Raw genomic sequence first — 288,358 nt, 5'->3', positions numbered from 1 at the left:
ATCGACAGTAACACATTCATAGTAGGGGACTCTAACACCCCACTTTCACCATTGGACAGATCATCCAAAATGAAAATAAATAAGGAAACACAAGCTTTAAATGATACATTAAACAAGATGGACTTAATTGATATTTATAGGACATTCCATCCAAAAACAACAGAATACACATTTTTCTCAAGTGCTCATGGAACATTCTGCAGGATAGATCATATCTTGGGTCAAAAATCAAGCCTCAGTAAATTTAAGAAAATTGAAATTGTATCAAGTATCTTTTCCAAACACAATGCTATGAGACTAGATATCAATTACAGGAAAAGCTCTGTAAAAAATACAAACACATGGAGGCTAAACAATAAACTACTTAATAAGGAAGTGATCACTGAAGAAATCAAAGAGGAAATAAAAAAATACCTAGAAACAAATGACAATGGAGACACGACGACCCAAAACCTATGGAATGTAGCAAAAGCAGTTCTAAGAGGGAAGTTTATAGCAATACAATCCTACCTTAAGAAACAGGAAACATCTCGAATAAACAACCTAAACTTGCACCTAGAGCAATTAGAGAAAGAAGAACAAAAAAACCCAAAAGGAAAGAAATCATAAAACTCAGATCATAAATAAATGAAAAAGAAATGAAGGAAACGATAGCAAAGATCAATAAAACTAAAAGCTGGTTGTTTGAGAAGATAAACAAAATTGATAAACTATTAGCCAGACTCATCAAGAAAAAAAGGGAGAAGACTCAAATCAATAGAATTAGAAATGAAAAAGGAGAAGTAACAACTGACACTGCAGAAATACTAAAGATCCTGAGGCTCCCTGGTGGCGCAGTGGTTGAGAGTCCGCCTGCCTATGCAGGCAACACGTGTTCGTGCCCTGGTCCTGGAAGATCCCACATACCACAGAGTGGCTAGGCCCGTGAGCTATGGCCGCTGCACCTGCACGTCCAGAGCCTGTGCTCCGCAACGGGAGAGACCACAACAGTGAGAGGCCCACGTATCGCAAGAAAAAAAATAAAAGATCATGAGAGATTACTACAAGAAACTCTATGCCAATAAAATGGACTACCAGGAAGAAATGGACACATTCCTAGAAATGCACAACCTTCTGAAACTGAACCAGGAAGAAATAGAAAATATGAACAGACCAATCACAAGCACTGAAATTGAAACTGTGATTAAAAATCTTCCAACAAACAAAAGCCCAGGACCAGATGGCTTCACAGGTGAATTCTATCAAACATTTAGAGAAGAGCTAACATCTATCCTTCTCAAATTCTTCCAAAATATAGCAGAGGGAGGAACACTCACAAACTCATTCTACGAGGCCACCATCACCTTGATACCAAAACCAGACAAGGATGTCACAAAGAAAGAAAACTACAAGCCAATATCACTGATGAACATAGATGCAAAAATCCTCAACAAAATACTAGCAAACAGAATCCAACAGCACATTAAAGGGAACATACACCACGATCAAGTGGGCTTTATTCCAGGAATGCAGGGATTCTTCAATATATGCAAATCAATCAATATGATAAACCATATTAACAAATTGAAGGAGAAAAACCATATGATCATCTCAATAGATGCAGAGAAAGCTTTCGGCAAAAATTCAGCACCCATTTATGATAAAAACCCTGCAGTAAGTAAGCATAGAGGGAACTTTCCTCAACATAATAAAGGCCATATATGACAAACCCACAGCCAACACCGCCTTCAACGGTGAAAAACTGAAAGCATTTCCACTAAGATCAGGAACAAGACAAGGTTTCCCACTCTCACCACTCTTATTCAACATCGTTTTGGAAGTTTTAGCAACAGCAATCAGAGAAGAAAAGGAAATAAAAGGAACCCAAATCGGAGAAGAAGCAGTAAACCTGTCCCTGTTTGCAGATGACATGATACTATACATAGAGAATCCTAAAGATGCTACCAGAAAACTACTAGAGCTAATCAATGAATTTGGTAAAGTAGCAGGATACAAAATTAATGCACAGAAATCTTGTGCACTCCTATACACCAATAATGAAAAACCTGAAAGTGAAATCAAGAAAACACTCCCATTTATCATTGCAACAAAAAGAATAAAATATCTAGGAATAAACCTACCTAAGGAGACAAAAGACCTGTATGCAGAAAATTATAAGACACTGATGAAAGAAATTAAAGATGATACAAATAGATGGAGAGATATACCATGTTCTTGGATGGGAAGAATCAACATTGTTAAAATGACTCTACTCCCGAAAGCAATCTACAGATTCAATGCAATCCCTATCAAACTACCACTGGCATTTTTCACAGAACTAGAACAAAAAAATTCACAATTTGTATGGAAACACAAAAGAGTCCAAATAGCCAAAGCAATCTTGAGAAAGAAAAACAAAGCTGGAGGAATTAGGCTCCCTGACTTCAGACTATACTACAAAGCTACAATTATCAAGACAGTATGGTACTGGCACAAAAACAGAAATAGAGTCAATGGAACAGAATAGAAATCCCAGAGATAAACACACGCACATATGGTCACCTTATCTTTGATAAAGGAGGCAGGAATGTACAGTGGAGAAAGGGCAGCCTCTTCAATAAGTGGTGCTGGGAAAACTGGACAGCTACATGTAAAAGTATAAGATTAGAACACTCCCTAACACCATACACAAAAATAAACTCAAAATGGATTAAAGACCTAAATGTAAGGCCAGAAACTATCAAACTCTTAGAGGAAAACATGGGCAGAACACTCTATGACATAAATCACAGCAACATCCTTTTTGACCCACCTCCTAGAGAAATGGAAATAAAAAGAAAAATAAACAAATGGGACCTAATGAAACTTCAAAGCTTTTGTACAACAAAGGAAACCATAAACAAGACCAAAAGATAACCCTTAGAATGGGAGAAAATATTTGCAAATGAAGCATCTGACAAGGGATTCATCTCCAAAATTTACAAGCAGCTCATGCAGCTCAATAACAAAAAAAAAATAACCCAATCAAAAAATGGGCAGAAGACCTAAATAGACATTTCTCCAAAGAAGATATACAGGCTGCCAACAAACACATGAAAGAGTGCTCAACATCATTAATCATTAGAGAAATGCATATCAAAACTACAATGAGATATCATCTCACACCAGTCAGAATGGCCATCATCAAAAATTCTAGAAACAATAAATGCTGGAGAGGTTGTGGAGAAAAGGGAACACTCTTGCACTGCTGGTGGGAATGTGAATTGGTACAGCCACTATGTAGAACATTATGCAGGTTCCTTAAAAAACTACAAAAAGAACTACCATATGACCCAGCAATCCCACTACTGGGCATATATCCCGAGAAAACCATAATTCAAAAAGAGTCATGTACCAAAATGTTCATTGCAGCTCTATTTACAATAGCCCAGATAGGGAAACAACCTAAGTGCCCATCATCGGATGAATGGATAAAGAAGATGTGGCACATATATACAATGGAATATTACTCAGCCATAAAAAGAAATGAAATTGAGCTATTTGTAATGAGGTGGATAGACCTAGAGTCTGTCATACAGAGTGAAGTAAGTCAGAAAGAGAGACAAATACCGTATGCTAACACATATATATGGAATTTAAGAAAAAAATGTCATGAAGAACCTAGGGGTAAGACAGGAATAAAGACACAGACCTACTAGAGAATGGATTTGAGGATATGGGGAGGGGGAAGGGTAAGCTGTGACAAAGCGAGAGAGAGGCATGGACATATATACACTCCCAAATGTAAGGTAGAGAGCTAGTGGGAAGCAGCTGCATAGCACAGGGAGATCAGCTCGGTGCTTTGTGATCACCTGGAGGGGTGGGATAGGGAGGGTGGGAGGGAGGGAGATGCAAGAGGGAAGAGCTGGGAACATATGTATATGTATAACTGATTCACTTTGTTATAAAGCAGAAACTAACATACCATTGTAAAGCAATTATACTCTAATAAAGAGGTAAAAATAAATAATTAATGCTGAAAAAAAAAGATTGAATGTACAGAAAATCCTGCTAGTCCATCTGCTATAGCTGGATACTTAGAATAATATCTTTAAGATATATACCATTTAAGTATTGTGACTGGCCTTTTTAAAATCATATATATATATATATGTATCATATACACGTCAATTGAATCTCTTGAAAGTAGATTTAAGATCCTTACTTATTTAGATTTTGGCATTTGATAAAGTTAAGATGCTAATACCAATTCATCTGAATAAATTTCAGGTGTTTAGATGCATTGCTATAAATTTCCAAAAATGTGTTCTTTTTTTTAAAAATTTTTATTGGTATACAGTTGATTTGCAATGTTGTGTTAGTTTCAGGTGTACAGCAAAGTCAATCAGTTATACATATTCATATATCCACTCTTTTTTAGATTCTTTTCCCCTATAGGATATTATAGATTATTGAGTAGAGTTCCCTGTACTATATAGTAGTTCCTTATTAGTTATCTATTTTATATATAGTAGTGTGTATACGTCAATCCCAGTCTCCCAATTTATCCCTCCCCCTCTTACCCCCTGGTAACCATAAGTTTGTTTTCTACATCTGTAACTCTATTTCTGATTTGTACATAAGTTCATTTGTACCTTATTATTTTTTAAGATTTCACATATAAGCAATATCATATGATATTTATCTTTCTCTGGCTGACTTACTTCACTCAGTATCACAATCTCTAGATCATGTTGCTGTAAATGGCATTATTTCGTTTTTTTTAATGGCTAAGTAACATTCCATTGTATATATGTACCATATCTTCTTTATCCATTCCTCTGTCAATGGATATTTAGGCTGCTTCCATGTCCTGGCTATTGCAAATAGTGCTGCAATGAACATTGGGGTGCATGTATCTTTTCGAATTATGATTTTCTCTGGATATATGCCTAGGAGTGGAATTGCTTCATCATATGGTATCTCTATTTTTAGTTTTTTAAGGAATCTTCATTCTGTTCTCCATAGTGGCTGTACCAATTTACATTCTCACCAACAGTGTAGGAAGGTTCCCTTTTCTCCACACCGTTTTCAGCATTTATTGTTTGTAGATTTTTTGATGATGGCCATTCTGAAGTGTGTGAGGTGATATCTCCTTGTAAGTTTGATTTGCATTTCTCTAAGAATTAGTGATGTTGAGCATTTTTTCATGTGCTTTTTAGCCATCTGTATGTCTGTCTTCTTTGGAGAAATGCCTATTTAGATCTTCTGCCCATTTTTTGATTGGGTTATTTGTTTTTTTGATATTGAGCTTCATGAGCTGTTTGTATGTTTTGCATCACGTCAAAAAGAATAAAATACCTACGAACAAACTTGTCTAAGGACCAAAAGACCTGTACTCAGAAAACTATAAGACACTGATGAAAGAAATCAAAGATGACACAAACAGAGAGATATACAATGTTCTTGGATTGCAAGAATTGATATTATGAAAATGACTATCCTACCCAAAGCAGTATACAGATTCATTGCAATCCGTATCAAATTACCAATGGCATTTTTCACAGAATTAGAACAAAAAATCTTACAATTTGCATGGAAACGCAAAAGACCACAAATAGGCAAAACAATCTTGAGAAGGAAAAACAGAGCTGGAGGAATCAGGCTCCTTGACTTAAGACTATACTACAAAGCCACAGTCATCAAAACTAGTACTGGCACAAAAACAGAAATAGATCAGTGGAACAGGATAGAAAGCCCAGAGATAAACCCACACACCTATGGTCACCTAATCTATGACAAAGGAGGCAAGAAAATACAATGAGGAAAAGACAGTCTCTTCAGTAAGTGGTGCTGGGAAAACTGGACAGCTACATGTAAATGGACTAAATTAGAACACTCCCTAACACCATACACAAAAATAAACTCAAAATGGATTAAAGACCTAAATGTAAGGCCAGATACTATAAAACTCTTAGAGTAAAACACATGCAGAACACTCTTTGACATAAATCTCAGCAAGATCTTTTTCCATCCACCTCCTAGAGTAATGAAAATAAAAACAAAAATAAACAAATGGGACCTTATGAAACTTAAAAGCTTTTGCACAGCAAAGGAAACCATAAACAAAACGAAAGGACAACCCTAGAAAGGGAGAAAATATTTGCAAATGAAGCAACTAACAAGGGATTAACCTCCAAAAATGTGTTCTTTATAACATTTTTCCAATTTTGTGTCTTACTGATTCTACATGCTAACCATATTCTTTACAGTGTTTTATTCATTTTACTTCATATACTCCACACCTATATTTATTTTTCAACTTTTACTCACTCTGTAGCCCCTACTTAGAATGCCTCACACCTTATATCCCAGTTAAGCCAAACCCTATCTTTAGGTTCTAAATTATTCCTTCATGAACACTATTTTCCAGCTCCATAATAAATAACTGCATAATTCCAACACAGTTTATGGAGGAGGGGAATTTCCACAATGTCCCAGTCCAGAGATTGGCAAACTTTCTGCAAAAGGCCAGATAGTAAATAATTTAGGTTTTGTGAGCCACATACAAGCTGTGTCACACAGTTGTCTTCTTCTCTCTCTCTTTTTAAACAACTCTTTAAGAATGTAAAAGATACTCTTAGCTCATGGGCCAATACATAAACAACCCCCTGGATGTTTATCCCTTGGCCATAGTTTGCTAATATCTATTCTAGTTAATTACATTTATATGGTCTCATTTACTATTCTCCTGGACCTTGGTATTTTAACCTTCTATCCTTCTTCTGGAAGCACAGTTGACCCTCTAACAATGTGAGTTTGAACTGTGCAGGTCCACTTATACACAGATATATTTCAATAGTAAATACTACAGTACTACACGGTCCATGGTTGGTTGAATCAGTGGATACGGAGGACCAACTATAAGTTATACTCAGAGTAACCCTTAAGTTGTTCAAGGATCAACTGTACTGAGAGGTTCTTGAAGGCAAGGAACTCTGTATCATTCACTCAGGCATTATAAGATTCTAAATGTCTTGTTATAACTGCTTGTCAATAAATGTTGGCACTGACATGCTTTTATAATCACAGGCAAATGGCTCCAAATATGAACTTGGTATGGTTTATTTCATAATGTGAACAAAAGAGAAGGCGACAAATCTTACAGATGGCAAAGTACTTTTGGTAAACAGGCACATAAAATCCCACTTAGGTACTAATTCTAATCTCTCTATAGTGGAGTCCACTGTAGCTCTCACTATCTACTTAAACAACTGTACACTACAAAATATTTCTTCTACGATCAATTGCTAAGAAAGATTTTGTAATCCCTGCGGAATTTCTCCTTAAGAATGTTGAAACTTACGTTATTTTTAGATTTTTTATGTTTAGTTAACATTTATGCTATGTCAGGCTACTTGCCGAATACTTTATCTATATTATCTTATTTAATCCTCACAATAACCCTGTTGAGAATGTTGTCACTGCTATACAGATGAGGAGTTCAGAGTCCATATAACTAGCAATTAGTAGAGCTGCTATTTGAACTTCTGAGCCTGCACTCTTAACCTCTGTGCTACACTCTGGCAAACAAGAAGGTGATGATGAAAATAATGAGTACAACTAATATTATCTGAGTGCTTACTAATTACTAGGTGGTTTACTGTTTAAAATAATTTACATATACTATTCACATAATAGTCACATTACCATTATAAAGTGGACAGTATTATTATTTCCATATTACAGAAAAGGAAACTAGATGCAGATAAGTTAAATAAATAGTAAATGGCAGACCCAGGATCCAATGCCAGGCCTCTGACACAAGAACCCAAGTGCTAAACTAGTATCTTTCAAGTGCAAGCTACTATTGTTGAATAATTCCATCAGCTGAGTGAGGAATAGAGTCTCAGCTATCCCTATTACTTTCTAAATGCCAATAGTGCTTTATCCACTAAATTATATTTATCAGGCATAGGAAATGAGTTGATGGCATGATCACAAGGAAAATATCTGATTGTGATTTCAACAAACAAAACCTTTTAAAAGTTAGTAATAACAACTACCAATAACTTAACTTGAAAAAAAGTGCTACACTGATTTTTGCTAAAGAATCTCTTCTCAGAGCCATCTATTTAAGATCTCTTTCCAGACAACAGCCTTTCTTTTCTGACACTTTTTTTGACTCACAAGACATACACTGGTCACCTGTAAAGGCAGGAGCTAGCATCTGACTTAAATCAATAATGTTGGACAGAGCTGGAAGAAATGCAGGGGTAGAAGACTTAGGTATAACAAAATAAAGGTGACATACGTAAAACTATTTGCTACTTTTTTCCTACTTGAAGGAAAAACACATGTTTTATTAGTTATGCATCCTAGAGTAAACTGCAGACGTAGCAGATTTCTTATGGGAGTCTCCTGTTTCTTAATTCCTCAGTATCCATCATAGCGTGTCTATAACAATTTAGTAGCAAGATTTCATTGGCCTAGCCAAACATAGTTCATTGTATAGTGAAAGGGTTCTACTGTTTTCTCACTCACAGGTGGGAGCATTCATAATGGAATTTAGCTCTGCAATGTTATAATATTTGACATAAAAAGTATATGCTCCTAAGAATGGGAGCATATTCTTCCCTCCTTTCCTTGTGAATTTATGTTCTTCTTTTGAGAGACAGTAACAGAAGGAATAAATATTCCTTAAAAGATGGTTGTAAATTAGCTAGATGAAACTTGAGAAAGGAAATAATGAACAGGCAGCCTTTCAAATGTATATAGTGTGGTACGACACCCAAAGCTGAAATATTAAAGTTAAATTAAAACAAAACATAAAGAGTGCTGTCCCTTCCATTCTTTATAATACTCAGCCAACATCTGTTCAGTAATTCACTAAATGTTTTGTTTTAGTAAACTATGTCAAATTAGAGGAAAAGCAAGTTTTAGAGAATGAAATAAACGATCACTTTATTCTTTGCTGTAGTGGACACTGGCAAGATACTTTACAGTCTGCTTAAACTGACTAGGCTCCAACTGTTCGTTTGTTCGTTTGTTAATTTTGCCTTAAAAGCTATCTGTAGGAGGATCATAAAAACGAATTTGCTGGTTAGAGCATTAAGGAACGAACTATCATCAGTGTAACATTATTATATATAATTTTCTCACTTTTTAACTAAAAAAGTCCTATAAACAAACAAAAAAGCAATTAACATCTAGTAAACTGATGTAGATGGTATTTATTTAAATTTTTAATTTCACGTTTACAGGTGTAATTGTAAGTACTACATAAATGTTATTATTACATCTACCACATATCATTACATCTACTACATAAATGCTATCATTATATCTACCACATAAGGTGATTTAAAAAATCCAACATTAAAGACCAAATAAATTTCAAATAGAAACTATATATTTCCTCAAGAACACTCATATTACGACCTGCTCTATTAATCTACTAGAATGTTAGTTGTATATATTCAAGGACTCTCACCATTTTATTCACCACTGTATCTCAGTACCTAGAAAAGTGCCTGGAATATAGAAGCTACTCAGTAAATATACTGAATTTGTTAAATCAGTATAAAGTGTCTCTATCTATGATGGTCTTGAATAACTGGTATAACTTTACTCATATTTCAAAGGCAAAATAAAAGAAAAAATTTTAAATAATATGTGTATGTGGATTGCATAATTGCTATACTGAAGTAAAAGTTTTCTACATATGATGTTTAATTAATAAACTCACTTGCTATTTTAGGTTAATATCTAATTACGTAAAAAAAAAACAAGTACTATACTTTATTCCATCATGCTCCATTTTAAAATAATGAACACTGAAACAAAATCATTTGCATTTTTTGGCATGTTAAAACATGACAATAAATGCATAATTTTGAAACAAGAAGCATTTATAGCAACAACAGCCAATAGTTACTGAATGTTTACTATGTGGAAACCCTTACTATTAACTCATTTAATTATCAAAACAACTCTTTAAGGTAAGTATACTATCATCATTTTACAGGTGAAGAAAGTGTAAGGAGGAGAAATTAAGTTAATTACTTAAAGTCACAAATTTAGTAAGAAACAGAGGCAGGATTTGAAAAAAGACAATCTGGCTCCAAAAGCTAATGCTCATCAGACAGTCTACATCATCTTTTAAGAAGATTACTTATCAGTTTATACTGACTTATTTTTCTCACTCAGAAAATAGAGTAACACAACAGTTTGATGCCCTATTTTAAATGTCAATAAATTTGAAAAATAGATTCAAAAGTATGATGTTTTGAATGAAATCTCAAGTTGTGAATTTTGGCTGGTTTGCTACATATATGAAAACTATGTGGCCCACAGAATCTGGTATCGGCTTGCAAATAAATGACACATACATTTGGAAAGAGAGTGTGAGGTAAGTTTTAGATTTCTTAGATTTCTCGAGTTGATATCTTCTAGTCACAAGCAATAGCATCTTAACTCACAAGTCTTCTCTTAGCATCAGTTCTTTGGTTACGCACGTAGCATGGATTCATCAGACCAGGGTGAGGATCTATGCTCTACTGTGCCTACCAATTTTAGAGAAGGGGAGAGATTTGTGATGGAAAATCACAACTCCTTAGCAGCAAAAGTAAAAGTCAAATGCTTATACTACGAAAGGAAGAACAGAGTGCAAAATTCTAGTGCGCAGAAGTGCTAAGAAAATGAATTTTCCTTATTTTTGAAATCAAATATAGTTTCTTCTACCACTGTAAAATTTCATGTCCAAGTTAAGTTTATGCATTTGGAGAAGGCAAGCAGTCTTTTATGAATCTTCTCTCTCAGCTTAGAAAACTATATATTGCCTATTTGAATTCAGGGCCATTAAATATTTGAAAAGTATTTGCTGCACTATATATATTATTGGTTCTGTCTCTGAACAGTGCCCTCTTTCTGTTTTATAGCTAATGTAGCATTTCTCCATGGCATCCATAGATTAAAACATTCACTACCAGAAAGCAAGTGAAAATGGAGCAAGCTCATTTTGCCACAAGCTAAATTAATAAATCTGTCTAGTTTACTGATGTTCACTTTCACTTAAAATTAGTACATATTTATCTTGCAAACTTCAAGAAGGCAGAGAGATTACGTTTCCTTTTTTGTCCCTGGCAGCAATGCTACTTTGTTAATGTTAATAAATGGCAGTTTAATAGGACCAGATCTATATTTCTGATATATATTATACTTGGGAATATTTATAAGAGGGTCAATGAGGGGTATATTAAGACTTTAAAAGATTCTATCTATTGTTTCTAGAGCCATACAACTCTTCAGTATAGAAAGACGCAAGAGAGCTTAAGATAACTGGCTGAATTTTATAATGTTAGTTTGATGCCTTTTTAAAATTTAGTACAGAAAAATAGCTTATTGATGAACCTAGTTTATTTCCATTTGGACAAATAAAAACAAAACAAAAGCAAATTTAGTCCAATATTCTTAAGCTGATAATTGAGGGATAAAACAAAATATTGGAAATAATCAGCTTTTTTCTTGACAGTATTGTAGAGGAAAAGATTTTTTACTTTAAAGACAGATAAACTCTTCCTTTTTACAGTTCCTTACTTCCCACAGAAGATGGTTATAGATACAGCTTATATAATCAGTCCCCTAGAGTGATTCTTACCAATTGGTCAAGCATGCAACAGTCAGAATAGATGCTCACTGATAATACAACCTGCTCTCTCCCAGTTCTATATGGCAATCACTTTACCCTTGGTTATGACAATACAATGGAAGAAAAACATTGATGTTTATTAAATCAGATCATGCCCACAGCTGTAAACTAGATATACTGTATCTTTTATGCACCTACCACAAGTACAAAATATCTCTCAGTAGATAAATCCCAGAATTTTTATTATTATACACTTGATTTTATTTCTGAAAAGCTGTGTGTGAATTAATGCCTTGCTTTCATTTTTATATATTGATACTATTTTCTTGCACACAAACTTCCCTTTTACACAAGAAAAAACAAGTTGGTTATAGGACCACTCTCTCCCAAACCATCTCTTTTGCAATGAAACACAGTAATTCTCCTATATCTGTGCCCTTGCACATACCACTTATCATTTAATACTGACTTTCACAATCTCCAATACATTTATCTAAGATTTGTTGAAATCCCACCTCTTTTATGAAGTTTTGAACAACTTCCCACGTGAACCACCGCTTTCAGGAAGGCCTGCTTTCGAAAGATAAGCCTTAGGAAGAAAGTTTTGCAGAAATTGATCACTTTGGTAGATACGGAGTAAGACATCACTCCGATTAGTATGCTAACAAGAAATTCAGTAATCAGTAGAATCCCAGAAAGGAGCAGATTCTCTATATTATTGGCCAACTGTTTCAAACATATAAATCTTACTTCATCAACAAGATTATAGCTGCTTTCCAAGAAAGTAGATATGTTAAATGTTATAAGAGGTGATAAGATGATTAATGTTTTGTCAAATCAGATTTACAAGAGGCTATGTAATATTTTTATAATAACACTAAATAATTACATAATGGTTGGTAGATACTTATTGACTGATGATGCCTACAAATGCTTTGAGTTACTCAAACATAATAAATCCAAACAATCTTATGTGGTATAGTGTCCTAATTTGGAATTCCCAGAAAGTAGACCCTGAGACAAGTATTTTGATGTAGGTAGTTTATTTGGGAGGTGATACCAGGAAACAAGTATGAAGGAAAAGGGAGAGAGAAACTGAAAAGGAAGAAAAGTCACAATATGCATTATTATTGGAGTTGCCACTGTTGGAAAGGAGGACCAAATTCTGCCCAGATCTCTGAGATATTTCCCTGAGTAACATATATCTGGAGTAATGATACACAGGCCCTTCCTCCCCAGTGGTTGAGGACAATTTCACCAGATGAAAGCCCTTCATACAAGTGAATGGCTGGATGCCAGCCAAACAAGTTTCTGGGCTTGGGGAAAGTCTTATGGCAGAATGCTAAAAGACAAAGGCATTTGAGGTGAGAACCGGGTAACTGAGGTGGGCCTGAGTGCCCACAAAATAGTTTATTGTGGGTCTGGGTAAAATCAGAGTAGAGCCAAGGGGATGCTATATGTATGCCAGAGGTATCTGCTGTGTGTGTGTGTGTGTGTGTGTGTGTGTGTACATGCGGACATGAACAAAACATTACAATTAAGGTTTAAGGTACCTAAACCTTAATCTTTAACTTCTATTCTCTCATGATACCGAGTTTCACATTTATTTAGCAGTCACTTCAATTTTGGAAACAGCAATAGCTATTGTTACTCATATGGTTCTTTACATAGCAGTTTTTCTTCACTCTTTCTCCAACAACAACCAAAAAATCTTTACTACTGTAATATTACTAGCTTATTTTTGTAATATCCTTTCCGGTTACACACAGCTGAGAGTGAAAAGTTCAGAAAAGAATTGTCGCTAGAGGTCTAAAATTTACACATTCCACAGAACTCCTCCTGCAGGCACAGAAAGGGAAAAACAGAACTTGCTGTGACTGATTCTGTCTATTCTCATGTCAATTCTGGGAATGAAGAAAGAGAAAGATAAATCACTTAGATCCCAAATCCTAAATTCACAAGCAGTTAAGACCCAGCTGACAAGTGGGGCTTCGGGAGAAGTAATAATTCTTTTCTGCCACTTTATACGGTAACAGTCACTTAAATTTAGGCTTTTGATACTCCTTCCTATTTTCACTTAAATTGAGGCTTTTGATAGCCCTTCCTATTTTCATAAGAGAAAATGTGTTTAGATAGACCTCATAATAAGAAACTATTAAAATACTTCCTATGTAGAAAACATTATTCATTTTGGGAGGTCTAATTTTTGGCCTTTTAAAATACAGCATTGAGGGCTTCCCTGGTGGCGCAGTGGTTGAGAGTCCGCCTGCCAATTCAGGGGACACGGGTTCGTGCCCCGGTCCGGGAAGATCCCACATGCCGCGGAGCGGCTGGGCCCGTGAGCCATGGCCGCTGAGCCTGCGCGTCCCGAGCCTGTGCTCCGCAACGGGAGAGGCCACAACAGTGAGAGGCCCGCGTACCGCAAAATAAATAAATAAAATAAAATAAAATAAAATACAGCATTGAATTTAATAAATCACCTGTAGCTCAGTACAGTTACAGGGTGGTCTAAAATTCTTGAAGAATGAAATGATGGTCAATGCTTGCAATTTTAACTCAAATATTTTCATTTACTAACTCACATACAGAAAAGTGAACCCCTGCAAATTTTAAGATTCTGAGAAGATGTAATTTAAACCTAGAAGTAGATCAAGGTCAATTAACCTAACACAGTAAATTAGCAAGCAACCTGAAATATTTATAAGCAATTTAAAGGCAACAAAATGTATGCTTTGTTGAGCACTGTGTACATAATAAATACTTGCTGATTTATCGACTTAATGAAGATAATGATGAGTTAATAAGAACTAATTTCGAGATGGAGGAAGAACATACAGAAAAAAAAAATGAGTACCCTCAGTGCTCGCCATACAAGCATAATTGCCTCCAAAATGTTTTCTCATTGGAGGAAATGAGCACAAACGACCATTAACTACTCATATAATTAATATAAAATGACAGTATGTTTATTAATGTAAAAGTAGCTTCAGAATCAAGCTAGTAATGTAGTAATATGCATTCATACTTACATACGAAAATAATAATAAAGTCTTATCATTACACATAAATATAATTACTTTTTAATGAGCAGGGTACTTGGAAGTAGCTGCAATATCAATCCTCATCATTTTCCACGTATCTGGGTGTTGTGCAACTCAGATACCCAGGTTTAACTTATAGACAATTTTGAAAGCATATGATAGTCATTTTTGTCAAAACGGGCAATTTTAATTTTAAACCAACACTTTTCAAGAAGAAACACAGAAGATAAGTGTATACAGAGAGTGCTACATCAAGAGGCAAAGGCAACCAAAATCACAGTGAAGAATAAGGCATAATTTGCCTTCGTGCAGATGGCAGCCATCACTTGAATTCAAATAGGTGGCAAGTATGCTCACATAGTGATATCAGCCATATAACTGTATGGACATGAAAGGGATCAGAATATGCCACCCTAAGATATGGCGCCTTGGCATATTAAATAATATTTTTATGGTGAAGAAATGTGAGAAACAGCAGATACAGGAAGGACTCTCTAACCTTCCCCTTCTCCCCTGAAGCACTTCATTAAGACCCTCTTGTGAGAGGTGCCCTCCCTATACCCAAAAGACAGAGGGATGCTGAGAGGAATCCAAAAGAACAGTTTCTCCCAGCTTACGAACCTTCACTCATACCTTTAGTCCTCTCGTGTTTTCTCACACCTTCGTACTCTTTATCAACTTCCGTATAAAAATGCTCAGGTTAAGGTCTTCATTTCCCTATGAAGGCTCAGTGAACTGGATAGTCCAGGACACAAATCACACAAGTGTGATGGAAAAGCCTGGGATTTCAATCCAGATTTGTAAGATTACAAAACCTACATTCTAACCAAAATGCTATACTTCTGTTTGTGGATATAACAGAGTATATAGAATGAAATACAAAGGTAAAATATAATTTTATTTGCGATGATGCTGAAAACTCTCAAAAATGTTTTCCCTGATACTGTTCAAAGCTAGTGGTATTCTAATTGACTTACTGAAATAGTTGCATCTATTATTTCTATAATTAAACTATTACAGCAAAATCTCTGAAGCATATGTTTTAAGACAGCACTGTTAGGTTCATAGCATTCCCTGTTGCCAAATGGATCCTAACTTTAGTAACAGACAAAAAGGACAGAAAGAAGCATCAGCCATCATTGCATACTCCTTATTTAAGAGAAATCAATACTGCAAACTAAATATCATGTATAGCCTGTGCAGTGAAATATATTTTCCATTAAAATTATAACAGCCAAATAACATTGCTCACATTGTTTGTGAATGCTGACAGTCGTGCTACAATATGTGTTTTATAAGCAAAGAAATATCTTCTGATACAAAAAGAGGCTGTATTTTTTAAAAAACGTGTCTAATTAGGTCACTGAAATCTTGGCATTGGTCTTTCCCCGAGACATAATGTCCAGCTGTGGCTGACTTTGCTGGACAGTCTGCAAAAGTCTATAGAATTCATAATATACCACAAACCCTTCACAGATGTGGTGTCAAATTTTGATCAATGTGCAAAATCATTATCATAAATACAACTGAGAAGAATAATGTCTGCTGGATGAAATGTTAAATTAAGTGGAGTCGTGGTAACATGTGGGGTGCAACTTATAGAGTACAGCCAATGCCAGAAAAACTCCTCCAAAATAAACAGATTTACAAAAACCCAAATCAGTGATATTTAGTTGAAACCTATGAACTTTGTTTGACAAGTATATAAGGGTAGTAAGTCAGAAAACATTTATGTTGAGAGGGCAACACACCAAAATGAATATACAGTGCTATATTTGTGAATGAAATTTAATTCATTCAAAAGAACCACAAAGATTCTGGTATTTGGAGGTGTTTTAATATACACATGTACATACACAGGTTCAGAACCATTGATATATACTCTAAGCATAATCTGCAATAACCTTAGTTTAATTCTTTCCAAATACTATCTGGGAATTCAGATATTCAACAAATTGCTATATTCCTGTTGGTCTGTCACTTAGCCAGAAGAATCAGAGAATCCTCCAGTCAAGGCAAAGAGAGTGGCATCCTGCAGGTGAGGATCTCCAGGAGAGTAAAGGGACATTGTGAAGAGAGACCTCCCCTAGTATAAATTTAAGGATATTTTAAAGCTCAAGATTGGATCCATTGGCCATTCCACAGACTAATCCATTGGCTTTTCTTTCTGTAAATATAATCTTTTTTTTTTTCTGAACAACAAAGTCATGAATAATCTTTCTTTTATAAATATGGAAATCTAGAATCTCATAAAAGCTTTGACTCAAAGCCTTGGGTAAACGTACCATCCAGCCACTGGCTTCAGAACCGCTTTTAATGCCATTGTTTAGACATTTGGGTAAGATAAAGAACCCATCTCATTTTAAACATCTGTAAGAGTAGCTTCCATTACCAAGTTCAGTTTAAGAAATAATAAGCATGTTTTCTATGTTAATTATTTCAAAGCTTTAGCCATAGAAAAACCAACTTGGCTACCATAAAAACATATGCTGCTTTGAATAACTTTTGCCTAGGAAATAGCATGCCCACACCCTGATAAAGGTCACTAGGACCTAGGACTCTCAAGTCACTCCAGGAAATTAGCTGCATTTGCCTACGTCAATTCTATTATTATATCATGTGTACTCCTCTATACCCAAGTATTAACTTCCCTGAATATAACAGAAATTTGATTGCAATCATTAATAAAGTATATACTAACCACTACTGGCAGAATTTGGATTGGTCCACTAAAAATAATTAATCAACAAATAGTTCATTGCATGGTACTTTTTTATTGGGCAGAGTATTGCAGTGGTGAAGAGAACAGGTTTTGAGTCACATAGTTTCAAACAGATTCAAATCCTGGCTCTACCACTGGATAGCTATGTATCACTGGGTGGATAACATGTTTCTGTGCTTCAGTTTCCTTGTTGTTAAAAAAAAAAAAAGTATAATAAAGGTCTCTATCTCTCTGGTTTATTATGAAGCTTAAACAGTGCTTGGCACAGAATAAATGCTTGGTAACTACTAGGTATTATTATTACTGTTTTAAATTGTTATTAAAATGCAAGAAGGGTCACTGGTAAACAGAAGACAACCAAACACATGGTTTCCCTGCTTTTATGGTTTTCATAATTTTGCTACTAAAGATATGACTTCTACTGATTGAATAATTTGAAAATTAAATACATGAGCAAATTAGATAACATTTAAATATGAAATAAATGACCAGATTAGATATAAATTGGACTAAAATAAAATGGACTAAAATAACGGGCTAAATTTAAGAAGTAGATACAATGAGCTACAAATCGTTCTATGGATAAGGTGGGGCTTAAACTGAAAGATTAAGAATTGTTAAAAATGGAAAAAGTGATCTTTTAACTTTAATAAATTTTCATTTATAACTTAAAAAAATATAAGTAGAAAACATCAAGTGTTTCTTGAATTTTCATTGAGTTTTCTAGTTCTTACTTTAAAAAACTAGATCTAAGAAATTCTGAATTTTCAACTTAGAAACTTTGTATTAAAAAAAGCCTAAGACCTTAAGAGTTTAAACAACCAGTAACTTAGTAAAAATAAGTACCATTAAAAACTTGTTCTAAACCATCTTTAAAGATATTAAGAATAATCAAATCTTTCCTGCTAGTGGTGTAGGAGAAAAAAACTGCAATTAAAGAAAGGCATTTGATAGGTAAGATTTATGACTCTGATACATTACTTTACTTAGAATGAGACAATTTATTATGGCTCTAAATCCCTCTACATCCCAAATGACACTTATTGTTGGCACTGCAGTCACTTTCTCCCAGTGCCAGTGTAAATTCACATGATATTTTTCATGAATAAACATGAAAATGTCAGCAATTCTAAACAAAAGGGAGCTGGCAAGTTTGGAAATAAGCCAATAACTGTGCCAAATGACCCAAGAAAGCTGATTTTAAGAAAAGAACGTCTGAAATTTGGGTAAGTTGAATGCAACTGAAGAAGACATAGTTAAATTACACATTATAGCCACAAAAGAAGGGAAAGGGTAGAAGTAAGATGGGGTGATCCACAGCTGAATTTGAAATAAAGTAGTGCAGGCAGTGACATGGTGAGTTAAGCCCTCCACTGTTCTCATATTGGGGTCCTGGTAGACTTGCAGCCAATATGCAAGTACATATGGGCCTTTCATCAGGGGGTTAGAACAGCAGACAATCTTACACACCAAGGAGTATATGCTGGGATACATATGAAGAGAGACAAATACATGAAACTTGAGGGTTTTCATTTCTTTTCCATAGTTCTTCTTCATTGGCTTAAAAAAATTCAAAGTATGCTTACACACGCCGAAAAGTATTTCTAAGATCCGATTAGATAGCTAAAAATGTTTGCATGTTTGAACAAGGCTAAACTAATACAGCATAAAAAAAATCAAGATCAAGCAAATACCTTTAAAATCATTGAAAAGATAGTAATATTAACACATTAAAAATAAATCAACAAACTGCTATTTATTTTATATTGCTATAGTTTACCTTTCTTTCCAAGTATTTGTACTCCTATGAAAATGTTTACTTATTGGTAAGTGAAGAGACTTTGATACATATTTTCTAGTCAATCTTGGACTTGATGTGATATCAAATAACAAAGCCTGGGCAAACTTACCTTCTTTAGCAATTATACATTTTTATGTTCCCATTAAAATCCTTCAGCTAGTAATAGTGTTGCCCCATGAAGCACTATTAATTAAATTTTACTGTTAAACATCTTCTAGAGAGCATAGATACTACCCCAAAGAAGCTGTCTCCTGCTCAACACTTTTGAAGCAAGTGATTCTGAGCTCCAATGACAAGTGACCACCTCCCTAGGGTGCAGAAACTACTCCTTAACATTTCCCCATTCAGCTCTCTAAACAAACCTTGTTATGTAAAAAGAACAATGGTTAAAATAACATCAAAGCAAACAATAGAAGAAATACATCATAAAGGAACATTCTATAGCCCAGTGGAGGAAGGGGATGTAAATTCGGTGGTGACAGGGTTTGGTCTTTTTATAGCACCCAGTTTCTCTGTCATCTGCCTCTCTGAGTCACTGCCCAGCAAGACCATCCTAATTTTCTATCCTTAACAATAGAAATAACAGTCTTGATGACTATTTTATAAATTGATCCATTTTTCCTAAAACCGTACCCTATTTTTCTAATACTTGGCATTGTAACTTCAAATTCGGAAAGTTATTTTCAGATGTTGAATGGATAAACAGCACCCTTCATTATTACATATTTTTAACTGGATAGATGTCTCCCAGAAGCTGTTTATGTAGAAATAATTAAATACTAAGTTTCCAGCATAAGACTTGCACTCACTCCTCAAGCTTAGTAATTGAAAGAAACTTTGTATTTATTCAAAGACTTACAGTTCCCAAAAGCACTTTAACTCTAGGGTTGTAAATAGATCATGCTTCTTCGAAAAGACTAGTGTACTGAAAAAAATAACAACCAAGATTTGTTGAGCATTTACTGTGTAAAGTATATTCTCAGCACTTAAGTTTATTTAATTTTCACAATGATGAGGAAACTAACGTACAAAGAATTTGAGGGCATTACTCAAGAATGCAAAGCCACTATGATAAACTACTTCACAAATAAAACAATAAAATACAAATGAAAGTTGTGGGGAAGCAAGAGGAAAGACACATACCTTTTGTAGAAAGGGAGGGAATGTATGTTTAGAGAAACACATTAGTGATACTGAGTTAGGACACAAGCTAGATTCTAGAATGATTGAAGAGATGGGTTCTAAATACATGAAAATGGAATCACTGACAAATTATAGCAAAGTAACACCACCTTTTTCATAGAAAATCAGGAAATGCAGGAATAAAGATTTTACAGGACACCAAATGGCTTTGACAAATTTTATCCTGATATATAAGTGAATAGATTGTAGAAATAAAAACAACAATGATGATTCATTTACGAGGACTTAAAGCTGTACCCAATGAGCTGGATGCAATTAATAACTGTACTCAGAGGATACCTGGGTAAGTTAAAGTTGGACAATGATTTATAGCAGCTTTCAGCAAACCTCTGTCCTTCATACTGATCACTCAAATATTAATATTCAGTTGGAGAAGGAAAGAAATCATAAAGATCAGATCAGAAATAAATGAAAAAGAAATGAAGGAAACAAGAGCAAAGATCAATAAAACTAAAAGCTGGTTCTTTGAGAAGGTAAACAAAATTGATAAACCATTAGCCAGACTCATCAACAAAAAAAGGGAGAAGACTAAGGTCAGTAGAATTAGAAATGAAAACGGAGAAGTAACAACTAACAATGCAGAAATACAAAGGATCATGAGAGATTACTACAAGCAACTATGCGTCAATAAAATGGACAACCTGGAAGGAATGGACAAATTCTCAGAAAAGCACAACCTTCCGAAGACTGAACCAGGAAGAAATAGAAAATATGAACAGACCAATCACAAGTACTGAAATTCAGACTTTGATTAAAAATCTTCCAACAAACAAAAGCCCAGGACCAGACGGCTTCACAGGTGAATTCTATCAAACGTTTAGAGATGAGCTAACACCTATCCTTCTCAAATTCTTTCAAAATATAGCAGAGGGAGGAACACTCACAAACTCATTCTACGAGGCCACCATCAACCTGATACCAAAACCAGAAAAAGATGTCACAAAGAAAGAAAAGCACAGGCCAATATTACTGATGAACATAGATGCAAAAATCCTCAACAAAATACAAGCAAACAGAATCCAACAGCACACTAAAAGGATCATACACTATGATCAAGTGGGGTTTACCCCAGGAATGCAAGGATTCCTCAATATACACAAGTCAATCAATGTGATACATGATATTAACAAATTGAAGGAGAAAAACCATATGCTCATTTCTAGAGATGCAGAAAAAGCTTTTGACAAAATTCAACACCGATTTATGATAAAAACCCTGCAGAAAGTAGGCATAGAGGGAACTTTCCTCAACATAATGAAGGCCATATATGACAAACCCACAGCCAACATTGTTCTCAATGGTAAAAAACTGAAACCATTTCTTCTAAGATAAGGAACAAAACAAGGTTGTCCACTAACACCACTATTATTCAACATAGTTTTGGAAGTTTTAGCAACAGCAATCAGAGGAGAAAAACAAATAGAAGGAATCCAAATTGGAAAAGAAGAAGGAAAGCTGGCACTGTTTGCAGATGACATGATAATATACACAGAGAATCCTAAAGATGCTACCAGAAAACTACTAGAGCTAATCAATGAATTTGGTAAAGTAACAGGATACAAAATTAATGCACAGAAATCTTGTGCACTCCTATACACTAATGATGAAAAATCTGAAAGAGAAATTAAGGAAACACTCTCATTTACCACTGCAACAGAAAGAATAAAATAAACCTACTTAGGAATAAACCTACCTAAGGAGACAGGAGACCTGTATGCAGAAAACTATAAGACACTTATGAAAGAAATTAAAGATGATACAAAGAGATGGAGAGATGTACCATGTTCTTGGATTGGAAGAATCAACATTGTGAAAATGACTATATGACCCAAAGCAATCTATAGATTCAATGCAATCCCTATCAAACTACCAAGGGCATTTTTCACAGAACTAGAACAAAAAATTTCACAGCTTGTATGGAAACACAAAAGACCCCAAATAGCCAAAGCAATCTTGGGAAAGGAAAACGGAGCTGGAGGAATCAGGCTCCCTGACTTCAGACTATACTACAAAGCTACAGTAATCAAGACAGTCTGGTACTGGCACAAAAACAAAAATATAGATCAATGGAACAGGATAGAAAGCCCAGAGATAAACCCAGGCACATATGGTCACCTTATCTTTGATAAAGGAGGCAAGAATACACAGTGGAGAAAAGACAGCTTCTTCAATAAGTGGTGCTGGGAAAACTGGACAGCTACATGTAAAAGAATGAAATTAGAACACTCCCTAAGACCATACACAAAAATAAACTCAAAATGGATTAAAGACCTAAATGTAAGTCCAGACACTATAAAACTCTTAGAGGAAAACACATGCAGAACACTCTTTGACATAAATCTCAGCAAGATCTTTTTCAATCCACCTCCTAGAGTAAAGAAAATAAAAGCAAAAATAAACAAATGGGACCTAATGAAACTTAAAACCTTTTTCACAGCAAAGGAAACCATAAACAAGACAAGAAGACAACCCTCCGAATGGAGGAAAATATTTACAAATGAAGCAACTGACAAAGGATTAATCTCCAAAATTTACCAGCAGCTCATGCAGCTCAATATCAAAAAAACAAACAACCCAATACAAAAATGGGCAGAAGACCTACATAGACATTTCTCCAAAGAAGATATACAGTTTGCTAACAAACACATGAAAGAATGCTCAACATCACTAATCATCAGAGAAATGCAAATCAAAACTACAGTGAGGTATCACTTCACACCAGTCAGAATGTCCATCATCAAAAAATCTACAAACAATAAATGCTGGAAACAGTGTGGAGAAGAAGGAACCCTCTTGCACTGTTGGTGGGAATGTAAATTGATACAGCCACTATGGAGAACAGTATGGAGGTTCCTTAAAAAAGTAAAAATAGAACTACCATGTGACCCAGCAACCCCACTCCTAGGCATATACCCTGAGAAAACCATCATTCAAAAAGAGTCATGTACCACAATGTTCATTCCAGCTCTATTTACAATAGCCAGGACATGGAAGCAACCTAAGTGTCCATCGACAGATGAATGGATAAAGATGATGTGTCACATATATACAATGGAACATGACTCAGCCATAGAAAGAAAGGAAACTGAGCTATTTGTAGTGAGGTGGATGGATCTAGAGTCTGTCATACAGAGTGAAGTAAGTTAGAAAGAGAATAACAAATACTGTACGCTAACACATATGTATAGAATGTAAAAAAAAAGGTTCTGAAGAACCTAGGGGCAGGGCAGGAATAAAGACGCAGACGTAGAGAATGGACTTGAGGACACAGGGAGTCGGAAGGGTAAGCTGGGACAAAGTGAGAGAGTGGCATGGACATATATACACTACCAAATGTAAAATAGATAGCTAGTGGGAAGCAGCCACATAGCACAGGGAGATCAGCTCGGTGCCTTGTGACCACCTAGTGGGGTGGGATAGGGAGGGTGGGAGGGAGACACAAGAGGGAGGAGATATGGGGATATATGTATATGTATAACTGATTCACTTTGTTATAAAGCAGAAACTAACACACCATTGTAAAGCAATTATACTCCAATAAAGATGTTTGAAAAAAGTAAAAACCACAGTGCCTTAGAAAAGGCAACAAACTTCTGTTTTCAGTTCTGAGCAACACTTTTTGAGATCAATATAATCAAGGTGGACTAGTTCAAAGATTGAAACTCGAAAGGATTGGGGTCTAGAAACCATGAAAAAAGAACCTGGAGTCATTAGCAGGACAAGATAATTCAGGGCCTGGTATTCCCATCATGCTTTGCACATCCTAGATACCCTGTTGTGAGCTCTGTAACCAACCTGTCTCCAGGGTAATTCTAACACACAGTCATTAAACTAGTGGGCCTCACCCTTTCATCCTAATTCTACAATTCCACAATTCTCTTCCATTTTCTACCCCTAATCCTCCACCCAGATTTAAACTGTTCTTTTATCTCTGCACCACCTATTTTAACATTCTTTAGATCTTAGTAACTCAAGAGCCCCCTCTTTTAGAACCTTCATCCTACCCCTAAATATGATTCTTTTGTTAAAATATATTCAAATATGTAATTTCTAGGTTCAAAAAATAAAAAAGAAGATGTCTTCTAAGCTACCATGAAGTGAGCTTCCTTTAATTATTTCTCTGTAGCTTTAATGTGTTAATTTACACTGTTATTCTAGAGGATGAGGGGAAAGAGGGTAGTGACAGCCTGTTATTTTGTGTCTTAACAAACTTACTTGGTGTTGGATGGACTCCTTCCTCCGCCCCCCTCAAATATGGTGTATGGCTAACATTCCATAGAACATACTTTGAGAAATGTTGCTCTACAGAATTCTACAAGCTAATGCACTTCTTTTACTTTAAACTTCTTTCTCCTACTTTTTGTGACAATAGCTTTTTCTCCTGGATTCTGGATTAGCGTCTTTCAATTTTGACAAATCTTCTCCATATGTATCTCCATCCTGTTTTCCAAATTTTTGTTATCTATCTTTTTTCTTTGGTGTGTTTCAGATATTTGCACCACTCTCAAAATTCCAATTGTACCTCTCTACAAATGATTCTCAAATGTTTAGTTCCTTCCTAAGTGGCAGCATAGTGGTTTGGTTCAGTGAAATGACTGTGAAGGAGTTCAAACTTCAGGTCTGCTTATTAGCTGTATGACCTTGGGTTTCAGTAGTATTTGCTCAGCAAGTTGAGAATTAAGTTAGAGTTCAAAAAAAAAATGCCTCAAATACTTACTAAAAAAAGCTATTCTTTTTTTTTTTTGGCTTCAGTGCATGGCATGCAGAATCTTAGTTCCCCGACCAGGGATTGAACCCATGCCCCCAGAAGTGGAAGTGCAGAGTCTTAACCACTGGACCACCAGGGAAGTCCTACTATTAGCTATTCTTTTTCTTTCCTAATCCATGCTCTTTTTTGGCCCTAAGGCTATCATCACTGCTGAGGGCTATAAATTTCAGCAGTGCCTCAAACTTTAGATGTTTAAGGCTTGCTTCCAACTCCACTTCACTGAACTCTACACATCAACATTTCTTCATTTTCCTATTGTAAATAATGGCAATATTACCACATGCACAATCACTATGGCTCAAAACTCAGCTCTTGGTTGTTTATTTTTTTTCACCACATTTAAGAATTTGTTAGTTTCTGTCAAATTTTCTTTACCATGTCACCCCAATCTCATTTATCCCCATCACCATCATTGGCATATTAGTTCAGTTGGAATCACTCAGCGTCTAGACTGTGGAATTCATCTCCTTACCTATTCTTTCTGGAATCTAAGGCACCTGAATGCAACTGTCATAACATTTTCTAAAATTCTCTGATACATTTGTCTTCTTTTAAACTGGTATTTAAGGTAAGATCTGTTCTCTCTTGAATTAAAACTTGCTATTTTTTTGTGTACTATTCTCAAATTCAAAATCTGCTTGGGTTTTGGGGTAGTATTAAATTTCTTCTTTCATATTCCATTTTATGGTACTTATGACACTTTGTCTAGTATTAGAGCTTTAGGCAAGTATTATTTCTTCCAATAGACTATAAGCACTATGAATACAAATACAATGTCTTATTCACATCCATATCCTCTTAATAACTTTCCATAGTGTTTGGAAAATGACATGGCTTTTTGTGAATTTTTTATATACATTTTCATGGATTGACATATAATATACAGCTTCTTTCTCCCTCACTGGTCATTTTCCCCTCAAGTAATTGTTTTCTTTTTAGAATTCCTACAATACCTTATCTAGCCCAAATGACAAGATAGATGATAGATAAATAGATCCTTGTTATCTGAGCACAGATCTAAACTTTTCTATTAGACTGTAACTTCTTAAAAGCATGATTTATCCATAATACTTTCTTCCAAGTTAAGCAATTTTCAAGTAGCTCCTGAATAAACAAAATAGCATATTTTATTAGAAAATTCAATACATTCAACATTACTTATTCCTGTATAATTGCACAGATTTCTAGAAGTTATTATTATGTGTTTAGGAACCATTGAACACGTGGTTAAGAGACAAGAGCAAAAACAGCCAATATACAATATTAGAAATAAAAATCCTAATGGGTTTTCTCTGCTCCCTGTCTTAAATCCCCTATTTCACATTCCACTGAGAGTGATTTTTTTTAAACCTAAAGCATGCTTTAAGCCCTTCAACAAACTTAGACCAAGTCTAAAACCCTTTCCCTGGCCCACAGGCCTTGCAGGGTCTGAACCCTGTGTCTTCCTCTTCACCCTGGTTCTGTTTTGCTTCCTGCTGTACTCAGTGCATAGCATACCAGAGGGCCCAGAGTAGCCAGTTAAGAAATGATTAGCGCAAAATGTTTTTTAAAATTAAAATTATTATAATTGATTATAAGTATATTTCTAAAAAAAATTTATATTCTGGGTAACTCTGATATGCAACTTACTCCTTCTCACAGTTTTTCTTTCATTTTTAAATGCACATTACGTCACATTAGATTTCCCTCTTAAAATCACATTTGGAGAACACTTTTCTCCTTCACCCCATTCTTCCATCTGTAAAACTAAAGAAATTCTTCTCACCTAGTGGCTCCATCTCAGGGATGCTGCAAACATTAACAAGGTCATATTTAAAAGTGCTCAAGATGCCTTTGGATGAAAGATGTTACTAAGTATAAAGTATTGCTACCATTTCTGATAGGATTATATTCTGAATGGGAAAGTATAAATGGGAGTCCCTAGAGGAAGAAGCACACTAATGGTTTAAGTGAGATGCTGAAGTCTCAAGATAAACTAATTTAAGTCAAAGCTCCAGAGTTAAAAAGAAAGTAATTTTAACTGGATTAAATAATGCCACCCACTGCAAAAGAACAGTCTGCCATTTACATAAGATATAATTTTAAAGTGGATTTTCTGGAAGTCTATGTAATATGCAATTATCTCAGTTTATGAGCAGGGGCTGGAATCAAAGATTGCAATACACTGTGACTGAATGAAGAATCACAAACCAAAATGAATATAATACTTAATCACATATTTTTCTTAAGATAATCTCACATACTACTAAAATTTCTGTAAATAATTTATTTAATGTATAATTAGTGGAATTTTAGAACTAAGTATTTGAGAATGTCACAAGAACTTGAATGTGTGTAACCTCTTTTCACTCTGTAAGTTCAGTGACCAACTATTTTTTCACTTTTGGCCTCCGCTTTTTATCCAGTGCCTGGCATATAGCACTGAAGCTCAATAAATGTTTTTTGAATAAATCATAAAATTCACAATCATTAATATTTTATAACTTTGTATAGCCAAATAAGTTTTGATACTAGTGCCTCAAAGGAAGAGTCAGAAATCCAACAGAGAAAATTAAGATGAGTGATATTCTCCTCTATGGCTCCCGATTCCTAATGGTGGGAAGCCCCTTGAATAGTATTTAGTAATTCTAAATATTACTCTATAGCTGAGAGATAATGGTGTAGATCAGAATGATCTACTCTAGTCCAATAATCTCTCTTGGCCTTCATGTGGCAGAAATTTCTCTGTGGTTAAGAGATGAATAAAACAGACTAACTTGAGATTAGTAAATGAGGTTCCATGCTAACAGCAGAGAACTGGTGCAGAAGCTCTGTGGGTTTCCAAAGTGGGCACTGGTTCAAGTTCAAAGATACAGCAAAGTTCCCTACGCATAACCACAGTATGGTACAATTATTAGGCCAGCTCCTGGAGAATTCAGAAATGGACAGAATACAGTTGATAGTGTTTTCTTGGAAACACCTGTCACTTACACCACATGTATAGGGTCCTCTGATGTTTCACTGAGCTTTTGGATGTTTCCACCTATTTTTATCAATTTTCTAATAATATCAAATATGTTTGATTTAAAAAATTATTGAGGCTTATCTTTTAATTCACTTCATCATGAGTATTTCTTCTACCTTGAAATCTTTGCTTATTTTTGTTTTTGAATATTTCTTTCTACTTCTATAGAACCTGGTACATGATAATTTTTATTTTATACATATAGCACTATAGCAGTCATTCGTGAATTTGTATTTTCTCACCTATTTGGAGATAAACTTTTAAAGGATATTAAGGTTATTTTGTATTTAGTCTTCAGTTGATCGTTGAAAAAATACTACTAAGTATCTTCTATATATTGAGCAATGCAATTCATAACAGGATATAAACATGGACAAGAAATATATAGTTCCTGACCACATGGGACCTGGTGAATATATCACTTATCATTTAGATAGAAGGCATTCAGTAAATATTTGTTGAAAGTATATGACAAAATTTTTTCTGTGGTTGGTGGGATTTTAAAATATAGTATCTGTTGCAATTAAAACTAAAATATAAGCTAGTAGGACTTCAAGTATCTTAATTAATTAAAATAATAATTCATCACTTAAATCCATAATAATAGTGATAAAAACAAACAAAGTAAACCTATAATGGAAAATAATTTGAAAAACAACGATGTAAATCAACTATGCTTCAATAAAAAATAATTAATTTAAAAAGGAAATAGAGGAGACCTTCAAGATGGCAGAAGAGTAAGACGCGGAGATCACCTTCCTCCCCACAAATACATAAGAAATACATCTACATGTGGAACAACTCCTACAGAACACCTACTGAACGGTGGCAGAAGACCTCAGACTTCCCAAAAGGCAAGAAACTCCCCACGTACCTGGGTAGGGCAAAGGAAAAAACAGAGACAAAAGAATAGGGACGGGACCTGCACCTCTGGGAGGGAGCCATGAAGGAGGAAAAGTTTCCACACACTAGGAAGCCCCTTCACTGTCAGAGATGGGGGATGGCTGGTGGGGAAGCTTCAGAGCCATGGAGGAGAGTGTAGCAACAGGGGTGCGGAGGGCAAAGCAGAGAGATTCCCACACACAGGATCGCTGCGGACCAGCATTCACCAGCCTGAGAGGCTTGTCTGCTCACCCACCGGGGCACGTGCGGGCTGGGAGCTGAGGCTCAGGCTTCAAAGGTCAGATCCCAGAGAAAGGACCGGGGTTGGCTGAGTGAACACAGCCTTAAGGGGGCTAGTGCACCACAGCTAGCCGGGAGGGAGGCCAGGAAAACGTCTGGACCTGCCTAAGAGGCAAGAGACCATTGATTCAGGGTGCGTGAGGAGACAGGATTCAGAGCACAGCCCAAACAAGCTCCAGAGACGGGCGCGAGCCACAGCTTTTAGCGCAGACACCAGAGACGGGCATGAGACGCTAAGGCTGCTGCTGCCGCCACCAAGAAGCCGGTGTGCAAGCACAGGTCACTAGTCACAGCTCCCCTCCCGGGAGCCTGTGCAGCCCGCCACTGCCAGGGTCCCACAATCCAGGGACAACTTCCCTGGGAGAACACATGGCATGCCTCAGGCTGGTGCAATGTCACGCCGGCCTCTGCCGCTACAGGCTTGCCCCGCATTCCTTACCCCTCCCTCCCACTGGCCTGAGTGAGCCAAAGTCCCCTAATAAGCTGCTCCTTTAACATCATCCTGCCTGGGCTAAGAACAGAGGCTCTCAGGCGACCTACATGCAGAGGCGGGGCCAAATCCAAAGCTGAACCCCAGGAGCTGTGCGAACAAAGAAGAGGAACAGAAATATCTCCCAGCAGCCTCAGGGGCAGTGGATTAAACCTCCACAATCAACTTAATGTACCCTGCATCTGTGGAATACCAGAATAGACAACGAATCATCCCAAAATTGAGGCGGTGGACTTTGGGAGCAATTATGTATATACTTTCTTCCTTTTTCTCTTTTTGTGAGTGTGTACGTGTATACTTCTTGGTGTGATATTGTCTGTAGAGCTTTGCTTTTACCATTTGACCTAGGTTTCACTCAGTTTTTTTTTTTTTTTAGTATAGTTTTTAGCACTTGTTATAATTGGTGGATTTGTTTTGGTTTGGTTGCTCTCTTCTTTCTTTTTTTATTACTTTTATATATATATTTTGATTTTTAATAATTACTTTTAACTTTAATAACTTTATTTTACTTTATTATTTTATTTATTTATTTCTTATTTTCTTTCTTTTCTTCTGAGCCATGTGGCTGTTTTGGTACTCTGGGCAGATGTCAGGCCTGTGCCTCTGAGGTAGGAGAGCTGAGTTCAGGACATTGGTCCACCAGAGACCTCCTGGCTCCACATAATATCAAATGGTGAAAGCTCTCCAAGAGATCTCCATCTCAACAATAAGACCCAGCTCCACTCAACGACCAGCAAGATACAGTGCTGGACACCCTATGCCAAACAACTAGCAAGACAGGAACACAACCTCACCCATTAGCAGAGAGGCTGCCTAAAATCATAATAAGGTCACAGACACTCCAAAACACACCACCAGACGTGTACCTGCCCACCAGGAAGACAACATCCAGCCTCATCCAACAGAACACAGGCACTAGTCCCCTCCACCAGGAAGCTTACACAACCCACTGAACCAGCCTTAGCCACTGGGGGCAGACACACACACAAAAAAAGGAACTACGAACCTGCAGCCTAAGAAAAGAAGACACCAAGTACAGTAAGTTAAGCAAAATGAGAAGACAGAGAAAAACACAGCAGATAAAGGAGTGAGGTAAAAACCTACCAGAGCAAACAAATGAAGAGGAAATAGGCAGTCTACCTGAAAAAGAATTCAGAGTAATGATAGTAAAGATGATCCAAATTCTTAGATATAGAATGGAGAAAATACAAGAAACATTTAACAAGGACCTCAAAGAAGTAAAGAGCAAACAAACAATGATGAACAACACAATATATGAAATTAAAAAGTCTCTAGAAGGAATCAAGAGCAGTATAACAGAGGCAGAAGAACAGATAAGTGACCTATAAGATAAAATACTGGAAATAACTACCACAGAGCAGTATAAAGAAAAAAGAATGAATTGAGGACAGCCTCAGAGACCTCTGGGACAACATTAATGCACCAACATTAAAATTATAGGGGTCCCAGAAGTAGAAGCAAAAAAGAAAGGGACTGACAAAATATTTGAAGAGATTATAGTTGAAAACTTCCCTAATATGCGAAAGGAAATAGTTAATCAAGTCCAGGAAGCACAGAGAGTCCCATACAGGATAAACCCAAGGAGAAATACACCAAGACACATATTAATCAAACTATCAAAAATTAAATACAAAGAAAGCATATTAAAAGCAGCAAGGGAAAAACAACAAATAACATACAAGGGAATCTCTATAAGGCTAACAGATGGTCTTTTAGCAGAAACTCTGCAAGCCAGAAGGGAGCGGCACGACATATTTAAACTGATGAAAGGGAAAAACCTACAACCAAGGTTACTCTACTCAGCAAGGATCTCATTCACATTTAACCGAGAAATTAAAACTTTTACAAACAAGCAAAAGTTAAGAGAATTCAGCACTACCAAACCAGCTTTACAAGAAATGTTGAAGGAACTTCTCTAGGCAGGAAACACAAGAGAAGGAAAAGACCTACAATAACAAACCTAAAACAATTAAGAAAATGGTAATAGAAACATACATATAGATAATTACCTTAAATGTAAATGGATTAAATGCTCCAACCAAAAGACACAGACTGGCTGAATGGATACAAAACAAGACATGTAAATATGCTGACTACAAGAGACGCACTTCAGACCTAGGGACACATACAGACTGAAAGTGAGGGGATGGAAAAAGACATTCCATGCAAATGGAAACCAAAAGAAGGCTGGAGTAGCAATTCTCATATCAGACAAAATAGACTTTAAAATAAAGACTATTACAAGAGACAAAGAAGGACACTCCATAATGATCAAGGGATCGATCCAAGTAGAAGATATAACAATTGTAAATATTTACACACCCAACATAGGAGCACCTCAATACATAAGGCAAATACTAACAGCCATAAAAGGGGAAATCAACAGTAACACAATCATAGTAGGGGACTTTAACACCACACTTTCACCAATGGACAGATCATCCAAAATGAAAATAAATAGGAAACACAAGCTTTAAATGATACATTAAACAAGATGGACTTAATTGATATTTATAGGACATTTCATCCAAAAACAACAGAATTCACTTTCTTTTCAAGGGCTCATGGAACAATCTCCAGGACAGATCACATCTTGGGTCACAAATCAAGCCTTGGTAAATTTAAGAAAATTGAAATCATATCTTTTCCAACCAGAACGCTATGAGACTAGATATCAATTACAGGAAAAAATCTGTAAAAATACAAACACATGGAGGCTAAGCAACACACTACTTAATCACCAAGAGATCACTGAAGAAATCAAAAAATACATAGAAACAAGTGACAATGAAAACACGATGACCCAAACCTATGGGATGCAGCAAAAGCAGTTCTGAGAGGGAAGTTTATAGCAATACAATCCTACCTCAAGAAACAAGCAAAATCTCAAACAACCTAACCTTACACCTAAAGCAATTAGAGAAAGAACAAAAAACCCCCCAAAGTTAGCAGAAGGAAAGAAATCATAAAGATCAGATCAGAAATAAATGAAAAAGAAATGAAGGAAATGATAGCAAAGATCAATAAAGCTAAAAGCTGGTTCTTTGAGGAGATAAACAAAATTGATAAACTATTAGCCAGACTCATCAAGAACAAAAGGGAGAAGATTCAAATCAATAGAATTAGAAATGAAAAAGAAGAAACAACCGACAGTGCAGAAATAAAAAGGATCATGAGAGATTACTACAAGCAACAGTATGCAAATAAAATGGACAACCTGGAAGAAATGGAAATATTCTTAGAAAAGCACAACCTTCTGAGACTGAACCAGGAAGAAATAGAAAATATAAAGAGACCAATCACAAGTACTGAAATAGAGATGCTGATTAAATATCTTCCAACAAAAAAAAGCCCTGGACCAGATGGCTTCACAGGTGAATTCTATCAAATATTTAGGGAAGAGCTAATACCTATCCTTCTCAAACTCTTTCAAAATATAGCAAAGAGAGGACTCCAAAACTCATTCTACAAGGCCACCATCACCCTGATAACAAAACCAGACAAAGCTGTCACAAAGAAAGAAAACTACAGGCCAATATCACTGATGAACATGCAAATATCCTCAAGAATACTAGCAAACAGAATCCAACAGCACATTAAAAAGATCATACACCATGATCAAGTGGGGTTTATCCCAGGAATGCAAGGAATCTTCAAGATAGGCAAATCAATCAATGTGATACACCATATTAACAAACTGAAAGAGAAAAACCATATGATCATCTCAATAGATGCAGAAAAAGCTTTTGACAAAATTCAACACCGATTTATGATAAAAACCCTCCAGAAGGTAGGCACAGAGGGAACTTACCTCAACATAATTAAGGACATATACGACAAACCCACAGCCAACATCATTCTCAATGGTGAAAAACTGAAACTATTTCCACTAAGATCAGGAAAAAGACAAGGTTGCCCACTCTCACCACTATTATTCAACATAGTTTTTGAAGTTTTAGCCACAGCAATCAGAGAAGAAAAAGAAATAAAAGGAATACTAATTGGAAAAGACGAAGGAAAACTGGCAATGATTGCAAATAACATGATATTATACATAGAGAATCCTAAAGATGCTACCAGAAAACTACTAGAGGTAATCAGTGAATTTGGTAAAGTAGCAGGATACAAAATTAATGCACAGAAATCTCTTGCATTCCTATACATTAATGATGAAATATCTGTAAGAGAAATTAAGGAAACAATCCCATTTACCATTGCAACAAAAAGAATAAAATACATAGGAATAAACCTACCTAAGGAGACAAAAGACCTGTATGCAAAAAACTATAAGACGCTGATGAGAGAAACTAAAGATTATACAAACAGATGGAGAAATAGACCATGTTCTTGGATTGCAAGAATCAGCACTGTGAAAATGATTATACGACGCAAAGCAATCTACAGATTCACTACAATCCCTATCAAACTACCAAGGGCATTTTTCACAGAACTAGAACAAAACGTTTCAAAATTTGTATGATACACAAAAGACCCCAAATAGCCAAAGCAATCTTGAGAAAGAAAAATGGAGCTGGATGAATCAGGCTTCTTGTCTTTAGACCATACTACAAAGCTACAATAATCAAGACAGTATGGTACTGGCACAAAAACAGAAATATAGATCGATGGAACAGGATAGAAAGCCCAGAGATAAATCTAGACACATATGGTCGGCCTATTTTTGATAAAGGATGCAAGAATATACAATGGAGAAAACGCAGCCTCTTCAATAAGTGGTGCTGGAAAAACTGGACAGCTACATGTAAAAGAATGGAATTAGAACACACCCTAACACCATACACAAAAATAAGCTCAAAATGGAATAAAAACCTAAGTGTAAGCCCAGACACTATAAAACTCTTAGAGGAAAACATAGGCAGAACTCTCTATGACATAAATCACACCAAGATTGTTTTTGACCCACCTCCTAGAGAAATGGGAATAAAAACAAAAGTAAACAAATGGGACCTAATGAAATTTAAATGCTTTTCCACAGCAAAGGAAATCATAAATGAGACAAATAGAAAACCCTCAGGCTGGGAGAAAATAATTGCAAATGAAGCAACTGACAAAGGCTTAACCTTCAAAATTTACAAGCAGCTCATGCAGCTCAATATCAAAAAAACAAACAACCCAATCCAAAAATGGGCAGAAGACCTAAATAGATATTTCTCCAAAGAACATAGATTGCCCATAAACACATGAAAGAATGCTCAACATCTAAATCATTAGAGAAATGCAAATCAAAACTACAGTGAGGTATCACCTCACACCAGTTAGAATAGCCATCAACAAAAAATCTACAAACAATAAATGCTGAAGAGGGTTTGGAGAAAAGGGAACCCTCTTACACTGTTGGTGGGAATGTAAATTGATACAGTCACTATGGAGAACAGTATGGAGGTTCTTTAAAAAACTAAAAGTAGAACGACCATACGACCCAGCGATCACACTAGTGGGCATATACCCTGGGAAAAGAATAATTCAAAAAGAGTCATGTACTACAATGTTCACTGCAGCACTATTTACAGTAGCCAGGATATGGAAGCAACCTAAGTGTCCATCGACAGATGAATGGATAAAGAAGATGTGGCACATATATACTGTGGAATATTACTCAGCCATAAAAAGAAACAAAATTGAGTTATTTGTAGTGCGGTTGATGGACCTAGAGACTGTCATACAGAGCGAAGTAAGTCAGAAAGAGAATAACAGATACCGTACGCTAACACATATATATATAGAATCTTAAAAAAAACAAATCTTTATGAAGAACCTAGGTACAGAAGAGGAATACAGACGCAGATGTAGAGAATGGACTTGAGAACTCGGGGAGGGGTAAGGGTAAGCTGGGACAAAGTGAGAGAGTGCCATGGACTTATATATACTAGCAAATATAAAATAGATAGCTAGTCGGAAGCAGCCACATAGCAAAGGGAGATCAGGTCCATGCTTTGTGGCCACCTAGAGGGGTGGGATAGGGAGGGAGGGAGAGAGACGCAAGAGGGAGGGGATATGGGGATATATGTATATGTATATCTGATTCCCTTTGTTATAAAGCAGAAACTAACACAACATTGCAAAGCAATTATACTCCAATAAAGATGTTAAAAAAGAAACAAACAAAATGAAATAAAGTAGATACTTAAAATCACAGTCATTCTACTATTTTTTTATGGAAGGAAAACTACCATGAAGATTAAGTATGACCTGCAGGTAACTTGTAAAATTCACTGGCAGTCAAAACCCTGTCCTGGGAAGCACACTCCTTTCTGGAATAGGATATTCCCCCTGGCTTTGTGGGTTCAAGTCAGATGTAGAGTCAGAAATCTACATGTAATAAATTTGAAGAAGAAATTCTACCCTCAAGAATTTACCACTAGACTCACATGTTTTGTTAGAGGGCTTGTTTTTTTTGTAATATTTATTATAAATGTAGTTAACGGCTATATTTAATGACTATATGCTACATTAGAAAGAAAACATGATAAGGGCCAGAATCTTATCCATCTTATTCACTGGTGCATGCTGACTGCTTAACATGGTACCTATATTAATTGCATACAAGATTCAACTGTTGAGTAAATTTTGTAATTTTTCTGAGTTAAACTAAAAACATTGTTGAGGAAATAAAATGTTAATGCCTCAAATGTGGCCACATTTTTCATAAATTAAATTTCTATTTTTTTCTTCTTTGTATACGTCATCAGCATATTAAAAAAGCAACTATACATTTTCAAAAGGGCTAGACAGATGAGATGATTATATGATAGGTGCCTGGATTAGAAATAAAATGTAGAAGACATACTGTTTTGAAGCCATTATCATCTCTTGGTTCAGAAACAATTTTGTGAATTACATAATATATATACTTTTTGCTCAGTATCTGAAGAAACAGAATACTACATATTACTAAGCCAGTTAGAAAATGAATATCATACTTAAAACTTGCAGATGTAATTCAAACTTTTAGCATTAGGAGACTCTTAGAAGTTATTAACTACCTTGAAAAAGAATTTGGACCTCCTGATTCTCTCCTAAGTAGACTCCAAGTGTATCTGTTTCATGTTACTGTAGATAGTCTCTATCAAATTTCACAATATGCTATTCAATATCAAGCTGAATGAGGATAATTATAATTTTTGTAACTTTCTGTTTGAATAAAAAAAAAGTTAATAAAAAAAAAGAGCCAATGCAAGAGGGACAGTTTGTCTCTCCTTTCTGTCTCCCTAAAGCAGGAAATAAATCTCTCATATGACAGGTACACTCCCTGCATCTGGAAGTAGGACACTCTTATCACCAGAGATAGGGAATTTGGGGCCAAGAAGCCTGCGTAAACAAACCTTGTTACCTCTTTAATTTACTACCCTAAGCCCAAACTCTGTTTAGATTCTTCTCTGATTAAGCACCCAAAGGCTATCTTTCTTTGTCCTGTCCACTCTTCACAAATGTATTGTTTCTTTGTCTAAAAAATATAAAAGCTTCCTGCTTTGGCCACTTCTTAGGTCCTGTATCTATGAGACCTCCATACACATAAATTAAAATGTGTTTCTTCTTCTCCTGTTTAAAAAGAAAAAAAAAACAAGCTGAAGAGAGCTGACATGACCAGTCCTTTCTTGCCAAATTTTTGAAAATTTAATTAGACATTTGACTTCAAGAAGGCAATGTTAAAAACTAAATAAACTTTATCCTTTTAACCTTATTGACTGACCAAAGTAACATGAAAACATCAATACTTCATCTGCAGTGAGAACTCATATTGGATGAACTTTGTCTCTGTCAAGGATATGACTACTTATGGAGGTGCTGGAGCCAGACTTAAAATCAAATTACTCTGATGTGACAGCTTAATCTCAGACTTAACATAATCTTTATTCTACCACTGTGAACCTTCTTGGTGATTTAATAATACTCAGTTTAAGGGTATAACATTATAAGCTTTAGGCATGCCAGTTAGAATTCTGGCATGCTAAATCTTTGGTTTGCCTAAAACTCTCATTAAAAATAGAATACATTTCGTTTGGAACTAAAGTGATCCATTTCCTTTGAAGCTTTAGAAAAGTGAACATGGCAGTTTAAAGGTTAATCTGGTTACTTTATGTAAGAAACTAAATAAACAGTGGTAATATTGAGTTAAAGTATGATAATAGAAGAGCGCAAAACAAAAGGATACATTTTCTGTTATTATTCCAATTATTGCTTTTCTTTTCACAAAAGTGAAGATAATTAAGCCTCACAAGACTAAGAATAAAAGAAAAAAAAAAACTGTCCTTAACTTTAAGTACTTTCGTTCATGGATTTTGGCATTTTTCCCTAAGTTCTAAATTACTTTCACACAGGGAAGTTTTATAAAAAATGAAATTATACAATAGTTTTGGGACACGAAGAAATCTCTAAGGAGCAAAAGGATTGGAGCATGTTAATTTTCAAGAAAAGAACTCACATTTTTCCATGAATAGTCAAGAACACACTGAAGCTACCCACTACGTGTTTGTGGAAGGATTAGGGTCATTGAATTCTTCAAGGTATAAGAAATTCAACAAACTAAAATAATAATTGTAGTATGAGACTGAACTGGTGACGGTTCTTCAAAATTTAAAACAGTTCTCCGTGTGTGTGTGACAGAGAGAGACAGATAGACAGACAGACCGAATGACTAACAGATAGAAGGCAAATGAAACTCAACCAGTACCTTGATTGTACAGTTCTTTATATGGAGTTTGAAAAATAGAGAGGGACAAAAGAAGTGTAGAGACGAGGGAAGGAAAGGGATGCCAAAACGAATTAAGAAGAAAACTGAGAGGATGGGATTAGATATTATGTAAAAGATAATATTTTCACATAAGTCAGAGGAAGAGCTTAGTAAAGGAGGAGATAGTAAATAGTCACAACTACTGCAGAGATATTGAAGAATAAGTTCTGAGAAAATAAAGTTTGACTCAAAAGAAAGTTTCAGATGGTTTTTGATAAAATGTTACCAGTAAATCGGTGGAGGAAAAAGATGGCGAGGAGGTAGCTACTAAATGCTTAAGGAATATCATTAAGTTAAGAAACAAAAACAAAAACAAAACCCTCCCAGCCTTGTGTCACTACAGAAATTAGTTCACATGTGTAGTAGTCCCTCTGTTTCTGAGTAGTTCAAAGTTATTTTGGTTCTCTTGCCATAGGTATCTTGATTAAGGTAGTTGCACTACCTGTCACAGATACTTCTAAAGTTTATTTAATGAAAACTCTCCAAATCAAGTGACTATACAGATTCATAGAACACATGCCTCAAACGTTAGCAAAGGCTAAGATTTGTCAGTGGTGTTGGGTCAGTCATTTTGGTGGAGAATTAAAAGTCACAGGTTCAATGCCATTCAGCTTGAAAGTGTCTCACTGCTGTTTGAAAAGTAAGATAACACAAATGATTCTTAGTAAACCAACCGAGATCATCTTACTGGTAAAGATCATTCATCTTATCACATATGAAGCAAAATAAAAATTTCCATCAATAGGGGAATGACTGAATACATTGTCTACATCAACCCATGAAATATTATAAAGCCCTTAAAAAGAATCAAAGTTATACCAGCTGACTCTGGCTAACTTCACAAGATATCATATAATGAGAAAAGCAAGATGCATGTATGATATGATCCCATACACACACACCCAGACACACACATATATAAATCTATATTCATGTAAAAATCTCCAAAGGATACCTGAGTATAGGAAGAACTGTCAAGAACATACACTAAATTGTATGTTTATATATATGTGTGTGCTTATATGTGTGTGTGTGTGTGTGTGTGTGTGTGTATATGTATATATAACTTCCATCCTTGTAAAATCATGCATGTGTGTATATATGCATAAAGCAATGCCTAAAATAATGGTAATTACAAAGTTAGTTGAATTTATCTCCAGTTAAAGAAACTGAAGTAATCTTTACTTTCATCTTCCTTTATATTTTTGTAATATTTTTATTAGTTGATCATTTATTCTTTATTTATGTAACCAGAAAAAAAGACATTTTATTGTAGAAGAAAAAAGGCAAGTGGATTGGTTTCAATGTAATCCATCAGTCTTAAATTAGCCATGGACTGCCCATTTTCTCCTAGATATTGATACTATGAGCATTCTGCAATTGTTGATACTCAATAATCAGGTATACTTGGTCTTTAAGAAACAGAGCAATAGAACTTCACATGTGTTCTATACTGAATTGTACTCTTTTTAAAATAAAAATTTGCACTTTAATTAAAACAAATTTGTAGAAGGCTGAATAATGACCCCTCCTCAATCGTCCATGCCCTAATCCCCAGAACCTGTGAATGTTTTACCTTTCATCATAAAGTGAACTTTTATGGATGTGATTAAGTTAAGGATTTTGAGATATTAAGATAATCCTGAATCATCTAGGTGAGCCCATGATAAGTCTTTATGAAAGAAAGGCAAGAGATTCAATGTCAGAGAAGAGACCTGAGGACAGAAGTAGAGGTTAGAGTGATGTGCCTTGAATGATGGATGAAGGGGTCACAAGCCATAGAATGCATGTGGCTTTTAGAAGATGGAAAAGTCAAAGAATCAGATTCCTCCAAAAGGAACAGACTCCTACAAATACCCTTATTTTAGACTTCTGACCTCTACACCTGTAAGAGAATAAAATTATCACCATGTTGTGATATAGCAGCAGTAGAAAACTAATGCAAAAGTTTAACAATTATTAACAGCAACAAAGCATTATAAATCAGATTCAGTTCAGAGCAAGACTTACAGAATCAGTGATAGTGATCACCCCACTAACTGCAGTTTCTCTCCCTCCTTGTATTAACACAGGTTCCTACCAATGATTCCTACCTCCTGACAGAAATTCTTTTCAAGTCAAGCTAACTTCAGCACACACAACTCTAATTTTTAGGCATCAGGCTAGAGGGTAGTAAAATATTTTGTAAAAGGTAGCTGGTTAGGCTTCTCAATTCTCAGACAAGAAGATATTTTTACCAGCCTTTAACAAAATGAACAAAATCACATGAGTCAAAGGGACTTGTATTCAAATACCCACCCTCTCTCCCCACCAATCTACTAGGCATGGGAATTTGGACAAACTAAGGACTTAATTTATATTCTTGTGTTCCTTATTTTTAAAATGGGAATTATACAACATAAATAAACAGCTATGAGGATAAAATGATATTGGATACAAAGTATTTAGCATAGTGTTAGCACTTGGTACTTGCTCAGAGAACAATATCTATTATTAGGGGGGGAAAAAAAACCCTCATTTCTCTCCAGCAATTTTTCTTCTTTATATTTTAATTTTGACAGAGGAAGAAAATCAAGTAGAGGAATTATAGTTTATTTTTATTAAACACTCTAAGATATTCTTTCTCAATCATTTCCTGGGCCGTCAGCTTCTAAGTCACTCCAGTTTCCACTCCAATCAGAGAACGAGCTGCTAAATGTTTAATGAACTATTTGCATCAAATGGTTACCTGGCAACCATCACTAATATAAAATTGGACTTGAGTTTCTGTAAAAGTCGACAATCTACTGAAAGGATTCGAAGATAAATACTAGTCCATGTCAGAATTTTAACTCTTAAAAACACACCCAGGTGGGCTCTCAAGAGCCTAAATCGGGAATGTGCAATATTATTTATAGCTTGGTATTCAGAATTTCATTATTTAGTGTTTTCAACAATAGGCTAAACACTCTATCCATATTGTATGAAAGACTAAAATAATAATACCAAACTTTTATCAAGCACTAATTACATGCCACAAACTATTTTAATTCTGATGTGTGTATTAGTTATTTGAAGAGTCAAAATAACTTTGATGTAGTGCTTACATTGAAGAGGTAAATCATATTTCTAAAGCATTAGATTCATTTGGATATTTCTGGTACACAATGAGACTCTTCGTCTCTATTATCTGTCAATGAGGCAAAAAAGATTCTGGCTTTCCATTACTTAGGTAAAATAAAATGGCCTTTGTAGGCTGGTCCCTATTAGGTCTGAATCTTGAGCACTTTTAGAACCAATGATAAATGGGATTTTTAGTGAACAGCTCCTCCAGTGTTCAAGCTACTGCCTGATGATAAAGATAAGGTATTTCAACATTTTAGAAAATACCATCTGATACCCCCAAGGAGCAGCAGCTGGTGAGATTCAGTCAAGTAATATAACTCATCATAAACTCTTGAATTTTGTATTAGAAACAGTGTTAATCACAAATGTAGGCCATCATTGATAAATGACAGAAGGATTGCCAGTCCTAAAGACAAAGGATAGCTTATGTTTTTCACTTTACACTTATCACTCATTCTTAAAAAGAATAACACATGCCATCTGTTGAAGGGCAGTCATTCATAATTTATGAGATCTGAGCTTGATATTTGAAAACATTTAATATGAGTATTAGTGAGTGCATGATATAGTAGAATCAGGAATTCTTAGAGCTTTGCCTTGATAATCTCCCCAATAATGTTCTTTTACTAGGCAAGCATTTTTCTTGAAGTTAAGCCTTGATGAGTCTGGGTAGATAGCTCGATAAGTAACAGATCAGGATAAAACCAAAATATGGCCATAAGAACAATTTCTGTTAGATTCTGATACACACAAGTAGCCAGCTACCAGTTCTCTTGATGCCTGAGCAATCAGAATGAATACAGAAGAGAAAAAAAAGAAAGCATTGTTGTAGAAATAAATGCATTTTATTTCCAGCAAATTTGAATATGATCTTCCTTCTGAGCCTTCCCTGTTGTCTTGATAAACTTAACAGCAAAGATTTCTCTAAGTATAAGAAGAATAGGGGAGAGAACAAGTCAAGAAAAATCACATTAAAGGAAATCCTGTGTTCTGCCTTTTGAGAGATATGCATTCTCCTATTTTCTCCATAAGTGCATTAGCTGGGTTTTTTGTTTGTTTGTTTTTAACTGCAGATGGTTTTTAGCAACTATGAAATCTCAATTCAACTGAGTACTGAACTTATTTCAAGCTGCTTTAAAAACTAAAACGAGAAAGGATTTGCCACAGAAATTTGGATACATATCTGACAAAGGCTTCCAAAAGTAAATAGTTAGCTTATAGTGAACATAAAAGCAAATTGCACACCCCAAAAATGTTCACTTATTGGCTTTCTCCAGGCAATTTTGAAATAAATTTATGAGAAAGGCCATGAGGCTTGAAATCTAGCTGTATGCACAGAAAAGAATGTTCTTTCATAATATTGAGAAAGTTGGGTTTTTTGATAACTCAATATGCTATTGTATGTATGTAATTGTATTAATTACAGGCTATACTGAAGGCAAACAAAGACAAAATAATCCAGTAGTCACATGAGGGCCGTTTTGAATTTTGAAATCTTCCTGGAAGAATGTGAATTAAAATGAGGAACTGAATTAGAATGACAAATATCAACTAAAGGGGATATATTTGAATCTTTTATATTTTTGAGACTATGCCTTAATCACTGCTTCTGTCTCTAGGCTATAGAAACCTATTCTGAAATTTAAAGAAACAGAGTAGGATGATGGATTGACAACTCAGCTTACAATTAGGTGTCAATGAGTTATAACTATATAATCATTAACTATTTCACTTATTCTGAGTCTTAGGTTGTTCACATACAAAAAAAACTAACAGATAGGTTTAGTTTGCTTTATGATTAAATTCCACTGTGAACAGTATAGATCCAGTGGATCCTAGATCCAGTATATGAAAACTCATATGATAAAGGCTGAACCAATATTTGTTGAATGAAATAAATGAACATGGCCAGGCTCCACCTGGAGGTATTTGAGGACATTGACACCTCTTTATCTATTGTTATCTATGGGGAGAAATGGGTCTGGAGGTAAATAATCTAGTACTAAAAGCTAACAGCAGTGAGGAAAGTATAAAACTAAAAGACACAATGCTCAAACTCCATAGCAAGCTTGGGTGTGATTCATGCAATTTCTAGTACCAGCAGGTTAAGTCCGAAGGGGACGCAGAGCAGGAAATATGTGATAAAAGAACCCACAGAGACAACTGAGCTGAGGGTAGATTCAGAAAATCTGCTTGCTTGATGTGTCTTAGTATCACTTTTAGGTGAAAGAGAGCAACCCCATAAAAGAGAACTGGTTCAAGAACTAAATCAGATGACAGATGCCTTTGTAACTAGCTCTGAGAAAGACTAAAAATCCAGGGGTGATCTGAAATAAAAAATGAGGAACTAAGACAAAAGTCTTATCTGTGAAATTATACCAATAGTCAAGAGCAAAAGAGAAGGCTATAACTCTATGATGCCTGGGGCTCCCTGGGATAAGTTAATAGCATAACATAATTCTAAGCCCCAGTACATGATAGTATTGATCGTCAAAAAACTTCAGAAATGGATGAGATGCCAGAGCCATATTAATTTTAATAGCTATGATATACTGAGAATTTCTAACATGGCCATCACTGTACAACCTTTTTACATATATTTGATTTTAATTTTCATAGACACTGTGTGAATTATCATCCCTATTTTCTATGTGAAGAGACTCATTCACAGAGGAGTAAAACAACTTCACTAGAAAACAGCTATTAATTAGCAAAATCAGAACATAAATTCTAAGGCTCTTACTCTTAACCACTGTGTTATGCTCTTGTGCTTGAGAGAACTTGATAAGGCAAAAATAGGGAAAATGTGATAGGACCTGCCACCTGCCTAAGTAATAATTAGAAATACATCATTGCCATGAAGAATACCTGAAAACAGCCACTTAACGTTTGTCTCCATATCACTTACTATTCTATTCTGCATTGGTTTCTGTTTTAATTGAAGTAGAAAGCAGTTAGCACAGAGAGGAGGAAATATATTTATAAAATATATTAATAAAAACTAAGCTGTAAGGCCAGACACCATCAAACCCTTAGAGGAAAACATAGGCAGAACACTCTATGACATAAATCACAGCAAGATCCTTTTTGACCCACCTCCTAGAGAAATGGAAATAAAAACAAAAATAAATAAATGGGACCTAATGAAACTTAAAAGCTTTTGCACAGCAAAGGAAAACATAAACAAGACGAAAAGACAACCCTCAAAATGGAAGAAAATATTTGCAAATGAAGCAACTGACAAAGTAATAATCTCCAAAACATACAAGCAACTCATGCAGCTCAATATCAAAAAAACAAACCGCCCAATCCAAAAATGGGCAGAAGACCTAAATAGATATTTCTCCAAAGAAGATATACAGATTGCCAACAAACATGAAAGAATGCTCAACATCATTAATCATTAGAGAAATGCAAATCAAAACTACAATGAGGTAAATCCTCTCACCGGTCAGAATGGCCATCATCAAAGAATCTAAAAACAATAAATGCTGAAGAGGGTGTGGAGAAAAGGGAACCCTCTTGCACTGTTGGTGGGAATGTAAATTGATACAGCCACTATGGAGAACAGTATGGAGGTTCCTTAAAAAACTATAAATAGAACTACCAAACGACCCAGCAATCCCACTCCTGGGCATATACCCTGAGAAAACCATAATTCAAAAAGAGTCATGTACCAAAATATTCATTGTAGCTCTATTCACAATAGCCAGGACATGGAAGCAACCTAAGTGTCCATCAACAGATGAATGGATAAAGAAGATGTGGCACATATATACAATGGAACATTATTCAGCCATAAAAAGGAATGAAACTGAGTTATTTGTAGTGAGGTGGATAGACCTAGAGACTGTTATACAGAATGAAGTAAGTCAGAAAGAGAAAAACAAATACCGTATGCTAACACATATATATGGAATCTAAAAAAAAAAAGAAAATGGTCAGAAGAAGCTAGGAGCAAGATGGGAATAAAGACACAGACCTACTAGAGAATGGACTTGAGGATATGGGGAGGGGGAAGGGTAAACTGTGACAAAGTGAGAGAGTGGCATGGACATATATACACTACCAAATGTAAAATAGATAGCTAGTGGGAAGCAGCCGCATAGCACAGGGAGATCAGCTCGGTGCTTTGTGACCACCTAGAGGGGTGGGATAGGGACGGTGGGAGGGAGGGAGACGCAAGAGGGAAGAGATATGGGGACATATGTATATGTGTAACTCATTCACTTTGTTATAAAGCAGAAACTAACACACCAATGTAAAGCAATTATACTCTAATAAAGATGTTAAAAAATTAACAAAATAAAACAAAACAAAAACTAAGCAATATTAGTTCCTTCCCTGTCTGATTCTATGTTGATATGATTACTCTAAGGATTACAGAATAATGAGAAGATTATGGTTTCCTGGAAGTTAGAAAACAGTCATATTTATATTATAGGGGGCATGTAGACATTGTGCAATGTTTTAAGAAACAAGTAGGTTTTCATTAAGGGCTGATAAAACTAAATTAAATTAGTACATACAGAGTAGAATTGGAAGTCCATAAATATGGATTTTATTCAAGTATTACAAGTCAGTTATTGTGAAAATTTCCTGTTTGTTTGAAGTATAAGAAAATTTAAACAGAAATTCACTACATTTATTCATCCTGTCCATCTAGCTCATATATTTATAATCAACCACTTATTTACCCATTCACTATTTCTGCTGCCTCATATGAATAGTAGATAGGTGTAATATAGTAAAACTGATTTTACTAAACACTAACTTGACTTCAGTTTGCCTTGGGTTTTGTATATTTATAGAATTAAAATGACTTTTGTCTATAACAACATGCTGTGCATCCCACATCCAGCCAATCCATGACAGGGAAGGTTTCTATGTTTACATTTTAAAAATATTGTTACAGAAATACACCATAATCTTTATTTAGAAAACAAAACTATGTCTTTACTACTCCATGTCCTAAGTAAAAAAATGAATTTTTAAACTATATTAATCATTTCAGAAAAAAATATTATAGCAAGTTGTATTAGTATTCTACTGCTGCTATAACAAATTACCACAAACTTAGTGGTTTTAAACAACACAAATTGTCAGAAGTTCAAAATGGGTCTTAAGGGCTAAAATTAAGAGGTCAGCAGAGTTGTGCTCATTCTGGATGCTCTAGGGAACATTTATGTCCTTGCTCTTTCCAGCTTCTTAGAGGATACCTGCATTCCTTGGCTAGTGGCCCCTTCCTCCGTCTTCAATGTTCATCAGTCTAATCTCTGCTTCTGTTGTCATAGCTCCTGTTTTGAACATTAACCTCTTGCCTCCTTTTTATAAGGATATTTATGATTAGATTGGGTCTCCATGGATAATCCAGGATAATCTCCCCAACTCAAGATCCTTAATTCAATCAAATCTGCAAAGTCTCTTTGCCATTTATAATAACATATTATGGATTTCTTTGAGGGACCATTAATGAACCTACCATATAAGTATTTAATTGTGTAAAAGAATTTGGGTTTTATAGCAGGATTTTGAAAAAGTTTAAGCAATTTAAAAATTGACAACATTCACAGGAATTGTGATCTCCTACCATTGGAGAAATTCCTCAAAAATAAACCAAAAACATTAAAGTTTATGTAGATTTTTCCCTATACTAACTAATCATTTTAACGAAGTACTATTATGTTAAAATTGCAAAATCTGAATGAAGTACTTTCCAAGCAAATTGATTGCTTTTTTTCTAGCTTCATAAGATTAATGACTATAATACAAGAAAATTAACAATGCTCTTTCATAGTATTTCAATTGATTTTACAAGAATTTAGAAAAATTTTATCTGGAAAATTAACTCTTTAGATCTCATACATCAAGTTTGCTATAAGATCTTTTTAGCAATAAACACTTTGGGGAAAAAAATAAAACCCTTCACATTTTCACTACTTCTCTTCCCATACAGATGCAGTATATTTTAAAAACAAAATGTTATATTCCATGTCTCTTTAAACCTCACATGTTTATGCTATTCAATTTGATGATCTTATAAAAATTTATTTGAATTAAGTTTAAGTGCATTAGTTCTATAATCTTACTATTTCAAATAAAGCAAGTGAGCATGGGTAAACTAATCCCCCAACTTTATTTATGTCTGTAATAACATTTTACTTCCTAAATCAAATATTTTCCTAACTTTGCCAATCCAATTAATTTTTAATACTCTCAATTCATCTTGTTTCCTTACAATTAGCATCATGTGTACACTTACATATTATTAATCCACTATAAATATATGTATTTATTCTTTCTAGCTGTTGATGCCATTTGATATTTGGTTGATTTGATATAAGTTTACCTTTATGTTATTGTAGAATGTAATATTTTCAAAAATATATATTTTAAAAGAAATATCACCTTACTAAATTTCATTCTGCAAACATATTTTGATTCTTAATAAATCCTAGAAACTTGAAAGAAATTGCTGCTTAATTATTAATGGTATTAATAGTACTAATTGCTGATTGGTAATTAGATTGGGTCTAAGTCACTCTCCCCCATGTTGACTGCAAACACACTGACTTTCTATCAGTTATTAGGACAAGCCAACCTCTTCCCAACCTCACACTTTTTGGAGCTAATGATCTCTCTGCTTTGAAAGCTTTTTCCCAGGCTCTTTGCCTGACTGTCTCATTCTCATTCTTCAGGTTTCAAGTACCCTCTCTTGAAAGCAGTCTTTTATCACACCTATATAAGCTAGCCCTTTTATTGTTTTCTATTGTACAACTGTGTTTATTTTCTTCTTGCATTTTATCATTTATGATTATATGTATTGGTTAATGTGTTTATTATTTGCCTTATCCACGGGACCACCAGATCCATAAGGCCGAACTCTACTTTTCCCCAGCACTTAACACACTGATTAACCCATAATACGTACTGATAAACTTCTATTGGTAGAATTATTGTTGGTGCAAGAACTTAATACTACATATTTTGGAAATAAAAAATATATATATAGTAACTATTTAGAGTGCTTTTACACCTATTAGCATTGATTAGATACAAACTCTAGAACAAGAGTTGTAAATTTAAGTATATTCAGAAGCCAGGAGATATTTTAAAAGAGTATAATGAACCAAGTACAATAAAATAAGTAATGGAAATGACAGGAAATAACAAAGAGCAGACCTTATTTAAAAGGTGCAGCAACTACTCAGCTCTAGTTTCATGCAGTCCTGATGTCCTAGCCCAGATCATTACAGGACTTAGATCAGATGGACCATTTTTGTAACTGATTCATCCAAACGCAGAGTACTTAAGAGACTGTCCACTAACTCTTGTTCACTAGATCACTGGATCTTATTTTTTCAGACCTGTTTTTCACCTTTCTTCTTTTGATTCTGGAACTATTACTTTGTATTTCCCACCCTCCCTCCCGCCACAAAAGGCTTCATTTTTCAACTTAAATTAGTCAAAATTGGTTTTTGCAGATCTTCAAACAAGTATTTCTTATTAATATATTAGTTAATTACATTAAAAATAGTTTATTATCTTTATGCTCCACACTGTGATGAGTATTAGGGCTCAGAAGAATCCCAGCATACAGGTAAGTCATGATTTCTACCCTGCCCATCTATGGGTTCATCTCCTGTCACTCTTGTGTTTTGTTTTTCATGCAAACACCAAAGTGTTTTGGTTTTATATTAACGGTAACAGTTACTTATCTTACATTGTCCCATCTGCCAAAAATTACTGCCCTTCTCATTAAAGTCTACTCATTCTTTAAGATTCAGCTCAAGAGTCATCTCCTCTAGAAAACCTTCCCTGAAGATATACACCCCCACACACCCCCTACAAACATCAGCCGCTATGGGATGGGCATGTCTTCCAGGTGCACTGCTAACATGAAGTGCTCAGTTGCTTTGCTGAGCTAGGAACAGTGTAACTTTGGGGACCTTGAGCCTCATTTCGCTAAATTCCTCTATGGCAGAATTTTTATCCTAGCATTCTACCTAGTGTTTAGCATAGTGCCTGGTCTGCAATAGATGTTGTGTTATGAAAGGAAGATAAAAGAGGGAGGTCTTGAAAGCAAATGATATAAACTAGTTGAGAATAATTTCCATAAACATATGAAGCAGCTAGACAAGAACAGGAGAGAATTTAGGGTGAAAACTTCTAAGAAAGTATATAGTCCACCTATGCTTCCTGTTTTCCAAACTTATAATAGCAATTTTTATGAATATTTCATATTTGGGACATACAATAAAAGTTTAAATTAACTATTAAGTAATTACTGATTCACTTGAAAAAGTTTTATGAATTATATGTTAGGTGCAAGATACTGTCAAGTAGAAACTATTTAAGAAAGAAACTGGCCCCTGGCCTCCGCGCCAAGCAGGCCTCCGCTCTGTCCGGTCTGCGCTTGGAGCAGGCGTGAGCCTGGCCCTGGGGGCCGGGGGAGCCGGGCGGGGGAGCAGCTCCCCAGACGCCGTCGCCATGGCGCACCCTCGCAGCCCCCACCCGCGTTAACATCACGATGGCTGCCCAAGGAGAACCCCAACTTCAATTCAAACTTACATTGGTTGGTGATGGTGGTACTGGTAAAACTACATTCGTGAAACGTCATCTGACTGGTGAATTTGAGTAGAAGTATGTAGCTACCTTGGGTGTTGAGGTCCATCCCCTTGTGTTCCATACCAACAGAGGACCTATTAAGTTCAATGTATGGGATACAGCTGGTCAGGAGAAACTTGGTGGACTGAGAGATGGCTATTATATCCAAGCTCAGGGTGCCATTATAATGTTTGATGTAACATCGAGAGTTACTTACAAGAACGTGCCTAACTGGAATAGAGATCTGGTACCAGTGTGTGAGACTATCCCCATCTTGTTGTGTGGCAACAGAGTGGATATTAAGGACAGAAAGGTTAAGTCAAAGTCAATTGTCTTCCACCAAAAGAAGAATCTTCAGTACTATGACATTTCTGCCAAAAGTAACTACAACTTTGAAAAGCCCTTCCTCTGGCTAGAAAACTGATGGGAGACCCTAACTTGGAGTTCATTGCCATGCCTGCTCTCGCCCCACCAGAGGTGATCATGGACCCAGCGTTGGCAGCGCAGTAAGAGCACGATCTAGAGGTTGCTCAGCCAACTGCCCTCCCGGATGAAGATGATGACCTGTGAGAAAGTGAAGCTGGAGCCCAGCATCAGAAGTCTAGTTTTATAGGCAACTGTCCTGTGATATCAGTGGTGCAGCATGTTTGCCACTTTATTATATAGCTAAGCAGAACATGTGCTTAATCTTTGGGATGCTGAAGGAGATGAATGTGCTTCGGAGTGAATGTAGCAGTTAAATTAAAAAAAACCTTCATTTTTTTGGACCTACATATTTAGGTGTTTTGGAACACAGTTGTTTCCTCCTTGAGTTCCAAATATAAGACTGCTACAGTCACATCACAATATTCAGTGGTGGAATCTTATTTGTTACTGTCATTCCCATTCCTTTTTGTTTAGAATCAGAATAAAATTGTATTTCAAATATCTTAAAAAAAAAAGAAAAGAAAAGAAAAAAGAAAGAAACTTTGGTGGGAAGAAAAAGGAGAAAGAAAGGAAGAATTTTATTGTTCTTGTTATAACTGTCATTCTAAAAAGGAGAATTTAGACAACTGACATTCCTCTTATAAAGGGACAATACTTGATGCATTATATGGAGGCATACAGAAGAATAATATGAAAAATAAATTGGTTGCTAGGACCATTCTAGCATTCTTGAGGAATACAATTACAATATCAAACAATTTGGAAAAACTAAAATTCATATAATCTATATTTTTTACCATAGATCTTCCCTTTGAATTAATAAGGTCTTGTGTGTAGACAAGAGTTTCTTTTGTTTATCATTTTAGCAATGAACATAATGATTTTAGAGGATTAAATTTTGACCATATTTCCTTTTTTCTTTCAATCATTCAATATGCCTTAACTGAATGTCTCCTATGTATCAGAAACTGGAAAAGGTACTGAGGCATTGGGAATCAATTTATATCTTGACATTCTGTGATATTTTTAAAATTTAACATGTGGGTTAATTTCAGCATGAGTTTTAAAATATGTAATTATTTATTTACATAATAGGAGCCAAAGTGTGAGCATATTAAAATATGCACTCAGTTGAATATTAGTTGCAAAATGTATTTAGTTATTTATAACTAAATATTTAAAGGCTTTTGTTCATTTTAAATGCTGAAAGATAGTACTTTTTTCTTTTAGTAAAAAAAGACAAAATAGCAGATTATATAATTAATTGTAAATATTAATTTCCAACATTACTTGTTTTGCATGTCTTTACATAAAGACAATCACATACATAACTTCAGATGGTTAATATGAATGGTGAGAAAGTCTGTAAGTGCTATAAAATAAGATTGGTTTAACCAAACACTCATTTCTTTTTTTTTTTTTTTTTTACATCTTTATTGGAGTATAATTGCTTTACAATGGTGTGTTAGTTTCTGCTTTATAACAAAGTGAATCAGTTATACATACACATATGTTCCCATATCTCTTCCCTCTTGTGTCTCCCTCCCTCCCACCCTCCCTATCCCACCCCTCTAGGCGGTCACAAAGCACCGAGCTGATCTCCCTGTGCTATGCGGCTGCTTCCCACTACCAAACACTCATTTCTAGTGGCTCTCCAATTGTGTGCTTCCCCCGTCTATTTCAAAGAAAATCTACCAGCAAAGAAGATTACTGAATAAGTAATATGTACTTTGTATTTTTAAAAAGAAGAAACAAAGAACTGAAGAGAAATGCTGGACTGTGAGAGAAGACAAACACTTTTTGAGTGTAATGTGTGTGAAACTGTATGCCTTGGAAAAAAGACAAATTATCAGCAGGATACAAAGTAAAGCTAAAGTAAAGACTTTTTGCTCAGAAATACTCTATATAGGTGGTTAGTTGTTTTACTGTGTTCTCTCTAACACAAGTCATCCCCATAAACTGGCTAAATGAAGGAAGCTCTACTTAAAGATGCCAAAATTTCCATCCCAAATCAGGCTAGAAGTGATGGGGTGGGGTGAGAAGAAGGAAGCTGCAAAAACAAAACTGTGGCATTGGTAAATGCTGAGGTTTAACCTCTTGAATATTTGGGTCATCTCCTAGGGAGGAAATATCACGAAGGAGGAAAATCAAACCTCAAAAGAAAAGGCAAAGGCTATAAAAGTCATACTGGAACTAAGGTGTCACAGGAACAGAGAAAAGTATTGATTCAACTGTCCCCAAAACAGGCTATCTGTTGAACCCAAACAAGAAATTACAGACAGTAGAAAGAAAAGATTAAATACAAATTTAGTGATTTTGAAAAAACTGTGTACAAGACACTCAAAAAACTGAGTATAAGACAAATTCAGTAGCCTCACTAAATTGTTTTAAATTCCTAATTTTCCTTATTTTATTTCCCACTGTCATCTTTTCAAAACAAGCCACACCATTTGGTTGATTTAGGTTAAAGTCCTCTTAAAAATTTCAGTGTTCATTTATACACCAATTTACTGACTCTTAAAACACTGCAAAAATTATTGCAAGCTTATCTTAGATGTTTTTAATTTTCCTTCTCCTGTGTGATACAATAAACTTTGTTGAACTTTTCTATATTACCTCTTATATACTTATATATCATTAATATTGATGTTTTTCTATATATTTTGTTTTTCTATATTTCTATATTTTCTTTCGATATTTTCCATGAAAAAGTATCACCTTAAAAATCAATATTACCATAGAAACATATATACACAGAGCATATATAAAAAAAGAAAATATCAATAATATTTTTCCACATATCAATATTAAGAAAACATTCATAACAAAGTATATCACCATATACACTGCAGTTTGTCATCTTAAATTCAAAATGAAAATGGATATTATTAAATTATATAACAAACAGAACCTAAGAGTATTTGTTGTTTGGTTGTTTATTCAGTTGTTCAGTTAGAAAATTTTCAAATATTAATATTGAATCCTAAATATGAAGTCTGTCTGCTACTTATACAATAGGGTCTTTTAACAAGCATATTAATTAAGTACAAGGATTTTCTCCTATAATACAGGTAATTTAAACAACTTTTTAAGTTACTACTTAGATAAGAGCCTCACTCTAAATTGTCGGTGGTATTTTTATAGCACAAATTAGTCTTTGCCATAAAGCTTCATTAGGTGTTTGGGAAAATAAAAGTTGCAGTGATTCAGCTGTTTTAAGAAAAGAATACAAACCTCTTAAAAGTAAGTAGCAAAAGAAAGAAGAAAAAGGGTCCGGGCCCTTGAAGCATTTGCTTTCACTATGTACCTTTACTGTACTGATGAAAGTTAAATATTGAACACCACTGAATAACTCTTGAAAATATAAAGGGTAAAATCTAGGGGGAGAACTATAGCTGCGTCCTTAAGAACAGGTATTACAGACAAACTCAACTCTTGGCTCTGCCATTTCCTAGCTATTCTACATTTTACATGAAACATTTTACTAATGTTATTGAGTATGTTTCCTCTTCAGTAAAGTGCTGACACTCATGCCTAACAGCGAGGAGAGTGTGAGAATTAAATAAAATAATGTATGTAAACATATAAGCCATGTAGTAAATGTTAATAAATGAAAGCTATTTTAATAAGTGAATATTTTCAGCAATGGAAAAATCAGTGTTTTTTTATGGTGGAGAAAAGAAAGAGTTTATTATTAACTAAATCAGAACTTGTAGTAGCCCACCCCTTATCCACAGGGAGTACATTCTAAGACGCACAGTGGATTCCTGAAACTGCAGATAGCACCAAACCCTATATATACTGTTTTTCTTCCTATACATACGTATCTATGATAAAGTTTAATTTATAAATTAGGCACAGTAAGAAAATATCCAAATTTCCAGCATGACTCCTCTTGCGTTTTGGGGCCATTAAAATATGGGTTACTTGAACACAAGCACTATGATAGTGTGACAGCTGAAGTGTTACAGATGACTAACAAGTGGGTAGCATATATAGTGGATACACTAAACAGGGGGATGATTCACGTCTCGAGTAGGATGGCATATTTCATCATGCTACTCAGAATGGCACATGATTTAAAACTTATGAATTGTTTATTTCTGGAAAGTTCCATTTAATATTTTCAGACTGAGGTTGACCATGGATAACTGAAACCAAGGAAAGTGAAATCACAGATAACAGGGGACTACTGTACTATAGATGAGGGAAAGTCTATAAGTTGAGATCCAGAAAATTTTAATAGCTTACCTGAGGCTAAAGTATCCAGAATTTTTGTTAAGTAACCAGGCTTCCTGATATCTGGCCATTTTTCTACTAAACCAGCTTACCTTGCAAATGAGTCACTATTGTTTATTTTACGGTTTTTACTTTCTTTTGGATTATTTTCTTTTAAGTTCATGTTAAATTTTCTAAATGAGTTTCCAGTTACGCATTACACTTTTAACTGAAACATACTGAAGATAATTTAAACAAACGCAATTATACTATATCATATAAATTAAACTGTGTATAAATTGGAAAGTGGTTGCACCTGTGTTTATAATTCTTATTTAATGAAACAATCAGCTAAATATTTTAATATAATATGAACATACTTCTAAGGCAATCAGTACATTTTCAGGATTACCAGAAACCTGAAAATGTAGGATATTCAGGAATCAAACTGCCCAACTCTAAAAATTTATGAGAGACGAAATCTGTGGTAAACCACAATCCTTTTATACAAAAGTGTATGAGCAAGTTCTTATCTATATTGAAATGATTTAAGATGATTTTTCAGAATGAGTTTGGCAGAGGAATTTGGAGTAGTTATCCTTAAAGGAACTCTGAAGAAATACAGAAAACTGAAGAAAGAGCTGTGAAATTCTTTAAATTTTAAAAATTGTGAAAAAAAATTTGACAAAACTTCTTCAGCTTTCATGTTGCAATGATTGTAAGTTTCTTAAAACTGTCTTTAAAAATGAGGCATACCTTATTTAATATATTTTTAAAATGCCTTTGGAAATAGCTATTCAACATATTTCACAAAGATCTTATTATGCAACCTAAGTATAACTGTCACCGTTCTAAAGTGGACTACAAATTTTATTTCTTTAAAGTATCACTAATGAACAATAAATGGTCATTTAGCTTTATATTTTTATAGAAGGGTTCCTGGAGATAACAATATAAGAAGCATAACCTCAATTGAGATTTCAATAAAACCTATACACTTATGCTTTTTCACAACAAAGAAAGTAAGCTTATAAAACTTCCCTAGATAAACTTTCTCTATTCAATCACACTGTAAATAAAGGAACAATGAAATTTTCTCTTGATTGCTTTCATTATTACTTTTAAATTTCAATTCATTTCTTGCTGGCCAAATTTCTCTATTGTTATTGGAGTACACACACTTACAGCTCATGAGCAATGTGCTGCTTTTTAAATAAACATCAATGAGGCAAACCTAGAACTACCTCTTGACACAGTAAACTTGCTGACCCCCAGATGCTTTGTTTCTTCTGAGATATCAAGGGAAGTTGGAACCTGGGATTTGTTTGAGGAGTTTTCTACCTCTGGGATGAGCTGCATATGTAATATGAGAATACAGGATTTCCTGAGTGACCTTCACTAAGGTATCCCATGAATAATTAACTAGTCAGATCAAAAATATTTCTTTTGAGATGATGATTCTACCTTTGGATAAAAAAGTCAAGAAAGGGCTTCCCTGGTGGCGCAGTGGTTGAGAGTCCTCCTGCCGATGCAGGGGACATGGGTTCGTGCCCCGGTCCGGGAAGATCCCACATGCGGCGGAGCGGCAGGGCCCGTGAGCCATGGCCGCTGGGCCTGCGTGTCCGGAGCCTGTCCTCCGCAACGGGAGAGGCCACAACAGTGAGAGGCCCGCGTACCACAAAAAAAAAAAGGGTCATTTTTGATTGTTTGATTTTTCATTATTCCTGAAGAAAAAAGAAAAGTTGTTGGTATATATCATTTCTGACATAAAGGTTGCAAAGACACAGTTCTTGAGACTGTAAAAGATACACTCTCTAAAGAGTGTTTTAGTCCATGTAATCCTTGTATTTTCTTTCCAATCTGCTCTCTCTGGGTGAATATATTTCTACTTCTCAATATCTTGGCAGCACAGGAAGCTTAGATATAATTGTTCCTATCAAATTCAAGATTTATCATTTTCTATACTACTATATATACAAGTATATTATTCACTTTCATTTCTGTTTGCTTGGACCTGGAGGGATATAGTACCGGCATACCACTCTTTCATCGCTTTTCTAAATATTTTATATTCTTGCATTAAGAAAAGAGCTTTAGAATAGATACTGATATACAGAAATATATAGTCAAAATTAAATGCTGCAGGATCATGCAGGCAACACCTAATTCTTCCAAGGGTGGGGAAAATGTAAGACCCTGAAAAGTTAAAATTAGCCAGTTTTAAAATATAATTTATGTGATTATTTTTATGTTTTCATAGAGACTATGTTGTCAGTGCATGCAAAACAAAGCTTAATATCTTTCCTTTTTATAAGCAAAGTACAGGAATATACATACTGTAAGGGACACATTCATACTGCACTTCAAGGTATTTATAGGTTCCCGGACATGGGTCTGGAAAAACATCGGGACCTGCCACCACTGCACACTGGGTTCTGTTATTGCACCTGAAGTCAAAAGAGAAGAAAAGAAAAAAATAATAAGTTTCTACATAGTTAAATCATTATTAACACCAATACCAATTTTATTTTAGTTCCTAATTACACAGATTTAAATAAGGTTTTGGTCAATTTAGGGTTTTAGACTTGTTAAGGAAATATCTACAGTATACCTAAAAAAAACTAGACATTAAAAAATTCATTCAGTTTATTCATATTAACTAATTTAATATTTGATTGAACACAGCATGATTTTGAGTTAGGAGTTAAATACTGCTTAAGCAACATTAACTGGCCCATAGGATATTGCCAATGTGAAGACTGGATGATTTGGTAGGAAAAACTCACTCTCTTATAAAAAAAATAATTAAGAAAATAGAACCACAGAGCTTTACTTAGGCAGTAGTAAAATAAATTCACTGATTATCATATTATTTATTTTATAGGCAATGAACATATGGTGTTGAAATGCTTTTAGCCAAACCTAAAAAATAAAATCAGTAAAAACTTTAAATATTAAAATATATCTAAAAATTTAATTTATATAAATTAATATAATAATAAACTAATCCCATAAGTAAAACCATTTTTAAGAATGGACTCATATTCCTCATGTACAGCCAAATAACGGCACTAACCTTAAAGATTGCTATTCACAAATGCCAATATCCTATAATTTAGAATAACTTTAAATCTCCAAAGAGAATAATCAGACATCACTATTGAAACAGAAACACAAACTAGGCATATTTTGTGGCAATTGGGCTAAATAGATCTGGGTTAGCAGATTTACTCATGGGTAAATAAATATACATATAATGAAATTGATTGCTACTCTGAAAAAGACACCCAAGGTCAGAATGGCCTCCTTACAGTAAATTTTACTCCGAAACTTTCTAGACCCAATAGAGTTCCTCCCTTCCTTCCTTCCTTCCTCCCTTCCTCTCCCTCCCTCTCTCCCTCTCTTCCTTCCTTCTTTTCTTTTCTTTCTTTTTCTTTCCGCCCTTCCTTCCTTCCTTCCTTCTTTCCTTCCCTTCTTTCTTTCCTTCCTTTCTTAAAAAGATGCTTCCTTTTTTGATATGACCAATACCTCTGAATCCTTGCAAGGCTACTAGTTGGATAAGGAGCATTTAGGGCAGAACTCATTTTGATTTAGAGTGAAAATGCTTTGAGTTTACTCAAGGCTATAATTTGCCAGGCTTACTGAGGATTTTATTTAGTCCCTAAATTAAAATTGATTCATTAGTAAATGTCTTAAACTGAAAAATACGTTTCGTGTTATCAGTGGAAGATTAATAAAAGCCAATATTCCATTCTCATCAGTCAGTTTAGCATAACAGCTAATCCTGAGGGTCAACATGTTCTAAAGCTCTCTTGTGTAGATTTAGTGTCTAAAGATGATTATCAGACAATTGTATAATAACATTAATGTAAATGTGGCTGTCCTCAACATGCATTACAAATAGGTAGTGCAAATATTTTAGTGTATTGACACTTTTTAAAAATAGCAGTACTTTCCTATTACATAGAAAACCCTTAAGAGGAAGCTGTCTCAAGTTAAAAGACATGTTTTTGCAGTTAAAGCAATACAATTTTCACATCACACCTTGAAAAAATAAACTCATAAATCTATCTCAGGATTTTATACAATGAGCAGCTATATAAACTCAGTTATATCCATAATTGTTACAGAAACAATCAGCTATTATCAAAAATGCATTCAAAGTAGAAATAATGAAAAATGAAAGTATACATTATAAAATTTGATATTTAAATATTTTGTAAATATAATATTATTGCTGATCTCAAATCATTAAATTATAATGTTTAAAATAAATATATATACACATATTATATATATTATGTTTTGTCTCTTGGCCTACTGTTGTTTTACTGCCTACTATCGTCCTTTTTTCTAATTACTACAGCTCTTATAATAATAAAATTAATTTACAATCTGTGTTTATTCTTACAATTTTCAGATGTAAATGGGCAATTACAAATCTTTTATTATTTAAACAATCAATGTTTGATATCAACAAACCAAATTACTAGTCATTTTTGAGTAGGGCATAAAGGTTAAAATTTACAATTATGGAAGTGTTTGTTTCACAGAAAATTGTCTTGAATCAAAAAGAATTTCATATGGTTATATATGTATAGATCAGATATTAAAATATAATATGGACATTAGACACATCCACCCATCCATTTAGTTATCTAAACATGTGAACTGATCATTTGCATATTATATACTATTTAATTTGCAAAAATACTATTTATGTGTATGTAAAAAAACTGAAATAAGCGACATTTGTTATAAACATTAAACACTGTAATGAGTCCCAAATATCTTACTTAATGTTAACCAAAGAAGAATCAAGAAAGCCTTCTACCTGGTGAGATAGTGTATGTGAAGAGGTATATAAACCAACACATTCTACACAAATAATATACTGCAATCATTGTCATCATTGTTCTGTAGAAAACAATGCTTTACAGCATTTACTTTTCAAAATAATTTACATTCTATTATGATTTCTATATCAAATGCTTTTTATAAACTAAGATACTGAAAAATCAAAAGGTAGGCAACATCTGGAATATTATTTTTGTATAAGATATAATACTGATTGTTTAAAGACTAGCTACATTTCAAAAACAGGAGTTTAAAAGTCTGTCTTCTTTTTTATGATTTCAGTCGCTATGATTCAAAATTAAATTAACCTTAATATTAGATTAAAGATTATTGATCAATTTACACCAGTAAGAGTACTTTTATAATTATATCAAAGTCGTCAAAAGTAAATTCATCCTAAATATGCTTGATGATAAAAGGGAAATAAAATAATTGAATGTTCCAATGTGCTTTACACTCAGATTTTTCTTTATATTTACTTTTAATTTAAATATAAAAAATGATTTTCAGTAACCCTGATACTAAGGATATTCTTAAAACCCATAGTAAAGGATGAGAAAAGACTACAATGATATGGTCAAATGTATCCTAATCTACTAATATCCACAGAAAAAAATGCCATAATCTTATAAAAGCATTAAGGCTTCAACTTTTCATAAAAGTTTCACTATTTTTTCATTGGAAAATTTATGCAATAAAATTTTTCTACCCCAACAATAGACAATTTTCAAATAAAGTATTTGATTAAAAAAAAAAGCAGATTACAATAACAAATACCAGATAGAATTCTCAAAGGAATCTATTGGAGTTTCGATTTTTACATATATAACACGGAGGTCAGTTATTTTACTACCTCACAGAGTTGACGTGCTTATAAAAATGCATTAAAAACTTGTAAAGTATCACATAAATGCACACGGTATACTATTTGTTGCTGTAACTATCCACATTGTTATCATTATTAACATCAGTCATTTGCTTTGGGATGGGTTAATAACACTTCATTCCAGATAGACTGAGTCTTTTGAGAGAAACCTACAACACAGAAGAAGTGACACACAAACAAGCACATAGATGCTTTGGATTAAGAGTAGAAACAGGAAAAAACAGATTCACGTTTTTTAAAAAAAGAAAGCCAAATAAATTAGTTGTATGCAAAGTACATTACCCGGGATACCATAAGTTTGAGATTTATACTAACGCTTTAAACTTATCAAACATGTTCACATATATCCTACTTGTCACTTCTTTTGAGATGAAGTTACTAGTACCAATTTCACAGAGGAGGGAATAGGTATGGTGATGTTGAATAACTTTTCAGACTCTCAGTAATCAAATAATAGTCACTGGACTCCAGAACAGTGACCTGAAAACCACTATCCTATTGTCTCCTGAGCGTGTGAGTCATACATCTCTCATGGTCGCTCTGGGAAACTAATTTAATTCACTCTTATATGTTGTCAGGAGTACTATGATGATCTGATGAGGTAAAGATCAGCTGTGAAATATCTAACTGGCCCAGGATTCATTCAGTTGTGGTGTGAATCAGGCATTCCAAGGAAGCTCTGAATTTAACATTACATAACCAGGCCCTCTCAATTCAAATTGGAATGCAGCAATCAGAAAGATCAATCTCTGAACATAAGGTGGAAGGAGTAATAAGATAAATGAGTATTTCTTTATATATAGACTATTCCAAAAGAAAAAAAGAAACACAAAAACATGCCATTTTAATTCAACCCACATTCAAAGCTCCAACTTAAGTATATTTGCCATCTATTGATAAAGTTTATTTAATAAATATTATGTAATATGTTGAATGCTATTGGTTATTCGCACTAATTTTAAAGTAGTATTGTTTAACTTAAAAAGAGGTCTTATGATGACTGCCAGGAAGATAAACATAATTACAGGATTATAAATTAGATACAGAATTATTTGATGTTAACTTATTCACTCCAATATGATTTATAGCAGTATAAGAACAAAACTGGTTAAGAACGATAATGAAAAAGTCACCTCTGGGGCAAAGAAGTTCCTTTATTTGCCACAACATACTGCAGCATATAATAAAAATGATATTGCTAGGTTTATGCACATATCATCTATTCAGTAAGTTCTTATTATATATAAAATAAATGAACCAACCTCTTTTCTGCTAAATTTAGGAAAGTGATGTTTGTTTTAACTTCCATATCTAGATAAAAAGTAGCAGCCATTTTCTCCCGTTTAGTTACAACAAATTTATAGATGAAGCATATGAAATGAATCATAAGTATAACTGTTTTAAAACATTCTTACATAAGAGACATATAAGGATTGTATTGGTTGGTTTCATAACTCTAGAATCTAATATGGTACAATTAAAATAATTTAAATAAAATATTGTTGTATTTCTCTACTAGGAGGGTAATTGATAGGGTTCTCCCTTAAAAAATCCAATTACATATTCTTATTATGCTCTTAAATCAGTGTGTACAAAAAAGCCAATCCTATGAATGCTCAGAAACGTCTCAATTAATGCTTCAGTCATGCAAATATACAAAACTCCATTTAAAATAATTGGAATAACAATATATGATGGTGTAAAAAAACATACTTTGTGCGTGTCTCTTTGTTAGCAAAATTAGTCATATGAATTTATATTAGTATTTATCAAATGACTGATGAAGAAATACATACACTGAGTATACCCAAGTAATTCACAGCATCTAAAATATGGCAAGTCAGTGTTTAAATCATATAAGAATAAGGCATTATGTTCCAAGAGAAAAATGTTTTAAAGATAACTATTCATGCAAAAAACAAGGCACTACCATCATGACACATTACTACTTAAAATCTAAAAATGTTTCTCAAGATTGCTGTGGCTATTTGGGGTCTTTTGTGTCTCCATACAAATTTTAAGATATTTCGTTCTGGTTCTGTGAAAAATGCCATTGGTAATTTGATAGGGATTGCATTGAATCTGTAGATTTCCTTGGGTAGTATAGTCATTTTGACAGTATGGATTCTTCCAATCCAAGAACATGGTATATCTTTCCATCTGTTTGTGTCATCTTTAATTTCTTTCATCAGCGTCTTATAGTTTTCAGAGTACAGTTTTTTGTCACCTTAGGTAGGTTTATTCCTAGGTATTTTATTCTTTTAGATGCGATGGTAAATGGGATTGTTTCTTGAATTTCTCTTTCAGATCTTTCACTGTTAGTGTATAGAAATGCAACAGATTTCTGTGTATTAATTTTGTAACCTGCAACCTTACCAAATTCATTGATGAGCTCTAATAGTTTTCTGGTAGCATCTTTAGGATTTTCTATATGTAGTATCATGTCATCTGTATACAGTGACAGTTTAACTTCTTCTTTTCCAATTTTGATTCCTTTTATTTCTTTTCCTTCTCTGGCGTAGCTAGGACTTCCAAAACTATGTTGAATAAAAGTGGCGAGAGTGGACATCCTTGTCTTGTTCCTGATCTTAGAGGAAATACTTTCAGCTTTTCACCACTGAGTATGATGTTAGCTGTAGGTCTGTCGTATATGGCCTTTACTATGTTGAGGTATGTTCTCTCTATGCCCACTTTCTGGAGAATTTTTATCATAAATAGGTGTTGATTTTTGTCAAAAGCTTTTTCTGCATCTATTGAGATGATCATATTGTTTTTATTCTTCAATTTGTTGATGTGGAGTATCACACTGATTGATACTGAAAAATCCCTGCATCGCTGGGATAAATCACACTTGATCATGGTGTATGATCCTTTTAATGTATTATTCGATTTGGTTTGCTGGTATTTTGTTGAGGATTTTTGTGTCTATGTTCATCAGTGATATTGGCCTGTAATTTTCTTTTTTTCTGGTATCTTTGTCTGGTTTTGGTATCAGGGTGGCCTCATAGAATGTGTTTGGGAGTGTTCCTTCCTCTGCAATTTTCTTGGAACAGTTTCAGAAGGATAGATGTTAGCTCTCCTCTAAATGTTTGATAGAAATTTGCCTGTGAAGTCATCTGGTCCTTTAAGTAACCAGGGTAACTAGGAGTTTTTAATTCTCAGGATGGAATGTAGCAATATAAAAAAACCCATAAATTCATATGTGAATATCAAGAGTATTTTGCTCAATGTCCATAAACAGAACAGAACATCTCTCTTTTCCTCAAGACAGTACTTTCCCTATGTGCCACTCCCTGTCTCTCTGAGACCTGTAAATACGTCATTCATTTTGGACTTGCCTGGGAAGAATAAGGCAAATATCCCATGGTAGAATATGAATATATATATATATATATATATATCTCATAAAGGAATCATGTAGATCTCAATTAGTAAGAGAACTAAATGGTCAGAAAAAACGAAATCAATCATCATCATAAATATTAAAATTTTTCTCTAATTCTTATATTGTATATCTACACCTAGCATTCACACAGGAATTTGCCAGTGTTGTCCACATACACTTTAAGTGGCAATTTAAGAAGAGTAACAGAAGTGATAAAGCCCTTGTTTGCTGTTTTTATTTTTGAGAACATTGATTCTAAATCATAAACTAAAAATATAGTAAGATCTTACAGAACACATCGTGACAATGTATTTAAACCAAGTTCTATGATTCACAAGGTGATTCTTTAGCCTCAAGTCTTTCATTTTCTATATTCTTTTATATTTCATTTCACAAACATTCTTTACATTAGAAAAATGTGATGTGACACAAGCAAGTGAAAACATGACTAAAATGATGAGTGGGGAGAACCACAGAAACTAGGATACTATGTTAGTTTTCTTAGTGCTTCTGGAACAAATTACCACAAACTTAGTGGCTTAAAACAATGCAAATCTATTCTCTTATAGGTCTGGAGGTAGAAGTCCAAAATGAGTCTTCTACGGCTAAGAGAAAGGTGTTGGCAGAGTTTGTCCCACATGGAGGCTCTGAGGAGAATCTGTTTTCTTGCCTTTTTTCAGTTTCTAGAGGCTGTGCCCTCATTTGTTGGCTGTGACCCCACACCACATCACCTTTTTTCACCCTGATTCTGACATGGCACTGCCTTCTTCCTTCTTTGCCCTTCTTGCTTCCCTCTTATAAGGACCCTTGTGATCATGTTTAAGGCCCACCTCCATAATCCAGGATAATGTGCCCACCTCAAGAACCTTAACATTGTCACATAAGTAAAGTTCTTTTAGCCATATAAAGTACAATTCACAGATTATGGGGGTAAGGATGCCAATATCATTGGGGGCCATTATTCGGCCCACCACAAGTGCTTAAGCAAAAAGACATATTGAGACTGTCTCCTGAGGTGGTCACTTTGTAGAAGTCTTACATGGGAAGATGCATATCATTACAGTGGAGCATGGCTAAGGTGTTTAATGTCTCCCTAATATACAGTTTTATTTATTAAAAGGATGCATAGGCCTCCACTTACATACACTATCTTTCAGTACAAACAAATGGTTTGATTATAGTTTGGCTAAAAGGCATCATATTATATGTTTGTTTTGTTGGATCACAATGGAATTTTCAGTGCATAAAGCTTATTGTGATAGATGTGAGAACCTGAGCTAGATTTGCCTGACCCATATAGGTTACTTTTAGAGCATTTTACAGAAACTGGGTCATTGTTTCAATTTGGAACTTCATAAAGTTTAAAATATCAAACATAAAACTTCATAAAATGTGAAATATCAAACATTAAGAAATTATTAATGAAACCCAACTGACTCATATTAAACTGAATTCATGTTTCAGTGTCATTACACCTTTCTATGAATAAATAAAAGGTGACTATTTCACATTTACAGATTTAAATAATTTTATTTTGACAAAATTCAATTTAAAATACTAATTCCGTACTGCACTAAAAAGATATTATTTGTCTATGCTCTAAACTATTTCAGTAGCAATTTGAAAAATAGGAAACTTTTCAGATTCTCTTATTATAGAATAAATTTACAAGTTTATGAACCTTAAGGGTTTATTATTGGGAATTTTTCAAACTGACTTAATAATATTTTGAAAACATTGAAATATGTTTGAAAATGAGTAATCTTGCAAGGAAGTCCAATTTCCAAATATTCCACATATCTCTGGGTAATGTTTGATAGAATAAATTATAATCATCAGTCAGCATCCACAGAATATTTATGGAGCTCATTCCAAAAATAAAATGATTAGCTATGTTAGACATAAATACAATTCATAGAAGCATGCGTTCACAATAAATGGAAATGTGCATTTAAAATTAACATGTTCACAAACATTGCTTGGAAAAGTATTTCAGTCCTGAGTTATGTGTCAGTGATTTCTAAGCTGTAATCTTCTAGTAGTAGCTGAATGCTATAACAATAGTTACATAGAATTATGAGAAACTTTTCATTTAAAAATAATTGGAATTGCATCTGTATTAGTTTATTACTGTCTACTTTCAGTAGCATATCAGAGCTGAACATTCTTTACTTGCATGTATGGTTAACCAAATAAATCTCTGTGTGTGTATGAATTCATTATCTGAAAGTATAGCAGCAAATGGAGGTATTACTTGTTTTCTTCTAAATAAAAAGGAACAATATTTTATATGTATGTATTTTTCTTAAGTGAAGACAATGTTCACTTCACAGAGAATTAGATTTTTTTTTTAAGTCAGAGACAGACATAATTGATTACACTTCCTAAGGGTGCTGCAAGACATTCTTTTCTTCCCTGAGCTACAAGAATATCTTATCTGCCAAGACACAGCTAAGACAAAAGATGTCACACTGATTCATTTGGTTAAGTCTTTTTTCTTGTCAATGTGTAAAATTTCCAAATCAAACTATGTATGTATGAGAAAAATAAAAAGAAATAAATTCAAACCTTGAGAAAGAGAACTGCAACGGAAAAGGAATTTTACTAATGTTGGCTACTGAAGTCAGTTAACATGAAAACCAAGGAACAACATAAGATGAGCTCAGAAAAATGTCTTTGGCTTCCTCACATTTGCTTTCAATAAAGTGCTAAATGAAAGCAAATGGATAACTCTGTGTTTGTGTGTGCGTGTGTGTATGTGTGTGTGTGTGTATGTACCCATGTATGCACATGCACACACTCATATATACATTTATATACATATAGAAAGACTTCCAAAGCAGAATATACAGCAGAAATAAACTTTGTCTGTGTCCTCATACATAAATTTTTTGAAGAGTGCAGTAGTAAGATTCATATTACACAAAAATAATTTTAGTCATCTTCATGCTTTGTAAGTATAATGTACCTGGTGCAGCACAACAAAATATGAAAGAAGGCCCCCATGTGCCAGTGACTGAAGATCAATAATTCTCATGGTCCCCTCTCCTCTAAGATGCTTCATCTCTCACTTCTGGTACTTGGCCTTGTTGGGCTACCTCTGTTGAATTACCTCTGTTGAATTAAGTCCAGTCATGACCTCAGACAGAGACTCATCTCAAACATATATCCTACCTGCTTTGAATTATGGTATCACCAGGAAGCAATAAGTACAAGAGAAATGCAAAGACATTTCTATTGGTATCAGAATGCTTTAGGCTTCAAAAAACAGCAAGTACAAATTAAAGTGGCTGAAAAATAAGGGCTGTATTATCTCACATATTAAAAATTGGAAGATGAGTTGATTCAAGTTGGCTAATTCAGAGATTTACAAAGTCACGGTTGTGACTTGGAGTCTGTGAAATTTTACTGGATTTATGTCCTATAGTCCTAAGATGGCCACTGCATTTGTAGATGTTACTTGAAGATAAAATCCAGAAAAAGTAAAGTTCCTATCTTGTGTCTCATTTTAAGAGTAAGGATATTCTACACATAAGCCACTCAGCAGACTACCCTTAAAGAACAATGATCAAAATGAGCCAATGCCTACTCCTAAAACAATCACACAAGGGGAAGACATCCACATGACTGGTTTTACCCAGTGAAGTTTCATTATCACAGGTCCAGAGAGGCACCTGGTCTCCTCTGAAGCACTAGCCGCTTATAGGAGAGTGAATAAATCATGGCTTTGCTAGTGAGGATGGGTTTGTCGTAGGCAAACATATTTGATACACCATTCTCTCAAGTTCCCTTCTCTAGCAAAAAACACCTCATATTTAAGATATTATAAAGTTTTCAGCACAGCTACCAAAAAAATATTGGGACATCTAAAATAAGTCGTTTCAAATTTAAACCACAATATTTTACTTTGAAAGTATGTATATGCTATGTGCATTCTAATGTATAGAGTCTGGTTAAATACATTAAAATGAGTCTCTACTATGTGATGCTAGACAGCCGTTAAAAATGATGAAGTAACTCTTCCTTTATTAACCTGAAAAAAACCCTTCATATTGAAATTTTAAATAAAAACATTAAAAAAACTGTATAGCTGAATACACGCATAAATGTACGGAATATCTATGAATGATTAGTACCAAATGATTATCACTGCGATATAGAATAAGTGTGAGTTGTCAGTTTCTTAATAGTTTTTCCCCCCTTTTAAAACAAAGTGAACATTTACTATTTCATGATCATTCCAAAGTGTACATAAAATTCAAAGAGAATGATAATTCTTTCAGGACTATCCATACTAACTACTTCATATTCTGATAACCTTTTAACTCTTTAAAAATTTTCCATAATATCTATAGAATGCAGCTTTCATAGAAGTTATATTTCTGTAAAACAAAGTTTCTCCTGTATTTATTGCACATCTCTCTGCCTCTAAAACGTTACATTTATTTTTAATATTGAGTTGAGAAATAGCCTCTTTCTAGAGATAATGTACAGGTGCAGATCACCTAGCAATTCTGGCATAAAGAAAATCTAGATTGTCACATGTCCAGAAAGCTGATGCATATCATTCACAACTGAATAACCTCTGTTACAGTTGCTAAGGGCCTTAAGATGATAACAGTATTAGTTGATTCATCTTAGAATGACTCTGATGACAACTTATGACAATTTATAATGACACTGTCTTCAGGGAGTGTTTCACATTTGTCTCTTTGCAAGTGGTGGTCCTTATTCCACATACGAGAGAAATATATTGAAGGGATACTATAATGCTCAATCCAACACAGTGATTATCTGAGACATATGCTTCATAATTTATGCATGGTTGGGAAAGCCACCAATATTTTTTTACACATCTTTATTGGAGTATAATTGCTTCACAATGCTGTGTTAGTTTCTGTTGTACAACAAAGTGAATCAGCCATATGCATACATATATCCTCATATCCCCTCCCTCTTGAGCCTCCCTCCCACCCTCACTATCCCATCCCTCTAGGTCATCGCAAAGTATGAAGCTGATCTCCCTGTGCTATACTGCTGCTTCCTACTAGCTATCTATTTTATATTTGGTAGTGTATATATGTCGATGCTTCTCTCACTTCGCCCCAGCTTCCCCCTCCTCCACCCCGTGTCCTCAAGTCCATTCTCTATGTCTGTGTATTTATTACTGCCCTGCCACTAGGTTCATCAGTACCAGTTTGTTTTAGATTCCATATATACACATTAGCATATGGTATTTGTTTTTCTCTTTCTGACTCACTTCGCTCTGTATGACAGACTCTAGGTCCATCCACCTCACTACAGATAACTCAATTTCATTTCTTTTTGTTTAAGAAAACTTAAGCAATTTAAAGTTTGTGGTAAAAGAGAAAAGGGCAGAAAAAAAAATCTGGTATCACAACTTGCCTTTACAGAGAATAAGCAATAGTTAGGTAAATATGATATATTTATTTTCTTGGTTGCCAGGTTGCCATTTTCAATGATTGGCACTTGGTGTTTCCTTTTGCATTTGGAATCATAGATAGATAAATAGATAGATAAATAGATATTTAATAACTAATCTATACAACTTGAAGTTTAAGTGGAGGAACTTTGTTTTACTGAACCTTAACAAGCTTAAACACATTTTATTAACATTTCCTTTATTATTATGAAATCACATATATGAAATAGAAATAAAATATTTAATATAATGTATAATGCACTGTTCTAAAAACTTTATAATGAAATACACACAATTATTACTTTATGTCAAACTTGAGAGAAAAAATATCAATATAATTCAACAGTCATTAAATTTGCTCTTTAATAATTGCATTCTTTAGAGAAAGAAAAGTTTCATAAATATTTATAACAACAATAAACACAATAAAAAAACAAAGTTTTTTTATGAATACCTACTATGTGCTTACTATGTACTAGACTTTTTGTTATTCACATAAAACACTTAACTAGAAGAATGCCCTGATATAAGCCAATGGTTTCCAATCTTTTCAAGAATATAGAATTCCTTTTTAAGAAAAATACTATTCTATTACAGAATAGTAGTTGTATTCTTGTTGTTTTTTGATTAAAAAGTCTAGAATGGAAAGTGACCATTTTATTCTTACTATTTTTAAATGGATTTATATTGTATTATTAAAATAATTTTATACACACTTGAAAAATATGCAAAATGTGCAGAGGTAGTTTTCAGGTTACTGACAGTGCTTGAAATGTAGAATAATTTTAAGGTACTTAAAAAATCCACAGCCAAAAGTTTAGATACCATTAGTAATGCAGAAAGTATCCTAGAATTAAGCTCAGAAGCCTACATTTGAACCTATATTATGTTGTAAACAAGACAAGATATGTAACCCCTCAGGGCCTCAATTTCTGTGTATGTGTAATTATAATCTGTGATTATTTTAAGACTCAAAAGCAATAATATACAGGATAATACAACATATAACCCAGGATGGTGTAGGTACTCAATAAATGCTGGGTTACTGAATCAAGATATATGATAATTAATTCTAAAAAAGGTAAGAATTAAAAAGTAAAAATAAAATAAATGCATTCTAAAAAGTCTTTAATTTGGCATTCCAAATAAAATGAAACAATTCATAGACAACGAAGTAAAGCATTGTACATCCAAACCTCACGGTTTCATTTTTTTTTTTTTTTTTTTTTTTTTTGTGGTATGCGGGCCTCTCACTGTTGTGGCCTCTCCCGTTGCAGAGCACAGGCTCCGGACGCGCAGGCTCAGCGGCCATGGCTCACGGGCCCAGCCGCTCCGCGGCGTGTGGGATCTTCGCGGACCGGGGCATGAACCCATGTCCCCTGCATCGGCAGGCGGACTCCCAACCACCGCGCCACCACGGAAGCCCACGGTTTCATTTTTGAACAACTGGGTTCAATATAGAAAGGTTACTCAGTAGAAAGAAGCCACTTAGCACTGTGCACTTCGCTTTTCTTCCTTCACACAGGATTGCCATCAATTTAAATTATTAATATATGGTGATTTTCATATCACTATGCCATTAGGTCTTATTCATGAACAGTTTAATTAAAATACTCTTGATTAATGGAGACAAAATTAGTAAACCATTTAGTTTGGGTTTGGGAAAATTGTTCTGCACTTTAAGACCATGCCCATTTCCAAATACACAGGATATTTTCAACTATTATAGGAGACCTCCCTGGTGATAGATAATGACTAAGAAACATTTGTTTTTAGGAGCTAAGGGAATGAATACATGTTGATGTAGTCAGAGAAAGCAGACTATATGCTTTACTTTAAGAAAAAAATTCTGAATCAAAAGACCATTTTCAAAGTAACAATTATCCAACCAAACCATTTATCCTTCTGAGTTTTACTCTACTCATGTGTAAAACAACAGTAACAGGGCTTTGCCTCCCTACATCAAAGGTAATATGAAGTGGGAACAGTGAGGGAAATGTAAATATTTTATAATTACAAGGTATAATAACTTCAGTATAGGTCTCATTGAAGCACGCATATACAGAGAAAGACACTTAAAGCCTCCAATATTTTCAAAAGTATCATTCTACTGAATTCTAAAATTTTAGATTCCAGCATCCATAGCATCATATGTGGCATCTGAGAACGGGTTCAAAGATTCATTCAACAGTGCTTCCTGAACCTACTTCTCTTCCTTCCCAGTGTATAATCAGCCCCATACCTGTGTGTCCGCCCTCAACTCCAGTATCCCTTCTTAACCAGATTCTCTACTGCTGTTTTAGCTCAGCTTTTCTCAGAATCCACCCTTGATTTTCATGACCCTTCATTTCTTCCAGATTAGAAGCTAAACATGACATACCAGGCTCTTCATAAGTAGCGTCTATTTTCTGATTAAATTAAGTATCTGATGGTTCTGGAAGGGAAAGTGCATGATGCTGAAAATGAATCAGTAAGTTATAACTTCTTTTATTTATAATTTATAGATAAGCATGAAGGAATTAAGTAATTTCCCCAAAGCGGTACTAACAATGAGGACCCTGGGAAAATAACTATATTCTCTTTGCCCCTGAGTCAAGGTATTTCTATTTCCTTTCTCTTTGCAGTAATGGGAAAACAAAAATCAGATTATTAGGTATTATGTGACATTATCAACTCTTGTAATCTTTTGTATCCCAAGACCTGTTTTTTAAATAGTGAACAATGATATGTTCGCTTAATTGACATGTATTAAAAGCTTACCATGTGTCCTGTGCTAGGAAGATAGATTACACTTGGCACATGCTCTAGAGAGGTTGGTATCTACTATAGGAGATACACGAACAGGTTATTAACATATGATGAGTTAAGTGCAATGATAGCTGCATTACAGGTGATATAAAAATACACGAGAGTCACTGTTATTGGTTGAATTGTGTCCTCAAAAATATGTTTAAGTTTTAACCCCCGGAACCTCAGAATGTAACCTTATTTGGAATTAGACTTGTTGCAGATGTAACTATGTAAGATGAGGTCAGAGTGGAGTAGTGTGGGCCCTTAATCCAATAGGATAGTATAGGGAAGTGTGGACACACAGGGAGAACACCATATTATAACTGAGGCAGAGATGAGAGTGATGCAGCTGCAAACCAAGGAGTACCAAGTATTGAGGGCCAAGGAAGGATTCTATCCAGAGGCTCAGAGGCAGTGTGGCCCTAAGACATCTTAGCATATCTGACTTTCAGAACTGTGATAGAATAAATTTTGTTGTTTTAAGCCACCTAGTTTGTGGTACTTTGTTTTGGCAGCCCTAGGAAAATAATACAGATACCTAACCTGGGCAGAATAGGGGATATCAGGGCAGGTTTCCTGGAAATGACATCAGAATTGAGTGTTGAGAGATGAATAAAAGTCACCTTGGTGAAATTACTGGAAGAAGAGAGAAGGCACTTCAGGCAGATGAAAAGAGAAAGAAAACTGAAACAGCATGGTTACATAGAGACCCAGAAGCCATTTGGTGCTCTTGGAGTAGAAGACAGGCTGACAAGAGGAGAGGTCAGAGAGGCAAGCAGAGGCTCAGATACAGAGATTTTGTATAACATGTTAATAAAGATAGTAGCTAACATGTATCGATTGCTTGCTCTGTGTTCAGCGCTGCGCAAAGTGCTTCATGTGCATTATCTTGCCTAATCTTCACAATGACCCTAATAGTGCTGTATACATGTATACATGAGAAAAGCAAGGCTTTGAGAAATTGTGATTTATGTAAAGGTTATCCACCTAGTTATGAAAGGAGTCTGGACTTGACCTACTTGGTTAAGTAAGATCATAGAATGTGTTATAAGCAAGGAAGTAATAGCTCTCACTGCTTTTGATATACATTAATCTGCCATTTCTATAGAAAATGAATCTGTGAAGTAAAGGCCTACAGGCATAGGGGTTGTATAACAGAGATGGAGAAAAAAAGTGAATTCAAAATATATTTAATATATATTTTAAGTAATTCAAAATATATTTATGTAAAACTGAAAGGTCTTGATAATTGGTTAGAATGTCAAGAATTAAAATGAGGGAGGAACCAAGGCAGACTCTAGCTTTGGAAACTGAATGTTTGGTGGTGAAATCCAAGAAGGCAGAGAATACAAGAGGGGGCAAAAGTTACAGTAGATCTACATTAGGAAAATGATGCATGAAGCACTGGTTCTGGGTTGATGTGTACATAACAGGAGCTCTGAATGACTGCTGGTAAAGCCCCAATGTCCTTCGACAAGCACTGCTCCTCTGCTATATTGTGCTATAAGGTGGCAGAGTGGCAGATAGCAGCACTGTTAAACAGACTCCAAAGAGACTCTCTTGCTCTCCAATGTTTATTGTTGTCCTTAAAGAGATTAAGATATAAACCTAAATCTCATATGTCAAAAGAAATATCTTGGGTACCCATCCTTTGGTTTTCTAATATATAATCTGAAATATTTAGCAATTTCCAATGCAATATACACATTCAAATAACCAGATTTTGTTGTTGTTGTTTATTCTTTCTCCAAAGAAAGAAACATTTTCAAAATTAGTCAGAAAGACTCAAATTTCCCAGAAGAGCAAATATAAGAAGTGGTTGAAGCAGTTGGTTAGCTACAGAATTAAAAGGACAACCTTGTTTCTTGGCTTTGGTGTTGATTCGAAATTTTTACAACACATTTTAAAGAATTGAGTCTCCAGAGAGAATAATACCTATGTGAATAAAATTCCCATACTGTCAAGAGATTGATTAGGGTTACTATCAGGTGGCAAAATATTTTTGAACATATGCAATTATAAATAAACATTTATTTATCTAAGGCATATATGTATCTCTGTAGAATTAACTCTTGAGGGTTATAAAGTTTGAGTGTGTTGCAGAGTTGATAGTCCCTAAAGCCAGGGAAGAAGGTGGCTGTTTCCTTCTGCAGCATTCCCTATGGTCTAATTACAGAGCAATACTTGCGTCAGCTTGAGGGAAAGCCACTCTCATGGCTTCTCAGCGGGAAGCAAGTTACATAAAAATGATGGAAAGTAAATGGAGAAGCCTGAAAAGGAAGTACAAGAATGGACAGGAAGAAAGGTGAAAAAACACGTATGCTTTTTACTGCTTACCATATTTCAAGCATTTTAATCCACTTGATAAGTAAACACATTTTACAAATAAAACGTATCAAAAGGGTAGAGATTTGGCAAATGTATGCAAACTGCAGGATGTGTTTGCTGCTTTTACAAGGTGAAAAGAATACTGGGAGACTGCCATTAATAGCACATCAACTTAGAAAATCAGCAGAAGTTTAGCAAAGAGAGAAATAGCAGGGGATAAAAACTAAGTAGCTGTAATGGCTAACTGAATTTGAAATGTCTAAGTGGACATGAACAAGTAGTCAACTAGTAAGCAAGATGGTATATGCTTGGTGAGGAGGCTGATAAAGTTAGGAAATTCATTGTTTCAATTCTCTAAATCATGCATTGGCTGTTTTCCCCCTTCAGTGGAGACCCACTCTAGAAGTGTAGCACACAACTACTGCATCTCAACTTGCCAAAATTTACAAAATAGTAAGATAAAAATATAAAAAAAAAACAACTTGACTTGTATTTTACCTAGGAGCTAAATAACTCATGTATATAGTCATTTATAACATGCAGTTTTAAAATTTAGACTCCAAAATTAAGGGATATGGGTCCCAATATATATTTATCCTGATCTTCAAGGACTTCTTGAGTTCACTGCACACAGCAATGAAAAAAAGTGTAACAGAATACACTTTTTGTATGTTTCAACCAATTTATATGTACATTTATTGCAAGATTTTTTTAACTCAGCAAATGGTCATATATAAGTTTAATTTCATAGAGGAAAACTAAACTACTGATTCATACTAATATTTTAAAGATATTTTAAGATGCAGACTTATAGTTATACAAGTGGTGGCATCAAAAGAGAGCACTAAGGGACATTCATGAAATTTGTATCGCTGTCTGCTGAAAGATGGAATGTATGCCTCACTAAAACAATAAACGTCCTTTTGGCAATAAAGTGGGCACTTAATGCTTTATTTCAACATTAAGAACCTGAATAAGAAAATACATCAAAAGTTACTAGAGAAAACCAAACAGCTGGGGCCAAGTCAACCACTGATCTTGAATTTTAACATTGACAAGGAAGCAGGTATTTTTCTTTTATACCAGTTAGTAAAGTATATTCCACATATATCTAGAATTTCATAAATCCAAAGGAAATACATGTTTTTACTCAAAATCTAAATCTATGGTAACATTACATTTGTTTTATTTGAATTAAATTCAAGTCAACTGTGTACTTAGAGTTCTATAAGAAGAAAAGTATAATAAATCTTTTTTAGAAACTTGACTTACGCAGAAGTCAAATTTGCCAATTTTTGTGCCATAATTTATCATAGTGGCCAGCATATAGAAATCACTGATTTAAAAAGTGTTCTGAATGAATCTATCGAAGGAAAAATGAAGGTCTCAGTTGTTACTAACCACCACCACAATCTTGAGCCAAAAATGCTTTAACTAGGAAAGACAAGCATTTGCATAAAAGCAACTCAAACTTTAGGTTATTATTTTTTTCCTAATGTAAAATATTGATTATTTAAACTGCTTTCTCATTTTAAAATTTTATTTCCTTTATCTTAGTTACTACTGACTTGACTTAATGGCAAGCCTGAGGAAGCACATTACTATTAAATGCAATCATAACAAATGTGCTAATGAAGATTTTATGTATATACTACTGTTTTTATTATAATGCTTTTCAAATGTATGATTTTCAAATTACATGATAGAGGTAATTGGAGGTAGCCTTGCATAAATTAAAAACATTTGCTTAAAAATTATGCAAACCTGAGAATAAATCCTGGGTCAATTATCAGCTATTATATTTTATAAGTTACTTAACCTTTCTAAGCCTCAAACACCTCATCTATATGATGGAGATAATTGTACCCATGCTTCATAGGGCTCCTGTATGAATCATAAAGTATATGTAAATACAATACTGGTCACCAAGAAGACACTTTCATTTAGGTATTAATAGTGCTGATAACAGGAGCCATACCAAAAAAATAAAAAAAAAAAAATAATAATGAAAGGCAGCTCATTTAAAAAGGTCAGATTCCTGGAGAACCCCATTCTCAAAACACTGTTTCCTTTCCATTTTTTTTTTATATACTTATATATACAATAATTAAAGAATAACATTTTCTTTAGACTCAGGTCTTTTACTATATAATACAAATTTCATAATTTTTTTGAGTTTTTTTTTTTTACATCTTTATTGGAGTATAATTGCTTTACAATGGTGTGTTAGTTTCTGCTTTATAACAAAGTGAATGAGTTATACATATACATATGTTCCCATATCTCTTCCCTCTTGCATCTCCCTCCCTCCCACCCTCCCTATCCCACCCCTCCAGGCTGTCACAAAGCACCAAGCTGATCTCCCTGTGCTATGTGGCTGCTTCCCACTAGCTATCTACCTTACATTTGGTAGTGTATATATGTCCATGCCACTCTCTCGCTTTGTCCATAATCATTTTTATTTCAGGAAATAATAGAACATGGAATAGAATTTTAAGAAATACAAAAGTGTTAAAATCATTTTCATATTTAATTTTCAAGTTGGTACTTATCTTATAGCATATGAACAATTTTATATATTCATCTGGAAACATTTCAAACTCACCTCATAGATAATGAAAAAGAGAATCCAATTTAATATAATAACCATGCTGTATTTATATTCATATCTAAATTTTGGGTGCTAAGAGAAAGTTCAAACATACATATATATTTTTTTCTTAATGAAATAAATCACATTCATTACAAAAATTTTCATTATTAGGGATATAAAAAAAATCAGAAACTTTTAAAAAAGTTTCAAATTTCTAAATTAACTAATCACCAGGATATACATAAGAAATACAAACTTTTACCAAAAAAAAAAAAAAAAGTCACTGTAGTCTTCTCCCATACTTTTTCATTGTACATCACCAAAGACAAAAGTCATATTCTTTTTAGCCCAAAATATCACAAAGAAAGATTAATGTAGAAAATCCTAATTACATAGAATTACACATTATTGAAAAGTTTCCCTAGAAGAGGTTTTCGGGTTAACTGAAGGTAGTCAATATCGATTTGTCTACCTAGCACCCACTCCTATAAGTGCATCTGGATTTTGCCCTGAAGAATCATTTGCTCATATGTTCAATCTATTTGGGCATGTGAGCCTCACCTGCCTAATGCCGCTCCCTGGTCACACTGACTGAATCAGGGATGGGCTTGCAATCCAACAGAAGTCAATAGTATCCAAACTTGGAATTTTTGCTGAGAACACTGGAAAAAAGATTGCTGGTAACCTAAAACTGAGATTGAAAGGTCACGTACATAAGTCAGCTGCTCCTGGAGCCAATATGCTAACACTTAAAAATGAAGCCCAACACAAAGGACAAGAGAAGTGGAGAAAGACAGACTTCTGATCGCATCTCTTGAGCACCTAGATGAAGAGAGACCTAAAGTCAATTAAACCTGGGGCTTTTCAGGTAAAAGAGTAATTTCTTGCTCTGTAAGTCATTTTAAGTTAGACTTGAGCTCTCTGCAATTTAGAGTCCTGAATAGCTGAGTTTCCTCCAGGCCTGACTACATCTTGTTTAGTGCCTATAATGCATGTGTTGATTTAGATTATCTCTGACTCTCCCAGTGGATTGTGAACAAAATTATTCACTTTTATATCATTAGTACTTACTTTTTCTGTGCCTACCAAGTGCTCAGTAATTGATTAAGGCATTAAGTAATTATTCTATTGGCAGCCATTATATAAAAAATTCTCTTACAAGAAAAATAAAAGGTGGTTATAATTATGATAGAAATACAAGTATTGTAGGTGAGGGAAGCAAAAACTGATAAACTTGGAAGAGTTTATAGATTCTATACCCAAACATTTTTCTTCAAAACGGTGTCTAAAATGACTATAATATGGTGATGATCTATGTATGGTATATATGTACGTATTCCTTTGAGAGGTCAGCATAAGTTTTCTTTAAAAGTCAGGTAGTAAATGTTTTAGGCCTCAATGAACTGATGGGCTCTGTCACAAATATTCAAATCTGTCATTGTAGCAAGAAAGCCTCCACAGACAAAAAAACAAATAAGTTGTGTTACAATAGGCCTAGTTTGGTATGAGGGCCATTGCTTGCTCTCCCCTGATTTATTTAATCAATCAATCCAAAGAAACCTCCATTTTGATGTCAACAATAATAGCTATCTTTAACTTTGAGATTGGGTAAAAAATAAAATGAAAAATACTTATTGAAGTCCTATGGTTACCAGGGGATAAGGGAGGGGGAGGGATAAACTGGGAGATTGGGATTAACATATTCATACTGCTATATATAAAGTAGATAACTAATAAGAACCTGCTGTATAGCACAGGGAACTCTACTCAACACTCGGTAATGCCCTATATGGGAAAGGAATCTTAAAAAAAATAAATAAATAGTGTATATATGTACATGTAGAACTGATTCGCTTTGCTGAACACCTGAAACTAACACAACATTGTAAATCGACTATATTCCAATAAAATTTTTTTAAAAATCCTATGCATTCCATCATCAAGTAATACAAAAAATTTTCCCCAATTTAAAATTATATAGCTTTGCATTCCATGCATATGCTGATATCTAAAACAAAACACACAAAAAACAAACAAACAAAACTACCACCACCAACAGCAACAACAAAAAGATTCCAGTATTCTGCAATATTCTGTTGAAGTTATCTATACTAAGGCCATCCCTTAGATGCTTGGCAAAACATAGAGAATAAATTATGCTTTCTCCAATTTTGTTAGAGGGTATTAAGGAAATTCTTTTTTAATATGCATATGCAAACTTCTCAGAAAGATTGAAAAATAATAATTGAATTATATTTCCTTCTTTGGCATAAATATTTTTAATAGAATTTTTATTTTTTAAAACATTATTAAAATTATCTTAAAAAGTAATTTATTTTGAAAACATTACTCAATAAAAGTTTTAAGCCTGCCCCTGAAAGTAAAACTGGTCTCTGTATGAAAAGCTTTCATTCCAAATCTCAAAAACACTACAACTTGAAATATATTTTCAAAATTGCAGCTGGTAGATCAGGCTACTGTATATTAGAAGTGCTCTCATATAGCAATTAATGACAAGAAATGTTAATAATTTAGTGAATTGTTTTTACTGACTCAATAAACATTATAAATATATTTAGTGTTATTTTAGTGATTTAGGAAACAGTATAAATACAAAGGATTTATAATCATTGTACACATTTATCAGTTTATTTATCAGTTTTCATCACCCCATTTGTATTTGTTTGGGGATTGCAATTACCCTTGTAATATGATCCAAAAAAAGAATCATTTCTGCTTTCTAATGGACCAATAATGATTTGCTAAGATTTCTAACCTCATTCTCATATGGAAAGTGCCTCCATAAGCTAAAAACTTTCCTCCCAACATTTTAAAACTACCAAATTAATAGGAAAAAAAAATCATTTTGTTCAAGAATCACAATGATTGAGGTTGATTATATTATTCAAATATCTTTGCCCTTTAGTTGATCCCTGTCTGTATTATTTTATTACTCCATTTTATTTTTCTTAAGCAGGCAAACAGATATTCAAAGAACACCCTTCTAAAAATTATTTATTGCTTATTGTCCACTATCACTTCATATATAAATACAGGGGCCACGTTAATTTTCACTGTTTTCATATTTTATTTTATTTTAATTATTTTATATACTATGGTTAAGGTGAAGGATGATCTCCATCATGACCTTGTAGTCAGAAGTCAAGTTATCTTCTTCAACTGATAAGGATCCAGGTCAAATTAATATCATTTATTCATTTAGTTCACTTGGTAGTCACTTTTGGTCAAAAGTTTCCAAAACAACAAAACAAAAAAATTAACAGAAAAACCCAGAAAACCTATTAAAATAAAAATACCAAAAAATTACAAAAACATGAAGGATAGTAGTCATAACTTTTAAAATAAATATTGTTATAAAAACATTACAATTGGAATTTAATATTTAAGTTTTAGGAATATATCATTACAAAAATATACAATAGAGAAACTTCATGCAACATAGACAGTGCTAATAATATAGTTGCATACTGAATCTGGTAAAACTTTTGGAAGCCTTAGAATATGCTTCCATTCAATACATCATTTCTAATGTTATTGAGTATGAATTACCAACAATTATAATTTACTTCTTAGAAAGTAATGAGTATTTTGAGATTGAATCAAGTCCAATTTTGATTATACTTTATAAAATGGTGTTGTATTTTATTGATTATCCTCCTTAATAAATTTCCATTGTAAATCCTGATAACATAAGAGGATATATGGATACATTTACTATTGTTCAAGACAAAGATTAAAAGTCTTTATTTCTCTTGGTAGATTTAGTTGCCCTAAATTGCTTCTCCACTTTAACACCTTTAGCTGGTTACAATATACATGTGTTATTGTTAACTGGATACGATACTCTTCTAAAAGGGCAGAAAAGATGCCAGACAATGGATTGCAGCTTCAGTTCCAACTGCCCATGCTGAAAAAGGTCATAATGAAGCCTAGACAAGGCTAGATCAGTAAAACTTTGTCACCTTTACTGTAACAAGAATTACAATTCCCTTCTAAATTCTAAATTCCTATAATAGGAAAACAAACTGAGATGTGGACTCAAATCCATATATGTGTGTGTGAGTGTGTGTGTGTGTGTGTGTGTGTGTGTAAATGGGTATCTTCTAGAAATAATAACTAGAGAGGGCTTGGTTCTGGCTCTAACTTTGCTATTTACAGGTCAAAGAAAAATAGTATTGATACATTAATTTTCTCATCTTTAAAAAAGTGATTGGACTTTCTCTAAAACTTTCATCTTAAACAACAAGGGTGTAAAATGATGATAACCAATCATTAGGATCAACCTAAAAGACGTTCTGTGTTTTGCTTAGTACTTTAAAAAAAAAAAAAGTATAGATCATTAAAATAAAGAGATGTGACAAAAGGTTAAACCCTGGTACAAAGTATATAAATAACCTATAAATCTAGTAAAAAAAAAATAAAGGACCTCTAAAGAATAAACGATAATATAAAAAGACAAAGCAAAGTTCATCCTATCAATTTACTGAGAACTGAAGGCATACAAATAAAAGATAAACATGCCTAAGAATAAAAAGAGGCCTAAAGCCTTAAAAGTTTATTTGGCAAATTTAGATATTGCCGCTATTAAGGATGAATTAATTATAGACCTTCATCTTATTAATAAAATACAAAATAGTAGAAGGATACATATCTTGTTATCATATTATCAAAAAAATTTATGAGCTTGATTTTTTCATTAATTAGTACGTGATGACCTTTATATATAACTATTTAAAAAGAATGAGATAGCACTGTTTTTACTAGCATTCTTTTCCAAAATGTATTTTAACTTCAAGTACCTATTTTAACTGCTCTATATTTAGAGCAATATATAGAGTAAGATCCCCTTTTCTTATATGTAGTTCATATATATAGCATTAAAATATGATTGTTTAAAAGTGGTTACTTATAAGGACTAGAACGTGTGGTTTTTTTTTTTTTGAAAACATTATTTCTGTAATTTAAAGAACTTAAAAGAGAGAAAGATAGTATATAGAATACTAGAAAGAGATGGCTGAAGTCACAGGAAACTGTGTTCTTATTATGTCCACAGTACTTTTTTTTTTTTTTTTGCGGTACGTGGGCCTCTCACTGTTGTGGCCTCTCCCGTTGCGGAGCACAGGCTCCGGACGTGCAGGCTCAGCGGCCATGGCTCACGGGCCCAGCCGCCCCGCGGCATGTGGGATCTTCCTGGACCGGGGCACGAACCCGTGTTCCCCGCATCGGCAGGACGACTCTCAACCACTGCGCCACCAGGGAAGCCCCGTTCCTAGTACTTTTAAGATGAAAAGCTATTTTTAAAAATTACCACATCCCATGGGACTCAATTTCTTCATCAATAAAACTGAAACAATATCTAAATGCCTGAATTAGATGAGAAGTAATTGAAATGATACATGCAAGGTGCTTAACAGTGTCTGGCACATAGCAGTTACTACATGAATGCCAGTTTGCTCATTTTCCTCCCTTGTTCATTAGTGAAAGGCAATGATGTTTCATATTCTAGACTGTTCTTTCTCCCCTAATGAGAATAGAAACATAGCTTATTAGACATTTAGCTTCACAGACTTGAAAGAGGATTACTCAGCATAGGAAAAGACTTTTTTAAAACCAAAAATACCCCCAAAACACTCCTAGTACCAATGATACTTGTAACCAATAGGATTGGCAATGGTGACAAATCCTTAACTTGATTAACTTAGTGACCTAGAAAGGAATGTGTATCATTCCAACATTGCTGAACAGAAAATCACTAAGAGCTGTTTTCAACTTAAAAGTATATGCAGATTTCATTCCCCAATTCTTCAAGCCTACTCACTAAAATCCTAGATTAAAAACTCTTGCTCTGCAAAAGACAGTGTCAAGAGAATGAGAAGATAGTCCACAGACTGGGAGAAAATATTTGCAAAAGAAACATCTGATAAAGGACTGTTATCCCAAACATAAAAGAACTCTTGAACAAACACGATTTAAGAAATGAGCCAAAGATCTTAACAGACATCTCACCAAAGACGATATACAGATGGTAAACAAGCAAATGAAAAGATGCTCCACATCGTATGTTATTAGAGAAATGCAAAATAAAACTAGATACTACTACACACATATTAGAATGACCAACAACCAGAACATATACAACACTAAATGCTGGCATGAATGTGGAACAACAGGAACTCTGATACTTTGCTGGTAGGAATGTAAAATGTACAACCAACTTTGGAAGACAGTTTGGCAGCTTCTTACAAAACTAAACATATTCTTACCATAGGATCCAGCAATTGCATTCCTTGATATTTACCCAAAGGAGTTGAAAACTTATGTCCACATAAAAATCTGCACACAGATGTTTATAGCAGCTTTACTCATAACTGCCAAGACTTAGAAGTACCCAAGGTGGCTTTCGTTAGATGAATGGATAAATAAACTCTGGTACATCCAGACAATGGACATTATTCAGCTCTAAAAAGAAATAAGCTATCAAACCATGAAAAGATATGGAAATACCTTATCAGCATATTACTAAGTAAAATAAGCCAATCTGAAAAGGCTACATACTGTACGATTCCAACTATATGACATTCTGTAAAAGGTAAAACTATAAAGACAATAAAAAAGATCAGTGGTTGTTGGCAGGTGGGGTGTGAAGATCACAGAGGATTTTTAGGGCAGTGAAAATATTCCATATGATACTATAATGATGGATATATGCCACTATACTTTTATCGAAACCCACAGAATGCATAACACTGAAACTAAACTCTAAAGCACATCCTGGACTTTGGATAATAATGATGTGCCTATGTAGCTTCGTCTTTGGTAAAAAAAAAAAAAAAAAAAGTATCATTCTGGTGAATGAGGCTGATAATGGGGGAGGCAAGGGGTATAAAGGGGTGTAAGGGAAATCTCTGTACCGTCCTCTCAATTTTGTTGTTAACCTAAAACTGCTTTTTAAAAATTCTTTTAAAAAATTGAAAGGTGTATCCATTAATCCAAAGCACTAAATAGTTAAAGAAAATTAAACAGAAAATTAAACAGCTTTGTCAAACTTTGGTTAATTACAAAGGAAAACAAGTTTATTCTAGAAAAATAAATCATTTTTGTTTCTTTAAAACAAACAAAAAACGAAGCCCATCCAAGCAGAACTCCAGAATGATAATGAGCCCCAATGACCTGTAAAAAATGATTAAAAATGGTCTATTTTTCTAAGTACTGACTGGTGGAAATCAATAATTTTCTTAAATAAAAAGTGTTACGTACAAATAAAAACTACCTATTGAGTGTCTAGTATGTGTCAAGACCTGACAGGGATCACTATCACTGATAGATAAATTAATAAAATGGAGTTTCCACACCCAGAGTTATCCTATGGAGAAGAGCTGGATATGGACAAATAGATCAGAAAGTATGATGGAAATGTGTCACAACTATAAGGTCATATGGAGAGTAGAGTGAATCACAGTTTGCTCACAAAATCCCACATAATGAGACTGTGTGTCCTAAAAAGGCAATTACAGCTAACTACGTAACAGCGATCTTCTGTGGGGTACCATTAACATTCTTAGTTTACACTACAGAAGGCAAAAGTAGCCCCCAATGGATACTGTCAGAGGCAGAATGATGTGTTATGTAACTCATTCTCAAAAGATGACATCTGTTGAAAACATGGTATTGTATTTAATTACTATTTTTCTTGCTTTTTTCTGTTCAAAATGAAGACACACTCAATTATTTCCTCTTGCCATAGTCCGCTTTCTGAACAGATTTAGTTGGGCAGCAGCATGATCCAATCTGATTATTCGATCACAGCAGTTTAAATGATTCTAAGTTGTAAGTCTGCAGAAAGTAAAAAGAGGTGTTAACTATGCTGACCACTTCTTGCTTAGGGAGATAAGGATATTATACTCTGAACTGTTCTCTAGATTCCAGCTGTCAGCAGTAAAGTCAGAAGTAATTTACTCAGACATTTCCATTCTCTTTTAATGAGTGTGAGTATTGGTTAGCCTCTGTGAAATATAGATGGTCTCAACTGTTTTTCCATGTAATCTGTAACATAAAGGACTAAGTAGAAATCTAGATAGATACTAAAATTATTTGAAAAGATGGTCAATATTAATTAGAACTTAATATGGGCTCTATGACTGAAGTTTAAAAATTATGGTTATGAACACATAATTCTGAATGAGAAATATGTGCACTCATTTTCTTTAATTTAACCCACTACTGAGACTACAATTTTAAAATCCTTTTTAATGAGATTTTATGACCTCTCTGCTACTTCAGTTTATACTTGCTGTAGTCATGTCTTCAGCAGGATATCATATTTTATTAATTGAGTAAAATAAATCCCCCTAATGAATCAGTCCTATTTTGCATGATAAACCTACTTTCCAGAGAGATTCTAATTTATATTCACCCTTTCCTATTTGAGTTGTAAATGTAACTCTTGAAATGTCCTTCCTAAGATCTCACAAGTATGTAAGTTTTGATGACCAATTTCAGAACATAGCAGTAATGTTTCATACTATTTGGGGAGATACATTTTCTAATTTTTTAAAAAGAATTTGAGCATATCATTTTATTTATTAAGATGCTGCATTATTCACATACTGTGTTAAATATTATTCCAAAGTCTTATCTTCCTCATAAGAAAGTACCTAATGCCTCAACAACCTAAGATCTTTTAATAATCACCACAACACATCTCACAGCCTTGGGGAGGTGGAGGAAGGAGGATGGCAGAAGTATATGGTTAAAACAAATAGGTGTTCTACTTTAGAGTACAAAGACATTTTGAGTTGGCATTTCTTCTACTTCTAAACCTACTATATGCACAAAGGAAATAATCTCACTCTTGTCATTGGCTGTTTTCAATAACTAGGTTTTATTCAGGGACATGGAAGTACAATATGACTGGCTTAGAACATAGGGTCAATTCAACAAGGCACCAAGCTTTATGCCACCTAATGCTCAAAGAGAACCACTTAACATAAACGAGACATAAGCAAGCAGGTTAAGTGAGGGGGAGAGGGGGCAGGAACTAAATTTATATACTATTGAGTTTTCAGTAGAAGACATTCACTGAAATGAGTCAGAGTCAAAATACTGTCATTTAAGATTTGTCTTGGCCACTGATCACCTCACTGATTCTGGATAAATAAACATGAGTGACACCATCCCCTCTATAAAACAGAGATAATCATACTGAGCCTTTCCTGTTTAACTCAGAGTAATTTTGAAGGCTGAATATAGTATATATGCAGTATACTTTGTAAACTGAAACTCAGTATGAACATTAATATTAAATATTTGTGGTAGTAGTATACTAGTAGATTAAAACATGGTGTACAATGTTCACTAAAGATAGATAAATTCAGATAAAAAGCGACCACATGCCAGTATAAGTAAATGTGTTTCTTATTCCAATTTTTTCCCAAGTTACATACATAAAATAAAGAGATCTTAAACATATTTTGATCAATTTCGGCAAATGCCTAGATTCACCTAACCCACCCTATGTAGCATGGGTTAGTCCCATTACCCCACGATTCATATATGCCCTTCTCACTGAATCCCTACTCTGCTGGAACACACACACAAAAAACAACTCATCTGATTTCCATTACCAAGTAATCAAACAGTATATATTTACTTAGTAGTGTCTAGTTTCCTTCACTCAACAATGTTTTTGAGAGTTTTCCTTTTTGTGGCATACATCAGTGGTTTGTTCTTTTTTACTAGGGAGTAATGTCATATTGTATTAGCAATATACCACAGTTTGTTTATCCAGTCTCATATGGATAAACATGCAGGCTATTTCCTGGTTTTGGCTATTATCAATAAAGCTAGTATGAACATCCTTGTACAAATATTTTTGTGGATATATGTTTTCATTTCTCATAGATAAATATTTAGGACTGGAATTACTCAGACATAAAGTTGATGTATGTTCATTTTTATGAGAATCTGACAAAGTTATTATCCAGTCTGACAATTTCTGCCTTTTAATTGGAGTGTTTGGTCCATTTATCTTCAATGCAATTACTGCAATGTTTGAGTTTAATTCACTATTCAGGTGTTTGATTTCATTTCATGAAATCTGTATCTTGTTTCGTCCTCTTTCTGCCTTATTTTGGGCATGCGTTAACCGAGTACTTTTAGTATTCCATTTTTTCTTTGCTACTGACTTTTTATTTGTGCCTGCATTAGTTTGCTAGGGCTGCTGTAACAAAGTATCACAGGTTGGATGGCTTAACAACAGAAATTAATTGTCTCACAGTTTTAGAGGCTAGAAGTATAAGATGTGAAGGAGAAATCTGTCCTATGTCTTTCCCTTGCTTTCTAGCAGTTTGTTGTCAATCTTCGGTGTTCTTGGCTTATTGAAATATCACCATGATCTCCACCTTCATCTTCACATGGCATTCTCCCTGGGTTCCTGTATGTGTGCAAATTTTTCCTTTTTATATAAGGATACCAGTCACATTGAATTAGGGGTCCACTCTACTCCAATAGAACCTCATCTTAACTCCAGTAGAACTCATCTTAATTACACCTGCAATGATACTATTTCCAAGAAGGACACATTCTGAGGTACTGGGGTTAGGACTTAATATATGAATTTAGGGGGAGAGGAAAAAATTCAATCCATAACAATGCCTCTTTTGTTGACTTCAGTTATTGCTCAAAACATAACTATATGCGTATTTAACTTATCACCCTCTACTTTAAAAAAATTCTATTAGTTCATAAGAAACATAAAAACCTTACAACAGTATATTTCCAATTATCATCCTCCGATCCTTTTTTTTTTTTTTTTTTTTTTTTTTTTTTGCGGTATTCGGGCCTCTCACTGTTGTGGCCTCTCCTGTTACGGAGCACAGGCTCCGGACGCGCAGGCCCAGCGGCCATGGCTCACAGACCCAGCCGCTCCGCGGCATGTGGATCTTCCCGGACCGGGGCACGAACCCACGTCCCCTACATTGGCAGGCGGACTCTCAACCACTGCGCCACCAGGGAAGCCCCATCCTCCCATCCTTTGTGCTCTTATTATCGTGTTTTACTTCTATATATGCTATAAACATATTATACTGCTATTATTTTTCCTTAATCACACAAATGAATTTAACTAGATTGATAATATATATAATGTGTGTATATTTATTATAAAAATATATGTATATACTATATATACATATTCCCATATATGTAAATATATTCATATGTATATATTCCATATCTTTGAGGTATTCTTTACCTCAAAGATCACAGATACATATTTGCTATCATTTCCCTAGAGCCTGAAGCAGCTTTCCTTTTTATTTTTTTTTTTTTAATTTTAACATATCTGTAATGGAGAATGCAGAGAAGAATTCAGCTTTTTTAATTTAGAAAAAATGTCTTCATTTCACGTTCTTTTTTGAAAAATATTTTTTTGTAGGGTATCAATTCTAGGTTGACAGATCTATCTTTCAGAACTTTAAAGATGCTATTCTGTTATCTCATGGCTTTCATTGTCTCTGATGAAAAACTGGGTATCATTTACATCACTTGCCCTATATTTATGTGTCTTTCTCTGGTTGCTTCCTTGAGTTTTCTTCATCTTTGATTTTCTGTGTGTGATTAGGATATTCTAAGTATGTTTTTCTTTGTATTTACACTGATTGAAGTTCTCTGGGGTTTTGATCTGCGGTCGATGTTTTTCATTAATGTTGGAAAATTATCAATTATTATTCAAGTATTTCTTCTCTCATTCTCTTTCTCTTCACCTCCTGGGACTCTACTTAAACATAGTCTTACAGAAATCAGTTACTCTGTTATAATTCTTCCTGTGTTTCAAGTTAGAAAATTTCTATTGCTCTATGTTGGCCAGGTTCACTGATATTTCCTTTCATGTGTTAGATTACTGATAAGATCATGAGAACTATTCATCTCCAATGCAGTATTTTTCATCTCTAGCATTCACATTTGATTCTTTTTCATAGTTTCTATCTGCTGAAATTCCCCATCTGCTCACACATGTTGTCCATCTTTTCAAGAAAATCCCTTAATGCATTAGAGGTATTTTAAAATCCAATCTGATAATTGCAACATCTTGGATCTGGTTCTATTGATTATTTCCTCTTTTGGCAAAGGATCACATTTTCTTGTTTTTTTGTGTACTGTAATTTTTTAATTGAATATGAACATTGTATGAAAGAACAATAAGGGTTGAGGTGAATAATATTTACACACAGAAAAAGGGTACAACTCCTGTTTGGACCAGATGTTAGTACAGTTTACATAGGAATTATAAGCTAAAACCGTGTAACTTCAAAATTCATATGTTGAAGTTCTAACTCCCAGTACCTCAGAATATGATTGTGATTGAAGAAACGGTCTTTAAATAGTTAATTAAGATTGTATGTACTCATTAGGGTGAATCTCAGTCTTCCAGCTTCCAAAATCACGAGAAAATAAATTTCTGTTGTTTAAGTCACTCAGGCTGTAGTTGTTTGTTATGGCATACCTAGCAAACTAATACAGTGGCCCGGGGCTTTGCTGTTGTTTTAATTAAATTCAGTTCACCACAGGCTTAAATGCTGAGGGTGGAATTAGAAACTTCACTTTAGAGTCTAAGTGACAGAAGGTTTTGTCTTAGTTGTCATACTCTGCCTTCAGATGCCCCAGAGGCATGTCTCAGCAATACTTTTCCTGTCCCAGTGCTATAGGACCACTTCCTGGTACTCTTTCAAGAGCCCGGAGTGCCTCTCAGGTTTCTCCTGGTTTTGATCTCAACCCCCCAGTGCACTGGTGGCACCTGTTCCTGCTCCATCTTGCGACTTCATTCAACAGGGTCTCTGCACCTGTTATTTAGGCGGTTTCTCTCTCAACTCTCTTCTCCCTCCCCTAATGGAAGACAGACACTGACTCAGGAGAGAGAGCTTGTGGGCTTCTCTCTGTTCTGCCTGCCCTCAAACTTGAGCAGTCTGTATGGGAGGTCTCAGCTCTCCTAGCCCTCCCCACTCCCACCCCAGAGCAGGAGCAGTGGGGATCTCTCCTGCCCCCCTCCTGTGGCAGATTGATTCTGCCACTTGTTCAATGTAAGTCCCAGAATGCAGAAGCATTTCTCTTAGTTCTCATTTATCACACTGAGACTACAGCAGACTTGGTGTACCTGCGCCTTACAGGATGCACTTCTCAGTTCTCTTGCCCTTATCCTGTCCTGTCTCATGAGCTCTCAAATGAAAGCCAATGGGAAAAAGATGAGGAGAGTAAAGATTCCCCTCGTATCTAGGACTCCTAGGAATTCTGAGCTCCTACACCAGCCCACATACGGCATTTTAAAAATGTAAAAGTTCAGCTGCTTTATTTTTACTTTACTGACTTCCTCCTCCCACATTTCAAAAATGAAAGCAGCTATATATGCTAAGAGAGGTTTGTCAAATTTTGGATTTTAATTTATTCAATTGCTTTGGGCCTGATTCTTTGATGGGCTAAAGTAACTGATTTTATAGTTTATTCAGCTTGTTTTTATTGTTAGGTTGGGAGGAACATTCTCTCGCAACATTGTACCTCCTGAATCGAAATAGCAGCCCCATCACATTTCTTTTTAATTACCCTTTCTCATTCCCCTGTTTCCTTCCTTTTCATTTCTCTCTTCTTCTTCATGCCTGTGTGTTTTGATGTTCCAGTGGTCTCAATATAGTTTAAAGTTTCCATTCCATTAGTTTTTTTCATAGCTAAAAATTAGCAAGTGTTTGTACTAAGGGCACTACACATATTATGCCATTTAATTTTCAGAACAATTCTACAAGGAAAATACTTTAATGGTACTCCCTTTACACATAAGAAAAATGAGTCTTAACTAACTTGGGCCAGATCACACAGCTTGAAAGGAGTGAATTAAAACCCATGTGGTCTGACTTTATAGGATATCTACACTGGTATACTGCTTTTACTTCCCAGCACCCTAATATTTGCTTCTTTCTGTGCCTTTAGAATATGTGAAATCATATGCTTACAGAGTACAGTAACACAGAAGCGATTTGCAATTAGCATTAATGCTGAGATACTGCCCACTTTATTTTTGCATTGTAAAAGGAGCACACAAAAGATAAAATAAACTTAGGACTGTACATGAAGTAGATGTTAAGCCTAAGTGTGAGTGCCAAACAATAACCATTCTTTAAAACCAAAAATTGCAACATGGGTCCAGTGTTATCAAATTACTACTTCAGGAACAAAGAAGTAAGAAAAACTGGCTTTGGAATCCCAGTTCCAAAACTTCCTATGTGTATGAGGACACAGTGAAATTGACTCTACAATATACACTTCATCCCTTCATTATATGGAATAATAATATCTATGATCTTAACAAGGTTGCTTCAAGGATAAAATAATATATGTGAAGGCACATCTGCAAACGTGTAAATTACCTTCAAATATAAGCTATGAACATCACTGTTATTATTGGGAAGCTCCAAACTTTAAAAGTTATCAATGTTATTTTCTAAAAATAAAGTTAATGAACCTTTTAAATTGTTAATAATGTGAATTCACATAGAGTACAACAATGCCAGACATATATGGTAGATCAACTAAGGAGAAAACATTCTGGAAACCCAGAAAGGTCATTTACCTCAGCCAACAATTACACTGTATTGATAATTTATATTTACACCATTAAGAAAAGCAATAAGAACTATATGCAATTATCCTTAGCAAGAGAAAATAAAATAAGTATGAGCACAGAAAAGTTGTTTAGGGGTAATGAGGTTCTGAAAAGGGAAACAAGAATTACCTTCCAGGTATAAAACATCAAGGAACAGTATCTAGGTTAGACTGGGACACTAGTTCATTTTTATCATGGAGTTAACAGGCATGACACCAGACTGTACATCTAAAGGCTCAACAAGGACTCTTCCTAAGCTTCTAGGTACAGGGAAAAAAAATTAGAGTGGAAAGAGCACAATAGAAGGCAGTTCTCTCATTGATTTTTAAACAATACATGCTTTTATGATGACTACTGCTTCCTTTCATTAACTTAAAAGAACAAGCTAGGAGGACCTTCAAGATGGCGGAGGAGTAAGACGCAGAGATCACCTTCCTCCCCACAAATACATCACAAATACATCTACATGTGGAACAACTCCTACAGAACACCTACTGAATGCTGGCAGAAGACCTCAGACTTCCCAAAAGGCAAGAAACTCCCCACATACCTGGGTAGGGCAAAAGAAAAAAGAATAAACAGAGACAAAAGAATAGGGACGGGAACTGCACCAGTGGGAGGGAGCTGTGAAGGATGAAAGGTTTCCACACACTAGGAAGCCCCTTCGCCGGCGGAGACTGCGGGTGGCGGAGGGGGTAAGCTTCGGAGCCAAGGAGGAGAGCACAGCCACAGGGGTGCGGAGGGCAAGGCGGAGAGATTCCCACACAGAGGATCGGTGCCGACCGGCACTCACCAGCCCGAGGCTTGTCTGCTCACCCGCCGGGGCGGGCGGGGGCTGAAAGCTGAGGCTCGGGCTTCGGTCGGAGATTAGGGAGAGGACTGGGGTTGGCGACGTGAACACAGCCTGAACGGGGCTAGTGCGCCACGGCTAGCCGGGAGGGAGTCCGGGAAAAAGTCTGGACCTGCCGAAGAGGCAAGAGATCATTGTTGTGGGGTGCGCCAGGAGAGGAGATTCAGAGCACTGTCTAAACGAGCTCCAGAGACAGGCACGAGCCACGGCTATCAGTGCGGACACCAGAGACGGGCATGAAATGCTAACACTGCTGCTGCAGCCACCAAGAAGCCTGTGTGCAAGCACAGGTCACTATTCACACCTCCCCTCGCGGGAGCCTGTGTTCAATTTTTCTTTTTTTGACAAACAGATTGCCAACAAACACGTGAAAGGATGCTCAACATCGCTAATCATTAGAGAAATGCAAATCAAAACTACAACGAGGTATCACCTCACACCAGTCAGAATGGCCATCATCAAAAAATCTACAATCAATAAATGCTGCAGAGGGTGTGCAGAAAAGGGAACCCTCTTGCACTGTTGGTGGGAATGTAAATTGATACAGCCACTATGGAGAACAGTATGGAGGTTCCTGAAAACACTAAAAATAGAACTACCATATAACCCAACAATCCCACTACTGGGCATATACCCTGAGAAAACCATAATTCAGGAAGAGACACGTACCACAATGTTCATTGCCGCAGTATTTACAGTAGCCAGGACATGGAAGCAACCTAAGTGTCCATCAACAGATGAATGGATAAAGAAGATGTGGCACATATATACAATGGAACGTTAGTCAGCCATAATAAGAAACAAAATTGAGTTATCTGTAGTGAGGTGGATGGACCTAGAATCTGTCATACAGAGTGAAGTAAGTCAGAAAGAGAAAAACAAATACCGTATGCTAACACATATATGTAGAATCTTACCAAAAAAAATGGTACTGAAGAACCTAGGGGCAGGACAGGGATAAAGACACAAACATAGAGAATGGACTTAAGGACACGGGGAGAGGGAAGGGTAAGCTGGGACAAAGTGAGAGAGTGGCATGGACATATATACACTAACAAATGTAAAACAGATAGCTAGTGGGAAGCAGTGGCATAGCCCAGGGAGATCAGCTCCATGCTTTGTGACCACCTAGAGGGGTGGGATATGGAGGGTGGGAGGGAGATGCAAGAGGGAAGGGATATGGGGATATCAGTAGACGTATAGCTGGTTCACTTTGTTATACAGCAGAAACTAATACAACAATGTAAAGCAATTATACTACAATAAAGATGTTAAAAAAAGAAAAAGAACAAGCTAATACTCATGGAGATTTAAAGACTCAACAACACATTCTCACTCTCATTTTGACTTTCAAAATATTTAGATAAACATTTTACTTTACATGGAAAAATTATTATGATCTTAAGATTTCTAGTACACCAAAATAAATAATATATTTCTGGTTAGGAATTTTAAAATGTAAAATGTTTCCCAGTATCACCATTTAAAAGAAAATAATACATAACAGGCAAATAAAAGGTAAGGAAGCAATGATCAAAATTAATACAGTTTGATTTTTCCTATTATCAATTATTACCTTTGAGTTGGTATGTATGTTATGAGAAGCTATCTAGATATTTTGTTTCATAGTTCCCTTATAGGGGCCTTGCTGATATAGATATGTAAACAGTAGTTAGTTTTTAAGTAAAACAATACTAGTTATATTACTCTTTTTGAAATTACCTTAAGCTTATTTTAAGTAACTAACATATGTTACATTCTAGTAAGTAATACCTGATTTTAATTAAACTCATTTTCTTTTTTCTCTAGGAAGTAAATCTAGTCAACAGGATTAGTAATCACTTTCTATATGCCCATTACGTGGTGGTATTTCATAATTATTGTTTCAACGGCAATGTATAGGATGCAGAGACTCAGAAAGATAAGAAATAGAGAAAGTGGTTAAGAATTCCTTCTAACACTTTACAGCTCAGCATTTTTCAATGATTGATCTATAGAACACCACCTCATGAGATTCTAACAGAAACTCCACGATAAAAGAATTCACTGGGGCTTCCCTGGTGGCACAGTGGTTGAGGGTCTGCCTGCCAATGCAGGGGACACGGGTTCCTGCCCCGTCCGGGAAGATCCCACATGCCGCGGAGCCACTGGGCCAGTGAGCCATGGCCGCTGAGCCTGCATGTTCGGAGCCTGTGCTTCGCAACGGGAGAGGCCACAACAGTGAGAGGCCCGCATACCGCGCAAAAAAAAAAAAAGAATTCATTGGTTAAATGTTTTAAAGAAATGCTAGGATAATCAACATTAAACAGGTTTCTTTACTGTAGAACTTCTCAAAGCACTAATGTACACTGTGAATCTCCAAGGGGTGATAGAGTATGCAGCTTTCCCAAATTTATTTGAAAGCAGAAACCTTTTATTATTTTTCCCCAGGACTCTCATTAATATCTCACTGGATATGACTATTCCAAAAAACTGAATTTAGAAAGTGCTGATCTAGGCGAAGTCAGGATTAGGCAGATGCCATTGGAAATATTGAGAAAGGTACAAATTCATTAAGCATAGTGAAGGAACAACAAGAAGGACCTCTGAGAGCATACTAAAGATGAATAAAAGGAAGGGCTAGTCAAAGATAATTGTCATGGTTTTTAGCTTGGAACATTGGAAAATAATGGAATTAGCAACATAAATTGAGATACCAATAGGTATGCCTGCCAACCATTACTTCACTCATTTAATTATGCAATAAATATTTATTTGGCATTCTGAATTATTTAGGCTAGGAAGGTGGCCAGTGAAGAAAAAACTATCATCCAGTTTCAGCCATCATAGTTTAATGACTGAATACAATATCCTCTAAAAGATAATATAAGTGGACATCTTTCAGGGTGTCTGCCCACCTCTTCTTTGAGAACTACCACCTATATCTCTGTCTATAAAAAATGTTCCATATTTATATACGCACTTTTCACTCACTCATATATTTACTTTGTGACCAAGATTTACAACCTAACCCAAATGTTCTTTCCTCGGTACTTGGCTAGCCAGCTTGGGCTGGTTTCTTGAACTGCAGACATGTAAACATGATTTCTATAGGATTTTTTTTTTTGGCCATTTGTACACATTAGCTGTAAGAAACATTTAATAGTGAGAAAAATAAGTGAAAAAAAGAGAATTATAAAGAGAGTAAGGGAGAAAAAAAGAATGACAAAGTAAGTGGAAGAGAGAAAGACACAGAGCTTACTGAGTCCCTGAAGTCTTTTTTTTAATATATTAATTTTATTTATTTGGTTGCCCCAGGTCTTAGTTGTGGCAGGCGGGCTCCTTAGTTGTGGCTTGTGGGCTCCTTAGTTGTAGCATGCGCACTCTTAGTCGTGGCATGCATGTGGGATCTAATTCCCTGCCCATGAATAGAACCCGGGCCCCCTGCATTGGGAGCACAGAGTCTTAACCACTGTGCCACCAGAGAAGTCTCGCTGAAGTCTTCATAGTTCTTTGTTCCAGAAAAATGTAAAGTCAGTAGACAACACAATATATTTCTAAAAAAATTTCTTTCTCAATCAAACTATTTTTACTAAGATCCTATTACTTGCAGTAAAGAGACCTATGATTAAAAGAGAAATGTCATGAATAATATTATATACATATGAAATTATAATAATGTCAATAGTGAAAAAATTACTTCACCTTTTGAATAGCATTATATTAGTTAGAAGGGTTAAAATATGTCTGAGTATTACATGTGTATAAACATACCCTAATAATTCAATTGCCAATTCAGTTCAGAAAACTGTTCCAATATATACAGTACAATAAAATCCATGAAAAGTATAATACCCTTGAAGTAGAGATTTCACAGGAGTAATCTTTCATATTTAAATAAGGTGGGTATGCAAAATACATAGATGAAGAGAACTGTCATGTTGCTCTCACTCTGGAGCATTAAAATGGCAGTGCTGGGAAGCATTTGCCCAAAGATTGGCAGGAATTCTGTCAACGACTTAGCATAGTAATTTATGGAAATCCAGAATGTTTAGACAGAACTGATTAGAATTAGTCTCTACAGAATATCATGCCAGCACATGGATACAATTAGGACACATGTTCAATGCAAATGACTATGATTCTAGCAATCTGCATTATGATTTTTAGATCAATCCAAATTAGCTGGACTTTTTTAAAGATGGAGGAAAAATATGTAGTACAACTTTAGATACTAATAGCGTATGGCCCTGAATAACTATGAAAGATGTATGTTTTTGAACTACAAATGCAAGTTCACAAAGTAAGTAACAATGGGGACAGAAATAACTAATGTCACTACATCACCATAAAAATATACATTTAGCCCTACAAATTTCTAACAGTTTCAGCATCAATTGTTTGTGAATATTACGAGTTGTCCTTTTAGAAAATGAAAACAAATCTTTTCTATCTCCATAGCACTTCTGAGGCAAAAAGGTTCCTAAAGAGAATCTCCATCTATATATGGTAAGTTTCACTCATTCTCACCTTGCTGATCTGCAAATCATATCATTCTCACCAAAGTCTCACTTGTCTTTTCAGCATTGATTTGTTAGTCAAGTGAGGTAGCAAGATCTCACATTTCAGAGACTCAGAGGCTCTCATGCAGGCAAGGTTGTATTTGCTTTGCAGGAATAGGTGCTATGTAAGCAGAAAGTACCACTGCTATGCTGTGGCAGCACTTATTCTCCAGGTATTTTATATACTATCAAAAAGAAGAAGGTCCAATTTTATTTTCTTTAATACTGAGATTCTTAAACAGGACTCTCCCTAAACTATATTTTGAAGCAGGAAACATTGAGTTTGGCAAAGCAGTTCTCAACCTCCCTACAGCCATCTCTTTGAGGAATGAGCACTGCCCTCAAAACTTTAATAAGAACAACAACAAAAAATGGAAAGAATATGTGAGAGAAAAGAAGCAACCATCTTTTGTGCTAGAGAGCCATACCAAAATTTTCTAAGTAGGCAGGTTAAGATGTCAAACTGTGATTTAAGCTTTTATCCTTCATTTATAATTAAATTCCAGTTATCAGTGAGATGCATAATGTTAAATGAAACTGCTTAATGAACTCAGTCATGAGTAAACCACATTATAAATATTAATTATTCTCTACAAACTCCTTTGTTTTAAAACAAATAATTTGTCAAAGAATCTGAAACATGCACTATTTTTGTCCTACTAATCATTAAGCTGTACATAGCTATGTTATGCATTAGCTGCTATTATTATTATTATTATTATATTCTTTCTACCATGCTATCAAGTTAACTCCAAGGGGAGTTACCATGAAATATACAACAATTTGGTCCAAGAGTCGCTGTTACCCAGGTTTACTTCCTACCTGTATATCCTTGCTTTTTTGCATCTCCTCCTTTCGTCTCTTCCATCACTATCCCACCCAATCACAAAATATATGATAGTGACTCAAAGATAATCTATAAAGTAATGTGTTGACATCTCAAAAGAAACTTTAATGCAAAAACAAAATGAGTTTAAATGATTGGGAAATTAAGGCACTATAAGCAAGCAGAGGGGGCTTAGTAGGGTACTGTCCCCTTGAAGTAGCCAAACACCGCCACTTACTCTACTTTTTTGAATCAATCTGGTATTATAATTCCAATATACTGAGAGTTAGGATTTGTTATTAATACTTAAATGTACCAGCTCTAAAGGAAAATGTGTGAACACTTAGGGAAAGATGACTATTATTTTTCACAAGGTACAAGTAGAAAAGACAAATTTTAAATAAGGTAAAATGAATATAGGGTCTAGTGAAGATGAAAAATTCTGCGGAATATCAGAATTACCATGTCCCTTGATACATGAAGGAAATACTAAAAATGTTAGTATCAGAAGGAAAAAAGGGTAGAGAGGTTTTCCAATTTCTTTGGAAAAGGGGATATCCAGACTAAAATCATAAACTGATGCAAAATATTATTGTTTTAGGTGCTCAAATATAATAGTAGATGTCTAATTTAATAAATGAGGATGAAAAGTCAAAAAGATATACAATTGTGCATTACATCTATGTCAGATACATTGCAAGAGTGACTAGTATATATTTCCTTTAATTTTCATAAAACAATATATTTGATATAATTGTTCCCATTTTAGAGATTAAGATAGTAACAACCATGAAGATTAAGTAAAGGTAATTTCACGGATAAACGAAAATTGTTATTAACCTTAGGTGTTTATCACTTTAAAGCCTGTGATCATCAGCACCAAACTATTTCCAGAATTTTCTTTCACAACGGTATAATAAAAATGGAATTAGAAATTATGCAATTAATAAGCATAAACTAGGAAACATCCTTGGACCTGGAATACAATTTTTAATTAATGATTAATTTTAGTTGTTGTATTTGATCCCTCTTGAGGAAGAAAAAGTTTTACTTCTTCAACCTTGCCAGATGGTAGACAATACTATCAGGATAATACAACAGAGATCAAAAGAAAAAAAAAAAATCTTTTAAAAAAGTTTGAGGAGAATGTCAGTAGCATACAGTCTATGACTCCAACTTGGTTCCTATCAAGCTTTTCTGTTTGAAGATATGCTGAATCATGAATTGTATGAAAATACGAATACTTGATAAGTGGTTTAATCTAAATAAACAGGTATTTGGAGGAGAGGAAATGAAGCTGAAGACAAACACAGACAAAAGTTATTCTGTGTAAAACATTCACTTAATCAAACAGTAATATTTCTGAATAAAATAAATCATTAAATCATGTAAAAAATAAATCAGTCCTTAGATTCTTACAGACTTTTAAAGTGAGAAATTATTTAACATCTCTACCTATAGTTTTCTCTTTTGATATGAAGATGAAATAAAAGGCTCTGTAAAATTCATTCTACACTGTGAAATGGTGAGAAAATATACAGTCATCCCTCGGTATTCATGGGTGATTGGTTCTAGGACCCATCTCAGATACCAAAATCTTCAGATGATCAACTCCCATAGTCAGCCCTCCATATCCATGGGGTTAGCATCCATGAATTCAACCAATAATAAATATACATATATTTATTGAAAAACTTCCATGTATAAGTGGATTCATGCACTTCAAACCTTTGTTACTCAAAGGTCAACTGTAATTTAATGGCATTTAATTTACTCTACACATACTTAGAGTTCTATTTAATAAATAGTTGTCACTTGCAGAACCACTTGATCTTTGTTCTGTGGTATACAAAAATATATAAAATAGAGCAAAAGAAAATATTGTCAACTGATGCAATGCTTCCCATTATGTACTCACTGTTAAAAATTAGTTTTAGTGATATGCCTACAGTGCCCACAGCCACACCAATAATTAACTTTATTCTTCCTTCAAGTAGCTAACATCTTCTCTGTGAAGTCTCCTTCACCACCCCCATGCTGAATCAAGACCCCATCCAAGTTCTTAGCTTTGCATTATTCATCTTTTTATGTCTGCCTGACCTTCATTAGGACTACCAGGTCTGTAAATGGACAAATGATCAAATTCAAAAATATTCAAATTAAGAAGTGGAAAACACCTAAGTTAGGGTCAGCATAAACAGATTTTTAAAAAATTTTAAATATGTATTATAACCAATATATAGGTCTCTACATACTAATTAATATATATATAGGCTTTACTCCCTCTAACACTTAAGTTTATTATCCAAAAAAGAACAAAATAATAGCAGAAAATACCGAAAGTTTATAAACTAAGTCCATATGCTTTTTGTAACAAATACTCTCAATCTTGCTTATGATTTTTTAACAAGAACTTTTCTGAACATCTTATATAAATAGCAATCTGGCCTATCCCACCCACAAACATTTATTTTATCTAGTGTGTTCACTGATTTTTCCAGTGCCATAAATACTGCTTGGCATACACCAAGCACTAAATAAATAACACTGAATGACTGGATGAAAAATAATACTTTACCTTAATGTAATTACATCTAAAGTTCAAAGTTCAGATGCCATTGTTTCATTTTCTACATTTCATTTTCAACATTCTAGTCTCTTTTGGGGTCTTTATCACCATTCAGGCAATTTTTCAAAATAATTTCCAGTTTTCTACTTCAAAATAAGGAGCTATGCATACTTTAAAAAGAATTGTAAATATGCAGCATTTGCATTTTTAATAGAAAGCAAAACTTTTATCTCTAAAGCATCCGAGAAAGGGTACATTAATGATGCATATCTACTATTATAGTGTAATTTTTAAGGACATGTTTTATGAGTTTTTAAAAGGTATTTCTTAACTATATATAACAAAATATATAAGCTGTTTCTGAGGTACCTTAACTATTAAATACAGTTACGTTGTTGTAGTTAATCTCATCATGACAATGATTTTTCTTCACTTAAAATGCTTAAAGATATCCCATATTCATTACATTCAAGACATAGGTAAAATTTTATCTGGCATGAAGCAAACCAGTCTTTCTCAATTAGTGTTCTGCAAGATAATTAAACCCTACATAAAAAGACTGAGATGACTATTTTCTCAATTCTTCCAAGGATGTTACAAGACTGGTATCATTTTAGATACATAGGAAAGGAGTAAATTTCTAGCCTCACTCGCCTTGTACTGCAAGCACCAGCCACACTACAAGTGGAACCTTTAAGTTCCCTGAAGAGCATTTGGCCATACTTTCCCTCTCCTTAGAACCTATTCCTATCTCAGCTCCATACGCCTCCTGACCCTTCTCCAGTGTTTCAGCTCATGTCTCTTTTAGAGTGATTTCCCATGACATGCCCACTCAGACTAGCTCAGATTTCTTTGTTAAACACTCTTCAGAACCGTGTTCCTATCCTTCAGGGCACTTCTATCAGACTAATAATATACTCATTGGGGTTATTGTTCGAATGTTTGTCTTCTTCAATAGACACTATCTTCTCCCTATCCCCTAGCATAGTGCCTAACACATATCAGGAACACAGTAAATATTTGCTGAAATTATTACAATCAGGGACAAGCTGAATACCAATTACTGACAAGTACAGGTAATGATGGAAGAAACTGTATCACTTTCTGAAGGATGAATGTGTTTTATCTTTGGAAAAATCTACAAAGAAGTATTTCTAGAAGGATTACATTCTGAGATTCAAACATGAAAGAATAGAGGATTTTTGTGTTGACAATTAATTCATATTAAAATCTTTTTGAATTATAGGGTTGTGACCACACAGTTCTGCTTGAACACCATCTCTCTTCTTTTTCAGTTTTTAAAGTTACCTTTTGTTTTGAAACGGCTAACACACATTTACTGGGATGGCTTCTAGGAAAATCAAGATTGCTGAGCAAGGACTGGTTTTATTAGGAAGATGTGAATGTATAAAATGAGTAAGAGAAGAAAAAGTTAGGACCTTAAGTTAGAGAAGACTTGTGGCAAAGACAAAATAGGACAGCAGAATAAGGTTTGAAGAAGATGAGACTTGGTCATTTTCTGAAATTGCAGAAATGTTACTCTAGGTCACAATGGGAAAGACTGATACCTGGTTAAATAGCCAATTTCAGGTTATCTTTTAAAACATTTTCCTATTCACTAGCCTATTAATATGACCGTTATAATAAACATTTATCTTTCAATCTTTTTTTTTTTCCTTCTGAGATGTAAAGACAAAACTCAACAGCTGGTTTTCTCAATTTTTGCATAATTCTTACTGAGAAGAATGCCATCATCATAGTTACTTTATGATATGACGACACTTAACCACTAAGGAGGAGGATGAAGTAGAATGTTATGGTTATAGTGAATCCTTGAAAATGACTGCTTAGAGTTCAATCTCAGCTCCTTTGCTTATTCACTGTATGACTTTAGGAAATATGTATTTTTAAATTTTCCCTGCTCCAGTCTTTTTTTATTTTTTAATTTATTTATTTTTGTCTGTGCCACACCTCATTTATTGTTTTTTTTTTAACATCTTCATTGGAGTATAATTGCTTTACAATGGTGTGTTAGTTGCTGCTGCATAACAAAGTGAATCAGCTATACATATACATATGTCCCCATATCTCCTCCCTTTTGCATCTCCCTCCCACCCTCCCTTTCCCACCGCTCTAGGTGGTCACAAAGCACCAAGCTAATCTCCCTGTGCTATGTGGTTGCTTCCCACTATAGTCTGTTTTACATTTGGTAGTGTATACATGTCCATGCCACTCTCTCACTTTGTCCCAGCTTACCCTTCTCCCTTCCCCATGTCCCCAAGTCCATTCTCTGTGTCTGCCTCAGTGTTTTAAATGGAAGCAAAGTTTTTATCTACTTAATAGTGATGATTAAACGAGATAACCCACATTAAGCACCCACCAGAATGCCTGCACAGAGCAAATATTTAATAAATGCTAACTATTCTTTTCTTCATCATATTATTACTAATCTTTTTTCATTTTTATTATTTTCATTTTTATTTTATTATTATCCTGCCACATGTATAAAAATATACCTTAACAGATCAGACTGAATTTGTAAGAAAAGATTTGGGGAAATGGGAGGTAATGATGAGCATGTTAAGATAGAAGCTTTTATAATGGACAGTGAGAATTTTATATGGACATTTTTTAATCCCACAGACATAATATCAATATTGGTTTGGATTACTGTTCTCTTGCTTTAACAGACTGTCCTCAATCTGAATACAAGAAAATTTATGGAATCTTTTGAATGAAACTGAGGAGATTTGGCTCACTGATGTTAGGTCAATGATTATAGATCACTTTCCTTTAAAAGATGGGGTTTTTTGCAATGTATAGAAGAGATGCAGTTCCAAAGTTTTCATTGTTTTGTACATATGCCTCAGACTTGGTTTTGTAAACTCTCAGAAAATGCTGAAAGCAGTACTGACTGGTTTGATATAAGTACACCAACAGCAGCCACAGACATACAGGCAATCTCTTGATGAATAATTACTGTGGTCTAACTGTCTGACTAAAATTTTGCTTACAAGTACAGACAAAGATGAAAACAGCAATTTCTTCTATCCTTAGTCTTGATTTGAATAAATTATGGAAGTAGAAATTAATTGCCTTTTTCCCTTTTTAAGACAGGAAATGAAAGATATAACTATTTTTCTTCTTTAATACTAAATTTCACAGCAAAAATTAAAAGCACTCAAAAAACCCCTAAAAACTGCCTTTTTTTGTACTCAAATTAATTAGCTCTGCTGTCCTTGTGACAGTAAGTAAAGGAAAATTAGCTGTTTGGAAGAATTAACTAAGCACACTGAGCAATAAAGTGTAATGTTGGTTTTACTGAGAACAGTTAATATACATAAAAAAGACTTTTATTAATATTAAGAGCATAATATTTTTAAACATTTGAGCGAAGAGAAGCAAAATGTTAACACATATGATAAAATCCCAACACCGAAGACTTTTTAAAATGAAAAAAGTTCAAGATTAATAAAATTTCCTTGCTTCATTCAGATTTTACTAATTTACCATAAAAAGTATTTTCACAATTATAAATGCTAAGAAATTTCCAGCAAGCCAACTACATCTTGAGGTCCACTAGGGGAATGGGGGGTGGGGCGGGTGAAACATCTTTCTTAGAAATTACTGTGTGTTTGTCATCATTGTTATTATTTAAATTCCAGATAAGACTTTAACCTCTGATAATTTCATTATAATTGTCAGGCTTCAACTCATCCGTGTTATTAAAATAAACTATATAATAGGGAAAAGATATAGGCAAAGAAGAAGCTAGGAAAAAAGTTATAATAAATATGAAAAAAAAAGATTAAAAAGCATTAATACTAAATAAAGCCATAAGACTGTTCATTATCAACACACACTTCAGTGAGGGAAATCCTCCACAGTCCTATGGAGGCTTTATTGTTTAAAACGAAACAAACAAAAAGGAAAAACAGAAACAAAGAACCAAATAAACCCATAAAATTTGTTACAGAAATGAACTACAGGAAGGCATAATTTACACTACATATACTATACACAAGAGTAGAAAATAAGTCAGCCAAACTTTTTCTTTGTCTACTACTGCATAAGAGATAAGGGAAAGAATACAAGGCACACTAGAGATACTTGTGTAGATTCAAGTGTTCAGGCTTCTCTGCGAGTGTGGCTTATTAAATAACTTTATTTTTATTTTATTTTCCACCTCCAGAAGGACCTGGTACCATCAATCCCTTAGACCTTTGGATGGGCTTGGTTTTAGGCTTTCTGCAATGTCAGTTTAGAACGGAAATTTCTCAGCTATGCTCAAATAGTTACCATTCATGCATCTACTTTCCAGCTTCCAAAATTGTCTAGCTATTGTTTCCTTTATTAGTCTTCCCATTGTTGTAGAATTTATGTCTTAAAAATCTCTTTACTGTCATTAGTATGGGTTTCAGAAAGGAGAGAAATTCATTTGCATGAGTTAAATCTGCTACACTTATTGGAAAATGTTCTTGTTTGTACTTTTCTACATTATTAAAGAACCCCCCAACATTTTTTTTAGAAACAAGCCTAAAGCCAGCCTTATTTTATTTATATATTTATATATGTATACATACATCTATACGTATATATACATCCATATAAATACATGTGTATATATATCTAAAATATGAAAAAGTATCCTAAATTATCTCAGAACAGATTTTAAATATTTTATTTATAATTTTACTCTGCTCTATTCTTTCTACTAGTAAAAACTCCACCAGAAACTTGATACAGAGAAATTTTAACTATTTGTTCTTACCAGGATGAGTAGCAGCACATTTTTGCTTAATCAGCAGTAATCTCCAGAAATTAAATTTGCTCTCTCCAGAATGTAAAGTCCTTTGGTAGGATATGTTTCCTTGGAAACAGCTGATATATTTTGAGTGAAGAAAGAAAGAAAAATGTGAGAGATGTTGCAGTCTCTAGAACTTTCAAGGGTGAACTGCAGTAGCTACAGTGGATCTGCTCTGAATGGCACCCAGGTAGCCAGAGAGCAGCAATGAGCCTTGTGAGTTTTAATTACTAGCTAGGAGTACTTTGGACACCAGGGAAAAACTGGATCTAAAATATCATAAAAGTTGCTATATATCCAAAAGCATGACAAAAAGTGTATATGTACAACACACTCTGCAAAAGCCTAGTAATAAAGCTACCAAACAGAGTATTTCAAATGTGGGTACTGAGTAGCAAAGAAGTATCTTTTAAAAATAATTTCAATATCTCCTTCCAGAGAAAATAATTATTTTCTTGCTTTGATTTCTAGAAAGAAAAATATTTGGGGGAATTTCTTTATGGAAGATTACATTAAAAAAAGATCAAGTAGAAAGAACAAAGGAGATCTGTGAGGAAACAAATGTACTAAATTAACAGTAACAAAAGCAAACAAACAAAAAACACATCAGCTCTTCTTACTGTAAATTTATAATAATTGGTCCCAGGACAAATTGGAATGTGCTTTTTAATATGAAAACAACACAATGAAGGAAGAAAAAGAATGAAATGATAAGATTTTACAAGGTCTACAGGGTGGCTGGTAAATTACAAAGATAGACACAGATTGTTCCTATCCCTATACAAATAATCTGTTTGAAACCTGAATTGCAACTATTTTCTTAAAAAGAGGTGAAGTTTCTTTCTCCACAGTTGTCTCTGGGATCGGCCATGTGGCTTGCTTTGGTTAATGGTTCACTTAAAAAAAAAAAAAAAAAAAAGAAATGTGACTCAGGCAGAGATTTGAAAAGCACTAGCATACTGGACCTTGCTCTTGCTTGCAGTTTCTTGGAACCTTGAGACCACCTTTTAAAGAAGCCTGGAGAACTGGAGATCAAGGAAAGCTCAGACAGCCAGTTCCATCTGATCCCTCCAACTCTCCTCTAACCAAAGGAATCACTCTGCCAACCACTAGAAATATGGATGAGGCTATCCTAGGCCATCAAGCCTCAGCCTAGCAGGCCAAAATCTGATCAGAAAAATCACACAGTTGACCAACAGAACTGTGAATCTGATCACCATTTATTGTTTTAAGACCCCAAGTTTTGGGGTGACTTGTTAAATAGAAACAGCTGATACAGCAATTTTATGCACTGTCTTACTTTAAAATTCACAGTATGAAAAAATAACATTTTGAAACAAGTATTAAAAATAATACAACAGTATTTTATTAAATAAAAATTTAAAACTTATAGTCTTCCTCACATTCATTCTGTTTCATATCTGGGCTTCTGCTGTTAGAAATATCTTCCCATTTTGCTTACTTTTACAAGATAGAATCTTTCTCAAGAAGCTCTCCTTCAATTCTAAGATCGAGCCAAGAATTTATTTCTAGATTCCAACAGAATCCTGATTATACCCTCAATTTCACAGCTTAAAATATTAGGCTGAAATTATCTATTTATGTAACTTTTTCTCTTACTAGACTTTTAACTCTTCAAAGTCAGGAAGATGTCTTATTGTCAGTGAAGCCCTAATACTCAGGCCAAATAAAGGTTTTAAAGTAGTAGATATTCAAACTATGTTACTGAGCTGAATTTACTAGAACTTGACTGATACAGAATTTGATTGATACAGAGCAGTCAGAGAGACTCTAGGTAGATTATAGAGTAGATACTCAAGTAGGATTTATAACAAAAGTTAACAGAAAAGATAGGTCAAGGTTTTTGCTTAGGGAAGGAAATATTAAGCATGTCTTCAGAATTCAAGCTATGTCAATAAGATTGATAGTTGAAGAAATAAAAAAAATAGAGCTGTTGAACAAGAAACATTGAAGTGACCTGAGATGGGGTTAGATGCTGTTTGAATTCTTGGCTGCCTCTTACCTGCCCATTTTATATATGGAGCAGCTCTGAAGAAGCAGGTTCTTTTTGACTGAGCAGCAGAGGTGCCAGCCTTAATGGAAGCACTCAAAGTAATTTTGGGAAAAAAGCAAGAGGTGGAAGAACCAATTAGTGATCACCAAAAATAATGAGAGGCATTAAACACCTGGAAAGAAAGTGCTCATTTAAAAGGCTTAGAGAAAGCAAGTGCTTTGGGGTTTTGAAGCTTAAGAAAATACAAATGCTATAATGGAAAGAAAAGTTTAAAAGAGGAAAGAAGTATAAAAAGGAAAATATGAACGTACTCAAGCAATCATGAAAAATTCTAAAGGCCAGCATTTGTCCTGAATAGCATAAACATCAAAATTGATAACCCCCATATTAAATTAAAATGCAATGTGTTTATATGTAAGTTTGTATTTTCACACATTTAAAATACAGGGAAAATCATTCTAATGAACAACACAGACCATTCGCATCTGTGATCAAATTAATTAGGAATCAAAATTAATCCTATGCCTATGAAAGTTCCCATGCAAGTCCAGATTTTCATGAAATGGAATTAACAAAATAAATATTCACTGTACCATAAAGATAAAATTTTATTATAGGAAGAAATCATAAATTATAGGATCATGTTTAAATATTAAGAATCCACTCATTAATATTTTTTTTCTAATTTTGGATACCAACATAAGAGAACATACTTACAAAAGCTTATTTTTAAATCATTGGTCACACTGTATAGTATGGATAACAGACATGAAATTCACAAAGTAGTATCAGAAATCTAGCCTTTCCTTCCAGGTACCAATCAAAATTTTAAAGAAAAAAATTAAAAAGAAAAAAAAATCTTTGTCAACATGGGAAGGTTGTAGTCAATAGTTGGATAGAGACTATCTCACTGGCAAGACAGCACTACTTAGAAAAAAGAAAAAAGAAAGAAACCTTCCATCAATCAAGCTGTTTGTGAAAAACAAGCCTTCTCGTGTGGTCTTTGTGTTGCTTCAAATTCTACATGACATCTTTTAAGGATAGAAAAATTTAAACTCCTTTCCATGATTACTGAAGTAAAAATTAATCTACAGTAGTGATAAAATTGTTTTGCCCACTAAACTATTTAACAGCTTTCATTCTGAAACTAAAAATGTAAATGGCCTTAAATTATACTTTAAAATGTCAATTGCATGAAGTTTAGTCATCTGCCATGTAAATTTCCATATTTTCAGTAAGACACTGCTTTTAAAAACTTTTATTTCTAATAATGTTTTAGTTTCCAACATATCCCTATGTCACAGCTATTCTGTAACAACTTATCATTCTGATCAAATAACTTAAGTCTTTGTTTTCTTTTCCTACCACTTATATTGTCAACCTTTAAAAATAAATATTTTGGACCATTTTCTCTCAGTGTCTAATTTCCTCATAATTTTCAATGTGATCTTTAGTATATTTTTGATGTCTTTCCTGTGTTTCAACAAAATGGTCAGTTTTGTTGAAACATATGTTCCCAGACTCTTTGAGATGCAAATGTTCCCTACCCATTATTTTCTATAGAAGAAGTTTGTTCCTTATATTAAGGTGTCTCTAAATCATTTTGAATAGAACTCTGCCTTGCTGTCATGTAATTATGAGGAGGAAAAAGTCAGACTTTTAAATTCAAACATATATGTATTGAGATTATTTTTGGCGTATTTATTTATCTTCAATAAAGAAAATCTATGATAACAGCTGTCTATCCAAACCATAAATTCCCCCCCAAATCAAAATAACTCACTAAAGTGTTTGGGGCAGTCTCTTCATTAACACTCCTACTGCTTTAACTCAAGCCCTCAAAGTGTGTTCCTTTCAGTTGGGGCCCCATTAAAGAACTGATTTCTAATATCCAAGTGCATTCACTGTATGTAAGAAATTAGCTTCTCTTTTATGCATCTAGAATGGTATTACCTATGAACCATGCTTGGGAGAATTGCCAAGAGGCTCACTCAAATAATTTTCATTAAGGGCTTAATTTCTCATAGAAGCCCAGTTGAGAAAGTCCACCTAAATGCTAGCCCTACTAAGGATTCAAGAGTGTCATATATAAAATTGGCAGTTGACAGGAGGAGGGAAGGTACATGGTTCCATGGCCAATCATGTTTGGAAAACACGACATAACGTTCCCCCAACTTAGAGATTCATGATGCACATAAATGTACTGAATTTGATAAAAAAGTTCTGTAGCAATAATAAAAGAAATAAAAAACTTTTTATCTGTGCTTAACTTAATATTGCCAAACCATAGCTGATCACGTGATCCTTTTTTCACACACTCTCAATGGACATCCCCTAAAACCAGTGTTCCATTGAACAAAATTTGGGGAACACTGAAGGTCTCAGATATCAATCTCTTACCTTGCGATATTGTCTCCCTCCAATGTACTAACCACATTCTAGACACAGAAATCACTTTTTAAAAACACAAACTTGTTCAAGCTATATTCCCTTGCTTAAAATTCTTTGGCAGCTTCCTATCACCTAGAGAATAAAATTAAAATGTATTCTCTAATCTGATATTCAGAGCCATAATTTGCTCCCTCCTTCTCTATCAGTCTCCTTCCATTCTGTCACATAACACATGTACACACATACACATGATTCTGACCAGGACATACAAATTATTTCTCACATCTTTGCTCCTTTTTGTCTAACCAACCAACAAATCTCTATCATATTTCAAAATTAAATTTAAATAGTACCTCTTTCTCAACGCCTTCCCTCAACATTGCAAGGCATTTCCCCTCTTTGTTCCCACAGATCCTTGGGCTTCTATTTTAACACATACATTATTGATTTAAATATATTGTAGTTGTTTGCAACTCTCTCCAGACTGTGAACCTTTGAAGGGCAGGACATATGCTCTATTAATCTTTTTATGCATAATGTCTAGTGTAATGTCAGGCATAGTAAGCATAATTTAATAATTATTAAAAAACAATTTATAGCACTCATAATTCAAGATGTTAGACTTCTTAAAATCTTCATCCTTATGCATACCTCATATAAATATTAATTTTTGTTTCCTTTCAAACTGTACTTTTTTCTTACCGTTATCTTATAAATTAATAGCTTCCTTTCCATTATAAAAGGTTCTCTGTAAAACTCTTTCTATATTCTGAGATAGTTTATTAAAAAATTCCTTACTTTGGTTCTAGTGAGAAAAAAAGGATAGTACATTCCTTTTTACTACACATCATTCATTTATTTTTTTAAAAGATCTTTTATACTCCAGGCACTGTCTTAGACACCAGCATATTGCAGTGATCTAAAAAAGACAAAGTCCTTACCTCATAAAGATGATATTCTAATTGGGTGAGACATACACACATACATACATACATATATACATACATTTAAATAGATTTATATGGATTGGTAGTCATGTTTGAAGAAAAATAAATGAGAAGAAGGAAATAAAATAAGTGTGTCTGGGGGTAGGGGGTCACAACTGTTCTTTCAGACATGGAGGTCAAGAAAGGATTCTTTAAGAGGTGAGTCTTAAGCACAGACTAAATAAAGTGAGCATCACTCCACGTGCAGTATGTTATTTCTTGGCACCCTGGATTTTCTTTCTCTATTAGACTTGATGAATTTATCTTAATTCTCTTAGCACTAGGGTGATTACTATGATAAAGGTGTTTTAAATCTAGTGTGGCTTATTTAAACTATCAGAAGCTAGCCTTTATATTTTAGCCATCAGGATCCCAGCTGATTGCTCACATCCTCCAGTGCAAATATTCTCAGTAGGGATAAATGGTGCACAGAATAAGTAGTGACCTTAAGCATCACTGCCTCATAGCAGACAACAGCAGCTGCTTAATAAGATCAATCAGTTTCTGAACTGCATGCTATGAAGTTTGGAAAGAGATCCTTCTGAAGTTTGCCACTTGGTATAAATTCAATGTTTCTGAGATCATTTTCAGTGTAAGCATGCATAATGCTATTAGTGAGAGTACTGTGTTGAGTAGTATGCTGCCAGCCTTTGAATCTTCCAGTGACAACTTTCGCTTCTGTGCTGGCTGGTGACTGTGAGTATTGCAAATACAGTTAGCAGTAGTACCTTTTTACTTTGTAATATTTTTCTTGAGATCTAGATATTTCACTTACTTCGTAAAAATACTACTTTTTCAACTTTATTAAAAATTAAACGTGAGGAATAAATTCATTACCCGTAAAGCATCTCTACCAATAAATGCTGGACAAATTCACACTGATGATTTTGATGCATATACCATTTAGGAATTTAACAAGTGCCTCTGTCTTCACAATTGGAATCCTGCACTCAACAGTATCAAGCTGCAGCATTGCCATCACATTTTCATTTTTACACATGATATATTTCCATATTTGTACCTTAGCGTATATATTTCATTTACAATTGAATCTACTACTACAACATGTCTGCAGGACCCACTCTAGATCAATTTTTTAAACATACAACAATTCTTAGAAAATATCAGTGAAACTAGGCCTCAAATATATCATTCTTTGTAGCAAAATATGCAAAACAAGAAAAATAGAGAAGAGAAATTGAAATTATGCTCTCATTTAAGTCAGCTTCAAAACTTCCCCAGACCAATATAAAGAAAATGTTAAAGGAATGAGTCCAGAGTCATAAACAACATCTGGGTGGAATTTGGTGAAAATGGGGAACATGGTAGGAGATAAGATCAGACAGGAGTTGGGATTCACATCATATTCAGTCTTGAGGGCTATGGTAAGGCACAAAATATGATTATTTAAGGGATAATCTGCTCCTTTAAAATTTTTGTTAAATTACTTCAGATGTATGAGGGTAGGAACTTTGCCTAAATTGCACATAGATGTCCTATAAAATGATTTAGGATGATTAAAAAAAACAAAAAACAAAAAAATTAACCTTCTTGAGACTTAAAGAAGCTTTAGGATTTCCTCTTCTCCTTTTCTCCCTTGAAGTAGACAGCAGCTCCCAGTCATGCCCTTGAGGTTTTTTAACATGGGACAGCCAATTTCATATTCACATTGGCTAGACTAAACTGGCGAGCACACCATTCCAGACATCCCAAGTATAATGATAAATAATTTAGCAGTGCTCAGAGTAGTGAAATCTATAAATGGTCCTTTATTCTGCATACTAGGTTGCAAAAGCCTAAATCCATCACCTTTTTGTAGCTAGTAATATAATCCACTTTCCCAATGGCAAAAGAGACTGCTCTTTGCATTTAAGGATTTTTCTTGAGTGCCTTTTTTTTAAAAAAAATTTTATTTATTTATTTATTTATTTATATTTTTGGCTGCATTGGGTCTTCATTGCTGCGCGTGGGCTTTCTCTAGTTGCAGCAAGCCGGATGCCGTGCATGGGCTTCTTATTGCAGTGGCTTCTCTTGTTGCCACGGGCTCTAGGCTCATGGGCTTCAGTAGTTGTGCCACGCAGGCTCAGTAGTTGTGGCTTGCGAGCTCTAGAGCACAGGCTCAGTTGATGTGGTGCACGGGCTTAGTTGCTTTGCGGCATGTGGGATCCGGAACCAGGGATTGAACCTGTGTCCCCTGCATTGGCAGGCAGATTCTTAACCACTTGGCCACCAAGGAAGTCTCACCTTCATTTTTTAATTCTCCCTCAAAGTGTATTACCATCTCTATCAAGGGTAATAACCCTCTTATAAAAGTAAGGAAAAGGTCATTATTGTAAGGTGAACTCTTTAGAACTAGTTAAAAGACTCTTCATATTTTAGGTTGATCCACAAATAAATAAAGGTGTATATTTTCAGGACAAAACACAGGGATAATTATGATTCCTTCCACCGTCTAATGTCTAGTGAGCCTTTAGACTATCGTTTCTGTTTTCTCATGAGTCTTTTAGCAGAATGAATCACTTGGAGATTTTTCAGAAGTGAAGAGAGCAGGCTTCCCACCAGTAAATGCTTCAATTGATAAAATTCACAATAACCTCATGGCTGAAAGATTGAAAGATATCAAAATCATGCCAATTATATTGTGCTATATCTGCTTTTTTTCTCTAAAGTACCCATCATATGCTTAAGCTGGCCAGATGTCAATCTGACTAGAATAAAGGGATTTTTTTTTCTGTCATCATGTGAACTAGTGGGAATGTTTTCCAACAGGAAAATTAAGCAAACCCTATTTCATCTTTTTAACTTTTATTCTCTTTAAATGATCAAGTTCCCATTTTGCAATGTGCTAAGTAAATAGAAGATATATATGGTTTACAGTAAAACACTAGGGTAGATGAGTTACTGATTACTAACATTCTTTTCCATTAAATTTACATAGACAATTTAATCAATTCACGCACATGGTATTAATTCAAACTGTAAAATGATATTAACTGAAGATACTTTTCCCCTTGGGGACGCAGCTCACCCTTTTAGAGGTACCACTCTGATGGCCTGTTAATACTCATCTTTTGAATGGACTTTCACTATCAAATTAAATTTACCATAATTACTTTGATAAAGATAGTTAGTCAACAAAAATTTGTGTTCTTTACTCCAGAGCGTAGGAAGTAGCCACATATAGAAATTATAGACCAGCAGAACACTTTTTTTTTTTTCTTGGCTGTGCCACACGGCATGAGGGATCTTAGTTCCCCGACCAGGGATCAAACGCAGGCCCCCCTGCAGTGGAAGCATAGAGCCCTAACCACTGGACTGCCAGGGAATTCCCAGAACACCTTTATCAGGTGTGGCTATGTGACTAGTTCTTGCCAGTGGATCATGACTGGAAGCAAGAGGTGACCTTTCCAGGCCAGGGTTTTGAAGATCTGTTGGGGTTCCTCTGTATCTAGTCCATGTCCCCTGTCTGCCCTGCCGCTGGACGCACGGAAATCCTAGGCCCTAGGGAAGATGGGTAATCACAGGTTAGAGGGATTCTAGGTTCTTTGCTAACCATATGAAAGAAAATCACCTGTCAAAGAATCAACTCCGAAGTCTTATAAGCAGGGGTCCCCAACCCCCAGGCCACAGACTGGTGCTGGTCTGCAGCCTGTTAGGAACCGGGCCACACAGCAGGAGGTGAGCTGTGGGCAAGTGAGCGAAGCTTCATGGGCCGCTCCCACTCGCTCACATTACTGCCTGAAACATTTCCCCACATCCATGGAAAAACTGTCTTCCACGGTTGGCACAGGCCCTTGTGCCAAAAAGGTTGGGGACCGCTGTAATAAGGACAAGAAATAAACTTAAATGTTTTCAGCCTCTGAAATTCTGGGGTTTATGAGAGCATCTAGCATCTCCCTAAAACAGAATGGCCCTGCATATATTGACATTTTGACATAATGGACTTGAGGGGAACAAAAAGAAAAAGAATATTTTCCCTATGCATAAAAATATTAAAAGATTTTGATAAGTAGTTGTCACTTTTTAGTCAAATTGCTAATGCTGATTATATGCAAACATTCTTCACTATCTCTTCAGTATTTATTTTTTGACCTCTAAAAAATGAATTTCTAATCTAAAAGAAATAAAAGATTTCATCTTTCAAAGTATTCAGGTAGTGTTCGGTTCACCATGGTCAAAACCTTTTTCTCTTCTTTTTCCACTGACAAGCAGATAACATGTTAGAAGAATAAATTGAATATTTGAATGTTTGCTTATATTCTTGCTAAAACTCAAGGAAAAATATGATATGCTCTAATCACCGGACCATCTCACTATTATCTCTGTGAAGTTATTTCTAGAGGATATCTCTTCAAAAAATACTTAGACTATGGTTATTTTTTTAATCTGCCAGATCACTTACAGTATAAAACATTAAATGGTATTTTTCCAAGGTCCATCACATCCTTTAAAGATCAGTTCTGATATAAGAAGGTGACCTATCATGTCTAAATTTGAAATTACACATCTTCTAAAATGTAGTTTGCTGACTTATCCCCAGGCAATCTTTGGAAATAGGGCCCATTAGAGGTGAAGAATCAATGCATTACTCACATACGTTTAAAATTAAGAATGGATTTTAGCAAAGACGCAGACATGGAGAATGGACCTGACACGGGGAGGGGGGAGGGTAAGCTGGGACGAAGTGAGAGAGTGGCATGGATATATATATACACAACCAAATGTAAAATAGATAGCTAGTGGGAAGCAGCCACATAGCACAGGGAGATCAGCTCAGTGCTTTTTGAGCACATAGAGGGGTGGGATAGAGAGGGTGGGAGGGAGACGCAAGTGGGAGGAGATATGGGGATATATGTATATGTACAGCTGATTCACTTTGTTATGCAGCAGAAACTAACACACCATTGTAAAGCAATCATACTCCAATAAAGATGTTAAAAAAAAATGGATTTTAGGAACGTGACACCTGTCTTAAAGAAAAGTACTGTTAGAGAGTTAGTAAATCTATAATTAAATGTTTCCAGCATAGATTTCCTTGCATTAAAAATGAAATCATGGGCTTCCCTGGTGGCACAGTGGTTGAGAGTCCACCTGCCGATGCAGGGGACACGGGTTCGTGCCCCGGTCCGGGAAGATCCCACATGCCTCGGAGTGGCTGGGCCCGTGAGCCATGGCTGCTGATTCTGCATGTCCGGAGCCTGTGCTCCGCAACGGGAGAGGCCACAACAGTGAGAGGCCCGCGTACCACAAAAAAAAAAAAGAAAAAAAAGAAAAAAAAAATGAAATCAGTTCCTTTTATAAAAGAGGTATATGTATAACTTCTTATTTTAATATGAAATGCTCATAAAAATATAAATAATTCTGGGAGATAGATTTCATACACATGGCCTCGTTAGTTCAGGGCTCTTCTTGTATACCCCTACTATCCTGACATAATTACTAACACTGCCCACTTTGACTTTCAGAAGTGTCTCTCTTTAAACAAAAATTCGTACCTGCCTACAAATGACATATCTTTGGTAACTATTATATATTTATTTCGTTTCAGTTTCTTTTGGGGGGAAAGTTTATTGAAGGTAGCAAAAATAACCATTGATAATTTATGCCCATTTTATTCTGCATATTAAAACCAAGTACTCATAGGCAATTTTAAAAATTCATATAAGAAGCTGGAGGGTTCTAATTTGAAATATTTGTTATCATAATATTACACATTTGAAAATAACATTGGGCATGCCAAAGGGATGGAAGGATTAAGACGTAATAATATTAGGTGAAGCTGGGTTGCATAATCAGGATTGTACATATAAATACAGGAAAGAAAATTCAGAAGGAAGACTTCTGAAATACTCAAAATACTTACAGAGAAACTGAACTAAGTAATACGTTAAAACATAAAATGATTCTTTAAAAATGAATCCCATATATTCTGGGTGTTTTCCCCATGAACCATGTTTACTTCTTTAAATTTAAGAGCTATGCCATTAAATATTAATAGCTATGAAAATTAATCAGGCACATTCTTACTCATAAATGACTTTATGAAACCCAACAAAGGTTTTAAAATCGTCTTTAGGGTGTAGTCCAATATAGTATATACAGCGGATTTTTACCTTGCTTATTAATTATGTATTTGCACGAGTCTGCAGAGTTAGAATTTATTATTTCAGAAGGTGTGGAATAACACATGAATGTAGATTTCTCTGGGAATATTGATGAGTAAATTTTAATTAATTTCAAAATTAAACAATTTGGAACTCAGATATCCTTTTCCATGTAAAACTGGCAAACAGACTAACCAATAAGAATATTGTTGGCAAGGATTTTCCCGCTTCATGCCTGCTGTGACTTCCTCTAGATAGTTAATAGTTTCACAGTTGATAAGGCTTATCTACATAAACACAAACAAATAAGCATTATCACATACTTAACAGAATGTTAAACTGTAAAATATAAAATAGAGAGATAACTTTAATACAAAAAATAATTATTATTTTTTCTCATTGTAATCTTAAGCAAGAAATTACAAATAATTTCATGGGTAAGTCAGTGAATTGTTAATTTTCAAAAAAAGATTATAACCTTGTTTCAAAATACTGCCACATGATCGAGCTGCTGGAGGTCGCTAACAATACCCTCAGGTATATTTCTAATCTAAGTCATCTCCTTATGCTATTGCATATATCAATGATTTAGACTATTCTCAATTACTAGTGTAAATAAAGGTATAGTAAATTCCATATACCCATGACCTTGTAGTGCTTCCCATAAGAGACTTAACTCATGAAATTAAAACAGACACATGTTTAAAAGATAATATTAATAGATGAAAATTTCACCTCCTTCTCACCCTTACACTTATGTACAATTAGGGTAAAGTAGGTGAAAATGCCAGCAAAAGAGCCAAATAAATAAAAGAATATCTCTGTAACAAATCTGAGGTGTTTTGTCCCTGAATAACTAAGTTATATTTGGAAATTTGGAAATAGTTATGTTTCCATATTTTTCAACTATGAAAATCAAAGATAATTTGTCCCACCTCATTTGCTGTACTTAGGCAACATCTTCTCAAATTACAAATAAGTGAAGGCATACCATTTCTAATGACATCATGTCTGAGGGAAAACATTTCTAATAAGCCTATGATCATTTATTATTTTACTATCTGGCTCTGACCCAATGTAATTATGAAAACCTAGCTTTGACATAACTCCAGTTTGTGTTGCAAAGCTATACCCTGATGGTCTTTAGCTCCTCCTTTCATTACCACCACCCAGAAGAATCTTGGAATGTAAGTGCATGCTGTGAATTTGAAAGTAAACTGAAACAAACCCTGAGATTGTCAGTTTTGTGAATTTAAGAGATTGTCTACACTAATTAAGATCCTTGAATGATTGAAATGCATTTTAAACAGAAGATTAAATAGAGCCCTATTCATTGACTTCTTGAAGTAATAATCAACATTCATGATCATTCATATTTGAATCCCCAGATTCTAGTAGACACCAGTCAAATACAAGCTAAATCTCTTCTTCACATATACTTTGTTCAACCCACCTAATGTGTTTTTTAAGTGATCCAATAGAATTTAGGAGATTTTTATAAAACTCCAATTTCTGACTTCTCCTTAATAAAAAAGGCCTAACTGCACATGGCTAGCGTTCCAATGGCAAACCTCTAGACAGTGTACATATCTCTAGTTTAACATTTCTTATCATTATCACCCCAAAACCACCAGAGTTTGTCTTTATATTTCAATACATAAACAAATACTGATTGAATGAGTCTGCAAAATGCTACTTCTTTCCCTTTTACATTTCTAATTTTGCCTCACTTTTTGTTTGTTTTGGGATTTTTGTTTTGTTTTGTTTTTTTCTCAGTTTATTTATAATGCTGACTGTACTTAGGAGGTTTTTTCTATTTTTCTGTATGTACTTTTGTCTACAGCATTCCACAGCAAGGCAATGAGAACAATGCTTCTGCTGTCACCTTTATCAACCCATAGCATTGTTAGGTGGTGGGTGTCTGTCATGTTCAAGGACACACCATCGTGGCTGGATTAGAAGAAGCAAGACTGGGAGTACAAAGAGACAAGATCAAAGAGGCAAAGCTGTGTGGGCAACTGTGGGAGACAGGCAGTGGAGGCAGATTGGTCCAGTGCTGAAGGTCGGTTTTTATTCCCTTTCTATGTCGGCCTGTACCACTATCTATTTTCCTAAGACAGAAGTTGGGACTTTTATTTTTTTATCCCCTTACCCTCTGTATCCCATTAATGATAGATTTCTCTCAACTCAGTATCCCCTTCTCCATTCATTCTACAACTGCCCTAGATCAAGCCTCTCACAGTGAAAAACCTGTTATATGTTTCTAACTAGTCCTCAGGCCTCCATTATTTTTCCCCTTCAAATCTATCTTCATTACACATCTAGACACAAATTTTCCTAACGCAGGAATTTACTTCTTCACTTAAAACTCTTCAGGGGACCCTCTTCATAATTACTGTTACAGACAGATCTGTGTCCCTCCAAATCATATGTTGAAGCCCTAACCCCCACAGTTGGAGAGAGAGGCTTTAAAGAAGTAATTAAAATTAAATGAGCTATAGGACAGGCCCTAATCCAATAGAACTGATGTCTTTATATAAAGAAGAGGTCAGGGATGCATATGCACAGAGAAAAGGCCATGTGAGGACACACTGAAGCCATCTGAAAGTCAAGGAGAGAGGCCTCAGGAGAAAACAAATCTCCCAACACTTTAATCTTAAACTTCTAAATTCCAGAACTGTTAGAAATTAAATATCTGTTGTTTAAGCTATACTGTCTGTGGTATTTTGTTATGGCAGCCCTAGCAAACTACTACAGTCATTATAAAATCCAATATTCTGAACATGATAGTCAAGGCCATTATTTTGCCTCTATATACCTCATGTTTTCCTAGTCTCTGGTTTACAGTTTAACTTCCAGTGTCACTGAACTACATTAGTTCCCTTCACATCTGTGCAATCCCATATCTCTCCTTAGCCCTGAATACCCTTCTGATGCCTTTCTCATGTCCACTTTAAGACTTAGCTAAGATTTTACCCCTTAGCTTCCCAGTCCACTTCAGCATACATTAGGAGCCCTTTCATTTAATCCTTTAGTTATCTGTATCATTCTTACTGTATCTACCACATTTTATTCAATGTAATTGCTTATGTAATCTTTTCCTTTAAACTTCCTTATAGTGAGGAACGATTTTAGTCATGTTTAAGTTCCTGGCAGTTATCAGGATTCGTGGCAAAGGTGCATTAAGTGGAAGTATCTTTAGTAATAGCTTATCTCTGTGGTTAATTTGAGTCTATTTGTGCCATCAAGCCTGGACTTGCTTACCAACAGCTTTCAATACTCATTTCACATATATAAGCTTTTATTAAAGGTCGACTGCAATATAGAAACTGTGGGTATTTGTTGGATGTTTGAGAAGTAAAACTTGTACTTTTTGCATTGAAGTAATTTTATCGACAAAACAGAGTAGGCTTCTGGTTTTTCTTATGCTTTTAGTTTGAAATCAAGGATCTTGAACTACCGATAATATAATCATATCCCTAGATTATAAGTATTTGAACTACTTGTACCTCATAGTGTTTGTATAGAATATGGAATGATTAATGAGAGTACATATCATTGCATTCATTACAAATGACTCAAGTGGAACTGCCAGATCCTTCTAAGAAGTAGCATCACATTATTTACTATTGTTGCAGACACATGTTTGCTATCAACAATTCTTATGAAACATCAAGGTCTCTTTCACAAAACAAAATTAACAGTCTTCTTTATCAATGCATATACACAAAAAGTGAAAAAGACTACTTTTCAACGATCAAATTCTTCAAAAGTTACTTCCTTTTTTTCTTCCTTTTTTTCCCTCCACTTCAGTGGATCCTTTGTTCCAAATTATGTTTTATCAACCAAAGCATCTTGCCACAAAGGACCACAGTCAAGGCACAAAGGTAAAAGGAGAGCCTGGACAAAGTTCTGCTGAGATGGTACAAGGAACTAAAATGTCCTCAATAATGTGCAGTTTCTTTTCCCAGTCTTCTGTGAACCCCTGATGACCCAAGAAGTAGACAATCCAAGCGATTTTAGTTCGGTTGGCATGCATCGCTTTACCTTTTTTGAGATGTATATACCATATAGGTTTTTTATTTGGGCCTACTATTAAAATGATTTACATTCTCTGATAGGGGAAATGGCAACGGTGAAGGATGGTACAAACAAGCTAAAGACTGGCTGTTGTGAACACTAGTTACAGGCCAGATGCACACAGACCAAGGGAAGCTGTCTATCTATGGTTTTTCCCTATGCATGCCACCTTCCTCTACCCTGCCCTCAGGGTGAAGAAGGCTCCATTACCTTCCTCCCTTTCTGGTTTGGAAACCTTAGCCAGGTAACAAGGCTGACAACTTGGAAGCAGCTAATTAGTTACATTGTTGAAGGCTGGGGATTTAAATAGCAATACCTTTCTCTTTCCTCTAATATCTGACTCTCTCCTTTCCTGTCTTTTCAAATAAGACAACTTAAAGGTTTCCAAAAAACCAGAAGAGTGAACTTTTGATTTGCATTTTAGTGCACAGTAGTTTCTTCCTATAATGAATAAGTTTCCTAATTTTTGGTCGATTAATAGACCTCATATGTTTATAATAGACTTTTTATTTATTTTTTTATTCAAATTGAAATGGAAAATGATTTTCAAGTGTTTGGTTGCTGCTAAAAGCAGTATATATATTTTTTGTTTGTTTGTTTTTTCTGTTACAAATGAATTATACCATTTACTATGCAATATCTAACAATGGTTCATTTAGTATATGTGTTAACATGAGAAGTTAGGATGCTGTAAAAACTGCAGCAATTATTTTTATGGTAGAACATATAGAATTGTTTTATCAAATTTAAAAGTGCAATTTGAACTAAAGAAAGGGGAAGAAGAAATCATTTGAGATTTTACATTGTTTTAAGACTTTTTTTCTGTTGTCATAATACAAAATTTTAAACATTTAAAAACTTTTATCACTGAATTCGCTAGTTATTTCATCCTAAGAGCAAAATGTGATGGCATTTCTTTTTTAACTTGGACATTTTATTTCCGAGCAAAAATATCACTGATTTTAAAAATTTTAAGTAATTTTAGAGGTTGCGGTTAGTGTGAAACCTGACCAGTGCTTCCCACATCCAGTTTCTTTCAGCAGTGTGACCTTGACAAGCTGGAGTGGAAGGCCAATGCCAACATAAAGGGGGCATCCAGGTCTCAGGTCAGAAGCACCAGCACACACTCAGGGGTGTATGCCAGCCCAGGGCTTCATTATTAGTCTCCTCAGATCAGTGATGAAAAGAGAGGGAAGGCTTCCCTGGTGGCGAAGTGGTTAAGAATCCACCTGCCAATGCAGGGGACACGGGTTCAAGCCCTGGTCAGGGAAGATCCCACATGCCACGGAGCAACTAAGCCTGTGTGCCACAACTACTGAGCCTGCGCTCTAGAGCCCGCGAGCCACAACTACTGAGCCCACATGCCACAACTACTGAGCCCACATGCCACAACTACTGAAGCCCACGTGCCTAGAGCCCGTGCTCCGCAACGAGAGAAGCCACCACAATGAGAAGCCCGTGCACCGCAACAAAGAGTAGCTCCCTCTCGCCGCAACTATAGAGAAAGCCAGCGTGCAGCAACAGAGACCCAATACAGCCAAAAATAAATAAATTTATTAAAAAAAAATTAAAGAGAGGGAGAATTCGCAAAGGCCTATGTAAAACTTGCAACAAAACTAAAATTTGAATTCAAATTTAATTAGTGCCAAAAATCTCTTCTTTCAGGCAGGATCTCCAATCAGATCATAAGGCATCCAGTGCTCTGAGACTGAAACAGAGGCACTGCTTCTCTTTCTTTCAAAAGTGAAGTACTACCATGTGGGAACAACGTTTATCTTCTTTGGCTTGGTTTGGTTCATGTGGGGGAGGTGATACTGCAGAGACCTGAAAGATTCTGAGATTCTGAGTCTTTGTGATTAGCATTGTTATTTCCAGTAAAGGGGAAATCGTTTTATGATATTCCACATAAAATACTGAATTGTATTTGGAGTAGGGGATGGATAGTGTTGATTATCTCCCCAGCAACTGTATGTCTCATTTTCTCTCAAGAACATACAGATTTACTTTTGGTGAGCATTCTTCCCTTATTTTTAGGCATGTGCCTCCCTGGGATCGGAACCATTCTTAGCCATTGGTGCCATTAACCGAAAGGCCAGAGGTCAGGAAAAGGCGGGAAAAAATCTAAAAGGAACGGGTGTTAGTATGTTTAGTTTTTCAAACAGCTGCTTTTTCCTTTTTCAATTTTTCCTTCTGAAAATATCAATACCTCAGTGTTGAGAGACAACTGCTTTATTCCCAAACCTATAGGTATATGTAAAAGAGCCTACTTAAATAATTCTGGATCTAGTCTTAGGGAAGAGGGCCTTCACAAGCCAGAGAATTCTGATCCTATTTAGGCTTTGTGGCCTTAGCCTACAAAATGTCCAGCTATACTAGAAAATGTATGGCAACATGTATTTGGAAAGAGCCCTGAAGTTTTCTAAGCTCCTAGACTGGACTGTCTAAGAGGCATTTCCTTACAAGAGAGCTTCTTATCATTTTCAGTAGTAGCAAACGTTATATTCAAACCCTTCCTTCCGACACTTAATAGTTCCTATTTCACAATCTTGCCTGCTGGGTTTAAAAATGCAGCTGGCCGCCCACTGTGCTAGTTACTTCATTAAGAGGAAAATTCTGGAGTGATGACACTGCCTAAAATCCCTCCTAAAATTCTATCTCTGTTAATTACTGATGTAAACAGTGTGTGGGTGACTCTTCCTTATGTGGTCTATCAAGATGTTTCCAACAATAATGACAGAATGAAATGACACTGGTGAGACAGAATTCACAAGTATAAGGCTTCCTTTAAAATTCCACGAAGATTATTATTTGAAATCACTACCTTAACTAGAAGAGAGAAAATCTACAAAATTTGATTATTCAATGCCAAGACTAAAGAAATGATGTGTGGAGACATTCCCAAGCCACATTTCTTGCCAAGCTAGTGACATTTTCATAGCTCGAAATATAGCCTCTTGTAAGTATGTAGATGAACTCCTAAGAGGGAAGCAAACACTTTCAAGAAATAATAATAGCTTTGTAATATATTATACAGTATTACACCTGGCATTATTCCTATTTAAGGGTAAATCATTTTGTGATATTCCACATAAAATTCTGAATTGCCTTTGGAGCAGGAGTGGATAGTTTTGATTACCTCCCCAGCATCTATTTCTCTCATTCTCTGTCAGGACCATACAGATATAACTTTGGTAGGCCTTCTTCCCTCATTTTGAGGCATGTGCTTCACCTGAAATTAGAACAATTCTTAGCTTCAGAGATAATATATATATATTTTTTTTTTTGCGGTATGCGGTCCCCTCACTGCTGTGGCCTCTCCCGTCGCGGAGCACAGGCTCCGGACGCGCAGGCTCAGCGGCCATGGCTCACGGGCCCAGCCGCTCCACGGCATGTGGGATCCTCCTGGACTGGGGCACGAACCCGTGTCCCTTGCATCGGCAGGCGGACTCTCAACCACTGCGCCACCAGGGAAGCCCCAGAGATAATTTTAAAGTAAGAAAGTAATGGCATTCTTATATAGGACTATAAAGCAAGGACTAGGATAGGGAAGAGAGACTATACACACTAAAAAAATGAGGCCTGTGGTCCCAGAACATAAAGAAGTGAAAGCCTCCAACCCTGCCCTCCAAAAAAAACCTTTCTGGCTTCAAAGATAAACTTCATGTGCTTTAAGGATTTTCCCAGAGCCAGAACTCTTTATACAGAAATCATAAAATTTAAAAAAAATTAAAATAAGTACAGCCAGACAAACATTTACAAGTATAAATAAATCCTATCATATTTCTTTGGAATATGAACTTGATGTATTGCTAAAGACAAAATGGAGAGTCTTTCTGAGACAGGAATTCTTTAAGCACTTCTCTTTTGACTTACATAGGAAAACAAACATTAAAATCCAGACTGACACCTCTTATTCAACAATAGACAATAATACAGAAACATTTACCTCTAGTCATAATAATAACCACTTTAACATTGTGCTACTATACATGTGAAAAAACATAAACTTTTCTATCCTCATTATGGCCCTTCAAGGCAAGTATATTACTTCTAACTTGCTCAGAGAAGCAATGTGCACCAGGACACATGTCTCGAATTTCAAACCAAAGTCTGCTGCAAAGATTTCAAAGCACATACGCTGAACCTACAAGATGAGGCATACATGTCCGAGGAGTAAGGGGGTGGTTTCTAAACATCTTCCTAAAGCTAATATAATTTTGGAGCTCTAAGAGACAGCTTTTTCTTAAAAAGTCTCTACACCTTTGTTGAATATCTCATTTCCAATTTGCTTCCACTTATAATTAGGAAATTTTATTTTTGAATTGTAAGGTCTAAGAATTTAAACTGTTTTTTTCATTTTGCTACTAAATGAAAGACATACTTTTATTTCATAAAACCAAATATGAGTCAATCTGTTTTCCAAATAAACTAGTTTTAAAAATAGATTAGTGAATCTATAAATAAACTTAAAGGCACAGGGTCACATTTAACCTTGGATTAATCATTTTATCTGTTTAAGCATCAGTACCATCAACAGTAAAATAAAATAAATATATCTGCTCTACCATCCTAACACAAATAAAAAATATTTTAAAATAAAATAATCAAATAAATGGAATGAGAAACATATCCCTCTACTTAATAAACGATAGAAAAAAGAAAATCGTCTGAAATCTTGACCCATTAGATAATGATGTAACTATGTGATTATAGGGCAAATACATTTTTTCTTAACATTAATCTGCATTCAAGAAATACATATCATAAATGCCCTATACTTATACCTCAGAAGTTATGTTCTCTTTTATTTGTGTTTGTGTACGTGTGTCTGTATACACATGTAATGCCAACACTGCTGACATAACAGTTTCAAAGCTGCCACTCTAAGGATACACTGAGTTCATGCTATAACCATCAAAACAACATGCTTTTCAATTGTTTCCCACAAGAAATTGTGGTACAACAGACTAAAAGTATCTGGGGGATAAAATTTATGTTGCAGCTCCTTTTTGTCATTTGTTGCTGACCTTCTCTTATAATGCAATTACAGCTATAAAATATGTATTCAATTATATCACATAGATAATTATATTTTCCTTTACATATAATAATGTAACATTTTAGATACATGTTATGCACCTCACAACTTATTCTGAGACATTTTTTTCTGTTAATTTGCATAATGAGGCTAATATTCCATTCCAATATCCATGTGGGCTTGTGTTGTTTTTATTAATTTATGCTTTTCCATGTCTTTTATTGAAAGATTATATATAATTTTTGTTGTTATAGTTGTATTTTTTTTTATGTCACAGCAGGGAAATGCTATTGGAGGAAATAATTGAATGTAAAGTCATTTGAAAGACTCTAGTTATTGTTTTGTTTTATTTTGTTTTGTTTTTTAAGACCTGAACTTGCAAATAATTCAGAATCTTATCTCCTCAGGCAAGAATGATCTACTTGAATTTCTTGGAAAGGTGAAAGGCCTTTTAATGTGACAAATTTTGCCGAGACTAATTTGTGAAAAAGGAGTACATTTTTGTGAACCGAATTTCTAAAATACCTTCAGAGAAATAATTCACACTCTCTAGAAGATTGTAAGCAATGAAACTGGTTTCAGGTACTTTTACAGCATATTCTAATGGAAAGACAAAAAGTTGTGGTTTGGGGAGAGAAATAAGATAATAAAAAATAGTGTCTAAATAAAATTAGAAACATTTAGATATATATCAGAATCACATATATAAATATTCATATATAACAGAAATGCTCAAGGATGTAGCATGTTGTCTGGCCTTAGTGGGCATAATTCTGAAACTAAAACAAAAACTACTATTACTATGAAATAAAAAAGTCAATGCCCTTAAATCAGGAGATAATATTAGAATATTATCTTTAATAAGATGTTCATATTGGTAGAGGACTCATAAATCTTTCACATAACATTACTATATTGTTACCTTTGAAGGTTTGAACCCATAGCCATTTAATTTCTCTTTTTGTCTTTTATAATACTCTTGAAGTATGTTTTTCTCTTTTTTATATGGCAATATTTTTGTAGAATTATATTCTTTTCCTAATATTACTTCCTCAATACACTAACAAGTCCAAGAAAGAGTTCCAAATGTTTATTTTCACAAGGTTGATAGTACTAATAGTCATGGGTACTAGCATTTTTGGAAAGATCAAAGTCTTTTTGAGCCAAAGCTAACAAACATATATTTATATATAGAAATAAGCCCATATGCATGAAGAAACATATTTTGCTTTTACCATTTGGTAAACCAAGTTACAAATAAATATGATTTACATATCTTCCTGCAACACACGTGACAAAGTAAATATCTAATTTTACAGAAACTGGTATCAATAAATTCATTTTTTCATATTAACAAATGGTAGAGTAATGGTTATTCCCCAACAACTTGGGAAATACCATTTTTCTTAGAGTTAAACTAATCAGACCACATAATGAGAAATTGAAAATGTATTATGCAGAATTATTTATTAACTATAATTTATTTAGTCATATTCTTAATAATAAAGAAAAAATAAATCAGTTAAAGCTTGTGTCTAATAGAGTACTCATGGAGGCAAATTTACTGATATGTTTTCAGCATAACCTGGCAGAAAATGAAAAATAAAATGGAAAATATCAAATAAGAGTAAACTGACCTCTATAATAAAGCAAAGTTACCATAGTGTGGTACAAATAAAGATCCACTTTCATTTTTATAACTATTATCAAAAACTTTGTGGAGTTTAATGCTGTTTAAAATCTCATTATATAAAACATTAGAAATTTTAATGCACACTGTTACTTACATTCAAGTTTGATTTAAAAAGGCTGGCATGACACATTTTCTCATTTACAAGTATTTCAAAGTGCCCACATGATATATTTAGCTTCTCTCATGAGTCCTCATTGTTCTGAAGTTTGCACATTAACTGATACCTATTTTCTTTTATTTCCATACACATATAGAAACTGGTGTATTATTCCCATTACCACCCATAAGTTCACTTTACTGAAGTATTTCTATAGATAATTGTTTCCCTATAAACTCTAAAATGTTAAAAACAATAACAAAATCTGATTTCATAGTTTTTCTTATGAAAAATTTTATCACAAGTACTTGAGTGATTTTTCCTGAAAACTTATCCTAAGGCAGAAAATAAATGTCATACAATTTAATAAGTTTCATGTCATGTTTTCATTATTTGTATGTGAATATGACAACAAACCACTTAACGATGTACATATGTGTGTGGGTGAACATGCACACACGTGTGTTTTCTTTTCAGGAACAGTGACTGGTTCATACTTGTTTCCTGGGTTAGGCCTTTTGTTAAAAATAGATAATTTAGACAGAGCACACCAGCCAAGAGATTGTAGTAGTTATCCTGGATTTTGAAGCTGGATTTCCTAGGTTAAAACTGCAGCTTTGCCATGGAACTGTGTAACTTTGGGATGTTAATCAAACTCTTTAGTTCCCCCATCAGTAAAGTAAGGATAACAATAGTATCCATTTCATAGGAGTGAACAAAGAATTAAATGAGTTAATTCATATAAAGTACTTAGAACACTGCCTGGCTCATACAACGTTGTCAATAAATATTGCTTTATATACGGTTATAGCTGGAATATTTAGTAATACAATTGGCTCTGTTCTATCAATGCATGTTTTTCCAAGAAACATGACATCATACAAAACATTTTGTAAACATAATTGATTCAAATAAAAAAGGGGTTGAGAGGCTGGAGAGTTTCAGATTCACAATAATTTAATCATTTCTATCAAAAACTTCAATAATAAAAATCTATGTATGGCTGTAATTGAACATTAATCAAACCTGAGACAAACCATTCCAATATTTGGTTGAATGTTCCCATGAAATGGAATGAGGTTCTTTTCTCACCATCATGATCATAATCAGGAGCACTGTTCTTAACTAATCTTAACATTTTATCATCTTTGTTACAATACACAAAACCCCAAATCCTCAAATAAGGCAGTAGTACATTGGCTTAAAATAAATTCTTCAGCAAGTTAATTTCTATGTGCTTTAATTACTTATTTGTATAATGGAAGTGATAACAATATGTATCTCTTAGTGTTATTGAGAGGAATAAATGAGATAATGAAAGGTAAATTCATTACCAGAGTTTACGGCAAATAAAAAGCACACAATAAATGTTAACAGGTATTATTATTATCAATAACAACTGAATATCTTTTCTTTTTATTCAAGCACATAATATCCTAAATATTAAGGATATTTTCCTGAAGATGAAACTAAATGGCTACACTGATCAATTTTGTAAGGTTGGTTTTATTAAAGCCCTTCTCTTGTTTGACCAACAGATGGAATTATATAAAATGTGGATGGATTTGACTATCTGACTTGCTTTTTCTGATGTACTAAAAACAGGAAAAGACCTTTCCTTGTGACAAAAATTATTCTTAGTGTATCACTAGTTATCAGAGAAATGCAAATCAAAACCACAATGAGGTATCACCTCATACCTGTCAGACTGGCTATCATCAAAAAGTCTACAGATAATAACTCTCCTATACTGCTAAGTAGGAATGTAAATTGGGCAGCCACTATGGAAAACAGTATGGTGTTTCCTTAAAAAACTAAAAATAGAGCTACCATACGTATGACCCAGAATTCGCACTCCTGGGCATATATCCAGAAAAAAACCCCTCTAATTCGAAAAGATACTTGTACCCCAATGTTCATAGCAGCACTATGTACAAGAGCCAAGACATAGAAGCAACCTAAGTGTCCATCACCAGATGAATGGGTAAAGAAGATATGGTAAATAAACACAATTGAATATTAGTCATAAAAAAGAATGAAATATTACTATTTGCAGCAATTAGTATGAGGTTATCATACTGAGGGAAGTCAGATGAAGATAAATATTATATCACTTATATCTGGAATCTAAAAAAATAGTACAAATGATTCTATACACGAAACAGACTCACAGAATTAGAACTCAAACTTATGGTTGGAAAGGGGGAGATAAATTAGGAGTATGGGATTAACAGATACAACCTACTCTACATAAAACAGATGAGTAACAAGGATTTACTGTATAACACAGGGAACAATATTCGATATAATAACTTATAGTAGAAAAATAATTGGAAAAAATATATATATATAACTGAATCACTTTGCTATACACCTAAAACTAACACAATATTGTAAATCAACTACACTCAAATTTAAAAAAAGAGAAAAAAAAGTATTCTTAGTGTCTTAGAAGAAGAAAAAAGAGCACAGTAAAAAAATCACAGGCCTTGTGCCCAAAGAGAGCAGGTATGTTTGTACCATACAGTAAGTTAAGTAATTTCAGGTAAATTTCTTAACTCTGTGTAACTTAGCCTTCTCATCAGTAAAACGAAAACTGAAAGGCAAAGTACTTCGAAAACTGAAAGGCAAAGTACTTCGAAAGCCACTGCCCCAATATCCTCAGCAATCTTCAAAATCATTGTAATGATAGAGAAACTGAGGTATTTATTCTAAATATCTGCTACGTATCACTGTAAATTATTTTCCTCCAGAGTCCAGTGACATCCCATTAATCAGTGACAGAATTTATGTTCATAATCTGCTTAGTTCTTTTCCATTTGCATTTAAGTTATACTCAAGATAACTGCTTTGGTGTTTTTATCCTATATTCTCTAATTTTCAGAAACTACTTATGTTTCTTCTCTTGGTAATATCTTCTAAACACTTTACACAAGATGTCAAGTTCTACATAGTGACCACAGAGTAAAAAATTTCTAAAAAGCTAGAGGTGGGGAAACGATTATGATTGTCATTTACTATGAATGAAAAAAAAGTGATTCTGATGTTTTATAAATCTATGAGAAACAGGGCAAATTCCAGGTAAATCTATCATTGTCATTCTACCTGTATTTCTAGGTTCTTTCTAGGTTTATTTTGTTTAGTTTGTTTGCCAATGCATTTACTAATGGCTACAAGCATTGGAATAACCATTAACACTGCTAAATTAAAAAGAACTCAGAAAATTTAAAGAGTGCCTGGAAACAAAGAGTGCCCAAGACTTCTTAAACTCTGTCTTTACAAGGTTGACTCTTTTTAAAAAAGAAAATTGACATCAACAATACATTAAATTGAAAAATATTTTTCCCAGTATACATACTTATAAATTTACTTCTTCCAACATATTTGTGTTTAGAATATCATGGCAGGGCTCTCCCTCCCATCCTACAAAATCATACAGTTAACCTGTGCAGTACATTTTATTTAAAAATTAGCTATTCTAAGTTTCTACTGTTTTAATCGTTTTATTTTTAATTTAAGGAGGTTTTCATAATTTTATGAGAATTATGAGTGTCTGAACAGAAAATTACGTTAGTAATTTTCAGGCAATGAGTCTAATTCTCATTTGATTCTGTATTAGCAGGGGCTACTCTATAACATGCAGATATTCTTCCCTTCAAAAATAATTCACTCATAGAAAATGTCTAGATGATATTAAAGCAAATAGAATGAGTATTACGCAATGTAAAAACAATGAGAACAAAACACAAATCACTAATTTTCAGCCAATAAGTAGAAATGAAAAAATAGTTGTGTTTGATGAATCATCGATTTTCCTAAGTTTTTGTCTCATGACCTTTTTAACTCTCAAAATAATTAAGATTCTCAAAGACTATCAGTTTATATGAGTTATAGTTATCAATATTTATCATATTAGAAATTAAAATAACTGACATATTTTTAAAAGTACACTGTTGGTGCTACCTTGATCCCTGCTAAGATGCCCACAGTTACCTACCACTGCTTTTGCACCATCAGTGCCTATGTCAAATACAATCAAAATGGCAAATTTTATGTCAGAATTTTTATGAAAATAGTTTGGACCCTGTGGAATCCCAAGAAAGGACTCAGGGATTCTACGTTTCCATGAACAGTGCTTAGAAAATGGCTGCACAAAGGGTTTATACTCCCCAAGACCTGTAAGAGACAGCCAACACAACTCCCTTTAACTTTTATCTTAAGCTATCCTGAAATACTTGAATCATTTACTAACTTTCTGAATTTCAAACTACACATACATAACATAATTTCATTCAAAATTAAGTTAATATTAGTAAAGATTACTAGGAAGCATTTTAGTAGAATATTATCAAATATGTATTCTCAAAATCAAAATGGGACAAAATATTAGAGAAGAAGAGATAAATGCTTTCCAGATAGAAACTTTCCAGTTTCTTCATATTCTCTACATTTGGGCTTTGGGAATGGGAGTTTTCTTCCTTCCTTCCTTCATTTCCTTCCCTCTTTTTTCCCTTCTGTTTCTAGGCCTATCTGTTCTTTTGTTCATTTTACTGCATTAGAATATGAATTCAATGGAAAAGTCCCTGATATGCGGGGTTGTTTTTGATCTGCTATAATTCATAAGAGAAATACAAGGCATGATGTAATGAATCTGTCAAGGAAGCAAAGGAGAATACTCAAATTGAAAAACTCATGTCTACATACACAGTTATTGCAGAACATTTATTCAGCAATGTACATACAAAAACTGCCACTGGTGTTTCTTCTTCTACTGCTATTGAAAGAGTTCTTAACTTCACCAGGATTAAACACAACAAAAACAAAGGCCTTTTTGTATACTGTAAAATCCCCTGAAGTGATACGATATAAACTGAAACATAAATTTTCCGGAAAGATGAGAAACAATTCTCCCTCCCTGCCTCTTTTTCTTTTTTTTTTTTTTTTTTTTTTTGCATGTTCTTGATGTGACTATGACATGTGAAAATGTAATATTGCTAAAATGGTGCTGGAAGATTAAAAGTAAAACTTAAATCACTCATTTAATCAGAAAAAACTTACTCCTACTTTATAAGTTTAACATCTCTGCTTGATAGAAAACTCTAAAGAGGGTACTTTTTAAATGTGTAGATTCATGATCTTTGATTCTAACATAATTCAAAAGGCAAGCAACATATTTATGTCCATGCCTCCAGGAATAACTGCTAGTATTTCTTTGATAACGTCCCCACTGAAACACCCACTAAATCTAACTTGACTTCAAATATTCAGGTTTTAGCTTAAAAAAGTAATGCATGAAGGATGGACACAAAGACAGAAAATAGACTAGTCATTGCATGGGGTGGAGAAGGAGATGGGGATTAACAACAATGGGCATGAAGAATCTTACTGTGGTGATGTAAATGATCTAAAACTGACTTATGGTGATGATTGTATCACTTGGTAAATTTACTAAAAAAAAAAAAAAATCATTGTACACTCGAAATGGGTGAATTTGATATATAAAAATGCTTCAAGAAAGTTATATTTAAAACTGAATACACTGAATGTGAGAAGCTAGACACCAAAAAGCATATACTATATGAATCCATTTATTTAAATTATAAAATGAGCAAAATAATTTAAGATGATAGAAGTCCCAATAGCAGCAATTCTTGGTTGAGGGGAGGATGGCTGGTACAGAGCACAAAGTGGGGTGTCTGAGGTACCCTTAACGTTCTGTCTTTACTTAGTTGTTGTTAGATAAGCTTGGTTTGTGAAAATTCAATGAGTTGCACACTTACCATGTGTGCAATTTTCAGTATATATATTATACCTCAATAAATCACTGTACTTCCTATACATATATACATGCTTGTTCAAAATTCCTTTTCAACTAAAAAAATATGGGCAACTCTATGCAGAATAAGGCTGTTATGCCACATGTTTAAAATAGTCATAAAAAGCTGGCGTGAAGATATCATTACATATGATATTCAAACTTCCCACATTTAGATGGAATCCATGTCCAATTTATAAGAAGGACTCCATTCGGAGCTTTTAATGACAAGGGAATAGCATCCAGGCTAGTTTATCATCAAATTGTCAAGGTGTACTGGGTCTATAGGGATGGATGATGGTGGAGGGCTGGCTTCAGGCACGTTTGGAAGAGGGCCTAGAGAGAGTAAGCTGTGCACAGCAGACACCAATAAGCTTGTGAAGCCATGACAGAAAAGGATGGGTGAAGGGTTACTGAAGAGAAGCTGTTTCCCACGATCTTTTTTGGCGTTCATCCACTTACATATCTAATATCACTTTGGTCTCTTCCGGTTCCACTAACGCTGCAATCCTTCAAGGACGAGCCTAACACTTTCTCTTCAGTGAATACTCCCTAATATCATCTAGGTAAAAGAGTATTCCTTCTTGTTTTGAACTCTTCAATAAATGTAACAGATAAAGATAAATTACTGAACAAATGATATAGCTATTTGTTTTTTATTGGCCAACAAACTACAGTTTTGTGGACAGGAACCATGCCAGACTTATTTAACCACCAAACTGCAGAGTAACTGTCATAGTGAACGGCATATCATGGACTTTCAGGTATTGGTGGAATTAATAAATGCAAGTTTTATCAACCAGACTTCAATAAAAATGATTGAAGGAAAAAAAATGCAAGTATTTCCATTAACAGCTGAAGAAAACATAAACACCTCAGCTGCATTAAAAATGTAAAATTTATGTAGTTATCGGTTGCCAACAGTCATTTTCGCATTTATATTCAAAAGCTATATGTACCATCTTTTTAAACTTTTAAGTATATAAAGTAAAAAGAAACAAAAATGACTCAGAAAATAAAGTTAAGAAAGTTTTTAAATGGCATGACAAAATTGGATGGTGTATTTCTAAATTTATACATACATTTGATTTGATTTGAAATATATATATATTTGGTTTGATTTGAAATATATATATATGCATATATTTGATTATTACATATTAAAAGTTAGTTTTAGGTAAGATAACAGAAACTCTGCCCTCTAGAAGCCTACAATTTACTTTACACAAGAAAACTGTCTAAAATATGATACTACACATTTATTGTTTGGATGCAAAAATGATGGATGTAGATGATAACAGGTGAGTGGCCTCAGAAGTTCTGAGAAGGATAAATAAATGTGTTCTAGTAGTATAATGAAAAAGTCTTCTGGTAGTATAATGAAAAAAGTAAAGCACAGACACTCAGAGAAATCGGGGACAGAATGGCATGAGCACACACTTAGATTTGAGAACACCAGGCTCAATCTGAAAGGCAGTGAGGAAACTGACTTCTCTAGAGCAGATATCAGATTGCATAGTTCTACTGGGGAAAAAAATGTGGAAATCACATGTCATACCCTTTCTGATTCAAGTCCCCAATTTTTCACACCTAACTAACATGTTAGTATACAGTTTTATTTATGCATTCATTCAATGTGTATTCAAACATCTGCATGAATAGAAGTCCCAATAGCCTGTGACATCTGTCTAATTTATGAGGCTGAAGTAAGTTAGGAAGCGTTTTTAACAAGGTTATGCAAAGACACACAAATAATTTTTTGAGTTTAGTGATAATCCTCCCATGTAGAGACATGCTTAAAACTTTTAGGCTGATATAATATCTTTCTAGAAGTTTAAATGAAAGAAAACACAATAATCTAAAACACCTTTTGGAAAAGATTTTTTCTACTATTATTTTAATTCAAACACATTATTTAAACTGTTGACATCATAATTAATATTATGTGCCCATATCATAATTAGTAATTATGAACATTATTTAACATGCTATCATTGGCGTGACAGTGAGAGTTCATTATAAAGCAGCTTAAGTGGACGTGATCGTCCCATATCTTGGTAGCTTACAAAATGGGACCAGATTTCTTCTCTCCATTTATTTTGGACAAGTGTAAATGTAGTACATTTAATGGTCTAAATACAAGCAAGAAACTTGCCTCCATGGAGAATCAACCACAGCTATTTTAACTGACAATTCTTAGTTGAGAACCCCCCAGGAAGGCTTCAACAAATGATTTACTCAGGGTGCTTAAAGCAATTTTACTCTGCAGATTTGTCACTTTACAGATGCATCCCATATAATTCAGTAGCTCCAGAGAGAGGATCCACTGTAACTATTTTTTGCAATAATCATAAGATTAAGGGCTTATTTTGGGAGCCATTAATAATATCAATGAAAGGATTAAGACAATTCTGGTGAAAATCATATAGAGATCAAAAAGCTAGTGAAGTTAATGCTTCTGCTACATTTTAAATGAAAACCTAATCACAGAAAAGCAGAAAATCCTCCTCAACCCACTTCCCGAATGGATTCTGAAGAATCCTGTGTTTGGTTTTCTGACTGAAACAAATAAAATAACAATTTAGTCATGGTGCCCATTCCATACTACTTATGGAATAACCACTCCTGAAAGATGATTATAACCCCTACAGGCAACAAAATGATTAGATTTCTTTTAGGTATAACGTCAGAGAATTTAGCCATAGCTGGAGGTATGTCAATATATAACAACAAGAGACAACAAGAACAACCAAATGCAACCAAACTTAAATGGAATCGCTAATTTTAAAATCTTATTTCTCATTAACACTCACCTTAGCATGAGCCAGCAATTTAGAAATAGACAAATAAAAGCTCTCAGATTTGCCCAGAGACCACTATCCTTCATGTATACCTCAGATGCTCTGATCATCAAAATCCTGGCATGTGATAATTTCTTTGAATAATTTATACGACAGAAATTTATAAAAATATTGACTATCAATGTAAATATCAGAATTTTAAGTATCAAGAAGGTTAAAAATAAGGCAGGCTTTCTTAAGTACAAGAAAGATAATCCTTAAAATCCACTGTCTTTGCTTTTATAATTCAGTTCATTTTTACATATGTTTGATCTCCCCCATATTTTAAGAAGTCCTTAAACAAAAGAAAGAGATGCCTAAATAGAAATCCTAATGAAAAACAAATTTACTAAGTAAATCATATATTGATTAAGTTTTTAAAAATTACTTTGTGAGCAAGTAGTCAGAAAGTATGAAGGCTTATCGTAAATGAATGACTCTGTCACTGATTTCTGAGAAATCATAATAAGTGAACAAATATTTGAGATATATTTAATATTTAACTAATTTATCAAGAAATTTTAATATAAACTTTCTATAGTATAGATTCTAATTGACCAGTCTCTTTAGAATTGAAGATTTTTTTTACTTATCCAGTGATATTCTATGGTACTTTATACTATTTTACTATGGTAATATTTCAGATAGTTTAAATGTATTAAATAAATTAATTTATATACTAGATATCAAAGTAATATTTTTTATTGTTTTCCAAGGCCAAATAATCATTACTCAATAGTCTTTATTATTTTTTGATTAATAGTTATAAAATTGCCTCTGAATTTAAATTTTACTCTTTTTCCCACACTAATGGAAATCATTGTTAGCAGTAAAATAATTTTTCTGTAATTTCTGTAGAAAATTACATAATTCTGTTTATGAAAACCGAAAAATAAATTTAGTTTCTCAACTAATGAACTCAGTTCTAGAGAACACAGAATAGAACACAGGAAACAATAAATAATCTAATACATTCTAATATTTTCCAAATGCCATTTACAATTTCTAGCACTAGCATTTTAGTGATATGGGGAATAGTTTGATATTGAAAAAGTAGTTCAAAGTATCCTAAAGTACACAATTTTATGTGTACCTATGCTCAGTATGTCACACAGATGCATGTTGAGAGTTTATATTAAATGCACAAAGAATATTAGAAATATCATACCTTTGAGACATAATCTTATAGGCATCAGGCAGATAGCATCGTATATTCTCCATCTGAGCAGGGTCAGAGTCACAAATTTTGTCATCAGTCCTCCCATAGTTGGCACTTTCAATCATGATGACATCTGTTCCTGGACAGCGGAGTTCTATGGGGTAGCTCTCACAGGAGAGCTCTCTGCGGACCACAGCCATTGGAATTGGGGCACGGCTGAAAGCTACCAGGAGGAGGAAGAAAAATAAGTCATCTTTGTTACATAGAAAGGAAAAGTACCCATTTCTGATATACTAATATAAAGGAATAAAGCAGTTGCAATTCATAATTTTAACTAAAAGTAGACTATCTCTCATTTCAGTAACTTGACAGAATTTTAAAAAATCTAGCTATAACAATTATTTCTTAGAAACCTTATCTCACAGATATTTTTCTTATAAATGGAACAAAGCACTCTGGATTTTCTAAAACACTGGCTGGTATGTGAGGTAAAGACTATAGAGAAATATCATGCAGTTTGTAAAACAAGATTCTCAGATTAACCTCAGGAATACTGTGTGTATTTGTTTTGTTTTTTAATAGAAACCATGAACGACAACAACAAAAAACGTACTGCTCGAGTTTATATATACCTATTTAAATAATCTATTTCAATTTTGAAACAGTTTCATTGTTTCAGGTAATAACATAATCAGTATATTTTTTGAGTTAATTATAGAAATAGGGAATGTTCTTTAAGAAAACAGAGATTTGTAAGGAGACAAATTAAATTTTCCTTCAGCTCCTTCCCACACCTTTCCCCCAATGTCAAGAGGTAAGCAGTTAACAATGTGGTGACTTTTCTATTAGAACTGTCTACAGAAAAAAAACAAACATTGTATATTTCTTCCCATCCCTCTTTTAATTTTACTTAAGTAACTTTTAATCGGGTAGTATCACACTACACACATTGTTTCATATATTGATTTATTTTACTTATTAATTTAACAATATATGGTGGAAGTCTTTTCATTCCTATGTTGTATCCCTCATTTTTAATGGCTACATTACATATACATATAAAACATTATTTAATTGGGCTTATGTTAATGGGCACTTAGAAATGATTGACATGTATACACTGATGTGTATAAAATGGATGACTACAAAGAACCTGCATATAAAAAAAAAATAAAATAAAATTCAAAAAAAAAGAAATGTCCCAGTGTTTTTGTGTCATAATACTGCAAGAAGTATAAACCTACCTGTGTACCTTGGCTATAATATTTTAGAAAAAATGTAACTATCCAAATACATTTTATGGTATATGTTAATAAATGAAATTGATGAAGGCATAAATATATTTGAAATTTGGCAAATATCAACAACTAGATGTCCAAAAAACTTAATACAAATGTACACTTCCACCAGCAGTACTTTCCTCTTCAAAACTACACATTACCAATTCCTTTATATTTTGCCAATGTGATAGACAAAGAATGATATAACATCCTTATTTGAATTTTCACCACTTTATTTATACAATGAAATACACTTCCATGTTTCTTGACCCTTCATCTTTTTTTTATTATACATTACTATTGTAAAAGTTCTTTGGATAGAAGAAAATTGAAAAGTTGTCCTTTATACTTGTGGCAAATATGGTTTTCTAGTTTGTTATTTGGTTTCATATGTTTGCTGAATATATATATTTCATTTTTATACAGCAAACTGTCTATCTTTTCACGTCAGATTTAACAGTTTCACAATCCAAGACTGTGGATATAATCAGTACATTATTGGAAGACAGTCAAATGTTTAATTGTAAAAACTCAACAAGTCTTCTTTTAAAAGCACATAATTGAAATTCTTAAATTCTTTACCAACCAGCCAGTAAGGTGATTTTCACATAAGAGAATTATTTATAGAGATAAATACATGATAGCTATAAATTTGCATTGATAGTTGATTAACTCACTAATGCTGGCACATACATAAAAATGTATTTAAATAAATACATTCACCTTTTCTTATGGCTTTTTTAGTAAGCATGAAATGTGGAAAGCAAAGAAGGGAGGAGAGAAGCAAGAAAGTGTAAAAAGAGTAGGAATAGGGAAAAAGATTTTATTACTATAAATATTTTCACTTGAAACTCTACAGAAAATATTGATTTGGTTTATGAAACCATACCTATTATTTCAAAATAGAAAATGACATTAGTTTTTATCCCATTTCTATACCATTTTGGAAAAACTATGCATGTACCAAGGACCCCACGCATAACTTCCGAATAGGTCACTCAAGCTGCACTGCACAGTTAATTCCATTCTGGTTGTCATTCAACATCTTTCTTGTTTTGTTCTCAACCCCCCTCAAATACAGACAGACAGATACACACACGCAAACACACACACCTGAATCTAGCAAATCCACAGCACTGATCAAAGAGAGTTAACACAAAGATTGGTGGTAATAATTTTTTTATATATAAATTTATTTTATTTTTGGCTGCATTGGGTCTTCGTTGCTGCAAGCGGGCTTTCTCTAGCTGTGGTGAGCTGGGACTACTCTTTGTTGTGGTGCACAGGCTTCTCATTGCGGTGGCTTCTCTTGTTGAAGGGCACGGGCTCTAAAGCGCAGGCTCAGTAGTTGTGGCGCACAGGCATAGCTGCTCCGCGGCATGTGGGATCTTCTCGGAGCAGGGCTCGCACCCATGTCCCCTGCCTTAGCAGGCAGATTCTTAACCACTGTGCCACCAGGGAAGCCCGGTAACAATATTTTTAAAGTTTGTTCTTGAGTCAACATTTTGACAGGGTAGTCTCACAACAGACACTGAATTTCTGAAATGTGTGTTTCTATGGTTCCTAAAATATATGTATTTATCATTTAGAAATTAGATGGCTGTTTAAACATGAAGTCATTTTTAATACTCAGATTCTATTTTAATGGAAAAAGATATTTTCATTACTGTATATAGCATTTTAAGCAATAAAATCACTGAACAATAAAAATGTTCCAATTTGGGAATCCGGTTTCACATTTTCAATCAGTTTAAATAGAATAATAGATATTTTTTGCTTACTTTTTTTATAAAATGTTCTTGAAATCAGAATTTTTCAGAATGCTTTACAGTAAACTTTTGAGCATTTGCTGAGACAATTTTTTTCTTAACTTTGGTATAGCCATTTTTTAAAAATCAGATTGAAACTGCTTCCAAACATTGAGTTGATCTTGCTATATTTTGTTAACCTAACCTATTAAGTCATATTGTTAAAAAACAAGTTAATTTAACAAAGAAATAAAAATAAGCAAATAATAAAGTCAAAGCGTTGTTTGACTAAGTGGACAATTTGGTTGATTAAACTCATCAGTCCATTTTGCTAAAATGCGTACACAGACATAGCTTTAATCTGGGTCTTAACTGTCAAAAACATGATTTAGAACCAGACAGTGGTAAAGTCAACTAAAATGTCGAGGGCAAATTTCCCATGTATCTCGTTTGAGCCTATAAGGATTATTCAAAAGTTATAGATATGGAAATTTTTACAGGGTACTTGGGTTGATTTGTGGATGCTTTCTTCCATTTAACATATAATTGCATTAGTATCAGTAACTCAGTGATAAATTGCATTCCTGAATAATGAATGCTTTGTTTAAAGGAATGTATTACTGGAAACTATTCTATAATATATCTAATTAGCTATTTAAATTATTTTAATTACATTGCTAAATGCTTTAATCAGCAACTAAAGTCCAATGGAAAAATATGCTTAAGTTAAAAGACTTTTATTGTTGTTGTTTTGTCTTTCTTACCATTCAGTTACCATGCTAACAACGGAGAGACTTTGGTTACTGGAGAAAACAACTAAGACACGGAAAATGTCAACAATTCAATGCAAGTTAGCCAGTGAAATAATACGGGGAAAAGATGGCACATTCTGTACGCGGGCCTCTCACTGTTGTGGCCTCTCCCGTTGTGGAGCACAGGCTCCGGACGCGCAGGCCCAGCGGCCATGGCTCACGGGCCCAGCTGCTCCGCGGCACGTGGGATCTTCCCGGACTGGGGCACAAACCCACGTCCCCTGCATCGGCAGGCGGGCTCTCAACCACTGCGCCACCAGGGAAGCCCAGATGACACATTCTTGAGGTCCTTCTCATTTTCATACCATGAGTTAATTTGTGGTAACAAAGAACAGAGTGTCACCTATTAGGTGTGTAATAGACATTGGCTGAATAAATGGGAAAAGCTTCAGATGTGAAATCTGGTAGACTTCTGTTAAGATGCTGCACTTTGGAACTACCCACTGACCATGGGACTAAGAGGACGCAAATGAAACTAAGCTTCTCTGCTAAGGACGTCCAGAACCTCAGGAATTGCCCAAGTTCCATGCGGAACACATCCCTAATTAAAAGTGCTCCTGACCAAGGATTAAACAACAGGAGAATTAGCTCCTGGTTCTTGCTCACTTGTTTCTGCACAAATCACTCTTATTCTTCCTTTTCTGAGACCTCAGCCAATCTGTTGTTAAAACTTCTTGTTTTTTGTTACTCTCTTCTTGGGCTTTCCTACTGCAATCCTGCTTGGTGACTTTTGACTCAAAATGCTTTAAATTCTTGGTGAATGTGGGTTACGATAGCTAAAGATACCAGTCTAAAGATGGGGTGAGGGCGGGAGCAGGGTGCTAAAAGCTGATGACCAGAGTCAATTGATTCCTCCTGGACTCAAGGACAGGGGTCAGAGATTTGCTAGGATAACCCTAGGGCTTTACAGGGTAGCATTCAAAGAAGGGAGTGCTACTTGAGACATAGGATTTTAGGACAAAGGATATCAATAAGTAGAAGACTAAACACAGATTAAGAGCTAAGCAGCAAGTTAGTTGGCTGAGGGCATTAACCCAGTATAATTAATTAAGTTTTTAAACATGTTGAATTTAAGGTGTCATGATAACACTCAGGAATGTTTAATTTTCATTTGGGTTCATGAGTCTACAATGTATGAGTAGACTATAGGCTAAAACCATGGTAATAACAGTAAGTAGCTGAAGAGGATAGATGTAGAGAATAAATGCAGAAGGTGGAGTATCAGTAGCCACTGAAGAAATGTAGAAGAGCGTACTACTTAGTTGCTGATCATATATATAACATAGAGAAAAGCACTGTATATCTATTCAAGGAAGATTTTCATTTAGATTTTCACTAAATGGACAATATGCCTGCCACTACTACTTAGTTTTAGGACAGATGAATCAAGCACTTTTATATATCTCTCCCTGGGCCAAGCCTTCAATGCACTGTTCAAATCTGGTTTTCCATGGATTGTTCTACATATTCAATGATCCACTCAAAAATAAATGGTGCAGTCTATTCTCCATTAGGCAGAAACTAAAATCTTCAGCCTGCCCTATGTGTGTGTTTGTTGTGATATTAAAAACTATTAGCAATACAGCTTATATTTTTATTTATTTTTCATTTCCTTACTTTTATACTTTCTTTACCCCAAATCCCATGTATTAAATAAAATTAAATTTACTAAGGAAAAAATTTAAGCATAGATAAGAAAATGCAAATTAAAAGGCTATTTTGCAGCGGTAAAGATAAAACAGTTGCTTTAAATGGGTAATGACAGAGAACATATTTGACCTATGTTTATGGACAAAAAAAATTACATGATTTGATGATTGGTTGAACATGAAGGGTAAAAGTGAGGGTACAAGGAAGACTACCAGGTTTCTGGCATAAGCAAGTGATTAGATTGTAGTGCCATGAACAAAATCTAGTAGGAAGTTGAATACAGGTCAGTGATTTAGAAGAGAGATCTTCATAAATTTGAGAATTGTAAGGTAGTACTCAAACCAGAGCAGTAGATAACATAACCCATGGAGGGAGAAAGATTGTATTAAACATGTCCACGTGACAGTTTTAAAATACGTTCCTAATTCCTTGCTACTTCTCCATTTTTTTCCCTTTCCTCTTGAATGTGGGCTTTACTTAGTGACTCACTTCTAATGGACACAGCCTGGTAGAAAGTGTATGATTTCCAAGAGCAGTTCATTAACAAGACATTGGAGCTTTAACCTCTCTTGAATCACTCACTTTGTATAAAGCCGGTCACCAAATCTTGAGCACATTCAAGCAGCCCCAAGGAGAGATCCAGAAAAGGAACTGAACACTATGCTGACAGCCAGAATGAACTTGCAAGGCCGGCAAGTGAGGCATCTTGGAGGCTGACCCTCCAGCCACAAGAAACCCTTCCTTTGGGTAACTACAACCCTATGAGAGACCTGGAGTCAGAACCAGCAAATTAAACTATTCCCAGATTCCTAACCTAAAGAAACCACAGAAGATAATAAACGTTTACTGTTTTAAGCCACTAAGTTTTGGGCTATATATTACTAATACAGTGCAGAATCAATTCTGAAGGAATGTTTAAAGAGTGGACATTGAAACTGTTGGACGATACTGAAGATTACCAAGTGAATAAAAGAAAAATACTATGAATGACCCACACAGATAGTCTAATATTACCATCCCTTTGCTTAAACATAGTTTGGGCCATTAATTTAAAAAATATAACATTCCATATATATATAATTTATTATACACATTTTATATTATGCATTATATATAATATGTAAATAATCCAGGTTCAGCACTAAAAACAGATTAATAATAGGTGTTTTTTTTTCCCCCCCTGTATCCCAATGATCATAAGAAGGGGAAAAAAAGGCTCTTTTGAAAACTTTAAAATAAAAAGAAAATAGATCTGGCTCCTTATGAGAAAGAAGTAAATTAAACTATTTGTAGGTCAAGGCTAATGATTTTAAAGGTGTTTCTTAATTATAGAGAAGGACACTTACATATCTGGAAGTGGGTTACTGCCTATAATAAAGTATTGGCAATGTCTTTTAAAAATTCTTCATTACTTAAATGCTGCCAAAAAGCAAATATTCCCAATTTTAAGTTTCAGCAGAACCTATGACATAATTTTCTTAAATATACGTATTTTCTCTGTGCTGTTTTACATGCCAACACACTTATCCAAATTTTAAAAAATGTGCTCTGAAAATCTAGTCTGAAATGTTTGGCAGCAAAAATAACACTGGAAATCCAGTGAAATATCGAACTATCATCTACTTTCTATAAAAGTACATCTACTACCAGTAAGCATCTAATATACTGAATTTCAAAAGTCTATTTCTACAAAGAATACATATAATTTAAATACTTTAGTATTTAATTAAGTGTAACACAGTGACAATTAAAATTGACACCATAAAGAAATAACCAAAGGCAATTATGTTCTGAGGTCAAAAAGAAAAGCATGAAATTTAGAATTTCTGAAATTACAGGGAAAAAATGTCCTAATGAGAGGAATGTCATAAAACAATTACTGTAAAGCTATCCTTCTGACTTATGGAGCTTCAGCATGAGGGTAACATTAATCATTCTTTTTGAGGATATATATACGAAATGGTGACCTTTAAGTGACATTATCCACATAGAGGTTGCCTAAAAAATGTAGCAAGTGTTTGAATAAATGAACTCATATCTACTTGTTATAAGTTTTCAACATTTAATAAAATTATACTCTACATTGTCTTCCAATTATATTCATGAGGGACAAAAATTTCTAAAACTGAGTCAAACTTCACATATCACAATTATCACAGCCTTTTCCTAAATGTCAAAAACACCAAACTGGCTGTTCAAAGTGTTCTTAAGAGTAAAATTATAATTTCAAGATAAACAAGAATCCAGTAAAAAGAATTATACAATTCAAAAGAAATTTTAAAAGATATGCCAATTTAACTCTAAATGTACATTTATCAGTTACAATGTGGCTGCTGGGAGTTACTAAACACAAGACATGGATATTGTTTAAATTCTCCATCCACATTGGTGATTATCTCAGGCCTAGGAGTGGTCCTATACAGAATGGGATTCCAAAAGTCTGGCAGAAGGAGCTTCAGAGGTATCATATGAAATCAAGAAAATGATAAACATTCGTGTGTGATGGTTAATTTTATGTGTCATTGTGACTGGGCTAAGGGATGCTCAGGTAGCTGCTAAACCATTATTTTTGAGCATCTCTCTGAGGGCATCTCTGGAAAAGATTAACAAAGATTGATTCTGTAGACTAACAGAGATCACCCTCACCAATTTAAGGTGGTCTGGTGAGGGCCTGAATACAACAAAAAGGCAGAGGAAGTGTAAATTTTCTCTCTGCTTGAGCTGGGATAGCTATCTTCTGCCCTCTAACATTGATGCCCCTTGCTCTCAGGCCTTCAGACATAGGCCAGAGCCTACACCAGTGGCCCTCTGATTTTCAGGTTTTTGAGTACAGGTTGGAACTACATCACTGGTTTTCCTGGGCTGCCAGCTTGCAAACAGCAAATCATGGGAGTTCTCAGTCTTCATAATTGTGTGAGTCAATCCCTCATAATAAATCTCTTCATATTGACCTAGAGAGATAGATCGATAGATATAGATAATATAGATAACTGTGATATGTGAAATTTGACAGTTTAGAAACTTCATCCCATGAATATAACTGGAAAACAATCTAGAGAACCCTAATAATGTGAGTGTAGCAAAATCCCCAAAGGCAAAAGATAGCATCGATGATTACTAAAACCCAAAGATTATAGAATAATGACAACAAGATCAGATGGGTGAAAGTTCACAGCAGGGGAGAGCAGATGGACAGATGATCCAGAGCAAAAGTACTGAGAATCTTCCTAAGTATCTCCATTTCACTCTAGAATCTTAGAGTTGAAGAGAGAGTGCACAACCTATGTAAGGTTTAACCATCATAAAGTACAATGAAAATGTGAAACAGATTACAAAGTAACGAAGTGATAAATTTGTTTAGTTTCTTAAGACAGATTTCTTGAAGGAAGCAAACTTGAGATGTCCTTTAAAGATGAAATAATATATGAATATAGGAGAAAAGATGAAATAATATATGAATATAGGAGAAAAGATAACAAAATATTCCAGGAAGAAATTCTGAGCAAAGAGAGGTATATTCAGCATTTTGAGTGAGGATCTCAAAGAGATATCTGTACCCCCTTGTTCATTACAGCACTACTCTCAATAGCCAAGATATGGAAACAACCTAAGTATCCATCGATGGATAAATAGATAGAGCAGCTGTGGTATATACATACAATGGAATATTATTCAGTCATGTGAAAAAAGGAAATCCTGCCATCTGTAACAAACAATGATCAACCTTCAGGAAATTATGCTAAGTAAGGTAAGTCAGACCAGAGAAAGACAAATACTGTAAGATACCACTTATATATGGAATCTAAAATAGCCAAACTCATAGAAACAAAGAACAAAATAGTGGTTTCTGGGGGTTGGGGGTTAAGGGAAATGGGGAGATGTTGGTCAAAGGGTTTAAATTTCCAGTAGTTGTAATATGGATAAGTTCTGAACATCTAATGTACAGCATCGTGATTATAGTTAACAAAACTGTATTATATACTTGAAAGTTACTAAGAGGGTAGACCTTAAATGTTCCCATCACAAAAAAATAAATGGCAATTATGTGAGGTGATGAAGGTGTGAATTACTTCTAATGTGGTAATCATTGCACAACATACATGGGTATCAAATCAACACGTTGTACACCTTAAACAAACACGATATTCTATGTCAATTATAACTCAATAAGTATGGGGAAAAGAAATTATATTCACAAGAGATTTGGGAGTAGATGGCAGACAGGAACTAAACAGTCAAATCAGAAAGAGGCTTCAAATTAGATTCAGAATATAGTCCAAATACAGGGTAGTGGAAGATTACAGCATAAAAGAATAACGTAATAATAATATTAATGAAATTAATCTTAAAAAGCACTAACCAATAATTATTCAAACAGATTAGGTGAAAGATAACAGAGTCTGGAAATTGATGACACAAAAGGCGATATGATGATGGTAATTGCTAATACATATTGGGTGTTTTAGTTTTAAAAGTATCATTTTATTTTTTTTAAAGTATCATTGCTAATGAGAACATACTGTGTAGCACAGGGAACTCTACTCAATGTACTGCGGTGACCTAAATGGGAAGGAAATCCAAAAAGAGGGAATATATGTATATGTTTAGCTGATTCATTTTGCTGTACAGTAGAAACTAACACAACATTGCAAAGCAACTATACTCCAATAAAAATTAATTTTAAAAAAAGTATCATTGTATTTCAAACTCCAAACTATAAAAGCTTATCAATATTATCATCCCCATTTAGTGTACACCAGGAAAATATGGTTTAGCCCAAAATGCTAAGAATGTGAGGCATGAACTAGAAAGTCATACAAGTGAGAGAAAAGATGCAATGACTCTTCTTGTGTGTCACACAAACAGAAAGAACAAAGGAAGGGGAGTTCTGTCAGGAAATACATAAGGCAATGTGACAATATCACACTAGTTATCAATAATATAAAGTTTATGGATTGCCATTCCTTTGATGAAATGAAGCCTTATTTCCAAATATGAAATGCAAGTTAAATATTCCAATTACTGTGTCTGACAGGGGCCTTTTTTTTAATAGCACAAAACATAACAGCATAATATTATTATTTTAAGAATTTTAAGATTTCTTTCCTAACATTTTAATACATTTTAATATTGTATCACAAAAACTAATATGAAAATTTCCTTTGTGTGAAAATCCACTGCAGTTAAGATGGAAAATCACTACTTTACTTTTAAAATGTGACATTAATTCTCAAATGTAGTCATTATACTTTTACTGAAGTATATAAATATATGATTTTCTTTATTGCAAACAGCCAAATTTAAAGTTTATGTTATTCTTGTCATATAACAGAGAAAATCTGTAGTCATATAGATTTTAACAAGAAATATACAGTAAATTTAGAGAAGGATATATATATAAGTTTTGAATAAACAGTGATGTCTCAAGTTAAGACTAAATGACATTTAATTTTGAAGGGAAGGAATTCCTGAACAGTGAACGAACTCTCTACTGCACTGCAAACGCCATTCAGAAATATACAAGCAGCACCTACTTACATTCGTCCCCTCCTCTCTCCCCGCAAACACACTATATTCCTTGGAAAGGATAAAGAGCTTTCAGTGGCCTAAAAGTTTTTGCTTTGTTTTATCGTCAAGGAAAGCAATGCTAAGACATTTTCTAATTCAGCAGGGTAAATCTTCTGCAGAAAAGACCTTGTAATAACCTCTTTGGTAATCTTCAATATTGAAAAACATATACAACAGGGTTTATAAATCCTTTATCCACAAGCTTTACAACAGCTTTCACATATATAAACTCACCCAGTCAGTGCTGAACATTAGTGTCTGTGTAATGCACCCGGGATTAGAACAATAAATCTAATCATAAAGACCCTGACCAAATCCTCATCTCCACATTGGTACAGTTTCTAGCCAAAGTTTCCTACTACCTGGTTGCAGAAGCTAAAAGTTAAAATTCATTCCACTAGAATGTATTGGTTAGGAGTTAAGTTTCGAAATTGATGATGCTGCTTGCAAAATGAAATGCTTATTCTTTTTTTTACTCCCAGTGAAAACTTTTATTAGCAATGTTTTAAAACAAATATATTTTCATTAAGAAGTTAACTAAACACTAAATACTGAATGTAAGTCCTGGCTTTAAATACAGTGAAATCTCTATTTGGTGATATCGGTAAATGAGGAATGTATTAACCAATCAAATCTCTCAGCCTAAGAAAGTCCAGATACTTGCTAAATATGCAAACTGTAGGATAGGAAGAGTAGCCAGATAGTTTTTTTTTCATAAATACTGATGATAATTTTTCCTACAAAGTAGGAAAAATAAGCAGTCAGAATGTGAAAAAAGGGACTTCCCTGGTGGCCCAGTGGTTAAGAATCCGCCTGCCAATGCAGGGGACACGGGCTCAAGCCCTGGTCCGGGAAGATCCCACATGCCACGGAGCAACTAAGCCCGTGCGCCACAACTACTGAGCCTGTGCTCTAGAGCCCACGCACCACAACTACTGAAGCCCACGTGCCTAGAGCCTGTGCTCCGCAAAAAGAGAAGCCTCAGCAATTGCAACGAAGAGTAGCCCCTGCTCACCGCAACTAGAGAGAGACCGCTCGCAACGAAGACCCAACACAGCCAATAAAAAGGAATGTGAAAAAAGTTAGCCAAAATGAAAACATAAACCCTAGGCAAAACAAAAAACAAACAAAAAACCTGAGCACACACTGGATAATTCTGGACACTAGTGAAGATTGAAAGTGAAATATGTTGGGCTGGGTCAGAAGTGAACTCTCACCTTTCCCCAACTTTGAGGCAAAGCCACCAGAAGGATTCTGAATAAACAGATTTTTCTCTTCTCTCTAACAACAATAAAAACAATAAAAATATTCTGAAAGGCAGAAAAGCACCTCACACACTTAAGTTTCAAAAGCCTTATGAATTGACCTCAAAAACCACATTAAAAAAAATCACAGGAAACAGGTGATAAAGGCTATACCCAGGATTATTTGTATACATGGGAAAACTGTCGTGAAATGACATAGGGCATGTCCAGCACTCTATTTTATTTGTTCAGCTCAACTACAAAATATACCACTGAGGTTAGTAAAATTTTCCCACCTACAAAAATATTTAATGGAAAGTTTTTATATAATACATTTTCAGGATCACATGCAAGTTTCTTGAAATAGATTAAAATCAAAGTTCTAAACATCTACCCTGATTCTTCCTCAAATCATTAAAAAAAAAGTTATGAAATAAAAACCAGTTTTCAAAATGATGGTTGAGAAATACATATTCTGACATGCCTGAATAATAAATATCAATCAATGATTAACCTCATCTATTCATTCAACAAATAAAAATAGATCATTAAAGGAAGTGTCCAACACTGTTCCAGGCTGTGGGTATTCAATGGTCAATAAAACATTGATTCATGACCTTATGGAGTTTACAACATAAATGGAAGCAGGGGATAAACATTAAAAACAATTAAATATAAAAATGATTAAATAACCCCAAAATCATCATGAAGACTATGATGGAAAAACAAAACAAAATATGACACTATGAAAGAAAACAGCACAGCTTCACCAACTGAGGTTTGAACAGCATGTCTGTCTCTGGTTTACCCAAGAAATTTGGGAGTATCTAAAATGATTTTAACGAGTGTTTATAAAATTACTAAAACATAAGTTTAAAATCTTATAATGCTCAATGTTATTCAAAATGAATTATCTCATTAAGTCTTGCTCAAACTCTTAGTAGAGGAAGCGCTCGAAAATATATTATTACAAACAGACATTTACTTGAATCAATAAGTTGCTGAAGGGGAGAGCAGAAAGGATGATTACACTCATAATTAGCTTTCTGTGATTCATACCAAAAAAGAATGAAGGGATAAACTGCATTATTTTTCACACTTCAATCAAACCATATCACTTTATAAGTATATTTAAACAGATGTGATAAAAAGAAAATGCTGACATTTGTAAAGAGATTTTCAGATCTTTGATTTAACTGGCATAGAATGTAATACATATTCTTTGCAGCTATAAAAAAGATGTATGCAACTTTTAATAAATAATATAGAGCCTTCTAATATTAATAATAAATAATATACTGAGTTAATCTAATATGAATTTTCCAATCTCTCTATTTCTAAAAGAGTTTATGGGAGCAAAGATATCTTACAGATTTTAATAAGTTTCCAAATTATAATTTCAGGATTACAAGGTAAAATGTAAGTTGTTTTTAGTGAAAGAATCATTTTAATGCCTAGAAATTTGCCCAACTCCAAGAAACAAATCCATCACTAAAAATACATAAATCCAAAATTATTTCCACAGTTGACACATCTTCCTGTCAATGATATTGGAGTCATTGAATTGAATTTTAATTATATCCTGCTGATCATCTAATTTCATATTTATTTATCACTTGGAATCCTCTAGTATTTCCAAGATCCTTGTTAATGTTGACTATGGCTGATACATTTCCCTGTTATTTACACAGGATTCTGTTCCTAATATTTGAGGAAGTTTTTTTTTTAATTACCTTGTTTACTGAATTGATAATGTTTTCAGAAGGCATTTTGCCAAGTTTATTATTTAAAAACTAAAATTTGAACTTAATTATTAAAGTTCTAAAGTGACACACTGATATTTACAAATGATGACTATATGCATATACCTTATTGCAATTATTACATTTATTTATGCTTGCTTTTTCAATATATACAAGGATTACAAATCACACAGACATACCATACATACATACACCCGTAAGGCTGCTTTATGAAAATGTCAATTTTTAAGTTATTTTTCTAGTACTGCTGATGGTGTAGGTATGATGGAGTTACTCTCTTTCTCTTGGTTTGATTTGAAGTATGTTTTCAACATATCTGTTTATCAGTAAATGGCCAATTCAGAAAACAGAATTAGGTTGAATGACAGAGGCCACTTGGTTTGAGAATGAAAGTATTTCACTTTAAACAAACAGTATAAAAATAACCATTAATGCAGTTTTCAATGTTTCTTCATTGTTCTTGTTTGTACACTTATTTGGCCAAAGTTTTGTATTGGTTTTTTTCCCTCACATGAACATCCAAGAAAAAGAGACCAGTTATTATTTTTTTAAAAATCAACTATCATTCTATAATAAAGTGTAAATAATATCTAGCTTTCCGTAATTAGTAAGCTTTCTCTAGTTATGTTTTACATCTGTCCAAGTGAATGCAATTTAGCAGGCTTTTTATAAGTATTTGTTGAATGCAAGTCAGTAGAGGTATTCAAAAATATTCTTTATATATATCAATTTTAATTGAACAGACTTTTTGTCCAAAGTCTCTGCAAAAAAGAGATTCTATTCTAGTTCATAAATTTATGGGAAAATATTAATCATTTGATTTCTATTTTATCAAAGTATAATTTAATATCATATGAATATTAATTTAGGAAAAAACTCACATCATGTTGTGAATATAAGGGGTTTTCCTGAAAAAAACAGTAGGGAAATTGGAAGAACTAGAAATCAGATGCAGGTTCACTCAATGACTCACTCATTCAATATGCATTAAATGTCTATTTACCATGTATGAAATATGTTTAGGCACTTGAAAGTTTAAAAATGAAAATAAAATGTTTCCTCTCCAGGGAGCCAGGATGCAGATATATTTAAAATCTGTGTACTATAATGATAACGTTTAAATCTAAGGTAATGAATTGATAGTTCCTATGTGGAAAAAAGTTATTGAGAGAAAATCTGAATCTCCAGAGTATTCAAGGTTATAAAATTCTAGGGTCAATACAAGCAATTTATACATCATATTTATTTTATGGGGTTATTTTTTCAAATACAACAGAACAGATCCCACCAGATCCCAATACCTAACACTATGCTTAGCATGTATTTATTGAATAAGTGCCTTTCTATCTCTAGTTTGCTGCACTAATTAACAACTTATTTTGGTCCTACAATTTTGCTTGGATCACCCATAAATCTTATTTCAGAAATGCACTACAAATTCATCACAAAAAACCTGAACTTTTGGCAAAAGATGATCATTTACATAAAGATGCTTGGAGACTCAAAGCGTCAAAAGCATTTCTTTATTTGGGTGGTCTCAAAGATGAGGTCATATCACAGAAGGGGGCCTTGAGAACACATGGAATTTTCACATCTATAATACTTATAAATCTCTGCAGTATTTAATTTCACATGAGACAAATTAATGCAGTGATATCTATGGAGAAAACGAATTGTGACATAAGTGAGGTTTTTATTAATCACAAGTTGCTGGTATGTTATTTAATTTATAGTATTCTGAGATACCACATTGCCATAAATATCACAAGTCACATGGTTTAAATTTTCTAATATTGGGAAATATATTTTTAAACATATATATTAAAAAAGGATTCATCTATAGTCTCTTAGATAATTCACACTTTCTCATAAATTGCTCTTTTTACAAACATACGCATTTAAATTATATTTCTTTTCTCACATTACAACATCTGGATAAACTAAGAATTTTAACTTCTCTGTCTAAGGACAGACTGGGCTATAAATTTGTTCACAAGACAAAATAGGAGACCATGTGAAGCTGAAGTAATTGTGGTTTTCACTGAAGCAAAAAATGACACAAGGAAGAATAACTGCACAGATAGGATTTACGAAGAGTTGAAGTTCCTTCTGTACCTGTAGTCCCCTGATCAGTTTCTGTAGAGGAAACATAAGCCCACGGAATAGTATTTGCCCTTTTAAAAAAGTGGTGAATTACATAATTACAGTGTTTTGTATGGTTTATGTGCTTGTTTACCGTAACACTAAATCTATTAAAGCAAGTTTTGCCAAGAAAAAGGATTTAAAACAAGCCAAGAGAATTTTCGAAAACTCTCTAACAAATATTATTAAAATCTTCAAAAACACTCAAACAGTTCATTTGGGAAATATCATCTGATGTGAACCTCTTATTACTATTTGTAAGTTAATACAATTTATTTATCTATCTACTCAGCCATTCATTTAACAAACAGCTGTTGAGTTTTATTATATGCCAAAAACTAAGCTTTATTCTCTAGGAGATGAATATGAATGTAATGAATATAAATGTTATGGTTCCTATCCAAAAGCTATTTATTCATGAGCAACTTTCTCAAACTTTTTAAGTAGTTGTCGTCTTCTGTATGAAATGAGGATAATAATTTGAACCTCCTTCATAGGAATTAAATCAATTGTCAAGCATAGTGCCAGGCACATAATCAGTGCTTGATCAAAGTTACACATCTAGTATATTTCAATACTGCCAGAGTTTTAAGTGAATATGAGAATTATATACAAAACCATTCCTAGTAGATGAAATGGTATAAATAAAGCCATAGAGAGTCATCTGGGAGGCCGAAGTACACACAGACAACCAATAAAACAACTATCTACCTCCATGTTGCCCAAAACCTCCACATTCTGCTGATCTGAGCTCTCTAACTGCCTCGATGTCTACAACGGAGATCTCATGTTTTTGGTCTCCACTATAAATCTCATTTGGTTTTTATGCTTTTTTTCAGATCATATTTTATGTCCTTTTCTGTGTCTCCACTGCTTTAAGATGCCTTTTGAGATAACCCTGATTTCAGAACTACTTTGACCAACCCTTCTCCATAATCCTGAGCCATACCACTCTAGCCTCAGTCATTTCCATTCTCACCCATTTCTCCATTTTGTTCAAATTGAAATTAACACAGAAGTTAATTTAGGAAGTGGCAAGAAATCTACTTTTGCTATAGCTACAGGTATAAAACAAGAAATAATATGTGTTACTAGTGAAAATATATATTAGGTTATGTTCAAGAGAGGTCTGGGTTTGACTTTTAGTTAATTCAACAAATAATTATCGAGCTCCCATACACAGTCCAAAGAGCTGGAGCATAGCAGGAAACTAACAGAAAAAAAACTCTACCCTCATGGAGCCTAACTTCTGATTGGGGGAGACATAAAATGAACCATCAATTTACGTTGTGTCCATTGGTGGTAAGTATTATGGCAAAAAATAATGTAACAGACTGTAGTGTATGTTCCTGACATTAAGCTTTCTGATTAAAAGTACCTGATATTAAACTTTTGATTGCTGAGGTGTCCATTTCAAAAGACAACCATATTGAATAAACTTATTTCCAGCTGTATGACACCGTTAATAGTGAAACAATTAGACAAGGAACTAGGCCACCCCCACCCATGAAGTTCCTTCTTTCAGAAAGCCCTTGATAACCTAGAAAACAGACCACTTGAGTGGTCCTGCTTCTCCTTTCATGAACCCCAACTCCCACTCTTATGCTTCAACTTAGCCAATAAAGAGTGAACCCACAGATACTAATAAAGGCAGAACCCCAGGTCCATATTTGCTCTCTCTGTATCTACAACCTTCCTGTGTGGCCCTTGTGCATGCTGTGTGCCCTGCAGGACCTGTGAGTAATATATCTTGTTCCTCAAAGTTCCTTGGTAGTTTCTGCCAAAGTGAGTCCCGAGATCAAAGTAAGAACCAGCCACTACAATGGCCTCAGTGGCAGAAATGTCTGTGGAGCTTACTACAAGTAATACAGGATTGAGTGAATGTGTCTGGTGTTCCTAGCTGAGAGCACTGCCATCAGTAGGCTCAGGACCCAGGGAACACAGGCCATGAGGGATAGGGAGGGGCTTCAGAGACGAGGCATTGATATCTTTGAGTGGAGTCTGGATTTGGTTATAACTGCACATTAGGAAACGTAGTCTGCCTGAGATGATCAAAATGGATTTGAGAGAATTTAGAGAGAAAAAATAGTAGAAAGAATAACAACAATAGTACTCACCCAAATAAGAAGAAATGATGATGTTAATAAAGAAAATAGAGAGTGTGACTCTAAGAGACTTGTGGAAATTAATCAAAATTCTGTTGACTTTCAGGATGTGGGAAGAAAGGGTAGGATGGTAATAAAGTTGACAAGGATGGCTGTATTAGTAGCAGAAAAAGGGAAAGTCAGGAGTATTCTAATTGGTGGGAAGGGAGACAAAGATAAGCTCACTTTAAGGTAAGTCTTTACATAGAAAAAGACTCAAAAACTATCTAGCCCTTAAACCTCAAGCACTCATATAAATCAGTCTTGGGGAACATAAGTGATAATTACCTGAATTTAAATGATACATGAACTCCATGAATTTTAAAAGGTTGACAATAAAAATGTGTATACAAATGTTCACAGCAGCAATATTCATAATAGCCCAAAATGAAAACAAGCCAAATGTCCATCAACTGATGAATGATAAACAAAATGTGGTGTATTCACACAATGGAAGACCTTTCGGCAATAATAAAGAATGAAGGAGGTGACAAAAAGGTTTTAGAAATTGGTATATGTGGTTACTGCATATCATTGTGAATGTATTAAATGCCATATAAGTGTACAATTTTAAATGGCTGATTTTATGCTATGTGACTTTCACCTCAATAGAAAAATTAAAATAAAAAACTGAAGTACTGATACATGCTGTAAGTTATATGAACTTTGAAAACATTGTGCCAAGCAAAAGAAGCCAGTCATAAGCTACAATATATTATATTATTCTATCTATATTAAATCTCTAGATAGGCACATCTATAGACAGAAAGTAGATTAGTGGTTGCCTAGGGCTTGGGAATTTGAAAAGAAATAGTGAATGAGTGTTAATAGGTATAGTTTTTCTTTCTGTGATGATGAAAATATTCTAAATTCTAGATTGTGATGATAGTTGCTCAATTCTGCGAACATACCATAAACCACTGAATTGTATATTATAGGAGGATAGATTTTATGGCATATGAACTACATCTAAATAAAGATTTTTTTTTTGATTGCCAAGGAAGACAATCTAGACAGGGAGGTATTTCTGAAACTTTTTTGACCATGACCCTATCGAAATAAATTTTATATATTTTTATTAAAAAATTTTATATTTACCCATACAAAGCTCATACACACACACACAATGGAAACAAGTCTCTGCAATCAGTACCAATGCTCACTATATGAGGTTCATTCTATTCTATTGTGGTTCATTAGAATATTCTAATCTCAATCCAGTAAATTGATTTTCTAACTCAATCATCATAATCCATAGATTGAAAAAACAAAAACCTATTCTGGAGAACATAAGAGAGCTGAGGACTGTCCTAAGGATTAGACTCATTTTTGGAAGAAGGGGTAAAAATAGAAGAAGGAATCATAAAGGGAAAAGAAAAGAGAGTTAAAGAAGTAAGAGGAGAACCATGATTACGCTCTACAGAATCAAATGGAGTGAAGGGGATCATGAAGGAACTAGCAATTAATATCGAGTAATGTAGAATTTTCACCGATGATGAAGAGTATAAAAGACGATTAACTTAGTGCTATATAGACTGAACGTTTGTGTTCCCCTCCCCCCAAAATCCATATGGTGAAACTGAATCCCCAATATGATGGTATTTGGAGGTGGGGGCCTTTGTTAAGTGATTAAATCATGAGGGCAGAGCTCTCATAAATGGGACTAATTCCCTAATAAAAATGACCCCAGAGGGGCTTCCCTGGTGACGCAGTGGTTGAGAGTCTGCCTGCCGATGCAGGGGACACGGGTTCGTGCCCCGGTCCGGGAAGATCCCACATGCCGCGGAGCGACTGGGCCCGTGAGCCATGGCCGCTGAGCCTGCGCGTCCGGAGCCTGTGCTCCACAACGGGAGAGGCCACAACAGTGAGAGGCCCGCGTATCGCAAAAAAAAAAAACAAAAAACAAAAAAACAGAGAGATTCCTTTCCACTACGACCACGAGAGAATTCAGCAAAAAGATGGCCACCTATGAATCAGAAAGCCTCCTCATCAAACAACAAATGTTCTAGCTTCTTGATCTTGGGCTCCCCACCTGCCAGACCTGTGAGAAATAAATTTTTGTTTAAAAGTCACCCAGTCAGTGATATAACTGTTATAGCATCCCAGACTAAGAATTTAGTTAATGCCTTTGCATTAATACATTATAGTGGGACTAAGAAACTTTGGAAAAAATTTTTGTTAAGAGTTCTGATTTCATCACTTGTTAAGTGTATAACCATTGTAAAATTTCTTAATTCCTCACAGCCTCAACTATGAATGTAAGCAATATTTTCACAGTGCCTCTTCTACTGCTTCCACTTAGCAAGAATTGGTTCTATAGTAGTCAGAAAGAAAGGAAAACATGAATTTGAGCCCACTAAAGATAAAGAATAAATTTAGTTACAAATTATTAGTATGATTTGATAAAAAAGTATCAGGAGAGAACAGGTTGAAGGGTAGTATGGTGTACAGGCTTTTAGAAATTATTATTGTTATTATTTTGTTTGTTTGCTTGTTTGAGCATGTCTTGCTGGAGAAGCCTTAAAAGTGTTTATAAATATTTGATATGGGGCCATGCGAAAAGATTAAAAATGAAAGGAGAAATTTCCTGATAGAAAAGGAAGTTTTCAAATAAAGTCAAAAAATACACTAATAATATAATTAGGTAGATTAAAAGATAAATGAAAATTGAATAAGGAAAAATATAAGGCACATAATAATTAGAAAAACCACACCAAAACGAATTGACAGTTAGACTTAACTTCCTTTCTGCCTTGACAAGAATGGTGTATGGGACACATCAGTGAATTCACCAGAGGCTCCAGAAGGGGCTAAGGAATAGCAATCTAGTTGGGGAATTAGATGGTAGGAGGACAGAGGGTCTTGTCCTTAAATTTTAATATACTTTTCTTCCTAATGACTGGCTACTTATTCCAACAGTAGTACAAATTGAGCTGTGACTTCAATAGTCTGAAGATTGCAGATATTCTCCCTATTTTTCCTACCTATGTATGTATTTGCTTAACTATATTTAGCAGTTACATGTAGGGTTATTTGGAGGAAGGGGTGATGAAGATCAGTGTAGGCTACCTAATGGCCCCTAAAACATCCCATGACACTGACCTTGCTTGAACTGATTTCTAAATGAGTGCAGCAATTAAACGTGCATTTTAATATTTACTCTGCCACTGAGCTAACTGTATGACTTTGACAAATTATTTAACTTCTCTGAGCCTTAATTCCCTCATCTGGAAAATTACAAAGCTGTTGAACTCAAAGGTCATTTAAAGTTGTAAAATTTGTTGAATCTTTATTCTGTAATTTTTGGGTTCTTGCCCTACATTTTCTACTAATTGCATAGCATTTGGCAAGTTTCTTCTCTGTTTCAGGCATCTATTTCCTTATCATAAGACATAGAAAGTAAATGATTAATAATGTTCTTCAAGCTTAGAGTCCAAGTTGAATAGGTGATTGATGATACAATGTGGGCAATCCCATGTTCTATAAGTTAGGATGCTATATTTTTGTTGAGCAAATAGATCAGATTTACCCAAAAAGACAGGAACTCGTTTTTTTTTTTAAATAAAAATGGGCACACATGTATTGCTAATGATAGTAAAATTGTACAAATTTTATACTAAATTATTCTATTATTCAATTATTTATACTTTAAGAACAAAATTCCTTGTATAAACCATCAAAATTGCATTGATATGTAATATTTAATTTTATTTTTTAACCATACACGTCTTACCTTCATCAAACATATTAAAACTATTGAGTATATGCCAAAACATATTTTGTTAAATCTCCTCTAACAGATGCCAAGAGAAACAGTTCATATTTTAAAAATTAACTTTAAATAGCAGGTAAAGCCTTACTAGGAAAAAAAAATTACAGATTGTTTTTTCCAAAAATGCAACTTTTCCTTCCCGTTATGAGTTTGTGTCCTCCACCAAAATTTCTATGTTGAAGTCCTAACCCCCAGTACCTCAGAATGTGACCTTATTTGGAGATAGGAACTTTACAAAGATAATCAAGTTAAAATGAGGTTATTAGGATAGAGTGAAATCCAGTTTGACTGATGCCCTCATAAGAGAAAATCTAGACATAGAGACAAAACATAGAGGGAAGCTTGCATGAAGAGACACAGAGAGAAGACAGCTATCTATAAGCCAAAGAGAGAGGCCTGGAACAGTTCCTTCCCTCACAGACCTTAGAAGGAACCATTGTGTGGATACCTTGATCTCAGACTTGTTGTCTTGAGAGATAAAGAGACAGTAAATTTCTGTTGTTTAAGCCACCCACATTGTGGTACTCTGTTACAGCAGCCCTGACAAACTAATAAACTTCCTACAGCTCAGTGTTCTTGGGCAAATCCTCTCTTCTCCCTTTCTCAGAATCAATATACTTTTAGACTTTTCTCTTCAAAACTATGACTTGGAAATCATAAATCTCAAGTAAGCTCATAAATCCATACAAAATCAAGCAAGTGAGGGGAAGAAAGGATCATTTCAGCAGTATCATAGCTAATAATAGATCCCCAAGTCAAAGAAAATTGAAGACAACACATACCTAAACTGATATATAAGTACCATTGATTTGGCTTTCTATTTTGGTTCTAGTGTATTGGCAATTAGACAAGATTTATTATCCTATATCATCATCAACAGTGCCAACATAATATGTGATTAAATATAAATTGTAAGTCTACTTAAAACACTAATAGAGTTAGAGCCATCTTACAAGTAATAAATAAATTCTCAAGATGGCAAGCTTGAGCTTAGAATTAGTAATCCATAGTATAGATAGTATGACAAGATAAGAGCAAACATTATGATATACAGCTAAAAATAATTTCTGAAGTCAACCTTACTGAGAATTAAAATAATTCATATTTATTTGGAAGGTTTTTATGAGATTTATAGGTTGTAATTTGTAAGTTTCCATGAAATAGAAATGGAACAACTGTTAGAGTGTTTCATAATAGAGAGAAACATATGCAGAAAACATTTGCTTTCTCTACAAGGACTTGACTAATAGTTACTTAGCATAAGGCTATGAAAATTTCAGGTATTCAAAAATTCACTCAAAGTAGATCAAATATCCTGAAAAGATTTTTCTCTTTCTCTTTCCCCACCTCCTGAATCATCTGTTTTAAAAAACAAACAAACAAACAAACAGTAAATTACTTATTTTTCTTTCTGGAGAAGGGAAGAGATATCAGGAAACCTAATATACCTAGAGTTAAATGAGATTATAAATGATACAGGTTGAAATAATTAAATCTTGAAAATTAAAAGGTCTATTGTCATCCAAAACATGTATTACTTTCTTGACAATTTTCCTCAGTCAGAAGATTGGCAATGGAACATGTTTTTTTAAAATTATTTTAAAATGGTGCTGTTAAATAATGTAAGATAAGCAGAATTAACTCCTGTTTTATCTACTGCCAAATAAGGTATTCAACATGGAACACTGCATCCTAATAGAAATGAGTCTTGAATGGCAGAATTAGTTTTCCCTGGATGGCAAAAAATTTGATATAAAAGCTTACAGTGTAAGTACTGATCAGTATTATTAATAAAGCATACTCATACTCTTTAAGCACTTAGAGAGAAAGTTAAAATAAAACATACATGTTTATTTATCTATACAGTACTATATCTTTCTCAACGTTTTTCAACTTCCTAGCAACCCAAGTTATCGTATTTCACCTAAAGAAAATGGCTACAACCATAAATAAATAAATAAATCAGAGAATCTGTATTTTAGTGACAATGAAAACAAACCTATAACTGGAGAACAATTAGGCATATCTCTCTCACACTGTCTTATTGCCGTTAAGTTGGCCATAAGGAATCAGCCAGATGGAGATAAAAGGCTTCTTTAGGTTGTTATGAAGGGGTAGATTCTCCTTCCTTTTTTAAAGTAAGGTTAAAAAAAAAAAAGGCAAATTCAGTGGGATCTGGAATATTTGGACATATTTGGCAGGACTGGGTTTCTCTATCCCAACACACTTAGTGACTTACAAAGGCAGGTATCCACCATAATTACTTTAGGTGCTCAGATTATCACACCATTTCCCAAAAGACAAACAACAACCATCACAACAATTTCAAGATATAATAATTTGACCCTTGGAAATTTAGATTCTCCTGGTCACTTAACGGTCAAACGTAGTCAGTTTACTGTTAGTTTTTACAATTTCTACTCTAAAATGTAGGGAAATTATGTTATATACAAGTGATTTCTGGATACATAAAAGATACCTTATTAACTATTACAGTTAGCATGCATTATTTCATGAAACAAACAATTATTCATTGTACATCACAAGCTAGTCACCACCATGCTAGGCATCAGAGATTTAAAACAACAACAACAAGACACATCCAGCATTCCTCCCCAGTTTGTACTTTTATTTTGCTTCAGGCAAATAATCAATAACAATATATAATAGGCTAAATGTCATAATAGAACTCTGGAAGGCAGGACATAGGAGCAAAGAGGGGGCCTCTCTAATTCTACCTGGCCAGGGGAGGAGTAATAGCACAGAAGGACTTCTTTAGGATGTAATGAGTCTTGAAGCTGAATCTTGAAAGATAATTAGGAGTTTGTCATGTCAATCAGAGGGGTATGGTTGAGGATCAAACAGAAAGAAGATAATTACATATAGAGGGAATAGGAATGAATGAATATAGCATATGCAGCAGGGTAACAAGTGAACCGAATACCATATTTAGTTCCTCAATTCCTTCAAAGCTAATTTTTGTTCTATAAAACATATATAACACTAGGATAAAAAATAACATGATTATGATTATGCATAAATGCCCTATTATTTCCTCTTTTGGTCAGTGGACTATACACACTAATATGGACATCAGCAAATAGGGAAGAAAGACACAAATATTTTACTCATACTTTTCTCATTTCCTACATTTTTAGTTATACTTTCATCCCCTTATGGTACTGCCAGAAAAAAAGTAACACATAACAAATATGTCCACACACTAAGTACAAAATATTACAATGCATGAACATGTGTGCTGGAAAAACCTTCTGCCAATGTGTCAGATGCACTGACTATCAGTAGACAAGCAAGAGACAAATTCAGACTAATCACACTAAATGCCATGGTGGGTGCAATCCAAGGTTTTATTTTTAAACTTTTTCATTTTCTAATTTTTATTTAAGTCTTCAGCCAGGCCATAAACAAAAGCAACTTATATTAACAAAGGGAGGGCAACTGACAGAAGACTTTCAAGTCACCACGCAAAAATTAAAGGGAACTGAAAACCAGTTGTAATTACTGACTCATTTCTCTGCAGATAGATTGTTTTATTTATCATTCAAAAAATAAAATTTGGAATTTTATGTACTGAGAAAGTGTCAGTGGTTAGGGATGGTGATGGTGGTGATAATGATAAGAAGCTACCATTGCAGAGAGCTTACTCTGTGACAAACACAGCACTGAATATATTATGTAACCTGGCTCATTTATTCCTTACATAGCACAGTATGTGATGATAATAATAATCCCGAAGTATGACTAAGCACTTACTGCACCAGAACCTGTGCTAATCATTATTCTTTTAATTCTCAGTACAACTGTTGTGTATACATAATATTCTCCTTTAATTCTTATGATAACCCAAGGAACATTATAATCCGCATTTCCCAATGAGAAAAAAAGACTCAGAAAATTCAAGTCATTCACGCATTGTTCAACAGCACTTTGAAACTTTATAAGAGATTTGGATATGTCCAATATGTTCTAGAAATAGTACCCATTTTGGCCAGAAGCTTAATAGCATCCCTCTTTAAAATAAAATGGTTCCATTCTAGGAATCTTAAGAGAATTTTTGAAAAACGATTGAATAATAACAATAATTTCTTCAAGCAACTTTACAGGTAGCAAATCTAGGTAGATAGAGAGGTAGGTAGGTAAATATCTGGAAAGAAAAAGAGAGATCTATCTTATCTCCGATACTGGTAAAAGAGAGTAGAACCAAAAGCAATATGGTGTACCAGATGTTTACCAAAGGGCTAAACACCAATTTCACAGTGCTACTTTTTTTTTACTCAACCCCTAAAATGGGCATCCAATGCAGACTGGAATAGTCCATGAGGAAAGGAGCCAGGAACACATAAGAAAAATGATTTAAAAGTATTACAATTCTATCAAAGCTCCATTCAACTAGGCTATCATCAGATTTTATAGCCAGAAAATTAAATATATTGTGATGAGAAAGAATATAAATCAATAACCTCAAAATCTGAGCTAACTCAATAGGAGTACTTTAATAAAATGCAAGACATACATTGTGACTTTCCCAAAACTTGGGACACTTTTTAAATATTTCACAAGCCACTATATCAAAGGTGCCATTTTTACCCATAAGTTTTGCACCGGGTTTTAAGATAAAGACCCATATTACCTCAACTGTTTTGTAAAGATTCTCATCCAGGCAACCTGTTATTCCCTTCTCATGAAAAATTGGTGGAGTCAATCACAGTTCTTTAATATTTTTTTATAAAATAAAAAGAAAATAAAAAACTACAGAAAATCTGATCAATGATTTAAGGCAAAATAGCCAAAGTATATATATACATACATTCATTCTAAAGAAACCACACCCTGTGAGAGATTCTTAAAGTTGGTTTTTGAGTGCTCTTATTAACTGCAACTCTGGGGACCTACAGCACTTTAGCATTATAGAGTAAAAGACAGGCACTTAGCCTGCTGGATAATTTTACATTAGTAATGACTTATAAATGCCTGTTAGATAGATCTACCCACTGGAACAGGCAGTGCATCATTAAAATACCCAGTTCTGTAGAGGGTACACATTAATAATAAATGGGTTATCAAATTTTACCACCTTATTTTTAACAAAACCACAGAGTGAGTCTATGGATTCCAGCAATTCCTGGTGTCTCATGTCTGTCAATCAATGATGTATTTATAATTTTGTACCAGGTGTACAAAATTATACAAAATGACTGTACCAGGCATCCATTAAGGGTCCATAATGAAAATCTGTTTTAGATAATATATACAAGCTCCTGCTATTCAAGGATAGAGTATTCTAGCATCTGAATTGTTAAGGATCATTTTATTCTGATAAGCAAACTGAAAATCATTAAGGCATAATAATTTGTCAAACTCACTATTGGGTTATGACTAAATATTTTTCTGAAGAAAATTTTGATAAGATTTTTACCTGAAAAGATCAGAATATAAGGACTGATCTCTCTCCCTTCATCTTTATCTCATCTCTTATTTATCAGTGTTGAATCTACCGGCTTTACCTTGCTGTATGTAGATTAGAGAATGCAAACTGGAACCTTTCTGCTATATCCTACCCTCAGAAATCCTTTAATCAACCCAGACAATATTGGGCTATTGAGTGTTTTAAATATGAGCTGGTGGCCATACTTATATAGATTGGCAGATTTTACATAAAAATTCATATTGTTGGCTTCTCATAAAAAATCTGAAGACCTAGCAACACCTGGACCCATTTTATCACATTGTAAAAACTGGAGATGAGCAATGACCGCACCTCCACAATGTGCACCCTCATTCTGATTTGTCTCAGCCTTCACCACTCCCTAAAATCCTCAACACTGAGGCTAAATACCTACTGCCTTTATCCTCTTAACACCCAGCTGCTTTCAATCTTTAGCTTTACTCTTTGACATTATCTCCTGGGGCCCTGTAGGCACATATGTTTGTTGAGTGGAGCTTTAGTTGTTTAGGAAAACCTTTCATTTCAAAATGAGCAAGGTCCTTCCCCACTGTTATCTATAAAGTAGGCAGGATGATCCCTGGATACAGGGAAGTCAAGTCCTGTTACTCAAAGCCACATTTTCCTCAGATCCAAAGTCCTTACTCTGGCCCAACTAACCCCCTCAACACACACCTCCCACTTCCATAACACTGCCATTCCCCAATACTCATCCCTTTGCTTATTCTGCCTTAGCCACACCGATCTCCTTGCTGTTCTTCAAATACACTCCTATCCCACAGCCTTCTTTTACTATTTGTTCCTTCTGTTTGGAATGTTCTTCCCCAAGGTATCAATCAGAAGTCACTTTTTCATTGCATTCTTTTCTGACTATATTATTTATATTTGCAACCTTTTTCATCCACCCTGCCTTATGTTTCTTTATATCACTTTCTGATATATACCATGCTTTTTGATCTATGATATTGCAGGGCTTTAAAACAGGCCTCCCCAAAATGTGCCATCTTGGCATGAGGATTATTTTAAGCTAAAAGCAATGGAGACCCAGAGGTTCAAGAGAAATAACTGCCCCCTTTCACAACCTAGAAGAAATTAGTTTTGTTTTTTTTTTCCTGAAAAAAAAAAAAAAAAAAGAGTTATTACCAGAAAGAAATTTTATCTAAGTGATTCCATCTGTATGGCAGGGAAACATCTAGTTACCCAGTATCTGTTCTTTTTATTGTCCTGTGAATGACCTTCCTGTCCTTGAGAGTCCTAGGCCCTTATCCCATTTCTTAGCCCAAGATGTCATATATAGTTCATTTTACTTTTCTGTCTCTGAGCCTCTCATGTATATGGGGTAACTACATGTATGAAATTAAATTCAATTTTTTCCTGTTAATCTGTCTCATGTCAATTTAATCCTTAGACCAGCCAGTGAAACAGAGTCCCCCTAAAACCAAGTTCTCCTGCCAAGTTTATGATTAACTTCTCTATTCAAAACTTTATTCCCGGGGCTTCCCTGGTGGCGCAGTGGTTGAGAGTCCACCTGCTGATGCAGGGGACACGGGTTTGTGCCCTGGTCCGGGAAGATCCCACATGCTGCAGAGCGGCTGGGCCTGTGAGCCATGGCCGCTGAAACTGCGCGTCCAGAGCCTGTGCTTCGCAACGGGAGAGGCCACAACAGTGAGAGGCCCACGTACCGCAAAGAAAGAAACAAACAAAAAAACCTTTATTCCCTTTCTTGTCCCACCTCTGTTCCCCTTAGGATTGAAGAGTATCAAAAAAGAAGGAATTCAAACCAAGCAGGTCCCTGTGGAGGCCTCTCAGGTACAGAATCCCCTCCACGTCCCTCATTTCTTTTTTGTAGAAAAAGGTTTTAATCTCCTAGGCTTTTGCTAAGTTCCAAACAGCAGACTCAAGCAGTTACTAATTAGAGAAGTGATGGAATGCAGAAACAAAGGAAAAGAAATTAAGCAAGGTAACTTGAACAATAGTTCAGCCATAAAACAGAGTCCTAGTTCCTCCTCAAAAGATATACATAACACTCTGATGCATATCTTTGAGTTGTTAGGCAAAACCTAAGACCTCTACCCAGGTGGAAGATGGTGCCTAAATGCTGACCACAAGCATGTAGACCCCAAACTTGCTGGAACTAGAAGATTGATGACTGAGATTCCCAAAATACTACCTGTTACCTCACCACCAACCAATCAGAAGAAAGTCATGTACCCTGCAAACTTAACCCAAGATGTTGCCTTTAAAAACCCTTCCCTGAAAGCCATCAGGGAATTCAGGTCTTTTGAGAAGAGCTGCCCATTCTCCCTGTTTGGTGCCCTGTATAAACACTGTACTTTCCCTCACTACAACTTAGTATCAGTAAATAGGCTTCGCTGCACATCAGGCGAGTGGACCAAAGTTAGGCTCGGTAAAACCAGAAGAAGCTAGAATGGTAGAAGATTATTTTCCTTTGATACAGTATACCAATGAATTATATTCCCATTCTTTTTTTCTCTATCTGTTACCCCCAGACTGCCTATCCAAGAAAGCAGAATATTGTCTGTTGCTCATTTCTATCCCACTGCTGTGTTCTCAGTATCTAGCACAGTTCCTAGAGCACAGTGATAGTCAATTAATATTTATTGAAAAAAAGGCAGAATGTATATAACCCGAGCTTTGTTTTTTGAAGTCTCATTTGTCATTTGAATTCACTATAGATTTCTTCTACCTTTTAGGTAGGAAATAAAGAGCTAAGGTACACAGTATGTTAAAATTTAAACGCCTATATTAATTGTAAGAAAATTCTCTTATTAGACATTCAATGGCATTCTAAAGCAGATAAAAAGGATCAGAACATGTTACCCCAAAATATGGCACATTGGTGCAAGGATTATTTTGAGCTAAAAGCAAATAAGAAATAGCAAACTCAAGAGGAGCTCTCTGCCCTTCCACTTGCTACCTAAAAGCAGTATATAAATTTCCTTTATGTAAAGGAAATTTCCATTTGTAAAGGTGTTCTCCTCCCCCTACCAGGTATGAGAGAACTACCCTGGAGACAACTCTTATCACCTGAGATGACTGGAGTCTGCACAACAAATGTGTTTACAGGACCCTTATTACCCTACCTTTCCACAATTCCTTCCCTCCCTCAGAAGCCCCCAAACATTCCCTATAAAATGTCTCCAATCCACACTTTTTCACACTTTGTTAAAATGGTATGTAAGGCCCCAAGTGTAACTCATTTTGGGGATTTCGCTTCCTTTCTGTGTTGCTCCTCATAAGCATACAAAATAAAACTTCTCTCCTGGCTAATCTGTCTTGCATCACTTTAATGTGGAGGCTCCAAAGAAACAAGAAAGGAAAGTTTTAGCTGACTTATGTTGACATACAATTTAATTCAGTGTGCCTCTGAAATTAAAGTGTAGAAATGCCATAAAATTTAAAACCTGTAATTATTGTTTAAACACTTAGATACATAATCAATTTTCTTCTCTCTCTGTCTCTGTCTCTCCTTCTTTCAGTTTCTCTCTCTCATGAATACACATACACACAGACTCACACACACACACAGATGGTGGGTTAGGAAACATATAGCAGAAAATATGAATATAAATGACAGAACTAAAAACCTAAAATTAGGAGAGAAATTTTTTACAAGTAAACAGCATCAAACATTTTAAAGGTCCAAGTAATTTACAGTAAAAGCCTGTACTTAATATGACTTTGAGATCCTTATTAAAGAGCTATCATTCCAAACTGGACTAAAAGTATTTCTTAATAATCTTACGAGTTAATGAGGATTACAATGAATTCCTAAAACAAAGACTGACAAAATGGACACTTTTTTTTTTCCTTTTAATAGCTTTCACACAAAAACTTTCTCCTGGGTCCTCCAACATGTAGAGGCACTGCCCTAGCACTAATTTAAAGAAAATTCCACATAACATTGATATGTAAATTCTGATTGCTTCAGCTCAAATACTCTTCATTTGCATAAACTAATTTAAAAATGGGCTGTTAACCCTGTTTCAAGCTTGAGAATCTGAAAACCCAAAGATGTCAATTGTAGGAGTTAATTGAGAAGTTTAGAAAATTTCCACCAAGTCTACAAAACATCCTGTTGCCTAGCCACCAATTAACCAAATACTTCCACTGGGTGAGGTGTTTAGAACAACATACTGTGAAAATTAATAAACAGACAAGTCATTTAAATAGAGTTGGGAGACCAGAAGGAGGAGCTCTCATGCCCTATAATGATAACAGAGCCCAACAGAAAGAAAAAAGACTCCTCTTCTTTCCTGGCAAAGATTCAGCTAATGAAAAGCCATGGACTCTTTTACTAGAGCCCTCCCAACTTCCTTTCCCCCTCTATAAAAGTGTTTTCCTTCCCTTGTAGTGTAAAGACTTACATGTGGCTCACCATGGTTACAGATTCCAAATTATAATTCTCTGCTGATCCCAAATAAACCCATCTTTGCTGGAGAAATATCTGGTGATCTATTTATTTCAGAGCACTTGATAGAAAACTGTGCAATGAATTAGAATTATTGTGATTTCTTTTTATGCTTACACTCTTAATACCTAAAAATCATTCCTTTTATTATATTGTAAGGTCAGCCAATAATTAATAAGTCCATATGGGAAAAAAATAAAGCTAAATAACGGTTAAAAATCACACAACCAACCAGTTATATAATCAACTGGGGAGGCTGAATCTATTTTAATGCAAATCATTTATACTGTTTAGCTTTCTTTATTTAGCATTCTGGAAAGTATTTTGTATGTTTGTGGGAGCATAATTCACAGTTGTGCTATTTTATCCAGCTAAAACAATTCTTTCTCCCCTGCCTAAAAATCTAAATCTATTTTTCCATTTTGTCTACTGCACTAAAGACTTATTTATTCTTATTTTTATTGTTATTTTTGATCTCGATTATATATTTTAGGTACAGCAATGCTTAGGTACATAGACATGCTTTCTTTGGCTTTGGAATTTCAAACGAAAAGAGAGTGGAAATACAAAAATAACAGCTGTTTCACTTTTGTCACAGACCATTTGTATAAAATTTAATTAAGAAAAATCTGGCCAGCCAACTTAGTAACATATCCAAATGTAATACATGCACCTATAAACTATCCCCATTTCTAAAAATGACTGGAGGCATCGTATAACTTAAATGGTGCAGGTGCAATAAACAAAATACCTTTAACATAAGTTGAAACTACCTGTTAGCGTGTGTTGCTTCCCACATATAGCAATGATTGATAGTATACATCTTTGTTTCCCAGAACTTGCCATGGCATTGGACACACTGCAGCCTCTCAAAACATTTAGGGAAATAGGCAAGGAGTTGAATGTAGGACAGAATGTGAAAAACAAACAAGAACACAGGGAAAGAAGCTAGATGGAGAAATAATTTCTGATATTTTTAGCATACAAGGTCTAATAATGTAGTCTTGGCCTGATATAACAAAGTCAAATACAAAAGGCCTTCAACAAATAAAAGAAAAATATGATTCAGTTTGGTAGTGGTACCCTGTGATGCAAAGTTTGGCAGTCTTCTGAGGAGTTCCTTTTTATTAAACAAGGAAAGAATACTTTTAAATTAAAAAGTATAAATCAAGTGTTTGTAACCAGTTACCGAAACTACAGATTAAAAAGTAAAGAAAGCACACCTAAAACTATCACACATCAACAATACTTCAATTTAAAAAAAGAAAAGTAAAGAAAGCAATTGGTAATAAACTCTGAGACAGTAGACTATGATGGAACAGTACATGATCTGATACTATAGTAGGTGTTCAATAAATTTTATTGAATTAAATAGTGCGTAAATGACATATATGAGACTTATATTGTGTAAAAAATTAATAAACAGAAACCTCACTTAAATAGAGTTGGGAAACTAGAAGGAGGAGCTCTCATACTCCATGATGATGGCAGAAGCCAACAAGAAGAAGGATTCACTCTTCTTTCCTGGCAAGGACACAGCCAATGAAAAGCCAGGGACTCTGTTTACTAGAGGCCTCCCAACTCCCCTTTGCTCTTTCTAAAATTGTTCTACTTCCCTTGTTGTGTGGGGGCTTGTAACTGGCATGTTACAGTTGCAGACCTGGAACTGTAACTCTCTGCTGATTCTGAATAAATGACCTTTGCTGGAGTAATACCTAGCAGTCAATTTGTTTCAGGTCAACAATTGTCATGAAGCTGTCCTGTATTTATTGAGTCTATTCCCTAGAGAATCATTTACTCCATACCTATAATCAATATGTGTCATAAACGAAGCTTGCACAAGCCCCTTAGATAGCCTCATCCACCAGAAGGCAGACAGCAGAAGCAAGAACTACAATGCTGCAGCCTGTGGAACAAAAACCACATTCACAGAAAGACAGACAAAATGAAAAGGCAGAGGAATATGTACCAGATGAAGAAACAAGACAAAACCCCAGAAAAACAATTAAATGAAGTGGAGATAGGCAACCTGCCAGAAAAAGAATTCAGAATAATGATAGTGAAGATGATCCAGGACCTCGGAAAAAGAATGGAGGCAAAGATCGAGAAGGTGCAACAAATGTTTGACAAAGACCTAGAGGAATTAAACAACAAACACCTAGAAGAATTAAAGATCAAACAAACAGAGATGAATAACACAGTAAGTGAAATGAAAACTACACTAGAAGGAACCAATAGCAGAATAACTGAGGCAGAGGAACGGATAAGTGACCTGGAAGACAGAATGGTGGAATTCACTGCCCTGGAAAAGAATAAAGAAAAAAGAAGGAAAAGAAATGAAGACAGCCTAAGAGACCTCTGGGACAACATCAAATGCACCGACATTTGCATTAGATGGGCCCCAGAAAGAGGAGAGAGAGAGAGAAAGGACCCGAGAAAATATGTGAAGAGATTATAGTCGAAAACTTCCCTAACATGGGAAAGGAAATAGCCACCCAAGTCCAAGAAGTACAGAGAGTCCCAGGCAGGATAAACTCAAGGAGAAACACACCAAGACACATAGTAATCAAACTGACAAAAATTAAAGGCAAAAAAATATATATTAAAAGAAACAAGGGGAGAACAACAAATAACATACAAGGGAACTCCCAAAAGGTTAACAGCTGATTTCTCAGCAGAAACTCTACAAGCCAGAAGGGAGTGGCACAACATATTTAAAGTGATGAAAAGGAAGAACCTACAACGAAGGTTACTCTACCCAAGATTACTATACCAGGCAAGGATCTCATTCAGATTCGATGGAGAAATCAAAAACTTTATAGACAAGCAAAAGCTAAGAGAATTCAGCACCAGCAAACCAGCTCTACAACAAATGCTAAAGGAACTTCTCTACGTGGGAAACACAAGAGAAGAAAAGGACCTACAAAAATAAACCCAAAACAATTAAGAAAACGGTAATAGGAATATACATATTGATAATTACCTTAAAGGTGAATGGATTAGATGCTGCAACCAAAAGACACAGGCTTGCTGAATGGATACAAAAACAAGACCCATATACATGCTGTCTACAAGAGACCCACTTCAGACCTAGGGACACATACAGACTGAAGGTGAGGGGATGGAAAAAGATATTCCATGCAAATGGAAATCAAAAGAAAGCTGGAGTAACAATACTCATACCAAATAAAATAGACTTTAAAATAAAGAATGTTACAAGAGACAAGGAAGGACACTATGTGATGATCAAGGGATCAATCCAAGAAGAAGATATAACAAGTGTAGATATTTATGCACCCAACATAGGAGCACCTCAATACATAAGGCAGCTGCTAACAGCTATAAAAGAGGAAATTGACAGTAACACAATAATAGTGGGGGACTTTAACACCTCACTTACACCAATGGACAGATCATCCAAACAGAAAATTAATAAGGAAACACAAACTTTAAATGACACAATAGACCAGATCCATTTAATTGATATTTATAGGACATTCAATCCAAAAGCAGCACATTACAGTTTCTTCTCAAGTTCACACAGAACATTCTCCAGGAAAGATCACATCTTGGGTCACAAATCAAGCCTTGGTAAATTTAAGAAAATTGAAATCATATCAAGCATGTTTTCTGACCACAATGCTATAACATTAGAAACCAATTACAGGTAAAAAAAATGCAAAAAAACACAAAAACATGGAGGCTAAACAATACGTTACTAAATAACCAAGAGATCACTAAAAAAATCAAAGAGAAAATCAAAAAATACCTAGAGACAAATGACAAGCAAAACACGATGATCCAAAACCTCTGGAATGCAGCAAAAGCAGTTTTAAGAGGGAAGTTTATAGCAATACAATCCTACCTCAAGAAACAAGAAAAATCTCAAATAAACAATCTAACCTTACACCTACGAGAACTAGAGAAAGAAGAACAAACAAAACCCAAAGTTAGTAGAAGGAAAGATATCATAAAGATCAGAGCAGAAATAAATGAAATAGAAACAAAGAAAACTACAGCAAAGATCAATAAAACTAAAATCTGGTTCTCTGAGAAGATAAATAAAATTCACAAACCTTTAGCCAGACTCATCAAGAAAAAGAGGTAAAGGACTCAAATCAATAAAATCAAAAGTGAAAAAGAAGTTACAACAGACACCGTAGATACAAAGCATCAAGAGACTACTACAAGCAACTCTATGCCAATAAAATGGACACCTGGACGAAATGGACAAATTCTTAGAAAGGTTCAACCTTCCAAGACTTAACCAGGAAGAAAGAGAAAATATGAACAGACAAATCACAAGTAATGAAATTCAAACTGTAATTAAAAACCTCCCAACAAATAAAAGTCCAGGAAAAGATGGCTTCACAGATGAATTCTATCAAACATTTAGAGAAGAGCTAACACCCATCCTTCTCAAACTCTTGCCAGAAATTGCAGAGGAAGAAACACTTCCAAACTCATTCTATGAGGCCACCATCACCCTGATACCAAAACCAGACAAAGAAACTACAAAAAAAGAAAATTACACAGAAATATCACTGATGAATATAGATACAAAAATCCTCAACAAAATACTAGCAAACATAATCCAACAACACATTAAAAGGATCATACACCATGATCAAGTAGTATTTATCCCAGGGATGCAAGGATTCTTCAATATACGCAAATCGATCAGTGTGATACACCATATTAAGAAATTGAAGAATAAAACCATATGATCATCTCAGTAGATACAGAAAAAGCTTTTGACAAAATTTAACACCATTTATGATAAAAGCTCTCCAGACAGTGGGCATAGAGGGAACCTACCTCAACATAATAAAGGTCATACATGACAAACCCACAGAAAACATCATTCTCAATGGTGAAAAGCTGAAAGCATTTCCTCTAAGATCAGGAACAAGACAAGGATGTACACTCTCGCCACTATTATTCAACATAGTTTTGGAAGTCCTAGCCACGGCAATCAGAGAAGAAAAAGAAATAAAAGAAATACAGATCAGAAAAGAAGAAGTAAAGCTGTCACTGTTTGCAGATGACATGGTACTATACATAGATAATCCTAAAGATGCCACGAGAGAACTACTAGAGCTAATCAATGAATTTGGTAAAGTTGCAGGATACAAAATTAATGCACAGAAATCTCTTGCACTCCTATACACTAACAACGAAAGACCAGAAAATTAAGGATACAATCCCATTCACCATTGCAAGAAAAAGAATAGAATACTTCAAATATACCTAACTAGAAGGTAAAAGACCTGTGCTCAGAAAACTATAAGACACTGATGAAAGAAATCAAAGATGACACAAACATATGGAGAGATATACCATGTTCTTGGATTGGAAAAGTCAATATTGTCAAAATGACTATACTATCCAAAGCAATCTACAGATTCAATGCAATCCTTATCAAATTACCAATGGCATTTTTTACAGAACTAGAACAAAAAATCTTAAAATTTGCATAGAGACACCAAAGACCCCAAATAGCTAAAGCAATCTTGAGGGAAAAAACGGAGCTAGAGGAATCAGGCTCCCTGACTGCAGTCAGTATAGCTACAGTAATGAAGACAATATGGTACTGGAACAAAAACAGAAATATAGATCAATGGAACAGGATAGAAAGCCCAGAGATAAACCCACACACCTATGGTCAACTAATCTATGACAAAGGAGGCAAGGATATACAATAGAGAAAAGACAGTCTCTTCAATAAGTGGTGCTGTGAAAACTGAACAGCTACATGTAAATGAATGAAATTAGAACACTCCCTAACACCATACAGAAAAATAAACTCAAAATGGATTAAAGACCTAAATGTAAGACCAGACACTATAGAACTCTTAGAGGAAAACTTAGGAAGAACACTCTTTGACATAAAGTATAGCAAAATCTTTTTTGACCCACCTCCCAGAGTAATGGAAATAAAAACAAAAATAAAGAAATGGGATCTAATGAAACTTAAAAGCTTTTGCACAGCAATGGAGATTATAAACAAGACAAAAAGACAACCCCAAGAATGGGAGAAAATATTTGCAAATGAATCAGTGGACAAAGGATTAATCTCCAAAATATATAAACAGCTCATGCAGCTCAATATTTAAAAACAAACAATCCAATCCATAAATGGGCAGAAGACCTAAATAGACATTTCTCTAAAGAAGACATACAGATGGCCAGGAGGCATATGAAAAGCTGCTCAACATCACTAATCATTAGAGACATCACCAAATCAAAAGTACAATGAGGTATCGCTTCACACCAGTTAGAATGGGCATCATCAGAAAATCTACAAACAACAAATGCTGGATAGGGTGTGGAGAAAAGGGAACCCTCTTGCACTGTTGGTGGGAATGTAAATTGATACAGCCACTATGGAGAACAGTATGGAGGTTCCTTAAAAAACTAAAATTAGAATTACCATATTACCCAGCAATATGACTACTGGGCATATACCCAGAGAAAAATCATAATTCAAAAAGACACATGCACCCCAGTGTTTATTGCAGCACTATCTACAACAGCCAGGTCATGGAGGCAACCTAAATGCCCCTCAACAGACGCATGGATAAAGAAGATGTGGCACATATATGCAATGGAATATTACTCAGCCATAAAAAGAACAAAATTCGGTCATTTGTGGAGACATGGATGGACCCAGAGACTGTCATGCAGAGTGAAGTAAGTCAGAAAGAGAAAAACAAATATCGTATATTAACGCACATATGTGGAATCTAGAAAAATGGTACAGATGAACTGGTTTGCAAGGCAGAAATGGAGACACAGATGTAGAGAACAAACATATGGGCACCAGGGGAAAAGTGGGGAGGGGGGGCGGGGGGGATGGGATGATTGGTATTGCCATATATGCACTAATATGTATAAAATAGATAGCTAATACAAACCTGCTGTATAAAAAAATTCAATAAAATAAAATTCAAAAAAAAATTATATAACAATAACCTAAAATTTGAACATAATCTCACTTCATTATATAGATTTGCTAAAGCTGCATTCTTTTAAAATGATACCAAGCATGAATTTAATCAATCATATAAAAAAATGTATCATAAACACTTAAAATAATAGCCCCCAAATTCATATTGTTAAATAAATGTAATCCACCCAACAAAAAGTGGTGTTTCCCCTTCTCCCTTACTGGGCTGGTAACGTCTAGATTTGGGGCAAAGTTGTGAAGGGTAACAGAATAAGCTACCACAAAATACATGCTTCTTTGCTATGAAGATTATTTAGAGAAACAGCAATTGCAAAAGATGCTCTGAAAACAGAAGTCACTTTTTTGTAAGGGACATTTACATTTATAAAAGAAATCATCATTTGTAAGAGTGTCTCCTTCTCTATACCAGGAAGAGAAGGATCCCTAAATCACAAGAGAATCTTTTCAGTGGAAAGTCACCAACCAAAATCTGCATAGCACACTCTACCTTTGTTTATCTTGCTTTACCTGGTAACTTCCCTTAAAGGACCTCCTCTCCCCCTCCCCTCCTACCAACTCCCCATCTACTCCAACCCTCACCCCTCACACAACCGTTTTTCTTTAGCTGAGGATGGTATTAAGGTGGTGGCTTAGCCCACCTCAAGGAATTGCTTATTTGTTTCTATTTCCCATATGTATATGAGGTATACACGTTAAAAACTTCAGTTTGTTTGTTATATAATCTGTACAAATTACCCTAGAATCAGGGGTTTACTAACCCAAGGGGTAAAAATAAGATCTTGATTATCTTAACAAAAGGAGTCATGTCCAAGTCTATATACAGTTGACTCCTGAACAACATGGAGGTTAGGGGCACCAACCCTCCATGCCTTCGAATATCTGTGTATAACTTATGGTTGGCCCTCTATATGCATAGTTTCTCCGATGCCAATGTTCTACATCTTTGAATTCAACCAACCATAGATCATGTACTGTAGCATTTACTACCGAAAAAAAATCTGCATATAAGTGGACTTGAGCATTTAAACCCATGTTGATCAAGGGTCAACTGTAATGAGTTATATATAAGTGCAATCACAGCTTGTATAAATGCTGACAGTACATCCTATGAATAAAATTTTCTAGTGTTTCGCAGTTATTACAGTTCCTTCCGTCTCCTCCAGAGTTATTACTCTTAATTTTCATATGTGATGAAAGTAAAATAAGAGGAAAAGACCAAAATCTTTTTTAACGTTCAAATATCCATAGTGTCATGATTTTGTGAATACTTTCAACTCTACCTAAAGTGAAGAATTCTGATTAATTATGACCTTTGAGATATACCTTTTTTTTTTCATTGAGCATGAAGGTGCGTAGATTTTGTCACCCCCTGCCTAATATGTCACTTTTGCATGAGGATTATTATAAGCTAAAGGTAATCAAAAACCCAACAGATTGAGGGACAGCTCTTTACCTCCCCCTCAACAGCCTTAATTTCTATTGGAAAAGGGACTTGTACCAGGAAGACAGCTGTTACCAGAAATATCTTTTTACCTAAGAAACTGATAACTTATAACAGGGCAAACTTTGTTTTCTAAACATCTCCTCTGCCTTCCTGTGTATGGCCTTTGACTCTTTTGAATCCCCACACCCCTACCCCTTTCCTTAGCTCAGGATGTTACGTAAGCTTTAATTACCTGGCTGCCTTTTGAGTCTTCATTTTTATGGGGCTTCTACATATACACGCCATTTTGTTTGTTTTTCTCCTGTTATTCTGTTTTATATCAACTTAATTATTAGACCAGCCAAAGAACACAGAAGGGAAGAAGGGAAATTTTTTCTCCCCCCACAAGCACATATCTGGTTTTATAATTACACAAAACATCACTAGGAATTTGCTAATACTTGATAGGCAAGTTTCTAACTAAATTTAGAAGCCAAGATCTATTATATAATTTCAAACAGTTACACCTGTCTCAAGGCCTGGTGCTGGAAAAATATCCATAGAATCCTTAGTTTAATCTAAAAGGAATATGTACAGTGACTCTTGGATCGGATGTTCAGCTACAGTCTACTAACTGTGGAGCTGTTATGAGAAAGGACTATGAAGCTACAATGTGATTAATATTTTCAATGTAAAAATATACAAGTGTCTAATCACACACAGAGACACATACGAGCTGACAGTTGAGAATTGAACGGTCCTATGACTAGCTCAGTTTATAATATAAACAGTGAGATATTTAGGAATTACCTGGATTTATAGTGCCATTATTTAATAGGGTAACTACTTAGTTGGCCACCTCCCTAGATTAATGACCCATAAATTAATATATATATCATAACTCTTAGCCCCTCAAAATCAATTAGCCTCACAAGTAAGAATACTTCTGGAATCATATTTATACTTGTTCCTTTGTTATCCCTAGACTAGTGCTTTTATCACTGATTCACCATTCACCACAGCAAAATATACAAAATATTGATAGTTTGTCTGTTGCTTCATAAAGTGAATCAACAAAGATTATAGGGCACTGAAGTAATCCCTATTCCCTTAATATTTTATTGACATACCTAGTTAGAACACATACACGTGTGTGCATGCATATATGAATTACTATACAAATAAGGCATGCCTCTTTCTGAGAAAGTGTCACCAGCAAAGTCCATTAACAATTCCTGGGAAATAAAAATAGAATCTGGGTAATGAGATAAAGTCTACCTTTTTTTCTTTTTCCTTTCCTTTGTGCTCATAGGGTGTCACGTGCAGAGGCCTCTAGCCTGTCACTTCAGACCAGAATTCCTCCTGCCAAATGGCTGCTCCCAATACCTCAGCTGGGCGGACGCGGGCAGAAGCTCCACAGGACACTTGGACTCAAGATGGCGGCAGCGGGCCGTGAGCAGAGCCACTGCGCATGGCACTGGGGTCTGGAGCGTGAGCAGCGCAGCTGTGCCGGCCCCAAGCGAACTCCCTCGCCAATTAAGAGAGCCCTATAAAAGCAGCCCCACCCGCAGCCTGTCGGGAGAGCTTGCACTGGAGATGATGAGCTCCCACGTCTCCGTTCTCTGATTGAAGAGTAAAGCTTTCCTTTACTTCTTAACTGAACTCAGTCTCGTTCTATTGGCTCGAACAATACCAGGCAGAAGGACGCTTGCAGAGGGCCAACTTGGGAGAGTCGGCAACAAAAGTACACAAATTCAAAATTCTCTGTCATTATTAACAATATTGTCCTTTTTAGCACTCTTCAGTTCATTTTCTTATACCAGAAACCACAGCAGAAGAAAAACAATCTAGTTCTCTGAATTTACTTATCTTCTGGACTTCGACTGAATCCCAAAGTAAAATGATTCTGATCAAAAAATATTGCTTGCAAAGATGAAGATACTGTATGAATTTTAAAAAGCAAACATATTTGATGTATTTAAAGCCCAGCATCAGTCTCTAGGGTTGGTGTATTTCCTCTATAACAGATATACTAGATAATTCCTGAGGATTAAGACACAATAAAATTTCAAGTGGTATATTTCATGATATTTCTGTATTTTTCCAGTAAGGTAAATAATTTAAATTTTTCCTGCATCATTTCAATAAGATAAAATTATATTCTACAATTACTCTCAAGTCCAAGCAACATTAGTTTCAATACATATAACCATATTTGAATATTTTAAATGTAATTTAATAATCAAGCTGCAATCTTTAAATGTAACATTTCTATGATAAACAAAAAGAGAAAATAAGCCAAATAATTCCTAGTGTTTAATAAATGCTAGATATTGTTCAAGGCCCTCTGAGTAAAATGATTAAGCCAGATACCAGATCTCATGATAACCTTATATTTTAGAGGGATAAGGGTAGAAGTTGGGAGGCAGAAAATAAACAAAAATAATAATGATAATATCTAATCTTCTGCAGAGAATTAAAATAGGATGCTGTGATACAGAGGAACTATTTTACTGTGTTGTCAGAGAAGGTCTCTACAAAGGTGACAATTAATCTGAAGATTGCAGAAGAAATATCCAAGCAAAAATGAAGAGGAAGAAAAATCTAGGCAGGGGGCATAACTAAGGCAAAGGCCCTGAAGTGAGAGCTTAATGGATAGGGGTGGAGAGCAGTGATATGCTGACAAGTGTTTAACTGGCTTTCTAGAAAAACATGTGTGTATATAGAAACATTAAGTTTATTATAAATTTTACTAATATAAAAGATGTCTAGCATACAATTTGTAAACAATAATAACATATACAATACCCTATGTTGTAAATTCCATATAGCCAATTGATTCTCATGGTATGCTGTCATTGACTTGCTGAACTCTTTTATCTGTAGCCAAAGTAAGGTTGTAACTGATGAACAAGTGTAGTTCCAAAGTTAATGCTGATTGATATTTCTGTTTAATGAGCAAGATGAAAATAAAACAACAAATGTTGAAATTTTACTGGTTCATCAGTAATGTGAGTAGCTTCTTTGTTATATTGCATTATAGTTCCTAAATTCTGGAGTATCTCCTCAAAATTTTGTGCTATTCATAATGTAACAGCTAGGTACAACTCACTGTTAAGTTTACTCTGCATTACTAATTTTCTCCAACACTTATGTGCAGACAATCAACAAAACATTAAGTGAGCACCGATTTATAACATTTTCCCTTTTCTATGGTGTAAATTCTCCCTCCATAGCTGATATCAAGATATCAACATGACTTCACTATACATGAAGTTGGGAAGAGATGTGCAAAAACAAAACCATTATATAGTATTTCAACCATACACATACCATATACTTGAAAAGATCCCAAGAGCGTAAATAATACTAAAAGGTAATAAAATAATTAGGAAGTGATGAGCTTGGAGTATTTATTACATTTGCTTGCCATGTAATTTAGTTAATTGTAAGATTATATACTATTTTTAATAGTTGCTTTTAACAGCTGGCTTGCAAATTTTCTGAAAATTTTACCAATTCGGTCTCACAGGTCAATGCAAGCCGACTCCAGCACACTGGTTCAATATACATATAAGGTGATATAAATGAGACTGCAGATGTAAACAGGGACAGAGCAGGTAAGGGTCTTATAAACCAATGAAGGGAGTTTTTATTTCATTGAAAGAATAAGGAAAAACCCCTAGAGGGTTGAAATCAGGAGAGAGATAGGACTCAATTTGTGTTCTAAAATGATCCTTCTCAGGAGAGTTAATTTCAAGAAGGTAAAAACAGAAACAGGGAGACCAGACAGAAGCTACTGTAGAAGCCTGGGTGAGAGATAATAACGGCTTAAAAAAGGTACTCATTACAATGATGTTTTCAAGGTAGCCTGACTAGACTTATTGATGGATTGAGGTAGAGGCAGCCCTTAGATCAGACTAAGACCCACAAATCACATTCACAGAAACTCTTTTGTAGGTCATATGAAAGTTTTTTGATAGATCAATAATCAAGGAGAATTACTGGGAGAGACCCAGGAGCTGAACTGTCTCCAAAGTGCTGGCAAGTCTGACAGCTGGGGGAAGGAGGAAGGGTGGTGGTAAAAGGTGAGAACTGAGGAAAAACTATGCAATAGAAAATCAGAGAAAAGAGTGGCTGCTTTTGCCTAAAGTTGTCTTTCTCAAACTAGCTTTAGTCAATGTCTAGGGAGACAGAGTTCCCTCTCTCTTCCTCACTGCTTGGAAGGGCCTAGAACTGCCTAGAAATCCTGAGTTGGAAAAGTGAGATACAGAGGAAAGGCATTGCCCACCCTTGTCTCCCTGGAGAGTTTGATTATGTCAGTCCCGCCTCTGGGTAGATCCTGAGTAAACCCAGTTTCTACCATTTCCTACCAGCAGAACAGTACAAGTTTCAGGTTTATTAGCGTTTGTCTCACAAGGAGGGAAACTCCTTCAGCCTTCATATTTCAGGATGATAACACGGGCAGGGTATTGAGGATAGCTTGATTTATAACTTTTAACTACGATGTATGATATGCAGGCTTCTATTGAAGCTCCTGTTCTAGCCCCACAAATAGTAAAGGCAATGTTGTAGGAGGGGGAGGTAAACAAAAAAGAGAAATGGAAGAGGACTTCTAGATTTTTGACTATGTTATTAATATGATTCACTTTATTTATTAACCTCCTACTAATCAATCTAAATTCAATGAATTTCTAATGAAAACTCAATCATAAAATTTGGGACAAACTTGACAATCTGGTTTAAATTTTTTTAAGCCAATTTTGAAAAAGGAGTAAAAAAAAAGGGACTTGTTCCTGCACGTATTAAGCAATATTGCAAAACCATAGTGGTATACTGGATTAGATGCAGGCTAATGACCAGTGAAAGAGAATAAAGAGTCTAAGAGTACAGGAGAATTTGTTATACAGAAATAGCATCAGAAACCACTGAAGAGAGATTGCATTATTTGGTAATGTGAATTGAAAAAAATGACTCACTACATCCAAAAAACGTTTTAATTCTAACTCATAACATATAAAAACTTAAAGTTAACCTACTTGAATTCTAAGAGTGACTCTAAATGTGAAAGGTAAAATATGTATGATATTGGGTGAGGAATGGTTTTTCAAACACCTGCAAATCTCAAACCGAAAGGGAGAAAATGGCATGTTGTGACTATATTTCAGTGAAAGATTTCTGCCCAAAATTATCAAAAGGGCAACAGAGAGGAAGAAGATATTTGTACAATTAAAAATGTCAAAGGCTTACTATCAAGAACTCTTACAAACTAGGGGGGAAAAACAACAAAGAGAAAAATAGGCAATGACTACGAAGAGTCAGTTTACAGAAGAAACTATCCAAATGGTTAGTTAGTATTGAAAATGGATATTCAATCTCACTAGTAATCAGAGAAATGCAAATTAAAACAATGAGACACCACTTAATATCTATCCAAGAGACAAAAATTAAAAAGCTGGCTTCTACTATTAAGCTGTGGAGAAGCTAAGAAAAATGGGAAGCTCTAGCCCAAGTGAAAACTGTCACAGCCATTCTGAAGAGCAACCTGTCATTGCTTAGCAAAGTTAGTTATCTATGTGTGTGACCTACTCTGGAATGTATTCCCAAGGAAACTCTCATACTGATACACAAAGAGACATTTAGGATGTTTGGCACATTGTTTTTGATCATAAAGAGTTAGAAGCATCCTAAGTACCCATCACTGGGTAAGTAAAATGCAAACCACACATATGATGGACTAGATAAGCAGACAGAATCACTAGAAGACTAGATGGGTAATATGTGGTACATGCATATGATGAAATATGATACAGCAGTGGAATACTCAATAACGTAGTATGTCAGAATCACTGAACAAACATAGCAATATGGACAGCGTTCAATGACAGCACTGAGTGAAAAAAGTAATTAAAAGATAAGATGAATAGCATGATACCACCTATGCATTCATGTGTATTAAAAAACACTCAAAATATTTTCTAATTTTTTAAGGATACAGGTATAGGTATGACCAGAAGAATATATATTAAATACACTAGAGTAGGGACGGAGAATGAGCTTGAGCAAGGAGGATGAAAAGTAGGTATTAGTTTTCTGTTGCTGCAGTAACAAACTAATATAAACTAAATCGCTCACAACAACACAAATTTTATTATTATACAGTTCTAGCAGTCAGAAATTTGATGTGGTTGTCACAAGGCTAAACTCAAGTAGTTGGTAGGGCTGTGTTCCTTTCTGAAGCCAGCCACTAGGGGAGAATTCTAGATTCTAGAGGCCCCTTTCTCCATTTTCAAAGCCAACAAATGGTGCATCCCTTGTGCCTTTCTTCCCTCTCCCTCTGTCTCTCCCTTTTTCCTCCTAAGTTGACTTTTAAGGATCCTTGTGATTACACTGGACCCAACTGGATAATCCAGAATATTCTTTCTACAGCAACGTCCTTAACTTAATCACACCTGCAGAGTCCTTTTTGCCAGACACGGTAACATATTCACAGGTTCGAGGGATTAGAATGGCGACACCTTTGGGAGGCCATTATTTGCCCACCACAGGGAAAGATAAAAATAAATAAATAAAAACAAAGATTGAACAAGCTGGGAAGAGTGATGATAGTGTGACACCAGTGTGGAACAAATCAACTCAATTCTGTGTGCCCAAGGTCCTAAAATAGCATAGGAAAAAGAGGAATATGAGACTGTGGTGTTATCGGCTGTGTCAAATGATGCTGTGAAGTCAATTAAGATAAGGATAGAGGAAACAAACACTGAATTTGGCAAAATGGTATTACTTGGTGAACTTAATAAAAGCAATCTGACTATAGTGTTGGCAAATAATGCAGCATTAAAGTGAATTGAGGAGAGAATGTGAGGTGAGGAAATGGTGAGAGAGCACAACGTCACTTCTCTAAGATGTATTTGTATTATGCAAAAATCTCCTATTAGTAAAAATGAAATGCCAAAAGATAGAGAGCACATAAATTATTCTATTTCTTAATGGAGTATCATGCAAATGCAACTGTTGTAAACACTTTAAAAGAGTCCAATGTTTTCAAAATCTTAGTTAAAAAAAAGATAAAAAATATTATAGTACAATCACAACTGCATTAAATATATCGATACATAGCTAGCATAAATAAAAAGATAAAATACATAAAACTTGTCATAGCAGTTGCCTTTAGCAGCTCGATATATGATTTTTTTCTTTAAAAGTTTCCTATGTTTTTCCAGTATTCTATTATGAACATGAATTATTTTTTAATTTCCAGAAATAATGTAAATATTTAGAAATAAGAAGATTCCTCAGAAATGTTTTTGTTTGAACAACTAAAATCAAAATATAAATTTCACTTAAAAAATGTATACGTGTTCACAATAAAGAAACTGTAAAACTTGTTTGGAAATGGAACTGGGTCCATAACTGGCGTCAGCCCATTAACTATGGGGAAGTTACTTGAAACTTCCAGGCCACAATTTCCTCATTTACAAATCAATAGATTGTAGATATGATCTCAAATGGTCCCTTCCAAGCTTAAACATTTTATGAGAATATCCAGATTCAAACTGCATTCCTACTTTCACATAATCACCTTTATTTATATAAAAATCTATATAATTTACTTAGATTAAAAAATTATCAGAAAAAAGAAACTTTCCTGGGCTACTTCTAGTAATCAGGGTTTGTTAAAGTTTGGACGCATTTGCTATAACCCCACAGCTCTATGTCACTAAATACGGTCACAGGCAAGGACAGGCTAAACCAATTTAAAATAGGTTTAAAACTCAACCAGCACTGCCACTGAAAGATTAGTGTGTGTATGTGTGTGTGTGTATATATATATATATATATATATATTTGTCTCGATATATCCATTTGCCTGGTTGGTTGCCTTTCTTTACAGATTGTTTGCTTTGACAGGAGAGAGAAGGGAAGAACACACTTACAGGCTCAAGGGAACTTTGGGTAATCATCTAGTTCTTTCAGTAGAGGGCTCCCTCTGGAAATGTCCAGAGGAACTGCTCTCCAGGTAATCCAGCTGACTAGAGCTGACATTCCTTCTGGATTTCTAGGGAGCATTCTTCCTCTTTCCAATGACAGCTTTCCTATCAAGATGACTTTGTAGTTTAGCTATGAGATGGAAGCAAATCAACCTTACTGAAGAATATCAATACTTCATTCCCAATCCTTTCTTTATATTTCCTTAGCTACATCAGCCTTCAAGCGTATAAGAATGGCAGATTTGTGGGCATGGGATTATATGAAGAACCATTACAATGTCTAGCTAAAAGAGTAAACTACATGTGACTTGCCCAGTTGTCAGGAAAAAAAAAAACTCTACCAGAAAACAGCATCTGCTCTACCCCCACCCTCACTAACAGCCAGCTGTTTTCAGTTATTCTCACCTGCTGACCAGGTTCTCTCAGGATGAATTCTCACTGGGGGTGAAACAAATAAAGACAGCCAAGACTGAGCAAATCAAGCTGCTTCAGAACTTTATTTTGCTGCTGGGGCCATGAACTCCTGCCTATTTTGCCCCGGACCTTTCATTTCCTATGGCTCTCCAGGCCACCAGCAGTTTCTATGAACTTGGAATGCTTCTCTTACTCTGCCTCCGAAAACAATGTCCTCCAGGTTTCTGCTTACCAAGCCTCTGTGTCATTACCTCCCCAGCTTAATCCAGCTGATCCTAATTATTTGTGAACGGTGTATGGCTAATTTTCTTCCTTTTGGGGAATATTTCCCTTTTTATCATGTATAACCTTTGATAAAAGTCGAGTGAGATGAATGTTGTATATTTTAACTTATTTTCTACACCCAAGGATGCCCCTGTATGTCCGTGATCAGCTGTGGTTAATCAGTGGTAGATTTCCAATATGCACAGATATAATATTTTTTAAAATGTCCCTTTGAAATATCAACCTGGGTATTAAGTTCAGGTTAATCTTCAAGCACAATGAATTCAACCTGACAATTCTGCTGTATTCTCAAATCTTCTCCCCCAAGATTTTACTATATTTAATCCAGTTTTAGGAATGTGTTTCATAATTCTAATGTCTAAAACATGTGGAAATGTTATATTCCTGGAAGAAAATCCACTGTATTTCACTCAGTATTCAAGTGGTTACAGAGGTAAAGATTTCAGACTTTGTGACAGACTGCCTGGATTCAAATCCTACTTCTGCCATGACTTTGAACAAGTCATTTAATTTCTTTGTGCTTCAATTTCTTTATCTGTAAAAGGAATAATAATAGTTCCTACATCAGAGGTTCATTATGAAGAGTAAATAAGTTAATATATGTGAAGTACATATATTAATGTGAAGTACTTAACAAAAAGTACTCAGTACACAGTTCATTTTTAATAAGTAAGTTATTACTATTGCTATTGTTTATCTGTATCTTCTTTTGGCTAAAAGTATCAATAATAGTTCCAATTTCATCATTAATATGTTATGTTTTGGAGGAAACTTAGACATTTGAATGCAAAGCTATGCTTTAGAAATCATAATATTAGAAAATTCATGAATATGGACATTTCAAAAAATAGAAATTAGATAACCTAACCATTTGACATTAGACATGGCAAAGAAATTACAGTGTTGTGGTAGAAAGGCTAATGTCGGAAAACAAAAGAAAAGACCTCTGAAATGTATTTAAATTTTATTCAAGGGTTCTTTCAGTCACTCAAGCTAGTAATAGTGAAACCAGGGCAGATGGTTAAAATGAAGGTGATAGAGAAATACAAATGCTCTGAGAGATTACAATGCCGAGAATTGCAGTTCCCCAAGAACTTTACATATCATTCAAGTCTAACCCAGTCCCCTCATCTTCTCAACTGAGAACTAAGCAGCACACAGGTCAGAGGTGCTGTCTTGGATCTCATGGTTTGGAAGGAAATGAGTCAGAACTAGAAACCAGACCATCTTGTCCTATCCAGAGATCCCCATATAGAGTCCCAATGACTTCACATGTTTGAGATCTCAGGTTGAAATTGCCAAGGCTGCATGTTCACAAGCTTCATTATATATACATTTTATTGACCAGACTCCCCAAAGAGTAAAAGATATAAATCTGAGTCTTAATTAGCCAGAAGAGTCCTTTTCAGTAACAAATTCTATCAACCTTCTTGTCGATTTGCTTATTCTTTGTTTTATGACAGATAGCTTTTCCCTAATTAAGCCCCCTTTCAGAACACAGAGATTAGGCACTACACCTTGAGAAAGTAAATCCCTTTTTCCTAAGAGCCCCATGTTCTTAATATCCAAAGGAACTGAGGCAAAGAAGCTGAACATAATCCAGTCTTCCTTTTCCAGCTGAGCTTTCATTTCATACTTCACTACAGTTTCTCTAATCCTCACTTTCTCTTTGGGTTGCAGGGTACACCAAATACACAGCATGTTTAAAATCCCTGCTGATCCGCTGAGATGCTACACAGTGCATGACAGAGTTTGGCAAGCATGTGCATTGAGACTTAAAAAAAAAAACCTAAATAAAATGGAGTCTATGTTACCATCAATTTTACTCTGTTTTTGAGGCCACTAAGCCTCCTCGCTACTCCCAGGAGTGCCCCTTCTTGCAACAGGCATCATACTAATTGAGATCCGACCAAACAGGTGGATTTACAATGAAGCACTAACTGTCAGCTGAATTCCTTAGACACACACACACACACACACACACACACACACACACACAGCATCCTGCAGAAACAAGACTTACAAATGAGTGCCTGAAGACTCATTTCTCACTCTGACCCCTGGGGTCAATGATGTCAGAGAAACTATTTCGGAAAAGAGCTCTAGAGTGGGAGTGAACAATCAGAACCAACAATAATGAGTAATTCTTGAAGGTCACAGCTGTTGAGCAGCTAATTGTAACTTGAAAAGCTGAGTACCAAGTTATTAATGATCTTGCTGATAAACTTTTTTCCCCACTCCAAGTCATACAAGCTTTTATTCTAACTTTGAAGATCAAGAAAGAGCTACCCTGGCTATAAATGCAAAACTTTTCCTGTCTAGATGCAGCCGCGCATATCTGACTGCCTGCTTTCCTCACATACTCAGTATAAACTGGTGACCTTCATATAAATTGAGGTATGCTTTCCGATTCCAAAATCTCTCCTAAGGAAAGGGATCTTCAACCCTGCCAAGTATTTTGTTTTAGCTTATTAACTACTCAGTATTATAAAACAGACGGAATGGAATCAAATAAGTAATTTACTCAGAGAGCCAAAATGATCTTTTCCTTATTTTATATGCATGTGGTAGAAAACACACCACCTTCATTTGAAACACAGACACTATACTATGGGAGGCAAAAATAATACTTCTACAGGCTAACAGAAAGTATACTAGAGGATAAAAAGAACTGTCTGCTTTTCTTAAGAAGTACTAAGGGCAAAGTCAATGCAGGCAGGAGGAAACACAAGGCATACTATTAGAAAATTAGAGAGCACATCATGTATGGGAATTCTATTCCAACAATTATCCCCTATCCTTCAATGATTTAAAACAGGGTTGCTCTCCTCTCTACTTCATCTTCTATCTTATCTATTGGGTTATTATTTCTTCCCAAGCAGGAGTTAAATTTTCAGATTCCTATTGTTTATCTAAACAGAGTCATTCATTTACACACTGTAGGTTCATAGTAAATGCTTGCTGAATGAAGGAAATGAAATGCTTTAATTATAATGTCTTTCCAACTGGAGGGCTGTTCATTGCTCTCACCACAGCAAGCCACAAAGGTTCTTGAATGAACCCCTGAGGCTATCACAGAATGATGCAAGGTACTCACCTTTCCTCCCCTCCACAACCCCAAAGGAATTAATGAGCAGCTTCCACAAAGCCCAGAAGCAAACAACTGAAATCTGAACTGCAGCCTGTTAGTACAAAACAAGTTAAACTAGGAGAAAACCGTGTCTCCTGCAGGGTAGAGGTGGGAGCAAAGCACTTAATTATTTTAGTGAGATTCAGGTCTGTGAAAGAACATGTGTGCAAACATGCACACTCATTTTATTTGCTTTAATAGGCTTGTCAGTGATATGTCAGAGAAGCATGCCAATATTTTATCAGCTACATCCTGCTTTCATAGGTGGTAGTCTACAGAGGACAAATATTGTGCTATTTGCATTATAATTAATACACCATTAAAGAAATATTTATAGGGTAAATACCATAAGCCACAGATAATATTAAGAACCCTGGCAAATACATTATAAATAAAATAGTTCCTCATCTCAAGACTTTTATAATCAAGTAAGGAGGAAAAGGTACATATATACATAACTATAATATGATAGTGTGATAAATTCTCTACTACATTTAAGGGTCAAGTGTTGCCATCTAACCTATGCTAATTCCTATAAATTGCCAGTTATACACAGATCAATACATTTCCATCACTCTTGCTTCTCCATCCACCTACAAAAATGAGAAAGTTTCCACTAAGCTAAAGTCATTTAATCATCCATCAAATCTCCTGGTATTTTCAAAATTAATGTGTTACCACAGCTCGCTGTTAGAATCATTTTTTAGTCGTGTCAGATCATCACCTAAGCAGGGGTGCAGGGAGACTTGAATAATGAATGAATGTTTTATCCCCAGCCCATTCAAAGTGGAATAACGATATGAGTGCAAAATTCCAAAAGGCGAAATCTATCTCCCTATGGTCTGTGTTCAACAAACTCATTGCTGGGCCATGGGATTTTCTACCCACGACAAAAACTAAAATAAGCAATGTTGCATTAAAATGAAATAATACAGATATATATTCTAGGAAGATTTTTTCTGGAGGGCAGAGCAAATTCAGTTACTATATGGTACAGTTTTTAGTTGTCAATCTTGAAAGACCCACAAAACAAGAATTAACTGACCTGCAAAAAAAGAGTCAGAAATGCTATCCAGATTTTCTTCACTTCCCTTCTATGTCTATACTAACCCTTCTGGGACAGTTCATACATTTATGTGATTTCCTCTCTGTAGGTAATATCCAAATCCATTGCTAAAGATCTGATTTACTTTAATTCCCATTATTCTCAAAATCCCTATAGAACTGGCTATGGACATCTGAAAATATATCATAGTGAAAACTAAAATTATTATCTTCCTCAAAAACCAGTATTCCTTGCCAACTATTTAATTCAATATTCAGATAAGGAATATAAGCATAGGTTGAACTCACAGCCATAAAGTATTTTAAAAACCACAAAGAGTAATTTCAAAAACTTTTATTTAATACACTCAATTTTTAAAGAAATTAATAAAAGTGCTTTTAGTTTTTCAACTTTAAAGTCCATGGTTACAATGTCTCAAATATTTCACCCCAAGTATAAATTAAAACTAATTTTTCACATTTCAAAGTAGTTAATGCATACATTTATATGCAACTTGTATTTAGATCCAGTTCTAATGGATAAATGTACTTGTCTTCAGGGTAGTAGTCATATGAATAGACTCAATGAAGTAAAATGCTTTATATTTTTTTCTATAAATATCAAAGGTTTTTTGGACTTGGCAAGGGCTTTACAAATAATAGCCAATCCACAAATTTTATAGATGGGATATTATATAATTTACCACAATTTACATAGTTTTACAAGTAGCAGATGGTAGATTAATACTAAGGTGGCAATATACATCATCACCCAAATCAGAACACTTCTGAGAATGGGAAAGGATGCTATTAAGGACTATTACTATTACTATTACTAATACTGGAGGACAACAGGTATAAACTGGGTCTCTCTGGGAAAACCAGAACATATGGTTAGCCTAACTATAACACATGCAATATGTATTTGCTATTTTAATTGCGAATATTCAATCTGCTATAGATACAAGGAACAAATGGGATAGATAAGACTTATGTGTTAAATATACATAATGTACAGGCAAGTAACTTGGGAGACAGGCAAAATTCATAAGATGTACTAAGAATAGAAAGTAAGTTAGTAACCCGTACACATATTACAGAATTAATGGAACAATTACAAGAATGAAACAAATAGAGTGTTACTTAGAAAGGGATATAAAGACCATAAATCTTAAGTATTCATAAAGCCCAGATTATATCACCTCTATATTGATAGCTATATCCCTCTAAATCTGCCTCCCTTAGTGACATCTATTATGGTCCGTTTCTGACCCCATGTGTTCTCCACTTGAGAAAGACAGATATAAGCCACAGCAGCTCAACACGTTCAACAGTGAGGTACAGCTGCGGTCAGGTGTACGAGTCTCTGCATCTCTCCAACAAACTGAGCTTGTGTTACCTGCAGATACCTCCCAACCACTGAGCTTCCTTGTTTATCTGGTCTTTGTAACCACACCATCAGCAGAAATAGCAGATGAAGTGGAAAGTGAATCAGGATAATGCAACATTACATTAAACAGAATTAAGAAACTGTGAACCTTTCAACCATCCAATGGAACCCTATCCTAACTGTGTAAACGTATCCTATAGCTTTGTTCTTGGCTTCCCCCGACAGAATAAATAAAACACGTGATTCCAGAATCTTGGCATCTTGGTCTGTAAGCCTGGCAGTCCTGACTTCTATTATAGCTTGCCTGGTAGTTTATGTAGAGGCTTTTATTGCATTGATATAAATTCCCACACAACAGCACATATCCCCCAAATCCCATTGATTTATTTACTCATTTAACAAATTTGAGTACCTACCACACAGCATGCTCAATTCTGGGTGCCTGGAATATAAAAATGAAAGACACAACCTCTGTTCTTTCTTTTTCTTTTTGGCCATGCAGTGTGGCATGAGGGACCAATCAGGGATCAAACCCATACCCCCTGCATTGGGAGCGCAGTCTTAACCACTGGACCACCAGGGAATTCTCAACAGCCTCTGTTCTCAAACAGAGTCCAAGGAGGAAAACAGATGAGTAAACAGACAAGGTATGATAGTGTTGTCATATCCCAGCCTCCAGGGATCAAGGAAGGCTTCCCAGAGGAAGCGACAGCAAAGAATATAGAATAGGACAAAACAGACCAGAAGAGAAAAATAGACTTACTAACATGTATTGCTTACTGCATACCACAACAATTTTCTAACTCATTTAATACTCAACAACCCTATGAGTCATTATTGTTATTATTCCTATTTGAAAAATAAGAGAAGGAAGGCATAGAAAGGTCATATATCTAGCAAGTGAAGGAGTCAGAACTGAATGCCAAGCATTCTGGCCCAAGAAACCAACCACTTAATCACTAAATTACACTACATCATATCCCAGGTGCCAAGAACTGAAATATGAATGGGAGTTAGAAAGGCAAAAAAGGGAGAGAAGGGCATGGTAACGTGAGAACCCAAACCAAGACAACCATCATACTTCAAGAGTTAAAATATGGCATGCATATGAGGAATTGTAAGAGATGAAGCTGTTAAATTAGGCAGGGCCCAGAAAATGAGATTACTAAAGGCCTTATCAAAACACCTCATCACCTTCCTTGTCACATGACCCCATAACTCAAAGTCTACATCACAATGTTATAGGGGAAAACAAGTGAATACATCATGTAGCATGAAATAGAAAAAATGAAACAAGCCTTGAAAATTTCAATTAGTGATAACTTTCTTTCAATTTAAGGCAGTATCTTATAAAAAAATTCAACATTCTCTGAACTACAATGCAATACAAATAAAGATTTTAACAGAACTGACATCTAATCTGTAGTACAGTTCTACCCATAGGTTATATAACCGTTTTTATTTTGTTTAGATTTCACACATGTAATTATTATATGTAATTCTATGGATACGCACTTACGTATATGTATATGTCAACTAAAAATGTGCAAAATGCAAAAATAGATCTCATACAAGTAGCTTTCAACAATAATATGTTGTCATAGATGTTAACATGGTAAACAAATCTGTATAACAGGACAAATGAAATATAGGTAAGAAGTAAACCAACAAGACACACATCGTCATAGGTTATTCAAATAATTCTGGTAGAATATCTTCCCATTATAAACACATTATTTTTCTAATGCTATAAATAATCACATTACTTAATATAAATGAAACAAGATTTATAAATGTCAGATGAACAAATGGTACAGTTTTCCTTTCAGATGTGAAACTGTGGGAATAAATTACTTTTACAAGACCAGTAGTTTCAAATAAAATTGAGAAGTCAATCTGTTTGGTATAATTCTTTTTTTTTTTTTTTTCCACTGTTGTGGCCTCTCCCATTGCAGAGCACAGGCTCCGGACGCGCAGGCTCAGCGGCCATGGCTCACGGGCCCAGCCGCTCCGCGGCATGTGGGATCTTCCCGGACCGGGACACGAACCCGTGTCCCCTGCATGGGTAGGCGGACTCTCAACCACTGCGCTACCAAGGAAGCCCATATTTGGTATAATTCTTAAATTTTAAAGTGATTTAAGTATTTAAACAAGTCTTCACTTTTTTTTGCTATTGACTGCATATATTTAGATTCAACCAGTTAGAACATATTACAATATATAGTTTAATTATTAATTTCCAAGTCTCATCAAAAAATATCCCAGTGTTTTTCTATTAATCTCAAACAGTATTACAACATTCCAGAAGTTAACATTTTAAAAACTTTCATATACTTTTAATATATGTTCACACCAGCACTACTTTAGCCTGATGATTCACAATTAACCAATGATCAAAAACAAATAAACAGGGAACTACATTTCCAAAATAGAAGAAAATCACTAGACATAGTCATATTTCCCCAATTCCATCATATGTACTTATTAATCTAATCTATTATTTGCTCCACTGCTAGAGGGTATTTGAAAAAGGTCAGCACACATCACAAATCTTTCAGTGAGAATCAAAAACACTTTCATTTTCTCATCCATTTAGCTCATGCTCTGGCATCATCTTATCATGCATTTATGAACTTTCTGTGGATTAGCATTAGCCGAGGCTACCAGAGGGGCAAAGCATAAGAAAAGTTTGGGACTTTTATTTACCAGTTGTATCAACCCATGATATGATCACCTCCATTGGCTTATAATTTTCCCTTCTCTAAATCAAAGTGTGTCTCCCAGTTCTCCCCTTGCCCATTCTCTTCTGTGCTTTGATGATCTCCTAAACCCCAGTGACCTTAACTATCACCTTTATGTTGAAAATGTCTAACTTCTGTTACTAGCAATAACTTCTCCCTTGATATTTAGATTAATATTTCAGAGTTTACTTCACATTTACACCTCTAACTCAGTATTTCTAAGACCAGATTCATCTTTTTTTTTTCCTGAAAACCAAAGCTTCCTCTTGACATTCTAATTCTACGAATGGGAGCACACAGTCACCTAGGCTCCTACATCCAGTTAGTAGCCAAGCACTGCAGATTCGATCTCTGTGCATCTCTCACATCGTTCCTCTTCTTTCCATCCCGATTACTCTCTCTCCAGTTCAGACACTCATTACCTTCTGCCCTATGGCAACAACCTAACTGATCTCTCCATGTTCAAGTCTCTCTCCATACTAAACTTTCCCACACAATCCTGACAGGTTCTAAACTGCAACTCTGTTCAAGAGCTTCCAAAGAATCCCCACTACAGACAAAATTATGTACACGTGGGCATTTAAAATGCCCTACAAGATGGCTACAAACTACCTTTCAAACTTCCTGCCCCACCACTTCTTTCCTCATGCTCTTACTGTTGATTAAACTAGACTATTAACTGTTTGATGAAAATGTCATAATTTTCTCCAGCTATAACTTTGTTCACATGATTCACTTCTCTGGAACACCCTCCCTCTGCCAGCACTTCCCAAATGATCCTAGGGATTTTTTTAATAGTAAAAATACCACATTATCTAAGGAAGATTTACCTGCCCTCCTTTCTCCACTATCCCCACATACCAGGGATGCCATTTCCTCCTTCTTTAAAATACTATAGCACCTAAAGAAAACCATAATTCAAAAAGATACATGCACCCCAATGTTCATTGCAGCACTATTTACAATAGCCAGGACATGGAAGCAACCTAAATGTCCATCAACAGAGGAATGGATAAAGAAGATGTGGTACATATATACAATGGAATATTACTCAGCCATAAAAAGGAATGAAATTGTGCCATTTGCAGAGATGTGGATGTACCTAGAGACTGTCGTACAGAGTGATGTAAGTCAGAAGGAGAAAAAACAAATATATAATATCGCTTATATATGGAATCCAGAAAAATGATACAGATGAACTTATCTGCAAAGCAGAAAGAGAGACACAGATGTAGAGAAAAAACGTATGTATACTAAGGAGGGAAGGGGGAGATGGGATGAATTGGGAGATTGGGATTGACATATATATACTATTATGTATAAAATAGATAACTACTGAGATTATACCGTATAGCACAGGGAACTCTACTCAGTGCTCTGTGGTGACCTAAATGGGAAGGAAATCCAAAAAGAGGGATATATATATACCTATAGCTGATTCACTTTGCTGTATAGCAGCAACTAAGAAAACATTGTAAAGCAACTATACACCAATAAAAATTAATAAAAAAAAAAATAAAATACTTCAGCATTTGTATGACACCACATTTCACCAAATCATTGAGTCAAACGCCTACTGGTTTTTCTATTCTCTCTGTTACCAGCAACAGACTGTAATTCCTTGAAGAAAACACAGCATTATGGGGGGTTCTATGTGCATTATAGGCACAGGAAATATGTAAATTAAATTAAATTATTTTCTCTCCTAAACATTTATACTCAATGTTCAGTCACCCAAGCTAGGAACCCATGATTGTGACAAAAATATAAAGCCAGTATTTTATTACAGAACTTTGTCTCTTCCCAAACCTAAACAAAAATATTAACAAGTAACTAAATAAATTCATTGAAAATTCTTCATGGATCTTCCATTACATATCTCTGATATGATTACCACAAAACAGAAAGCCAAAAAAAGGGTAAATAGTAGTAGGTAACACATACTAGGTTTCAAAAACTATGAGTTTAATCATTTTAATATATTCACATATGCTTAATCATCACAACAATGTATGTACTTTTATTATCACACTCTACAGATAAGTTAACAAAGTTTTTTAAATGTAAGTCCTTAGCCTTGGTTAAGACAGTTAATAAACAGTAAAGCTGAGAATGAACCCAAATCTGTCAGACTCCAAAGCTCACGGAGTAACTATAATTCTATACTACTACCTTCTCTGTAGCAATTAAAAAAAAAAAAAAAATGAAGAGTTAAAGATATGTCTATAGCCAAGAAAAAGAAATTGCTTCTTTAGGAAGTAATAGCTGGGGGAGAGGGAGAATCATCAATTTACTTAACTATACATATGAAAGAGAGAAAGTATAAATTAGAGTGCCTGGTCAAATTTTTGCACTGCTGTACTGGAGACCTATATGAATAATGCAAAATCTGAAAACACAGACGTAAACCAGTCTATGAAAGTAAGATGTTCTATGCAAAACAACACCTGCTCTGCTCTCCCCTTTCATCTTAATTTGAGGTTAAGGCTTCTATAAATATAATGGAAGTTTCCTCTCTGTATCTGGGATATACTTCAGATCTCTTTTACTACCACACATTGTTTGAGTTGAAGGGAAACAAAAGAAAAAGGAAAAGATTTTCTAGTAATTAACTAATTTATTCTGAAAAGCATCTGTGACTGGTAGGGTAAAATTTGGTTCTTTGGAACATATACACAATTATTATTATGTGGCAGACACTCAAATAATGAATTAATGAAACGACTTATATATTCCTAATTAAATCATTTTTTGGCCAGAATGTCAAGGTTTAGCATCCATTTTCCATTAGTAATATTCTTTGTAACAAGAAAAATGTAACGGTGAAAAATATAATTTCCATAAGCATTTTGAAAAGCTACTCAAATTTTACTTCTCAGATGGAAAGGGAAAATAATTTGTAATTTATGCCAATAGAAACAAAAGAGTTTATCACATTTTCCTGAAAATACCTGAAGGCCAAACTCACTAACACATTTGGGAAAGGAACACGATCCTAAAAAAATGTTTTAAAATCATGTTTAGGGCTGAAAAGTTTATTATTGTCTTTTAACCTCAATACTTTACCTACTTCCCTAAATGCCTATTAACCTATTATCCTTCTTCCCACATAAACATATAATTTTTTCCCTTTTTTTTTGCTGACAAACAAGAGACTTTAATGGGAAGGGGTGCCCTAGCGGACAGCAGCAGGGTAAGGGAACCCAGGAGAACTGCTCTGCCACATGGCTTGAAGTCTCGGGTTTTATGGTGATGGGATTAGTTTCCGGGTTGTCTCTGGCCAATCACTGACTAAGGGTCCTTCCTGGTGGCACGCATATCGCTCAGCCAAGATGGATTCCGGCAAGAAGGATTCTGGGAGGTTGGTAGGACATATGGACTGGCGTCTCCTCTCTCCTTTTGACCCTTCCTGAATAACATATAATATTAAGTATATAAAGATTCAAAAGGGTGATGTCCAAATAATTTATTTTGCATATCAATTAGACCTGACATTTTGTCTAAACTGGCAAACCTCACTGAAAGACACAAATAAATGTGAACGGGTTTTTATCTGAAACAATATTATATTGTCATATAAAAAAAGAAGCTAACAGCACTTCGAAGTCCATATTATATTATTCTCTTGCAGTAAGTTATATCCAAAAGGCTGAGCTTGTAAAACAGAGGGTTTTTATTGTAGAAACAATAATCTCTGTTCTTCTGTTACAAGTTCTTTCATCTCTCTACTTCCCCATGAATTCCTGGACTTTACCTATACACGTCAGACTGTAATGTAATAACAAAATTAAAACCAGCTTTTCCAAAAATCTGGGAGTAAGGGGAATAAGAACATGAGAACATGCCAGAAGGATAACTCATCAAAGTCAATATAAATAACACTATTAAAAACATATTGAGTAAAAATTCTCAGGTTTTCCTATGATCATTTGTTATATCAAATGAAAATATAAAAGCCAGAAGGAAGTAAAGAGAAATTGTTTACCAAATGCACATACACAACTTTCAGGCCACTGTAATTCAGAATCAGAGGGAGGATAGAAATTGTTTGGTCAAGAATAGACCTAATGGGCTTCCCTGGTGGCGCAGTGGTTGAGAGTCCGCCTGCCGATGCAAGGGACACGGGTTCGTGCCCCGGTCTGGGAAGATCCCACATGCCGCGGAGCGGCTGGGCCCGTGAGCCATGGCCGCTGAGCCTGCGTGTCCGGAGCCTGTGCTCCGCAACGGGAGAGGCCACAACAGTGAGAGGCCCGCGTACCGCAAAAAAAAAAAAAAAAAAAAAAAGAATAGAGCTAAGGATGAATGCAAGCAGAGGAAAATCAATTCAAGTCAACCCTACATCAAATTTTAAGCTGAGCTGAGGAGGACTCAGGTGGTATAGGACATTCCAACCAGCAAAGATATCACTTGCCAAAGATGTGGAAGGAAGGGGGGGCATGGTTTGTTTAATAAACTGTTAGAACTTCCATGTGGCTGAAGGATAAGGCATGTGGAGAGGTAGTTTGAGGCAAGAGAAGAATGTGTTGTCTACTAATCTTATTTACTGGAGGTATGTGTTTTGGCTGATAGGTTTTAAAGCGTTCCTGCTCCTTATTTAGTCCAGTGTCCATGACCTGCCCTATCATGTTGGTAAATTCATGGTATACTAAAGACTTGGCTCCATTCCCAAATCACTGTCTTACAATTATTCCAATAAATGAGCTTTTGCCACCCTTTCCCTGCCTCTATCAGCTTATTATAATGCCTTCATATGTACAATTAGGTGGGTTCCGCAACTGTGGCCTTGGATCTATGAATTTAAAAGTGTTTATTTTTTGGAGTGCAGCTTTTATTTTCCTAGACTCTTAACCAATGAGAACATTCAACATTTCCTTAAGATAAAGTATCACTTAACAATGGCATCAAGTGATATTCTATTTTAATAATCAGTTTGAATTGGGCAAGAGTATTAATAAAGATTCATTTCTGAGGCATTCTCAAAAGACATATGAAGATTATTTTTGTTATTATTTTATTAAACTGTGTGCTATGTTACACTGTTAATGAGCCCAAATATGAGCAGACTAGTCTCCTACTTCTTTCCAAATTTTGACATGGAACATTGTACTAAGAACTGAATGAATGCCCAGTATACTTAGGCCTGCAGATCAACTGTCTTAACCTCATTCAATTTGTCTCCTTGCCATAATACTGAAAAATATACATTGGAAAAAAACATATATAGTAAGAATTCCTTCAGCTGTTTCATGGGAACACAGGAGAGCTCAAAATCAAATCTAATCTTGGCTGCACTACAGCCCTGCTAGGTATTATTGGGAAGTAGAAGGAAGGACTGAATGAAAAGCCTAGCAGATGATCTTTTGTGGCAGAATCTTATCACACCTAAGCCAAAATAGAATCCTAACAATGAATGATAATAATTTTTGTTCTGATGAGAATAACATGCTCAACAAACATCATTTTTATCTATGTTTTTACAGATTTATATATTATATTTAAGTGTTCTTAAATTTGGGACCAGAAAGTTGGGTTTCTATTCAAAGGAGTATGTTGAAGAAATCATTTGTAAATGTTTGGGTAACACCACCATCATTCCTTACCAACACTCTGTGCCTCCTCTTGTCTTTCTTGTCTCAGTGAGATGATCATTCTTCACACAACCTTTCAAGTCAGAAACTCGGTGGTACTCTTTGGGTTTTCCCTTTGTCTTACTCACTTATCCAATGAATCTCTAACTTCTGTCAATTGGTCCTCATTGTCACTAATGTCACTCACTCCTAGAGTCAGTGCCACCATAATTTTTTATCTGAATCAAAAGAATAACCTCCCATTTCCAGTCTTGAAGCCTCTAGTTTATTCTTCAAATGGAGGTGGCAGGTCATTCCTCCCTTAATTCCTCTAAGATTAACTTAATTTTTCCCTTACTGCCATCAGAGAAATTCTGAACTCCTCATAACATTATATCATGCCACCCTGATCTTCTCCAGATGATTTCTGGACTGACAACTAGAAATTATCCTTTGGACACGTTAAGTTCCAATCATACTGAACTAGGCCTTTGTGCTACTCTTTCCTATCTATAATAGTATCTTTCTTCTACCTCTATGCTTGGCTAACTAATACTTGACTGTTGGGTCCCAGCTTAAATGCACTTTTCTTCAAAAGCATCTTCTCTGATCCTCCAAGACAGGGTTGACAATCTCTCTACATGCTCCATAGTACTTTATACTCACTTTTATAAAAGGTATTCTCAGTATTGCTTCTTTGTTACACAAACTTGCTTCTATGTGGCCCTAGGTCATGAGATGGCCAGTGACATGAATAATTAAATCAGGGACATTGGCCTTACTCAATGAGGATTAAATTCTCTTTTTCGAAATTCAAACCTAAAGGCAAGACAACAAGTGCCAGTCGCTGGTTAGTGCTGTGGCTAAGAGCAGTGGTATACAATTCAGGCTAGTGGTCACTTACAATGTTAATGAGCAAAGAAAGCTGTTGGGAAGTAAGAGAAGAATCAGAGAAGAGCTAGGCCCACAGGAGACAAACCAAGGTCCAATACTCAAGAGTGTCCTTAGATTTCCATAAGAATTATGTATTCTTAAAATAGTGCTCTTACAGTTACTGTTCCCCCTCAAATACACACACACACACACACACACACACACCCCTAGGCATATGTTAATCACCATTTTACAAACAAAGCTCTTGTCTCCTTGGGTGCAGGGAAGAGGTATCCTCTAGCAAATGTTTGCCACACTGTACAATTTTTGACTCCCAATACTGACTGAGGGATCGAAAATTATAAGTTCTCCATCACTGCCTTCCTGCCACTTAGTGCAGTACCCAGCATGCATCGGCGCTCAATTAAAGTTGAAAAAGTAAGTGAGGGCAAGGATGAATGAAAGAACCACCAGTATTTAATAATTCAGACTAATTTTAAAGGCTGATATTTGTGTAATGCAATAAAAAATCAAATGGAGTTTCTCCTTGCTTTAATTATCAAAAAAGCATTCTAATTTATAAATACAAAAACCCAAGAATGGGAGAAAATGAAAAAAAAAAGTGATGGCAGAGTTGGATGTGATTCACCAATAGGATTGAGAATACACAAGCCCCCTGTAAAAGCATTTTGGCTCTTGCAAAAGGTACGCTTAAAAATGAGCACGGGGGCTTCCCTGGTGGCGCAGTGGTTGAGAGTCCGCCTGCCGATACAGGGGACACGAGTTCGTGCCCCAGTCTGGGAAGATCCCACATGCCGCGGAGTGGCTGGGCCCGTGAGGCATGGCCGCTGAGCCTGAGCGTCCGGAGCCTGTGCTCTGCAATGGGAGACACCATAACAGTAAGAGGCCCGCGTACCGCAAAAAAAAAAAAAAAAAAAATGAGCACAGGGTCTTCCCTGGTGGCTCAGTGGTTGGGGGTCCGACTGCCGATGCGGGGGACACGGGTTCATGCCCTGGTCCGGGAGGGTCCCACATGACACAGAGCGGCTGGGCCAGTGGGCCGTGGCCTCTGGGCCTGCGCTCCGTGGCGGCGGGGTGGGGGGGGCACAGCAGTGAGAGACCCGAGTACCACCAAAAAAAAAAAAAAAAAAAAATGAGCCCAGGGCCAGCGGGCAGCACCATTGAAAGAGACAGGACCAAAGCCATGAGCTTTGCAGCGGTGAAGCCCTCGGACAGAGGCAGAAATGGCTATTGTAAACGGCATGAGAAGATGTTTGGTCAGTGAGAATAGCTGGAGACCTTCAAGATGGAGGACAAGTAAGACATGGAGATACCTTCCTCCGCACAAACACATCAGAAATACATCTACATATGGAACAACTCCTACAGAACACCTACTGAATGCTGGCAGAAGACCTCAGACTTACCAAAAGGCAAGAAACTCACCACGTAGCTGGCCATGTGGGTGACAGGATCTTGTAGTTTTGGCCAGGTCTCAGGCCTGTGCCTCTGAGGTGGGAGAGCTGAGATCAGGACATTGGTTGACAAGTAACCTCCCAGATCCACGTAATATCAAACGGCAAAACCTCTCCCAGAGATCTCCATCTCATCAATAAGACCCAGCTCCACTCAACGACCAGCACGCTACAATGCTGGACACCCTATGTGAAACAACTAGCAAAACAGGAACACAACCCCACCCATTACCAGAGAGGCTGCCGGAAATCATAACGAGGTCACAGACACCCCAAAACACACCACCGGATGTGGTCCTGCTCACAAGAAAGACAAGGTCCAGTCTCATCCACCAGAACACAGGCACCAGAAAGCCTACATAAGCCACTGAACCACCTTTAGCCACTGGGGGCACACACCAAAAACAAAGGGGACTACGAACCTGCAGCCTGCGCAAAGGAGATCCCAAACACAGTAAGTTAAGCAAAACAAGAAGACAGAAAAACACACAAGATGAAGGAGCAAGGTGAAAACCCACCAGACCAAATAAATGAAGAGGAAACAGGAAGTCTACATGAAAAAGAATTCAGAGTAATGATAGTGAAGTTGATCCAAAATCTTGGAAATAGAATGGAGAAAAATGTAAGAAATGTTTGACAAGGATCTGGAAGAACTAAAGAGCAAACAATGATGAACAACACAGTAAATAAAATTAACAATTCTCCACAAGGAATCAATAGCAGAATAACTGAGGCAGAAGAACGGATAAGTGACCTGGAAGATAAAATAGTGGAAATAACTACCACACAGCAGAATAAACAAAAAAGAATGAAAAACATTGAGGACAGTCTCAGAGATATCTGGAACAACATTAAATGCACCAACATTCGAATTATACGGGTTCCAGAAGAAGAAGAGAAAAAGAAAGGGACTGAGAAAATATTTGAAGAGATTATAGTTGAACACTTCCCTAATATGGGAAAGGAAATAGTCAATCAAGTCCAGGAAGCACAGAGAGCCCCATACAGGATAAATCCAAAGAAAAACACACAAAGACACATGTTAATCAAACTATCAAAAATTAAATACAAAGAAAAAATATTAAGACCAAAAAGGGAAAAGCAATAAATAACATACAAGGGAATCCCCATGAGGGTAATAGCTGATCTTTCAGCAGAAACTCTGCAAGCCAGAAGGGACTGGCAGGACATATTTAAAGTGCTGAAAGGGAAAAAGCCTACAACCAAGATTACTCTACCCAGCAAGGATCTCATTCAATTCGACTGAGAAATTAAAACCTTTACAGACAAGCAAAAGCTAAGAGAATTCAGCACCACCAAACCAGCTTTACAACAGATGCTAAAGGAACTTCTCTAGGCAGGAAACACAAGAGAAGGAAAAGAACTACAACAACAAACCCAAAACAATTAAGAAAATGGTAATAGGAACATAAATATCGATAACTACCTTAAATGTAAATGGACTGAATGCTCGAACCAAAAGACATAGACTGGCTGAATGGATACAAAAACAAGATCCGTATATATGCTGTCTACAAGAGATCCACTTAAGACCTACGGACACATACAGACTGAAAGTGAAGGGATGGAAAAAGATAGCCGATGCAAGTGTAAATCAAAAGAAAGCTGGAGTAGCAATTCTCATATCACACAAAATAGACTTTAAAATAAAGACTATTACAAGAAACAAAGAAGGACACTACGTAATGATCAAGGGATCAATCCAAGAAGAAGATATAACAATTGTAAATATGTATGCACCCAATATAGGAGCACCTCAATAGAAAAGGCAAATGCTAACAGCCAAAAAAGGGGAAATCGACAGCAACACAATCATAGTAGGGGACTCTCACACCCCACTTTCACGATTGGACAGATTATCCAAAATGAAAATAAATAAGGAAACAAAAGCTTTAAATGATACATTAAAGCAGAGGGACTTAATTGATATTTATAAGACATTCCATCCAAAAACAACAGAATACACTTTCCTCTCAAGTGCTCATCAAACATTCTCCAGGATACATCATAACTTGGGTCATATATCAAGCCTCGGTAAATTTAAAAAAACTGAAATCATACCAAGAATCTTTTCCAAGCACAACGCTATGAGACTAGATATCAATAACAGGAAAAAAATCTGTAAAAAATACAAACACATGGAGGCTAAACAATAAACTACTAAATAACCAAGATCACTGAAGTAAACAATGAGGAAATCAAAAAATACCAAGAAAAAAATGAAAATGAAAACACGACGACCCAAAACCTATAGGATGCAGCAAAAGCAGTCCTAAGAGGGAAGGTTATAGCAACACAATCTTACATCAAGAAAAAAGAAACATCTCAAATAAACAACCTAACCTTACATCTAAGGCAATCAGAGAAAGAAGAACAAACATCCCCAAAGTTAGTAGAAGGAAAGAAATCATAAACACCAGTAAAGAATATGCAAAAAATACAAAGGATCATGAGAGATTACTACAAACAACTATATGCCAATAAAATGGACAACATGGAAGAAATGGACTCATTCTCAGAAAAGCACAACCTTCCGATACTGAACCAGGAAGACACAGAAAATATAAACAGACCAATAACAAGCACTGAAATTGAAACTGTGATTAAAAATCTTCCAACAAACAAAAGCCAAGGAACAGATGGATTCACAGGCGAATACTATCAAACATTTAAAGAAGGGGTAACACCTATCCCTCTCAAACTCTTCCAAAATATAGCAGAGGGAGGAACACTTCCAAACTCATTCTACGAGGCCACCATCACCCTGATATCAAAACCAAAGATGTCACAAAGAAAGAAAACTACAGGCCAATATCACTGATGAAGATAGATGCAAAAATCCTCAACAAAATACTAGCAAACAGAATCCAACAACACATTGAAAGGATCATACACCATGATCAAGTGGGGTTTAACCCCAGAATGCAAGGATTCTTCAATATACACAAATAAAGTGATACCCCATATTAACAAATTGAAGGAGAAAAACCATATGTTCATCTCAATAGATGTAGAAAAAGCTATTGACAAAATTCAACACCAATTAATGACAAAAACCCTCCAGAAAGTAGGCATAGAGGGAACTTACCTTAACATAATAAAGGCCATATATGATAAACCCACAGCCAACATCGTTCTCAATGGTAAAAAACTGAAGCTATTTCCTCTAAGATCAGGAACAAGACAAGGTTTCCCACTCTCACTACTATTATTCAACATAGTTTTGGAAGTTTTAGCCACAGCCATCAGAGAAGAAAAAGAAATAAAAGAAATCTAAATTGGAAAAGAAAAACTAAAGCTGTCACTGTTTGCTGACGACATGATACTATACATAGAGAATCCTAAAGAGGCTACTAGAAAACTACTAGAGCTAATCAATGAATTTTGTAAAGTAGCAGGACACAAAATTAATGCATAGAAATCTCTTGTATTCCTATACAGTAATGATGAAAAATCTGAAAGTGAAATTAAGGAAACACTTCCATTTACCATTGCAACAAACAGAATAAAATACCTAGGAATAAACTTACCTAAGGAGACAAAAGACCTGTATGCAAAAAACAATAAGACACTGATGAAAGAAATTAAAGATGATACAAAGAGATGGAGAGATATACCATGTTCTTGGATTGGAAGAATCAACATTGTGAAAATGACTATACTTCCCAAAGTGATCTACAGATTCAACGCAATCCCTATCAAACTACCAATGGCATTTTCCACAGAACTAGAAAAAAAAAATTGCACCATTTGTATGGAAACACAAAACACCCCGAGTAGACAAAGCAATCTTGAGAAAGAAAAATGGCGTTGGAGGAATCTGGCTCCCAGACTTCAGACTATACTACAAAGCTACAGTAATCAAGACAGTATGGTACTGGCACAAAAACAGAAATATAGATCAATGGAACAGGATAGAAAGCCCAGAGATAAACCCACGCACATATGGTCACCTTATCTTTGATAAACGAGGCAAGAATATACAATGGAGAAAAGACAGTCTCTTCAATAAGTGGTGCTGGGAAAACTGGACAGCTACATGTAAAAGAAGGAAATTTGAAAACTCCCTAACACCAGGAACAAAAATAAACTCAACATGGATTAAAGACGTAAATATAAGGCCAGACACTGTAAACCTCTTAGAGGAAAACATAGGTAGAACACTCTATGACATAAATTACAGCAAGGTCCGTTTTGACCCACCTCCTAGAGAAATGGAAATTAAAAAAAATAAAATAAATAATTGGGACCTAATGAAACTTAAAAGCTTTTGCACAGCAAAGGAAACCATAAACCAGACGAAAAGACCACCCTCAGAATCAGAGAAAATATTTACAAATGAAGCAACTGACAAAGGATTAATCTCCAAAATTTACAAGCAGCTCATGCAGCTCAATATCAAAAAAACAAACAACCGTATCCAAAAATGGGCAGAAGACCTAAAAAGACATTTCTCCAAAGAAGATATACAGATTGCCAACAAACACACGAAAGGATGCTCAATATCACTAACCATTAGAGAAATGCAAATCAAAACCAGAATTAGGTATCACCTCACACCGGTCAGAATGGCCCTCATCAAAATATCTACAAACAATAAATGCTGGAGAGGGTGTGGTGAAAAGGGAACCCTCTTGCACTGTTGGTGGGAATGTAAATTGATACAGCCACTATAGAGAACAGTATGGAGGTTCCTTAAAAAACTAAAAATAGAGCTACCATACGACCCAGCGATCACACTACTGGGCATATACCCTGAGAAAACCATCATTCAAAAAGAGTCATGTACCACAATGTTCATTGCAGCTCTATTTACAGTAGCCTGGACACGGAAGCAACCTAAGTGTCCATCAACAGACGAATGGATAAAGAAGACGTGGCACATATATACAATAGAATATTACTCAGCCATAAAAAGAAACGAAATTGAGTTATTTGTAGAGAGGTGGATGGACCTAGAGTCTCTCATACAGAGTGAAGTAAGTCAGAAAGAGAAAACAAATACGGTATGCTAACACATATATATGGAATCTAAAAAATAAATCATTCTGAAGAACCTAGGGTCAGGACAGGAATAAAGATGCAGACGTAGAGCACGGACTTGAGGACTCAGGGAGGGGGAAGGGTAGGCTGGGCCGAAGTGAGAGAGTGGCATGGACTTATATGTAATATCAAATGTAAAACAGATAGCTAGTGGGAAGCAGCCACATGTCACAGGTAGATCAGCTCAGTGCTTTGTGACCACATACAGGGGTGGGATAGGGAGGGTGGGAGGGAGACGCAAGAGGGAGGAGATATGGGGATATATGTATAGCTGATTCACTTTGTTATAAAGCAGAAACTAACACACCATTGTAAACAATTATACTCCAATAAAGATGTTTAAAAAAAAAAATGAGCACAGGGTAGAGTTTTTATGACTTGTCAGGATTGAAATGCTTTAGCTGTACTCTGAGAGAACACTTGTATGAGCCCTGCATACTGTACGTATGGCTTTCAGGAGGGTTATTTGTAGATCATCTCAATGAACTTTTTAAGCATCTGCATGAAAATCACAATTAAAGCAAGGAAAATGCTGATAAAAAACACATCAACATTCCTTTAGCTTCAAGGAAATGTCGTGATATCTAGTCATTAACTGTGCAATCTGCCCTCAGACTTTCTTCTGCCTTAGTACGCTAAAGAGAAAAAGGTCTTCTGAGAACAATGTTTTTTAATTCTTCATGCTTTGCTGCTCTACTGTGAAGTCCTAATTCCTGTGAATCCGAACACTCATTAACTCTCAAGAACTGCTATTAGCTATCTGGAGTCAAATGAATGTAAAGGGGAAAAAAGGGGCAAAGTTTAATTTCAAACAAATAAAAGGGTTTTTGTTATATTGTTAAGGCTGTGCGTATTGGGTTTCTATTTGCTTGTTTGGCTATCGATAGAACAAATAGAGGTTAGCTGTTTTTTTTTTTTGCGGTACGCGGGCCTCTCACTGTTGTGGCCTCTCCCGTTGCGGAGCACAGGCTCCGGACGCGCAGGCTCATCAGCGGCCATGGCTCAGGGGCCCAGCCGCTCCGTGGCATGTGGGATCTTCCCGGACCGGGGCACGAACCCGTGTTCTCTGAATCAGCAGGCGGACTCTCAACCACTGCGCCACCAGGGAAGCCCGATTAACTTTTTTAAAGTAATCACAATTTTATTTTCCAATGAAAGACTGCATTAATATCAGTCTTCATTATTTCCATTTTTTTCTGATTTTTCTAAATCTTAAATTATCTTGTTTCTATAACATACTGTTGCTTTTGTTTTAGAAAGACAGAGGGAGGAAGGAAGGAAGCTGGAGTTCATTGACATTTTCTAGTTTGAATTCTTCATGTCTTTTCAATTTGAAGAACTCAAGGTAATGTGGTATCTCCCATTTTAATTTCATTTTTAATAACGGTCCAAGTGTTCTAGCTGTATGTACTATCGTCTATATCAAGAAAGAGTATGCCCCTGTAATATTTACTTCACTTTCTTTATTCTTTCTATAGGGAACATTTAAGATGACCTTCCGTTGTTCTCTATCTCACTGATAAAATTACTTTTGCACAAAAGCAACTTTCAAAAAGTATGGCTTCATCATAACAGATTAACATGATTCTGTAGGCTCCTTTTAAATCACATGACATTTACATCAGTCTTCATTTACAAGATCACATAAAGGTTGCCTTGTACCCTCATTTTTGTCTTTGTCCAAAACAGAATAGAATACAATTTTCCTATTTATAAGTTGATAGAAAACCTGACTTAATCCCATTACTACACTGTAATCTGCCACATATGTGGCAAAAAGTAAAAGCCCATAATATAGAAAAATATTATTAAGCTATAAAAGTGGGGGAATGTAAAAATTCAGCCAACATCTTAGTAAAAGTACTATAGGAAAAACTATTCTAATTGACTGCTATTCTAAATTTTTGTCACAAGACAGAATTGCCAGGTGTTTATGTGTGTGTGTGTTGTGTTTATGTTATAGTTGCTGATTTAAACATTTATAACATCTACTCAAAAATTAAAATTCATTTCTAGATTTCTTCTTCAATAGTACTAGAAACTGATGAACATATATGCATTGGGTAAATTAAATAATATTAATTTCATATTACTATTTTACAATATAAATTAAAAGCCAGTATTATGAAAACTTTGTGATTGCTGAAGCACATTTTGTGAAAAATGTAACTGCACCCAATTTAGAGAATTTAAGGTTTGAAATGGTAATGCAAAGCAAAACAGAAAAGAAAAAATTGTAGTTCTTAAAGAATGTTTACCATACATTTTACCTGATTTTTCCAAACACACTGGAGTCAATTCTACATGCTTCTGTAGAAACATATGCACTTACCCACCACCACTGCCCCCCAATCATCACCACTAGGAAAGACATGCTAATCTGAACTGAAAGATTCTAGGCCAGTGATTGAACAATGTGACTGAGTGGACAGAGCCACTGTGAGTGTGAAAGTCACCACACACTTACTCTTTTTATGTGGCTGCAGTAATTGAAGAATTAGGTTTAAATTTCACAGGTCTCTTAAATCTCAAATTGATCAAAGGGTGATGCATTAACCTTAGTCCCTGAACTAAAACACAGTATTCCAACTTATTTTACCAGGGATTTCTGTAATGGGGCTTAGAAGATAAGCTCAGCTAATATAGTGGCATTTCATGTTCCTTTGCCAGTATTTCCTGCATAATTATTAAATTATGCTATAGGAGAGGTGAGTGTGTTTTGGAACAAGGCTTGATACTCATGGTTCCACCTGCCAAATGCTTCTCAGCCTTTTTCATGCTGCAGACATGAAGAAAATTACAAATATAATATTTATATGATTATATAAATACTTAATAAACATATAAATATTATATAATGCTTGTATATTATGATGTTATATTATATTACATTATACATATTATATTCCCTGAGGGAAATTAGAGGGATAAGAGTGTCTGTATTGAGTTTGGTGAGTAAAAAGAAAAATTATATTGCCTAAATATTACATAAAGGTAAAAAGTATATATACAAAGTATTGAGGAAAAGAACAGTATTGAATTTTGTGCAAATATTGTATAATATTCCTCACTGGAACTTCAAGGGCTGGATGTCACTCACTGTACTTGCCAGCTGCAGAGATAATATAAATAAAGCACTTTCCAACATTTTCATAAGAAAATTAGGATCAGGTTTTATGCTTTAGATGACTATACACAATTCTTAACCAAGATGTTTTCACCATAATCGCCTCAAAAATCTTGGTAGTTTCCGCTGATGTGAATTTTATTTCAAACAAGCAGATGATCAGAAATGTTAAAACATGTCTTTTACAACCATTCAAATTTTACAGCCATTGACATTGTCACTAAGAGTAATTGTAAACTTCCTGTGATAATGCAAAAATATTTCAAATCCAATCAGAACTTTAAAGTCAAACGTTCTGAGATAGTGATGAGGCTCTAATGTAGAACAGGCATGCATTGTTCAACAACAGATCAGGTTATCAGTGGGTGAAAACATCAGCCACTATTGAGTGGATGCAGAGACTAAGTATATGAGAAGACACACTTGGGCCACTGCCTGAGGCTGCGCCTCCCAGGAGCCCCTGCCCAGCCACCCGCAGCCCTCTTCCCACCGCTGGCCGCACCTTGGGCTGAGATCTGAGCTCCTTGGGCACCTGGACCACGAACTCCTCTGGCAGCTCCACGGGGCCCTTGTCCACGATGAGCAGTGGCGCGCTCCGCAGCTGGCTGCTGAAGGAGATGTCTGGGAGGTAGAGCGCCTCCTGGGCTGCGCTCAGCATGTCGCAGTGGAGCAGCAAGGGCTGGATGTCGCTCACTGTGCTTGCCACCTGCGGGGACCGCAGGGCGCACCATCAGACTCCGCTCAGCTCAGGCCGGCCTCAGAGGAGCCCTGCTAGGGGCTATTCCCAGGCTGCTCTCTGCTGCAGGCCATAGGCCCAGGGCTCCACCACCCCAGGCCCCACAGACAACCCTGGAGCTGAGGACATGGTATCTCCTAGTCGCTAGTGTGATACTGACTGTATAACTCTGTCCTAGTTAATCACAATCTTAAGTAAGCAAAAAACCTCATCCTAATTCCTAACAATGATTTAAAAATTAAATATAATTATTGAAAGCAGAGAGAGCTACCTGAAAAAATATAAAGATTATTTATATTTGTTAAAGATTCACAGCATTCTGTTATAATTTATGGGCACTAATATCTGTGTCAATAAAAATACTGGTTATTGAACTAAATATTTACACATGAAAAGCTTGATAAGGAATGGGTGAAGAAAGTTTCAGAGAGGTTTTCTTTTTATTAGTTTCGTTTGCTGTACTGTTACACTTACATGGATTGTTTTATATTTATTTATATGTTTCAGGTCACTTAACCTTTTTGGAAAGATGCTATATTAAGGTCTGTGATGGACATTAGGGTGAAAAGGATATACATACATTTTTGCCATTTACATACACAGTGATTTTACTGACAAATGGTACATATTACATAAATGAATAAATATGGAAGACCAAGACAATAATGAAAAAATAAAATTGCACAAACATGACTATTTTTTAATATTCACAAAACAGTCATACATTATGTGATATGAAAAACAGAACAATATAAGTACAGGATTTTGTTTTTTTGGTGAATTGGTACAGATACATATTTCTCTACACTAATTGCAACTAGTGTAATAAATAGGAGTGATAATGAAAATGTTCCTATTAACAGAAAGAAAAAGACTTTACAAGGAAGACGATCTTGCTTTACATAATTATTTTTAACATTATAACATGCATATTAAAAACATGATAATAATGCTATAGGGCTACCATTCAATAGTCAGGAGAGAAACTAAGAAATTCGATAAAGCAAGAGAATTTTAGATCATCTTTCTAACACTGGAAGTTTATAAAGTAGCGCTACAATTTCTTGATATATAAAATATTTGCAAATTAAGAGTGAAAAACATGTTCTCCTCCAAATCACAACAAATGGTACAGCTCTTATAGAAAACAAAAATTATATTAAGAATTCTGTCAAACAATCCATCTACAATGAAAAAGTTTAGAATATAACTTTAAGGCATCACCCTTAAACATTTTTATTTAAACTCATTATAAAGTGTGTGTACTAAAATATCTAGGCAAGAGGTAATCTGAGTGCTATTTTGATAGTTCATGTGAACGAAAAGGTGTCAAAGAAGGAAACAAGTTTTAAGACCAAAAAAACTGTGAAAATTAAAATCTCTAAATAATTACCTCCAGTGGCATCTTTTCTGATCTTTTAACTTCCAAAATATCATTCTCTTTGTTATCCAAAATGACAATGTGACTAATTTTTTATTATTTTTACATGAATATATACAGGTATGTTTTTGCTAACACCTTTTTTACTGCTCTATGGAAGGAAATTAGGAAAAGATTATAAAGCTATTATTTATCTTGCAAGCTTGAGTTATAATAAAGTTGAAAGATTTCACCCTCAGCCAAATTAACATATAAGGACATTCGGAGTGATGGAACATGCATTTACTTGTTCATTCATTCAACAAATATGCTTTGAGTTCCCATTATATGCCAGGTCCTTTTCTAGGTGCTCGAGATTTTGGTGAACAAAACAGATAACATACCTACTTTAATGAATCACCCATTCTTGTGTGGGAGATGGAGAATAATGCAAATACATAAATAATTTTAATACAATATAGATATGAGTAAACCATAGAAAGTTTAAGTAGGGTAATATGTAAAGGCTACTCTGTTTAGGTTTTTATGGAAGACATATCTATGGGAGTAAACTTTAAACTGAGATCTCAAAATATTGGTAGCTCTAGTCATACAAAAATCAGGAGTAAAGAGCATTGCAGCCTGCTGCAAAGGCCTCAGGCTGGAACCACCTTGGTCTGATCAAGAAATTGCACAATGGCCAATGAAGCTGTATATAGTGGACTGGGAGAAGAGTAATCTGGAATGAGATCAGAAAGGTAAGCAACAGTCAGATCATGGGCTTTGTAAACCTGGGCAAGGTTTTTAGTTTGGGGACAATCAACCATCTGTTTAGGATACTGAATAAAGCTCCTGGGAAAAAAAGACTAGGGCAGGACAGGGAAAAAGACATAGGAATAATGATCTCTACTGAATTAGAGATTATTTCAGGAAAGGTCAATTGCTAGAGTAGGCAGAGAATTATAATTGATTTAAAATTCATATAGAGTGGAATCACCATCAGTTGAAAAATATAATAGTGCCTGCATTAAATGAAAGAATCTCAGCTTAAACAAGAAATAGACAAAAATGTTTGAACTATAACCAGAAAGCAAAGTCTAGGGACCTAGAAAGAATAGATCTGGATCAAAGAACAAAATAATTCCATGTGGTAAGACTGAGGAAAATAAAAATACCAGGAAGTTAAGTAGACTTTTACTCATAAATTAAAGGAGATTAGACTCCAAGGCGTTCCATGAAGCTGGATTATCTTATATGTCTATAGATCAGCCTCTCCTTTAAACTGACCATCTCTATTAAAGGAAACCAGAGTCACAGACCACTGGAAGCAAAAGTGGAGGGGACGTTACACTGCCCACATGGAGAAGGGCTGTTAGAACAGAGCCAAAATCTTAATTTTTGTTTTAAAAAATATTGTATATGTTATACTTAAGGTATTATATAAATCCTGGGGAGATACTTACTCAAGTATAAATATAAATCTAATTTTTCTTCCTGAAGCTATTATAAAAATAAATCTTCAAGATAAACATCACTGTTGTAAGTCTGGTATTCCATTAAAAGCACTGAATCTCAAGTCTGGAAAGAATTATTCAACTCACACAATAGATAACCCTTAGAGCATCACTGCTAAAAATCTCCAAGTTTCACACAAGGAGACAGTGATCACAAACTCACTCTGTTCTTGGGCCACCCAATCCCATTTGAAGCAGCAAGTTCTTCCTCATGTTGAAAAAGGTGTGATATCTATACTCTGGCTTCTCCATCCACTTGTCTAAATTTGATACAAATGGGCTATGTGCAAAACATATCAAGCTACTCCTAGAAGGCATTTGTCTTCAGATATCTGAAGATAGCCTTCACATCCTGAATGTCTCTTTTCTTCTCCAGATTCATAAGGGAAAGGTTTCTTTCAAATTAACTATGAAAAAATACCCCACAATGTTGTAACATTATCTGTACTTGGAAGGTATCCCTCTTATGCTCCACACCCATCTCTACTTGAGACCACATTTTCAAACTTTGTTGTATGTAATTTTAGGATGTCTCAAAGGTAATTTTGGTTCCAGGGCAGGAAGTAACGATGAGGCCAATACATCTTGTTCTTCTTTCTTTCTATCCTTCTTCAAAGAGAGAAAAACTTCATTCTTAACTTCTTTAAAAATTACATATCTGATTCAGATTTCATTTTTTTAAAAGAGGGACACACTAATTTTTTTAAAATGTGAGTTGCTTTAATCATTAATAATATTAAAAGTTCATCATAAGTAATGTAAATTATTGCCATACTTAAATTGTCCACATAATTAATTCATATTCAGATATTTTTACTATTTAAACACTTTGATTCTGCTTTCCTAGTGGGCAAGAATGAAATATAAAAATTAATATTTCACAACCTACTGAAATGATCAAAATATTTCCACTATGTTTAAGTGTAGTCTCCAAACATCAAAGGCCATCAGAGTATCAAAGTTCCTGAATATTGGCTGTGGGTAAATATGAGGCAAGAAGAAAAGGAAAAATAATGAGCATGTAAGAGGTAAAGTATTCATGATGGTGGTACCAGAGTTTTCATATTATCTGTGGAGCTTATAATTGAAATAAATATTAAAATATCAGATTTCAATAATATATGCCTTCAGAGATCAAAACTGATTTATAATTAATAAAAATACTAAATAAGCATAGTTTCTAACCAATTTCAACTGCTTCTATTTTCTTGTTCACCTTAGGTGAGTAGCGATGTAATTCAATTATTCAGCTTCTTCCTCCAAACATCTATTGATCATAATAGTGAGCCTGGAATCTAGACATAGCAATGGGCTGCAGTACTAAGATATTTCTAAGGAGAGAGAAATGCTTACAACAAGACATCATCAGAGTGTTATTTATCAGAGTTACATGTGATTTAACATTCATATTCATGAGTCATTCGTCTTTGTGTTTTGGGGTAATAGTTTACCATATCTTTTTAATAATTAGCTACTGTAATGTATGTACTGTAATTATAGCTATGACCCTAACCTACATATTCAATTCTGCCTTTCACTATTATCTCTTGAATACAAAACTTATTCCCTATATGTACCTGCCAAATCCTTTGTTTAAATTATCCCTCTTAACAGGAAATTCTTTCCCCTACTGCTCAGGCTTTCCAAATGACATTCCCGGTATCATGCTTCCCATAATTATTCTAAACTATTCACTATGTATATAATCAGCACCAAATTTCACACTACTTCCCTTCTATTCTCTACTAAAATCTAAAATCTAAAATTTTAAATCTACTTTTAAATTAAAATTTAAATCTTCTAAACATTTAGAATCTTGATTTCCTTTTTATTTCCAAGATTTAAGCAAATACAATACTGCTTTCCTTAAATCAAACTTTACAAACTTTACTTCTTTTGTTTCTAGCTCGTTCTTCTATATGCTGAGTTGGTTGGTTTATTTCTAATTTAAATCATAGGTCTACAAAATAAGGCAATTCTCAGTAGGCTATTAAAATGCCTTTGGAAGAAGTCTCCATGAGCTGGTTAAGGAATTCTGACTTGAGTTTCTCTTCTAACAACTATTTGAAATGTCACTGCATCATTAGGTTGCATCATAGATCCAAGTATATTTGTTCATCTTAAAATTACTGATCCTACTACTTATGATTCAAGGGATTGTTGTGAGTATTCGCTGAGCTATTGTGTGCAAAAGTGTTCAGCTAACTGCAAAGTGCTACATAAATGCTAGAAATTATATTGAAATACTTATAACAACAAATGATTGATACAGAATATCTAATCCAATTCAGTCCCATATCTATAACTATATCTATCTATTTATGTATAGAGAGAGGGAGGAAGGGGTGGGAGGAAGCAGGAGGGAAAAGAGAGAGAAAGGGAGACAGACTACTGCTTTCATTTCTTTTCTTATAAGTAAAGGTCATTTTCCAATTCTGCTTCCTTTTGCATACCTGAAAGGCTCTACCTTTCTCCCAGCACCTTCATTTTGGCCACATAAATAAATTACTACTCTCCTGATTTCTCCCTAGAAGTGCATGTGAACAGCTGCAAAATTCCTTTCTAGGCTGGGTAGTAATCTCTAACAACCATCATAAAAGTTCCAATTCAAGCACCTGACTAAGGATGCCACCAAGTAGAAATTACATCATGGAAGTTCTAACACAGAGAAAAATCTGACTTAATTCTGGGTCTTACAAGAAAATGGCTCCGAAGTGATGAATTGTCTACCTATGTATGATGAAGCAACCTTCATAGTATACGCGAATATTATTCAATTTAACTCAACAGACTCCTTCTCTGGGCTGAACTGTCTTATGAAGCGTTGGTATGTCCTGTGCGGGCAAGCAATTTTCCCTTCAGACTGGGTTCCTTGCTCTCCTTCTCTACAACATAGCTGTTTCAGTAAAATAAAATATAATATGGCTAAACTTTCACCAGAAGACTGAACAGTCAAGTTATGAAAGCTATATAAGACATCCTGAGACTAGTGGAAGAAGCAAACACTTGTTATGAATAAAGCTAAAGGGAAACTTAATTCCTAGTGTTAAAAAACAAAAGAAACATTAAAAGATTATTTTTTTATTTTATTTTATTTTTTTTTTTGCGGTACGCGGGTCTCTCACTGTTGTGGCCTCTCCCGTTGTGGAGCACAGGCTCCGGACGCGCAGGCTCAGCGGCCATGGCTCATGGGCCCAGCCGCTCGGCGGCATGTGGGATCTTCCCGGACCGGGGCACGAACCCGTGTCCCCTGCATCGTCAGGCGGACTCTCAACCACTGCGCCACCAGGGAAGCCCTAAAAGATTATTTTTAATTGTCTTTCATGTATGGCATCTTCCATGTTTTAAACATAGAAGAAAAATTGTGGCTTATTCATTGTAATGGTTGCCTAGATTGCAATATTGTAATGTAAATATCTCAAACATTTCTTAAAATGAGTAAGCAGAGTAAGATTTTTGCTACTGATGTAAATTTGTAAAAAAAAAAAAAATCAGTTTCTGACAAAAAGACATTATTTTCATTCGAATTAAATAAAATGCCTATTACATATCTTGTTCCTCAGAAGAGTGATAACTAATAGCTTTTTTTTTCCAAACTAAAAACACCTGCCTCTTTGTAAACATAATGCAAACAGATTTCAATTCATGATAACAAAAGAAAAATTCTGGAATTTATTCTTTGGAAAATACGGATTTTCTTTTAACTTCTCTCCCTCTACTCCCCTCTTAAAGGATATTAAAATTTTAATGGTATAGAAAATGTGCTTTCAGAATGTTGTAAATAATTTCTTTAAAAGTCTTTATAACTGTAGTAATGGGGCACTTTTCTTAATCACGTTGCCAATTGTACTCGACATGTGGGAAAAAAAACAGCAAAACCATACATATTTTGACAGAGATCTGTCTCATTAGCGAGTTCTTTCCCCCCATCCTAAGTTAACCATAACTGGCATCTCTGAAGGTAGTTGAGAAAATGAAAACTTTTTATGTACTTTTTTTTGGTAATAAGAGACTTTTACCCCTCCACGCCCCCTTCAATACACATACTAAATGAAGGCCTAAATGCTGGCTCACAAGAAAGCTGATATGTTAACAGGCTCACAGGTCAAAACGATCGATTATATTATGTTGGTGATATATACACAGAGTGTAATTATTATTGGACACCTACTTTTAAAAATCGGCATAGTGGTTTCTAATCTTTGTGCAGAGCCACGACAACAAGCCTGCCTCTAACAACAGCCTGTAACCCATAAAACATCTGGGCTATCACAGCTCTTCCCACTGGCCTGAGCCATTGTGACTAATATAAAAGGCATCCTTTTAAGCAAATATGTAGTGTTCCTTGGAGGGAGCATCATACCAGCCTGTTGCTTTGAATTTTATGTATTATCTGTCTGCATTATTAAATCATGTGCCCTTAAAGTTTGCATGGTTTCACCAACTTCACTATCAAAAGGAATTTTTTTAAAAAGGATCATTGCTAAACAGTCACCACGATGTTGATTTGTAACAAGCGCTACAGAAAAGAATGGTCGTAATCTAATTCAGGTAGTGTCTATGATCACTACTCTCCTAGTATCTCTAACAGCCTGGAGAGAAGTAAAGTGTGAAAGCTGTTTTTTCTTTTATAAATATAGAGGGTTTTTTTCCTCTACATGGTCTAATCATATCTGGATCTTTTTTCCTCATGTCATCTGTTATTTCTTAATGCAACAACAAAATTAATCGGTTTTGAAGTCATCTGAGTCCAAGAAAAAAATGAATCGTAAAATGCTATTTTAATTTTGCATATTATTTTATCTTTGTATTTAATAAGCAATGATTTCTCTAATTTAGCTCAATGTATTTATCCCCTTTAAACTAATAAACTAATAAACATTAAACTAATAATATCAAAGTAAGGGTACATCTGTCACTCGTTATTCAATTCCTTCAAACCTGGGAAGAATAGTGAAGACAGGAAATTTGATTGGGCTTATAGTCTAATTAAAAGCAACAGGCTTAACTATGAATAGCTTTTCAACACTCTAACTTTTTTATTTTTTGCTGATCTAAGCTTAAGATGTTCATTAGTAACTCATTAAAGACTTAGTTACAGTCCAGTGGGTAAGTCCTGAATATAATGATGGAATGTGTGTACAAATGTGTAGGCTCATAATTAGAGAAACTGTCACATTTGGGGATTAAGAATATACAATGCAGTCTTTGAAAACCACTATGGAAAGTAAGTGACCCAAGATGGTGTTGTATTTTAAATTTTGCTTACTATCCAGGTCATTTGGTTTTTAGTTCTAATTCCTAAAGGTATGTTTTAATGACCACATTTTCACAGGATTAAATGTGTGAGGCTTTGGGCCTTTCTATACATTATTTTACTTAATCCTCATACTATAACAAGTAGGCCTAATTACCCCTTTAATAAATAAAGAAACTGTGATTCAAATTGGTTAAGGTCATGTTTCTTGGAAGTAATAGAATTGGAATTAGACTCTAAGGCTTGAAATCCTTCTACTTCATTCAATAGAACCATGCAAATTAGGATTCTAAAGCAGTTTAGATTGAATAATACTCTAAATTTCAGTTTCTGGGCTTCATTTAAGTATTACTTTCTAAATACTGACGTCTTCCTTTATTCAGGGTTCCTTGAAACTGTAGGAGCTGTTCACAGTATTAACATTTATAAATCATTATCTTTATTTAGTTTTCTCCTAATCTTTTCTCCCCAAATAGTACTATTTCAGATATGCCCAATGGGCTGAAATAGTGCAAGTTTACTAGGATCCTTTCCATATAGAACCTCAGGTCCTTTTCCATTTCTCATCTTTTTCTGTTTGTTTGTTTAAAGATGTGATATGAGTGAGTCCAGAGGACACTAATTAAAATATGTAGATTTGATAGAGAGACACAACAAATTGCCTAAATTTCTTGAGATGAATTAAAAGAGGTATTGAGTTGTTTGTAGAACATATCAGAGAAAACGAGTCTATGGAATTAAAATACTCAATATTTATAATATAACTTGAGCAATGATACAAAAAAATGTAAAAAAGGGGGATTTCCAGAATCTGGAAGGACAAGAATTCAGACTAGAACAAAAACAGAAACATTTCTGGCCACTACAATTAAAGCTTAATGTTCTTTACTATTTTCTTAAGGAGGAGTAATTGGAAACTAAATAGTAAAACCCAATGAATTACCTTGCTGTTTTGTGTATAATTCACCACTATACCGTTCACATCTCAGAAAAAAGTTTCAATCATTGTCAATTACTAGTTTTTGCCATCATAAAAAGAAAGCAGATTAATGAACTATTTTTAGGAATCAAATATGTAAGCAAAAGAGGAGATGGAGTGGGGCTAGACAAGCGATATATGATTTCAAAGTGAATTTAAAATAGATGAGATTTAAGTGGCTAAATCCAGGCAAAAAGCCTCTTTTACAAAATGCAGTCTAAAGAATTCTTAAATCTAAATGTATTCTAACATTGATATCTTGTGGTATTTTCTAAAAACGATATTTAAGAAAGCTTACAAATCAACAATAAAAATTGAGAAATGATTAAATAATATTTCTTCAAGTAAGTAATACAAATGGCCAATGAGTACATGAAAAGAAGCTCAACATTATTCATTAAAGAAATACAAATCAAGACTGGGAGTTTAGCACTGACGTGTACACACTACTATATTTAAAACAGATAAACAAAAAGGATCTACTATATAGCAAAAATTAAAAAAATTTTAATTCAGTTTGTCAAAAAAAAAAGAAAAAAACTACAATGAGATACTACTTCATCTTTACTAGAATGGCTAAAAGAAAAAGGACAGACAATAACAAGTGCGAGTGAGAATGTGAGAACCCTCATACTGCCGTTTGGAATGTATAACTGTGCAACTACTCTGGAATATAGTTTAGCAGTTCCTCAAAATGCTAAATATAGTTATCATGACTCAGCAATTCCATTCCTAGGTGTATACCCAAGAAGTGAAAACATGTCCACACAAAAACTTGTACATGAGTTTTCATAACAGCAACACACAAATTAGCCAAAAAGTAGGAATAATCTAAATTTCCATCAACTAATAAATATAATGTGGTATATTCATACAATAGATTGTTATTTGGAAACAAATACTGATACATGCTATGATATAAATAAGTTTTAAAATTATTATGTTAAATGAAAGAAGCAAGTTGCAAAAGATAAAAAATTATATGATTCCATTTATACAAAATGTCTACAATAGGCAAACCCATAGAGACATTGGTTAGTGGTTGCCAGGGACTGGGGAGAAGGGGAAACTGGGTATGACTATTAATGGGTACAGAATTTCTTTTTGGAGGACTGATAACATTCTAAAATTGATTCAGCGATGGGTGCACAACTATGCATACACTAAAATTCACTGAACTAAACACTTTAAGTGGGTAAATTTTATGGTATGTGAAATATAAATCAATAAAGATATTTTTAAACTCCCATTTATACATTAAAAAAGATATTGGTGCATCAGATCTAGTTTTTTTAAAATCCACATGGCATCTTTTATAAATATTTTCTTCTTCCTTTATCACAAGAGGACTATGCTTTTCTGACTCATTTATAGATGTGGCTATGAGGAAGAGTTTTAATTAATGAAAAGGGAAGCAAAAGTAAAGTGCACTATTTCCAAGCATATCCATAAAAAACTTCCATTGGAATCTTCCCAATGCTTGTTCTTCCTTCCTGTAGACAGGAATGGCAATGAGCCTCAGAAAGATTTTGGAACCCTTGTTCCAAAATCAGACTGGGTCTCTGAATAACTGTGAGAACAAGAAAAGGGCATCCTCCCAGCCCCTACCACATACACACACACACACACACACACACACACACACACACACACACACAACCAGAAACACCTGCCTTGGAATGCTTGGTGAACAAGAAAATATTCTCTAGAATCCATTATTCATTTTGGAATCTACTGTGACTACAGCCGAAGTTTATCCTATCTAATACATTGCTCAAGAATGGAAATTAGGGCTTCCCTGGCGGCACAGTGGTTGGGAGTCCGCCTGCCAATGCGACTCCAGGGGACGCGGGCTCGTTCCCCGGTAGTCCGGGAAGATCCCACATGCCGCGGAGCGGCTGGGCCTGTGAGCCATGGCCGCTGAGCCTGCGCGTCCAGAACCTGTGCTCCGCAACGGGAGAGGCCACAACAGTGACAGGCCCGCGTACCGCAAAAAAAAAAAAAGAATGGAAATTAAAGTAGGTAACTCAAATTTCTTTCTCCAGAAATTTCATAATATATAATTGGAAGCACACACACACACACACACATACACACACTTGATTGGATCCCTATTTGACTACTTCTTGTCTTAGATATTTGATTTTCTGAGGACTCATTCCTATCAAATTACACCACAAACATACAGAGTGTAGTAATGTTTCAGGGATCTCTTTTACAATTGATCAATTTGCCTAATTTTGAGACTTTATCTTAATTACTGTACTTTCATAATATATATATTTATGTTCAATTTATGTCATCCTATTTCTCTTTTCATTTCTTATTAACTTTTGTTTAATATTCTCTATATATATTTTTTAGAATAATTTTGTTGAATTTCTACATAGAAAAGCTCACATCAGTACTCTGAATGCAGTGTGTGAACATATATATGAATTAACTTGAAAATAACTTACAACTTTGCTATTCCTAGTCTTTTCATCTAAGAACATGGTATATTGCATGTCTTCTTTTATAACTCCCAGTAAGTTTCACATTTTTCTTCTCTTAGGTTCCATGTAGTTCCTGCTATGATACTTCCTAAGTAACTCAGGCATTTCATTGCTGTTTTGATGGAATCATATATGTATGTTTGAATCATACGCCTGAAATCAGTGCTCCCATTAATTCTGGGAAAGTTATTATTTCTTGAATTTTCTGAGTACATCATTATACTCCTACAAATAATAATTATATCTTAATATTTGAATATTTACTCTTCTTATTTATATTTTGCTCATTATTATAGTAGCCAAAATTTGTGGAATTGTTTTAAACAAACTGTCATGATAACAAGCAAGGCTGTATTGATCATTTACTACCATTCATTTTAGATAGTATTAAGTTATTCATTATCAATTATTAAGTAATTATTAATTAACCTAAAAATGAATCATTCTTTTCTTTTACTTTCCATATCTCGAGATTTTCTTCTAGGGGTACAAAGATGCAGTCAAATTTTATATACAACCGTGTTCCATTTTGCTGCTATTTGTAATGGCAATGTATCAGTGACCTTCAATGCTGAGCCCTCAACATATGGTTAAACAATGGTTCATTCATATGACATGTTATCATAATTTTTTGAAACTTTAATAGGATGCTAGAAATGTCTGAATTTTAACGTTAAGTCAAAATTTAAAATATAACTTTTATTTCTAGCATTATTCCAATTTTTTAAAAAATGTGCATACACATAACTGCAAAAAAAATCTAACAAGCATTAATATTAATTATACCACTGAGTCATGGGATTATTGGATTTTTTCTTTCTGATCTAAATTTGTATGAGGAGAATTACTTTGACAATAAAGTAGGAGACACTGGTAATGACAAACAAAAAAATACATGAGACTATGTTCTTGTGCTCTAACAGTAAGCTACAACCTTGACTTCTGGACAGTCAAATCACCGCAAACTATAATATGTGTAAACGAAATAAACACTGGAAGGTTATCAAATGTCATTGTGAGAATCTATTTTTGTACAAAGATGTCTATCTATTACTTTTGTAAGTACAACTAGCATATTTCTCTTGCAAATCCTTAGCTAGCCTAGCTTATTTGATCAAATCCTTCATATATATTTTTTCTGATAGGAATACAATTTTCTTTATTTAAAGAAACTAATTCTGCCATGATGGTAATATAGGGCAAATATAGATTCAAATAAAACAAAAATATAAGTATTAAAATGTAAATAGTTTATTTTCAATTTATCAATTAAAAACATGAAATAGAGAATGAATTAATCCTATGTTTCAATAGGGCCTTATTCTATACTGTCGAATTAAAACAGAATTCAATAGGGCCTTATTCTATACTGTCGAATTAAAAAAATATAATATATAGTGTCTTATTTGCATGACAAATCAATGAGACTCTTTCTTATTGCATTTCAATTTTTTATTTGGTCATTAAGTAATCATTTCCCAATCAGAATGGAGGAAATAAATGTATGAAAAATGCACTATGGCTATTTATATTAAATTATAAATATAAGAGAATTTTCCCAATCAGAATGGAGGAAATAAATGTATGAAAAATGCACTATGGCTATTTATATTAAATTATAAATATAAGAGAACTATTCTTAACATTGAGAATGAAAGTAAATAGCAATGCAAAGAAGAGGAAAACAGATAATTAGTTATTTATATATTATATATCAAAATACTTTGAAATTCATTCAATATCAAGTGTATGATGACCATCCTAGTGCAGTCACAGTCTACCCCAAAGCCAAGAAATACAAAAAAATATGATCCTAAACCCCCCAAATAGTCACAGTACATAAAATCTGAAAATAAAAATGTTATTTTATTCTCAAGGTATACCCGTGTTACTCATAGAGTATCACTACAATAAAATTCACATATAACATGTTTTGCAAGTGCAAAGGCAAAATAAAACTATTTTCCAATTGCCAACCTGCATACCGAATGTGTAGGGAAGGCTCCTAAACACATTCTTACAAAGGAAAGCTGTCAGGCATGCATATTTGTAGTAAATATTGTGATATTAGAGACTGCATAGTTAACTTTTGAAATATATATTTTGAATTTCAGTACCGAGTGGCTAATGTAGATGGTGTTGGATGTGTTCGTAGTAACCTCAAATAACATGATAATGACAAAGATTTTTCTGTATAACATATTTGACCATAAAAACAGTGATATTACTGCAAGTATGACAAATTGCCTAGGCTGGCAAACATTATAAACATTTAAAGGATGATTAATTTCTAAAAATAACAAAGTTAAGCAGAGCTTAGAAGTCAACCTGTCTTTTTCACAATTAATAAAACATGACTTCATAAAAAAATTATACGGTAATATGTTGTGTTATAAAATGTAATTTTGTACTTTCTCAAGCTTTACATTTTATTAGAGGTCAAAAAATATTTTAAATTATTATTTTAAACCATTGACACATTAAATATTATAATTGTAAAAATAGTTAATAATAAAATGCAAATTACATAAAACATATAGTACGAAATATATATGCGTTCGACAATTGTTTTGTCCCTGCTAAGAACTATTTATAATAATTAACTTCTTGGACATAATAAAGAACAGGTTTGCCTGTAAAGTCCATTAATATATAAATATTCATTCAACTTTAATGACAAAAAAATAGACTTGCAGAAAAAAGTACACATATGGTGGTCACAGAAGAATTTTTTTAAATTCTACTTTTTTCTGCAAAGGTACCATAAAAAGTATTGTTCCCTTTAGCACACAGTAGGCTCCAATGATCCTGTTTTCTATCTTTTTAATTGTGACAGTTTCTAAACACAGTTTAATTAAGATGAGATGCAGTTAAAATATTTGAGCACCCCAATCACCTTCTCAACTCCCAACCCATTGTAGCTTGTGTGACATCCCTCCCAGGACCAGATGTCCTAGTCCAGGTCCTACACTGAAGCATATTGCTTTACTGCCAATAAGGATGAGTCCCAGGTGCCCATGTTATCACTTGATTTTTGTTCTCCGATTTCCCCTTTTTCTCTTGCTCCCAACAAGATCAATAGAACAAAAAAACTTTTATCTTCATGCAACACTACATTAGTTAACAGCAAAGAACTGGCCACCTGCTTTAGCTGCTTCTCTTTACTTCTGCCAGGTCTCATTGCATTATAGATAAGGATTTTATGGCTGTACAAGAAGGGGGCACAGTCATGGTAAACAGAAAAAGAGAAATACAGAGGTACACAGAGACATAAAATATGGACAGATAAACACAGACCTAGAGACATTTCTTAATTTAAAACTTGTGTGTGTGTGTGTGTATATATATATATATATATATATACACACAATGTGGATATACTAATTAATTTTGTTTTCCTATAAAAAACACTGGCCAGACTTTCTAGGATGATGTGGGAGATTATTCAACTAATGTAAACATTATTCAGAATTAATTCTTCAGCTTAGTTTCTAATTTTACCCGTGTAGAAATCATGCAAAAAATGCTTCTCTGACAATTATATACTACGAATTATATACTACTAGCACTGACAATTGACAACTAGATACTATATTATTATATACTGACAATTATATACTAAGCCTTTATATATATATACATATATATATATCAGTTTGATAATAATTTTGTTTAGATACTAGTTTTAAAATTTTCTGGCAAAACTTAAATGCTGAGGTCCAAGTAGCAAAAGATTTCAATTATCAGGGTAAGAATAATGATAATTACGCATTTTCCTTATGTAATGCTGAGAGGTTTAGTTCTATTTCAAGGTAGTTAGGGCTAGGAAAATAAAATATAAAGATTTATTGAATGCCAAGCACTATGTTAGAAACTATTCACATATCATTCCATCAATTTCTTAAAATAACCGCACATGGAGTAAGTGTTCATTCTTGCGGATGAGAAGTAGGTTTACAAATGTTTAAGTTACTGTAAGCTTGAGGGGAAAATTAAGAATCTTTTGTTCACTACCTTACCTTTAGCAACTAGCACAGTTTTCTGGTTCATAGTCTATGATAAATGACATGTGTTAACTAGTTTACCAGGTAACAGTGTTACAGTGCTTGTAAGCAGTAGAGCTGAAATTTTATCTCAGGTCTGTTAGACTTCAAATCCCAGTCTGTCTGTGCCCAGAACATGGAAGAAGCAGGTAATCTACTTTTCTGCCTTATCTGCTCCCAAAGGACCAGGAGAGTTGAGGTGGGATTTTTTCTGTAGGGAAGAATGGCCTTGATAGTAACTGATTATCTACTGGCATTAAGACCAGAGCTTAAGAAGCTAAGTCCTTTGTTTTAAAACCTCTCTGGGTCTCATGTGCAACTTTAGTCAAGTTCTTTTGCCACTTGGTACCTCAAGGATTTTACTATAAGAAGTTAATGATAATGATGATAACAATAAATAACATTAAACCCATGAGAATGTTGTGATAATTAATTGTACCAATACCTCTAAAGTTTATGGCTACAGAATTTATAGTCATCATTATTATTTACTCTGGAGAAAAGGCCAGCAATTCGGGTAATACCCAGAAAAGTTAATTCTCTATGGTCTCAAGGACAAATGAAGCTAGGCATCTCAACAGCAGTAGGCAAAGAGATGCTATAAGGGGATGTTTTGGAAACAAGAGTACTTCTATAACTGAGACATCCACGTTACCTCAGTCCTCTAAGGTTTCGAGCTATATGGTATTCCTTTAAGCCAGGACTAGGACTCTAAGCTATATGGGACTCTAAAAATGCCTATCCTATTAGATTTCATCACTGCTCAAAGGTACACACACTCCTCTGTTTATGAGTATGTTGGATTCCAAAAGGCTGCTCAAGTGAAGCCCTTTATTTACAAGCCCGAAGTGGTATAACAAAGGCAATGGAGAAAGTCTCCTATGGAAGGCAGACAAAACTGATTTGCATTTTCTCTGGTGTGAAGTTTTAAAATACTTACACAAGGTAATAAGAATAAAGTTTATAAGTGGAACGCTTCTATATTGTTTATCTTGATATGGTTCAAAGTGAAGATAATATAAGGTGGTTCACATCCAATGGAAAGAATTACTTTAGTTTTTAGCCAAAATGTTTTATATTTTTTATATACCAGGCTCAATATTCTCTGTGCCCTATTAGGAGTTTTTAAATACTTCTCAGAGTTACTTGGAGAGATTGTCTGTGTGTGTTTGTGTGTGTGTGTATGTGTGCTCAGTACAGGCCTTAACTCAAGACCTATGATCTAAGGCTCAGCCATGTTTGGGGCCCACTGAAATACACAGTAGGTGTCAGTTTTTGGAGACCAGAAATTTCACCTCTGAAAAGGGAGTCTTTCTTACAATATCTATTTCTGCTATTTTTAACCTATCTTGCTCTAACAGTGCAATTTTAGACTGACTTTTTAAACTTGACTTGTACATAGAGTTTTTTTGTTTTTTTTTTTCTGAATATCAACATCAAATGAAAAAGCTCTCAGGGTTAGCTAGTTCCTAGTTGTTACAACTTACTGGCACAAAAACAAACTGGAGGGGCAGATAGTATGATAAAGGAAATTAATGTGTGCAGTCACAATATCTGTCAGGCACTGTGCTAGATTCTTTACATATACTATTTATTTAATCTTCAAAGTAACCTTATGAGTGAGGTGTTTTTATAACATCTAAAAACCTAATTAGAATCATCTTTAGATATACAGATAATCAGAAAAGCACTTGTTTAAAGCTGCATAATTCTTATACTGTCCCATATCACAAAATGTTATATGTGCCCAAGTATGTGAGTATGTAAGTGCTACATCAATATAAGAATTAAGGAAAAATTTTGAAATATCTGACAAATTTATATTGTTTAAAAGTAGATGGTTGTATAATTTTACTTTCATTTTTTAAAAAAACACTATCATATAGTGATTTGTTAGAAATAAAGGTGTTAAATCAGGGGAACTTTAGGGAAAATGTCAAGAGAGAAGTGATAATATCCAGTTTTTATACTGACAGCAGAATGCAGAATTCATGGTGAAACTTATATATGAGCCAAATTCGGATTCACATCACTGACGAACTACAATAGATCCCTGTAGTCAATTAAAAACCAAAAGTGAGCTGAAGAGGCTAAAAATGCTTTTCAGCTGCTTGCTAAACTATAATATTCTGAGACCTTCTAAGCAGTGGCAAATACAGCTGTGTCCCTTTTTCTTTGTTCTAATTACCATTAATGTATGAGATAGTGACTATATTATGCCATTTTCATCTTAGCGCAAAACCAATGATAATTAGTAGAAAACTTTAAATTGTGAAAAAGGAACATATATATAGAGTTTAATTTGCCAATTTTTAGAGAGATCCCGTGAATATTGTACTAAGTGGTACAGAATTTGTTTTGCTTATTTATTGAATAATTATATGTTTTATAAAATTTGCAAAGGGAGATCATTTCTTAACTATCATACTCATGTTATAAATACCAAGCTGTCTAAATGAACAAAGAACACAGTCTTTTATGAGTGTGTTAGCATGTTTCAAGAAAAATACCTTTCTGCATATGTTGATATCATTTTGATGTTGTTGGTTTTTTCCCTTTTTTTGCATTGAAAGGGATGTGAGAATTTTGCTTTAATGAGAGGTTTAATTTTTATTCTGTTTGTTAAAGATTGAGGAGAGTAGTAAACACTCAGAAACAAATGATTACTTGGTTCAGGAAGGTAGATTTTTGAAGTGTTTTCCTTCAAATGTGCATACTTACTGTATTAAAAGTTATTTTACCTACAAAAAAATGTAAATAAAAATAATTCACAATAAATGACATAGTTAATAATTCAGATGATATTCCTTAAGTGTGGTAAAACAAAGAATAAAACATGCATTATTTTTTTTTAAACTTTGGTTAGATATACATTTTAAATGGTATTTTAAGAAATCAAACTCGAAATCCTATTTATTGCAGCTTAAGGTACCTTACTTACTGCTATTAATATATGGTAGGCAAAAGCTGCAAAATCATAGAGCAAAAATTTAGAAGGGTCTAGTGTAAACAACTAAGACAACATTAAGCATCACACAAAAATATACTTAAAGGTCTTACCATGAACTATCGGTGCTAAGAGCATCATGAAGACTAGTAGCTGTGATGGCCACATGGTCATGTTCTCAGGCATGAGAGTGCCTCAAGAGTGAGTGTTCCAAACTTGAAACAAAATAAGTGTCTTTCTGATTCTTCTGTAGTCCAAGACCGATGATTAAAAAAAAAAAGCTCAAAAGGAAATATTCTTCAAAACAGAAACACCAATATCCCAAATCTGAATCCTGCAAATAAGAAAAAAAAAGGGTTATCAAATACAGGTTTTCTCATTTCCTTGAAAATTTCCTTCCTGAATAGAACACCTGTATACTGTCTCCCTTCTTCATTTTAATGAATACATGCATCATGTATAAAAATAAGTAAGTAACCTAAGGTACATTATTTATGCATGTATTAGCACAGTGTTTACTTCCCAGCCCCCAAACTGACTGAAACAAATAATTCAGTCTCGCTGGACAAAGCAGTATAAATATTACTATACTCATTTGTATAATATATAATTAATGATTAGTTTGTATAATTTGTTAATGTGTTTAAACAGATTTGGTACTTAACTCTGTGTAAACATTTTCCACAAATATAATTTTTACTAATAATAGAAAAGTATAAAAAAAAGAAATCATTCATTACCATTACTGTGTGTTTAAACAAAGTTAAATGCATGAGCCGTACTTTCATTCCAGGCCCTAATAATCATTCAGAAATCATTCCACATATTAACTATATTACTTTTCTAAATATTTTTATAATTAAATTTGTGAAAATTATAGATTTGTGTTAATTAATTATGCTCAACCATAATCAATTCATTCAACAGAAGTTTATTGAGTGTCCGCTGAAATACAAAGCACCGTGCTAGGAACATAGAATAGAATACTGAGTAAAACATGCAACCTATCCTTCAGGATCTTACAACTTAAAATAAGGAATCTGGCTTAAAAGTGTTAAGTGCATATGGAAGACATTAAAAATTGTTAGCGTTGTAAAGTTATTTTACTGAACCAAACTGATATAGCTGCTCCCTCTTTAAAGTTTGCACAGACTTATCTTAGGAAGTGAAAATACTAAAGGAACATGACTCAAATTTTGAAGATGTTTATCACAGTGAGCATTTTTAAAACTGATCAAATGCAAACTGGATCTTCCTTTTCTTTCCTTCTTTCCTTCTCTCTCTCTCTTTCTATTTTCTATTCAAGTGAATAGTATATATTTAAAATCATTTCACATTTTGAGTATAAGTTTAAAATATTTCTGGAAAGGAATATTCAAAATAGAGATAGTTTACTGAGGATTGTATTAAGCCTCATTCTACCAAAACACATTCCAAAGTATTTTTGAAGTACTTGCCTTTGTTATAAGGCAAAATTACACAGATTTATCTGAATCTCTGGCACCACTATTCATAGCATGGTAATTAAGAGCACAGATTCTGAAGCAAGATAACCCAATTTCAATTACTAGCTCTACTAGAACTAAGACCTTGGGCAAGTCATTTAAGCCCTCGGTTCCTTGGTTTCCTATCTGCTAATGGTGGGGGAGTAATATTAATTCATATGGTTATATGAACATTAAATAAGCTAAAAATTGTCATTTTAGTTATATACAATACATAAAAATATGTATTGCCCAGAACAGTGTCTAGTATGTAATAAGTGCTATATATCTTAACAGTTATTATACATCTCATTACTTTTCAGTTTTATCCTACTCATACTTTTTAATGTGGTTGTGTAAGAAGCAAGACCATTTGATAAATCAAGCCAAAAATATTTATTGAGTCACTATTGTACAGGCAGGCTCGGAGAACGCTAAATCTGGAAATAACAGATATAATAATTTTCTTTCTAAACTCACAGACATTATAGAAAAATGAAGCTCATAATAAACACTCTCATAACATTTTACTTTTACAAACAGAGAAAGCATTGACAACAAAAAAATATGGCTGAGATAAAATAAATTATGTAAAAAGGAATCATGTTTAACATTTTTCTTTTGTTTTCCTTATTCACACTCTGACTTACAAGAAAACATTTAGAACTTTTCCTTAACTACCATAAGTGCCATAAGTGTTTAACTTTCTCTGAAAATAAACTTGAAAGCAGGTGCTAATTTAAAATTGCTTTCTTTTACATGCATGTAATAATTAATGGATACTTAAAGGAGGATACTTAAATTGACTGATGCATCAACAAGTAAGCAATTACCCCCTCACACTCAGTTGTCTTTTTTTCCCCTCTATAACTATGGCGTCAAGAGATATGTATATACACACAGACATGTACACACAAACACCTACACACATATACGTAAGATAAATATATACAGTACTGTTTTGCAACTGAAAAAAAGATTGAGGGCAGCCATCTAGGCGAGTTATTTATACATTATTTCAAAAATATACACTAAATATCTACCATGGTGGATATTATTGAGATCACAAATAAAGTAGAACAATTTTTCTCACAACTCCCACTGTAATGGAAAAGACGTAGTAAATGAAGTATCAACATAAAAAGAAGCAGTAACATTTTATAGTTCCTATCATATTCCAAGCAATGTTCTAGATTATTATACAATTATATGATTTAATTCTCCATACAAATCTATCAGGCAGATAATATTGTCTCATGTTGACTGAGAAGTAAAATCAGACAATGTTACTCAGCAAGAATTTCATACCAAATGTCTGACTCCAACATCAGTGCTCTTTCCTCTCCCTATGGTAGAATAAACAAGAAGATGTATGAGCATAACCAGGGGTAGTAATTGTGCAAAGGAAGGGGGACAATGTAGCAAGTTTCCAAGGAAGACTTAGGCCTTGCTTAAATGTGTTATCCAATTGCGACAAGTAGAGAAAAAGGGAACAGCATGGATATATGAGGTAGAAGTGGAAGGACAAAGAGAAAGGAGAAAAAGGACATGTTAAAGAAGGAAACCAGCCTAATTATAACATTGTACCTTTTGGAGGAGCCGGAAAATTATTTCCATAGTGAAGTATGAGTATTGCAATTATTAAGTCTAGCTTTAGTGAAAACCAGAATAGTTTATTTCATATGACATAGTACATTTTCACCTTGATGAAGCAATGAGAGTTACTTTATAGAAAGGATAAGAAAGTGTTATCTATTATTTATAATAAGGACTTATTTTAAGATATCACAGCAGGGCATAAAGCCACATCTACTAAGATTATTTTGCATTTGATTTGAGCATAAGAATTTGTTTTCATGATTACTCTGTAAACAGAGGTGGGGAAAGGAATTTAGATGAATAGAAGATATTACTTGAGGAGGGTAATATGTTTTCACACCCTAGCCTCACCACCCATGGACCTCTCACCCACAGCCCCACAATAATGTGCTAATTTGGGCATATATATAATAAAATTGCAATAGTAAACTACATAAATTTTAATAGATAATGTTCCAGACAAGTATGCTTATAATCTACAGAAAGATAAACTACCACTCTTTAAATACTAACTTTAAAAAAAAAAAAAAAAGAAAGAAAACTTTCTGGGATGATTTTTTTTTTCCAATTTATGTGTTGTCATTAACTTAACCAAACCAGTTTTCACATAAAAGGGATTTTCACTCAAGTCATTTCTGAAACATAGCTCTTCAAAAACACATAGAGAAGAAAAACCAAGAAAAGACATTAGGGGCTCATTAAGTCATATATAGACAAAATAATTACTCATAAAAAAGATTTACTAATGATAAAAAGCATTTGAAAAGTCCATTTCAACATGTATTTCCATCTCCAGTGAAATTTCTTTAGCCTTTTCTTTGTACAAAGCTCTGTGTTAACACTATGGGTCAAATGACGAGAGTGTGTCTACAAGTCTATGATCATCGTTTTAAAACAACTTGCAGTAAAACAGGCATGCTAGAAGGTATACTCACCAATAATTAAAGCTGTGCAAAATGTGATATGTGTCATGTGAGATAATCTAGAAACACACACGCACACACAAACGGCCATATTTTCTTTTGTATGTAACAGCAAGGGACTTAAAAGCATGCAAACTGAATATTCTGGTGCTAGGCAAGTTTACAAACCTCTGACTCTCAGTTTCTTCAACTACAAAAGAGAAAACAATATTCACCTTGTAGGCTGGTTGTGAAGATTAGCGATAACATAAAGTATTGTCTGATGCAGAGATGTCATGTCATCGTGCATGTCTGTCAGTGCATGTCTGTCATTCGCCGATTCCTTTGTTTCCTTAATTCTTTCAAAACTGAGGAAGAGACTACAAGCCCAACTCCCACACCTTTCACTTACATGTTTAGGAAACTAAAAACAGACTCTCCTTGAGTGAGATGCACACTCAAGAATTCTATGGCTGAATGGTGGCTACTAAAACAATGTGAGATTTTGTTTTTTAAAAAAAGGATTTTCAGTATGCTTCTCTTGTTTGAAATATACTTTGTTACTTAGGCTACTAATTTCCAGTAACAAATCAACACATAAAATGCTTTAAAAATTATTATTGAAAGACAGTGTTTCTAACTTTCACCATAGATTATCACAATATGGCAGTTTTGCCTGTTACCCTATCTAAAACTTGGAAGGTATATATTTCTAATGCAGACTTTGATTAGGTAAGTGAAGTTTATATGTCTTCCAACAAGCTACCTAACTTCACTACACTTCACAATATTCAAAATTAAAAAGTGAGGTTAATTAAAAGTGTCCTAATTTATATCATTAATATTTAAAATTATAATTATGTAACTGTGTGATCTGACTCATGTTCCACTAAATATTTTTTAAATCACATGTAAAAATAGTCTACAAATGCTTTATGTAAATAAAGTCTTTCCTCATAAACTGCATGGAAAATTCCTTATTTTTTACATTTAGACTAAATTTTGTTCATATCTAGCACAATTATACTCTGAAACTATTTGAATTTTTTTTGCTATTGCTGAAACAAAAGTTCTTCTAAACTTAAGACATTGATTTTACTTTGAGGAAACTGGCACCTTAAATTCTGATGTCATAACTTTTTTCCCATTTAATTTTTTCATGTATCCTTCTTCTCAAATCATATTTGAAAGCTATTTTTACTTTATATTAGCTTTCTTTCTACCCTCTAAATAAAGGTTAGGATTAGAATCTGAATGTCACTCATCTTGGAATTGTTACTTCTATTTTAGCTACTCTTAATCACATATGTATAACTTACTCTCAATCTTTTCCCAAATTAAATTGCATGTTATAATTATACCTTTCCCCTCATAATGGCCTAGAAAAGACACTATAATATCTTCTTTATAATATTTTTACATCTCCCCACCTATTAAATGTTCACTTATTACAAATTCTGCTAACTACAAATTTTACTCCATATCAACTTTACAAATTTTTATTAATCTACATTTCGTGTATTTACATGTTTTGTCATTTAAGTCTTTTTAGAGCTTGATTGCTTTTGCATGTTTGGCATGTACTTTCTCAATATTTTGACTCTGAAAACTGAAGCACTGCAATTAGGTTCAAGGATCTTTCCTTTCTTTCAATATTTATGGAGTCAAAGAACTTTATATTAAATAACTATTAAAAAGTATTTAACTATCGAGTCTGATAACAATAAAGAGCTGAATGTTCTAGCAGTGAATACTTTTTTAAATAGTACTAGATCCCTTTGGAGATTCATAGAAAACAAATTCTCCATCATCTTGTTTAATATTTTCAAGAAATATTAAATTTGATCAACCCACATATGTTTTTTTCATCACTGTGTTCCAAGAGATCATCACTGAATACAAACAATGTAAACTGTGGTCATAGAAGATATGTGAGATATATATGGCATGATTCTTGCATTAAAGAAGTAAGAGGAGGAAAAGGAGTAGCAGGAGGACAATAATGGGACAGAAAAGAGGAGGAGAAGAGAGAATGCAAAAAACTAAAAATAATAAAATTTAAATCCAAATATGATAAAGAAGGGAGTTAAAAAAATAAAGGAGGGGCTTCCCTGGTGGCGCAGTGGTTGAGAGTCCACCTGCCAATGCAGGGGACACGGGTTCGTTCCCTGGTCCGGGAAGATCTCACATGCCGCGGAGCGTCTGGGCCCGTGAGCCATGGCCGCTGAGCCTGCACGTCCGGAGCCTGTGCTCCTCAAAGGGAGAGGCCACAACAGTGAGAGGCCCGCGTACAGCAAAAAAAATAAAAATAAAAATAAAAAATGGTAAAGGAGATAACATAGCTTGGAAGGTCTGGAATACCTGCAAGAAGAGAATGATACTTGTATCATTCAGGATACAAGGATATGAATAGATGAAATTTCACTAAACAGTGGTTGGAGAAGGATTATTCTAAGTTAGGCGTTGTTATGAAAAAAGTTAAGAGCAGGAAAAAGAAACAGCGTATTACAGAACTGCAAGTTATCTGGTATGTCAGGTCTACTGAGCAAGTAAGGAATAAGAGAAAATCATATAGACAATGCATTTGGGTAAAACAGGAAAGGTTCTGAGGGCTATACAAAGGAATCTGAATTCAATTTGCTTAGTTTCCAACTATGAATTATGAAAATTTAAATAATATTATTTTTTTAATTTTTAAAAGCACAAATTACAGTAATAAATAAAAATCACTGCAAACAGAAGATACAGGAAAAAATTAAATCAGATTAGAAGTAGGGAGAATAGTTCAGAAATAAAACTACGTTTCCACTAGAACTTTCACTCAAGTCTTCATTCTTCCCTCATTCCTTTCCTACTATCTTCTCCACAAGTTTCAAAGCGATCAGAGCAAAGAAAGACCTATTTGTATACAATTAAATTTTTTTAAAGATTACTTACTACACTTTTCAAGCAATGAAATGCTAAATCTGTACACATTGTCTGAAACGTTAACAAACAATATTTTTTATTGCTTAAGTAAAACACATATTGCCTTATAATTATATTTCAAACATAATCTGATGCTACGTTAGAAAACAAGTAATCTAGAAAGGTAATTTTAATAAGGAAGTTCTCTAGAGTAAAAGTCCCATCTAATTGTCTTTCAAATAATTGTACGATCTAACAAGTGTCTATTAATGTTTAGGAACAAATTTGGATTTAATGAACAATGCTATTTTTAGCTTTAGGGCAACATATCATTTAACCATAAAATAGACTGAGGTTTTACTGAGGATCATTTTCTTGCCAAGTGTCCTTGAGTTAACCTTCTCCCTGAGATCCCACAAAGCATCTGATTGGAGTTTGTTTCCAAAGGACTTTGGATAAGACAATATTTTCCTCCACTGATATGTTCAATAGGAAATAAAAATCAATGAGTCTGAAATTAAGCTAACTATAAATAATTGCATTAAAGCAACTAGTTTGGGAAATAATTCTGTTTGAAATGAGATAACTTAAAACTAAAAACTGAATCTCACACTCTTTCATGTATATGATTTGTAAAATAGATACTTTGCTCTTCACAAATGAAAATACTCAGAAAATCTCAGATTTTTATCGTCAATATTAGCTGTGAAAAATAAGCTTGAATGAATATAGCCATTATTTAAAAGGATATTCAAAAAATTAACAATTGCTTTAAAACACATCATTTACGGGCTTCCCTGGTGGCGCAGTGGTTGAAAGCCCGCCTGCTGATGCAGGGGACACGGGTTCGTGCCCCAGTCCGGGAAGATCCCACATGCCGCGGAGCGGCTGGGCCTGTGAGCCATGGCCGCTGGGCCTGTGCGTCCGGAGCCTGTGCTCCGCAACGGGAGAGGCCACAACAGTGAGAGGCCCGCGTACAGCAAAAACAAACAAACAAAAAAACAAAAAACATCATTTACGATAATAATCAAGGATTGATTTCTGTTTCCAAGGGAAGTAGAAATTAGGAAAGGCAAGCAAGCTATAGTTAAAACGTGCAGATTTAACAGGTTTCTACTTCAAAGTAAATAATTCCATTTCTAACAGAAGCATGTGAATCTATTCCAAAATCTAGAGCACGAGTCTTCTTCGTAACAACAGCTAACATTTATTGAGCCCTTACTATCAGGCACTGTTGTAAGAGCTTCCCACATATTAAATAATGTAATTGATCTTAAATATAAACATTATTGTTAATCCTATAACAACTCCAAAGGAAGGGGCTATTATTATTACTAACTGGCCATTGAGGAAACTATGGGAACAAGAAGTTAAAAGAGCTCGCTGAGGTCACATGGCTGAAAATAAAGAGCCCAGATTTGCACCTAAACAGTCTAGACCCATGGATTGTGCTTGTCCCTCCCCAAGGATTCATATGTTGAATACAAATTCCAATGTGCTGGAATTTGTAGGTGAGGCCTTTGAGAAGTGATTAGGTCAGGAGAGCTGAATCCTCATGAATGAGTTTAGTACCTTAGAAAAGAAACCCCAGAGAGTTTTCTAGCTCCTTCTACCATTTGAGCTTACAGCAAGAGGACAGCTGTCTATAACCCAAGAAGTGGGCTCTCTCTAAAACTCAACCATGCTGGTACCCTGATCTTGGAATCCCAGTCTACAGAACTGTGAAAAATAAATTTCTGTTGTTTATTTAGATATCCAGCCTGTGGTATTTTTCTTAGAGCAGCCTGTGATAAAACAATACTTTATATAAATGTAAGGAGCTTTAAGCTAGTTATGATAGTGATTATGGGTTGAATGAAGTGAGATGAAGATCTAGGATATCGTTGTACACTGAAATATTCAAACAAACTTCAGACTGAGAGATTCATGCCATAAACAGAAGGCCTTCATTATCTTCACTTCTGAAAATCTACTAGCTGGCATCATATACCTTATATCTCTGCATATCTGAATAGATGCCAATGATCCATTTTATTCATGCTTGTTTGGGGTGAGTGAGGGACAGGACCACAGACTTTATTAGGTGAGTAGCCCAGAAATGATGATCTCTGAGGTTCTTAAGAGCCAAGCAAGTGCTTCTTAAATTATATAAAAAGTTGAAAGCAATCAGGAAAAAAATAATTATCTCCCAAGTGAAATTCTGAAAAAGCTTCAAAACGTATCAATTTAATTCCAATCAGCATGACTAATTCTGTTAGTAATTTTTCTAAAAAGGGAACTGAGATTACTTGGAACATTACTGAGAAGAAGAAAATATATCTTCAAAGTATTAAAATTATTTGTGACTTTATCATACTTATTTTAAATTCAAGAATCAAATTAACAAATGATCAGTAAAGCTGACCTCAAATGTTTCTAATATTTATTGGATTTTCTTTTATCTGCTGAGGCTGTATGATTGGGATAAACTAGTACTGCCTTATGTCACTTCCTTTTTGACAATTTTATAACTGAAATCACCTGAGTACTTCATAACTGACAACTATGACAATATATTATATCTACTCTAAGTTTCATTTAAAAGTGAAGTTGCAGGTTTTGATTTAAAACCAACATAACCACCTTTTCTCCAGCAAAACTGTAGAAAATATCATTACAGATAGCACTACAGTTGAGACTGGTGAAAAAGTTATTTCCATAGCTGGGAACAATAAACTTTAAAAGTCAAATTATCATATCAAGCTACATGGGTTTAGGGGGCTGAATTGGGGGAAAAGTCTTAACACTATTTCTCTGAAAGCAATGACAGTTACTAAATAACTGACTTAAAAATAAAGCCTAGGATAGAAAAGCTACAAGAAATGAGGTAGTAATGTCAAATTCTAGTCCAACAAGTCTCTTTTTCAAAATTAAATTAAACAAGTATTAATAAGAAAGAGATTACTGTAAAATAGTGGAAATATTTTTAAATGTATAGCAGACAAGGTCTAAAAATAATTCCTTTAGAGCCTCCTGACATAGGATATCTATATATTTTAAATACCTTGTTTTTGAGATTATGAAAGAAATACATTGTCTTTTGTGATTCATAAAGGTAACTTTGCTATATATTTCATTCCTTGTAGTTAGTGTATCAGTAGTAACCAGGCAGGAGAGAAAATACACATTTTGAAATTATCTCATCTCAGTAGGGTACACCTGGATAGGTCTCAAATTAAACATCTTCCTTAATGGCCCATTATGGAGTATCATGCCTAAAATACCCAAAGGTAGTCAGGGACCATTACTGTCAAAGGAGAGTTGTAGCATATGATGCAATATTTCTGCTGTAACTTTAGCCTGACTGGGAGTTTATTTAAATACATATCTATGGTTTTAAAATCAACAGTTACCATAGTGAGGTTTAGCATAACACCAAGACACAGATTAAAACTATGAATGTATCAATACATTTTATATTAATGCTTTGATGATTAGCATTTATAGGTAGCTACCAAATTATGAAATGGGTCACTTTACAAAACTTAACTTTTAAGATAGCTGCTTAGATGTCAAAGTATTTTTCTTCATTGGGAAGAAAAATATATCTAAAATATATTTAATCTTTATAGTAAAATGTATATAATTTAGTAGAAATAATGATCATCATAATATCAATTCTTCAGGAGCTATAAAACAAGTATATGATGGAGATATTGGCATTGCTGCTTAAGGTAAAGAAGCCTATTTTCACATTAAAAACATTTCCTCAACTTCTGGGGTTTTAACTGGTAGGCAAAATGGCAAACAGGAAGTAAAACGAAATCAGAATGAAAACATCTTTATGTTTCATTCATCTTGTTTCTGGTCCTATCACTATAGAAGCTGATGTGGAGCAGCATTAGGAAAAACTAAAAAGCACCAATTAGGGGCTTCCCTGGTGGCGCAGTGGTTGAGAGTCAGCCTGCCGATGCAGAGGACACGGGTTCGTGCCCCGGTCCAGGAGGATCCCACATGCCGCGGAGCGGCTGGGCCCGTGAGCCATGGCCGCTGAGCCTGTGCGTCCGGAGCCTGTGCTCCGCAACGGGAGAGGCCACAACAGTGAGAGGCCCGTGTACCGCAAAAAAAAAAAAGCACCAATTAGGTCTGGGTTAGATAAGTAAGCAAAAGCTTGGGAAATAAAATATCAATAAAAGAAATTTAAGTGGAAATTTCCACTTAAAGGTAGTACCTCAGCGGAAAAGGAATAACTAAACTGGTTTGGCTAATGTATTTAAATACAGGATAATAAAGGATGTATTTAGAGAAGGAACATGTAAGTCAGGTCCTGTTCGGATTCCCATAATTAGAGAATTTTATAACAGAACTTTTATAGTTATTAATATATGAATTTATTCATTTGTGTATATGTAATATATAATTTATATAAATGTACATATAACTACAATAACGCATAATCTTTTATCATACCATTCATATTTTTATCCAATAAATATTGCAACTCACAATTTTTGTGAATTTAGTAACCTAGTACAACATGAGAATGTATATGAATACATAATCCAAAGTTATCATTCAAATAGTCAATTTCTATTTCTCAGTGTACCGTCTGTGTGTCTGGTTATTTTATAATACTAAAACTAAGTGGCACCTCAAATTATAATAATGTCAAACACTTGCCATTTAAAAAAATTACACCAAATGACTCCTAAAGATGTCCACACAAATAATAGCACACGTTTTCTGATGTAAAAAGATAATTAAACCAATCAAATACAGTGACTTAAGACAACTGGTAAAACCAAACCAAAACAAAACAAGTCTTGGTTAATGGGAAGAATAACCAAGTTGTTTTTTTGTTCTTGAAAAGGAACAGCCCCATTAAAAAATATGAAAACGTATGAAAACCTAACCACACAAATGGGCATACACATCTCACCTAGAGGTGTTTACACTGCATCCTCTGGGTGTTCGCACTTTCCAAAGTGTTCAAAAACTGGACACATCAATGAAATCATCTCACTGATTTGAGCAAGATACTATTCTATAGGGTGACTGTTTTTTATTTACCATTAGGTAAGAGGATATGTTATACAATTATCTCCAAGTTATATTTAAATGAATTTAGGCCAAAAGCAATCCGTTCTAGAGACTATGCAAATAAAAAGCATAAGGAAAGAAACTTGAAAAAGAGCAGTACAAAAGTGGCTATCCAAAATTACTTTGATAAAGATTATTATTTAAGGTAAATGCCTGTAAGAAGGTTTTCTCATGAAATTTGATTTTCTTAATAATTAAGACATCTAAAATGGCTTAATGGCTCCTATTTATTTAAAGATACCACTGTTTTGATTCCCTACAAAAAGCCCTTCTCCCCATCTTTGGTAAAAATATCTTTGAGTTATGTAGTTTCAAAATCACATTGATGTTTCAGTACCTAAATCATTTCTTTGTTCAGTCCTTTCTCTGTAGAATGGTGATTCACAAGGACAATTCAGGAGCACCTAGGTTCCAAAATAACCAAAATTGGCAAATTGTACAAAAAGATATATAGTGTCATTGTTACTTGGCTCTAGCTAGAAATAAAGTAAGGGAACAGAGATCAACTGTGATGGAAAATCCATCAGAAACAACAAAGCTGGCAGATTTTTATACACAGTGATATCTGGATCAATTTTAACTATCATTTTATTTAAATATTCTTCTAATATATTTCACAGTGATGGCAGATAAAGAGCCAAAGCAGATAACTGCCTACCATGGAAACTGTGGAAACAAGTTTAGGTTAAAAATATTTTTAAAAAAAACAGTAACTATATTTGTACTAAGTTTGTAGTTAAATTTTTTGTGAATTAGAATAATTACGAATCTCTTTTATCTTTTTTTTTAGAATCAAGAGATATCTATATTTTCTGGTTTTGCTTTTTCTATCATGTCTGTGATTACTGAATAAGATATAGTTGAAAGCACCCCAAAGATTATTTCTCCTTGCATTTGAGACATTAATTTATCTTTCAGAAAAATAAGGTATTCCATGAAATATCTCAGGAACATGCATTTCCAAAGAAACACAGTCTTGCTTTTATGAAGATTTACCATAGCAATAATTTTTTAATGCTATGCATGAAACATAACATGGTTTAAACACAAAGCTTAAATCCTTTACTTTTTTTCCTAAAACTGTTAAAATAAAAGGGAGATTATTTTTCTCTGTTAAATGATAAGATTATTTAGTCAATTAAAATCATGGCCTTTTGAAAGGGCTTCTTTCTTTTTTTCTTTATGATAAGGCTTATTTTTTACTTTTAATGAAAATGTATACTTTAATAACTGGTTTTTCTAGTTACAAAATAAATGAGTTACAAGGATGAAATGTACAGAGTGGGAGGGCTTCCCTGGTGGCGCAGTGGTTGAGAGTCCGCCTGCCGATGCAGGGGACACGGGTTCGTGCCCGGGTCCGGGAAGAAAGATCCCACATCCCGCGGAGCGGCTGGGCCCGTGAACCATGGCGGCTGAGCCTGTGCGTCCGGAGCCTGTGCTCCGCAACGGGAGAGGCCACAACAGTGAGAGGCCCGCATTTCGCAAAAAAAAAAAAAAAAGAAAAAAAAGTACAGAGTGGGGAATATAGGTAATAATAATGTAGTATCTTTGTGTAGTGACAAAGGTGGTGAAGAGGTACAAACTTCCAGTTATAAGATAAATAAATACTAGCGATGTAATGTACAATCAATATAATTAACACTGTTGTGTGGTTTCTATGAAAGTTATTAACAGAGTAAATCCTAAGAGTTCTCATTGCGAGGAAAAATTGTTTTCTTTGTTTTAAATTTTTAACCTGTATAAGGAGATAGATGTTCACTAAATTTCTTATGGCAATCTTTTTATGATGTATATCATATATAAGTCAAATCATTATGCTGTACACCTTAAACTTATACAGTGCTGTATGTCAATTATATCTCAATAAAACTGGAAGAAAAAAATAAAACACAGATAAACATACTTTCAAACTTCCCCGTGGTCTTGATAAAGGAACCTAATTAATATATAAAATTCCAATTATTCCTAACATAAACATCTCAATAGATTAATTATATTTATTGGCTTTTCATAATCTTGTCATGAGTGGCTTTTTTTATTCTAACAAACTGCATTAGTTTTGCCCACATGAAGAACAGGTACGTTTCTGGTGGGTCTTGTTCACCTGTTGGAGTTGGGTAACTCCAAAGCCCATCTTCTTCTAGCTCCCTCACTACACCTGAGGAAGCTGAGAAAGCCAAGGTCTACACGGTGTCATCGTTAATCAGTATACGCTATCTACAGAGCATCATCCTACCTTTTCTCGTCTTCTTTGCCTTTTTATTGCTATTCTTTGCAATTGTACAAAGAAAACTTTGCGATCACCAAGTCATTTTAGTCAGATGAAGAAGTGCATGAAATTCTTTGATTAAATCTCATCACTGAACTTACTACTGTTTATTAATTAGATCGCTGACAATTATATTGTTTCAGATTCTGGCTGTTTGGAATAAATGTTCATTATCACAGCCAGTATATTACTAGAGGTGTGTTAAGCATAGTTTAATTTTACAATTATATATAAAATATCAGTATTGACCATTATAAACTGTTCAGGGGATAAGTTAATATCTTCTAGAGTAATTCATTATGATTTAAAATTAAATCATAATGCATCCTTGGAATGTAACAACAATGCTAACTTTAAAAAAGGAGAAATTATATCATAGGGAACAATATTAATATGGATCTCAAATATTTAAAAAATCATGTAAACACTATATGGTAATTTCACCTTTGATGTACATGTTTCCAGTGAATTTACACTGTATTTTTATCCCTCAAAATTCCTTTATTACCTTAATCAAGACTTACGCACCATGGTGTTTTCTCCAGTGGTGGGCTCAATAAATAGTTTCTGATTTAAATCTTCTCTAATTTCCTAAACTTTTTAATACTTACTTAAAAGATATTTCTGAAAAATTTCCAAAGAATAGCTCCCTTTAAGAATCACTCCTATCAGTCAGCAGAAAGAAAGACATCCTACATTTTATATTTTTACAGAACTGAGGAATGCTTTATGGTCCTAATGTATTTTTCACCAAGGAACTCTATAGGAAGACAGGTAGGTAATATAACCAAATATTTTTGAATATCTGTTCTTCCACCAGGGTGTGCATTTGTGCATGTGTGTGTATTCCACATGTGTTTAGTTTATAAAGCTTATGTGTTAAGTTTATTTTAAATATCCTCTCATAAGGTCCTTTTATAAATATGGAAGTTTTCTAGCATGGGTAGTTGATTTATACTGAGGGATTTGTGGCTTATTAATGTTAATTTTCTTCTAATAGAAAGAAAAATTTGAATCTGGTTGGGAGCCTGGTGTCAAAACACAAAAGAAGTTTGGGAATCAAGATGTCAAAGAGGCATCTCTTTGACAATTTTGTCTAGAGTTAATTTGCTAATAACTAATATCAAAAAAAAAAAAAAAGGAAAAAGGGTTCCCTTCTCTCCACACCGTTTCCAGCATTTATTGTTTCTAAGTTTTTTGATGATGGCCATTCTGACTGGTGTGTGGTAATACCTCATTGTAGTTTTGATTTGCATTTCTCTAATGATACTGAGCATCCTTTCATGTGTTTATTGGCAATCTGTATATCTTCTTTGGAGAAATATCTAATTAGGTTTTCTGCCCATTTTTGGATTGGGTTGCTTGTTTTTTTGATATTGAGCTGCATGAGCTGCTTGTAAATTTTGGAGATTAATGGGAATGTAAACTGATACAGCCACTATGGAGAACAGTATGGAGGTTCCTTAAAAAACTAAGATAGAACTACCATACAACCCAGCAATCCCACTACTGGGAATATACCCTGAGAAAACCATAATTCAAAAAGAGTCATGTACCACAATGTTCATTGCAGCACTATTTACAATAGCCAGGACATGGAAGCAACCTAAGTGTCCATCAACAGAGGAAAAGAAAATGTGGCACATATATACAATGGAATATTACTCAGCCATGAAAAGAAGTGAAATTGAGTTATTTGTAGTGAGGTGGATGGACCTAGAGTCTGTCATACAGAATGAAGTAAGTCAGAAAGACAAAAATAAATACCATATGCTAACACATATATATGGAATCTAAAAAAAAAAAAGTTCTGAAGAACCTAGGGGCATGACAGGAATAAAGTTGCAGATGTAGAGAATGGACGTGAGGACACCGGGAGGGGGAAGGGTTAGCTGGGACGAACTGAGAGAGTGGCATGGACATATATACACTAACAAATGTAAAACAGATAGCTAGTGGGAAGCAGCCACATAGCCCAGAGAGATCAGCTGGGTGCTTTGTGACCACATAGAGGGGTGGGATATGGAGGGTGGGAGGGAGATGCAAGAGGGAGGAGATATGGGGATATATGTATATTTATAGCTGATTCACTTTGTTATAAAGCAGAAACTAACACACCATTGTAAAGCAATTATACTCCAATAAAGATGTTAAAAAGAAAAAAAGGAAAAACTTTGTTAGTTCAGCTGAAGTACAGCAACAAATGTTAACCAATCAAACAACAAAAATACATTGACTAATTCCTATGTGACAAATGCTATAGAAAAAATGAGCTCTTTTTACAATGTATCTATACATTCTTTTTTTCCACTGTGTAAATATTCCCTGAAATAATTATTTTATTATTTCATATGAATATAAATAAAACATATACACATGTGCACACACAGGCACATTTAAAAATTTTAGATAGAAATGGATGTATTATTATAAATTAATAGATAAGGGGAAATTTGCTGAATACTGCCAGTAAACATCCACTGTAAAACATCTTCATCATCCAAATCCAAGACACAGATACTACAATGGTTCTCTTTATCTCAAACAGGGAAGAGTCAAATAGCCCACACTGGATTCCTTAATTTTTTTAAAGATTCAGAAATGAAGATATATAGCAGAAGCAAAAAGAAATGGGATGGGCAGTCTGGAGAACATTAGTGTTCCCAGGGATTAAAACAGTTACTGTAATGGAAAAGTTTCTTTGAATTCTAAGGAACATTAAAAAATATATTTCAGTATCATTATACCAAAAGCATCCATTAGCTCCTCTCAGACATGACCCCCTATGTTTCCCTCTTTTTTTTCTTTCTCTTTTGCTTCGTTGACTTACAGTGGTCCAGCCAAGAATGCAAAGAATCACCCTGCTATCAATGCAGATGGTTTTATGCAAACATGTATCTCAATGTGAGCATATGTATCTTAAAATTAACCAGAATATACAAAATTATGTAGAAAGAAATGTAGCATTAATCCTCTTAGCACAGATTTAATCCTAGATAACTATAAAAATTACTATGACAGAGATCAACATTTTATTGGCCTTGGGAGATTTTATTCCAAATGAAGTTATTATTATTTTATGTTCTATTCTCCAAGAAAATTTATAAGGAAATAAAAATGAAACATGTGACTCAAGACATTTTATGGAGAAATTATCTAAAATAGTTTAATATATGTAAAAAGTATAAAGTCCATATTTGGGTAATTATGGCATGTCAGAACTAAGGAAATCTCTCAAAATCATCTTCTTCAAGCCTTTTTTTTAAAGAGGAGAAATGCAATGCATTGAACATTAAAAATCGACTAGTTTTTTTATGAATACTAGTAATATATTTTTCTGCCAAAATAATTAAAGCTTTTTAAAATAATAAAGATAAAGGACTATAATAGTAAGGTAGAAAGTAGTAATTCCAACCCCAAACCACAAAATAAATTTAATTTTCTTTTTTTTAACTGAAGTACAGTTGATTCACAATGTTGTGTTAGTTTCAGGTGTACAGCAAAGTGATTCAGTTTTAGACACACACACACACACACACACACATATCTATTCTTTTGAGTCTTTTCCATTATAGGTTACTACAAGACATTGAATATAGTTCCCTGTGCTATACAGTAGGTCCTTGTTGTTTATCTATTTTAGATATAGTAGTGTGTATGCACAGACTTTTTTTTTTTTCTTTGCGGTACGCGGGCCTCTCACTGTTGTGGCCTCTCCCGTTGCAGAGCACAGGCTCCGGACGCACAGGCTCAGCAGCCATGGCTCAAGGGCCCAGCCGCTCTGAGGCATGTGGGATCTTCCCGGACCGGGGCACGAACCCATGTCCCCTGCATCGCCAGGCGGACTCTCAACCACTGCGCCACCAGGGAAGCCCTGCACAGACTTTTAAATCCCTTAAGCCAAGTGAGGAGGAGTTAATGTTGTATACTTTCCAAAGCTGTCTGCATCCTTCCCCTATACACACTTTAGTACTGGGATGCATTTACAAATGTCTTAGAGAAACTGAAGAAAATGTAAAATACAGTTGGGGGTAACATCTGTTTACAAGGAGCTAAAGGGTACAGTTCAAATTCTTGATTCCACACATTTTTGTACGAAGCAGTTTTGTCCAGAGAATTCACTGATTCTTGGAACATTAATATTTTTACAAAAAAAAAAAAGAAAGCAGGCTTTTTTGGTTCAACTCTTTTTTATAATTTTTGATGTGGATCATTGCTATTTTAAATAAACTATCACCATTTTAAAAAAAACTACTACTACAGCTTAATAATAACAAAACATAAATGACCACCACACCAAAGCTTGACCATACTGCCAGATAAAAATTCTGGCCATGAATAACATAAATAAACCTAAATAAATAAACCTAATAATGAGAAATTTTATTAACTTCTCTATTGCAGTTCACTGTTTTGATTTTATACTATTTGTATGGAGACTGAAACTATAGTTGAAATTAGTTTAGAGGTACTGAACAAAAAATTATTGAAAAGCTATGAAAGAAAGATTTTTTAAAATTATGTATCAGACATATTACAGTACAGTGCTTTTTCAAACCACAAATATTAAGATTTGGTGCAATGCCTTTTCATTTATTTCTGTATATTTCATCAATGTTTTCACATGACTGAGTTCAAGTCTTTTGTTTAATAAACAAATAAAATGGGAAGTAGGATGTGGGACAAAAGCTCCCCAGCAGTAATAATATCCTTATAAATTACTGATACGCAAGGATATTTGTTGAATACTTGATTATGGTAACAAAGGTTTTCGAATACTTAATTTAGAAAGGAATTAGCCAGATGATAGAACAGTAGCTATAGCACAACAGAAAATGTGACTTATAAATACAAATATAAATAATAGAACTCTTATGACCCAAACTGAGCACAGCCCAAAAAATGCCCCTAGGCCAATACAGATTGTGACTCTGCTAATCCACCCATATTTTTCTGAGAAGCCACTTTATCTTTTAAGAGCAAAGTCTAAATTCTTAACTAAAATGTTTGTGTAACATCATGTACTTTTTGAAATTAAAGGTTGTCATTATTTTTTCATCAGTACAGGATCTACAGATTTGCTCTTTACAATGAATAAGATGATGTCTATAGATTTCAGTACTAAATGCACAGTCTATAAATCTACTGAGGTAATAGAATTTTAAGTTTCATTTTTCCATGAGTTAATATTCTTGAATTGAAGTTTAAAGCCTTGAAATATTATCAAGGCTTGAGGAATCTCTGTGGCCACAGCAGTTAACACAAGATCTTAGCAGGTATTTTGACAAAACAAAGAAAATGGAAGATCTATTTTATGACTATTAATCAAGACCTATACTTGGTAGTCATAATTCATCATGGTTTCAAAAAATCAGAGTTGCTTTGCTAACATTCCCCAAATCTACCTTTAAAATACACCTTCATAGAAAATATCTTGCCGTTAGCACTAACCGTTTCTTATGTACTTCAAGAAAGAACTAGTACCATGGGGACTAAGCAGGACTGACAGAAAAGAAACTATAAATCTTTGTCACTTTCAGAAACGAGCCCAGAATTCAATCAGAATGGACTGTATTCTTCTTCTCTTGGCTGAGGTAACACAGTAGTTTTGTTAATAGTACCCCAACTTATTTCACCTACCTCAGGTTCTGATAAAACATGCTTAAAATTTCATGATTCAAATACCATTATTTTTAATACAGAGAATCAAGGGACCCTATGACATGCGACATGCAATAAATACTACTATAGAACAAATCAATAGTAAACAAAGAAGCACAAGAAAATGCCCCAGCTTGTGAAAACTCTGTTCAGAACATTCAATTAGAGCATAGTGAGAAGACATTTATTTTACATTTTCCCTCACATTCTAGAATAGTTTGTTACATTAGTCTAAAATAGTTTAATTGATTGTTATGAAGTGCACATGTTCTTTGGTGAGCAATTAATCATTTTAAAGTAAAAACATAACTTTGTGCAATTGGGCAATAGAGATTTAATGAGAGTTGGACAGTAAGTTATATTAATTTAACCAGCAACAAAATCTTGTGGGGGAAAAGGATTTATCTTTGGAGGAAATACACTACATTTGGATAAATAGATGAAGTATAATAGCACTCAAGTGAAATAAATTTATGCTTTAGATGCTAAAAAAGCTGGTAATTCCTAGTGCTAAAGCTTTGAGATATGCAGGTCTTTTCATGTTAATAAAATCTGTAATGGTGCTGATGATGTTAACATAGTCTTTACTGTTAAGGGTGAGAAAAATTATAAAAGTAACACAATAAGGACATTTCTCAGTTTTTGTTTATTTTGCTATTTGAAGTGTTCTCACTGTTCCTTCTTGCTAGACAAATGGTTTTCACATGTTCTCCCTCAAAAAATTATCAAGGGCTTCCCTGGTGGCGCAGTGGTTGAGAGTCCGCCTGCCGATGCTGGGGACGCGGGTTCGTGCCCCGGTCCGGGAAGATCCCACATGCCACGGAGCGGCAGGGCCCGTGAGCCATGGCCGCTGAGCCTGCGCATCCGGAGCCTGTGCTCCGCAACGGGAGAGGCCCGCGTACCGCAAAAAAAAAAAAAAAATTATCAACACTTAAGGGCAATGATATCACTTTGGTTCTATGAATTTGGCAACTAATAATAATCTATAAAACCACTGTGTTCAACGAATGATGTACATAAATTATCTCAGTATCCCAAAAGTGCTATTTACCATAACACTCAGTGAGACTTGTTTGTTACATGTCCTTAACTTTTAGAACCTCACGTGGTAGGGAGGCAAAACAAAGCCTCCCATAGAAAAGACTAGAATTAACTGTTTTTACTGTCATTCACTAAAAATGATAGGATATTCATATTCTTTTCCTTATTTAAAAGTTATTCATATAAGAGAGTTGTACCTAAATACCAAGACTACATTCTGAATATTTCAGAGGGATTTTGCACAAGTTGTCCTAACCTTCTTATTGTACACTGAAACTTAGCCTTGCAAAATATTTTGTCTGCTGGCTCTATTGTAAAAGTATTTTTACAATATTGTAAAAGTAAGGATTTTTACTATTGAAAAAATAAATTCAAGCATGAGCTCTGTAAACAGAGCTAATTGTCAGTATTGATAATACATCCATTAATCTCTTCTATCACAAAATAAACCCTACTTCTATAATATTCACAATTTTTTTTTCTGCAAATGTTTTCCTGAAAAATTCCCCAAAATGTCTATTCACATTTCTATCACAAGGTCAAGAATACTTTACTACTCTCGTTTGTTCACATAGGTGTATCTCCTCCTGGACAATAAGGCCCAAAAGTACAAGATCATATTTTATTCATTTTTATGTTCACATCAACTAGCACAAAGGCTTGGCATCTAATAGAAGGTCAATAAATGTCTGCTTCACTAAACTGTAACAGAATAAACCAATGACTAAGGTTCCAGATGATGAGAAATTAGAGTTTATTAGGTCAAAGAGAAAATGACTGAAAATATTTTTTCCTAAATAAAACTATTTAATAATAAAGATTAACATACATCAAGCTCTTAGCATGTCTCATGTCCTATTATAAACAGTATATATGTTTTTGGTTTGTCTTTGTTTTTTCTTCATTTATTTCTTGTTCAGCCTGGAATTATACCCATTTTACATATAGAAAAGCTGAGCCACAAAAACCTTAAGGAACTTGCTCAAATACTGTCACCAAACTAAAACGTGTGGGATCCAGGCTTCAGTCCAATTAGTTTCAATCTAGTGCCTGCTCTTAGCCGTATAACTCTGCCTCTGATGATGGGAGAAGGAAAAGCTGCTTTCATTCATCTATCAGACCCTTGCCCTGCATTTGCTTTGCTCCAGGCACTGCACAAAGTACCTAAGGTACAAAGGTGAATAAGGCTGAGGCTCCCTTTTACCCCTTGTCTCTGTCTTTCTCAGAAATATATAAAAGTCTCTAATGCTTTAAAAAAAACACATACATACACTCAAAAACATACGAAGAGGTGTCTTTTTCATTTCACTGCCAAAATTCTCACCTTAGCAAATAAATGTTGGCTCTATTACCTCACAGCCACTTCAACCTCTAATTACTTCCAGTCCAGGTCTGTCTCCTTCACTCACTGAAAAGTCTCTCAAAAAATTCCCTAATGGCTAATTGTCAAATCCAGTAGCCTCTTCATAGTTTTCAATCTACTTAATTCATCTGTAGCACTGATGATCCTTATACCAATCAGATTCCTTGGCTCCTAAAATTCAATCATATGCAAAGGATAAAAGGAAATAACACCAAATAATAATGAAACCGTAGGTATAATTGAGCTCAACACCTCACTTTACAAATGGGAAATCTATGGCCTAAAGAAGATAAGTTAGTTCTCTCAAGATCATATCTTGAGTTAGACACAGAGCCATGGTTAAAATTTAGGGCTATCTTTCCAAAGTTCATCAATACTTTCTTCAGTGTAGGTCTTTTTTTCTACTTCTACCAAATCTACATCTCAGGCTTTCATCTCTTTGGTGGGCAGCCTCAAGATGGACCTCAACGATTCCTGCCTGCAGGTGTCTACCTTCACATGTAATCCATCCCCCTTGAGGCTGGAATGGACTTACTGACTCCCTTCAAACAAACAGAATAGGGCAGAAGTGATAGGATGTCACTTCCAATATTAGATAATAAATATATTGTGGCTTCTATCGTAGGTACTCTCTGTTTTGTATGGTTCACTCTGGAGGAACCCAGCTGCTATATCATGATGTAGCCAGTAGTGAGGCCCATGTTGAGTAAGGTTGGAAGTGGATTCTCCTCCAGTTGAATCTACAGATGAGACTGCAGCCTAGGCCAACATCTTGACTGCAACCTCCCAAGACAGACAGAGCCAGAGGCACTCAACTAAGTAACACTTAGACTCATAACCCCCCAAAATTATGAGAAAATGCTTTTTTAAGATAATTTGAGCAATTTTTCTCATGCAACAAAGATAATACATCTTATCCTGAAACTACTTGTAATAGTTAAAATATCTCTTCAACCCAAAGCATTTTGTATTGTTCTACTCCATTATCCCTCCAACACCATTATATTGACCATGTTTTTTTGTTAATCAATGTCCCTTAAGCAATGTCATAAACGTAGTAACATACCAGGAATATGTTAAAAATACTGAATCTAGTACCCAAAGTCAACCACAATCTTCCACTTTGTGTTAACTGGTTTACTGTTTCTTAGATATATATAGTGGTTTCCTTCTGCTATTTGTGGTTGGGACAAGTTTGCAGCCTTAGAATAGGTATTGAAATATTACTTAAAAAGTTCAGAATTAGCAAAAATTCTGTTCAATAACATCTATATTGACCACTTCTGCAATTCTAAAAAATCACTGTTATCTAAATGCTTTTGTCAATCAGATAAGAACCTCTCTGTCTTATTGGTTCTATTGTTATTTTCAGTTGTTACTTAAGTGTTTTAAGACAATATTTTTCAAACTCAGGTATGCCTACTCTGGGAATATGTAGAGACTCTCTAAAAGGTATGGGATACAGATAATTTTAATGTAATCAATTTCCAGATCCTAAGATTCAACCTATTCTCTTTTTAAAATGAATCTGCCTCAGACAGTACTTACAATCAAGATTTTCCTCCCCATTCAAAATCATAGTTTTTCCAATTATATGAAAAAAGACTTTCCTCTCAGCTGTCTAGAATCTTACTATGATGTACCATCTAAAAGTGTGACAAAGTGATTAGAATGGAAAAGCAGAATTTAAATTAGCTTTATATAATCAGTGTATATAGTCAATAATGACAAATAAAGCACCCACCTGGTAGAAAGTATACCCATTTCTTTAGGGTATTTTTTTCTTTAAACAAGACACAGTGAAACAAGTTCTTACTGGGGGCACAACAGCGATAAGAATATCATGTCTTCTTTTTCTTCCTAGGCACATACAGTTAGGGCTCTTGGAGTTGTATCTGACTTTTCAAAACAATTCATATATGTAACTATATCCTAAATTAATTTCCATATTATATATTCTCTTGGCACTTGTATTCCGTGCAATATTCTCATGTGGTAAACTACAATTTGCCTTGAAATTGGATAATGTTTAAAAATTATGAATCTTCATATGGCCAAATCTATCTCTTTTTCTATGCAAATTCAATCTCAAAAGAGTAACTAAAAATATTTTACATGGGATAAAATGTTATTAGGATGATGTAAAAACAAGTTTTAATATAAAACAAGTTTTTAAATGTCCAAGAACATAGCTTTCAAATGAAGAGACAAACTTGAATCACACACACATACATACATGCACACACACACACACACACACACACAAAGGTAAAACTGCAACTCTGACCATTTCTTCTAAAGAGAAATTTATGGGGCTGTGTGAGAGCTTTTAAACAGAGGTCTTTCCTTAGGAAAGCCTTCCCCATCTGAACACCTACGATGTACTCAGCTTCATTCAAAATACTTGGCAAAGGTTCATTTATTTCTCAGGATAATTCTTTAAGTTACACGCTATTATTTCCATCACTTTTACCGATGAGGAAACTGAGGTACAGAACAATTAAGAATTTCCCAAGAAGACATCTCTGTTCACAAAGTCACACAGTGGCCAAAAAGGGATTCAAACCAGGCAGGCTGACTACAGAACCTAAACTCAGAACCACAAGGCAGTGTATTGCCTTTCCTTCTAAGATCTGAGGGCTGACTGGGAGTCAATTAGAAATAATGGTAGCTGGACCTCCCATTAAGAACAGAGAAAAATTCCATGCTCCCTGGAGTTAGGACAGGATTAGATGACAAAGCCCAGCCAAACTGAGCACACAGTCCAGAACTCTTGAGTCTGGCTCCAGGGACACAAAGAAGTACGAAGAGTTTAATTATAACATTTTTATACTTTAGTAATCTATTTTACTTTTACCTTTCATTTTACCTATTACTTGAGAAATGAGAAGCTGTCAGTACGACGAGGTGATTGGGTTGATAGTCAATGACTAAAGTAGAGAAGTTAGGTGTCCTTCTTTCTGTGGTCGAGTCTGCAGCGTAGGCTCTGCTAAATGACATTCCCTCTCTTGACGCCAGCCACTGTAACAGAGCTGGCGTCCATTAAGTTATTAAGTCCATTAAACAAGAAACAAGGACTTCTCACAGTTGCTAATCATTATCTTAGTCCTACTTGCAGCCTCTATTGCTAGAGTCTCAGATCGCTCTCTCCACTATTTCCAACATGCGGCTACATAAGACACTATTATTCTGGACAAAAAGAAAGAATTTTTAACTCAGTTGAGGCTAAGGTTTTGATCAAGTAAAATCTTCTCTAAACTCTAATCATCCTGTATATTACAGAATATTTGGGACACTCTGAAAAAGTCTTTTAGAGAAAAATGGTTCCTTTCAGGGTGATTTGACAAAGGCAGACCTTTTTGACCAAAGAGATCTCTCTCTAGCCCTCTAGCATTAGTATCCCAGCTGCACCTTATAATGATTCACCAAAGCCACGAAGTCAGGAAAACAGTTGCTGAAGCCGAGCTACCTGGTATTTATATGCCAGGCAGTAAAACACATACACCGTTTCACAAAGTTACCTGACTGATACTGCTTAAGAGATGGTGGCCACTATATGGGCAGGGGCTCAGGAGAAGGGATGGAAGAAATTATGCCTGTGGTAATAACTGTTTTTCAACAATGGGGTTTTTACTTTGTTTTAGTCCCTTTTATGCATAATTCCTTTGCAGCACCTGTTGCAATATATGCTGCCATGATTTAGAGAGCTGTTAGCTTAAAGTGATTTTTGTAACTATAAAGACTACAGGGGAAAACCTGTTAGAGCCTGGCTATTTATTGCTTCCCTAGCACAAAAGTAAAGGAAAGGGCTTCCCTGGTGGCGCAGTGGTTGAGAGTCCGCCTACCGATGCAGGGGACACGGGTTCGTGCCCCGGTCCGGGAAGATCCCACATACCGCGGAGCGGCTGGGCCCGTGAGCCATGGCCGCTGAGCCTGCAACGTCCGCGAGCCTGTGCTCCGCAACGGGAGAGGCCACGACAGTGAGAGCCCCGTGTACCGCAAAAAAAAAAAAGGAAAGCAATATGTGTATGACTGTGTCAGAACATAAGTTCATGTATGTTAAATTACTTAACCCTAAATTATTGTACATGGCATAGAACTATTACATGTGGACTTTTACAAAGCAATATTTTGTGAGGATGGCAACAGACATTCAAAGAAACAAAGACAAATAATCTGATATCATTAGAACTTTGCATCGATAGTCAATGCTGCCATTTTAAAGTTTCCTTAAGGTTTTTCGTTGGCTTGTTTCCACAGTTCTGGCTTATTCATATAAAAGAGGCATTTTGACCAGCTAAATTATTCCAAAGTTTAAAACATGGGCATTTGTCTCACCCTAGTTTACTGACTACTGCTTGATAAACGACATCTAAGGTAGCTACTTCTTTCTCTAATTCATCCCCTTCCCCCCAGCACACAAAGAGAAACTCACGTTCTCTTCTCTGGACACCTGTGTTCTTCTCCATGTCCCCTTCTATCTATATTACCTGAGATATCATGGTATACTTGCCTTACCCAAGGCCTAATCTATCCTTCCCTTGACAGAGGCCAAAGATGTGACAAAACACATTTAGGTAGCAAGAACATAATTTTCTACAATAATTACAATATTTTCCCTGGTGTACACATCAATTCAGTGATTAAAAAGACAGAGAAATACAGATATGCAGCCACAGTCATGCACAGAGGAGAATATATGTGGTTATTCATAACTATTTTCAATGTTCCAGAAATCAAAAATAGATGAAAGGAAAGGAGAGAGAGAGGGAGGGAGGGAGGGAGAGAGAAAGAGAGAGGTGGAGAATAATGAAAAATAATCAAAGATTTATTTTAATGAAAAAGGGAAATTGTTGAAGGAAAGCAAGAACTGCAAAATTACAAATGATATAATGAGGTGTCAAATAATTAGGAGATGATTTAGCTACATTCACACAAACTGTGACAAGGAAACTAGAGATCACTTTTACTCCTGAGTGTTTCAACTTCAAATGAGGTGCCTTTCACTGCCACACTTCTTAAAGAAATAATTGTTCTCCAACTACATCTACCTCAATCTTCATCTATTTCACATATACATATGTCCACACTTGAAGTGCAATCAAACTTCTCATTAATGTGTCCATTCAACAATTATTTTTAGAGTAGCAGACACTGAATTTCTTTAACTAAATGTATGTCAAGCATTGAAATTCCTTAGCTAAATGTATGGTCTACAACACCATAAAAATAATTTCAAGACTAGAGCAGAGAAGTCAAAGGTAACAGGAATACTCTCAAGTGCTTTAAGCAACTACCAAGCTTTCACACTGATAGGTGAGAGAGACTGGGAACAAAACATACCTAAAGACAAAATGCATGTCTCCATTAACACTGTAATGTCCATACCACTATTATGGGCATTAAAATTTTATTGTAATTATTTGCTTTTATAACTGTTGCTTCTCCTTGACTTTGAACACATCCAGGCTGTGTCTTACTCATTTCTGCATCCTCAGGACCTAAACCAAAGCTTGGCACAGCAAGTGATAATCACATGGTTAATGAATAAACCAGTCCATAGACATAGTTTTTAAAAATAATTACTTTATAAAATATGTACCACGCATCTTATGCATTGTGCTAAGTGCCTTAAATGCATTTTTTTATTTGGTCCTTATAATAGTTTTGTAATTTAGGTATCATCATCCATATTTTATTAATGTGGCCAGTCAGGTGCTTTTCTAAAATCAACAAAGCTGACATTCAAGCTGGGTTCTGTTTGATTTTAAATTTACTTCCTTAATTTTTATATAATAAATTTTCCAAAATGATTATTGGTTTAATTGAACTCTCACTGGTTTAACAAACACAGGAAGACATCCTTTATTCAACAAATATTTATTCAGTGTCTACTTTGTAACCAGACATTCTAAGTCTGGGGATAGAGCACGGAACAAAGCCAGCAGTCTCTGATTTTACGGAACATATAATCCCTTGAGGATATTTAATTCTCTAAATAGTACTGGATCCACTGTTTGGCAATTTAATGGCATGAAGAAGGTAATGTGAAACACACTCATCCATAATCTGACTTTTGTATCCTCCCTGCTTTACCAGACTAAACCAACTATAACTTCAATAGAATTATCCAGTGGACATTTTGCTCTTGGCACCCATATGAAATGCTAACGATACAAAATGTTTAGGGATTTTTAAAATGATCTTTCATATAAGAAAATAATATGGTGAACTGAAATGTATTTTACAGTCATTTTTAGAGATGACAAATTTCCCCAAGGCTTTGTTTTCTGATACTGGCTAATGTATGAGATAATCTAGAAATAAGGTCGAAAGGGATCAGTTAGTGGAAATTGTTTTAAATGTGATTATCAACTGTTGAATCCTTTCAGTTTTCACATTAAAAATGAGTTGGCTTATTTGTATTGAATTATGATTATATAACAAAAATATGTATCCCATATAAAATTTATGTATATTACTTTACCATTCAAGAACCAGCCCCAAAATCCAAAACAAACCACAGTTTTATATTCCACAATCATGTTGGACTAACTTACCAATAGAAAAAAATAAATTTTGGCAAAATCATTTGTCAGAAATACATAATTCATACTCAAGTAATTATTGGATTTTTTGAACATTCAATTTTAAAATTATAAGAAATATAAGTAGAAAGCATAATATTTGTTTTTCTTTCAATAAAATACAATATAAATTCATCTCGATTATTTATAGAATGGACAACCATATGTCTTTGCAATTGTATCCCAATTATATTTAAACATAATATTATGTATTGTGTTAGAGCTGATTAATCTGCTTGTTTAGGACAAAAATGTAGCTACTTGTAGGTTGCATTTATGCTACTTAAAAACTTCTCACAATTATTTCCTAAAATCCTTCCTATCTTCCTCTGGACAAGCTTTTCTAACTTTAAATCAGAAAAAATATTTACTATAAAATGAAATATATTTGCAGTCTTGCAGCTAATTGTATTTTTATATTTGCATATATATACCTATAAATAAATATATTTGCAGATACATTTTTTAATGATATACAAAATACTCTAAATGTAGCATGTCTACATGGGTCTTCTAAAATAATCACATATTTTAACATTTACTTAAATGTATGTTCCCAAAACATGCACTGACATCAGGATCCCAGTGTTGAGGATCAGTTGATGACCACAATTTATAAAGAACAATTCTAAAGGCCTTTTGTTTCAGTCGGAGATTCAGAAGATACAGATATCAGAGGAATAATCATATTGTTATGCAGACTAATATGCTTATAGTACTATTTGAGGCATTCACCAATTATATATACCATAAACACAAACTGGTTGCCTGCATTAGAGAAGGTTGTAAAGAATGTATTTATATGCTCCAACCTTGGTAGGTTTCCTAGGGAAACATATAACTAATAAATACACTATCTAAAATTTAAAGCAATTTTAAATCAAGTGGTCAAGAAAGGATACCTTCCATGTCAATTACAAGTAATGCATATTCCTAGTTCTAATATTAAAATGTGTATTGCATAGTGTAAATTCTTTGGGAATTATAATATTAGTTATATGTTATTTTAAAAGAATAGACATATATATTTAAATGTTTGGATTTCAGAACTTCAGTTAAAACGTTTTCTAAAAGTCTAAATTAAATGCAAAAGGCATTATAGCAATTGCTGGAATAAACGGATATTTTTAAATATCATATAAACAGTGCAAACCAAAAGTTAAATTTAAGAAATTAAAGAAATGAAAATATGAAAACACCTTGGCAGAGAATGTGAAACTGACTTCGCATGTCCCAGCTAACAAATTTGCATTTTTATATTCCCAGGACAGGCATTAATTACTCTTTATTTAAGTTTCATCCTCTTGCTATATATATGTCCATGTACCCCAATATGCCAAACTTAAGAATGACTTGTTTTGAAAATATAAATTTGTTCCAATGCAATTGGTGTGGTTGGGAAACTATTTGAGCATAATGCAACTTTTGTATTTGCTTATGTGAGACTTTGTAGGCAAGAAAACTTTAAGCCATGGGTCTGCAAACCCATGCAAAACCAGCAGGTAGCCTGTTTTTGTATAATAAAGCTTTATTGGAAGATAGCCATGCCCATCCTTTTATGTATTGCCTGACTGCTTTCAGGCTTCAAATGTCAAGTAATTGTAACAGACCATCTCTAGCCCCTTAGGAAAATGCTGTACTCAACTGAATCCAGATGCAGAGTGACACACAAAATGCATAGACACACATTCAAAGGTCCACTGGTGACTTCAGTTTGTCCACTCTGGCATTGAAACTTTCCATCCAATTTCAGATAACCTTCATATCCACTCCTTCCTCACAATAACTCACAATCTCACACACACTTCTACAATAAACTTGAAATACTTTTCAAGGTAAAGCAACATATGCATTGTATTTATTATGTTCATTTTTTTCTTTTTAATGTGTCCGCTAAACAAGGACTGCCAGATTAAAGTAAAAAATGCAGGATGCTAGGTGAAATTTGAATTTCAAATGAACAGCATATGCTTGTATATGCTGTATATCTGTATGTCTGTAGAACTGCAAGTCATTATGCATACCCTACCTGCCCCTTTAACCATACCTAGGAACAAGGAAAATTTAAATGGCCCATGTCTGCTCCTTTTGTGGTTTCCTTTCTACATTCACTTTACTTTTAAACTATTCCACCTTTGGAAGAATATTAGCTCTGTAACTGAGGCTTATGTTTTTCTACTAAACACTCTGGAGGTGGGAACAAGCAAACATCTGAGAAGGGGGCCACTGAAACTGTTCTGATTAGGCCCAAATGTGACTAAGTCTTAATCTTGTTGGTGTGCCCAAATGTGACTAAGTCTTAATCTTGTTAGTGTAGGGTTGTGCTACTTGGCTTTGGCCCTCTATCTTTTGTCAAGTAGCAGGTACTGTACAACCATTATACTCATTGAACAATGGCTGTGTATCCTGGGTAACACCTGGCTAGGCTGATTGGCCCACTGTACTCGGCCAAGGTGAAAACAGAACTCAACAGAAGTTTCTATCTCTTTCCCTTTTTTATTTCTCTCAAATACTCAGATCTATTACTTCCTTCTGTTAATTGACATTTAAGACACAGTTTACCAAGGGACAATGACACTATCAAGTCATCATATTCTTTGCTAATTATGTTTCAGTACATAACAAATTTTTCTACTGATTCAGTGAACTGGACCAAACCAAGCCCAAAGCATCCAGGACAGCCTCCCAGTCTCCTCTATTTTGAAACTATTTTCCCCACACTGTTTCCTTTTCCCTTCAGAGGCACCCTTTTCTCAAATTCTCTCTCCTTCTTACTTGCCTTACTTAGAAAACAATGTGATAAGCTCCTTTACCTAAAGTTCTGCTAGGGCTCAAATTATCCTTCCCAAGAACACCTGCATTTCAATAAAAGCCAAGAGCTGATCTTACTGGAGATTTAATTCATTAGCAAAGTAAGAGGTTAGTTGATCCAAGGACTTTCTGGAACCCTTGAAATAACAATATATAGACAACAATTTACTATGCTTGTTATTAAGTTCAGCTCAAATTAGAAATACTTGTTGAAATCATATTTCTTCCTATCTCTATTTATGCATTTAATGGAGATAACCAGGTTCCTAAAAAGGCTATAAAAATGAAAGGTCAAGTATAAATTTTACAACAAGATGCTCCTTAATTACATATATAAATATTATATTTTATTATACCTCACGCAGTTAATAATACATGCCTTAGGCATTTATGATGTTTTTGTCTGTTTGATTTTTTTAATTACTGTTTTTTATTATTAGGAAAAATAATTCATCCTCTCTGAACAGATGAATAACAGAAAATAAAGGATGCACTTTTGAGCTGACTCACACCAGCTATGAGGCATGGAACTGGAACTAGCTGTAATCCTGAGGTAAATCAATTTGTTACCATACAGTGTTTATATAAATCCATTCAATATGGTGTCTACTAAGATCCGTACTGGTGACTTAGAAAGATGAAACAATTCAGTTTCTAATGACTTTTTAAATTATTACTGGTTTTTAAGATAAGTGCCTAAAAAGTTAGTGTCAATAAATGAGAATGGGTTTAAAACTTAAGATTAAATAGTTGTCCTTAATATCTAATAAGACAAGTTTATAAAGGTAATTCACATACAGTAGAACATGAGCTAAATAAGATAAACTAAAATATATTTTTGACTGCGATATAAAGTTCATCCTTAAAAAATCACCATCAGTTATGTCATTAAATATTAACATGTTTTTGAACAAACACCTTATTGGTGATATTTTAAATGTACCAAATCCTTTAAAAGAAAATGTGACAAACAGGAATTAGAAAAATAAATGGAACTGAAATTCTAAGATACTAGTGTCATGCTAATCACACTGCAGTTTTGCTATTTTGAAAAATAAAATATCTCAAGAACATCTAGGGATAACAGGTTTCCAAAAAGGAAATAAATAAATGCTTCATAATTTAAAATGTATTTATATATAATTTTAAATTAATTTTGGTCAGTAATGTTAGATGACCTGAATAATTTGTGTTGGATAATTTGATGTGGTAAACTCAATTACTTGGCAAGAAAGCATTATATTTTCTTATTTATAAGTTAGAATAAATTGGTATTCAGGATCAAAATTTAGGAATTTACCTATTTCTATTCCTATTATTTTTACAAATTCATTTCTTCTAAGACAAATCACTATTTGAGAGCTAACAAGAATATTATTAGATCATACTCATATCTTAAGTACATTTATAAATCATGTATCTAGTACCTATTTAGTACATAAAGAACCATTACTGGAGGTGATATTTCTAGTCTTAAAATAATATTATCCTTCTGACCAAACAATTATTAATGAAGATTTTATTTATTACGTTTTTAGAAATCTCCTTGAAAATTAGTAAAGTAATTCAATTAACTCAGATTTAAAAAATAAAGAAAATTTGAATTTTTATAGGTGAACTAAAGATATTTAACAGTTGTTTCATCATACTTTTATGAACTAAAACACTACTATTCATATCTATGGACATATCCAATTAGTTATTTTCACTTCCCATGAAACAAATACAAATCAAATAGCAGTGGTCCAAAAGCATAATGCAAAGTACCCCACCTATTATGACAAAAAGAAGAATACTATCACATGCAATCTATTTTTATATAGTTACTATCTACAGACACGTTAACTCATTGACAAAGCATCTTGACAAATTTATGGCAAAAAGCATTTCATGAAATCTGAAGACTTCCAGAAAGACTGAATTCTATATTTGCAAGAGGCCTTAAAAATCAATGGTTGTTTATATACTTTTGGAGATTAGGAACTCCAAGCAAAATCTGCATTCATACACACACACACACACACACACACACACACATGAATTTATACAGAAACTCAAGGTCTTCAGGAATAACTAAGAAACTCCAACCTTGTCCAATCTAATCATTTTATAAGTCAGTAAAATAAGAGATGTTAAATGACTTTCCTAAAATTCACTCATATAGTAGCAGACCTTAAAAGCCAACTCATGAATCTTAATTGCCAGTGTAGGTCTCATTCTAAAATATACTGAATCTGACCAGTCACAAAGAACAAGAAACACGTCAGAAGGAATTAAAAATGTAAATTAAAGCTCCATTAATTTGATTAAATTCCCATTATTCAACTGTCTGTAATTTGCATTTTAACAGAGGTTTTCAAACTAAGCTACTTCAGGAACATGACTATTACATGATTTAAGCTGAGATCTCTGCTATCAAAACTGTATTCACAGAAAAGAATAAGTCAATGGACAGAATTTTAAATTTTTCTTGATTTTTCCTTAATATATGACATGGTAAGTGATTTAATGAAAATCATATTTTTATTACTTTATATTTAATAATCAATTTCCCATCATCTTCCAAATTAAGCTATGACTACCAGGTGCCAACCGCTAAGTATTTGAGGATAACTACATACAACCTAGTGAAATAACTTGCTTAATGACTAAACACCAATTTTATATCTGGAAAAATTATTATTAACTTGGGCAATTATATATTTTCAAACCATGGTTTAATAAACGGAGACTAGTTTCTTGGAAACAATGCAAACAGTCACTGAATCACATTCTGAGAAGTATTTAAGGGCAAGGAGAGTACCTCGTGATGTATTAATTTAAGTAAAAGGCACAAACTGTACATACATCTGGTCCATAAAGACTCTATATCAGAAAAAACATCATAGGTACATTTTTTTCAGAAGACTAAAAAGAAGTATATCAAAATATGCATAAATGTTATTAACTGGTAGAAAAACATCTAAAAGTAATTTAGAAGAGAAACTGAGTTGTATAACTCCCTACATTTTGCCATGTAATGAAATTTGTATGACTAAATGTTAACCAATAAATGGGAGGTCATTTCCCATCTTCTCCTTCTGACAACTGCTTATGCATATTTTGAGACTTACCTCAATACACCACATTTCAAAACTCTTATTTACCTCTTCTAGGCTGAAAAGTAAACCAACATAGTTTTATCTGAGTCACATATCATTTTGTTTGTTCTTATTTGTTCCCAAAACTCTAGGGACTGTGTTTTTCTTTATATTTGATCAGCCTAAGTAACAAAGCAAAGACAAGCAGTAGGTATGGAATAAAGACTGTTTAAATAACTCATTGAATTCCTTTAGGAATGCTTTGTAACATTCCGTTGAAATATCTGCTTTGTTTTATTATTAAATACACGTGAAACTAATAGACAATTTGGTAGAGATCAAATGAATAAAACAGATACAACTCCGTACCTATGTGAAAATTATTTTTTCTGTGTGTGTAACAAATAACTAAACACATATCTCTATGTTGTTATTGATCAAAGGTCTTTTACATCTAATGATGAAGTAACAGGTTTATTCAATTTCAAATATCTCAATGATGTAAAAGAGTGTGTTTCTTTAAGTAGAGTAGGGCTATTATCTGGAAATATTTCTTCTTAATTCAGAATCAAGAATAGAATGCAGTAGAGTAGGATAGACTAGAATAGAGAATAGCTAAGTTAGTTAAGACTATTACTATATTACTATTGTTATATTACTATAGTAATATAGTAATAGTTACAGAAAAACAATGTTTTCTATTTTGTTCACACCTACAATTTCTAGGCCAGGCACAAAGCTGATGCTCAGTAAATTTGTTAAATAAACGAATTTATTATGTAGAATACTTTAGTTTCAGCATCCAGCCTCAAATATAGATAGCTAAGCTTTGAACATATTTTTACCTTTTCTAGTTATAAATATTCTCAACTGTAATCCCTGTCATAGGAAAACATTTTCAACTTCGAAAACATTCCAAAGTTATGATTAATTCTTCTTTTTCATTTTTAATAATAATGCTTTGATGTTTTTCTCACTGCCTTGTCCACTCCTCCAGCCTTCATACGATATTCTTTCTGCTTCAATTGTCATCATTTGTCAGAAAATAACCTCTTTGAAGTGTTTCAAATCTAAAACATGTCTTTTCCCACCCCACCACCACTATGTTAGAGTGATTATATTTAGGTACATAAAAGGAAAACCAACTAAATTTTAGCCCAAGATCATGAAGTCGTTTTTTAAGAGTTTTGTTTTGTTTTGCTTTAACAAACAGGTAAAATATATTACTAGCCACATAATTAAATTTCTCATCTTTAATCTATAATACCATTGTCACTGAGGAAGGATTTCCAGTGTGAAAGGCATTCAGGCCTTCCTAGTAAAGTAAGCTCTAAACAAAAGAAATTCCAAAGATAAAGACTTCTCTCACAGATTAAGGGGGAAAAAAAAATCTTCCATTCTGTCAAATCACATATTTCTATGTTTAGTTTGTGATTAAAAACAAAATATTTGTATGTGAGTCTACATGGACAAAAAACTAAAGACCATAGCTGTGTATACATATATACATATGTGCATGTACATGTATATATATATATGTATATATATATGCACACAAACAAAAAGCTAACACTTGTTCAGCCAAATTCATTCTGACTATATGCAAATACTATATTCTAAATCTCAGAAGAGGCTCACTGTTGTAATGTATTATTTATTCATATTAACTATCCATGGTTATAAATCAAGCTCTTCATACTCCAGTACAATGTAATAATATATTATATTTTTCACCAAAATAATTCTATTTGCATACATTCTCACCGTTTTCTTTTAGATATGTCTTTGTTTTGAAGTAAATTTAAAATGCAAAACACTTGTGTCATATTATAATTTATCTGAGTACTATGCTAAAAGAAAGGTAGGAATGAAAAACAACTCAAACAGGAAAAAAAAAAAAGAAAAACAGAATCAATGTGCAAAACCACTTATTTTTCCTAAATAAACCCTTTTCTTTTCTCAGTGAAATCTGTATTCAGAAAGTAGAAATACTAATTTTCTTAATTTTTCTTTTTTTTTTTCTTTTTTTTTTTTTTGGCTGCACAACAGGAACAAACAGGGATTGAACTTGTGCCCCCTGCAGTGGAAGCACAGAGTCCTAACCACTGGACTGCCAGGGAATTCCCTTAGCTTCTTTTCTAAGGCCACTAAGTTAAGGTGAAACTTAGTTATAGGAGCTGTTCAACTGAAACCTCATGGGGATTCAGAGCTACAGGAAGAATTGTAATTCAAGAACAGGCAACCAAGATAGCTGAAGGTTTCCTTTCTAATAGACACTCTGCTAAGCAATTTACATGTTAATCAACTTAATATGTACCACAACCTTACAAAGTAAGGACTCTTAGTACCCCTAATCTGTATGTAAATAAGGTAAGGAACAGAGACTATAAGTGACTTGCCTGAGGCCACTCACCAAGCAGGTGGCAGGGCCAGTATTTGAAACCTGACTGGCCCACATCCATTCTCTTCACCACTACACTTTACTCCTCCATTATAAGTATTTCTGACAAAATATATATTAGTTTAAACTTTACATGGTCCTGCATATTCAGCTCCTTTTCAAGAATATCTTATTTTAATTGCTCTTCACAATAAATTGATATGTCTAGAGGATCTTCAAGATGGTGGAGGAGTAAGATGTGGAGATCACCTTCCTCCCCATAAATACATCAAAAATATATCCACATGTGAAACAATTCCTACAGAACACCGAATAAACGCTGGCAGAAGACCTCAGACTTCCTAAAGGGCAAAAAACTCCCCACGTACCTGGGTAGGGCAAAAGAAATAAAAGAAAACACAAAGACAAAAGAATAGGGATGGGACCTGCACCAGTGGGAGGGAGCCGTGAAGGAGGAAAAGTTTCCACACTGTAGGAAGCCCCTTCACTGGCAGAGACAAGGGGTGGGTGGAGGGGGAAGCTTCAGAACCACAGAGGAGAGCACAAAAAAACGGGTGCAGAGGGCAAAGCGGAGGATCACAGAGGATTGGTGCCGACCAGCACTCGCCAGCCTGAGAGGCCGGTCTGCTCACCCACTGGGACGGGTTGGGGCTGGGAGCTGAGGCTCGGGCTTGAGATGTCATATCCCAGGGAGAGGACAGGGGTTGGCTACATGAACACAACCTGAAGGGGGCTAGTACACCACAGCTAGCCGGGAGGGAGTCCAGGAAAAATTCTGGACCTGCCTAAGAGGCAAGAGACCATTGTTTCAGGGTGCGCGAGGAGAGGAGATTCAGAGCACCGCCTAAATGAGCTTCAGAGACGGGCACGAGCCGCAGCTCTCAGTGTGGACAACACAGATGGGCATGAAATGCTAACGCTGCTGCTGCAGCCCAAAAGAAGCCTGTGTGTAAACACAGGTCACTATCCACACCTCCCCTCCCAGGAGCCTGTGCAGCCCGTCACCGCCAGGGTCCAGTGATCCAGGGACAAATTCCCCGGGCGAACACATGGCACGCCTCAGGCTGTTGCAATGTCACGCCGGCCTCTGCCGCCAAAGGCTTGCCCTGCATTCTGTACCCTGCCCTCCTCTCAGCCTGAGTGAGCCAGACCCCTAATGAGCTGCTCCTTTAACCCCATCCTGTCTGGGCAAAGAACAGATGCCAGAAGGCAACCTACATACCAGAGGTGGGGCCATGCCATTCCAAAGCTGAACCCCAGGAGCTGTGTGAACAAAGAAGAAAAAGGGAAATTTCTCCATGCAACCTCAGGAGCAGCAGCCTAAATATCGAAAATCAACCTGATGTACCCTGCATCTGTGGAACACCTGAATAGACAAAAAGTCATCCCAAAATTGAGGCAGTGGATGTTCGGAGCAAGTGTACTTGGGGTTTCCTGTATGCAACTAACTAGTTTCTGATTTATATGTTTATCTTACTTTAGTTTTTAGTGCTTCTTATCATTGGTGGATTTGTTTATTAGCTGGTTTGCTCTCTTCTTTTTTTTTCATTTTTGATTTTTTACATAAATAATATATTTTTTTAATTTTTTATTTTATTTATTTATTTTCTTTCTTTCTTTTTTTTTTTTTCCCTTTGCTTCTGAGCCATGTGGCTGACAGGGTCTTGGTGCTCATCCAGGGGTCAGGTCTGAGCCTCGGAGGTGGGAGAGCTGAGTTCAGGACATTGGACCACCAGAGACCTCCTGGCCCCATGTAACATCAGTCAGCGAGAGCTCTCCCAGAGAATGCTAAGACCCAGCTCCACTGAACAACCAGCAAGCTCCAGTGTACATCCCATGCCAAACAACTACCAAGACAGGAATGCAACCACACCCATTAGCAGAGAGGCAGCCTAAAATCATAATACTTTCAGAGACACCCCAAAACAAACCAATGGACTTGGTATAGCACACCGGAAAGACAAGATCCAGCCTCATACACCAGAACACAGGCACCAGTTCCCTCCACCAGGAAGCCTATAAAACCCACTGAACCAACCTCACCCACTGGTGGCAGACACCAAAAACAATAGGAACTATGAACCTGCAGCCTGTGAAAAGAAGACCCCAAACACAGTAAGTTAAGCAAAATGAGATGACAAAGAAATAGGCAGCAGATGAAGTAGCAAGGTAAAAACCCACCAGACCAAATACACGAAGAGAAAATAGGCAGTCTACCTGAAAAAGAATTCAGACTAATGACAGTAAAGATGATCCAAAATCTTGGAAATAGAATAGAAAAAATAAAAGAACTGTGTAAAAAGGACCTAGAAGAACTAAACAGCAAACAAACAATGATGAACAAGACAATGAATTAAAATAAAAATTCTCAAAAAGGAATAAATTGCAAAAAAACTGAGGCAGAAGAATGGATGAGTGACCTGGAAGATAAAATACTAGAAATAACTACTGCAGAACAGAATAAAGAAAAAAGAATGAAAAGAAGGAGGACATTCTTAGAGACCTCTGGAATGCACCAACATTTGAATTATAGGGGTCCCAGAAGAAGATAAAAAGAAAGGGACTGAGAAAATATTTGAAGAGATTAGAGTTGAAAATTTCTCTAATATGGGAAAGGAAATAGTCAATCAAGTCCAGGAAGCACAGAGAGTCCATTCAGGTTAAATCCAAGGAGAAGCACCCCAAGAATATATTAATCAAACTATCAAAAATTAAATACAAAGAAAAAATATGGAAAGCAGCAAGGGAAAAGCAACAAATAGCATACAAGTGAACCACCATAAAGTTAACAGCTGATCTTTCAGCAGAAACTCTGCAAGCCAGAAGGGACTGGTAGGACATATTTAAAGTGATGAAAGGGAAAAAACTACAACCAAGATTACTCTACCCAGCAAGGGTCTCATTCAGATTCAACGGAGATATTAAAATCTTTACAGACAAGCAAAACCTAAGAGAATTCCGCACCAGCAAACCAGCTTTACAACAAATGCTACAGGAACTTCTCTAGGCAGGAAACACAAGAGAAAGAAAAGACCTACAATAACAAACCCAAAACAATTAAGAAAGTGGTAATAGGACCATACATATTGATAATTAAATTAAGTGTAAATGGATTAAATACTCCAACCAAAAGACATAGATTGGCTGAATGGATAAAAAAACAAGACCCATATATATGCTGTGTACAAGACACCCACTTCAGGTCTAGGGACACAAACAGACTGAAAATGAGGAGATGGAAAAAGATATCCCATGAAAATGGAAATTAAAAAAAAAAATGGAAATCAAAAGAAAGCTGGAGTAGTAATTCTCATATCAGACAAAATAGACTTAAAAATAAAGACTATTACAAGAGACAAAGAAGAACAATATATAATGATCAAAGGATCAATCCAAGAGGAAGATATAACAATTGTAAATATTTATGCACCCAACATAGGAGCAAATGCTAACAGCCATAGGAGGCGAAATTGACAGTAACACAATCATAGTAGGGGCTTTAACACCCCACATTCACCAATGGACAGATCAACCAAAATGAAAATAAATAAGGAAACACAAGCTTTAAATGACAAATTAAACAAGATGGACTTAATTGATATTTATAGAGCATTCCATCAAAAAAAAAACAGAATACACTTTCTTCTCAAGTGCTCATCGAACATTCCCCAGGATAGATCATATCTTGGGGCACAATATCAAGCCTTGGTAAATTTATGAAAATTGAAATCGTTTCAAGTACCTTTTCCAAGCACAATGCTATGAGACTAGATATCAATTACATGAAAACAACTGTAAAAAATCCAAACACATAGAGGCTAAACAATATGCTACTAAATTACCAAGAGATCACTGAAGAAATCAAATAGGAAATCAAAAAATACCTAAAAACAAATGACAATGAAATGTCGATGGCCCCAAACCTATGGGATGCAGCAAAAGCAGTTATAAGAGGGAAGTTTACAGCAATACAATCCTACATCAAGAAACAAGAAAAATCTCAAATAAACAAACTAACCTTACACCTAAAGTAATGAGAGAAAGAAGAACAAAAATACCCCAAAGGTAGCAGAAGGAAAGAAATCATAAAGATCAGATCAGAAATAAATGAAAAAGAAATGAAGGAAACGAAAGCAAAGATCAATAAAACTAAAAGTTGGTTCTTGAGAAGAAAAAACAAAATTGATAAACTATTAGCCAGACTCATCATGAAAAAAAGAGAGAAGACTCAGCTCTACAGAATGAGAAATGAAAAAGGCGTAGTAACAACTGACACTGCAGAAATACAAAGAATCATGAGAGATTTACTACAAGCAGCTATATGCCAATACAATGGACAACCTAGAAGAAACGGACAAATTCTTAGAAAAGCACAACCTTCCAAGACTGAACCAGGAAGAAATAGAAAATATAAAAAGACCAATCACAAGCACTGAAATTGAGACTGTGATTAAAAATCTTCCAACAAAAAAAAGTCCACAACCAGATGGATTCACAGGCGAATTCTATAAAACATTTAGAGAAGAGCTAGCACCTATCCTTCTCAAACTCTTCCAAAATATAGCAGAGGGAGAAACACTTCCAAACTCATTCTACAAGGCCACTATCACCCTGATACCAAAACCAGACAAAGATGTCACAAAGAAAGAAAACTACAGGCCAATATCACTGATGAACATAGATGTTAAAATTCTCAACAAAATACTAGCAAACAGAATCCAGCAGCATATTAAAATAATAATACACCACAATCAAGTAGGGTTTATCGCAGAAATGCAAGGATTCCTCCATATATGCAAATCTATCAATGTGATAAACGATATTAACAAATTGCAGGATAAAAACCATATGATAATCGGAATAGATGCAGAAAAAGCTTTCAACAAAATTCAACACCCATTTAAGATAAAAACTCTCCAGAAAGTAGGCACAAAGGGAACTTACCTCAACATAATAAAGGCCACATATGACAAACCCACAGCCAACATTGTTCTAGATGGTAAAAAACTGAAACCATTTCCACTAAGATCAGGAACAAGACAAGATTGTCCACTCACACAACTATTATTCAACATAATTTTGGAAGTTTTAGCCTCAGCAATCAGAGACGAAAAAGAAATAAAAGGAATCCAAATTGGAAAAGAAGAAGTAAAACTGTCACTGTTTGCAGATGACATAATCCTATACATAGAGAATCCTAAAGATGCTACCAGAAAACTACTAGAGCTAATCAATGAATTTGTTAAAGTAGCAGGATACAAAATTAATGCACAGAAATCTCTGGCATTCCTATGCACTGATGATGAAAAAATTGAAAGAGAATTTAAGGAAACACTCCCACTTACCACTGCAAAAGAAAGAATGAAATACATAGTAATAAACCTACCTAAAGAGAGAAAAGACCTGTATGCAGAAAACTATAAGACACTGATGATAGAAATTAAAGATGATACAGATGGAGAGATATGCCATGTTCTTGGATTGTAAGAATTAATATTGTGATAATGACTATACTACCCAAAGCGATCTACAGATTCAATGCAATCCCTATCAAACTACCAAGGCCATTTTTCATAGGAATAGAACCAAAAATTGCAGAATTTTATGGAAATACAAAAGACCCCGAATACCCAAAGCAATCTTGAGAAAGAAAACCGAGCTGGAGGAATCAGACTCCCTGACTTCAGACTATACTACAAAGCTACAGTAATCAAGATAGTATGTTACTGGCACAAAAACAGAAATGTAGATCAGTGGAACAGGACAGAAAGCCCAGAGATAAACCGACGCACATATGGTCACCTTATCTTTGATAAAGGAGGCAAGAATGAACAGTGGAGAAAAGACAGTCTCTTCAATAAGTGGTGCTGGGAAAACTGGACAGCTACATGTAAAAGAAGGAAATTAGAACACTTCCTAACACCATACACAAAAATAAACTCAAAATGGATTAAAGACCTAAATGTAAGGCCAGACACTATAAAACTCTTAGAGGAAAACATAGGCAGAACACTTTATGACATAAATCACAGCAACAACCTTTTTGACCCACCTCCTAGGGAAATGGAGGTATAATCAAAAATAAACAAATGGGACCTATGGGCATTAGTCCTCCATAGACATTTCTCCAAAGAAGATATACAGATTGCCAACAAACACATGAAAGGATGCTCAACATCACTTATCATTAGAGAAATGTAAATCAAAACTACAATGAGGTATCACCTCACGCCGGTCAGAATGGCTATCATCAAAAAATCTACAAACAATAAATGTGGAGAAAGAGGCACTCTCTTGCACTGTTGGTGGGAACATAAATTGATACAGCTACTATGGAGAACAGTATGGAGGTTCCTTAAAAAACTAAAAACAGAACTACCATAAGACCCAGAAATCCCACTACTGGGTATATACCCTGAGAAAACCATAATTCAAAAAGAGACATGTACCACAATATTCATTGCAGCACTATTTACAATAGCCAGGAGGACCTGGAAGCAACCTAAGTGTCCATCAACAGATGAATGGATAAAGAAGATGTGGCACATATATACAATGAAATATTACTCAGCCATAAAAATAAACAAAATTGAGTTATTTGTAGTGAGGTGGATGGACCTAGCGTGTGTCATACAGAGTGAAGTAAGTCAGAAAGAGAAAAACAAATACAGTATGCTAACACATATATATGGAATCTAAAAAAAAAAAAAAAAAATGGTTCTGAAGAACCTAGGGGCAGGACAGGAATAAAGACGCAGTTGTAGAGAATGGACTTGAGGACACGGGGAGGGGGAAGGGTAAGCTGGGACGAAGTGAGAGAGTGACATGTACTTATATATACTACCAAAATGTAAAATAGATAGCTAGTGGGAAGCAGAGCATAGCACAGAGAGATCAGCTAGGTGCTTTGTGACCACCTAGAGGAGTGGGATAGGGAGGGTGGGAGGGAGAAGCAAGAGGGAAGGGATATGGGGATATATGTACACATAGCTGATTCACGTAAAGGAATTATACTCCAATAAAGATGTTAAAAAAAAATTAAAAGGAAAAGAAAATACACAAATGGCCAGTAAGGAGTTAAAAAGATATTCAACATTACTAGTCATTAGTGAAATGCAAATCAAAACCATAATAAGATATCTCTTCACACGCATTAGAATGGCTATTATCAAAAACACAGAAAATAACAAGTGTTGTCGAGGATGTGGAGAAATTAGAACCCTTGCGCATTTCTAGTGAGAATGTAAAATGGGGCAGCTGCTTTGGAAAATGGGGCAGCTTCTTTGGAAAATGTGGTGATTCCGCAAAAAATTAAACACAGAATTCCCCTATTATGCAGCAACTCTACTTCCGGGTATATACCCAAAATAAATGAAAGCAGAGGCTTGAGTAGATATTTGTATACTTATATTCATAGCGGCATTATTCACAATAGTCAAAAAGTGGAAGCAACTCAAGTGTCCATCAATGGATTAATGGATAAACAAAATGTGATCTATACATACAATATATTATTCAGCCTTAAAATGGAAGGACATTCTGACACGTGCTTCGAAATGCATGAACCTCGAAGACATTATGGTAAGTGAAATAAGTCACAAAAGGCCATGTGTTGTATGTTTCCATTTATAGGAAATATCAATGATAGGCAATTCCATAGAGACAGAAAGCAGATTATTGGTTGCCAGGGCCTGGGGTGAATGATGAGTGGGAAATACTGCTCAGAGTGATGAAAATGTTCTTGAAGTAGATAGTGCTGGTGTTTGCACAACACTGTGGTTGTACTAGATAGCACAAAATTGTATACTTAAAAATAATGAAAATGGTAAATTTTGTCTTATGTGTATTTTAATCACAAAAAAATCATATTACTAACCTGAATAGAAATTCTACAAATTATATATATGTGTGTACGTGTATGTGTATATATATGTATATATTTCTAGTACATGTTGAAATAAACATAAAAGCATTAAAACATAAAAGCTAAAAAAAAAAAATACAATAAAATGAGTCATGTACCACAATGTTCATTGCAGCACTATTTACAATAGCCAGGACATGGAAGCAACCTATCATGGCTATAGACACATGAATGGACAAAGAAGATGTGGCACATATATACAATGGAATATTACCTAGCCATAAAAAGAAACGAAATTGAGTTACTTGTAGTGAGGTGGATGGACCTAGAATCTGTCATACAGAGTGAAGTATGTCAGAAAGAAAAAAACAAATACCATGTGCTAATACATATATATGGAATCTAAAAAAAAAAAAATGGTTCTGAAGAACCTAGGGGCAGGACAGGAATAAAGACACAGACATACAGAACGGACTTGAGGACATGGGGAGGGGAAAGGGTAAGCTGGGATGTAGTGAGAGAGTGGCATGGACATATATACACTACCAAATGTAAAATAGATAGCTAGTGGGAAGCAGCCACATAGCACAGGGAGATCAGCTCGGTGCCTTGTGACCACCTAGAGGGGTGGGATAGGGGGGGTAGGAGAGAGAGACAAGAGGGAGGGGATATGGAGATATATGTATATGTATAACTGATTCACTTTGTTATACAGCATAAAGTAACACAACAATGTAAAGTAATTATACTCCAATAAAGATGTTAAAAAAAATTCATGTCTAGACATGGGTTTTTAGGTCTTTTCATGTCCAAGTACTTTCTTCCTCAGAAAAATGTAGCAATAATAGATTTTTTACCACTAGAAGCTTCAAAACATTTTAATGTCTACATATCAGCTGCTATTCCAAAATGATCTATAAATTGCAAGGAGAAAGCTATTACTACATCTAAGAGCAATTTTAAATCCTGGCAGTTTCCTAAGAACTTTTATTAATGTCAAATCATAGAATTGCTACTTAGAATATTCTGTTAAAAATCGTTAGCATTAATAACTGTATTTTTTTTGCGGTACACGGGCCTCTCACTGTTGTGGCCTCTCCCGTTGCGGAGCACAGGCTCCGGACGCGCAGGCTCAGTGGCCATGGCTCACGGGCCCAGCCGCTCCGCGGCATGTGGGATCCTCCCGGACCGGGGCACGAACCCGTGTCCCCTGCATCGGCAGGCAGACTCTCAACCACTGCGCCGCCAGGGAAGCCCAATAACTGTATTTTTAATAAAAATATTAGCTAGCTTAGTGTTGTATACATTAAATTAAGGGTAATTGACAGTTCAGAAAAAATAGTATAAAATGTGCTGCTTTGTTTTTAGGTGAAGCTGTGGAAAACAGCAAGCCACTACAGAATCACAACGAGCCTGATAGTTGCCTCTCTGCCCATTAGCACTACCTCTAGAGTCTGCCATTCACAATTGGAATTCGGTGTGCATGGAGGGCCCGGGTGGAAAGAATCACCCACATACGATCCTCAAAACAGCTGAGTTTATTTATCTTAGGTTACCAATTTTAAAATACATTAACATCATCTACATTTTCTATTTTTGCTATTAGAATTGATAATTCAGAGAGACAAAGGAGCCTCCATCTTCACCTAGGTTAAAACTCCAAATCTCACTCCAGGAAGAAAAAATAATCGACTAATATAACACTCTATCAATGAATATTTTCATGATGTCTAACAACCTTTCTGCCTTGCAGGTAGGAAGAGAGGAAGAAAGGATTCAAGATAAAATTTTACAAATAAACACCATTTGTATGGATTCACAGCAAAATATATGTGACACGTTTGGCCAATAGATTCAAAATCACTTATCAAGATGTTGTAGTATAAACAATATGTATAAATAAATATTATCTCTTAAATCTCAAATACTTCAGAGAAAGTTTGCTTCAAAAAGCCACATTAATAAGTAAAGAAGCAAACAAAGAGTAATCTAATTTACAGATTGAACAGTGAAATGATTCAATTTCAGCTTGTCTTGAAGATTTAGAAGCATATGCTTTTAACTTTTTATCACTTACATTTAAATATTTGGCTCATGGAACAAATTCACACCTGAAAACAATATATATTATCATGTAAATATCAATATTTAAGTATATGTGTACAGTTGTTAAAAATTCAGCATAGGAGGAATGTTATACATATAGATACTACTATAGTCATGTGTGTGATAAACGTTAACTATGTACTATTTCTATTATATTCATTAGATTTAAACTGAAAGTAATGAAAATTAACAATGCTCATTTGAAAAATTCATTAACCAAACCCAGAATGAAAGTCTACTGCATGCTCAGTATAGGGAAAATAATATCCAAATTGCAGAAAGTTATTCAATATAATTTTTCAAGGTGAAAAAAAAGATTTGAAAATAAAAATAAATACAAGATATATGAAAGCAAAAGTTTGCACATAAACAGTCACTAGTTATGTATTTGCAGAAATCAATCATATATTTTGTTTTATTCTTTCTTTTATGACTTCTACATAAGAATCCTATTTCTCACTGATAACTAATTTTATTGTAATTTTTACCAAGGTCATCTATGCAACTTTTTCTTACCTCACACTCTAAATACAGCAAAGGCCCTAAAGAATATTACTAAAGAAAAGAACAGGAATATGAAAAAAGGAAAGGAAAGCTGAAGCAATAAAATAATTAAAAAATAATAATATTCTTAATGTGTAATATCTTCCAAAATATAAATAAAATCAAGCAAAGTCACTGTTATTAATAGATGGAATGGATAAGTTTTCTTAAAATTTCTTTATATATATATATCCATATACATACATATGTATATATATCTTTCATAGTTTTGCTACCTGCTTGTAAAATTCCTGAACAGTATTGAATATAACAGAAATTATTTCTCTATGATAAATCTAAAAATAAAATGATTCAATCAACATAATTTATCTGAAATTTTCGTTCTTCTGCCAACTTTACACTTCGAGTTTTTACTTTTTAGTCACCTCTTCATGAAACCTCTGTTAACAAAAACAGGATCTCTGCTTACATAAGTCACATAGCTTTTAATAATGTCATATTTACAATTAAGTTAAATAGCTGGAAATCAGGAAGATAAAAAAGTTTGTTTTAGAGTAATGCTTATCTTAGTTTGAAAGGTGATACTACTTACTTCCATAAACCACATGGCAAACAGGGAACTTTCTTAGCAAATGTGAAGTTCATAGAATTTAAAACAAGTGAAATATAAATGCAGATACCAAACAATTTCCTCAGTTTTGAAATACTGGCTATCTGAATCACCAATACTAATTCAATTAAAAGGGACAATCGAAAAATGACAGCCATTTGAAAGCAAATCAAGTAAATATATATATAAATACCTATTTATATATCAATGTATCTTTGTGTGTGTGTATATATATCTTTGTGCATATATGTAAAAAATGTGTATGTATACAGGTATTTATGCAACTTTTAGGTAATATTATTTCTAGGGCTACTACCTAGTATAATGTTTTTTAAATGAAATAACCAAGTTAGTGGAGACAACAGAGGTCTAGATATAATCTAAGTGTTTGTATAAAAACTGGACAATAATTCTAAGTATAGATTAATGTATACCTGTAAGTTCAAATCAGTTTTCCATTATCTGCAGACGTGTGAGATACTAGGTAGATCCAACATGGCTTTGTAAAGTATAAATGCTTCCAAACCAATTAAATTTTCTCCTAGGATAAACTTAGAGGCAATGAGATAAGGAGGAAGCAATATATTTAATCTGTGGACTTCAGTGACTGTTCTGATTTTAATCAATACAGTACCCATTATAAACCAAAATGACAATTTTGTGACTAAACACACCAATACCCCACTGCCTAAGAGGGGTTTGTCAGCTATACAATTATCCGAGATAATCCATGTCAATAGTAACCCCAGGAATCAACCCAAGGGATATGTAACATAAACATACTTGTAAGATTTCTGAATAATGGAACTGAGAATATGATAAGTAGATCTGTGTCCTTCCTTATTGAGATCACTTCCTAAATAGGGCCCTTCCACCACTCTCTTCCTTTACCAATTCATTTTACGTATCACTTTTTCATCTGTAATATAGTTCTTACATGTCACCTATCCCTTGAATCGTTTAAAACTTCATACTGCCTAAAAAGTAAAGTTCAATGTCCTTAGACTAACATTCAAAATCTTTTACAACTTACCTCCATCTTACTTGACTTTACTCACACTGAGAATGTTCTCCCATTGCTATACCCAAATCTTTCACCATTGACCTAGTCTCTTCTCTTTTATAAATCCTTCCAATCACACTATGATACTTCTGAACTACAGCAGCACTTACGGACTTAATCACTTAATTATAATTTAGTATTATGATTCCTAAAAATGCAATCTATGCATGTCTCTCTGAAGCATAGCAAAATTAACATTAAACTTCTGGGGAATTTCTCCTAAGTAGTCTGTACAACAGAATTTCAAAAATTAAGAAAATAATAATAATAAATTGTCCATAAACTGCCAAGCTATTTTACATGCTGGTATTTTTGTTTCAGGCATTTTGTGAAATAAGAGCTGTGTCATTTGCCTATTCCATTATCTAGTGAAGGTACATCATGAGATTTCATGTCACAAATGCTCCAAATCTCAAAATGGATGGTGAACACATCATATTTATTATAGTTATACCTACAATTTTAGTGAGAATGAGGAGAATACAGAATTAGTCTTAACATGTTTTGTGCCTTAAAGCCCTGTTAACGATTTAAAAGATGCTAAAGATAATTTCAAACACCAAGCAAGGTACATTTAAAAGATTCTCAAACATTATCACAAGTTCAACTAAGAACAAATTTGTCTTCCTGTTTCAGGAATCAATAAAAACTGAGACAATATCTGCAAGATTTGGAATATTATCATGAATATGACTAGCGTTCTAGGTCAGATTCCCTGGGAAGCAGACTCTGAGTCCAAGATACTCTGCAGGAAGATTATTGAGAACAACACCCGAGAGGAGTAAGGAAAGCACAGCTGAGCAGAGGGCAAGGTTGAACTGTGATAGAAGTCAGAGGCCTTACCCTATTAATGAGGAGACTGCAAGGCAAGATTGCCTCACGAGGGTAGTCGTGCAAGGCAATGAAGAGGGTTTGGGTGCCCTCGCATTGACCATTCATTGGAGGAAGGCTTCCTTAGGACAGAGACATAACCTTGATCAAGGCAACTCCTTGCCTAAGGGAAATTCCTACAGAGAAATTTGGATGTCAGCCCAAAGCAGCCACAATCCAGGCAATTGGGGGAATCAGCTCTAAAGGAGGGGAATCTGGACACTGTATAAAATACCCATCACCAACCAGTGATTTCTTTTGTGTAGGTAGAATGAAAAGGATTTGAAAATAAAGTAATGCAAAATCAGAGTTCAGTACATATTCAGCTTAGTATACTATAGCAAAAACTCTTTAGCTGGTCTTCTTGTTATGGAGACTTCCTGTGACTTCTGGGAAACTGACCCCTGTTCCCTTCTATGTAGATCAGAAGTGATTAAGGAGGACTACTGGCCAGCTGAAGTGGTGTCCAGAATATGTCCAGATTAGGCTATGAGTTGGACTACTCCAAACATATGGACATTTGTATACAGATAGAAAGAGAGTCTGAGGATTACAATTGGTCTTCCAGAAGATATAAAGTAATCCTCACTCAATCGAATGTTATTTTCTGCACCTCTGTATCCTCTGGTTAGGAACACGAGCTCCAAATTTGAAGGTCCATTTATATAAGAAAATATTGCTCATGTCTCTGCCATGTATCCAGACTGCTCTGAGATTTTTAAAAACATATTATGTAAGTAAACTCTTCTCTTTACCTTAGTGGTATCTGAACTGGCCTATCCATCAATCTGGAAATTGTTGAATAAACTGACATTCAACACAGTGGTTGTACAGCCTTGTACAGTATTTTTCATTACCTGAAAGCTAATAAAATCCTTCAGCTTTCAGAGTAAGTTGTACTTTGCCCTTTTCTTTCATTAAAATGTTATATATTGGGGCTTCCCTGGTGACACAGTGGTTGAGAATCCTCCTGCCAATGCAGGGGACATGGGTTTGAGCCCTGGTCCGGGAAGATCCCACATGCCAAGGAGCAACTAAGCCCGTGCACCACAACTACCGGGTCTGCGCTCTAGAGCCCATGAGCCACAACTACTGAAGCCTGCGTGCCTAGAGCCCATGCTCCGCAACGGGAGAGGCCACCACAATGAGAAGCCCGCACACCGCAACGAAGAGTAGACCCTGCTCGCCACAACTAGAGAAAAGCCCGTACGCAGCAACGAAGACCCAACACGGCCCAAAATAAATAAATAAATAAATTTATTTTTAAAAAAAGAATGATCGTATTTCATAGATTACATATTTTTTTAAAATGTTATATATTTTACACTGATGTCTTTAATCATCCATAATTTATTAGTCATGTGGTATGTAAGAGGGGAAATGGATTTTTATAGAAGTATCTAAGAAATTAACAAAGGAACAGTTCTTAAATATTTCAATCTCTTTTCTGTTTGTGTGAATTATCTATTTTATCACATAATCAGGTCATATATATACACCAGGAATTGTTTCTAGGCTATCTATTCTATTCTAATAACTTGTCTGACTATTCTTGTATTAAATTTACTCCTTTAAGAATATTTAAACTGTTAGATAAAAAATGAAATAGTCAGCAAACAATAAGTACTCACTAAATGGTTGTCAAATATTTATTAGGGTTATTCATAGATGTTTGAAATGTTTAAGCCTGTAGTGTACAGAAATTTCTTCAGCAAAATTTCAAATTTCTTTTGCTTATGCATAAGAAAGCTATGTATAAGAAAACTTTTTATCTTTATTTTTTACCACTTTATTTTTTACCACTTTATTAAACATAGATTTCAATAATAAACAATTGCATTTAAAATGAGCTGAAAGAACAAAAAAGCAGATGGGGCAAACAAGAGATGAATCATAGTCTCATACCAAACATATAAATAATTATAGTAGATATAAGTAGACTCAATATGCCAACTAGGGCTTCCCTGGTGGCGCACTGGTTGAGAGTCCGCCTGCCGATGCAGAGAACACGGGTTCGTGCCCCGGTCCGGGAAGATCCCACATGCCGCAAAGCAGCTAGGCCCGTGAGCCATGGCCGCTGAGCCTGTGCGTCCGGAGCCTGTGCTCCGTAACAGGAGAGGCCACGGCAGTGAGAGGCCCGCGTACCGCAAAAAAAAAAAAAAAAAAAAATGCCAACTAAACAGGCAGAGAATGATAGTCTAGATAAAATGTAAGACTAAACTAAATATTGTCACTTATAACTGTGTTATGTAACTAGAAGAAACATTTTTTTAAAAAAGAAACATACAAAAAGACACAAATAATTTAAAGTAAAATAATAATTAAAAAAAGATATAACTTGTAATATGAGTTGTAAAGCTTCCAATGGCTATCTAGCTTCATAAAAAACAGGAGTAACAGCAAAGACTAATGAAGTAAATAGTAGACTTTTTTGGAGAAAACTATGTTCATAGTAGAGATTTATGTTTCCTCCCTTTTTAAATGAGGCACCAAATAAATTGTTGAGACAAAATAATTTATTTAGAGCACTCAGAGTTTAAAGACAGGGGAACCTGAACAGATCTTCTAATTCAGGGATTGTCCTTTTTTTTTCTTTTTTTAGCGGTACGCGGGCCTGTCACTGCTGTGGCCTCTCCCGCTGTGGAGCACTGGCTCCGGACGCACAGGCCCAGTGGCCATGGCTCACGGGCCCAGCCGCTCCGCGGCATGTGGGATCCTCCCGGACTGGGGCACGAACCCGTGTCCCCTGCATCGGCAAGCGTACTCTCAACCATTGGGCCACCAGGGAAGCCCCTTTTCTTTATTTTAGTGACATAATATGTGGATGAAAAAAATAAATAACTACAGGACTGTGTGACTAGGAAGATACAGTTTGAAAACTCTAAGCCTCATCTATTTATTCAAAGCATAACTAGACCCAATACAGTGATATGACTTGCTCCAAATCACAAACTTCTTAGATGCCCAGTCTGGACTATGAACATTGCACTCTGTTGTATGTAACATTCTCTAACTTAGGGTTAGTTACTTAAAGTATGTTCACACAACAAGTTATCATCTAGAGAACGGAACCTGAATTTCTTTAGCTAATTTTTTTTTTCTTACCTAATTTGTAGTTGACTAAATAAGGACCCTTGAAACTAACAAAAGGTAAAGTGCTCATATTCAGCACTTTCACTGAACACAATTAATGGCAGTCTATGGCAACTGAGTTTCTCCATCACACTTAATAATCATATTAGAATATGTAGTCTTACAAAATAAAGAACGTAATAGTGTTTTCTAGGCATGATGTCTGCTAGAAAAAGCAATGTAGTATTCAACTACTCTAAAATAATAAGAATTGTCTTATTTAGATTTTTGTTTTTTATGGCTCATCAATAACCAATCTGCTGGGGCCAACAAAGAATAACAGCAAGAGCTCAGAAGCCCAACAGACTTGTGTCTGCAGTCTTGCCGAGGAACAGTGTGGTACATAGTCACTGTATCAGAGAATGCTCTGAATAGAATAAACATTTATGTTTTTAACAGGCTATAATGTAACCCTGGTCAACCATTTTTTAACTTCCCTGAATTGTCTAACTACCACCAGATCTTTTTAAAACATTAATTTTGATATAGCTTTAGAAAATCTCTAAAAATATAAGACTTAAAATAGTTCTGTATTGGTAGAATAAGCACCATTACAAATTACTAATCGATTATGATGAAGGTAGTGATAATGCAATAATGTCTTTTTAAAGAATGAATTATTTGGTGGTTATTTGTCACACATCTATCCATTTGTCATTTAAACATCCAAAAAATCCAATACTGTCATTAAATTGAAAGTGACACTAAAGTGAAAATATATATATATTTCTATCATATTACTATACGAAAGGGTATTAAAATGCTAAAATGGGTATTGATTTGAATTTTAACCAGCACTGTTCTTATTTCTTTATGTACATTATGATATTTAAACCTTACAAAAATCCAAATGGTACCCACAGTTATCACCCTCTTTTCATAATCTGTAAAACCAAGGAACAAAGTAAATATACAACCACCAAGTAGTGAGCCAGAAATCAAACCCCAGCAGTGGTATAAAAGGGCTGGAAATCTCAGTATATCCACAGTAAGGTAAAGGAAGCTATAGGATTCTTATTCCTTCGAGAAAGTTTGATTTAAAAAAATAAAAAACACTCCTTCATATTTTCCATATTTGATTAAATTCCCTTTGCTTCTTTTGTAATGCAAAGAAACCATACATGAAAGATTTCCATTTTCTCACAAATTACACATTAATGCCTGCCACTTTCTCTTAATACTCTACTAGGGCCTTTATTATTATTTGTTTGAATATTTTATCAATCTAAAGCAATAAAGAGAAATAAGCTGATCTTAACATTCAACTCTAGGTCTACGTTACAATGCTGAATGCTAGTCACGATTACAATTGCATTGTCCGACTTCATTTGTTCAAGTTAATAGAAGGAGAATAATAAAATGTCTAAGAAGAGTTTTTCCACAGAGTTAAAAGGTGTGTATAAGGATGTGCCATATTCTTTTGGAATATCTCTGTAGAATAATTAAAACTGCCACTGAATGACTCTAGGACGCAGGACATCTGTGACAGAGAATTCAATTATATTATCTAATGCTTACTGTCACTTGTACATTAGATGAATGTCAAAACCAAATATTCAGGGCTGCTGTTAGCCTATAGGGTAACTCTGTGCAAATTCATTCGAAAAAGATGCCCTATCTGTGCATACTCAGCCCATACTAGAGCATATACCTTGGAAAGTAAAGCAGAGTCTGCGTTTCAGGCTTTATTTGTCTCCTTGACTTGTACAGTAAACAAACCATACATCGTACATGACAACCCTGTAAGTATCAGAAAGCAATGCATATGAAAAAGTTGTCCAATGTACCCATGAATAGTTGAAAGGTACATTTCTACCTCGACATGTCTTTTCTGTCTGAGAAATACACACATTTTATCCAATTTGATATAAATAAAACACACAAAAATGCAAAAAAAAAAAGTTGTCCAAAATATCATGCAATTAAATATTTTGTTTATTGGCTTTGAAAATTGTACTGCTATAAGAAAAATCAAATGGAACACCAGCAGAGAGAAAGAGAAAAAAAATAACATTATTCTATAGGTTTTCAAAACTTTTCTTTTTGTTTCATTTAGGGAAAGTAAAAGCAGCTTATCAGTTCATACACCATTATTCTTAGCAAGCTATACACTCTACAGATTATAAATACCTGTAGTAAAGGACTCCAAAAGACTGGAAAAACAATAGATTATTTTTTCCCTACATGTACATTATTCTCTGGCCTGACACATTCAAACAAAATTACTCCAAATTCTAAAACAATTTATCAAGGGGTCTCACTAAATATTTATCAAGATGAGTTAAGACTCTAGGTCTAATGAAAAACTTAAGTAACTAAATATATTTCCAATTTCAACCTCCCTACAACCTTCAATGCCATTCTTGCCCTTTAAAGCTGCTAATGAAATGCATTTGAATGACATTTCAACTTAATTATCTGACGTTCACAGGATGTAGGGTGTAACACTGATAAAATGATGCATATGCTGAGAAGTGTTCTAAACCTAACAATTTTTTGTTTGTTTTTTAAAAAAAAAAACCTAACAATAATTGTTAAACCTAACAATAATCTATGAAGTACTTTTATTATTTTCATTCCACAAATAAGGACAGAAACTGAAGCACAGGCAGGTAAAATCACTTCCCTAAAATTCCCCGAGAGGTTCATCCTTAACAGCTAGGTTGCTTAGAATTATTTCCCCAAGTCTCTTATCTCTCACTATTTTCCCTGTGTCCACGTCTCCTTAATAGGTATATTTTCAGCTTTGTAGCAGCAAACCATTTGCTAGAAAATACATTTTTTGTTCTAGGCGAGGCCTACAAGCAATTAAATAAATATACACCTGGCTGCCAACAACTGAGAAGGAAGCAGGGGAAGATTTTATCAGCACACTATTACTGATTTCAACCAATGTGTATTACTGCTCTGTGCCTGCCACGGACGAAAATTCTGGGGATTTCATGAAAACAAGATTGCCTTTGCCTTTATATAAATCTTCTCTGACTTTTGGTATTCTCATCTATATTTTCTCCAACTACCCTAGCCAGGGCACCCAGAATACATCTTTTCCTACGGGCAGTGGTATCAGCATTAAGCCTGGCATAGGGCCTAGATTTTCTTCCAAGATGCAGAACGTACAAACATGAAAGGAAATCCCACATAGAAGTGGCATGTTTTAATAATTTGTCAGTTGTCAATCCTGTATCATAGGTTCAAGAAACCTAATCTAAACTGTTTGTCCTAAGGATACAGGGATTACTGAGGGGAGAAAAAAAAAAAAAACAACTATGATACCTGGTTCACGATTAGCTTGTAACCATGGTATGGACTGTGGCAATACAGGCCACACTGGGTTGGTTGAAAGCCAGTAATGGATTATAAAAAACAAAGTGCAAGTTCAGTGAATTGAGAAATATTGACCCAACGGGACATCAATAATAAGAGATCAAACTACAAATGTAAATGATATACAAAATGCAAGAATCACCATAAAGTAAGATCTAGTGCCAAGACCAAGATCCCTGGAATTTATTAGAAGATTACAAAAGAGACAAAAATGAGGGATCCAGGCATACAACAAACTGGAGTAAGGGAACAAAAAGCAGGTTTAGGCAAACTGAGCTTAAATCAGAGGCTGCATTCACATATCAAGACAAAAGCCACTTACTGAATTTGGTGCCTGGAGAGGATGGGGGAGACGTCCATAGACCAATCCAAAGGTTTGGAAAGGAGACAAGGCTAAGGATTCAAGAATTGATAACCTAGGAAAACAGAATCAAAGGCTTACGACCAGAGACAAATCTCCAGTATTCCTAAAAACTGTTCATCTGAAAGAATTAATCACATTAAAGTAACAGATACACCAAGTGATAAGCAATGCAAATGTGCCCTCTTAAACAGGATGTCATTCCACCCCGAAATGTTATGATTATTAAATGCATAGAACAGATCTGATACTGTGAACAAAGAGTGCCTATTTATTCCAGCAAATAGAGTCCCTTTGCCTATACTACATAATATAAAATAAATTCCTGTCACTGTTTTTCATCTAATAGCACACACTGATTCAAGAATCAGAATCAAATACATCTGCAATGTACTTAAAGTGAAACCCAAGGAGAATGAAAACATCTAAATCTAGTGTTAGTTAATTAATAAGTTTTTCATATAAAATCTCACATAATTTATAGTGCAATTTGTCCTTGTACCTATAATCACACTCACTGAGTAAAAACAAAAGGATTTCATATTGGAAGTTAGTTATGGCTTATATCCATCCTGTTTTTCTTTTGAAACATTGATCTGTGGTCTTTCAGTGAGGAATACAGAGTATAGAGGGCCAAAATGTGTGAATGAATTTTTACATTGCTTACACACCATTGGTCTAGAGAAGGAAAACCATGATCACATAAGTGTACAAAACATGATCAGCAATATCTTCAAATTTAAAGAAATATTTTTAAATAACAGAATGAGAGAGAAAGAGTATGAGCC

The 288,358-nt window shown here is 34.6% G+C and overlaps 1 protein-coding gene and 1 pseudogene across 1 annotated transcript; one reads left to right on the top strand and one right to left on the bottom strand.

Moving 5' to 3' along the window:
- The first annotated feature begins 49,560 nt into the window (after positions 1–49,560).
- On the top strand, positions 49,561–51,183 carry LOC111169188 (GTP-binding nuclear protein Ran-like; annotated as a pseudogene).
- A 2,355-nt stretch (positions 51,184–53,538) lies between these two features.
- Positions 53,539–233,369, bottom strand: LOC149749161 (adhesion G protein-coupled receptor L3-like). Its single transcript, XM_089911995.1, has 3 exons — positions 230,663–233,369; positions 137,715–137,928; positions 53,539–57,395 (listed from the first exon to the last, which is right to left on the bottom strand). Exons 1-3 carry the CDS (start codon positions 230,733–230,735, stop codon positions 57,257–57,259), a joined length of 426 nt encoding a protein of 141 aa, XP_089768121.1. The 5' UTR covers positions 230,736–233,369; the 3' UTR covers positions 53,539–57,256.
- Between the last annotated feature and the right edge of the window lie 54,989 nt (positions 233,370–288,358).

The sequence above is a fragment of the Delphinapterus leucas genome, chromosome 5, assembly GCF_059928025.1.
Source record: "Delphinapterus leucas isolate spDelLeu-1000000601 "Yukka" chromosome 5, BTC_Dleu_Yukka2, whole genome shotgun sequence".
NCBI lineage: Eukaryota > Metazoa > Chordata > Mammalia > Artiodactyla > Monodontidae > Delphinapterus > Delphinapterus leucas.
This window is presented reverse-complemented; position numbering and strand designations above follow the sequence as displayed.

Bases quoted from the DNA above. Each gene is read 5' to 3' on its own strand.
- LOC149749161 (XM_089911995.1), bottom strand. From the start codon at position 230,735: ATGCCTGAGAACATGACCATGTGGCCATCACAGCTACTAGTCTTCATG. The intron at 137,929-230,662 runs GTAAGACCTTTA...TCCTCCTGGTAG, and splicing joins CTTAGCACCGATAGTTCATG to CTTTCAGCCGTGCCCCAATT. The intron at 57,396-137,714 runs GTATGATATTTC...TTTTGACTTCAG, and splicing joins TATAAGATTATGTCTCAAAG to GTGCAATAACAGAACCCAGT.